This window comes from Sminthopsis crassicaudata, chromosome 6 (genome assembly GCF_048593235.1).
Source record: "Sminthopsis crassicaudata isolate SCR6 chromosome 6, ASM4859323v1, whole genome shotgun sequence".
In the NCBI taxonomy this organism is placed as follows: Eukaryota; Metazoa; Chordata; class Mammalia; order Dasyuromorphia; family Dasyuridae; genus Sminthopsis; species Sminthopsis crassicaudata.
In genome coordinates, this window is record NC_133622.1 from 9390730 (window position 1) to 9625606 (window position 234877).

Genomic DNA, 234877 nt, shown 5'->3' on the forward strand with positions numbered 1-234877 from the left:
AAAGTAAATGTCCTCAGGCTTCCTAATAAACTAAGAAGAGAGGTCATCTGCCTAGAGAAGGGATTAAGGATGGGAAACCTGGTGCTTTAGCACAACCACAGGGGGAGAAGGATAGGAACCTACTCCCAGAGAAATCAAAAGACTTCCCAGTAATGAGGGCCCAGTTAGAATGAGACAAGCACGAACTGGTAGTGGACCCAGTTCCCTTGGTTTGGGGACTTCCTCCAAATCCAAGTGGGAGTTGGGGGGTGAGTAAAAATGAAGTTAAGCGGCAGACTGATAGGGAATTGAGGTGAGCAAGGTAAGAACAAAAAACGGAACAAAGGGAGAAGGAATTCTAGACATGATGGAAAAAATGGCTTGTTGAAATGGCAGGAGGGTCCCAAATATCCTCGCTCAGTAAACTGGTTATCTCTTTTAAAGGTCTTAACTCCCAGATGAATCCTGCTTCATTGATGTTTGCAGGAGAAAGTGGAAGATTGGTCTCAGACACTTAACACTTCCTAGCTGTGTGACCCTGGGCAAGTCACTTAACCCCAGCCTTGGGGGGGGGAGGAGAAAGAAAGTGGAAGATTATGATAACTAAGAGGTGACTGGATTTTGAAGTAAAGGTAAAAAATTGCTATTGGAAGTTGAAAGAAAAAAAGATAATTTCTAGTTGAAGGGAAGAGATTATGGGCTAATTGTGTAGATATGAGCTTTAAGTTCACATTTGTGTGTGTGTATGGACATATATATATATATATATATATATATATATATATATATATATATATGTCCATACACACACACAAAAACACACCAACTAATAGGCTCCCATCTTCACCTGTTATATCTCTGAGTCACTGCCCAGACTCCATCAGTGCCCAGACCACCTCAATTCACTGTACCCTGGACCCAACTTTTGAATGTAATCTTTTTACCACCAGGGTTCCTGTGAGATATCCATTTATGGTCATAATTCATATCCATATGCCAAAAAAAATATGTTTGATGTAAACTGTGTGAAAATGGCCAAGGAAGAAAAATGGGAGTGTGGAGGAAGACACGTGTGAATGGAATTATTATAATAAGGGTTTTTAATGTAGGAAGCAAAAAAATGACATGATGAATAATAAATGCAATTTACCAACATATACCAAGTGCCTGCATTCGGTAAAAATATTATGATTATTTTTCCATTAGCATAGATGTCTAGCTAGATGAGCTTTGAAAATGCCCAAATTATGTCTGTCTCGAGCTAGCACTTCAAGACAATGAATTTTTAAACATAACATAAAAAATAAAACTACCAAAGCTGGAAGAGAAAAACATGGTTAGTTTACTTTTCACAGGGCACTAAGGCAGGGCACCCCTCAAAGTCTGGTGATCTTCATTTTCCTACTTTGTAAAGAAACTCAGCAATCAACTGACTGAACTTCCCCTAGTTCTGTACTGAACACTTGTCAGGGCACATTACAGATATCACTTAATGCTCAGAAGGTTCCCCTGAGAAAGGCTAACAGTGGATCATCTATTTGACAATACTTCAGAAAGTAAGAGTTCCAGGCAATTCCAAACTAGAGACAATTTGTACGACTTTATTGACTTTTAATTTATACTGAATTTGGGGGGTGAGGAAAAAGGGAGAAAGAGGGTGTGATAAATAAGGCACGGTCTGTGTGTTCCATGAGCTTCATTCAAGATAAAACACACTCAGATAAAATATAAGCGTACATTAGAAATATAAAGAGAGATTTAAATGAAAAAGGAGTGATTCCTTGGGTAGGTAGAAGGATTAAGGAAGATTTCATAAAGGAAATTTCATTTCACCTGAGCCTTAACAGATGGATCAGATGTTAGCAGGTGGAGATGGGAGTAGGTCATACAGGAGGGAAGAAAAAAGGAATTAACCAAAAACCTGAGAAATCTGGGAACATGAGGTAGAGAAGAAAAAGCTCAAGGGGTGCCATGTAGAGCCCAGTTTTATTATACTATGAAATACAGAGGAGATTAGTGTGAAATAAATCTAAGGGGGAAAAGAGGTTGGAATCAGATTATGGATGTCTCAGAATGTCAAGCTAAGCAATTTCAATTTTATTCTAGGAATAATTGGGAGCCATCAAAAGTTTTGTACGCAGCAGAATGGTGAGATATGAGCTATCATTGGATTTAATCAATACTTGTTGAATGTCTAAAATGGACTAGATGCTGAATCTGACCTGAATGAATCATGGAGGATTTAATTCACTTAAATAACAACTTAGAAGAGTTTTATGTTAAGTATGATAGTGAATAGAGGACTGGCTTTAAGGTGAGGGAAACCTGAGAATTCTTTTTCTATTTATTTTATACATATTATGAATTTTCTGATGAACACCTGCTATCTCTCCTCTAGTACAATATAAGTTTCTTGAGGCGGGACCATTTTTCCTATGAATTTGTATTCCCCTGTTTAAGTTACTCAAGGAAATAAATCACATGGAATTACAAAGGAAACCAACCATATCTAAATACAATGATCAAAATATTTTTTAAATAAGTTCACGAACCTCAGATTATGCAGCGTCCCCAGCAGGTAGTCATCCAGCCCTTGTGCTTGAATAAATCGAGTAAGAGGTGGGTAGAAGGAGAGGAGGCTCTTGATCTTGCATGGGGGTGAACACCTGAAATCCCAACAACTGGAGTGGCTGAAATTGCCAGATCTCTTGAGCTGGGACATTCTGATTTGTGGTGACTTAGATGGATAGGGTGTCCCTCCTAAGTCCAGTGTCATTACATGGTAAGACTCTTGGGCTGGGCAGCCTTCAAGTTGAGTAAGGAGGGGAAAGCCAGCCAGGATCAGAAACAGAGCAGACCAAAGTCCCATATGCCCATGAGTATTTGAACTGGGCCATGGGTAGCTCCTGAATTTTCAACTTGGAAACATAGGGAGACCCAGACTTTTAAAAATAAAAATATTAAGGCAGCACATTCCATTACTAAATAATTCTAGTTGTTAGAAACTTCTTTCTTAGATCAAACCAAAGTCTGCCCTCTGGACTAACACATCATAAAGATTTACAATCTTTTTTTCCACATGATAAACTTTTAAATATTTAAAGCCAGTTATAGGCTTCTGCTTGCTTGTCTGTCTGAACCCTCTATTTCTTCCACCACGACTGCCAGTTTCTCAGTCTCTCTCTTTCAAAAGGAAGCAACAGACCTGAATCCCAATATGGAGGCCACATTTTCCTAGGTCACTCTTCTGATAATGTTTCCTTTTACACATCATTAGTCAAAGATGACCAGTTATTATACCTGCATTTTTTTCTAGCATTTGATCAGTCAATAAACGTTTACTAAGTACCTACTATGTACATTCAAAGAGCTTACAATCTTAAGAGGGAGATAACAAGCTAGCAACTGTGTACAGATAAGCAATATACAGAATGCATTAAAAAGTAACTAACAAAGAGAATTTCAATTATGAAATTAAGAAGGATCGAGAAAGAAAGACTTGAAGGAATCAAGTTTGTTTGGGATAAAATTTGTCCAGGCTAGGGGACTTAGAGCATCTTGGTACTCATCATATATCTCCTCACTTACATAGAGCCTTGGTTCCTTTTCAATTATGTTTGGTCCACCCACTGAATTTTCCAGACATCTCTTGACAGAGATGATAGAAATGAATTAGGTATGTATTAAGGAGTTCCTTTTTACTATGATCTCTTGATATACCATTTGCTCCAAGCAGTAGATGGATATCATTTTTTGTTCTTTTTGTTTCAAATATAACTTTTAAAAAGTTTTTTTACTGTCATTAGCATTCTTCACAAGTCTCAGGTCATCCTCAATCCATCGGTAAATATCAGGTACGCACCTACTATGTTCCAGGTCCTGAGGATACAGAAGTGGACTCAAGGAGCTCATAATTGAAGCAGACTTTGAGTACAATGTTTCTCCTGGTACCTGCTATTCTTTTGTGTCTGTCTTGGGTCAGATGCTCCTCTTTCTTTCCTTTAAACATCATCCCTTTTTTAAAAAATCTGGGCCACTGGGAAGCTCCCTGTGCAAACATTTTGGCATCTCTACATGTTTGGATTTTTTTCTCCTCAATAGAATCTTTTTTTTTTTTTTTTTTCCCCTGAGGCTGGGGTTAAGTGACTTGCCCAGGGTCACACAGCTAGGAAGTATTAAGTATCTGAGATCAGATTTGAACTCGGATCCTCCTGAATTCAGGGCTGGTGATCTATCCACTGCGCCACCTAGCTGACCCAATAGAATCTTTTTTGAATATATCATAATTTTATTTTAGATCTTCTTTCTTCCTGGAGATTTAAGTCACCTTCCTTTTCAAACTGATTAGATCACATTCATTGGTGATCTGAGGTTAAGATCTGCTCATCTGAAGAGATCATTTACTTCATGGGGCCCATGACTGATCGTGACCAGCATTTTCTTCCTTGGCTTTAAAAAACTCTAAAGTGTCATGATCGCTTCCTCCCGAATTTCCAATCATTTTCACATCACCAAGAATGTTCTCCTCATTGATCAGAACTGGATCTAGAATCCAAACCGAGTCCAGAGTGGATAAGCTAATCTGCATTGTTTTATTTTGGGTTTTGGCAGAATGAGGCTTCAATAGAGTCCTAAGCAAGTTATTTAACTTCTACCCATTTCATCTCCAAAATAGGAATAATAACAATGTCTGGATCATAGAGCTGTTATCAAAATTAAATAACAAATGTAAAGCATTTTTCCAAGCTTAAAACACTATACAAATGTTAGCTGTTACAAAGGCGTGGGGTCTTGCACATAGTAGGTGCTTAAGAAATGTTTTTCAAATAATGAAAGAATCATGGACACCCATGACAAGATATTGCCACAAGGCTTCAGGTAACACAAAACAAAGCCTGGTCACCTGAACATTAACAGATGGGAATCTTCAGAATCTTCATTCCCATTACTTCACATAAATCCAATAAGTATTTGTCAAGTTCTTGCTGAAAAGGTCTCCCTGATCTTTGCTCCTAGACCAGTAACCTGATGGCAAATTCCTGAGGAAATTATCTTTTTTTTTTTTTGTCTCCACCAAGTAATTTAAATGATTCTTTTTATTTCTACTAAAGCCAGATCAAAATACGCAGATGTCATAATGAAGCAGACAGTACAAAAATCATCATCATCATTAATACTGCACTAATGATGAAAGCTTTTTGTCATGTAACTGAAGTAAATAGCCAAATGGAAGCCATTAGGCAAAATGAGCAATGCTAAATTGTTTGAGAGAAGGCTCAGAGACTCTTAATGGTTTGTGGACTTTTTTTTCTTCTCTTGAAGTAAAAAAGTCTTGTTACTTGCTCCTATTGAGAAAAGTTAAATACTCTTTGTTTCTTAGAGATCTTTGTTGAGTTCGGTTGCTTATCTAGAACTGAAAACGAATGATCCCCCAGCCTGTAAAACTGTATGACAAAGGAAGTCGCTGCATGAACCCAGGATGGCAAATGACTTAAAGGCAGCTGGTCCTTCTCGGAGCTCCCAGGAGGTTCCAGCAGGATCTATGGCCTATCCTGGAGGGATGGCCTAATAAGAGACTATATCCCAGAAGCAGCCATTTCCCAGCATTTCAGGATTCCATTGAATTAGAAATCTGATTGATAAGGGGTATATCTCTCAAAGGGGCGGACCAATCCATGCTTTCATATGCTCACTCCACATCCTCCCATAAATGCAGAACAGGGGGTTCACCCAACATCCTCTTGTTCTGAAGACCTCATGAGGCCATCAGTCAGAAGACCAAACATTCACGGGAACAAGCAAGGGTCCATGCACTTGCACAACAATGCAGACTGCCCAGATGGAACCCTCAAGGCTGGTATTAATTATCATTAGAAGTACTCACAGATTCAAATATGAAAATAAATATGTAAATCTATGAAAAGATTCTGGCCTTGCTTTATTCTTTAGCAAAACAAGTCTCAGGGGAAAGACAGAAGTCTCCATCTGATTTCAATCCAGCTCAGTAACTTCTGTAGTTAGCTACGGACCTTAGTTTCCTTATCTGAAAAATGAGGGGGAGACTACAGGCCACCTAGGTCTCTTCTAGAGCCAGGTCTCACGGGTTATGCTCCTGAAACCCCGAGAAATTTCAGTCCAACCATAGAATGTTAGTTTTCTCGAAAGACCCAATCACCCTTGGGACTCCATCTGCCTCAACTGAAGGGCAGAGCCATAAATCTAAAACCTCCATCCAAGGAAAGGGCTCAGAATAGACATCTCCCCATTTCCTGCACAGTGGAACTGCTTTTGATCTTTGAATTCCCCACCCTGCTCCTAGAAATCTCATCAACAGAATGCGATTACCTTCCCTGCCATTTTCAGCTTGCTTTTTGTAGCTCTCTTCCCCATTAAATTGTAAGCACCTTGAGGGTAAGGGCTGTCTCTCTTTTTCACATTTGCATCCCCAGAACTTGACACAGTCCTGGATCATAATAGATGCTTAACAAATGTTTATTGACCCACTGATTTATTCTTATATTTGATAAGTGTTATCTCGTGGGTAACACAAAGTTCTGTATTTTTCAAGCTCCATCAGCAAGCCCTCTGCCTAAAATTTTCATTATCATATCCCATCTCACCTGCCAGTTCTCCTTGGAGTTCTACCCAGTCTTTTAGGGGCTCCATCCCTTCCCCTTGAGTTGAACATTGACCTCCATTGGATTCAAAGACTTGAATGTAGCAATAAATTTCAAGGGAACAGCTGAACTTCCGTTAATGAGAAGAAATCCCTGCTTTCCTTAATCATACATCAGGGAAATTGCTGCTTGCTCAGCCTTCCCTATGCCCTTTGCTGAAGCAGCTGGCCCCAATTCTGGTTGGAGGAGTTGGAGGGAGGAGGATGGAGCTTCTGCCCACGTTGAGAAAGCTGCTTGATGACTTGCGAGTGAGCATTGTTACGTCATAGCTCTTTCCCCTTGTCATCAGTCAAGGTGTATTTGAAAACTCAGCTCCACAGCTTAATCATTAGGTTTGAGAAATTACATCTCTTTCCACTCAAACCTATTATTCTATCAAGGCCCCCAAGTATGAGGAGTACAATTAAAGTTTCTATCAAAATAATTAACTTAACATAAACAATTAAAAAACCAAAATTGATACTAATGCACTTTCTAGAGAAAAGGGAAAACATTTTCAAGAGAAAGGGAAGAAATCAGTTGGCTTGGCCCAAATTCACTGTGTTTATATATATATATATATATATAAACAAATTTATATATAAATATAGCTATATAAATACATATTTATATATAAATATATATTTATATATATATATATAAATATGTATTTATATATATATGTATATATATAAATATGTATTTATATAGCTATATTTATATATAAATTTGTGTTTATATAGCTATATTTATATATATAAAATATGTAAACATATGTTATAAATATGTTGTTTATTTAGGTGTATATATGTGTGTTTACATATATATATATATATATATATATATATATATATATATATGTAAACTCATGTATCTATACATACAGGCCCCCTAAGACAGCCACAGGGACCTACCTAATGTGCGCAGGGCCTTTTTCGCTTTCCCTTGACTTCTCCAGGACACTAGTGGACCACATGGCTGGCACATGACCAGCCTCCTCCTTCGATCACACACATCTTTGATGCATTCTTTCACATCCTACATCTTCCCTAGATTTTTATCTGTGAGGTGCTCCGATCTATTGGTACCTGTTGGGCACCTCAGAGAGATCAGGGAGAGAAAAAAGCAGACTACATTGCCTTTGGGGAATTACAAAGTTCTTCTTACACTCTCAAGCTTCTCACTGAAACAAAGGCTCATCTTCTGAATACTAACATTCTTCCTGTGTAGTTGTATTGTTTAACTTAGGGAATGTTGTAGTCCAGAGACATGCAATACTATTGTCTGGAGAAAAAAACACGATGGATTTTTTAACTTAAGGTCCATAAATGTGTTTATATTTTATATGTATGTATATAGAAAACCACTGTAAACAAAACCATTAAAATCCTATTTAAATAGAGTTGATTTCTCTTATAATCCTATCTATTTTATTTTATACATTTAAAAACATTATTCTGAGACCTCAGACTTTCCCAAATTGCCAAAGGGGTCTACAATGCACAAAAAATTGGTAAGAATCATTGGTTTAGTGTCATGGAGTATTAGTCTGGAAACATTCTTGCCAACCTCTCCTTTTCTTTTTTCCTTTCCTTTTTTGAGCTAGAAGAAAACTTTATTCAGGAACAATGTTGTTTAAAATTAAAATTTTTTAAAACTTTGACAAAATTGTAAACTGTGATCAATTGACTACCACATTTCAGAGGATCTAGGATAAAGCATGTTATCCATCTCCTGAAAGAGAAGTGATAGAATCAAGATAAAGAGAAAAGATGCTGATTTTTAAGCATGGTCATTATATGGATTATTTTTTTTCTTTTGATGATTCCTTTATTTTTATTAAAGCTTTTTATTTACAAAACATATGCATGGATAATTTTTCAACACTGACCCTTACACAAAACTTTGTGTTCCAAATTTCCTCCTCCTTCCCCCACTCCCTCCCCTAGATCCTACTATTCATAACACCCTCAGTAAGACTCTTCTGACCACACCTGAAGAGCAGGCCAATCAGCCCATCCCCCCTCCTGCCTCCTTCCCAGGCACAGGGACTTCTGTCATCGTTGTCAACCTTCCAGAAGCACGGTGTCTCATGGCCTCTGCTTGGTGGGAGCTACTTAGAAACTGGATCTTGCAGCTGTAGCCTTGGAGAACCTGAGTCCACTTCACAACATGGATTTCAGCAGAAGCTTTATCATTACAATGATTAATGTATTGGTGGTATTGTTGGTAACGATAAGCCCATTAAGCCAGTAATTGTGTAGGAGAGCAATAGAAAAGATGTCATCAGAGAGATGTATGTAATACAGAGATGGGCTGTTAACATACCTCTCGGACCGCCACTGGACACAGGATGACGTCAAGGGACTGGGAGGAAGGATGCTAGGGGAACACAGGCCCCAGCCCCCTAGACTTTGTGGCTTGGACCATCCCCTTGGAGCACTTACAAGGGAACACAAACAAGAGTGAGGCGCAGGATCAGCCAGCATGGATGGGTGGAAAGCTCCATCACGGGGGAGGGCGCCCACTTCAAGTGTGATTCTCAATGATGTGCAGTCTCTGGGGCAAGAAGACAAAAATGTCTGGCCGTGACAGCCCCCTCCCTTTTGAGCATTTCAAGCCACCCCAACCATAAGCATTTTGCTGTTCCTCCCTTTTTATATCTTTGATCCAAATTTCAAAATCCACTCAAGACGCTAAGTGAAGGGGAAAGATAAATATTCTTTTAGAACCATCGAGGTCATCAAAAGACCTCTTGCAAGCACTGCCCGGTAGCGAGGCTGTTTCCCTTAGAGCCATCAGGCGAGGTCTGGGACACCGCTGGCTCTTACCAATGCCCTTAAAGAAGTCACCCGTGGGAATGGACAAAATTGCCTAGCAGCAGCTTCGGGCCCATCTTCCAGCTTTTTATCTTTGTCAGAAAAGGCCGTGGCCTCCAACGTGGATCTTGCCCTGCTTGTGATCGGAGCCTTTATTCACTGTAACCATTTTACCTTTTTAAAAACTGCTTTTGGAGGAATACAGAGAGGCTTGGAGAGACTTACATCAACTGATGCTGAGTGAAACGAGCAGAACCAGAAGATCGCTGTACACTTCAACAACGATACTGTATGAGGATGTATTCTGATGGAAGTGGAAATCTTCAACATAAAGAAGATCCAACTCACTTCCAGCTGATCAATGATGGACAGAAACCACTACACCCAGAGAAGAAACACTGGGAAGCGAATGTAAATTGTTAGCACTACTGTCTATCTACCCAGGTTACTTAGACCGTCGGAATCCAATACTTACCGTGCAACAAGAAAATGGTATTTACACACATATATTGTATCTAGGTTATACTGTAACACATGTAAAATGTATGGGATTGCCTGTCATCGGGGGGAGGGAGTAGAGGGAGGGAGGGGATAATCTGGAAAAATGAATACAAGGGATAATGTTGTTTTTAAAAATACTCATGCATATGTACTGCCAAAAAAATTATAAATAAAATTATAAAAAAAAAATAAAAACTGCTTTTTCTCTCACTTCATATCCTATCGATTTTGTAGCCTTCTCTCACTACTTTCTCCTGCTCATCCTTTTCAGTGGTCATCAATCCATCGTGGCTTTCGACGACCAAGCTTAGGAAGCTAATAACCAGGAAAAGAAGCGTCGTGGGTCCCAGGGACTCTCACCTCGAGTCATCGTTTAAAAATCAGGAAGCACAAAACTTGCTGTACAAGGTACCAACGTTGGGAAGACCCAAAGAAAAATGGGAGCAACATCTTTTTTTTTCCATTTCCATCCTCAGCATGTTCATTCCTTTCCTTCCACCTTCGCTCGGAAAACGAACAGAAACACAGATTCCCAAATGAGGGCCAGCCTGAAGTAACCCGTGCTCCCATTCTCTCCTCTGATAACAGTTAATTGGACAAATAACGAAAGCGAGGCTGAATTAGGATTCCTCTCAATTCAGTAACTCTCCCTTGACCCGCTCAGAGATGGCAGGCTCTCTTCCTGCGTCAAGTGCAGCACCTGAGAGATGCTCTGACATGGAGGGGAATTGCACACTAGTCATGGCCTTTGGGGAATGGACGGGGTTCAGTTAAGTATTTCCGGCTGTCTGGAAGGTCACCTGGCTCAATCTTTCCTAAAGTCACAGGTCAGTTTGTCTTTGTCCAAATAACGATTAGAGCCACAGAGATTCTGTTCGAGCACATTGCTTTGTCTCCGTGTGCCTCAGTTTCTTCAATAATACAAAGTCATCGACTTGAACTCTGCAAACCTCTCTATTTATCTCCTAAGGACTCCCCGGGACTCTAGGATAAAACACACACGTCCTGGGCCACTTAAGGCCATGTTGCTCCAGCCTGCCTTTCCAGCCTCAGACTACTCCCTGGTATCTGCAGTTTAGCCAAAACAGACTGGGGGCTACTCCCTGAGCTCTTTGTTTCCCACCCCCGTGCATTTGCCCGGGGCTGCCATGCGCACTCTCTCCTCGTTTCATTTCCCCAGTGGAGAAGAGGGACACAGACCGTGTAATTTTTGTATTAGTGTCCCCACTGTGTGACACAGTGTTTGGCACACAGTAGGCAGTTAATAAATGCTTCTCGATTCATGGAGGATGCAGCCCATTGCTCGCCTCCTGTCAAGGCTCAGCGCAGGTGCCGCCGCCTGGGCGCCCCAGTGAGTCCCGCCGCGGAGGGAGAACTCGGCACTCGGGCCTGGGGGCCACCGGCGGTGGGGGGGGGGCAGCCGGACAGACGCCGAAGGAGGCTAATTCTGCAGAGTGATGGGGAGGGATCTGGGAGCTGGGAGGAGGGAAGGGAGGAGGGGAGGGAGGAGGGAAGGGAGGAGGGGAGGGAGGAGGGGAGGGAGGAGAGGGAGGGAGGAGAGGAAGGGAGGGAGGAGAGGAAGGGAGGAGGGAAGGGAGGGGAGGGAGGAGAGGAAGGGAGGAGGGAAGGGAGGAGGGAAGGGAGAGGGGGGGAAGGGAGGAGGGGAGGAGAGAGGGAGGGAAGGGAGGAGGGGAGGAGAGAGGGAGGGGAGGGAGGAGGGAAGGAGAGAGGGAGGGGAGGGAGGAGGGGAGGGGAGAGGGAGGGGAGGGAGGAGGGGAGGGGAGAGGGAGGGGAGGGAGGAGGGGAGGGGAGAGGGAGGGGAGGGAGGAGGGGAGGGGAGAGGGAGGGGAGAGGGAGGGGAGGGAGGAGGGGAGGAGAGAGGGAGGGGAGGGAGGAGGGGAGGAGAGAGAGGGAGGGAGGGAGGAGGGGAGGGGAGAGGGAGGGGAGAGGGAGGGGAGGGAGGAGGGGAGGAGAGAGGGAGGGGAGGGAGGAGGGAAGGGGAGAGGGAGGGGAGGGAGGAGGGAAGGGGAGAGGGAGGGGAGGGAGGAGGGGAGGAGAGAGGGAGGGGAGGGAGGAGGGAAGGGGAGAGGGAGGGGAGGGAGGAGGGAGGGGAGGGAGGAGGGAAGGGGAGAGGGAGGGGAGGGAGGAGGGAAGGGGAGAGGGAGGGGAGGGAGGAGGGAAGGGGAGAGGGAGGGGAGGGAGGAGGGGAGGGAGAGGGAGGGGAGGGAGGAGGGGAGGGGAGAGGGAGGGGAGGGAGGAGGGGAGGAGAGAGGGAGGGGAGGGAGGAGGGGAGGAGAGAGGGAGGGGAGGGAGGAGGGGAGGGGAGGGAGGAGGGGAGGAGAGAGGGAGGGGAGGGAGGAGGGGAGGAGAGAGGGAGGGGAGGAGAGTGGGAGGGGAGGGAGGAGAGGAGGAGAGTGGGAGGGGAGGGAGGAGAGGAAGGAGGGAGGGGAGGGAGGAGAGGAAGGAGGGAGGGGAGGGAGGAGAGGAAGGAGGGAGGAGGAAGGGGAGGGAGGAGGGAGGGGAGGGAGGGGAGGGAGGAGGGAGGGGAGGGAGGAGAGGAAGGAGGGAGGAGGAAGGGGAGGGAGGAGGGGAGGGGAGAGGGAGGGGAGGGAGGAGGGGAGGGGAGAGGGAGGGGAGGGAGGAGGGGAGGAGAGAGGGAGGGGAGGGAGGAGGGGAGGGGAGAGGGAGGGGAGGAGAGAGGGGAGGAGAGAGGGAGGGGAGGAGAGAGGGGAGGAGAGAGGGAGGGGAGGGAGGAGGGGAGGAGAGAGGGAGGGGAGGGAGGAGGGGAGGAGAGAGGGAGGGGAGGGAGGAGGGAAGGGGAGAGGGAGGGGAGGGAGGAGGGGAGGAGAGAGGGAGGGGAGGGAGGAGGGAAGGGGAGAGGGAGGGGAGGGAGGAGGGGAGGGGAGAGGGAGGGGAGGGAAGAGGGAGGGGAGGGAGGAGGGGAGGGGAGAGGGAGGGGAGGGAGGAGGGGAGGAGAGAGGGAGGGGAGGGAGGAGGGAAGGGGAGAGGGAGGGGAGGGAGGAGGGGAGGAGAGAGGGAGGGGAGGGAGGAGGGGAGGAGAGAGGGAGGGGAGGGAGGAGGGGAGGAGAGGGGAGGGGAGGAGAGTGGGAGGGGAGGGAGGTGAGGAGGAGAGTGGGAGGGGAGGGAGGAGAGGAAGGAGGGAGGGGAGGGAGGAGAGGAAGGAGGGAGGAGAGGAAGGAGGGAGGAGAGGAAGGAGGGAGGGGAGGGGGAAAGGAGGGAGGGGGAAAGGGAGGGGGAAGGGAGGGGGAAGGGAGGGGGAAGGGAGGGGGAAGGGAGGAGGGAAGGGAGGGGAGAGGTAAGGGAGGGGGGGTGGAGGGGGGAGGAGGAGGGAAGGGAGGGAGGGGGAGGGGGGGTGGAGGAGGGAAGGGAGGGAGGGGGAGGGAAGGGAAGGAGGGGGGAGGGAGGAGAAGGGGAGGGAAGGAGGGGGGAGGGAGGGGTAAGGAGGGAGGGAGGAGGAAGGGGAGGGAGGAGGGGAGGGGAAGGAGGAGGAAAGGGAGGGAGGAGGGGAGGGGAGGGGGGGAAGGGAGGTGGGGAGGAGAGAGGGAAGGGAGGGAGGAGGGGAGAGGGAGGGGAGGGAGGGGGGAGAGGGAAGGGAGGGAGGAGGGGAGAGGGAAGGGAGGGGTGGGTGGGAGGGGGGGAGGGGGTGGGGAGGAGTGAGGGTGGGAGGAGGGGGAGGGGGGAGGAGAGAGGGAGGGGAGGGAAGGAGGGGGGGAGGGGGAAGGGGTGGGAAGGAGGGGGGAGGGGGAGGGAAGGAGGGGGGAGGGAAGGAGGGGGGAGGGAGGGGGAGGGGTGGGGGGAGAGGGAAGGAGGGGGGAGGGAGGGGGAGGGGAGGGGGGAGGGGGAGGAGGGGGGAGGGAGGGGGAAGGGGAGGGTGGGGGGAGTGAAGGGAGGGAGGAGGGGAGGAGAGAGGGAGGGGAGGGAGGAGGGGAGGGGAGAGGGAAGGAGGGAGGAGGGGAGGGAAGAGGGGAGGGGAGAGGGAAGGGAGGGAGGAGGGGAGGGAAGAGGGGAGGGGAGCTGACCGCCTATGTCTGCACCCACATCTGCCGCCGCAGCGTAAAGAAGGACCCCACGGGCGCTGGAAGCCAGGGGTCCTCCGTAGGACTCGCTGCCGGGAGCCCACCCCCTGAGGGGGCGCGAGCTCCGGGGGCGGGCGGGGAGGGCCGGGCGCTTGGAGCCGCTTTCCGCGCTCGCCCGCCCGGCTCGCTCATCCCTTGACCCCTCCTGCCCCCTGGTGGCGGAATCCCTGCATTACTAGAGCTAGCTGTGCTGGAGGCGGATCTTTACGGCCGGCCTGGGAGGCCGCAGGTCCGGGTCCCGATGCGGCCGGGGCGGGTGGGACCGGTTCTCTCGGGCCCAGGAGGCCGCTCCCGCCCCGGGCCTGCAGCCCTGCTCCGGCCGCGTCCCCTCCAAGGAGAGAGATCTCCCTTTGGGCCCGGGCCGGCGCCTGCCATAAAACAGCCCTTAATAAAGGGGAGCCGGGCCATCCTGGGGGGAAGGGCAGAGTGGGGTGCCGGGCTCCCCGCTTTTCTCACTCGCAGCCTCAGGCTTGGGAGATTGTGGGGACCCCTGTCTGTGGAACTGCTAATAAGCTGGGCTGAGCTTGCTGTATGACCTGGAAACACTTCCCTGAACCCCAACTTCCTAGCTTCCAGGATGAGCAGCAAGACTTAGTGAACCCCAAGAGCCCTTCCAGGTAAAAACGCCGAGATTGTCTCTTTCAGCAGCACCAAAGGCCTCGGTCAGCAGTAGACAAAAGCACTTGGTTTCCTACAACATCCCCTGTCATAGAGAGGAGTTCCCCTTCTGCCAGGACCCCCAGAACCTGCCCCCAGCTTCTCAGCCTGGAAAATAAGGAGCTGCATCCACCCCACTGGGAACACCATGACAAAAGGAGATTTCTTCTTCTCTAAACAAATGGAAGTTTCCTTAAACATTTCTTGATACCCGCATAGCCACTCAAGATGTTTGCTCAAAATTTGGGACTATGCTCAAAAAGTCATCAAACTGTGCAGACCCTTTGATCCAGCAGTGCTACTACTGGGCTTCTATCCCAAAGAGATTTTAAAGAAGTTAAAGGGACTTGCATGTGCCAAAATGTTTGTGACAGCCCCTTTTGTAGTGGCCAGAAACTGGAAAATGAATAGATGTCCATCAATTGGAGAATGGTTGGGTAAATTATGGGATATGAATGTAATGGAATATTATTGCTCTGTAAGAAATGACCAGCAGGATGATTTCAGAAAGGCCTGGACAGACTTACAGGAACTGATGCTGAGTGAAATGAGCGGGACAAGGAGATCATTATACACTTCAACAACAATACTGTATGATGATCACTTCTGATGGATGTGGCCCTCTTCAACATGAGATGAACCAGATCAGCTCCAATAGAGCAGTAATGAATGGAACCAGCCAGACCCAGAGAGAGATTGTGGGAACAGAGTGTGGCCCACAACATAGCATTTTTACCCTGTTATTTGCTGGCATTTTGTTTTCTTTCTCAGTTTTTCTTTTCCTTCTTGATTTTTCTTGCATAACAAGATAACTGTATAAATATGTATACACAATATTGGATCAAACATGTATTTCAACATATTTAACATGCATTGGACTACCCGCCAGCTAGGGAAGGGAATGAGGGAAGGAGGGGAAAGTTTGCAACAAAAGGTTAGTCAAGGGTCAATGTTGGAAAAATTACCCATGCATATGCTTTGTAAATAAAAAGCATTTAATTTAAAAATTAAAGAATTAAAAAAAAAGTTTGCTCCTTGTCTTCCCTTGGTATTCTTTTGTGATTTCACAGAATAAAGGAATCCCAGGTAAACAAAGTATCCAACTCTAGAAATCCATCCCTACAGAAAGAAGGATCCCTGGGGGGCAGCAAATTGACCAAATTCTAAAATGTCTTTTCATACTTTTGTTAAAAATCACTGTGACATCTGAAACTGGTCTGGACACACTTAGGAATGAGCCACTTTCTACCTCATTTTTGACATCTCTGACCCAAAAAAAGCAGTTTTTTAAAAGTAACTTCTCCAGCCACAGCCGGTAGGTAGATTTACTATGGACAGACCCTGAATGCAGCTTTTCTGGGCTTCCTCGGCCACCCTTAATATTCACTACAATGTAGATAGTCCCTGACGAGGATAAATCACAAAAATAGTCTCAGACTCCTTTTATCTCACCAGCAACAAACTGGATCTACTTGGTTTTCTATTGATTTCAGGATCTGCCTCAAAAGTAAACCAGTAAAAGTACTGGGCCTCCAAGTACAATGCCTAAGGGATCCTGGTCTGATTTGGCCACAATGAAACTTCTTGGTATCTGGACCACATCAACGGGGCAAAAAGACTTTCTCCCTTATCATTGTGAGTGTGCATGTGGATCTACGTAGACTCAGAGATCTCTGGTTTTGGAAGGTTCACAGAGCACTGTATGTAATTTACAAATTATTTTGGAAGGTTCGCAGAGCATTGAACATAATTTACAAAGTACTATATAACAGACTGTAAACCTCATCACTGATCTATTCAAAAATTGGTCTGATGGAACACTTCTAACATAAGGGGGATTCCTGTTCAGGTATGGTTTAGACTATCTGGCCTCTGGGGCCATCTATTATGAGGATCCAGTGATCTTGGAATTAGCCTATTAATTAATTTTAATCTCCAAAAAGGAGCCAATAAATAAGTTCTCTGCTGTCAAAAACTCGTTACATCTACATTTGCTTAGGTAAGAAAAAAGAAAATCTGGTGAACAAGGTAACCTTCAAACCTACTTTTAATCACCTCAACTGACCTCTTGGTTAATCCCATGCAAGAACAATGGGCCCTCATGCACATGACCCCAAAACTCTTGGGGACCAGGAGCAAGTTCAAGGTAAAGCAGATATAGCTACATGGTGTTCTGGTGGCCCATAAATTGTGAGAAGTTGGAAGTGCTCTCCAGAGTCCAGGGTACTCTTTTCCTGCTTTCCTAAGGATTTATGATCTGTTTTGTTCTTATGTTTTATTTTAATAAAGGGGATACTGTGTAAAAGGCAAAGTCTGGTAAGAGGAGTCAGTAGAGATCAGTCAAGGAAAAGGAGAGCCACAAATGGAGAAAGAAACATGAGGTCAAACAATAGGTTTTTCCAACACTGGTTATTAAGGGAGGAAGATATGGAAGGTACACAGGTCACCAGTTCAGAAATTCTGCCAGGAAGGTGGAGGGCTGGTCAGAGGGCCATGGAGGGGTCACATGGTAGATCCGATGCCCACTGTTGGAGCCAAAGGCCCAGTTCCAGAGGGGATGGATGGTTGGAGGGCCGTGGAAGGGTCATAGCAGATCAGATACCCGCAGCCTGGAGCTGAAGGAACCAGTTCCAGGGCACTGCTGTAGCTACACAGAGAAATCTGGTCCTCTTGAGTGTGAAAACCATCCTTAAGTCTTTTTTGTGCCCCATCTCTTCTGGCAGATTGCACTTTGGTTTACAAAGTGCCCATCTCCCAACAACTAAGACTCTGATGGGGCAAGTAGATTCCTCATTTTATGGGCTCTAAAAGATGAAATTGCCCATTTTCAGAAAGACCATTGGGATGATGGAATGGCCCCGAGGCTCCATGCTCAATGGGGCCAGGCCTGAGAGTCACCTTCCCCCTCTAGTCTCATTTCCTCTTCTATAACATTAAGTGCTGGAGCAGGGCTTTACAGTTAAGATCTGTATAGGATGATGACTACAATGTAGTGGAAATAAGGAAGCTAATTTAGCATGAGCAACTCCATTTTGTTTACAGCTTCTCTACTGTAACTAGTTGTTATATGAATTGTTTTTCTCTAAGATCACCACTTGGGCACGGCTTGGTAATGACCTGTGAAGGTATCTCCAAATTTAGTAAACAATCACTCGTGATGTGTTGACTTGCACGTGTCCTCCCCAAAATCTGAGAAATATTGGTTAATGATATACACTGCGTCTTAAATCCAAGAAATACACAATTGCTAGTGATGTTTAAAAGTCAAGCGGTGATTGACAGTCTCTTTTCAACATAAGATCAGGTCATCAATAGCCAATCAGAACTCAGACTTAACTTGTAAACACAATTAGCAGAAGGCCCCGGCTGTCGGTCTGTTCCTGGGTCACCAGGACAGCTACTTTTCCCAATCTTGGAAAAACTGAGCATCCCATTTAAAAGCAGTGGTCATTGACAGAGGCTTAGTGGGAGATACACATCACCTCTGACCAAGAGGAGAAGGATCTTTACTGGAGCAAAAGCCTGAGAATCCGTTATCTGGACCTTTGGGGATCCAGTTGTCTTTCCAGGGGGATCATTTGTATTCCTGAAGAGCCCATAGTCTGATTGATGCATTGACAAATGTCTTATGCGTGTACCATCAGCCCTAATGAACATACTGGAGGGGAAATATACATTTATTTGCATAACAATTTTTTATTATGCAAAGGAAGACTTAGAAACTATCTGATCCACTCTTAAAGCCTACAAGCCATAATGAGACAAAATATGCCGTGTGAGCAGCTACTTAAAGTGATCAAACCAGAGCAAAGTCCAGAAGCACATTATCTGCCCATTCCTGAGAGCTCCTTGGCCTAGTGGATGCTGAGCCGGACTGAAAGGACCAGCAGATCCCAATGTCTAAATCCTTATGCCTCTAGCAGTCCGAGCCCAGGTGAAACACTGGTCCTGCTGCTCGCCACCGCCAGGACACTGGTCCGTTCCCTCCATCTTTACCAGCTTCGACTGTCACGTGGGCAGCCAAGGGCAGCCCCCCATCCTCTCCAGCCCCAAGATCTCTACAGTCTTTCAGCTACTGTTCATCCCTCTTAACTCACAATGTGACATTTCAGCACTGGAGGAAACACATGTGGAGAAGATGTAACATGTGGAAGGGGCTCTAAAAGTCGCAGCTGATGCTGAAAGGGAACTTGTCCATATTATGAGCCCACTGAAAGCCTGCCATTACGGCCCCAGAAAATCAGTGAAACGTCCCACAATCACCAGAGAAGGTGCCACAGTGTACAGAGCGCCGCATCCGTGATCGGGAAGATCTGAGTGCAAACTTTACCTCAGATACTTAGTAGGTGTGCAGCCCTGAGCACTTAACGGCTGGTTGCCTCAGCTTCCTCATCTGTAAAATGGGAACAATTTACCTTACCTCCCAGGACCATGGTGAGCATCAAATAAGACAAGGCCTATAAACTTCCTGGCCCGTAAGAGGAGTTATTATTAGAAGAAAGAGAAAAGAAAAGTGAGCATGATGTTAAAAAAAGAAAAGGAAAAAACCAGTAAGTTACTCAAATTAAACAACACCCGTGCTTCTAGTGGAATAAAGAGCAGATCGATACCAGAGGCAAAATCAAACAAAGCCATCCATCTGGTGGGCCAAGTCTCTATTTATTTTAAGTTAATTACATAACATCAAAAAGTGAAGGACAAAGAGGACAAGCGCCTGACTGCTCCATTAGAAAAGCTGTCGCTGTGCCTCGTTCTCTGGGAAGTAGTTCCCAGGGCACCTTGAAAGCCCCCAATCTACCCCCCGGCTGCTCGGGCTTCCATCTTGATTCAAGTGTTCAACATTGTGAACTCAGCAGCAGAAATTAAGGCCCAAATTCGCCCGTGACGCCCCCCTCTAACTTCCTTCTCCACTATCCCTCCCCCCCAGGGGAAATGGGGAGTGTCCCCCCAGAACCTTGAGGACAATCGGGCGAGAGCCGCCTCTCCCCCACACTGCTAGTGGACATTAAGGCAATTAAGTCAGGACTGCACCAATTAATCCCGTGACATGAATCCCGGATTCAGACGCTATCTTGACAATCAACAACAAATAACCAAAACCCACCAAAGCCCACCTATCGCTCAGGCAGTCGAGGAGCGACTGCAACAACCACCCAGAAGAGCCCCGGCCCCCGCTCCAAGCAGGGCAGCTGGGGATCCCCAAGGCCTCGGTCCCCGGCCGAGCCCTCCCAGGTCCGCCCCTTGGGGGTCTTCACCCTCATACGCCTCCTGCACTTATTTCCAGTGAACGCCTGACACTTTTGAAAAGGAGACGGAAACATGTTAGGTGGGTGGGAAGTAGTGCTCTACCTGGCGCCGTTAAGGGGGGGGTCACAGATTGGCTGGGAACATGGGGCCATGGGCCAGCCACACAGGTGCCAGGCTTCGTTCGACCCCTCAGAAGTAAGCCGGCGTCAGCTCGGTCTTCCCTCCGGTGGTCACCACCTGGATGAGGCTTCCTGAGCTGGGCCGGTTCTGTCCCGTGATCCAGTTGTGAAAGGTCCTGTTGCAAAGCAAAGTTTTTTACAAGTTACACACACATAATAGGCGTGAAAATGGGCTCCGAGGCCTCCGGGACTTTCCCAGCAAGATCAGACCAGTTAACTTGTCTCTTAACTGGCACACACGAAGCGCTTCCCGAAGGCTTGAGAAGGCCCCCCCCCATGGGGCTTGGACTGAGTCACTTCAGTAGAGAAAGAAGTGACAGTGACACTGAAAAAAGTCCCTCTAAAGGATTCTTTCCACTGAGTGTCTCGGATCTGAAGCACCTGCCCCTCCCCATCCCTGCTCCCTCCCTCGCCCTCTGGATGCCTGGTCTTCCCACCTCCCAGAAATCTTCGGTGCTTGGGGCAGGAGCCGACCCCCCCGGGCACACTTACTCCACAAGGAACTCAAGTGGTGTCCAGGAACCAAAGTCTGCGTCGGGCATCGACTTCCTGTTCATCGGCGTGTCTAGGGTGACTCTGCAGATGGGAAAGAGAAGGCCACGTCTGGGGGGAGGGATTTCTGCAGGCTGTGGTCCTGGCCTACACGCAGTGGCCCGGGCAACCTGGGCACACAGCACTTGGGTGCCAGCCCCATCCACAGGAGGCCCTCCTAGCTTTGCCCCCCTGCTCTGCTCCCCACGCTCTGCCCTCCCACCTAGAAATTACCTCATCTGCAGACACACTGTTTTCTCCCAAAAAAAGTAAAGTTGGTTCCCGCCTCATCTTTACCCCCAGAGCTTGGCACAGCTCTTGCAAACAGAAGTTGTCTAATAAATACTGAGTGATTATGTCTCATCAACAAATACTTATTGTCTATTGTGTGCCGGACCAAAAAGAATAAAGACCATGTAAAAGCTTATTTTCATTTTAACCTGAAACAACAGAGAATCCCCCCCGCGGCCCCCCCACATCAGCTCGGCCCAGGACAGTGGGCCTTGCGCAATGAGCAGCTCCCATGACCAGACTAAGGAGGGGCCGGTCCACACCGACACCACCGTGATGGCCGCTGATGGCCGGCTCAGGGCATCACACTCAGGAAAGGCTAGAAAGCGACTGGATGAAGACGCAGAGGAGAGAGGGGCAAATCAGCATCTTGTGACGCGGTCCAGGTGTCTGTGGTCAGAGGCTGAGGCGCAGTGCGCAGCAGAAAGCTCGCACAGAGCGCACACCCAGGGAGTTTCCATTACCATGTGGAGGCCCAATGGTCTCTGTGCCAAACAATGACCCACACACCTGGGAACTCATGGGAGCACAGCAAGACACCCAGAACCCCATGTTAGCCTGGAGATGGCCCCCACCCCCCGGCCCCTCAGTGCTCACTCACGGAAGCACGGCGATGGCGGCCGACCCCGGGGGCATGCCGCTGTTGTCCCCAGCCAGGCTCTGGCACAGCTGGTGGACGGCCCCCTTGGCCATGCCGTAGCCGATCATTCCTGGGGAGATGGGAGAGAAACAGACCTGCTGGTGAGTGCTGGCTGCAGAACCCCCCCAGAGCACACGGCAACAAGTTCACCAAGATGGGGCAGAGCGCTCACTTCTTGACAGTCCCGGCCCTGCGCCCAGGGGCACCTCAGACACTGGGGAGAATCCGTAACTCAGGGTTACTACGGGGTCACATTCAATGTACTGTTCTGGGCAAGGCCTCAGGGCTGTGTCCTGGCAGGTTGAGCCTCCTGGTGGTTGGTTTTCCTGCTCCTCTCCCCAGAGACCGCCAAGCGCAGTCTCCTTAGAGCCGGCTAAGCAATGGGCGAGAACAGGGTCCTTGGACTTTGGGGAACGGCACCAGCCTGGGGTCGGGGAGTCATATATGGCTCTGAGCTCCCTGGCCACCACTTTTCAGTGCCTCGGGCTCCTCATGTATCTGCTCAGGGCGATGAGTGCCCCGTAAGTAGTCTGGACTTTGGCCATCCTGATCTCGGGCCGGTCCCCCAGGCCTCTCACAGTGAAGCTCAATAAAAAAGCAGATTTCCCTTATTTTAACTTTTTAACATCTAAATGAGGAGTGGCATGGACCAGCGGTGAGAGGAGTAACCTCAAAGACCTGGGTTCAAGTCAGCAGCTAAGTGACTCACTTCGCCCCAGGCCCCAGACAATTTCCTAGCTTAATATTTTCTTTTCCCCAGTTACACATAAAAGCAAGTTTTAACTTTTTAATTTTTGTGTTCCAAATTCATTCCCTCCCCTGAGAAGGCAGAGAAGCAACTTTCAAAGACTAGAAGTCGCCTCCCTCAGTCTTGCCCAGAGCGATCACAGGGCCAGACCGGGCCCAACATCTAGATGAACCTGGGCCGGTACTTGAGAGATTCTAAGCTATTCTAACGGGCTACTTTAAAGGCAGGGGGATGGGCAAGAATGCCGATGCAGTGGAAAACTCTGACAGTTCAGAGAGCGAAATTCAACTAGATCCCCCAAAACTCTGCTCTTACTGAGCACGCCGCTAAGAACCAGGGGGAAAAAAAGCCAAAGGAACGATTTTCTGGACGAAATCTATACAATAAACAAGAAGAAGAGGAAAGGAAGGGGGTTGTTCCATATCCCTGGGTCCCCATGAAATCCTTCCCCTTCCAACTGTGAGGGAAGCAGTTCATAAATTAGGGGGGAAAAAAGCTTAACTTAATTGTTATTTCTTTCAAGGTAGGACTTCTAAGGAGGTTGAGGGGAAAGACTAGAGGGAGGTGGAAGGGGAAGGGAAGGAGGAGAAGAAAAGGAGAGTAAAAGAGGAAAAAACAGAGCTTGGCCAAGATCGGACCAACATCCAATAGGGCACTTTCATTGCTTCTGTACACTTTAAAAAATTAATATAAGTTCAGTTTCTTCTCATGTTCTTTGTGTAAGGAAAAGTTCATGGTCTTGATTATTTTTAGAAGAAAATGCTTCACTAAGTGGCAGCTGCTCTGTTCTTGGGGGGGGGGGGGGGAAACAGAGCTCTCACTGACCCATCTAACACTCAGTACGCAGCCTCGGACAAGTAATTCACTCTCTCCAAGTCTCACTGGCCTTGTCTGGATGACCTGTAGACATCTCTACCTGTGATCATCACTCTGTGATCTCCATGATCCCCCGCAATAATAAGGGGGTCACCTAGGAAAGGTGAGGAGTTCCCTCAGAAATGCACCCCCCTTCCCCGCAACAAGAAGCTGGTTGGCATGGCCATGGGAGAGCAAAGAGAAAAGGGGTTTGGGGACCTAGCTGTGAAGCACTGAGACTTTGGCAGGACAGAGGGAGCAGGATAAAGAGCCTCGAAAAACTGAAAAATGGAGGCAAAAACAGAGGGACACAGCATCAGAGAGACACTTCCTCTGGCCAACCCAGACACCGAATTCCAGAACGTGAAAAGTAGATTTCCCCCTTGAAACCAGAAAAAGAGATTATTATAAAAGAGATTATATTATTATTATATTTTTCTCCATTTGAGGATTAGTAATTAATTCAATATACTGCCACATAAAGAGGAAAACAAATTCAAGAAGACTTTAGAAACTTTCAGAGAGAGATCCACAAAGAACACTGAAGGGAAATCAGAAGCGATTGGGGTCTGTCGGGGTCAGAAACACAAGGAGGAAGGAGGCCCCTGCTTCCCACAACCCCGTGCCCACCCAAGCTCTTCTGGGCACTACTGAGGCTCCACTTACCCGGAGTGCCATCTAAAGCTGCTTTTGCCCCGGCCAGCGTCAGGAGGCCTCCATCCTTGAGGTGCTTCGTTGCAAGGTGACTAGAGATGGTGGAGGTCCACATGCTCTGCTTCCACATCAAGTCACAGTTTTTATAGAGAGCTGGAGAGGGGTAAATAAACTACATGGTTAATCACCAAGGGCAGAGAAAGAAAGCGCCGGCCACTTGGGCCAATATTTCCCCAACGAATGACCCGATACCAGGGTCCCAATTCTCAGCATCACATCTGAGGAACAATGGCGGGAATGGAGGCTGCCAAGAGGGTTTAGGGCCTCTAACCCACAATCCCACACTCTTGGAGGCAGAGTCTGATTCATTCCCATGTCTACCTTCACTCTGGCTGGAGGCTCCAGGAGTCTCCCAAGAAACCTGCTTCCAAAGAAAAAGATTTACAGAAAAGAAACCTCCTCCCAGACAAGGATTATAACTTAGAGATGACAGAACATTACAATTTGGCGCCCAATGTGGGGCAAGGACTTTTGCTTATCCTGACTCGGCTGGTTGAGTCCTTCAGAGGGAGCTAGCCCAGACATAATATTTTTGGTGCCCGAACAGGGACTTAACAAGATCCAGATCTCAGTGGAAAAGTCTGACCCAGAAATAAGCGTGAGTAACAAGGAAACTTTGTTAAAGAACTATAAAGTAGAATTTCAGTGAAATGGGGCAAATGTTTAGAAAACAGCCTTCTGTTTCTGTTCAAGGAAAATGTTTAGAGAGCATTGTCAAGGTTATGAAAAGCCAAGGATTGATTATAATTTTGGAGATCACTGAAATTTTTAAAAACTGTGCAGGTCATATGTCATTGTTTTTCTATGGAAAAAGAATTGGATCTAGAAGAATGGAAATTAGTAGGAGAGGAATTTTGAACAACAAAATGGATCTAACTCAATTTCCAAAGACACACTTCAAACATACAATATAATTCAACTGACTTTAGGAAATTATGTAAATTATAGAATAAGGAAAAAGAAGGAGCAAAATGGGGAGGTGTCAACTAAACTAGGTGAAAAGGATGAATCACATTAACAATGAAGTTAAGTGCAATTCTGAGCAACAGGAGCATTTCCCATCTCCTCAATTAACCCTTCAGGGGTGGAGGAAGGAGGAGGAGGGGAAGAGACAGAAACACAAACAGAATCGCTTGTTAAGCAGCCTATGACAAGATTAGAAAAAGCATTGATTAAGGCTAAGAGAGAGGGACAGGATATCCTACGATTGAAGAGATTGTCAAAAAAAAGAGAAGATATACATATTCCTTTAGATTTGAATAAAATTAAGGATCTGAAAAAGGTTGTACCCTTTATGGGGCTACACCATATGTTAAAATGTTACAAATGGTTTGTCTTACAAAATCCTAACTCCAAATGATTGGAAATCCATAGCAAGGGCATGTCTAGAACCTGGACAAAACTTGTTGTGGCTTTCGGAGTTTCAAGAATGAGGTAGGATTCAAGTCAGACGAAATAAGGAAACAGGAGTTAACACACAATTCACTTCTGAGCAATTAACTGGTGAAGGTCAGTGTGGAGAGAATTCAGAACAAATTGATTATCCCATAACAGTGTATGAGCAAATTTCTAAGGTTGAAATAAAAGCTTGGGGCTCCCTCCCCAGACAGAAAGATCAAGGGGAAGCTTTCACAAAAATACAGTAAGGTCCCAATGAACCTTTTCCGGATTTTGTGGGATGTCTGCAAACTGCTGTCAAAAGAACTATTGTAGAAAATGCAGCTACAGAAATAATGACCAGACATCTGGCTATGGAAAATGCTAATGAGATTTGCAAAAGAATTATATGGGAATTAGACAAAGATGCCTCTTTAGAGGAGGTTATAAAACGCTGTGCTATAGTGGGAACAAATACTTTTTATACCCAGACTATGATGAACATGGAAAGACAGGGTCCCTCCTGGCAAAGGCCTTCTAGAGAAACTCATCCATGTTTTCAATGTGGAAAAGTTGGACATCTAAGAGCTCAAGGTAGATAGAGTGAGAAGACAGGCTGAGAGAAGACTTAAAACTCCATGTCCAAAATGTCACAAGGGCTTCCACTCAGAATGTAGATTGACCCAGGGAAATGAGAGGAAGAGCCCAGCTCCAAGATATCAATCAAAAGATAGGTGGGGCATGATGGCAGCTGATGTTACACCCAAAGAGCCTTTAGAAGGTCAGGACTCTGACATGATCTACCAGCAGAAAAGCAATCACAAGGCAAAGAGGGATTACCTGATCAGTCAGCCAAAAAGCAATCAGATAGCAGAAATGGATTACACTTGGGGAGAATACAAGCCTTTTAAACGAACAGGGCAGTGTCCAGTGCAAACAGCTCCAATGTAATTGCCAGATGATGAGATTTACAAAGTGGTAAATAGAAGGAAATTAGGTTAACTGCCTAGGAGAGAGGGTTTGCCTATATTTTAACAGACAGAGAAGGAAACAGATGGAGAAGGAAAGATGGGTGGCAACAAGCACCTGGAGAGAGACAGAAAAAGAGAAAAACCTCAAAACAAAGGAGATCTAAGAAACATCTGACACTGAAAGAGAATGGCTGACAAGGAGACTGTTAAAGTACTTTAAAACCAGCAGAAATCATTGGATTTCCTAATTACAAGATGAGACTATTGGAGGACTTTAAAACTTGCAGGAATTATTGGATTCCTGGCACATGAACTAATGGACAATGGATTCCTTTTGAACTATTTCTAGGACTTTTGGACATGTATAAATTCTCAATTTATGATTATTTGATCATGTTATTTGTTGCATCACTTCTAGCATGTGTTATGATACTATGTGTTTATGTAATATCTCCCATATTGATGGATTTATATATACCTGTTTCAAGGTCATGACCAACCTATATTCTAAATCAAAAGAAAGGGGGAGATGTTAGGTTTGTTAGTAGGTGCTAAGTCGGTACTTAACAATTCTCTAGCTCAGAGTTCAAAGGAATTTACACCTTTAAAAGGAACTAGCTCATTGGTTGTAAAGGAGTTCCCACAAGCCCCTGGGAATACCCATAAGCCCATTCTCTGGGAGGATTTAAGGAGCCAGGATTCAGAAAGAAGAGGATTTGAGATTCTACTGTGGTTCTGACTGGGGACACTTGGACAAGAGCAGATTCACAAGAACTAAAGGAAAATCCTGCTCATGGAGATTCACAACTAGAAGTGACTTCCGGGAAACCCACAATCTCACACTCTTAGAGGCAGAGTCCGATTCACTACCACGTCTACCTTCCCTCTGGCTGGAGGTTCCAGAAGCCTCCCAAGAAACCTCCTCCCAGAGAACAATCACAATTCTAGAGACAACAGAGCATTACAGCAAAGAGTCCCAAGTCCCAGCCCTTGCTCCCCAGCGGCTCCCAGTCTGATGAAGCTGCCCGCAGGCAGGAGGCAAGAGGCGGCCCCAGAATTCAAATCTGGCCCCACACCTGGCAAGCTGGGGATAGCTCTCTCAGCAGGACCTACTTAATGCCCCAGGAAGCTCTACATAAATGGGAATTCTCCTCCCATCCATAGTCTCTATCCCTAATACTCAGAACAGTCTAAAACCAGAAAGGTTTGCCCCATCCGACAACCACTAGGGGTCAGAGCTCTCGTTCCCAGCCTCCTCCTGGAGCAAATGGGGGACATGGCTCAACTGACTGTCTAACTGGGGCGGAACGAGAGCCCCCATCTGGGCAAGGATCCCCCATCTGGGCCAGTGACAGAACCAACACTTCCCTCATGCCAATCGAAAGCCTCGGCCCCTGTGCTCTTCTTACTCAGAAGCCTCAGTCACCTTTGTGTTCAAACTCCAGCCAAAATGGGAATGGAGAGATTCTGGATTGATGCCAAATTGTTTCTTCTCCCCCACCAAACAAATGGCTTCAGCCTTTTGTCCTTCTTGCAATAATATAGTTTCTTTTGAGAAATGTTATTTTTAAAAATTAAATGGGAAATTTTCAACCATTAAATTATTATACTTTGCTGAACTGGCTTAAATACAAAAATTGTTATATTTTATGGAAGAATACTGTATTCCTAAGACCCGATGTGTCTAATAAAGCTTAAACCTATTATAAAAATCTGTAAGAATATCCCCATATAGTCATTAAATTGGACTTTTACACAGTCATAACTTTTTATTGCTGGGCTTTTAATGCCAGCTTTAAATTCTTCCATAAAAGGGAAGTCAAGATTGTAATTCCACATTTATTCTAATTCTTGGGCCCTGAAAGAATCAGTTCAAGTATCAAGTCATTTTTTATTAAATGGATTGAAAAACAATCCAAGATTTGATTGGTCAAGTTAATCCATTGCAGGTTGGACTGAGAATTCTGGCAAACAGTCTGAGATCATGCATGAAAAGTAACTAAGGGGTCCACACCCTCTGACCTAAAGGGGCTTCAGAACAGAAAGGAAAAGCCTGTTCAGAAAACCAAATGGTCAGACCAAAAGTGCAGCCTCAATACCAAGCACTCTCTCAAAGCTACAAAGAAGCAGGAAAAGGAGGAGTTCAGAGATAAAGAAAGGTTTGCATATGACACAGCAGAAGCGGAACTCAACAATAGGAAGGTCCTAGGCTCCAGCACCACCCTAGACCCGGGGCGTCTGCATGGCCTCAGGCAAGGACCCCCAAAACTGCCCTGGGTCTCAATTTCCCCTTCTGTAAGGTGAGGGACTTCTACATTTGGGATCCTACGACTTAAAGTGATACAAAGTAAAACAAATAGAATAAGGGGCCCTCATAGCATAAGGAAGGAGACAGGCAACCCAGAAGTGGAAGGAACAGTCCTAGGCCTAGCCTCATGGGATGAGGCAGGGGACGAGGGTCCCAGGGGATGGAACAAGGCAGACTCCACACTCCATACTGGCTTGGCTCACAGACCGAATGAAGTCTACAAGAATGCTGGCAACTTTAAAGAGTGCTTCGTGAAGGTCAGATTTTATGGTAGGATTGTTCTTATTTTTAATATGGTTTTATTTTACCAGCTATTTCCCAATTACAAGTAAAAACTTTTTTGACCTTTTTTTATATTTTGAGTTCCAAAGTCTTTCCCTCCTGCCTCTTCCCCATGGAAGGCAAGCAATAATATTAATTACTTAAAGGAGATTATGACAAACATTTCCATACTAATATGTTGCAAAAGAAAACTCACAAAAAAAAGGACGACTTTTCTAAAAAGTCGGCCTCAATCTACATCCCGAGTTCCCTAGTTTCCTCTCTGGAGAGAGAACGGATTTATCACAAACCCTCTGGATTGTCCTGGATCATCGTCCTGACTGCAGCCCCAAGTCTCTCACAGCTGGTCACATTACCACTGGCAATGCTATCGCTAACAATGGCCAAGGGAGACCTAGGATCTCTGGGAATCTTATTGTTTTTAAGGGCACTTTTTCCCTTATTTCTGAAACTACTATCCACTATCTATATTGGTATATTAGAAAGTATAGTTATAGATAGATAGATAGATAGATAGATAGATAGATAGATAGATAGATAGATAGATAGATAGATCTTACATAAGGTAACATTCAACTAGTGCCTGGATTCATTTTTCAGAAGAATTGGTTTGGGGGGAAGTCCTGGAATCACAGCCAACCTCCCTTTTCACCCTGTTAACTCAAGTCTTCTCCACTGAGAAAATGAAGCCCATGTCTGGGGGCATAATCCCCTCCCTCACCTGTGGATCCCTCCTGGGTGGGAAAGAGGAAAGGGGCACTAAGGAGGACCAGGAACCTGCCAGCTCCCTTACCTGGGCCCATAAGCTTGAAGATCAATCATGAAATGGGGGAAGGGGGGGTGTGAAGGGAGAGTGGAGCAGAGGGTGGTCCCGCTGTGGAGACCTCAAGCCCAAGACCAAAAGGAACAAAAGAGAAAATGAGAACTTCCCACCTCTGACTGGCTGGAGCCATTCCCGCTCTGGAGATGGCTCCCACAAAAATGGATTCTTTTTGGGCCGTCTACAATGGCCTGCCATTGCTAACAAAAGGGGGTGATAAGAAGTGGCTGATGGCCCAGCCCTCAGATACATGAATGGGGTGCAACTGGGCTCCACCCAATCCTAAAATGGCCTTTGCTCCAGATGCCCCACAGTCAGGGGTGGCCCCATCTCTGCCAAAGCAGTCCCCAGCAGGGTCACAGGGAGTCAGACATGGCTGAACCAACAACAGATACAGACACTGAGGGACAGAGGTCAAAGGCCAGAGCTACATGATCCCTGGCCACCCCTGTGACTTTATGGTGAGGCCTAAGCAGCCACACCATCAGGAGTGGGGCAGAGTCCAAGCAAGAGCTGGCCAAGCTGGGGCGGGAACCAGTGTACACCAGTCAGCTAGGGGTCACTGTTCCGGGGCAGTCTCCCGTGACTCCGGCAGAGAGAGGGGGGAGAGAAGGGGAGCTCAAATGGACTTCACTGGAGATCTGCAACAGGTTCCCAACTGTCCAGACTGAAGGCAGTGCTCAGAGCACTAGAAGACTTCTGTACTGACCCACAAACATTACATATGTGCTGTGCAAACCACAAAATGCTTTATAAAGCAAGTTCTTATTGGTGCAAATGAATACACTCAGAACCAAGCACGGCAACAACCAATGGTGAGCACAGGCGGGATGGAGAAGCAGCCGCCGGCCTCTCTGGAGCACGGAGCAACTCTTCAGGGAAGAAAAGGGTCCAAGTCTTAAGATATCATTGATGTGTGGATCTATTTTCATGTTTGTTTATTTTTAAAAAGAGTCTGCTTTGGAAGACAGGGAGGAAGGAGTCACTGGGTGGGGGAAAGGGAAGAATGGACAAAGTGGGGAAAGAAGGAAGGAAGGAAAGGGAGGAAGGAAAGGAAGGGAGGGAGAAAGGAAAGAAAGAAGGGAGAAAGGAAGGAAGGAGAAAGAGGGAGGGAAGGAGAGAAGAAACAGAGGCAGAAAGAAAGGTTTACTAAGGGCACTCTAGGGGCCAAGATGTTCGGAATGTTGGGGATAAAAACACTAGACCAACATGCCCCTATACTAAGGGGTTACACAGCACAAGAGCCAAGGCCAGAGGTCTGAGGGGGCTAAAAAGAACATTTACAAAATGGTCAGAGAGACTCTGTCCGATGAAAGGCGTCTACCCAACAACCAGCTGCGCTCCGAGCCCACTTCAAACAAGCGTGAGTGTGAGCCATCCAGTGTCAGGTGGGGGGCCGTCTTTTTTGATCATCCACTGAATTAGGCCCTGAGCCTGAGGGAACACCAGATTCAAGCCCAGGAGGAATTAAAGCCCGCCCACAACAGGACGGCAGGGTCAAAAGAGCAGCTTTCGGGTCCTGGTCAGTCTGTGAATGCCTTCCCTCTGAGGTTCTCCCAGACTTATGCTGTCTGTGGGTGCTGACCGATGGGAGGGGAAGAGGAACCACAAACCCTGCATCCCACTGCCCACGTGCCATCACGCACAAGGGAAAGGGAGGAGTGGAAGCCTCTGATAAGCCCCTCATGCCCAGAGTGAAACATGACCAGGAAACACGTTACCAAATGAAGGGGCTAACACATGGCTTTTAAGTCACCGGGCAGCGAGCAGGGAGGCCCCCATTTCTCTCTGCGCTGGACGCTGCTGGGGTGCTCGTTTGCTGAAGGACTCACTCCAGGCCCATCTGGGCACCACGAGCAGAGCCCGAGCCTCTGGCCATTCCCTCTGGGCGGCCCCCACAGGCACCTCCCCCAAACCAGGCTCCCTAAGGGGCCCTCACCCATCTGTCTCCCTCCCAGTGCCTGGCACATGGAAGCACGCTCTGTGGAACAAATGGGGGGATGACTCGGGCAGAAGAAAAAGGCTTACATTTGGCCTTGGCGCTGCCTCCTGCCCAGCCTCCAGCCACACAGAGAATCGCGTCCACCTTCTTCTCACCCAAAAGCTTCCCAACGTCAGCAGTCACCTTCAACGGAGGAAACAAAGCGGGGCAGTTAAGCTGGTTTTTTAAAGATTTTGATTTTTAATTTGTGGAATAAAACAAGCATTTCCATAACAGTACAGGAAAAATTGGTTGTTTGAGAAGCTGCAGATTCACCGAGCATAACTTAGCTCTTCCGTTCCAATTCACAACACAGTGAATTTTCCTCCGCAAACCCCAACTTAGAGATGACTACCGTCCAAGGACAAACTGAATGGGCTTCTACTGACCCAAGCTCCTGAGCGCCTTTTGATTTATTTTAATCAATTTCTAAGGATGAGGCAATTCCTGGCGGAATAGTGGTGGAAAGAGCCATCCGCTTCCAGAGGGAGGACGAGGGAGGCCGAATGTGGATCAGAGCAGAGTATTTTCATCTTTATTTCTTCTTGTTTTGCTTCAGGGTTTTTATCCTTTTTTGTGGGGGGTTTCCCTTTGATCTGGGTTTTGGGTTTTTTGGGGGTTTTTTTGGTGTGTGTACAGAGTGATAAATATGGAAATACATTTAGAAAAATGGCCCATGTTTAACCTCTATTGGATTGTTTGCTGTGTTGGGGAAGGGAGAAGGGGGAACAAATGGAGAAAAATGTGGAACACGGGGTTTTGCGAAGATGAATGTGGAAAATTCCCTCATATGTATTTGGAAAAATAAAACACTGTTAACAAATTTCTAACAATTAAACAGACAGAAAAAAATAAAAATAAAAAATACAAATGGACTGAAAAACAACCTTATGCTGAAACTTTGTGGAGCTCAGAGGACTAACAAACTAATGGCAGCACTCTTCAAAAAGCCAGAGAATTGAGCACCTTTTCTCCGCCTGCCTCAGTACCCTTAACTGTAAAGGGGCTAACAGGAGCCCCCAGGAGTGCCGTGTAGACGATTTGGGGCGGCATCTGTACAGAACTCTGTCAACCTGGAAAACGCTCGGTGTATACGGCCGCTCTGACCACTCTGCTATTATTAGAGTTGAAATGCAACCTTAGGGCTCGGCCAGCGTGTGTCACTTTACAAACGAGGGGAGGGAACAGAAGCGGGGCAGCCCGCTCCGGCCCGCCCTCGGCTGCCCGGCACTACTCCACTCCGATCCCAGGACAAAAGCCCCGTTTGGGACCCTGGGGATGCGGGCAGCCCCGCCTCCAGAGACTACTCCCGATGCCCCCCTTGCGGAAGTCTGCCCGTCTGAGTCAGTGCATGGCAGCCCGGGCTCTGCAGCCTCCCTTCCTCCTCCCATCTCCCTGGGCTCCCGCCTGCTCTGGTCCCGGCGCCACACGGCTCGCCCCCTCCAGCTGCGGAGAGCCATCCTGCCCCTCTATCTGGGCCCAAACCCAGCTGCCAAGCACTGGGCCCGGGCCCGGGCGGTCACTAAAATCCCCTGGCGGGAGAGCCCCGGAGCCCCGCCCCCTCCCTGCCACCTACTCTGGGCCTTTCCCTCCCACGGATGATTTCGTACCTACTCGGACTGAAATCTCGGAGACAGAGAAAAACAAAGTCCGGTTCCCGCTCCCTCGGCCGTCTGGAGAGCTGGCGCAGGCGACGGGAGACATGAAAGCGGTGCTTTTCACTCCCACATCCCAGGTGCAGCTCAGGGAGTTCTCACTCCTGTCTGACCCCACCTCCTCTCTGCCCACCAATCGCCAGCTCCTTCCAGAATGGGCCCGAGGCCGCCTCCAGCGCCCTCACTGGCCCGGCGGGCCCCGGACGCCTACCCGTAGCACTGAGGCCAGGGGCAGGAGACCCGAGCCGGCTGGCGGCACACTAAGCCGGAGCCGGGGCAGCCGCGGCTGGGGGATCTCACCCGGAGGATCCGGAGGAGCAGAGACCGCTCAGTTACCAGGCCCCGTCGTCCCCGGCCGTTCTCCCACCTGCCGAGCCTGACACTGCTTCTCTCTGCCGGACTTCGGGACTCACCTGGTCAGCCTGCTCGGTGAAGGAGTCCGTCATTTTGACCACCACGCTGGCGCTGGCCTCCTCATTCTCCACCACGTCGATGCTGGCGACCCACTGGGGAACAAGAGCATGGGACTGAGCAAGGAGACGCTCGCTCTCTGGGAGGGGGGCCCTCAGGTGGGCCCCGGCCAGGGCGCTGAGTCAGGGCCTCTGCCCTCCGCCCTCCCCGCGCCGGCGCCTCAGTCCCTGCAAAGGGCCGTCAGGCGGAGAGGGAGCACTCACGCGCTGGCTCTCCGTCCTCACCCCCAGGTCTGCTCTCCCCAAGGACACGCTGAGGGAGGAGGGGGGCCCTCAGGTGGGCCCCGGCCAGGGCGCTGAGTCAGGGCCTCTGCCCTCCGCCCTCCCCGCGCCGGCGCCTCAGTCCCTGCAAAGGGCCGTCAGGCTGAGAGGGAGCACTCACGCGCTGGCTCTCCGTCCTCACCCCCAGGCTGGGAGAGGCTCACTGGCGGGTCTGCTCTCCCCAAGGACACGCTGAGGGAGGAGGGGGGCCTCGCCGTCCCCTCCGGAGCAGAGGCTGCGCTAACCTGGACGGGACCACCTCTCTGGCTCCCCGCCCAGTGGCAGCTCCCAAGGGACGCCCAGGCCGCCGTCTCCCACGCCCCTGAGGACGGACAGCTAGCGAAGGGTCTGAGGAGAACCTGAGCCTTCCCGACTGGGGGAGGGGGGAAGCCCACAGACTGAAAAGCGGTGGGAGGCGGAGGCGGTGACAGCACCAGAGAGAGCTGGCACAGGCCCCGCCCCTGCCCCCGCGGGGGTGCAGGCCCCTCCTCCTTTCCCTGGCACTAAAGCAGCGGGTGCGGATGAGTCCGTCACCAGTATCTCCAAATACTTCGAGAAAGGACTCTTAACTGTAGGAGAGAAGGGGAAAATCTCTTGCACTTTGAACTTAGTACTCCGCGGTACTTTACTCATCAAAGACCTGGGGCAGCTAGGGGGCGCAGTGGAGAGAGCACCAGCCCTAGAGTCAGGAACACCCGGAGTTCAAATCTGGTGTCAGACACTTAACACTTCCTGTCTGTGTGACCCTGGGCAAGTCACTTACCCCCAGCCTCAGAAAGAAAAAACTGTCAGTGCGCCACAGAGTAGCAGACAAACAGAACACTCCGTGTTATACGGGAAGTTATACAGGGAAGAAAGGGAGCCAGAAGGGCACCGCAGGGCACAGGCCGGCACCCGGCACACAGTAAGCGCTTAATACGCGTTTACCGTTGGCCAGAAGAGCCTCTGTGGATTTTGTTCTGCTCGTTTCCTCCGTTAAATAAATCGATCTTTGGATTGTAAAGAGAACAAATCGTTACAGGGCAGTAAACAGAGACGGGAGGTCCTGGGGCTGCGCCAGGTCCACATGAAAGAGAGGGCTCCGTCCCGGCGGAGAGGGGCCAGGCTCCCAGAATTCTGGGCGGGAGAAGAGCAAACTAGGCCCCGATTTTCAAGAAAGCCCGGGCCTCGGCACTACGGTGGCGCCACAAGCCGGGCCGGCCCCGGGAGCCCCGAAGGACGAGGGCAGCCAGTCCCCAGAGGACCTTGACACTGGCCTAACTAGGGATGCTCCCCCTCTGTGAGAGCCGGAGGGAGAGGGGAGAGAGGAAGGGGGGAGAATGGGAGAGGGCAGGGGGAGGAAGGGGAGGACAGAAGGGAGGAGAGGATCAGGGGAGGAAATGGGGAGGAAGGAGGGAAAGAGGGAGGTGAAGGAGAAGGGAATGGAGAGGGGAGCACACTTGGATCTGGTTAATTAGTAAACAGAAGGGGGAATCACGTGGCTCCTTATCTGACAAGGGGAAACGGGAGGAGGGGAGGGGCTCCGGGCCCCTCTAAGGTCTCCTTTTCCCCAGCGCAGTCCCTCAGGGGGGCCGGGGCGGGGGTCACTCGTGGGCGCCTCAGGAACCGCTCTCCTGAGTCTCGGGGCGTCGCCCTCCCCTCCCCCCGGGTCGGTGTTTCAGTCTCCCATGCCCACACCAGAGCAGAGGGAGGCCGGTGAGGGAGCGCGCGAGTGCCGGGGGTAGACGTGCCCAGAGACGACCGATTTGGCCCCCCTCGCCCCGTCCGTTCCGCGGGCCCCGGCCGGTCCCGGACGCTCACCCAGTTGCGGGCCCGAAAGGCCTGCACGCACTTGGCGCCCAGCGCGCCCCGACCTCCGTACACCAGCACCGAACGCGCGTCCCCGGCTGCGGCCGCCATCATCCCGTGTGCCCGCTCCTGCCCCGCCCCCGGCCTCGGTCCCGCCCCCTGGCACGTGCTTAGCTGACTAGAGGGCGGCTCCCGGCTGCGGCTGGGCGTTCGGCCTCTCGGCTGCCCCCTGGTTGGGCGGACCGCGGGCCCGGAAGCGGCGGCACGTGCCGTGCCCCCGGTGCGGGGCTCGGAGGACGGCGCGGAGGGGAAGCGGGCCCGACAGGGCTCCTTGCGAAGCCCCGGGCGGGAGCGGCTCAGGCAGCCCCTGTTCAGAGAAGCGTCCATCCCGCGTCGGGCGTCCGTAGAGGAAGGGGGCCCCAGCGTTCTCCTTCGCGGCTTCTGTCCGTCTGTGAGCGCTGTGACCGAAGGGGACGCCCCCCGGGGTGCTTTTAGCCGGCTGCTCCTTTCACATTGTGTCTCCTCTCCGAAGTCCCGAGAATCCCTCGGTAAAGTGTTTGGCTTGGCCCAAAAGAGATGGCCGGATGACCGCTCTTTTTAACAACCCCTCGGCCTTGTGGTCGGCGGTGCTTAAACTGTCCAAAAAAAAAAGAAAGAAAGAAGCAAGCGCCCATCTACGGGGGGAGTGTCCGCCAATGAGCGTGTGACGGGGCGCCGAGGCCTCCCTGGGGGAGGGGCTTGAGGAAGCTGGTTGATTTCACGGGGGTGCTGATGAAAGACACTCACAGGTAGGAGGTGATAAGGAGCATTACATCATAAGTGCAACTGGCGGGACACTCACACGTGGGAGGTGATACAATACATCACAAGTGCAACTGCGGGACACTCCCGAGGGCCTGCGATGCGGACATCACCAGAGCAAAAAGGAAAAAAAGATGAGAAAAAAAGGAAGCAGACAGCAACAAAAAAGGTGAAAATCCTAGGTTGGGATCCACTTCAGTCTCCCCCCTTTCCCCTCCCCGCAGATGGCTCTCTCCATCCCAAGTCGGTTGAATTGGCCTGAATCATCTCCTTGTAGTAAAGAGAATTGCTCTTGTTGCAGTGCACAGTGTTCTCTTGGTTCTACTCACTTCACTTAGCATCAGGTCATGTAAGTCCCTCCCGGTCTTTCTGAAGTCATCCCATGGAGAAAAAAAGTCCCAGAATAAACTCTTGGAGCGGGGGAGGGGATATCCACTCTTATGGCCTGAGTGATAATCTTTTCTTTTTTTTCCTGAGCCTGGGGTTAAGTGACTTGCCCAGCGTCACACAGCTAGTAAGTGACTTGCCCAGGGTCACACAGCTAGGAAGTGTTAAGTGTCTGAGGCCAGATTTGAACTCGGGTCCTCCTGAATTCAAGGCTGGTGCTCTATCCACTGCGCCCCCAAGCTGCCCCTGAGTGATAATCTTGCAACCGAGCCTGAGACGGAATATTCAGACTACAAGTAGAAGGAGATAATGCAAAGTCACAAAAACCGGAGAGATTTATCTGGAGAAGAATATTCTGGAGAAGGGGTTGGTTGGTCAGTATTGTCAAAGACTGCCGGAAGGTCCGAAAGAGTGAGAACTGAGAAAAAAAGCCATTAAATTTTGTCATTATGACATCCAATGGTTACCCACCTTGGAGAGGGCAGTTTGGCCAAAGCCAGAACTGTTACAGGCCATCTTCTCGTGGTCTCCTGTTTTTATATTTATTCTAAGAACCTCATGAACTTGAGTCTTTTCAACTTTAGAGAGACGGTGATCGGACAGATTTTGCTCCATCAACATGCTCAAAGATCTTTGAAAACATTAAAGAGCAAATAAAGGGAAAATGCACATATTGGGGAATTGTTTTATTCAAACACAAGTATAAAAATCATTACTCAGCAAAATGGACTTTCGTTCAATTAGGGCTTTGACAAATTCTAATTATAAGTTTCATACCAGTAAGGCAGAAAAAATATAGATTAAAAAGAGAGAGAGAGGTAACGACTAAAGTTCATGAACTAATGGATGTCTGAGGACAAAAGTTAAACTTGCAGTTTGCACATGTGGGAAAGACAAGGTGAAGAACTTACAGAAATGTTTACATTCTTTTTCTGTATTTTATTATTCATTATTTCTATATCTCTGTGACCTGCATAAGTATGTTGTGTTAGCCAATATTGACCTGAAATGATGACATTTATCACTATTCAATGTTATCAATATTTAGACTATCAGTTGAATGCTGTTAGCTTAGAAATTTTGAAGGTCTATTGGCACCCATGTGTAACATTCAATTAAGGGGAGAGGGCACCTATTTCTCAGTGCTCCCCAACTTATGATGTAATCCTTTGTAACAGAAACCTTCCATTCCAATCTCTCCAAATAGCAACAACCAATTAGATGCCTCTCCTCCCCTTCTCAAAGCTCTCTTGTGATGTAATCTCTTGTATAAAACATATGTATCTTCACTACTTCTTTAGCCCTCCTACCACGAGCTTTCTCTTTATTATCTTGATGGGACGGCTCATTGGGAGGTTTTTCAATAAACAACTTTTCTGCCTTCTACTGAGTGATCTCTGAGTAGTCATTTTGGGTAAGGGTCTTCTACATCCCTCACACAGTAAAATACTTTGGGAAATAGTCCCTTCCCAGAATCCTGTAAAACCATCTTTACCAGGTTGCATTGAAAGCATATGCTTAAGTAGAAATAAAATGAGAAAGTCTCTAAGCTTCAGGGCCCTTAGAAGGAGAGAGAAAGAGCAACTCTTCCAATAGAGACTCAGAGAATAAGAGCCCCTCCAATGAGAATGAGAGTTTTTCCAATATCCTTTGACTTCCCCTCCAGGTCACACCAAAATTCTTCTTCCCAAAATAAGGAGCAAAGAAAAAAAGAGCCAAGAGACAAACCTGCCTAAAATGTACATACATAAAAAGAAAAATCATTGCTTTGAAATCAAATGATAGAAGGAGAACTTGTAGCTGGAGTGATCAGGAAGTACTACTTACCAACACCTGAGAGCATCCCAGCATGTTATAAAATATCATATTCATATATGACTCCAGGGGAAGCCACTTAAGCTCTCAGTACTGGAGTGGCTCTCTAAGACTGCAAGTTATGGAATAAATACTGATCTACATTGACAAAGAGAATTCCCTCCCTGGGAGTTGCCTATACTAAGAGAATCACAAATTTAGAACTAAAACATATGTCTACATAATAAAATTCCCAGTGGATAATCCTGCATCTACAATGCATCTCCATCACTCCTCACCCCCTTTAGATCTGTCTTCTCCTCTGATAGTTCTGCTAAAATTGGCCAGAGAGATCCCTGTTGACTTCCTAGTCAATTCTCAGGCAATATTCTCGCTTCAAGATTAAGCCCTACTTTTTTTTTTTCTAGTCTTATATCTTTCTGTTAGCCTAATTGTCCTGCCTTAGTCTTTTATAGGGTTTTAGCAACCTGTATTATTGTATCGTGTTTGCAAAACAATGCAAGACAATATAAACACAAAACAAATAAACAAGGTCCCTTTTATCACAGATGGAAGGTGACATGTCTATTTGAGCCCCAAATAACAACAGCTCACACAATAAAACTGAATTGACAAGGAGAGCTGAGGGCTGCGTGACACAGTTCTCAACCAGTCAGTAGGGAATTGAGAACTCTGTTTTTCTCAGGACTCCTGGTTCTGGAGAATATCTGAAGGTTGGTTGAATATTTCCTGAGTCTGAAAAAAGGAGCAAGCTTTGGTAGATATTCTACCATATGTAATTTTATTCCTTTTATTGATTCTGTGCTTATGTATAAAACATTTATATTTTAGAAGGAGAAGAATGTGTGTTTTAGTAGATGCCATTATAATATGACCACAAAGAGCTCTGCAAATTATAGTTGATTTATATAGTTATATTTAGTACAGATATATAATATCTATCGTTTTATTTTTATATAGTTGCTTTGCTGATGGGATAGGGTCTCAGGGCTATTTTGTTTGGGTAAAACCACACTAACTACACCCTGTAAAAACCACTGGGGCCACTCAGAGAGAGAGACAAAGAGACACAAAGCTGAAGTATAGATGGTGCACTATCTACAAAACTTGGATAGCTGGAATTTGCTCCCTCTCCAGGTTGGAAAGACCCCTTTGGAAAGCGTTTGGTTTCCCCAATATTATTTGTAATGAATAACATCAAATTAGTTGCTACTAGTGCCACCTAGTGGTCATTTTTCTAGCCGGTATTGCTTATGAAGAACATTAAATAATTTGTCTCATTTGAGTCCTCCAATAATTCCACCACATAGATGACTATAATCCTTGCCATCCCCAGCCTTGTGATTCAATTGAAGGAAGGCTTTGGAGTCAAAATACTTGAATTAAAACTTACTTCTAAAACTCCTTCCATGTGTGACAAATCACTTAACTTTCCTGGGTTTCCGTTACCTCTTCCTTGAAGTAAAACGTTGCTCTAGATCAGAGTTCTTAATGCTTTTTCTGTCATAGCAATGTGATAAATATTCTTCTCAGAATAATGTTTCTAAATATATAGAATCACGAACACTTATTTAAAAAAACTCAGTTTTGTCTCAGGTTAAGGACTTCTGACCTAACTGGATTCTAAAGTCCCTTTAAGCTCTGAGTCAACAAGCTCAAAGTGATATGGGAAAAGTAAATGAAAATAATGTAGGAAGGATATGCACTAAAACCCAGTCTTTGGTAGCTTCTGGTCATAGACACGTAGATAGTGTCCAAGTAGATAAAAATTTAAGTAGGCATTGTCATTACTCAATCGTTTTTCAATCATATCTGACACTCCATCACCCCACTGGGGTTTTCTTTGGCAGATGTACCAGAATGGTTTGCCATTTCTTTTTCTACTTCTTTTTATACATGAGGAAACTGAGGCAAACAGGGTTAAGTGACTCGCTTCCTCACACAGCTTTAAGTCTGAGGCCACATTTTTAATTTTTTTCAAAATATGAAAAGATAGTTTTCAACATGCTCACTTACAAAGCTTTGTTCCAAGTTTTTCTCCCTCCCTTCCCCACTCCTTCCCCTAGACAGCAAGTAATCCAATATAGATTAAATGTATTATTCTTCTAAACATATTTCCACCTTGATCATGTTGTACAAGAAAAATCACATCAAAAAGGAAAAAGGGGGAAGAAAACAAAAAGCAAACGCAAAAGGTGAATATTGGGCTTTGATCCACGTTCAGTCTCTGGTTTGAGGCCATATTTGAAATAAGGAAAAAATGATTTTTCCCACTCCAGACACAGCACTCTATACACTGGGCACCATTTAAGTGCCTTTTTAAGGAGGTATATAATAAATTTAAAATAGACTAATATTTAATATGCTATTGCCTGCCTTATCCAAAAGAAAAAAAGCCCATAGACCTCTCCTTTGTCCAAAGAAGCTTTCCCTCTAGCTAGAATATTCTGCTACTGTTTTTACCCATTAACATTCTTCACATCCAAATTAAATGTCTTTTCCTCCATAAAGCCTTCCTGGATTCCCTCCAGTCCAGGGTTTTATAGGCTTTTTTTTCAGGTCATGGGCCTGTTTAGCATTCTGATGAAGTCTAAGAATCCCTTCTCCGAATAATGCATAAAATAAAAAAATTAGGATTACAAAGTTACTGGATTATAATGAAAACTTTATCAAAAAAAAATGTGTAAAACCAGTTTATGGCCCCCAGACTAAAAACCCCTCTTCCAATAAGAAATATTTCTCCCTCATTTAATTATATAATGAACATTGTATGCATATAATCACACTTCCATTTTTCATTTAAATGTCTCTTATAGAAGAATCTCAAATTTTAGTTACCTTGGAAATAGCATAATTTCTAATGGTCCCTAGTTTTATGTTGTATCTCCTGATAGCCACAGTCAGCTGTATCTTTGCCAGGTATGCTCCTGACATGTAGCAGATGTACTTGGAGTTAAAAGACATTGGCCAGATTCAAGCCCAAGATCCTCATTTACTGTCTGTCACTTGTACAAGTCACTTAAACTCCTTTCTCCCATCTTTAACTTCCTTTCTCCCATAAAAAAAAAAAAAAAAAAAAAAAAAAAAAAAATTTAATGCCAAAATTACCCAAGGTTTTGGAAACATCACATGAGATCATATAAGGAAAGTATGTTATGGCCATGAATTGCTACATAAATCTATCATTATTTGCCATATGAATATTGTGTCAAATGGCAAACCATTTGACTTGGGGAATCGGGTATAAATCCCAGCATCACCTGGGTCAATGCCATATCAAATTATTTTCTTCCAGGCTCAGGGTGGTGATTTAGGAGAGAAAGAAAGTCTGGTGATCACACCATATGCTCTCACTGGGAAACCAGAGGAAGGCACATTCAAAAAGTGCAAAAAGCCATGGGAACAGGAGGAGAGGTGGGCACCAGGAGGCCCATTGGGCTTCCTCCCTTTCCCTCTTTGCTCTCTGGGGCATGAGGAATGGCAGCTGGCATGGTCAGAATGACCTGAAGTAGAGACGGTCACATCATGATGGCCAGAGTCTCTCTCTGAAGATCCAGAGGATGACAGAAGCATGACTAGGATCCAAGAGTGCAGTGGAGATCAGCTGACCCGAAGCGAGGCTGACCCCAGAGCAGAGAATGTCAGGCACCTGTAAAGCAAAACATTTTATGTACTACTAATAAAATATTCAAATACTCCTTCATTTTTCAACTACATTTCTGTATGAGATTCACCATATTTTTCAGCTAAAACAATATACCATAGCAGATTGAATGCAGAAGCACATATGAGAGTCCAGCTGTCTAATATTAAGTCAGAAATACAAGAAATTAGAAATCTAGATATTAAATACAAATATAAACACACACATATATGTGAAACAATGCCAATCCTCACCATGTTATTTGTTTTGGGAAAAGGTGTTATTTTTTCCATAAAAATATGTTAACACATACTTTTTAAAATTTTATATCAGTTATTTTTATATTTGTTTTATATGCTTATTTCTTAATGAATTAATACATTTTATGTAATACATCATATAATGTACTAATATATTATTATTTATTATAAATGCATGTATTTATTATTAATACACTATTTTCTAATGTGAGAACTATCCAGTTCTCTCTGGAGTTCTCAATAATTTTTAATAATATAAAGTAGCTGGCTGGGTTTATATCCCACAGAGATCTTAAAGAAGGGAAAGGGACCTGTATGTGCAAGAATGTTTGTGGCAGCCAGAATGTAGTGGCCAGAAACTGGAAACTGAGTGGATGCCCATCCATTGGAGAATGGCTGAATAAGTTGTGGTATATGAATATTATGGAATATTATTGTTCTGTAAGGAATAACCAGCAGGATGATTTCAGAAACTGTTGGAGAGACTTTCATGGACTGATGCTGAGTGAAATGAGCAGGACCAGGAGATCATTATATACTTCAACAACAATACTGTATGATGATCAGTTCTGATGGACGTGGCCTCTCCAACAATGAGAGGAACCAAATCAGTTCCAATAGAGCAGGAATGAACTGAACCAGCTACATACAGCGAAAGAACCCTGGGAGATGACTATGAGCCACTCATAGAATTCCCAATCCCTCTAATTTTGTCCGCCTGCGTTTTTTATTTCCTTTGTTTATTACTTTATTTACTATATATATTATATTTAACTTGTACTTTAACATATGTAACATGCATTGGTCAGCCTGCCATCTGGGGCAGGGGAAGGAGGGGAAAAGTTGGAACAAAAGGTTTGGTAATGGTCAATGTTGAAAAATCACCCATGCAAGTATCTGGTAAATAAAAAGCTATAATAAAAGAAGAAGAAGAATATAAAGTAGCCCGAGACCACAAAGCTTGAGGGCCACCGTGTGGGCTGTTTGGTAAGTTCTAAGTCCTGCCATTTTTTCCGTCTTACTGTGTATTTCTCCTGTCTTCACTGCTAGAGGGGGGCTCACCCTCAGACACCTCCCCTGACTGCTGGATTGTTGCTCTGCGTAATGACAATAATGGCAGCCCCCGTGGCCAGCACGTGGTGGTCCGGCTGGGCAGCTCTTGTCACTTACAGAAGAGGAGTCTAACGGTCAGAGAGGTTCATGGCTTGTCGCGATATAATTAGGGCCGTTTTCGGTCCGGGACCGGGGCCTTTTCCACCAGAGAGCTCGGTTTGCCGCTCGCGCCGAATCCCCGAGCTGAGTTCTCCCCCGGGCTGCGCCCCTTGACAACTCCGGGGGTCACGAAGCGCCCCTTCACTGCCCCGAGGAAGGCGGCTCACGCCCCCGGTTTTAGCCGCCCCGAGATCGGGCCGCAGCGGGCTCTGGAGCAGGGAGCGAGGCCTCGGCGGGGACGAGGCGGAGCGGCCCGACCGGGTCCCCGGGGGCAGAATCTGCCTGACCCCTAGATCCCCCCCGCGTTTCCCCGCCGGTTTGCCCCTTCTTCCCGCCCCGCGCCCGCCTTTGGCCCCCGAGGGCCCCTGGGGTAATTATGATAAGCACCGGTAGCATCTGAATATTTAAAACGGGACAATTAAGCCGCGGCTGAAACCCTAGGCGGAGGCCGGGCTAGGGTTACCTCCGGGGGCGGGCGCACACCTGAGGGCTCTCCGCGCGACCATCCCGGGCAGTTGTCGCAGCGGGCTCGGGCTCGGGCCGCCAGCGGGGAGGGGGAGGGAAGGGCCCGGCATGGCGGGTCCCGCGAGGCCGCCCCCCGCCCCGAGGGGCCGCGGAAGGCCGGGCCGCGCCGCCGCCCCCCGCGCCGCCTCGGGCTGAGCGCCCCGAGCCGGCGGCATGCCGGGCTGCTTCCCCAGGACGTGGCTGGCGGCGGGCGCGCTGCTGAGCCTCGCGTCCTTCCTGCTGCTGGCGGCCGCGCTGGCCGCGCCGCGCTGGCTGCGGGGGAGGATCCTGTGCCAGACCGGAGCCGAGCTGGTCAACGCCACGGCCCCCGAGCTGGCCAAGTTCATCGGCGACATCTCCTACGGGCTCTTCCGCGGCTGCAAGGTGCGCCAGTGCGGCCTGGGCGGCCGCCGCTCCCGCTTCACCAGTGAGTAGCCGAGGGGCGGGCCTCGTAGTGCCCCGGGGCCCGGAGAGCATGGGGGGGGGGCGGGTCTCGTAGTGCCCCGGGCCCGGAGAGCATGGGGGGGCGGGTCTCGTAGTGCCCCGGGCCCGGAGACATGGGGGGGGCGGGCCTCGTAGTGCCCCGGGGTCCGGAAAGCCTCGCTCAGACGGGCATCTAGTAAGCACCTACTGTGTGCCCGCCGCTGTGCTAAAAGAAAGGCAAAAGGCCCGTCCGCTCTTCGGGGAGCGCTCAGTCGGGCCCCGCCGCCTTCGGAGGACTCCCCTGCCGGGCTCTGGGGTGTGGGTAAAGAGAAAACTGGGAGGGGGTTTGGTCTAGCAGCCCACATCCTGCGGGGGCTGAAGGTGCGGGGGAAATACTGTGCACGGACAGGTCGGTGGCGCAGGTCTTCCGAGTAAGTGGCGGGGCCGCGCACTGCGGGGGCTTCGAGTGGGAGCGACCTCCAAGGCGGGCCCTGAGGAGGAGGGGGGGGAGGGTCTTCCCAGCCCGGACGGACCGAGGCCAGAAGGCCGAGGGAAGGAGACCGCCGCCAGACAGGAGGAGGGGGGAGGAGGAGGATCCGACCTTTACGGGACACTTCCGATCTGAAGAGCGCTTTACCTTCCTTCCCTTACTGGAACCTCCCACAGCCCAGATCTCGGGACTCGGGGATGGATGGTCGGGGAGGTGAGAGTGCGGGCTGGCTGCATAGAAGAGACACTGGGAGGGAAAGTGAGTTTGGAGCCCTGATTCTCACTCCGCCGCTTAGCGAACCCGGGGGACTCTGCGCAATTTGTTCGCCTCTTTGAACCTCAGTTTCCTCATCTGTAAAAATGAGGAGTTGGACAAATGAACCCTATGATCCTTCCGGCGTGAAACCCTATGATCCTCAGGATTCAGCTAGGACATACACCCGGGGATCAAGTTATTCCTTCCATCTGCGCCTTTCTGCCTCCTCTCTGTGTAAAAAGAGACACACACACACATACACACACACACACACACACTCACATACACACACACATTCTCTCACACACTCACACACACAATTCTCTCACACACTCACACACACTCACACTCACACTCACAACACATGGAGGGCAGGGCGGGTTAAGTGCCTCAGGGGGAGGGACCGCGTCTATACGAGCAGCATCTCTCTCCTGGGAACACACCAGGGACCCGGAGATTAAGGCGGAAACCCACAGGACCTTAGTGACCCAAGAACAAAGGGGGCGATCTTCGACTAGCGGCTTCTTTGACGGACTAGTTCTCGATGGCCTCCAGGCACACACTGTAAAAGCCGCCTCCACCCGCTTTGTTTTGCTTTTCCCGGGGCAGTCGGGGCTCAGTGACTTGCCCAGGGTCACACCGCCAGGCAGCGTTAAGTGTCTACTGCACTAAGCAGCTGCCCCCTCTGCATCTGGCCCTGAGGAAGATGAGCGAGAAAGAGAATAACTCTCCCAGAAGCCCCCGGGGAACACTAATAGCCCCGCAGAGGATGAGCCCCAACCAGTGTCTGCTTATCTCCGTCTGGAGAAGCTCCTAATGAGGCAGATAGCCATCTCTTCGGGGTGCTCTAGGCCCGCTCCTCCTGGAAGCGCCGGCAGCTCCTTGCTGTGCCGGCTTCCCTCTGGGCTGCTGAGTGACAGCCAGCCGGGCAGCGGGGCTCGCACTGTCTGGGGCCTTCGCCCCTGCCTCCCTTCAAAGACCAGCCCGGGTCCCATCCCCTCCACGCGGTCCTCTGAGCCCTCCACGCTCCAAAGCCACAGCCCAGCTCCGGGGCGAACTCCTCTGAGCGGCCGCCATCTCTCCCGCGGAGTCTGGCCAGGGGCTCCGATCCTTCCAGGACCCGCTCCCCGCTCGGTGTATGATGAGCATTGATGAATACTTCCTGAGGAGTTGGTTCGATCCTTCCAAGACTTTATTTCCTTGCCCTAAGAGAATGTCCTCAATGACACTAGCAGTAGTTACTGGGGAGCAGCTTTGGTTGGGTATTTATTTGTTCTTCTTTATTCCTTCCCAGCATCAACATTTCAGTATTAGAAGAACCCCCTCCAAAATCTGGTAGGGTTTTATTCAATTGGGCATAGGGAAGGACTCAAAACTAGGACCAGGAACTTGCTTTTACTGACTAGTGAAGAGCTAGGGTGAAGCCGTAGATTGTCATTTGGCTAATTTATCTTGGGAGGAAACGGTAAGATGAGGAGGAAATGTCCATGGGTTTCATGCGGACTCCAAGATCCATGAATCCAGCTCTAGTCTTTCCCTTGGACTCCCATCTTTCATCTCCAAGGCCGTGTTGGCCATCTCTATCTGGATTCTCTATAGACATCTCAAACTCAACATATTCAAAACACACCTCCCAATTTCACCCTTTCTCTAAACTTTCCTACTTCTGTTAAGGGAACCAGACTGTCCTTTATTAGAAGATGAAAGATGAAAGATTTGGGACATTTCCCAAACATGTCACTCTCCTTCCTTCCTCTCCTGCCTGGAAGGTACTCTCCCTTTATTTCCTCTTAATCCCTAGCTTCCTTTTGATCATTTCCTTTCTTAAGAGCTCCTTTTAGTTGTTAACAAAGCCTCTCATCCAGTCATTCTGCGTTGCTTATTTGTTTATTCTTGGTATCTTATCAGAAGAATTCAATCTTTTTTTTGGTCAAGTGCAGTATAGAATTTTGTACATAGTTGGAGCTTAATAAATGCTTGTTGCATTAGATTGGAGGGTTCTCTGTTTCTTCCATAACCTTTCTAGTAACATCTCTGGCTATGAGACTGCATCCACTAACACACTCATCAATTTTCAGCTTTTAGAAGGCTTCTCTCCTTCCTCCTCTCCTTCCTTCTCTCCCTCTTCCCTCCCCATACTTACTCTGTTATTCTGACATTTTTTCCTCCACTGGTACACGCAGCATTCACACTGTAGGGATCATAAAATCATTTAATCCAACTTCTTGGTTTTACAGATTAGAAAACTGAGTCCCAGGGAAGCGAAGCCCAAGCTCACACATATAAGTAGCAGAGCTGGGATTTGAGACCAACTTTTTTATTTTTTAACTGTAGCCTAGATCTAGTACTTTCCACTTTCCAATGCCCACTTTTCTAATAAGCAAGTCTTCATTTTTCCTACATAACTGAGGGTACCTGTGAGCCCTCTAAGCCTCCCCATTAGCCTTTTGAAATCATCCTTAAAGACACATAGGCAGGGAGTCTGTGATGTGTATTGGAAACTATCCGTGCGGGGGAAGTGCAGTCAGATGACTTTTGCCCTTTATTGTCTATTTGATCTGGGACAAGTAAGTCACATTGTTCTCTTAGACCCAGTTCCCCAACTTTTTAATGAGAATGTGGGACTAGGTGATTTCTAAAGCTTTCACCTCTAAATTTTGTGGGACTAAATTTTTTGTGGAAATAGTTAAAGGCCAAATAAAGTTGTTTGTGTTTGAATAAAATAGTCAGTCATATATATATATATATATATGATGGATATGGCATTTTCTGCCTTCTCAATGTAATAGGGAGAGGTTGAGGGAAAGAATTTGGAATTGAAAAGATAAAAAAAATTATTTGATAAAGATTATCCCCACAGTTATGTTTTAGATAGAAAAAATTACAAGCCAGTTCAGTAGCCTATAAAGAAAAGGGCTTTGGAACTGGGTAATATGGGATTGAATCATGGAGCTGTTTCTGTAAATTTGGGTAAGCCACTGTTAACTCTCTGGATCTCAGTTTCCCCATCTGTAAAACAAGTGAATTGAACTAGATAATCCTTAAGGTTCTTTCCAGTTTCAAATCCTCTGACCTTACGTTATGGAGGTAAGAAAACCAAGCAGACAGCTGAGGCAAGGTCAACTAGCACAAAATGTTTATTGAATTAAGTTGAATGGAATGAGAGGTAGCCGTTGAGGGGATCGATTGGCAAGAACAGATTCTAAAGGATGTTACAAAGAAATGAGAGCAAAGGAGGAGAAACATGGCTGCCACATGGAAAACTGACTCTGAAGGGGTGAAAACTGGGAAAGGCTAAAGGGAACGACATTTTCCAGTGTTTAGTTTCAGGTGTCATCTGAAATTGTAAGTAAATTTCCACGTAAGGGGAGCTCTCTTGAAGATAAATAGAAATAACGAGCTCAAAAAACAAAACAAAACAAACAAACAAACAAAAAAAAAACCAAGGCCAATGATTAATATATTAGAGTAATATATTAGAGGGTTCTCTGCATAGAAATGACTGAGAACACAAATGGATGGAGGAGGAGTTGGAGTGAACCTTGAGTCCCTTGACATTTAGCCCACAAGGGAAAAATTAGTCCATGAAGGAAACGGAGAGAGAGAATCCTCAGAGATAACAACAGCTTCAAGATTCCAGTATCATGGAAGGCAGGAATGGAAAAAAGGACACTTAGGTCAGCAGTGTCAAATGAAGCTGAGATAGCCAGAAGGATGAGCACCAAGAAGGAAATAATTGGTTTTAACCAAAGAGAAGCCAGTGACGAGCTAGGAAAAACTGTTTTCAGTCCAGTGGCCTCTGCCACAGCTATCAGAGTCTGCTGTTCATCTGAAGTAGAAGGTCCTAACAATAATTTTGTCCCTGTGTGTAACAGTCCTTAGAACTCTGAACATAAAGGAATAAAAAGTAGAGTAGTACCTTTCCTCAGGACTGTTCTACCTGGACCCATCCAGAGAAGATGAGAGCAAAACAACAGTAGTGAATGACATCTCTGTTGCTTTCCTACAAATCCACACTTCCTATAATGACTTCCAGGCAGCTATATTATAGCTTTAGTCCATTATATTCTAAAATATATGAACCAAAAAACTTCTCAGAGACATGAAGTAAAAATGGAAACCGCCACAAAATTTGACTCAATAAAAATCTTCCTTTGTATTTATGGAGCTACATTGGTAGTTTTCTGAGTCTCGAGAAACAGAAACAGCCCTTTCACCTCAAATCTTACTATAGGCTTTATTGATAGCATAGAAACAATTAGTGGTACACGGAGAATAACAAGTATCTTATGGTTTTTCTTCATGCTGCTGTTGGGTTCCAGTCTTGTTTTTGTCATTTAGGAGAAACCAAAGGCATTGGCTTCAATCAGAACTATAGACGTAGACTTGAAGAGGTTTGGGGCTGGGGTGAATTTTGTAGTGAAGCAGATAAAAGGAAGCTTGAGCTTTTTACAAGAGCACTAATCCAGAGTGGAAGGAGCCCAGGTACTCCTAGACACCCAAATCACAAATTGGTCAGCTAGGAATTACCTCTGGAGCTGGCAGAATTCCTTTGGTGACTAAATCTGCAGATTCGTGAGTCCTGTAGCTGTTTCTCCCTCCTTCTTTCATAAGGAAAAGGCCCCCAGTTTGCCAAGAGTGCCTCAAGGATTATTCTAACCAGCAAGGGGAGAGCTCCTAATACCTTGGACAATCTTCTCCCAACCCCTCCTGTGGCTGAAGTTGTCCTTCCTTGAGCTGAGGAGGTGGGAGCCAGCTCTGCCTCCTTCCCATAGGCCTGCCGGGGCCCAGAGCCCAAGCCCTTCTTCCACAACTGAGACCAAAGTGCCCCCAGAGGCACGGGGGTGGAGAAGGAGGGTCTCTGTGGCAGTTCATTCTGATCACCTGGGCAGGGGAGGGGATAACTAGGGGAGGAGGTTAGGCTCACCAGTGGAGAACTGGCCCTGCGGGAGGACCAGAACTTCTCTAGGTAGAAAGGAAGTCCCGGGGGCAGCTAGGTGGTGCGGTGGATAGAGCACCAGCCCTGAATTCAGGAGGACCCGAGTTCAAATCTAGTCTCAGACACACTTCCTAGCTGTGTGACCCTGGGCAAGTCACTTAACCCCAGCCTCAGGGGGGGGGAAAAAAAAAAAAAAAAAAAAAGAAAGAAAGGAAGTCCATGCTGAGATGGTTATCAGGAGCTGGTGAGGCTCCTCCTTCAGAATGGTGGCAGCTTGGTACCAGCCAATAGCTTTAAAGGCTCTACTGCCATAAGCTCTCCCCCATGCTGCCTGGTCCCCGGATGTCCCCCAAAACTTGTGCCCCCCAGCCCAGGGACTCCCTAACTTCCTAGGGTTATAAGCACACAGGAAGCATTTGGGAACAATCTGCCAGAGTAACTTTGGGAATACATTGCACTGGAAAATGCACCTGGCCCGGGTCTGTTCCTTTCTGCCTGTGGGACCCCCACAAGTCCCGATCCTCTCTAGGAATCTGTTTGCTTCTCTACAACAGGAGGGACTTGGTCTGGATAATGGACTCCCAGGACCCCTCTCCTTCAGGTTGCTCGGGGCCCATAAGCAGGAGGAACCCAGCCCTCTTGCCAGCCCTCCTTTGAAAAAGAACAGTGTAAAAGGAGAAAGGGGTGAAGTGAATCAGCAGCCAGGAAGATCCCTGGTCAAAAGCTCAGGTCAGTTTAGATCGGCACTTGTGATCATCTGTTTTTTAGCTGTTTGTGCCCAACATTACTGTCTAAAACTCAGAGTCTAAAGGTTCCAGCCTCCAGATGAGCAATAACTCCATTTATCAAGAGCAGAAGAGATGAATGCTTCCCAGAAAGGTGTCTGCTGCTTTGGCCTTTCCCCTATTCACTAGAGGATTCATAATAAATGTCGGGGGGCTTTACAACAAACGACCAAAATAGGGCTCTCCCACAGTATAGCGCTTTAATCCCTTCACTGAGATACTCCAGTGATTGTTTCTCTCTCCCCAGTCTTTCCTCACATGGTGAAGCAGCTGAACACCGGCCTTCATGTCATGATTTTAATCTTCCTTTTTGTGGCCATGGCCTTGGCCCTGGTCAGCATGGGATTTGCAATCCTCAATATGATAAAGGTCCCGTATCGTGCCGTAAACGGTCCTGCTGGGATATGTCTGTGGAATATGCTTGCAGGTAAGACACCTCCTCAAAATAATCGCCCAACTGTGCTGGAAAATACTGCTAAACCTTTGGTAAGAAGGTGTTGAAATGCCTTTTTATTTCTTCATTTCTCTCGAATGCTTTTCAAATTCTGCCTTCTTTTCCTTTTTTCCTCCCCTTTCCTCCTCTTCTTCCAACTCCCTTTTCCCATATTGAGAAGCAAGAAAAATAAAACATCTGTTTCAAATATGTATAGTTCAATAACAAAAAAAATCCTAAAATGACCACGAACTATAGAAATAGAATTATATAAATCACTTATATGAGATGTCATATATGAACACACATCATATAAGGTATATACATATTTCCACACACATGTCCTCTATAGCTCACTCCACACTGAGTCCAGCACTTCTCCCTCAGGAGGTGAGCAGCCAGCTTCATCACAAATCCACTAGAATCATGGCTGATCATTGCACTGTGTTCCTAAGTCTTTCAGAGCCGTTTCTCTTTACAACATTGTAGTTGCTGTATACATTTCTTTACCAGTTCTTTAAGATCAGTTTCTGATTTTTCAAGGTTTACCCATTGAAATCTATTTTTTGTGGTTATAAATTACTCAGGTTATTATGAAAATCTTTCTATTTTTATCTCCCCACAAAATATACACATAGTTTTTTGGGTACATGGGTGAGAGACAGAGGGATGAAGAGGAAGGGAAGCCAGGAGAAAAGGATGCTGGAAGATCTGGGACTAAGGAAAGAGAGGAAATGGAGAGAAAAGGAGGGGAGGGAGATGAGAGGGTGGAAGAATGAGGAAGGAACAGCCCAGGAGCTGAAGGCTCAGAAGCAACATCTCCCAGGATGACAAGAGAAAGGCAGCTCTTCCATCCTAGGGTAGAAGCTCCTTGTAAGAAGGAGTGGACTTGGATATCCCCACTGCCTCCACAACTGAGTACTTCATTGCTAGTGGCAAGAGTACTGACAAGCACAGATCGGGTCAATAGGGAAAAGTAATGCCCTAGAACTTGAAGATCTCAGCGGGCTTTCCAGTGGGCATGCCTTCCTCTACAAGACTGATTCTCCAGAGTATGTCTTCCGCCTCTGCTCTGAGAGGGCCCCCCCTAATCCTTCCCTTCATGCCAACCTGAACATTTGTGATCAGTACAGCTTTGGAGTACCCGTGGGGCAGCAGGGATGGTGACAATCAGCTGAGAACCTGAAGCTGATGGGGAAGAGCAGAGTGGGCAGAGACAGCATGATGGAGAGAAAAGAAACTGGGATTTGTCATTAAAGACCAGGGGTTTGTGCCTCTGCGTCCCATCTCCCTTCTATAATCCTTATGGGGAGAAGGCGGAGGCATTTGAGGTAAAGTGACTTGCCCAGGCTCACACAGCTAGTGAGTGTCAAGCATCTGAGATCAGAAGTGAACTCTGGTCCTCCCGACTCAGGCCCCTACCCCTCTGCCTGCTGCTAGCTGCCCCTTTTATTTGTTCTTATCTGTAGAATGAGGAGGTAGGATCTCTAAGGTATCTTCCAACTCTCCACCCTGGGATAGGATCCCAAGGTCTACTCTTCAGCTCTGAGGTAGCCAGAGGAGGAAGTACAAGAGGCTCTTCTTTCCTTTCTCTTTATTCCTGTTCCAACTCTTATCTCCTCTCTTGCCCTTTATCTATGGGAAAAGCTAATCAGGGCAAAATAGGGGGTCAAATAAATAAGTGGAAGAGACAAAGTAGGAGCCACAATACAGAAGGAAGCTCTCTTTGGACCCAACCCTCTCCTCCATGAAGCTGGAAGGACTTTCTTCAGGGGTTCAGGGATTTCTAATTTCTTTTTTCAGTTCAGTTTTGAATATGTGTTCCCATAGTGCACAGCTGGGGAAAGAACTTGGACCCAGAGGACATGGGTTCTGATCACGGTCTGTGCTAAGTCTATATATAACCTTGAAGGTCTCTTTCATCTCTAAGTCTTTCAACTGGATGAAAGAGGCATCTAGAATTAAAAGGTCCCTCTGGTCGCGTGTAAGGAGCAAGGGAAGTTCCATCTCCTTTATTCTTACAAGTCACCAACTCTAAATCGCCAATAAAACAGCAAAATCTGGTGCTACACTTCTTTGTCCACGTGGCTCCCTTCGGACTGTGTCTGACTTTATCCTGTGATTTGTATTCTGGGTGGGCAAGTTGTGTCTGACTCAATTTTTCAAGCTATTTATTATTTATATCTCCTCCAGCACAGTGCCTTGCTTATAAGAGATGCTTGATAATTATTTACCAGATGGAATTAGATCCAATTAGACTGAATTGGAATTTGGATACATCAGAAGGGACAAGGCTGAAATTCCAATAAATGATGTAATTAAAAATTCAGGAAGGTTATTCTATGGACAAGAACGAACCATTTCCAAATGCTTTACCAGCAACCATTCCATACAACTAATGAGTTACTTGTAACTGATTCTTATCTGTTTATTAGTGGATTCAATAGGACTTCTTCTTAATAGTGCTGTTAGCCTAGTTTATGCTGCTGTAGGTATTTTAAAATAATAAGACTGCATTTCTTTAAAAAAAAAAATCTGATTCAGATTGGATTCACTCTTAGCCTGAGTCAGTGGTTTTGTGGGATTATTCCTCATAGATAGAAAATGGATAGTAGTTGATTTGGGGTTTTCCAAGGTTTGATTTCAGGCTAACATTCAGCTCGAGCTTCATTAACATGCTACAGCTTAAATAAGGTACCATGAAGTCTCTGATCGCCAACACAAATCTTGAATCTCCCTTTGGCTCTAGGTGGTGTCGTAGCTTTGGCCATTGGCAGCTTCATGGCGGCCGTGAAGTTCCACGACCTCACAGACAGAATTGCCAATTTTCAGGAAAAGATCTTTCGGTTTGTTGTTGTGGAAGAACAGTACGATGATTCTTTCTGGATCTGTGTGGCGAGCGCTACTGCTCACGCGGCCAATTTGCTGGTGGTGGCCATAAGTCAGATTCCCCTTCCTGAGATAAAGACCAAAGTAGAAGAAGTGACCGTGACGGCCGAGGATATCTTGTATTAATAGCCTCTCCTATCAGAGAAATGTTTACGGGAGACGAAGCGAAGCATCATCTTTCGGGTTCTCATGTTGCTGACTTGGACGAAGACCTTTCTTCCTTCACGGTTTGGCCACAGATTAATTGGCAGTGAGTTTATAGATTCTATAAAAGTCAATGGAAACTGCCAGTAATTATAGCCAGGGATTGTAAATTATAAACTGCACAGACCTCATTGCCTGAAAAAAGAATTAATGATGTAATCGAAGATGTACAATAATGGCATTTTCTCTAGAGACTTTATCCTAGGAAACCGATGGACTCAGAAAAGTCAAGATGACCCTCAGCCTGATTTATGTTGTATTCTTTAAGGGAAGCTGACAGGAAGATGGTGGTGGAGAGGCTCATGATCCATTGGTTAACACATGTCTATTGAATGAAATAGATTCATTCTTGTTGTGTGAACGGGCCTGTAAATTAAATTACTCACCGGAGGAATTCTGAGGAGAGCTGCTGGCAGAGCAAAGCGTCCTCTCAGGATCTGCTGGGGAGCCACAGGTGGCTGGGGGAAAGCTTCCCGGAACTGTGCACCTGGATTCACCAGCCCAGATGTGAAGGCTCATGTTCCACTTTTGCCTTTACCCCAGCGGGATTCAACAGCGCCCTCCCCTCAGCCCCAAGCACACCCATGAGCTCCATCATTTTCTAAAAGGCTGGCCCTGGGTTCCACAAGGAGGAAGTGCACTGCCCTGAAGGAAGGTGACAACTCTTCTGTGTCTGGGACCAAACCCTAGCAGCCCGAGGGCACTGGCACTTTAGTAGTTTGCCCAGAGTCCCACGGCTAGCATGTATCCAGAGCAGGATTTGAACACAGAACTTCTTGATCCCTGGAAGTTCCATGTCATTGAAAAATGAAGGTTTTATACTTCCATATAGCCTCACGGGATTTCTTGTGCTCCATTGGACTTAATGTCAGAGGAAAAAGCCCGGGATTCAGAGTCAGGAGTCCCAAGTTCAAAATCTGACTGCCACTAATTGGCTGCATGGCCACTCAAATAATTGCTGTAAGCCTCAGTTTTTGTATCTGTAAAATGGGGATAAGATAATTTGTTCCCTGCCCGCTGACGTCCTGCCTAACTTCAGAGCTCAGAAGTTGGATTTATTACAGTACACCGTCTCCCTGGCTCAGAGGAGACACTGATGACATGTTATATGTGTGATTTGTCCTGCTCTTACAGACTCATATGATCAATTTTAAGCTTCCTGCTAATGTGAAGAACATTAACGTGGATCATTCAAAACAATTAACAAACTCTCAAAGCATTTCTTTTTTTTTTTTTTCCAAACCCTGTTCTGCTTAGAGCAATGTAAAAATTAATTTGGATTCCCAAGGTACAGAGTATCCTCATGTTTATTTGGAACCTCAGTGCTTACAGAGACTTCCTCCTTACAGCATGTTCCCTGGTGGATAGTCTGTGCAGCATTACTGTACCCATTATGCAGATGAGGACACTGAAACCCAGAGTGGCACCTGTTTATCTGGTTATTCTTTACCTAGCTACTTATGTCTTGAGCACGGGGAGGGTCCTGGGGGAGTGTTTAGAGCTGGCTGGCACACTGGAAGCTGATACCGGACTTGGTTCTTTATTACCTGTGCTACCTTGGACAGCGCTTTTTCTGGCCTGCAGGAATGTAGCAGTAGACCGAGATAATCTTTAAGGTTCTTTCAAGTTCTAAATTTGAAAAAAAAAAAAAAAAAAAAAAAAAAAAAAAAAGACCATTCCTAATATTGGGGGGGGGAGGATAATTGAGAAGTTAAAACATTCCAATATGGTTTCCAGATATTCTCTGGATCTTAAATGGAGCCAAAGTAGGTGAGAAAGACTCAGGCCCACCTTGTTTCCAGACACCTGGAATATTTTGGCTCTCATAGGCACCAATCTTTGGTAATAATGGTCAAATTAATGTTTTTAATATTTTATTGTCTTACATGAAATAATTTACATAAGAAACACTAATCATATTCCTATTTTCTGATTGTGAAGTTATGACAATGTTAATATTTATGTTAAGATTACTGATACGCATATAAATCATGATTGCCAATATTAAATGCACTGAATTGTACCAAAGCTAATGAGATTTAGAATATTAATTTTTAAAAAATATAATATTAGTGAAGCTAACTCATTATCTAGATTATTAGTGAAAATAAGGAATTACTTTACTTCATGAAAATGTGTGTAATAAAAGGAAAATTAATTATATTTCTTCAATTCTCAGAAAAAACAGAGTTTGTGGAAATGGGATTCTCCAAATTGTTGTAACTTTTTAGAACTTTTAAATATGAGAGTTTTAAGAAATTATAATTGTTTATTTGCTTGAGGTATGACATCTGGATCTGTGATTTTCTTGATCCAGGGTGTTGGACTCCTGGTGAGGAAGTTTTAAAATACCTGTACTTTACAACTATTGATTAAAAATATGCATCAATAAAACATTCTAGGGGAAAAAAAACCTACATGTGTAATTCTGGATGAGTTAATGCCCTCAAAGAAAATGAAAAAAAGCCTGAATAATGTAACAGACTTAAAGAAGCAATAGCATTTCCATCCTGTTATCCAACATATCCAACATCCTGTGTATCTCCAACATTTCAAACTGTTTTATTTTTGATTATTAACAAAATACATCCAAATTCCAAATGGATTCATGATACAAAAATCCATCTTCATTAACTTCAATATTTCTCAGGTGATCTTTTATGATTACAAATCTTGGAGTTTAATACATTTGTTCCAATATTCATATTAAGTCTACTTTGTGCAAAACTTTGTGCTAGGCTTCAGGAAGAAAGTGGCACTTTAGCTGAAACATGAAGGAAGTCAGGAGGTAAAAACCAGGAAAGAGGGAGTCCTGGACATGGGGGACAATGCCTGGAGTCCAGGAGTGGAGAGCATCAAGAGAAAAGCAGGAAGGAGGGGAGTGCCTCTGGATCAAAGACCTGACTGGCCAGTGGGTTTCAGACACAGCACCATGGTAATCTCCCACCAACTCCTTCTAAGGCAGGGATGACAGCCATATCCCTCTTTATACACCTTTCCATTCCGTTCCTCCTTTGCCATCCTTCCCTCCAGTGTAATACATCCAGGTCATACAAAGTTAGAAAAAGGGAAGGGAAAGGAGCAATGGTGGCAGCTCCTGTTCCCGGCTGCTTCAGGTAAGGCTCGTGTTCCCATTAGACTTAAACCCTAATCTTTACATTCTCAGGTCATTCCTCAAAAATCTGCTCATCCCCTTTGACCCAGATATCACTACAAGACAGGTTCATAGGATCACAGATTTAGAACTGGAAGAGGCAAAGACTCATTCAATGAGACAAAAGAAAGCAGAAAAGGCCCTATAGATGCCCAAATTTTCATGGCAATATTTTTTCTTTTAAAAACAAAACAAAACAAAACAAAACCAAAAACAAAAAAAACCCTGGAAACTAAAAGTCATTCAGGCATTTTCAATCCTGCCCAATTCCCTCTGACCTCATTTGAGATTTTCTTGCAAAGATACTAATTTGCCATTTCCTTCTCCAGTTCATTTTACAGACGAGGAAACTGAGGCACATACAGTGAAGTAACTTACCCGGGATCACACAGAGGCCAGATTTGAACTCAGAAATATGAGTTTTTTCTGACTTCAGGCCTGGCACTCCATCTTCTGCACCACCTTGGTGCCCTGGAAACTAAATGGAAACGGTCGAACAAATTTTGATATAGAAGTAATGTGTTATTGTGCCATAGGAAGTGATACAAGGGATAGAATGCTTTTAAGAACTGAAGAACTTGGGAAGACTTATTAAGAACTGATTCAAAGTAAGGAGAGCTAGGAAAAAACATATATAGCAACTGCAGCACTGAACCAAAAAAACAATTATCAAAGACTTAAGGACTAGGATCAAGGCATTGACCCACTGGTTCCAGAGAGCTGAGCAGGAAGAAAGCTTCAGCTCCTGACAATAAGGTGATATAATCAAGGTGCAGAGCAAGACACGCCTTTTCTGAAACAAAATGTGGGTGGGTCTTGCCTTGACTAAGATGAAAAGTTAAAAGGAAAGGGGAAAGTTGGAAAGGAAAGAGAGATAGTGATCACAATGGTGTGAACACAGAAAAATCCCCTTAACTCTAAACTTCTCATCCCTAAAATGCAGGTGTCAGGAGCAGAGCAAAGGTGTCTTCTACTTCTAAATCTACAATCCCCTGATCCTATAATAGACTTGCCTACAGTTCGCTTTGCCTAAATTTTAATTGCTAATTGTATATAGCATCTTAAGGTTTGCAAATAACTTTTTTTTTGTTTGTTTGTTTAGAAAAGTACAGTAAATATTAAATCCATGTTTGTGTACTGACTGACTGGGAACAACACTTTACAAATATCTCATTTGATTCTGATAACAACTGAGCAAAGTAAATGCTATTATCAACCTCAGCTCACACGAGAAATTTAGGTTCAGATATGTAGTCATGTGATTTGTCCAAGGTTGCTAATAAATAACTGAGAGAATTTAGATATCATCTCTCTGATTCCAAATTCAGTTCTCTTCTTCTACATCCTGTTACCTTTATCTAGTTCCAAATAACAAACAAATAAACAAAAAAAGAAAAGAACATTTTAAAAATTGTAATTGTTAAAAATCCCACTAAAACACCCTAGCTAGGTATCAAAGGCTTCCTTTCTTTATAAGTGGACATCCACTCCATTCCACCCCCAATAATAACCATGATTGTCAGTTATACTATTGCCAGTTTGACTGGCAGTGTCTTCCTCTGGATCAAAGCCCAGCTTCGGTTGACACTGGGTTGATGGCTGAAAGATAGGGAGTCTCACTCCCCATTTAGTATCCTAATATATTCTACAGTCTGCTCTGCTTTCTCTATTCGGCAAGTGCTGGTCAGAGACAGGGAGTTCAGTAACTGGTGACCAGATATTTTCATGGTATCTCTTTGGGACTCTGGGAAGGCTCCAAGATTTCAGGAAGACATCTGTGACATTTTCCTGTTCCCATTACACGTAAAAAGAGATGTTTGGATAGTCTCTGCGATTCTGTTCCACTCAAATTTTGTGAATTTACTTATATTCTTACTCCTTATTGTTCAGTCATGTCCCGCTTGGGGTTTTCTTGGCAAAGATACTGGATTGGTTTGCCATTCCTTCTCCAGCTCATTTTGCAGATGAGGAAACTGAGGCAAACAGGATTAAGCGACTCACTTCTCCCTGGCTCTAGCCACTGCTCCACTTGTAACTGTCCTATTCTTTTTCCTACACCCTCATGCTTCTATGGTGCTTCTGAAAGGACAAACAAATGGGAAGCCACTGTGTATCCAAGGCTAAAAGATCATTCAGCTGCTTTTGGCTTTCTGGTTTTTTTTTTTTTTTTTTTTTTTTAAGACATGAGGAAACAGTCACAGAGCTAGGGGAAATCCATGTGGTATAAAGGAAATGGAGAAAGAAATCCCTGCTCAAACTGGGATGTCACCTAAGTAACCCGCAAACAGGATGAGAACCTGATAACATAATATGGCATTGACCGTTGGATAAAGGACCCAGGGAATGTTCAGGGCTTCACGGGAATCTCCCATGCTCCCGGTGGCCTGGAGAAAGCAGACTGGTCTCCCTCTGAAGTAGATCTGACGGAGAGACTTAGCTTCTGGGGTCTTGCTCTTCCCCTTCCCTTGCACAGCTAAGGAACACAGCAAGGGGAGGAGCACAGATTGCTCTCCTCTCTGCAGCCATGATGTCTTGCAGCAGAAGCCAGGGGCTGAGAAGGCACCCGCTTGCAGCCCGACGGGGCCATTTGAAGACAATGTGTAGAGAAGAAGGGGGTTCTGAATTGCCCATAGTAGGATCAACATTGAGAATTCTGGCAGAAAAGGGAGATTCCAAGGCAGACTCAACTTTTAGGGTTAGCTCCAGGGCAAGAGACACTTCTCTTCTGTGTCTCTCCACTTAGAGCTGTGTCCACTCTCCTTGCTTATGACTGGACAGAGGAGATAATGCACTCCACCAGGAAAGGACACGCTTTTGCTGTGTTTCCCACTGAGCCATCTCATTAGCTTTGAGCTAACGATCTTCTGATTGACCAAAGAAAGCCACAAGGTGGGGTGACTCGTGAGATGTCATTTTAGGGGTGTAGAGGGATGTCATCATGAAGAGCTAAAACATCTTCGCCCTTGGGCTGTCCGGCACATTGTCTGCCCACGAGGCCACATAAGTCCAAAGGGTCCAAAAGAGGGAGCAGAAGGCATGGCGTGGACACCTCGGCTCAGGGGAGGAAACGGCCTGTTCACGGAGAAGTTGTCCTGAACATGCTTGTACCTCGGCCATATATGGCCCTCATGCAAGGCAGAGAAAGCCAGGATCTTAATCCATGAAACACAGTATGTCAGTACGAGAAAGGACCCTCTGGATCACACAAAGGCTAGATTTGAACTCAGAAATATGAGGGGTCATCCACCCAGCACAGGAAGGAAAGGAGAAGGCAGCAAGGTCAGCTGTGGGGCCTAGAAATCCAGACTGACTCCTGAACATTAGGCATTTTCTAACATCATAGGGTACTAGAGCCGGGGGGACCTCAGGGCAATTGCAGAGAGCATTTAATTATTTCAGATATGGCTCCAGCCTTTGGCTGAATTCTTCCACTGATCAAACCTTAGTTCTGATTCAGATATGGCTCCAGCCTTTGGCTGAATTCTTCCACTGATCAAACCTTAGTTCTGATTGCTTTTAGTGCAACTGAGTTCCCTGCAGGCAAGGACTGCTTTGACCCATGGGACAAAGACCCACAAACCAATAAACAAGTTCTGGGTCAGAACCAAGCATTTCTAGGACGAGGATTTCTGACGGCCCAGCGGGTCTTGCAGACGCTCATCTGATCTGCCTCTATCTGACTCGAGCTACTCCCATTACTAGAAGGGAATCCAACAAACCATGTCTTAAAAACAATGGCCAGTAACTGAATCCTTCTCTCCAGAGCTGAAGGAACACTATCATCTGGAATCTATGAAGTCATCATGTTGGCTGAGGAATGAAACCCTCCTCATGAGAACTGCCTGGATCCATTATCCTTCTCCACCTCTGTCCCCCACCAAGAAAGACTGGGACAAAATGTCAAGCTGACCGGCTCGATTGCAGTAGGGACAGCAAGCAGCAACGGGCCATTTAATTCTGCTTTCACGTAGTCTTTTGTTGGAAGTGGCTTCTGAGAGCCAGTGTGCTTGTTCATTCAGGAATTGAGATTATCCTTACCCCTTCTTCCCTATATGAGATCAATGACAGTTCTTCTGGCTTTCCAGTCTGCTGCGATTTCTCACAAATTAGAACGTCACAAAGCCTGCCCAGGAAAGACACACGGATGTCTCTGAGCAGAGTTTCCACAGATATGGAGAAAGAAGCGCCACAAAACAGAATGAAGAGTTCTCTTGTCAGTGTCAGGGAAACTTGGGAATATGAGCTAAACTGAAGTTATTCAACCATAATCCAACCTAAATAGCATCAATCAAGGGCTGGCCACGTGCAAGGCACTGGACTGACAGAAAATACAATTTGTCTGTCCTCGGGATTGTGCTTTTTCATTTGTTAGGCTGGAGTGGGCTGGGTATAACATGTATATGAGATAAGTGACTACGAGATAATTGCTAAAAAAAGCTGATTAAATTACTATCATCTTAAACTGTTAATAAGGCATAAGAAAAAATAATGGAATAGTTTAAGGGGGAACTGAATATGGATTTGGGAGACCCTGAGTGTGAATCTTCACTATGTCACTTAGAATTTTTTTTTCTAATTGGTTCCCCTCTTAAGTCAATTTTTTTTTTATACTTTTTAATTTCAAAACATGTGCATGGATAATTTTTTCAACATTGACCCTTGCATAGCCTTGTGTTTCAGATTTTCCTCGCCTTCCCCCCATCCCCTCCCCTTGATGGCAAGCAATCCAATATATGTTATACATGTTAAAATGTAGGTTAAATCCAATATGTGTAAGCATATTTATACAATTCTCTCAATGCACAAGAAAAATCAAAACAAAAAGGAAAGAAAATGAGTCAAAATTTTCATGACTGGGCAAATCACTTCACTTTTATAGGTCTCAGTCTTTCCAGTTATAAAACAGGGTACTTGAATTATATTCTCTAAGTTCCCTGTCCAGCTCCAAAATCCTAAGCTCCTAAATGAAGAAATGACAAAACTACTTTAAATATCACTTCATTAGCTGTTTGGTGATCACGGTGACTCAGATACAATCCTGTATCAATATGACAAAAATCATAGTCATGTATAGGCATATCTTACAAAAGGAAACTCAAAAATCTTGCAATGTAAATCTAGTATGAAGTTTTTCAAGTGAATTATAACAAGGCTACATTTCACCACTAGAGGGAAGCAATTCACAGCCAATAAACATCCATAAACTCCAGTAGAAAACCTGCTATGGAAGCTAGCAACTGAAAATTTTAATTAAGTGAAGTATTCTCTTTCCTTAGCAACTGTGGTCCTTGCTTTATGGACATCACGTTGCAATCTGTTGGTGTGAAATGCTTAAGGCAGCAATTGATTTAACTATTTCTTGTACAATACAGAATTGGATTCTGGAGAGTGAAAAGTTTTGTAACTAGGGTCAAACTTTGAAATTTTGAACTTTCCAAAAATGCAAAAAAAAAAAAAAAAAAAAAATATATATATATATATATATATAAACACACACACAGGTAGGTGGGGGGTGTATGGTGTGAACCCACTTCCAAAAAAAAGTCATTCAAGAAGAATCTCTTGAAAAATAATGAAATTTACTCATTTTATTTTCATCATATTTTCACATAGTAATTCTGGTGAAAAAGAAAAGAAGAAACATTAATACAGAGGTTAATTTGATGACACAAGGAATCCTCCAGGGTCTCAGATCTCAAAAGGAATATGTAGGCTAAGGAGGACAAACAATGGAAGGGGAAATGGTTAAGGGTGGTATCATCCTATAAAAATAGTCTTAAAAAGACCAAAGTGAAGAATGAGCTGCAGCTTGTTAAAAAAAATACCCAGGATAATAAAAAGGGCCTTTTAAGTTATTATTAGAGAAGAAAGAATAACATGAAAGGAATACATCCCCTCCTTGAAATACATGGTTTATTCAAAAAGAATTAGTGATGCCCTATTTGGGGCTCGTTAAGTAAGGGAAATAATCTTCAGACTGAAAAGGAGTGAATAAAATAATTAAGAGGAAAAGCATAGAATTCTTGTCGAGAGCTAAGTCTCATAGCTCAGACAATCTACCTCCTATAGTACTGAAAAAAATTGTGAGTGAGAGCAGTAAATCAGCATTGTTAATTCCTTCCAACTGGAATATCTAATGACTTTGCCTAATATTTTTAAAATTCTTGCTGAGATACTATTTATTCCCCCACCAGATATTATCAGTTTTAAAAGAATTAGAATACTGATTTTGACATGGAGAACTCTTGGCTTGTGAACCCCTTGCAGGAGAGTGGACCCACCACCCTAGTGGTTATTCAGAGTATTCAGGGATTAAATAATGATGGAATAATCAAAGGCATGATTTTTACTTGAGTTTTCCTGATGCCAGTACTAGCATTCTATTCTGTAGATGTACAAGCTATATGAGATTTGACTGATCTTTTCTGACCTATTCAACATACCCAGAATGCTCTTATTTGAATCTAGCAGAGCAGAGCTAAGATGATGGAGAGTAGACAGGTTAGCTGAGCTCTTCCTTACTTTAGTCAACCCTCAAATCAAGTCTATGAACTTTTGGAGTGAGAGAACTCATTAATATTTGGAGTCCAACAAATTTCCAGCAGAAGATATTTTGGAAGAACTTCAGAAAATGTTTCCATCAGGCATTGGTGGGGAGGAGAGGGAGAGGCAGCAGAGCACAGGCATAGAGAACAGGATGGTGTGACATCCAGTGTGCGGGGAATCTAACATAAGGCTTAGACAAAATACAGCAACGTTGGCTGCTTTGCCCTTATGAGCCAGTGAATTAACAGATTAGTTGTGAGGCTTCCAACGAAAATACAAAAGGCAAATATTGAGTCTCCTGAACCTCAGAATAAGGAGGGAACTGACCATACCCAGACTGGAAGGAAGTGTGCAGCCAGGGCCCAGGACAGAGCCTGTACAGAAAGCTTGGGACAATCTCCCCTTTGCCCTATGAGCAGACCTCAATCTTTAAAAAATGAGCAAAAAAGAAAAGAGAACAGGAGTTGATAGCTTTTATGGAGAAAGAGAAGAACACACCTCAAATCCGGAGAATCCTAAAGGCAAATCAGCTTCCAGATAAAGCCCCAAAGCCCCCCCCAAAAAAATATGAGTTGGTCTCCATCTCAAAGGCTCTCTAGGAAGAATTCAAAAAGGATTTTAAAAGGGAAAAGAAAAATGAAGAAAGGAAATGAGATCTTTGCAAGAGGCCATATGAAAGGAAAACCAGAAGTTATCTGAAGAAAACTCAATAAAAAATAGACTTGATGGAAAAAGCATATAATTTCTTATAAAATCAAAAAAAAAAAAAAAAAAAAAAAAAGAAACCAATTTGTTGAAAAACAGAATTTGTGAAATGGAACAAAAAATGCAACGAACAAAAATACCTCAATTGACCAAATGCAAAAGCTTAACGTTCTTGTCTAAAATATATTTTCTAGAAATAAGTCTCTTGGTTGGGGTTTCCTTGGGGTCTCTGGAAGCAGCCTTAGTTTCAGTTCAGTGTAATCACCCCAATGCAGCTAGGAGTTAAAGTCCAAATTCTTTATTGTCTCTTTCCAAGTCTTGTCTCCTTTCCTGTGGCCAGGTTAGCTCTCTGGAAGCCTATCTCTCTCCTTGTTTCTACCTTCTCTGGCTGATGAATCTCCTCGACTGAATCCTGGCTAAGGCTCAGAGCTTCTAGTGGGCTTATCCTTTAGTGGGCTTGTCCTTTTGGCCCTGATAGCTTCTCCCTTATATGCCCCACACTGAGTATACACCAATCATTATGTCACTAGGAAACAATTATTTGTTGTAGGATTAAATCAATGCTAAACTAGATTTAACTACTGTCTCCTCAATTCCACTGACTTAGCACCTTGTAAGAATCCTAACACAAAAGGTAAAAAAAAAACTAACTGAAGAAAATAATTCACTAAAAATTAGAATTTAAATCTAGACAGTCTCAGCTTCTTCATTTGTTATCTTATGTGTTCCTTAAAAATAAAGGGAGAATATATAATTGTTTAAATTCCCAATAACAAGGATGCTTTTCTCCAAAAGAATAGCTTAACCAAAAGCCAACTTACCTTTTCCTAAGGCTTCATCATTGTCCATTATTTTTACAAAAATGATTTTTAAAAATTCTATTACTTTATTAATAATAACCATCCCTTCAACTTCTGAAAGTCAATTCATTCTTCTGCCTTCCTTCCCCCACCAAAAAAAAATTTTTTTTATTGTGTTTGTAAAAGCTGTAGCCACTATTTTGTCAAGAATTTGTGCTAAATGAGATGATTCAGGCCAGTTCCAATGGCCTTGTGATGAAGAGAGCCATCTGTCCCCAAAGAGAGACTATGGGAACTGGGGGTGGATCACAACATAACATTTTCATTCTTTTTGTTGTTGTTTTTGCATTTTTTTTCTCAATTTTTTCCTTTTTGATCTGATATTTCTTGTGCAGCAAGATATTTGTGGAATTGTACATGTTTAACATATATTACATTACTTGCTGTCTGGGGAAGAAGGAAGAAAAAAATTTGGAATGCAGGGTTTTGCAAGGGTTAATGTTGAAAAAATTTTTTTGAATATTTGAATTTGAATTTTGACTAGGGAATAAATTTGGTGAGGTAGGAAGAGCTCTGGATGTGGAGATGGAAGACCTGGGGCCAAATTCAAAGATGCAAAAGTTTAATTCAAATCAGCTGATAGTTGCTAAGTGGACTGCAATTTAGTAAAGAGACTAAGGCAGATATACAGCCTTAGGGTGGTACTACGAGAAATAAAAGGAAACCAACCAGGTCTTTCTGCTACTTTCCTTATTAAAGAGGTAAAGCTACGGAGGTGGGATGTCACTTGATTTAGGGGAGAATATGCTAATCTTGGAGGTCTCAGGAGCTGCCACTGATCAGATTTGCTCTGGTGGGGATTTTTTTTTTAAATCTCATTAGAATAATTTAGTGGAGGCAGAAAATCCCTAAAAAAGTAGCAGCTTCCATCTATAGAATCAGTGGGCTTATCCTTTAGTTGAATAAAATGTTCTGAATGCCTGTTTCTATTTATATACCTTTGTATTAGCTCTGTTTTTTTTTACCTTTAAGGTTATTTTTTCTGGGGAGATGTTCCTTATAAATTCACAATACACAAGTTTTATCTATGTCCTCTAAATAACACAAAGAGCGTAAGAAGTCTTATTACGTAGCTCATAAATGGATCACTTCTCTCTCAAAAGCTCTCACGTTCTGGACCATGCCATAGTTCGACGAAATTGTACAGCTCAGAACGTGCCCCAAGGAGATCAGGGATCAAAAGAAAGACCTTATATATAACAAAATATTTGCAAGGGCACTGTTTATGGTCATAAAGAACTGGATTCCAGTGGTTGGGAAAAGGAAAGAATAAACTGTGGACATGAATGTAGTGCATCGAAAACCTTATATGAATTACTGAGTTTATTGATTGATGGATATCAAGTGAATTCAACAGAGCCAAGAAAATGGTATAATAATGTGAATGGAAGGAATAATCACAAAACAATTGAAATGGAATATTACAAAGCAAAACATTGTTCCCTCCCTTCAGTAATATTATGAAAAACAACCACTTGTATCTTCTCAGAGCACCTGAATGATTCTCTAGGAGATCACAGTCCTGTGTTCCACTCTTAAAATCAATGGAAGAAAGAGGGGACACCCATTGGCTCCTTGGCATCTGAGAAAGCACTCCAGCAAAAAATTCAGGATCAGAAGTGCCTTTTATTTTCCTAATTGATGCTTAGGACTCTATGGAGCCATGTCAGTTGTCTTCTCTGGCTGAGATCAGACCGGTGATGCCATGTCTCTGAGATCCAGGATGCTAAAGTCTCAGCATATCCATGAAAGAGGGGGAGTTTTGTACCTTAACAGGCAGAAGGACTTTTTAGTCAGGGGACTACTGTGGTACCAGGGCAAGCAAGTCTCCAATCAAATGCCCACTCAATTCAATAATTTCCATTAAAAGTTGTAGGCAATTCACTCCTTGGTCTTTGAACTAGTGTCTGTCACTAACAGGGTGATCTGGTGGGGAAAACGCTGGAGGATCCAAGGAAGAGATAAAGCTGCTCTCAGCAGGTATTACAAATGAATTTATCCTTTTAAATTTTAAATTTTTAACTTTTTAAAATATTTTTATAACATGCAGGTAATTATAGATTTTTTGACTCACCAAAACTTTATTTAAGGTGAGTCTTGAAGTATTAACTCATGTAAACAAACATTCAGTTTCCTATAATCTCGAATCTGAAAATGACCATCTTAAATGCAGAACATTACAGAGGGACTTCAAAGAATAGCTGGCAGTTGATAACCATAGGCTCAAAGATCTAGAGGGGAATCCCTTCAGAGACCATCTAGTCCAACCTTTCTTTCACTAAATGTCATAGTGGGGGGGGGGGGAAATCCTGAATTTATATATTTTTTTTCTTATTTCAGCTGGAAATATCTCCTCCAACACATAGAGCTCAGAGGAAAGTAGGCTCACTTTTGGAGAGTAAGTATGACAAGGAATAGCACAGATCCTGTCTGAGAAAGTCCTTTTCTCCTAGTCTTGGGATCCTCAAGAAGTTCCAGTTTGGTATGATGCAGTTCTTCACTGAGCCTCGGGTAGGGTTGCTAAATCCAGTCTATCACCTGGTTCTCAATGATTCAGACACTGTCTCCAGATGATCCAGGAGTGCCACTGAGGACACCAAGGAGAGCCACTGCTGTCTGCAAGAGTTCTAGAACCTTAATGGGAAGTCTGGGTCCTTTGAGCAGATTCTTAAGAAGAAGGTTTCTCTTTCCCTTCTCCACCTCCCCACCCTCCCCACCAAGGAGTTCCTTCTTAGTTCCTGCTCAGCTAGAGCTCCACACTTGCTCCAGGTGCTAGAATTCCCTCTCTCTCACCTTGCTGGTTAATTCATAGACCATCCAGGACTGTGGCCATCTGAACATGATTCTAGAACTCATTCTTTTTTTTTTTTTTTTTTTATAATTATAAATTTTTTTGACAGTATACATGCATGAGTAATTTTTTTTTAATAACATTATCCCTTGTATTCAAATATTTTTCCAAATTTTCCCCTCCCTCCCTCTACTCCCTCCCCTAGATGACAGGCATTCCCATACATTTTACATGTGTTACAGTATAACCTAGATACAATCTATGTATGTAAATCCAATTTTCTTGTTGCACGTTAAGTATTAGATTCCGAAGGTGTAAGTAACCTGGGTAGATAGACAGTAGTGGTAACAGTTTACATTCACTTCCCAGTGTCCCTTCTCTGGGTGTAGTTGTTTCTGTCCATCATTGATCAACTGGTGTAACATGTCCTCCTGGCAGTTACAATTATTAGTCTGCCCTAGGCCCAACAGAGTACCTTGGACCACTGACCTTTGCAGTGTCAACTCTACCCGGCTCGCCTCCTCTGAGGCTTTCAAAGGTCTCTGGCCACAATCTCTTGAATCTATAGTTTAATAACCGGTAGCACGCTCAAGAACAGCCACATGTAATCTTAAAAGCCTTTATTATACCTACTCACATAATGCCCTGACTTGTCAGCTCCCTAGTGAACACCTGGTCTGAAGGCCCACATGTTCTCTACCAAACTCCTTATCTCTCGGCTATCCATCAGCTTGGCTTGGCTACCCCAGGCTAGGGAGCCAGGTTAAAGAGAGAGACTGCTGTCTGCAGTGGGCTTATAAAGGGCCTGTGAGATCTCACACACACAGCCAACCAGCGAGAGAGGCGTCACCCATTACGGAGCTATCTCAATATGGCCAGGATCCCACCCACAGGGAAGTCCTATATCCACAGAGATTACTTCTGGGCCACTCAATCTCCTGTTGCACTGTGGCTGCCCATTTAAAGGATCCTTACAATTCCCTTCTCTTGTTCTGCGGGAACCACATCCTTACAACTGGAAGTGAGTTGGATCTTCTTTATGTTGAAGATATCCCCTTCCATATATCTTCATACAGTATTGTTGTTGAAGTGTACAACGATCTCCTGGTTCTGTTCATTTCACTCAGCATCAGTTCATGTAAGTCTCTCCAAATCTTTCTGAATTCATCCTGCTGGTCATTTCTTACAGAATAATGATATTCCATAACTTTCATATACCATAATTTATCCAACCATTCTCCAATTGATGGACATCCATTCATCTTCCAGTTTTTAGAACTCATTCTAAAGTCTTTTGATGGACAATTGAGATCTAGTTAAAATAGCATAGCTAAAATTGGGAGGGGGGGGCAATCAACCCCACCTTCTCATGTAAAGATAAATTCCCCAGAGCTGTAGGTAAAGTGTCCCAGACTGCCTCTGAGCGGATCTTCAGGACCCCTGGACAAAGACACTGTGGAGGAGATTCCCAGTCCCATAGAAGTGAAGTCCAATGAGCATTTAGGCCTTTTACTTTCCAAAAACACTGAGCTCTGGTGAGGCTATCAGGAGCCGAGAGCTTTTGGTTGCATTCAGGCAGGGATTCTTTCCCAGTCTGTGAACATCTGTGGGCCTTTGAGCCGAGTAGTCACTTGTTGTGGTTCGGTTCTGGCCCTGCGTTCTGGTTTGGTTCTGGCTCTGTGTTCTGGTTTGGTTGTGGCCTCTGGGTCTCCCTGACCAGTCTGGCCCAAACTGAAGGTGCTCCCGGACCTTTTACTGAAGACACTGGTCCTGAAGCCAGGTCTCCTGACTCCCCGGGTCAGTGCACTTTGCCCTCCAGAACGCAGCCTTCGCTTAAAATTGGGCCCTCTTGCCAGGATTGTGAAACACCTCAGGCCAGCAAGCTTCTAAAAAAGTGAGGGCAGTTTCAGGCTGCTTCTAGATCAGCTGATTTCTCCTATTTCCCTTCTCTCTTTCCTAAGGCTGGGCAGAAGCTGAAGTCACTGAAGCCCTTCACCAGAAAATGGCATAGTCCTGGCTCTGATTTATAAGAACATTCTGCCTTCAGATGGCATCCCCTAGATTGAACAGAGACATCATCGACTTCCAGTGAACTCTGATCACCCACGGCACACTCAGGGTGACTCATTTAGTCATTTACAAAGGCCTCTTAGACTCAAAAACCAGAAGGTCCAGTTTCTGAGCTTTGATGCTCTAATGTCCTGAGAGAAGGACTGGATTTTAATTGGATTATGACATCATTTCTTCAAATTCCACATCATAAAATTGAACTCCATTGTTCTTTCATACCAGGTAGCTTTCTTCCCTAATTTTATAAAGCTAAACATTTTCTTTATTTCACCAACATGGAAACTCCCTTCAGTGATAGGGTTTTTTTTTAAGCTTATTTTTATATTTCAAATAACAAGCATTTAAAAAATTAATCTCTCTTTCCCATTACCCACTCCCTAGTTGAGCAAAAAAAAATTTTTTTAATCCAAAAAACAAATCCCTAGATGTATGGCAAAACAAATTCCCACACTAGCTGTGTACAAAACATATTTCTCTTTCTACATTTTAGACTTGTCACCTCTTGGTCAAGAGGATAGTGTGTGTTTGTGGTTTATTACTGTGCTTTTCTTTGTGATGTTGCTATCCATCATTGTCCAGGGTCTTGATAAATTGCACTCAGACTTTTAGGACACTGTGTTATATTGTGCTCCTTCTTCTGCTCACTCTTTGTGTCATAAATTTTTTTCTAATTTCCTCTGACATCATCTATTTCATCATTTCTTATGGCCCCTTCCTAACTTCTCCATTTCTCTTAATGGCACTCGTATTTTTCTAACTTTGAACTCTTGGAGTCATCTAACATCACAGATCTCATTCTGAAAGGAAGAGAGTCAGAGGAAAGGAAAAGGGAACAAGCATTTAGTAATCACCTACTGTTGGCACAGTGCCAACAGTATTATTTCCTAACTATCCCAAGTATTATTTCATTGATCCTCATAATGGATGAAGTAGGTGCTATTATTAGTCCCAATTTACAGGAAACCGAAGCAGAGACTAAAGGACTTGCTTAAAGTCACACAGTTAATAAATGTCGAAGTAGGATTCTAATTTAGGTCTTCCTGGCTCAAAGTCCAGTACCATACGGCCTTGCTGCATCAGCAGTCAGCTAGCCCAATTCCTTCAACTTACAACTGAGGAACCTGGAAGCAGAGAGGTTGGCTGATCTGAATCACACAGAAAGCAAATGGTAGTAGTAGAATTTGGCCCCAGGTCCTCTATCTCCACCTCCAGAGCTCTTCCTACCACACCACATTTATTCCCTAGATCCAGACACCAAATCCTCTTAGTTATTTCATAGTAATGTCACAGAAATTATTCATTCACACTTCATCGTGTCCATAATATCTTCCCACGTGGAAATATTGCAGCCCCCCATCCCTTCTCATCCTCTGGGATTCCCGTCCATGGAGTTAGGAGCAGCCCACTGAAAGCCTTAAGAAGGGAAGGGGAAATCTGCATTGGACTTTCCTCTGGTTTAAGGTTGTTGCTAAATATACTGCGAACACCAGTGCTACAACCAGCCACTCATCAGTTATCCTGGGCTTTAAATGTATGACCCACTCACTTCCATATGTTCTTCTTGATATCTTTTATACCCATGTTGTCAAATTCGAACACCAGCAAGGGTCACTAAACTATACATAAGCATCTCTTCTGGCTGCATGTTGACTTAGAAAACCACACATTAGCATTATCTGTGTTCTATTATTTTTTACAATATTTCTCAACTACATTTCAATCTGGTATAGACCAGATGTGAGAAACTTGCAGGCTGTTTTTATGCCATTTACTACATACACATTATCAGTGATGACATGCTTCACTCAACCTACACGTATTATTCCACTGTCCCTTAAGTTACTTGAAATTTTGCTTTGCTGAGATGACCTGCCAGCTAAAGAATATCTTAACTTTTAACACTGACAAGCTAAACTATGAGTTTTAATGCAATGAATATACAACATTTAATCACAAAAGTTTGTAATATGTAAGACTCAGATAAATCTTTTCCTATTCAGTTTTGAGCCTAGCATATTGTCCTTCTGTAGCAACTATCCAAGATTATCTACTGATGAACTTATTATGTTGCCATACTCCCAGCAATATGTATTTTTATTCTATTTTTCCAATGCAGATGATTAAGTTGATCTTTCTCTAGTGATTCACTAAGCAGTCTTAGTAGTTTTCCAGGCTTTGACGTAATTAGCAAAATATCATTTACGAGCAAGATTATTCAGAAAAAATGTAATAATGATAAGGGTAACCTTTACTTCTTGGACTCTGTTAAGGCCTTTATGACCCTATCAACTACCTTATATACTTTTTATAGCTCACTTGATAATGATGCTTTGTGGATTATTAAACAAAGTTATCTCACATATTAAGTGTTATAGACTCTTGTGTGATTCTAGCCTACATCGGAGATATTTTCTTTGAGAAGAATCTATAAGGCTATATTTGGTTCTATCAGGTCAAATGCTTTAAAAAAAAAATGTACTGTATATCTCTATTACTTACATGACTCCAAAAATAGTTATCTATAAAAATCCTGCCTTGAGAATATCTTTAAGGATATTCTCAACAAACACATGGCTTTAAAATGTTAAAAATGAGGAGACAGACATAATTGTTAGTAATTGCTGATATCATCTTGTTAATCTTTTTTAAAAGTTGGTATTCTTTCTATGTCTTCGAATTCTTTCCATCTGAGAACTTTAAAAAACTATTCCTTAAGTGTCTTTAAAATTATGTCACCTAAAGCATGGATTTATTCTATATTTTTTCAGATTAAAAACCTTCCCAATCTATCTTTCTTTCATCTTCTTAGATGCCATTCCTCTCCTCTCTATAGTTTATCAGGTACTAAGGTGATAAAGTCCAAACGTGGAAATTCCATAATGATTGCTGATGAAAATATTTCACTATGTAAAAGTGTTGGCAAATCTGTTTATTTCTCCTTTATTTTCTCTCCTTCCAAATTTTATCGAGAAATGATCTTAGGATGATCTGCTTAACTGAATCTCACACCAAGCTCTTTGATGAGACTTTCTCTGACTCCTGTTTTATGAAGTCTTGTTTCCCCAACTGAACTTTTATACATATAAGTCCTCTTCTTCTTTTTTCCATTACCTTGGGGTTGGCCTTATAGTAATATTAATAGGTCAAAGAATATACACAGTTAAATAGCTTTTAGGAGTTAGTTCCAAACTGCTTTCCAGGATGCCAACAATTTGCAGCTCTATCAATAGGAAATTATTATAACTGTTTCCATAGGCCCTCCAACAACAGTCATCTTCCATTTTTTTTGCCAACTTTGCCAATTTGATGGCACACCTCCAAGTTGTTTTAATTTGCATTTCCTGAACTATTAGTAAATGGGAGAATTTGTTTCTTTTCTGGTTTTTGATAGTTTGGATTTCTTTCTGTGAAAACTGCCTGTTCAATAACCTTTAACCATTTTATCAATTGGGCAATGCCTCTGACTGATACAGATTTGAATCAGCCTTTTATATATCTTGGAAATGAGACCTTTATCAAAGAAACTTGATGCAAATGTATTTCTCCAGTTGTGATTCCCTTCTAATTTTAGCTGTCTTGGTTTTGTTTTTGCAAAACTTTTTAAATTTTGTAGAATCAAAACTGCCCAGTGTAATTTTTTTATAGTCTTCTCTCTCTTTTGTGGGAGTCATAAAATCTTCCTATCCACAGTTGTAAAAAGTGATTTCTTCCTTTCTCCTCTAATTTGTTACAGTATTACCCTTTATGTCTAAAAGTTTTGTAGCCATTTAGAGTTTCTCTTGGTATACGATACAAGGTCTTGTTCTATATATTGGTTCTTTGAGACTGTTTTCCAGTGATTCTACAGCTTTGGTTGAATAGCAAATTCTTATCCCAGCAATCAAAGTGTTTGATTTCTCAAACTCAAGGAAAGAGGGGCTCTTTTGTATCCATTATACTCCATAAATTTTATGTCTAATCTGTTCCACTGATCAGCCTTCATTTCTTAACCAGCGCTAAATACTTTTGGTCACTTCTTTAGAGTTTAGTTTGGCATCAACTATTGGCATGTTACCTTTCCCTTCACTTTTTTCCATTAATTCCCTTGAGATGTTTAATCTTTTTTCTTCCTCTAGATGAATTTTGTTGTTTTTCTAGTTCAACGAGGTGATATTTTGATAGCTTGATATGCAACTGAAAAAGTACTTGTATTGTGAATCAATTTGTTGTTGTTTTTTATTTGTTTGATTTCCCCACGAACAACATTTCTCCAATTATTTAGGTCTATATCTATTTCTGTAAACAGATTTTTCAAGTTTATTTCCATATAGTTCCTGTCAGGTATGGAATCTATCTTTTTCCAGCTGGGTTTTGTTAGTAGTAGGCAGAAATGCTAATGATGTGTGCAAGTTTATTTTATATCTTTCAACTTTATTGGGTTGTTTTCTTATTCAAAAAGAAATTCTTTTTTTTTTAAATTTGACTTTTAATTGACTCACTAGGATTTTCTAAGTACACCATCATATCACTATGCAAAAAGTTTTCACTTTGTTTCCTCCTGGCAATGCTTATTCCCTAAATTTCTTGTCTGTCTTCTACATCTAGTGTTTCTAGTACTACAAATAATGTGATGATAATGGACATCATTGCTTTACTCCTGATCTTATTGGAAAGTCCCCATATATCTCCATTACATATAATTTTATCTTTTTTAAAAGTTGATATTACTTATTATTTTAAGGAAAGGTCCATTTGCCCCTATGTTTCCTGGGGTTTTTAAAAACATGAATGAGTGTTCTATCTTATCAAAAACCTTTTACACATCTATGGATATTGTTTTTGCTGTTATGGTTATTAATGTGGTTTATTAAGTTGATAATTTTCCAGTTGTGCAATAAAGTGCCTATGCTAACTATCTTAATACTTAATGGTAATGAAAATAACTCAAGCTGCTCTTTTTATTCATTTGTAGCACTCCTCTCCTCAATTTGCACAGTGGGTTGCTTAACAAAACTACCCTAGGTTCAAGACACTCTATGGGTCCACATCATCTATAAATTGATAATCATAAAGCACATGTTACTTTCTTGTTCAAGAAGCTCCCAGGCTCCCATGAATCTCTAGAATAAAACGGCAGCCCTCATTTGCCTATGAAAAGAAATACAGACTCTCCCATACAGACGCCTCCCCTGTCTACCTTTCCAGACTTAGTACATATTACTCTTTATCGCACATTTTTTCTGCTAGCCAAACTGGCCCATATCCTATTCCTTACTTGAGATTACACAGCTTATCTCCACCCCATTGCACAAGGTGTATCCCTGAGCCCAGAAGAAACTTCTCCCTTTTCTCCATATTGACAAAATCTCTCACTTCCCTCAAGGCTCAACTCAAGTGTTTCCTCCATTCTGTTCTCAATTCTTCCCACTCACTCCATTAGTTGGCACATACTTTGTACTTGCTTATGTTTGTTCATGTTGTTTTCCTCTAGTAGAATGCCCTCTCGGAAGACAGATATTGTTTCATCTGTCTCTGTCTCTTCTGTGCCTAGGAAAGTACAGGGCACATGCTATTTGCTTAACGAATGATTTCTGAATGAATAAATAAAAGACAGACTTCATTAGCTCATCTTAACTACTTTACTATTAATAATCAGAACACAAGTAATCCAAAGCAATGACATTTAATGAGCTACCACAAGAAAAGTTGTTTTTTGAGAGAACTGGAGAATATTTTCCCACAAGTATATACACCAGCAATAGTAAGAATAATTATGCGTAGGGAATAAGTATCATCCTCCACATGTATGTCATAAGCTAGAAATACTTGGAGAAAAGTAAATAGCTGGTGAACAGCCAGGATATACCTGGAGAAATGCAGCTCTGGTGATGTCATCCCACTGCTACAATTCCACCCAGGCTGTTCTCTATTGGTGTCTGCTAGGTGCACAGTCTATGCAGTCTCCCCCAAGTAGATTGTCTCTATCAGATACTGCTCTGTTAAAACATGGTCTCTGTTGGCCGTTATTCCTCTAGACATGTATTTGAAGAGCTTCTCTTTGCTTTCTGCTTCTACAAGAAGGTTGGGTCACACTTTTTAAATCCCCGAACCAAAACTATATTTTTTTTTTTAGAATTTTTTCCCACAGTATATATGCATGAGTAATTTTTTAAAATATTATCCCTTGTATTCATTTTTCCAAATTATCCCCCCCCCTCCCTCCAGTCCCTCCCCCCAATGACAGGCAATCCCATACATTTTACATGTGCAAAACTATTTTCTTTAAATTAAGAAAAGCTGCAGGAATCTGACCAAGAATTGGGTAGTGGGGGAGAATGGGAGGAGAGCACCTCAGTTTTTTTCCCCTTAAGAAGCAATCTGTCTTGTTTACTTGTTTATTTTTTAAGCAATCTTCCCTAAAACAAGCTTTTCATCTTCAGCAAGATTCTTTGCCTCGGGCACCAAACTCTTGGATGCATTAAGCAGTTTGACTCAGTCTATCTTTTAACCATTGGTTGCCCTTGGTTGAGGGTAAGGGATAAGCCACAAACCCATAGGAGAGTTGGATGAGGTGTCGACCCCAAGCATAGGAACCACCATCACCAACCTCACCATCCCATTAGAATGGGTAGAGGAAAACAATTTGTTCCAACATCCATTAAGGTGGCTAAAGCAAGCAATGTAGAGCACTTCAAGGTGGGTCAGCCATGGGAGACACCAAGAATATCCCCATGATCCCAAGCATCCACAGCATCGCCAATCATCCTGACTTTCCTCTTGTTACTGGAATTCAGAGACTAGAAGATAGAGTGATGGCAATGACTTTGTGCAACTCTGTCTCCCTTAGGTCCAATTCACCCATTAGTGAACAACAAAGGACAAATACAAGTTTTTTCAAGAGCAATTCGAAACTTCCTGATGAGAATAGCACTGATCTGTCTACTACAGATCTCATTTTAGCTTAAGATGCCTACCTATATGTCTCCCATGATTATACGAGATTTAATGAATCAATCTTTGCCCCAAATGTTAACACCCTGCCTAGACATTTATGGTCTAGTTACTCAGGTTCTCAATTCTAAAACCTCTTCCTTCTGCTTTCCTCTGCAGATAAGGAAGGAATAGATAAGAAAAAGCTATGCAACTGAATCTATGGGCAAGGTCATTTTCTGTGACCCTCTCCACCATTGCCTCTCCTTCCTACTTTTATAAGTCTCAATGTTCCAGCAAAGGTTAAAGCCCTCTGGCTTTTTGCTCCCATCTTCACATTATTGAAGTGCACACCAGTCAGCCATATCGTACAATTGCAATCTCTTAATGTCTTCTGGTTCCACTTATCATAGAACTGCCAAACTCTTGCACTATTTATGTATCAGCTTATTAATTATGAGACAAATATTCACCATGAAAGAGAGTACCAGTTCTGTCACTATCATCATAGAAGCAAAAGGAACCCACACAAGACTTAGGATCATTTGGTTTGTTGTCATAGCCAAAATAATTGATTGACTAGTTCACTCATGGTCAAGCTTCTGGTAATAATAAGCCTTTACTCTTAGCTTTAATCATTCCATATAATAGCTGGGCAGATCTTTCAAAAATCATGCAACATAGCGCAGGAGAACTGTCATGGCCAACCTGAATGCAGTGAGAGAGAATGTGGAAGCTGTTTGAGATTTCAAGCATATTGAACGGAATATCGGACATGGAAACTCCATTAGTAGACATCTCTGTGAGCAAGGTATTAACTCCGAGCCTTTAACTCCTGTCATTAAAGAACACTACATTAAAAAAAGCATAGAAGAACTAAAGGCTGAGGAAAATATGACAAGCAGTGTTCCTAGGGGGATTTCTTGTTGAGATAAATGTCAAAATGCAGAAAATCTATCAATTACATACTGGTCAGAAATATGGAATGAAATTATTTTTTGCAGGGAATGAAGAATTATAAAACTATAACCTTATACCTAGTACAAAATTTCTTGTTATCAGATAATTGTTTTCACTGTGTAATTCACATCTTCCTTTTTTTTTTAACAGTACAGTTTAGAAATACTATACTATTATTTGAGTATTTTTTTTACTTATAATAACTTTTAATGATTAATCTCACAAACTGATAAGTATTGTACATTTTGTGATACCTAGTTGAAATGATGATAGAAGAAAGACATCAATACTTATAGTAGTAATTATGATTGAATATTTCCATTAAAAAGTCTAGTTTTGGAATGTTGCTCCATGGTCCTTATTTAATTTTGCTTTCTACTGCGCTGGAAGTTGAAGAAATTTCAGAACCTTTTCAGAACGTGAATTTTATTTGAATCCATATATATAGCAAAATTTTGTTTTGTATGCATGCATATTAAACATTTCTTAGTCTCTATTATTGTTGCTAAAATTTATTTAAACAAAATTTAGATGGAAGTGATTAATGTGAACTAGGTCACTTTTTCTTAAAGATAAAAACTTTTAGAAATAGCTTTTAGAAGCAGTTGTTATTTGAATCATCTAAAACTAATGAGAGTATTTGAGCTATTTTGCCTTGTAATATTTATACCCTATCATTTGAAGACTATAATAATGTTTTGTTAATAACATTATAACATTTGTGAATTTGCTTGCTAAATGAAAAATTATCAAATGAAGTTTTATTTGTTGGATGGAAACCTCTTAGTTTATATTTGTTAACATTTTTAAAGAAAAAAGGAGCATCTTTCAAGTAACTAAGCAAAAGACTAAATACACTGGGCTATCTCTGCCTTTTTGTAACCACTCCTGTGATATTATCTACCTTGAGGGTTATTTTATTTCTCAATAGTGCCTTAGAGAAGCAGAATAGAAAAATGTAGAATTAATCTTATCTTACTTTGTATCATTATTTTTATTTTTTTTTGTGGAATGCTTGATGTGATTTTTTTTAAGGCTTCTATTCCTTTCAGTATTCCTTTTAAAAACATTACCAGAATTTTTTCACCATTTTATCATTTGAATATATGAAATTTACTGGAAACTTTCTATGTGCTTAAGGTGACTAAGTGGTGGCCAAATCTGCTCTATAGTTTTTGTAATTGTGAAACTGGGGTGGGGGTGGGGAATAATAATCTGCAATGCCAAGAATATAACAAAAAATGCATGTTAATGTTTATGGATACATAATATCTTTAGAAAATGAACTCTTGGTGTGCTTATGAATAAAACTTTGTATCTAGCTCTTAATTCTAAAAGTGAAAAGCAATTAAGAGAATTCATTTTAATTTCTTATTAATAGCAGAGATTTAGTTTATAAATTAGCCATAAATTGTTATTTGAAAAAGCATAAAAATGTGGTAAGAATAGGAGTTAGGTTATAGAGGCCTTTCTAAATGTGTTAAATTTTTTATATGGAAATTTTTATATTTAAAAAAAATTCATATAAACAGGTTTTCACATTCTTTTTCTTTTTTTAATATTTTGAATTCCCAATTCTCTCCTTGGTCCCTCACCTCATCCCCCCTGAGAAAGCAAGCAATTTGACATAGATATAACAATCATGTAAAACATATTTACCTATTAGCCACGTTGCAAAAGAAAACAATGTGCTGTATTTCTGAAACCTAAATCTATCTTTTTAGTGTATTTTTGTAACACTTTTTCAAAGGAAATTTAAAATTTTAAAAATAAATATCCAATAACTATAAAATTGTGGCGTATGTGTACATTATCACTGCCAAAATAATCTTCTGAGATAAAGATCATGTAACACAACCTTCTCATTTACCAGATGAGGAAACCAAACCCCCAATTTTATCATTCTGGCACAGGTCTCATCACTGCAGGCTGGGAATGGCATCCAAGCTTGTCTTCCTGCTGGCAAAATGAAGGGCTTGGACTGAATCATATCTAAAGTTCTTTCAATTCTAAGTTTTATGAGCTGGTGCTTTGTGATGTCTTGAGCTTTGTCACTAACCAGCCACTCAAAGCCTCAGTTTCCTCCCGGGGGGTTGGATTAGACAATCTGATCTCTTAAGGTCTCTTCTAGTTGTGTAATTTCTATTAACTCCTCACAGCCATTGTCTGGTCAAGAGGCCGGGTCCACCCTAGTTCTGATATTCCCTAGCTGTCTGACAGGAGAGAGGCACTAAACCACGAGTATACCCCTTGCATAGTGGAGGGGGCTTGGTAACACTGGCAATGTCTACCCCACAGTGTCTTTAGGAGGTAAGCAGCCCACTGAGTTGCACTGTTTACTTACCATAAAAATGGGAGTGATTTTACACAATAAGAGTGTGTCTCTGGTCTTTAGCCCCAAACACTTGGGTTTCTCCTTTCTATTTGCATTTTGCACTATTAGTGGAAGCACGGGTGTGTCCACTGGTGTGTGGTCCAACATCCGCCTATTATGGCCAAAGCCCTAATGGAAAGGCCGAGGATGTTGGGGAAAGGGCCCTGATTCTTCTTATGTGTGCGATTCTGGGAAAGCCAGCTTTGGTTCTCTGGAATGCAGTTTCATTTTTACAATGAGGGGAACTGGAAAATATGATCTCAGTGGTTCCTTCCAACCTGGAGTCGTCTTAGGATTCTAATAGCTCAGGTTTCTATAACTCATTGCCCTCCACCAATTCAAACCAAAACCTGGTAAAATCTCATTTAAGAAATCATAGAATGGAGCCATGATGGCACATTGGACATTTTCTCTTAATCTGTTTCATTTCATTAGGTAACACCTTCATGAACTTTCAAATCTCCTCAGTATATGAGAATTATGATTGAGATAGAAAGGAATTACAACTGTGTTCTTATGCAAAACCCTAAAGAGGTAACCACCTGACAAATTAACCTCAGAGAAGGCTAATCCCTAATTCCCAGTCAGTTCATCAAGCACAGGATTCCCCACTGGGCCACAACACTTAGATGATGGGATCCTTTTTGTTGCTGTTTTTCTGCCAGGACCCCGGGGCCCTTTCTGTGCCCTCTATCAATCTGTAGCAACCAGCAGAAGCCAGTGTTCCTACTCTTTATCTCCTCTGCAGAGGAGATGAAGGTCTAGTGCTTTGCTTGGGGTAGTAGTGTAAGCTGTCCTCAACCACAACAGCTGCTGTACCAGTCCTGAAGGAATAGGGATGGGGATGTAGCTGGGGCTGATTCTGTCTGCTCAGAAGTCATATGAGGTGGGAACTGAAGCTGATGAGAAATGAATTCCCCAACTAGGTAGGAGGCATCTGCCAGTAAAGCAAAAACAAAATCAGAACAACTGACTGGGAATATTGATAGTAATAAAGGATAATCTGGAAGAAAACAAACAAAAATAATAATGGTGAAAGAATGAATGATCTTTATACAAGCAAAATATATTGCTCTCAAAAACAGGATGCATGAAAAGAACACATATATCATTGATATATACAATAAGTTAAAAAACAGAACACCATAAAATAAAAAAATAATCAACCCAAACAGCCCAGTAAGCACTTTTGAATACAGAAATCAAAATGTCATTCAAAGAAATATGTCAATCACCTTCAGAAAAAGAACAAATGAAAATATAGTGGTTACATTGAACAATTCCAAACACAAACAACAAATTCTGCAAGTGTCAGGAAAAACTTTGGACCATAAAGACAGGGAAGATGCAAGACTTTGGCAGCCAAGAGAAACCACATGAAAAAAATAGAATAGTGTTTTGAAGGGCAGAGAACCCAATTTACAGGTGACAAAATTACTCTGTAAACCTAAGCCTGCTCATCAATTTAAAAAAAAACTCAATAAAAAAAAGACATTTGAAGGGTTCCCACAAAAAAGGGACAAAGGTAAGCAGACTATATATTTTGTCCACATCTCAGATAGCAGTAACACAAGAAAAAGCTACCAAGGAAAATACAATAAATTACCCCAGACAAAAAGGGGAGGAACACCAGAAAGATACCCATGGACTAGAAAGTAATATAAAATTCATCAAGAGAGTTCTTTCTAAAAGTATACAAGATAAAGATGAAAGGAAAATTTCAATGACAAAAATTAATGGTGGTGATCAGAAATCTCCCAATATGCTACCTACAGGAGAATCAAGATTTTTTTTTTTTTTGTATGACAAACTGCAGAATGGGAAAGTGAATAAAAAGGGGAGAGGGGAGAAAGAAGATTGAAGGAATTGTTATGACTTTAAGAAATGACTTGTAAATAGGGAAGGGAAAATAACTCCCATTGCCTCTCAGGAATAAGAGGGTTTATGGAAAAATGGGGAAGGTGGCTAAGGAAAGGTGTTGAAACAGGAGAAAGAAAGGGGAAAACCTTCAGTAATTTTATTCAGTAATACTCCCTTAGAAGAAAGGGGATATTTAGTAATGTGATACAGTAACCTTACAGAGATTATGTGTATCCAGGGGCAGCATCCTACTTCAGTAGAAAAAGAATTGCTCTTGGGGATAAAGGACATCAGAAGAGTGGGAAGGAATGAACTCAGGGTATTTCATGGCAAAATGGAAAAGAAAATTGTAAGGATGCGGTTCCTGCAAAACAAGAGAAGGGAATTGTAAGGGTCCTTTAAATGGGTGGGCACAGCGCAACAGGAGATTTGAGTGGCCCAGAAGTATTCTCTGTGGATATAGGACTGCCCTGTGGGTGGGATCCTGGCCATATTGAGATAGCTTCGTAATGGGTAATGGCTCTCTCGCTGGTTGGCTGTGTGTGTGACCTCACAGGCCCTTTATAAGCCCATTGCAGACAGCAGTTGCTCTCTTTAATCTGGCTCCCTAGCCTGGGGTAGCTGAGCCAAGCTGATGGATAGCTGAGAGATAAGGAGTTTGGTAGAGAACACATGGGTCTTCAGACCAGGTGTTCACTAGGGAGCTAACAAGTCACGGCATCAGTCAGGGCATTATGTGAGTAGGTATAATAAAGGCTTTTAAGATTACATGTGGCTGTTCTTGAGTGCGCTACCGGTTATTAAACTACTTTTCAAGAAATTGTGGCCAGAGACCTTTGAAGGCCTCAGAGGAGGCGAGCCGGGTAGAGTTGACATTGTAAAGGTCCACAGTGTCAAAGGTACTTTGTTGGGCCTAGGGCAGACTAGTAATTGTTACTGCCAGGAGGGCATGTTACAGAAAATTATCATGGGGAGGGGAAGACATAGAAATGGACTACACCATCAAGGATGCCATGAACGTCTGCCTGTGGAGAACTCCCAGGAAGCTAGACAATTTGGTACCCGGGATATTCTCCTCCTGCTAAGATTAATCAAGGGTGTGTGTATACTTAAAATCATGGGAAAACAAAGTCTTGGCACAATTACTGGGGCATTGTGAATTTTCCATAAGATTGAGTCTTTAGAAACTAACGACATGCTTCAGAGAGATCTTAAAAAACAAAGACCAGGGATGGTCACAGAACAATACCTTTCATAATAATATGGTTTTAAGATATATAAGCAACATGATTTCTCACAAAAAACGGCTCTGTTGAATTAGCAGTAACCTAGCCACTGGCCCATTTGTGTTGTCCTAGACAACATCTACCCTTTCTATTCCTCCAGGAACTGACAATTCTGAGGATAAGGCACAGCAGAAAAAAGGGAGAAGGGGAGGCAAAACATACAATTATTTAGGAGGGACTTGAAAGTAAAAAGAATAAGTTAGTGATTTTGTTAATTGAGAAAAATGTTTAAAAAAAAAAAAGGTGTACCAATCATTACTAATTAGAAAAATACAAATAAGAGTAAGTCTCATATTTCATTTTATACCTAACACAATGGTAAAGATGACAAAGGTGGAGTACAACAGAGGTTGGAGAGATTAGGGGGAAATAGGCACATTGACAAGCTGTTGCAAGAGTGGTGAATTGCTTTCCTGATCCTGGAAAGCACTTTGGAACTATGCTCAACAAGTTGCTAAAGTTTATATTACCCTATGACTTAGCTATACCAATTCTAAGCTTATGTTCCCAAAGAGATCAGAGAAAGAGATGTTTATAGCAGCTCTTTTTGTAGTAGTCAAAAAAACAGAAACTAAGAAGATGCTACACAAACTGTGGTATACGAATATAATGGAATAGTATTGGGCCATAAAAATGATGAAATGGCCAATTTCAGAGGAATCTTCAAAGATCTCTATGAGCTAATGCAGAGTAAGGGGCAGAGAACCAGAATAATTTACACAATGATAACAGCAATATAAAGAAAACAACTTTGAAAGACTATAAAACTCTGATCTACTCTAAGTCTAGAGGATTGAGGATGAAAGACTAAAGTGATATATGCATAATGAAACATGTTTTTGGACACATACACTGTGGAAATTTATGATATTGGGGCTTGCTTTTTCTTTTTTAAAGAGTTGTTTAGTTGGAGTGGAAGGAGTAATCTAAAAAGGAGAAAGAAAAATAAAGGCGGAAAGGAGTCATATATACAAAAGCCTTTACAGCAGTTCTTTTGGTAATGACAGAGGACCAAAAGCAGTTGAGGAAATGGATAAACAAAACATGGTATATAAATGGAATAAATATTAATAAATGGAATTGTATGGTGCCTTGAGAAACGATAAAAGGGACAGTTTCAGAGAAACCTAGGAAGAAGTACCTGAACTTGCTTGAACCAAGATTACAACTATGGAGGGACATAATTCACTTCCATAAGTTGGTGATTTGGTAAGACAATTACTGTTCATTAAATTTTCACTTGGAGGCAGAAGGGAAGCACGCAAGACTAAAAGCCATTTTGAATTTACAAGTTGCGTTGTAAAAAAAAAATTAGCAATTATTCAAAGTCAGGTGGTGATGAGCCTCTGCTCTTAGCAGGGTGGGTTTTCAGACAGCAGCCTGTCTAGTTCCAGTCTTTCCAGTTTAATTCACCCCATAGGAGCACTGGGCCTTTAAAGATCATATAATCCACCTTTCTCGTTTACCAGATGAGGAAACCAAAGCCCCAGCTTTGTCATTCTGGCGCAGGCCCCGTCCCTTGGGAATGGCATCCAAGCTTGTTTTCCTGCTGGTAAAATGAAGGGCTTGGACTGAATCACATCTAAGGTTCTTTCAACTTGAAATTTTACAATCCATTGCTCTGTGATGTTGGGAGCTTTGCCACTAACCAGTTGTGTGACCAACCAGTCACTCAAGGCTTTAGCCATTCAAAAGCTCACTTTCCTCAAGAGGACTAAGGTCCAACCGTTGTTTTGTAAATTTAATAGCGTTTTATTTTTCCATCATTACATATATCGTTTTCGACACTCATTGTTGTAAGAATCTGAGCTCCAAAATCTCCTCCATCCTTCCCTTCCCTCCTCCTCCCCCTCCCCAAGAGAGCCAGCAATGCCCAGTCATCTTAAACACATCTCCACGTCCAATCTAGTTCTAAATTGGATTAAGTTCTAGTAGGTAGTAAGTAACTCCTCCCAGGTTGGTCCACGGAACCCCAGGGGAGGCCAGGAGCATCCTGGTCTGCCCCTCCCCCCCAGCTATCTGACAGGAGGGAGCAGTAACGCCGCAGGGGGCAAAGTGGAGGGGTCGGTAAGGCCCGGACCGTCTCCCTGGGGGGGTTTAGGAGGTACGCAGCGCCCCCCCCCCCACGGCACTGCTTCCGTGCAATAAGAGTGAGTGTTTTCTCGAGATTAGAGTCCCCAGCCCCAACCTCAGGGTTTGGTTTTGTTTGCATTCTGCTTTGTCCCGGGGGCGCGGGCGTGGACCCCGCTGCGCCGTCCCACTTCCGCCTATTATGGCCCGGGCCTTCCTCGGCAGCCCCGGGAAGTCGGGAAAAGGGCCCGTTTCTTCTCTCGGGCGAGATTCCGGGAAGGCCCGCTCGGCTTCTCCAAAACGCAGTTTCATTTTTGCCACACGCGGACCTGACAAATGTGACCTCAGCAGCCGGCTAGAACTCCCTCTCCTCCCCCCCAACCCAGCCCCAAACTCCGCAGCACCCCTAGGCAGAGGACCTCGGGAGGGGACGAAAGCCCGCGCGGCCAGGCTGCGGCCTCCTGGGACACAGTCCCTCGGCACGCATTAGGCGCCAGCTGTGTGCGAGCCCGAACCGAGTGCAGGGAAGACAAAGGAAGCGGAGCTCTCCGCACGGTGGGGGAGGGGCGGGGAGGTAAGGACAGGTAGAGGAGCGGAGAGGCCCGCAAACACCCGGGATCTAGAACCACCAGCGGGAGGGACGGGGGCTCTGGACCGGGTTCAAGAACCCCGTCAGAGGGCAGGGGAAAGAGCGAGGACGCCCAGGCCTCAGAACCCCAGGCCGGCTCCGAGCCGAGCCCAACCGGCCGCCAGCCCCAGCAGAGAGCTGAGCGCGGCCCCGGGCGCCGCTCAGGGCACTAGGCTCCGCCCACAACATCGTCACGGGGAGAGGGCGGGGCCTCCTGGCCCCCAGGAGCCGGCACCCCTTTTTTTTTCTCTAGAGCCGGAGAAGGGTGGAGAGTAGGAGCGCTCCACAGCCAGTAGCCGCGCGCCCCTTCCGCCCCGCCTCCCCCCTCAAGCGGCTTCCGCCCCGCCCCCTCCCCTCCGCCCCGCCCCTTCCTCCCCCGGCGCTCCCTCCGTCCCGCCCCCTCCCCGGCGCTCCACGCTCCCGCCCCTCCCCCGTGCCCCACGCGCCCGCCCGAGGGCGGCTCCCGGTGGCCCCACAAAATGCTGCCTCTTCCGGCACTGCGGAGACTCGCCGTGGGGAGCGTGCGGAGAAAAGTGCTCGCGTGCCGGGACTTCTGCGCGTCGTCCCCCCTCCACCAGAGCAGAGCCATGACCAAGGTCGGGGCGCGGGCCACGTGGTCTGGGCGGCGGGGGTCCGGGTCCCGGCCTGGGGCGGGGGGCGGCTCCCGATGTGCTCCTTCCCCCACTTATGTAATCCTGTCTGCCGATAAGGGGGCGCGGGTGCCCTGCACCCCGGGGAACCTGGGGCCGAGGTTTGACAGCGGGGGAAACTGAGCCTGGCCCGTGCGCGCCCCCCTCCCCCGAGAAGGAGCCAGAGTTGGGGTCTCCTGCCCATTCTTCGGTCATCCTTCTCAGCCCACAAGGAGCGGGCCGGGTCTCCAGTCGGAAGGGACCTGGCAGACCGCCCCCTCTTCTCGCATCAGGGCAGAGAGCCTGGCGGCCGGTGGGGGCCTGGCTCCTCGGAGCTTCGGGGGCCTGTGAGAAGGGGCCTCGGGCCCCTGCCTGTTCTTTTCACAGTTGGGGACAGCCCCCCAGGAGCGCTTTCACAGCCTCCCCGCCGGCTTCCAGCAGGGTCCTTTGTTGTCGGGCGCCGCCTCTGGAACCTTTCTGGAGACCCGCGCCCCGCCTGAGTGACCCTGGCCAAGTCCCTTAGGACGGGGGCGGGGACCAGGAAGGGCCCACGGACTTGCCTTACCCAGCAAGATAAGGCGGGGAGCCCCAGATTGCAGAGCCCGGGCTCTGATTCCCCATCCCCCGTCCCTTTCCCTGTTCCTGCGGCGATGGCCATCCGGCCCGGTACTCGGCAGGTTATCGGGAGAGAGACCTCTGCGCCCTGAGAACCCGAAGTCTGGGACCCCGGGAAGGGGGCGTGCGTGGGGGGTGGAAGCAGGGGCTGGGACGCCCTAGTTTCCATTCTGCTCTGAACCGGTCCTTTGTAGAATTCTGGTGGTAAGATCAAAGAAACAAAGTAACCCCCGGGAAGCAACAAAGTAGCGGGAGTGGGGGACCTGGCTTTGTTGCGCTCCTCTAGGCTCCGGCTGCTCGGGGCGCCTTTTCTCCCGATTCTGGCCGTCCCATTCCACGGGAAGGACAAGTACTTCCAGCCGCTTCCTGGGGATGGGTGTGACCAAGAAAGTCTTACCCAAAGGCAGGGTAACAAATGCCGGCCACTCAGTTCTGAAGTGAACTGGCTTCTGGTGGAATCCTTTTGAAAGTAAAACCATTTCTGTCCTGCCTCCCACGTCTTTTTCAGGGCCTCGTTTTAGGCATTTATGCCAAAGAAAAGGACGAGGATGCTCTTCAGTTTACCAGTGCCGGAGACAAATTCGATCAACTTGTGTCTGGAAAGCTTAGAGAACTTTTGACCCTGTAAGTTTTCCTCCAGTGAGACTTTCTCTTCAGGATTGGAGAAAGTTATTTGTGTGGATGAAATGAGAATCAATTTCAGAGTTTCTAGAGGAAATCATAACTTAGACCATTGTTTCGTTTTCCTGCACTAAGGGCGGGCAGAGGAGAGTGATGGCAGAGTGATTTTGTCCTGTGTGCTTTAGTGCTTCCATCTTAATGTGAGGAGGTCTGCATTGAGGGGAATTTATAGCTATTAAAAAAATGAAGCCACACTGTAAAAGACCATAAAGTTTGAAAAGTTTCTCCCCTTTCCATTTCTTCCCTGTCTGCTGGGAAAAGATAGAATCCCTCGCTCTTCAGACTGATAGAAAGCTCCAGGTTCATTTATGTTTTGCTTTGGGAGAGAAATTAAATATTTTTGCACCTAAGTCCACATAGGGGGATGAAATAAATTGATAGTACGTCAGAGATTTAAAAAAAAACAAAAAAAAAAAAAACCTGACCACCATGAAAACCATTTACAAATAATACACTTTATCACAAGTACTTTTTTCATGCACTTTTGATATAGGGGAAAAAAGTCATTGACATAGATGACGAAACTGAGACTCAGGTACAGGAAATAACTTGGCAGCAGTTACAGAGCTTATAAATGGCAGCACTGGTACCCAGACTTAGAGAGTTTGACTCCAAATAAAGGGTCCTGCCACTGTGATCCTTGTAATTTTAAAATTTATCTGAGTTATTCTACCTTCATCTGGTAGATTTTGATGTTGGGTATAGTGCCAGTCAGATGTAGTAAATATATAATTGTACCCCTCCCTCCATAACTACTATATTAGGGCACGTTGGTAGCTCTACTTCTTGGGAGGGCTTCTTCCATCATCACCTTGAAAAACATGTTCCAGAGCTAACCTAACATGATGCAACAGGTCTCAGGGCTTCTGCCATCTGATTCTTAATAGCTACAACCTTGGAGTAATTTCTCCTGGTTTTCGCTTCTGTTAGTCATTGTGAATGGGAACTTCCAAACTTAATTGGGCCTTGGTTTCCCACCATTGTCCAACACTGACGATATAAGCATGGAGTAGGTCTACCTCATAGTGAAGAGGTTCTTAACAGGTGTCCATCTGGCTCTCTTTCATCTTGGTCAGTGTGGCCCACACTGAGATCTATAGTTGGGATACTTTGTTCATTAAGCGTTTATCATACATCTGTAGCGTTCAAGGCCTTGTAGTTAGGATTGGGGTGGAGGGGCAGAGAAAATACTGAGCTAGGACCTGCTGGCACTGGAAATGTTTCTTAAGCTCTGTGTGGGTGCACAGCACCAGTTGCTGATGAATAATAAATCTAGTGCTCCTAACTGATATATTGTTTGATGGAGTAAATGCATCAGAGGAACAGAACAAAATGCTCTCTGACTTCTGTGGACAATGAAAGGAGTCAAGAGACCCAGGTGGTATTTGATCCAGGCTTCAGATTAGGGCTATGACTTCATGTGGGAAGAATGAGAGGAAAGGGGATAATGTTGGGAAAAAAGAAATGATGTAGGGTGTGTTTGCCAGGAGAAAAAGTGTCCTGTGAGGCAGAGTGGTCAAATAGAATAGGGAATCACAGGGCCATTCCTGAGCGTCTCTGCAGGCTGTGAGGTGACTTAGAAAACCACCTAGTAAACATTATGTTCTAGTGGGTGGTTATTTATTTTGTTAAAAATCACAGAAGCTCTTTATGCTATTAAAAATTATTAGGAATCTATCCAAAGAGTTTCTGTTTATGTGAGCTGTATTTATAGATATTTACCATATTAGAAATAAAAACTAATTTTGAATTTGTAGACCTCTGAAAGGGCTTCTGCCATCTGATTCTTTTTTTTTTTTTTCCCTTTCTGAGGCTGGGGTCCAGGGTCACACAGCTAGGAAGTGTTAAGTGTCTGAGACCAGATTTGAACTTGGGTCCTTCTGAATTCAGGGCTGGTGCTCTATCCATTGCACCACCTAGCTGCCCCCTGCCATTTGATTCTTAATAGCTAGTGAGTTCTACCTACCTTGGAATAATCTCTCCTGATCTTCTCTTCTGTTAATCAGTCATTTATTTTCCCTCTGTGAATGGGAACTCCCAAACTTAATTGGGCCTTGGTTTCCTACCATTGGGAGATTCTCTGGGCCACACTTTTGAGAACCACTGGTTTAGAGGAGTGAAAGCTGAAGGGCTGAAGCATCCATAGAGTGGCCCTTTAAAGTTGGGAAACTTGGAAAGGGTTTTAAATGTGAGACTCAAGAGTCTAAATTGTGTGCAGAAGTCTATTGTTGTATCGAATAGAGGAATAGAGGAAAAATGGATCTGTTCTATATAAAATAGAAATGAAAACCTTCAAAAAATAATTGATAGATGAGGGATGTAAAAGCTGAGGTCATTTGTCATTTTTATAAACAATTTTTTTTTCCTCCTTTTAGATCGGGGCCTCCACTGAAAGCAGGCAAAACTCGTGTATTTTATGGCCTTCATCAGGTAGGAACCAATCAGACTGATACTGATGAAAAGAAGTCACATTAATGTTGGCCTTTATAATTACAAAATACTCAAATTTGCTATCTGATGAATTTGAAGAGATATACTTTTTGAAGATTTCTATGGTATATTTCTGTAGTGTTAAATAAGCAGGATTCAATTCATATTAACTTTCAAATATATCCCATTCTTTCTTGATTTCTCATAGGTTACTGCTTTTAAGTTTTAACTCATTTTTGTTATAAACCTTTCATTTTTTACATCAATTTATTTCTCAGTATCTCTCTCTTTCCTCTCTCCTATCCAAGGATCTGTCCTTGGTAATAGAAATTTTAAAGAAAAAAAAAAAGTGGGTTCAAGAAAGCAAGCTGGCATATACTGCATCAGAGAATATGTGGGTTATTTCTATCTGCAGTTGTAGGATCAAAGATTTAAAGCCAGAAGGGACCCTAGAGTACTTTTATTTCAAGTCCTTCTTTATCTCAGCAAAGAAGCCTGAGGCTCTGGAGAGGCTCCCTGGCTGTCGTAAAGGGTCAGAGGAATGCTCTTCCCAGCCCTCAAGGCCAAGCTTGGTCCTCCTGTAGACCTCACAGAGTCACAGCTCTGATAGGCTTGTTTGTTCTTTGTTCTTTACATAGTTGTGCATATTCCCATCTCTGAATTATTCATATGCCTTCTTTCTTTTTAATGGGTATTTTTGTGAATTTATTCATAACTTCTTACAACCTAGTGAGGTCCCATTGTATTACACTGATGTAGCAATGATTTCCTTAGCCCGATTAGTGGCCCCCTACTTTTTGCTAATATAGTATTTTTGTGTATCATGGGACCTTTTGCTTTGACCCATTTGGCATATAAGCTTAAGCCATGGATTCTGTGGGTTAAAGGGCCCAGACACTTTGGTGAATATCTTAGCACAATTCCAAATTGCTTTCCAGAACAGCTGTGCCCTCGGTGTGTCTGGCTTCCTGTAGCCCTTAGAACACTGTTTCCATTGTGGCCAATTTTCTGGGTATTTCTCTAATTCAGGACTCAGAGCAATCTTTCATTTGATAGCTAATGGCTTGCTCATCTTTCAGGAACCTTTTGTTCGTATTGTTCATCGTTTGTCCCGTTGGGAAATGACCTCAAAGTTCTTTCCACTGTCCCCTGCTGCTATGGGAAAACTTCTTACAGGGGGTCTCTCCCGGGTACCAAGTCTGGGCTCTGTTTCATTAGCCCTGTTTATAACAGAGGCACAAGAAGACATTTTCCGAAGGTCCCGAAGCCCAAGAGGAGGAAGGGTTATTTTTGACGCTGGCCCTGTTTCAGTCAAAAGCAAGTGCTAGAAAATGGTGATGTTGCTTTCCAACTGTTCCACCAAATCCACCTGGGTCAGTTTATGTTGCTTCTTAAAACAAAAGTGTGACGATTGTAAAGAAACAAAGTTTTGGGTTTGTTGTTTTTGGCCTAGGACTTCCCCAGTGTTGTTGTAGCTGGCCTGGGCAAAAAGACGTCTGGGATCGATGAACTGGAAAACTGGAACGAAGGCAAAGAAAATATCCGCGCCGCTATTGCAGGTTATTATCTTTTTCAAAATTTGTAATCCATGTTTGTTTAAAAAGGAACCACGAAGGGCAGCTAGGTGGCGCAGTGGATAGAGCATCAGCTTTGAATTCAGGAGGACCAGAGTTCAAATCTGATCTCAGACACTTGACACTTCCTAGCTGTGTGACCCTGGGCAAGTCCCTTAACCCCAGCCTCAGGGGAAAAAAAAAAAAAAAAAAAAGGAACCATGAGATCTTAATGGACTTAGCTTTGGAAACCTTGTTTCAGATGAACCAGAAAGGATATTGTGAAATTATGAGGTGCTCTTAATTGGGAAGTTAACATTATCATGAATATTGAAAAATTATTCATTGACTAATCACTCCTAGTGGGATTCTGATTTTCTGTTATGAGAGCAGCTCACATGGGACATAATAGTTTACAAAGCACTTTCCTTCCAACAGCAACGGAATGCCAGTACTAGTGGCCACTCATGGTCTCGGCAAATCAGGACTCTAGATCTCCTGCCCCCCGGGTCTCAAGTGCTTTCCATTTCATTGCATTTTGTGGAAAATGGGACAATTCTGGTATATGATTGGTTCTGTTTCTTTCACAAAGCAACTTCCTTGTTTCCTTTCCTGCAAATAACATAGATTATACATATTTGCAAGTCAAAGCAAAGAGGAGAAAAAGTATTTGTCTCTTTGCACATGATAGCTGGAAGCAAATAAATATTAGCCCCTTTAACTGGCTGTCACTTGGGGGCTGTGAACATTTTTCAGCCTCAAAGGAAGTTGTGCAAGGAGATTGTGGTTACAAAATGCCACATAAAGTGATTGGAAAGCCGGACAAATTTAGTGTTTGATCTTGGCCACCAGTTGCATCATAAATGCTCATTAAACTTATTTGTCAAAGTTTGTGTCAAGTGATCACTTCCTTATTTTAATTTCTTAGGTTTGGTGACCTAGAGATTGTCTTTAATGAAGTGCCTCGCTAATAATGGACTCCACTCACTTGCTTCATTATTGTTTTGTGTCATGTTTCCAATGAGCTTGGAGGAAATGTGGGAACTTGGCTAGACCCTTGGAGAGCTGTAGAAATTCCTTTTCTGGGTCCCCCGTGCTCTGCCCAGCTATCCCCTCAAACATGATCTGCGTTGTGATTTTTTCCTTTTAGCGGGATGCAGGCAAATTCAGGACTTGGAAATCACTTCTGTGGAAGTGGATCCCTGCGGAGATGCTCAGGCTGCTGCAGAGGGAGCCGTGCTTGGGCTCTATGAATTTGATGAGCTAAAGCAAAAAAAGAAGACACTGGTTTCCGCTCAACTCTATGGGAGGTAATAAGACAGAACCAAATGTGATCTAGACTAAAAGGCCAGTGCAATTTTAGAGTTTAAAAAAAATCTTGGAGATAACTGACCCCATACTTGGGAGATTTTTGAGTTTGACATTAGGTCTAGAGCCTTCTTTAATGATGATGTCAGAGCTGAAAGGAAGCACAAAAGTCAGCTGGCTTTTTCCCTTCCTTCAGACTCTGAATGGGAGGCCCAGGGCAAAGAGCTTATTCCAAATCACAGGGGTATTGTAGCCTTGAAGAGGACAGGACCTGGGTAGCTCAATTTGGAGTCCGGTGCTGTTTCCAGTGCATCCCGCTGAGATTGTTGTTGGGATATAGAAATATTAGAGCTGGAAGGGACCTGAAAGATATCTCCAACCCCTCCTTATTTTCATAGGAGAAAACCTGGGACAAATTAGTTGACTTGCCCAAATTCACATGACTAAGTTGTAAAATATTTAGATTTTGAAAGGACTGGAAAAGTTCCCTGATTTTCAGTCCATTGTATTTTCTCTTATACTACACTGCCTCTACTGTGTCAAATTGGAAGTTTATCTAGCACCCAGTATTTTTTCTTTCTTTTTTTTCCTTCGAGGCAGTCAGGGTTGGGTGACTGTTCAGGCACACACAGCTAGTGAGTGTCAAGTGCTAAAGGCTAGATTTGAATTCAGGTCCTGGGCTGTAGCCACTGTGCTCCCTGGCTGCACTCTAGTATTCTTTTTGGTGCTCCTCTCTTGTTTAAAATAAGATATAGTCTGAATACAGACCAAACTTTGTCCCCCGATGTGGTTTAAGACGTGACTATGGCTTGTGATGGGTGCTTCATACACACATGTGCACGTGACGTCTAAGAAATGTACATTTTTTTTTTTATATGTCATGATGCTGTTAGGAAGATTTCCTGTCAGAGGTCTTCCTGATGGTCATTGACAGCCTATATTTGGGCCAGTAAAACTGCTAAGTCATTGGAGTTTGAAGCAGGGTCTTTTTTATAATGCTGGCTTTCCCGATTCTGTTTAGTGATGATGGCAAAGCCTGGGAGAAGGGAGTTGTATTTGCCGAAGGGCAGAACCTAGCCAGACGCCTGATGGAAACCCCAGCCAACAAGATGACACCGACCCGGTTTGCTGAAGTCATTGAGCAGGAGCTGAGGCGTGTGAGCGACAGCGCCCAGGTGCATGTCAGGTATGTGCCATCATTTCCGCGGCAGCGGCAAATCCTTGGATTTCACCTTTCAGCACAATTGCACCCATCACACAAAGTCGCTCAGACTTGTAGTAGTTGGCTTGGCAGGTCCCATTTTTGTGTTAGTAATTCATAACTGCTTGGTGAGAACAATCAGTGAGAGAGGATTTGGGGAGGCTGGGGCCAGGATCTGCTCCCAGCAGCCTCCTCTCTGAAAAGATAGGAGGAACATCCTCCTGTGCCATGCTGATCTGCTTTGAAGAGGCCTTTGTCATCACATAAAGCAGTTGGTCACAATTCTTATAGCAAATGTCTCTGTGATATTAAAGATAGGATTTGATTTATACCTTTCTCAGGGAACACAGCCATTGTAAAAGCTGAAGTGCACCTGCAGGCTAAAATCAGAACACTCAGTAGAGTGTCCGGTCTGCTTATTAACATTTTGAGCTTTAGTCTTAGAAATCTTTTCAATTCCAGAAAAACACTTCAAGGTAGAACATCTTGTTTTCTCATGAAATGAAACTAGTTGGCTTTTTATCAGGTGATTGTTGTGTCTGGACTAGCTCTCTCAGTACCAGCCCAGGTCCTGAGTTTTAGAAGAGGTGGGACTTGCGTGGATGGTCAAACATGGAGTCCTTTTATTCCAAATTTTTTCAGCCTTATATAACCTAATACCCTTATATAACCATAGCACACTACACATACACTAAGTATATACTGGGCTTGCTGGACCACATAAACAACTTGCTATTGTGCGCAGATGACTCTTTGCCACCTGGTATTATTCTGCTTTAATTACAATACAGGTTGTCACCGCCCCCTGATTTCTCAGGAAGGCCAGGAGCCCTTAGGGGAGATGGAGAGTCCAACCAGACACTGTCAGCAGATTCCCTTTGGGCTCACCCAGAGTCCCCTCTCCCTACTATCTGTGGTCCTCTACAGGTGTTACCCCAATGTTTGCATGTGCTTATATGGGAGACTTCTATAGGGGAAGAACATTTAAAAAAAAACTATCTTGTTCTTGAATTGCTATTTTTGACTATAAAACACCTACATTTTTTTCTTATCCCCTTTTTAGTGATTTTTAATCTTACCTTATGTGTCTTATCTATGTATGCATTTATGTCCATATACATATGTAGAGCATGTTTCTTTATTTTCTTCTTGAAAATTAAAGGTTATTAGTTATTTCTTTATTGGACAATAATATATGCTTAATAATTTTGCACATAAAATAATCAAATACAGTTTGTTACTTCTTTAAAATATTTCAGCCAGGGAAGGTGGAGTAAATGGAAGGAATATTTCTTGAGCTATAGGAATTACTGACATACGTGTCTAACTTTTCTGGCTTGGAACCAGAAATGAACAGAAATTTCTATACTGCAGAAAGGGATTTGTGATGATCAATCGTTATTGCTGTTTAGCTAAGTCTGTATACATAGATGATAGTTACAAGATCTAGGGATTTTAGGATTTAGGAAGTTGTTCCTTTAGCCCCCATGTTTTAGTATGGGAAGCTATGGGAACAGATGCATTTATTTCCTAAGTTAAAGTTAATCATAGAGATTTGAGAAACCACTATCTAAAAATTTAATTTATCTCTTAAGTACTGTTACTTAAAGTCTAGGCAGTAAGTACCTTTATGTATTGAGATTTTTAAACATCTGAAATAAAATAATAAAAGTACATTTATTCTGATTTTCTTCTTTGCTGTACTTCCTTTTTCTAGGACCAAATCTTGGATTGAGGAACAAGCAATGGGAGCCTTCCTAAGTGTGGCAAAAGGGTCCGATGAACCCCCAGTCTTCTTGGAAATCCACTATCGAGGCAGTCCGAATGCCGATGACTCACCCTATGTGTTTGTTGGCAAAGGGATCACCTTTGACAGGTGAGTTTATAGCCATTGTGGAAGAGTGAACAAAGTCCAGGCTTTGTAGGTTGTGATTTCATTGGTGTGGGAGAGTTCTGGACTTTTTCCAATGCAGCTCCATAAAAATTTTGAATAAGACAAAGTCAAGAACAGGTCACAGTGATATACCGGAATGGTGTGGACATTGATTCGTCAGACTTTGGGGGCAAGTTTATTTAAAAAGTTGTAAGTTTTCTAGCAATCTCCTTTTCTTGATTTTTTTCCTAAAAGGAAAGTGAATGTGCTGTGAGTAGAGCGTTCTTCTGATCCACCTGCTAATTTAGTGACTGTCAAAAAAAATTTTTTTTGGAAAGTCAGTTTGGCAAGACTTATGTTTGATGAATTCATACCGGTTATTATTAATCGCTTCTGGTTTTTATGGCTCACTCATTCATTCTAGAATTTTTCTGTAGATCAATGTCAAAATTCCAAGAAGAGCCTGAGCCACACTTAAGATGGCTACGTAGCTAGCTATACTCTCTTGCCATTCTGGGCTTTATTAGTCTTCACCATGTTTGGTTTTCACACTTTACAGTTTATAGATTGTTCTTGATTAATTCACCAGAAGTCAAATAGAAGTTCATCTGATTTCTTTGATCTGTTTCCAACCTAAAGAATGGGCATTGTCCTTTGCTCTGAATATAGCTGAGTGCTCTTTCTGTTCTTCTTAGCAGTGTTCTCAAGATTCAGCTAATTCAAGATTCCACACTTTTTGACATTAGCCTTTGGTTTTCCCAGGCACTCATTTATTTGTGATTCTGGGACCCTCTTTCCACCTGTAATCCTTTAAAAATGCAAGTTCATGTAGTCACACAAGTTTTAGCAGATGCTTTCTCAATTTGGGCATTTCTTCACTCAATAAACAAAGCTTGCTGTGACAAATCATGGGCAGTCACTGAAGGGGAGGATGGTGACTTTTAGATCAAATGTGACTCCTCCCCTTCTGGGAGCTTAGAGTAGAGTAAGAAGACAGGAGCCATGCAGATGGCTCTGACTTTTGTTTTCCATCAGGAGCATTTGGGGATTTTGTTTGCAAGAGCTGATTTTTGAGAGCCTGCTCTCCATTCGGAGCTGTCTGTTTTGAGGATCTTTGGCTAATGAACCACCTTTCTAAGGGGTGTCAGCTGGTAAAAATACAGAAAACCGGTTTGATCGGTAGTCAAAGCCTCCCCAGTGCATGGGCGCTAAGGCTGATTAAGCCCGAGAGCATGATGTTCAGTTAACAGGGATAGCAAGGTGAATTCTCCCGTGTCTTTTTCCCACGTGAAGCTTCTGCGCACAATTTTAAGGCGGCGTGACCTCATTCTTGGCAGGATAACTGGACTGCTTTTGTAAATATGTGATGAGATCACCTGTTTAGAACATTAACTCACATAAGCATTTATTTAGTACCTGCTGTGTTCTGGGGCCTGTACTAAGCCTGTAGGGATACCAAAAAAGACAAAATGTAGTTCCTTCCCTTGAGCCAGTAGTCTGATGGGGAGACAAACTGCAAACCGTTGCATACAGACGAGATGTACGCTGCAATTCGGAGACCCTCAGTGGACAGTGGTATTTTAACGGCTTTGAAGGAGGCCAGGAGACAGAACTGAGGAGGGGGAGAACTCCAGGCAAGGCAAGAAGCCGGTGAAAATCCAGAGCCAAGAGCTAGAGGGTCTTGTTTCAGGAACAGCAAGGAAGTCCTTAGGTGACATGTTGTAATCAAGTGTGTGGTGGGGAGTAAAGGGTGGATTGGGAAGGTAGGAGGAACGCTTAGGAAGGGATCTTGGATTGGGGAGTTTATGGAATGGGGGAGATCAGGCTGGTCAGGCTGACAGCAGAGTGGAGGCTGGGCTGGAGTGAGGAGGCCCCCCGGAGGCTGCTACAAAAGGCCAAGCTTGAGGGGCTTGTGCCAGCACGGTGGCAGCACCGGAGGGGAGAAGGGAACATATTTGGGGGAGGTTACAAAGGTAAAGCCAACAGAACTAGAGCGAGAGGGAATATGAGGGACAAGGTGTAAGGAGTTAAGAATTGCCCCTCAGATGTGAGCCTGGGTGAGTGGGAGGAGGGTGGGAAGGATTTGGGGGAGAAAAGGTAACTAGTTCAGTTTTAGACATTGAATTAAAGAAGTCTATGGGACATCCATTTTGAGATGTCTGTGGGTAACTGGGGATATGGAGAGCACCCTTGAATCTAGGGCAGCTGAGGAGATCACCAAGTGAAATAGTCAATAGAGTTAAGGAGATAAAAGACAAAAAATAGCTAACATGGAGGGAATAAGGAGACAATAATAAAAATTGATTTGAATTCCCTGATGGAAATAGCTATTTGACAACAAAATTTGTTACGATAGTCAGTAGTCGTTGTCTGATTTACCGTTCCCTCGTACTAGGGTTGTTTTTTAAATAGTCTTGTTGCTTTTCAGAGTGTTATGTGTTGATCGTGACAAAATTAGAAGAATTTAAATGTCTTTTAAGCTTCTAGACTATTTTTGTGAGCTGTTTTCTGCGAGGTTTCAAGACAGTAGGTAACCTCATCGGGCATATCTGCCCACAATCGAGACCAGATTTCTCCTGATTGTTATTCTCTGTTTCACCAGTGGTGGTATCTCAATCAAACCTTCTGCAAACATGGATCTCATGAGAGCTGACATGGGAGGGGCCGCAACCATATGTTCAACCATCATCACAGCAGCAAGGCTCAAGTTACCCCTTAATCTTATCGGTGAGTTGAGAGCGGGGAAAAGGAACAGGAACATCTGTAAATATCTGCTTTTCTTAGAGAAATTGTGTGGATCGTGCTTGTCACATAAACAAGTGAAAAATGGCGGAAGGTTCCGTTGCTGATTTGGCAACTACATAGATTTTCAGGGAGCTCATTGAAGCACGATAAAAATTGACAGTAAGGGTAAGAGTATGGCTCTGGAGCTGGGAAGGTGATGGAAGCCATCCAGTCCAGCACCCTCTTTTTATAAAGAAATGCAGCCTTAGAAAGGCAAAGTAATTTGCCCTAAATTACAGCAGTAGCAAATAGTAGAGATGATATGGACCCAAGATGGAAGAATTTTTCAAGTACAGAGTAGCCCTGTCTATCTTTGGTCCTTGTTTATCCGTGCATTGGATGAAGTCCTAGAAATCAGGCTTTTCACATTTGTAAGGTGGAAGGGATGACTGACAGCAATGAGTAGTAACTCCAATGATCTTGATGGGCTACAATGTTGGGTTAAGTCAAGTAAAGTGAAAATGAGGAGGGATAAATGTAAAGTTATTTGTTTGGATTAAAAAATTCATCTTTTATCATGGTATAAAAGCAACCACAAAACAATTAAAATTACAAAAGAACAAGCATAACCTTGAAGAGAGCGAAGAAGGTACTCCCACTCCGTGTCCTAGATTTTCAAACTTTTTTCCTAGTATTGATTGACTTGCTGATTTTTTTCCCCATCATTTTCCTCTTTTTCTTTTATTTTCACTAATTTTTAAAACTCCCTTTACTTCTTGGGGGTTAGGGCCACAGGATACTGGGATCTGGGATATTTGCATAAAACTCTGGGGCTTTATCTTTGTACCAGAGAAGAAGTCTGAATTATAATATCATTAAAAGAAAATGTATTATGTGATACTGTATATATATTATGAATTCTGAGCTTCTAAACATCTTCTGTGTCATCCTTGGCGTCTACAAATACTCTCCAAATTTTCATTTAATTTCTTGATGCTCCTTGTGATGTAGAATGAAGGACTGTACTTTTGCACTGAGTATGACAGTACCCAGAATGAAGGAGACATGATTCCTTCTCCACTGCACCCTACTGCCACATGTTTTGAAATCACTGCCTATCCAAGGCATTAAGTTCATTGTCTATCACGCCATTTTAAGACCACACATTTCTTTGGGAACTACTTTACGATGCTCTTGCTTGTTTAATATATGCTAATGGTTGTCTCTCTCTCGAGATATTGAAGCTTCTCAGATGCAGGAACTGTTATTTCTGCTTTGTTTGGTATTTTTTCTTCTCTCCTTCCCCACTCCTGTTGCTCCTCCCACTGCAGTATTAAATTCGGACTCTGTGATTAATAAATGCTGTCATTGCTTGGAGAAAAGGCTTAAAGAGTTCTACCAGTTCCTGTAGCTTCTTCCTAGGCAAGCAGAGTTTTTCATTCCTAAAATAGTGTTGCGCTACACCAATAACATGATTTAGAGAGCAGGTAGCTTACTTTTGGGAGAACACAGAGCGTCCTGAGCTTTCCAGATCCACCCTGGAGCTTTTCTTAAGGTAGAACTGTCTGCCACAGGCCCAGGAGAGGCAGGACTGTCCTATGGCCTGACCCCCCTCCTCTGGGAGACTTGCTTGAGTCGTTCTGTCCACAGCTCTGGGTCCTTATGGTGTTAGCCATGTGCTCATTGTATTTGTGTTTGATCTCTCCCCTCCTCCCCCAGGCTTAGCTCCACTTTGTGAAAATATGCCCAGTGGGAAGGCTAACAAACCAGGAGACGTTGTGAAGGCCAAGAATGGGAAAACGATACAGGTATTTATATGCATTTGCTGTATCCCATACTCTGTGGTCGATGGATGAACTATCCAGGGGTGGGAAAGTGCTTTGGAAGAACATAAAATATGCTGCAAGTCTGGGCCATGGCTGGTTTTTTTTTTTGTTTTGTTTTGTTTTGTTTTGTTTTTTGAGGCTGAGGTTAAGTGACTTGCCCAGGGTCACACAGCTAGGAGGTGTTAAGTGTCTGAGGCCAAATTTGAACTCCGTTCCATCTGAATTCAAGGCTGGTGCTCTATCCACTGCGCCACCTAGCTGCCTCTCATGGCTGCTTTTTTGAATCAGAATTCTCCCTCATCTCGTCTCTTCCTAACCCTTCCCCCCCCCATGGTTTAGTGAGCCTTTGCTGGAAAGAGCCTGAGCCATGGAGGCTGGGCCGGGGGCGGGCAGAGGGGCTCAGACTCTGGCAGGAATGCTGTAGCCGGATGCCTGTGCTGACCAAGTTTCCTGTCCCGGCTTTCTCGGTCTCATGAGGAGGGTGATACTGTGTGTGCCGCATGCCTCACATGCTTGTAAGAGAAGTGCTTTGGAGCCCCTAATGTACTGCGTCTGAGTGAATTCCTGTGGAATTCGATAAATTGGCATTCATTTTCAATGATCTTGGACTGTGCCCAAGGAGAACCTGCTCCGAGTTAAGCTTTATCTTCAGTAATACAATCCCATTCCTGCAGGCTGGCTGTTGGCTGTGCTCGGCTTCCCACTCCCAAGAAAAGGAAAAAAGCTGAAATGGATTGTTTTTAAGGGGTTTTTATTGTGAGCAGGGAGGCTGGGCCTCCAACTTTTGTCCTTATGACACTGCTGTGACGTGACATTTTTGATTTTGATAGATCTCTCACATTCATTCTGTTTCCAAAAAAACCCTTAGCCAGCAGCCTTTAAGGGGGACAGTGGTGTTGAGACCCTTTATGATCTCAGTGCCTCGTGAATAATCCAGATCCCGACGATGTCCGGGTCAGCTGGTCTAGGAGAGCATCTTGTCAAGCACGGCTATTGTGACAGCCAGCAGTTCTAATTGGTTACATATAAACGTGAGGAAAAGTGGTTTGGTTTAAAGAACCCTGAATCCTGTCCCTTCACTCTGTGACTCCAGCAAGTTAGTCTACTTGTCTGGCATTAAACTAGCGGTTCCCTAAGGACCCTCTATGTGGTGGTTGTGAGCTCTTGAGTCTCAGTGCCCCACAATGCCATACACTCAGGGCATAGACTTTTATCCCTGCAGCACCAGGCATGGTGCTCTACACACAGTAAGTGCTTAATAAATGTTTGTTGAATTGAATCTTAATTTTTGCTTATCTTTTATCCCAAGGTTGATAATACAGATGCAGAGGGAAGGCTCATATTGGCAGATGCTCTCTGCTATGCACACACGTTTAATCCAAAGGTTATAATAAATGCTGCAACATTGACAGGTAACACAATTTTTCTTTTCCTGAAGAATTTATTTGCTATATTGTTTAATGCTTAGAAGATTTTACAAAAGAGAACTTAGCACTTGTTTGCAGGTTTTTCAGCAAAATAATAATTTTAAAATATTTATATATTTTTAAATATCAGTGTGTTTTTAAGTTTTTAGTCTCTAGGGTCAGAACACAAACATACTCTAAAGTGCCATCTGGCATGTTATTTGGAAAATGGCACCCACAGATGTTGTTCAGTAAGGACTGCCCAAAAAGGAGAGAGGTAATGTATTTATCAGAAGTTCAGAGGCTCAGATTTGGAGACTAAAATCTAGATTCATTCCCTACATTTTGCTTTTCAAGCTGAGAGTGACCATGGAAAATTACTCTTTGAGACCCATCTATAAAAAGGGGGATATTTAACATATTATCTAACTGACAGGCTAGTGTCGAGAAGCTTGTAGATAGAACATACACAGTTTCCATGGCTGGGCATTAATTCTCACCTCCAGATTAGGGAGCAGATTTGTTAATTCTCACCATTTGGTTTCTTGAACTTGGACATCATATTCCAGGAAACAGAAACTAGAAGAGAGCCTTTGTTTTGCTTTGTTATTTTCAAAAGAGGAAAAAGGAGGAGCATGAGCCACACTGACGAGTTTCAGTTTGATTCGTCACCTCATTCTAGGACTTAGGAAGAGTATGGAGAGGCAACTGAGGTTACTAAAACCCAGTGTAACGTGGCAGATTTGTATTAATGGCTTGTCATAAAAGCTTTAAGATTATATTTACTCTTATTTAACAAGCATCCTTTCAATTAATGGTAGGTGAGAGTTCTATAACACCAGTATTACGCAACCTTAATGTCACATTACTTAATCTTTGATTTTTTTTAATCTATCAGATGTTTGATATGCATTAATCCTAATAATTACCATCCCTGACAACTTCATTTTAACATGAGTCAGATTTGTCTGCCACCTTTATAATTGGAAATAAAATAATGACTCCTGTTTGAGGTAGGCCCTTGAGTGCTTTGCCTCCTGCAGGTTCTGATTAAGTATTTATTGATGATAATGCTCCATTACTTTTAGCCCTCAGATTAGTTAATTTGATGCAGGGCACTGAAGATGCTGTCTTCTGGTTCCTATGAGTTATATTTGAATATAAATCACACATTTTCCCTTACCTGTAGTCCATACAAAAATCTAAATATACTATATGAGCAACTTTAGCATATATCAACTTGTACATATTTTTCCCTTTTAAAGAAATCGTGTTTTAGGAGTGAGACCTTAAGATCCTAATCCATTTGCTTTTCAAGTTTGATTCTATCTTATTTTGTCTTGACAGTTAAGATAGGGATAACGATATCTGTTATCTACCTCAAAAAATATTTTGAGGATAAATGATAGCACATGTAAAAGTTCATTTGTTAAACTCTGGTAAAAAGTTGATCAATATTGCCAAGATATTTTTGAACCATTATAATTAACTCTGGATTTTTCCATGAAAATGGAAAAGGAGCTAGAAACTGGCTAACCTAACATTTGTTACTCAAAACCGTTCAGAATTTATGCAGTTTAAAAATTGGGCGCTGACTGCTAGCCACTGTGATTCTACATGAATATGACGTAAATATCTACAATTTGTTGTCATTAGGTAACAGTGGGCACATCACTAAGAGAAAGGCTTTGGATTTTTCTTGACCTAATTTTCCTATAAAGGGTTCCCATAACTCACTGATGACTGCAGTGTGTGATGTAGGTGACGAAGTCAGAAATGTGAGTGTGAGTTCTTGAGGGTCACTAAGGACATTGGTCAAGTCCTTTAATACCGCTGAGTTTGTTGTTCATTTCTAAAATGGAGGGAATACCCCTCTGCCCCATTTACTTTACAGAATGGCTTCGAGAGCCCCATGAGAATAATGGGTTCTTTGTAAACTCTAAAGTACTAGACACTGTGAAGGCTGGTATTACTAATAAAGTCGCTCCTTCTAAAATGCCAGGTATAAAGTAATTTCTTCTCCTTTCCTCTAGGAATTTGATAAGGCAATAAATAACAAAAGGCTAACACAAGTGTCAGAAAGTTAATAAGCATTTACTTATTTATGAAGTGCTTATTATGTATCAGGCAGAAAAAGTGAATCTATATATTTTATTGTTACTGCCAGTAACAGATTAAAATATTGTGTCTTTTTTTTTTACATGTGACTTACTAGACTTCTATAGTTTCTTAGAGGTTTTTGTAGCCTGAATACACATCTGATAATGAAATATAATAGAAACTTCTACAATTACATAATATAGTTCTTTAACTGGCACAAAAAACTAGGAATGTGGTTCAGTTATGTGTCAGTAAAATGGTTTTCTAAAATTTTTTTTAATTTTAATTTTTAAATTCTGAATTTAAAAACCAAAAAAAGCATTTTCATATACATATCAGAAAACCAAAAGAAAAAAAAAAAACAAGCAGGATTTTTATACTGCCAGCTTTTAAAAATATAATAAATTCTAGAGTACTTCTAAAACTGTCTGGTTTGTCTATGCTTCCTTCTGAACTTGATTCTCTTGTCTTTTGTGCTTTTAGAAGTTTTAATGACCCTTATCCATTGAAAACAGAAAGGAAGGAATGCTAAGACAAATAAGCATAGTCAAGTAAAGCTAAATTCACATAGTAGCCCCTTCCCAAGCACGGCGCTCTTTCTGCAGTGTCCCTCTCACCTTCCTTCCTCCCAGTCCTCTGCAGCCAGCTGGCAGTTGTATCTGTCCGAATGAAAGCTTCCCAAGTTCTTTACGGTTCTGCTCTCCGTGCATAAATCATTCCCTGGCTCTATTCACTTCAGTACCTCAATGCTGAACTTTTCTTATGGGGCAGTAATTTTCCCACTGTGTTTATGTACTGGTGTTTTTTCAGCAGTTCCCCAGTTGTCTGAGAAGCCGACTAAAGGACTTCATCAGATTCAAATTGAGTTTTCTTTTCTTCTCCTATACCCTCCACCTCCTTCAGAATCCATTAGTTTGTTTTGCTTGTGACCAGTAGTGGAGGAATTGTTTTAGATTAATTTAAAAATTAAATAAAACATATTATTTAAAATGTTGGGGTTCTCTTTTGCAGGTGCCATGGACATAGCTTTGGGGTCGGCTGCCACTGGAGTGTTTACCAATTCGTCCTGGCTGTGGACTAAGCTCTTTGAGGTAGGGTGACGTGGGCTAAGATTTATGATCTAAACATTAATCTGCAGAGTATCGATTGAAATGCATTCTTTTAAGGCACAGAGTGAGACTCTGGCTCCTTAAGTTGGAAACTTATCCTAATAGACTAAATTAAATGACTTTTAATGGACAAAAGAGAGAAAACCATTAATAGTTTTCTAATGCCTGGAGCCTTCATTTTCCTAAGTGTTGCTGGGCAAGTGAAATGGAAGGTGGCAGATTCTGCCAGGCTGGATGTGGGTGGTACGTCTACACTGGAAGCATCAGCCTGCCCAGCTCTGCAGGGGGTCATTACTAGATTAGTGACTTTCTGCTTTTAAATAAGGGACTCACTATACAATGTACTACAAATAACCATAGCTGGCAGTTATATAGTACTCTACAAATTTCTCGTTTGATTCTTTCAACAACCCTGGAAGATAGCTGTGATTATTATTCCCATTTCACAGATAAGGAAACTGAGGCAGACAGGAGTGGTTAAGTGACTTGCCTGAGATCACATGCTGGAGTTAAACTCAGAGGGTTTGTGATCTGCATCAGCAGGGTGCCCATATGGACAAAATGGGAAGAAAACGCCTTTGCCTTTCTTTCCTCTTGCCTTTAGACCATGTCGGTTAAGGAGATGTGGCCTAAGGCTAATAAGGAATATGTTATTTTGTTCATAATGAAATAGGATCATTAGACACAAGAGTTATGGAATGGAGGTGTATTCCTCAGCCTACTGGTGGCCTGTCTGCTGACAAAGGGATTAATCGCCAGGGATGCCCCATCATGACTGAGCAAAGTCATTGGCCTCTGACCTCGGTCCCCCATCGTCCAGCCGAATCAGGTTTCAGTTGCTCAAGGAGCCATCTTGGCTAGCGTGTGTTTCAGATGCCAGACGGACACTTGGTGCTCAGGCCAAAGTTCCTTTGGTGCAGTTTCCCTTGCTGAGAACCAGTCCCCTCCATACAGGCTGAGCCTTGGGTGGGAGGAGAGCGCATGCAGGCTTTGTGTGCTGGGGAGGTGCACAGCGGCACCCTGCCAGAACCCGTTCCGAGCCAGTTGAGAGCAAAGAGCAGGCTCGGAACTGCTGTAGCTGGGATAGGTCCTTAGCTTTGGGACTCCCTCCTTCATGAGGCGCTGGGAGCCAGCATGGCGAGAGTGAGCCAGTGTCTGTGGGATTGGGGGTACAGGCAGGATTTGGATGAGATCACCTCCAATCCAGATCAGCGACCCCATGCTCTGTGACCCATTTGTTAAATATGTTACCAAGGAGCCTCTGATCCGTATGAGCACCCTGGGCAGCCACAGACAAGTCGCTCATCTGTAACAGCGAAGGGAGCTTCCACACTGAGACACAAGTCCAGATTTCCCTCTCCCCAAAAGTGCATTGGCTCTGGTTAAGGCCCCGACTCCCTGAGTGCTGTTGGTCTAACGCTTCCTTCTGACAGACCAAGTGGGCCCCGGTCCTTCCACATTCAGAGCCCTTGCACCCTTCAGGGCCATCTGGCAATATTTTTTGTCCTCCCTGAAATGCTTTCAGCTCGTCTATAAACTGCTTGGTTCTGAGCTCTGTGAAACGTGGGGCATTTCCTAGCTGAGGTTTCCAGGTTCTTTGCTAAGCCTTCATACTTCTCGGGGATTGGGCTTCCAGAATTCTGATTTGTGTTTTTAAAACACAAATATACAGACTTTTAAAAATAGATAGTTTATACCAAATGAACAACAGGTTTTGTTTTGACGGTCTCCAAGGGCCATTTTGTAGAAGACGATGTCATCCTTTACAGTGTTACCTGCCAGAAAGCCAATCTAACCTTTTCTGCCTCAAAGAAAGAGAACCATGGGCAGCGTCAGTGCTGAATGTTAATGTGGAAAATAACATTTCCCTTTGAGTAATTCATATTCTTATCGGGGATATTCTTATTAGAGGTTTAAGGGAGCTCGGACTTTTTCTTCCACAGGCAAGCACTGAGACAGGGGACCGCATGTGGAGGATGCCTCTCTTCGAACATTATACAAAACAAGTTGTGGACTGTCAGCTGGCCGATCTGAATAACATCGGGAAATACAGGTAAGGAGCTGGCCGAAACTCGGCCAGTGATGGCACCGCGCGTTGCTAACAGAAACATGTCGTGCCTTTTTCTCTCTGGGGTCAGCAGTTGTGCTTTGGACACCACAGCCAGTAAGGAGGTCTGAGGGTCGGAGTGTGCTGCAAAAGTCTTCCCTTTTAATTTACTACTTTGGGCTCAACTGGCCCTGACTAGTTTGAATATGGTGGTAAAGTGTGCGTGTGTGTGTGTGTGTGTGTGTCCGTCTGTGGGTGGGTGTGTCGGGAAAGGAAGAAGGATAAAGAGCTTTTCCATGGCAGGGAAAGGCTCTGCTGCAATAATTTAAAATGAATATTGTAAAAATGATTTCTCTATGACCTCTTAAGCTGGATTTTGTTTTTAAATTTAGTCACATTGGCATAAAAATTATATGCGCACATACAAACACATACAAACATGGAGGCAGAGTTCTTTTCCAGAAAAATTGTCTCCACAAACATTATAATTCTTTGTGATAAAATAATTTTCTTACCCAAGTTCTTTTCTAGTCTGGTAGATTCCCTGGGTTCTTAAAGGTATAAAATAAACTGCCAGGTTCAAGCTATAAAGGCTTAAAGTATGGACAGGCCTGCGCTTTGGAGTCCAGTCTGATAAATTCTGAACATTGGTCACCAAATGACTCTGCTTTCGACCACAGTGGCTCATGAAGAACCGTCTATTAAGCCACAGGGAGTTTGGCGTGTGCATTGATAAGAGTAGTCACGTGTGCATTTTGAAAGCGCTGATATAATTTCCTAAGCTTAAAATTGTGATTTTTTTCCAGATCTGGGGGAGCTTGCACAGCTGCGGCATTTCTGAAGGAATTTGTCACCCACTCTAAATGGGCTCATTTGGATATAGCCGGAGTGATGACAAATAAGGATGAGGTTCCCTATCTGAAGAAGGGGATGTCGGGGAGGCCCACAAGGACCCTGACCGAGTTCCTAGTTCGGATGAGTAAAGACATTTCCCAGTGAAGTGCATCCGAACCTTCTGTTATTGCTTCTTCAATTGGATAGTTCGGTTAAAACCATGTTTTAATGACGGCTTCCTAAAGCTGAAATAAAATGAAAAACAGTTGCCTAGGATCGCGAATATAGCCATTCACTTTCTACAAAGACGCAATGATGAAGGGTAGATTTTTCATAAGACCTACTTGACAACAGATTTTTAAAGATGTTTATAAATGAAGGTTGGTGGTTTAAAAAATTGATTTCTTTTCAATTTACTGAATTAAGAGAGAAAATGCTGATTATTTTAGATTTGCTACAAGAAACCATGAACAAATGACTATGCAGTGTTCTTAAGCAATAAACTCACCTTTGTACGCTTTCTGGGGTGGCTGTGGTTTATTTTTGCGCGTTAGGCTCAGAATCCAGCGATTCCTTTGCCATTTGCCGGCCCGCTGGGGCTTCAGCGTGATTCCGATAAAGGTGGGCATCACTTGCTGGGTATTAAGGTGGCCCCACATAAAGTTAAGTTCCTGGGCCAGGAGTAGGCGGGGATTTGTCCCAAGTGGCGAAGACGGGCCCTTGGAGGCTCTTCTCCCCCACTCCGGGCCTTGCGCGCAGCTTTGCAGCCGCCGGTGCAGAAGTTTATGGGAGACAGTGTGAGAGCGGGCTGGGCCCAGAGCCGCTGCCGCTTCGCCTGGCTGACTGGGCAAACCAAGAGGAAGCGTGAGAGCCCCACGGCTCCCACAGCTCTGACTCGGGGGCCGCTGGGCTCAGTGCGAGCTCCCCAGAGCGCAGAATGGACCGGGTGGGGCCCCGCTTGTCTCTGGGGAGCTGTTCAGTACCGGTGTCACTGGCGGCGTCTTCTGATAGCGTCTAGACTGCGCCCGCTCCCAGGCCAGGCCTCAGAGCTGAAGGAACAGTCTGGAGGGTCCGGGCCGCGCTCAGCCTGGGGGGGAGGGGGCGCCCTGCCCGCAGCAACACAACTCGAGCCCTGCCCCCCCTGTCTCAGACAGCTTTTTTGTCCATCTCAGACGCATTAAAAGCAGGCTTAGCTTCTCCCGGGAAGCTGGCGGAATTGTGCGCCTCTTACTCAGCAGGCATTTATTTAGGGCTCCGGGTAAAGGGCAGAGGGAGGCCGAGATTTGTGGAGAGCTTCGGGGAACGGCAGGCGGAGCCCCCGGCGCTTCACAGGAGACCCTTCCCTCCTCTACGGCTCTCCCGCCTTTAATGACCTAAGAACCAGAAAATACCTATTTGGGGGGTGGCGCTAGAAAGAACAGTGCAGTATGGTTGGGGGGGGGGGCAGGCTACGCCCGCTAAAGCGTGCGCCTTTGGGCGCGAGGCCGGTGCCACAGCCGCGGGAGAAGCGGCAGGCCCTGCCCGCCCTTCCAGTCCTGGGGGAGTACGGACGCAGGGGAATGCGGGCAAGGCCTTTGGGAGGGAAGGCTGTGGCCACCGGAGGGGACCTCGAGGTAAAAGGGGGTGCTGGGGCAGCTTACTTGATAACCAGGCGGGGGGAGGCAAGACGCCAAGTCCGGGGAGTGCGCTTTCCCCAATTCTGTGGAAAGGGATTGTGGAGAGGAAGTAGTGCGAGATGACGTCGTTCGTCTCTTTCCTTCTGAGAGGACCATGACGTCAGGGAGGTGACGTCAGGCCCGCAAGCGCGTTGAATTTGAATGGGGGAGGGCGGTGTCTGCGGCCTCACTCCCTGGATCCTTTGAAGCCGCGTGGGTCTTTGGAAGCTAAACTGCAAATATCTGTTAATTAGGTGAATAAATAAGTGAAAAAGGAATGAATCGGGCAGCCTCTCAGGAGACACGTGGAAGCCCTCCCCCGCCCCGCCCCCGCCGCCCTCATTTCCCACGAGTTTTGGACTTTGGGGGGCCGCTGGTTTTTCCTCTAAAAAATGTTCCGGAGGAAGAGGTAGAATGCTGGGCATGTAAGAAACAGAAAATATCGGGACAACTTTAGTTTTTATCCTACTTTAGTTTTCTTCTGAATTAGGGATAAACACGGGCTGAAGGGAAAAGACTCAGTGGCCGAGACCAATCAGAGGCCGGAGCCAGGCTCTGGCCCCTCCCCCGAGCCCCACCTCCCGCCTATGGTTTTTCCTTTACTTGACTCTCCCTTCCAGCCAATCAGCTTTTAATTCAGGTCCAGGTGGCGCATGCTTGGTTCGCGCGATGTTTTCTGCGCATGCTCCATGAAACTTATTTCCACCCCACCCCACCCCTCGCGCAAGTTCAGTGGAGAAGCCAGTCCTAAGATGGCTGCTTCCTTGGGAGGGATGTTCGCGACTCAGCAGCCGGGTCCCCCTCCGCCGCCTCCGCCTCCAGGACCCCCCGGGAGCTCGGCCCAAGTGGCGTTGCTCCCGACGGCGGCGGGCGGCATGAGGAGCTCCAACAGTACTTTAGTGGACGAGCTGGAAGCGTCTTTCGAGGTAAGGTACCTCTCATGCCCCGCCTCTCGTGGCCCCCCAGTTACAGAGACTCCCTGGGCTGTTTTGGTGAGAAGATGCCCTCCGGAACTCTGGGCGCCGGGGTGGGGGAGGGGGAGGTCCGGGCTCGGGTCGGGGCAAGGGCGGGGCTGCGCTTTGGGGGCTGGATCCTGGGATCTGACGGTCCTCTCCGGGATGTAAAGGGACGGGAGACCTTGCTTTGTGCTCAGGGTTAAGAAGCCAGGCTCCCTGAGAGAACCTGAGTTTGTGCTGACGTTATTTACTGAATCAGGCTCCGGGAGATTCTCCCGCCACCAGCCCACGTGCTTTTATTATTTGTATGGATTAAGCTGTTTGTGTTTGCCTTTGGACTCTAGGCTTGTTTTGCTTCCTTGGTGAGTCAGGACTATGTCAATGGCACCGACCAGGAGGAAATCCGAACTGGTAAGAAACTCGTTCTGTTTAAAGTGTTACTTTTGCTGTGTTGGTTTCACTTGTTGCTTGTCACTTGCGCTGGGATGAGTCACTCTGCTGGGAGGAAGGTGTGGGCGGATGAAATAGCGCAGTCTCCATTCGGAGCTTTGACAGTCCCCAAACCTTTTGTTCCAATTTTTCCCCTCCTCCTCTCCCCCAGATGGCAGCTGACCAATACATGTTAAACATGCTAAAGTATAAGTTAAATACACTGTACGTAGACATGTCCAAACAGTTGTTTTACTGATCAAAAAGAATGCGACTTTGGAACAGTGTACCATTAGCCTGTGAAGGAAATCCGAAATGCAGGCGGACAAAAACAGAGGGATTGGGAATTCTCTGTAGTGGTTCATAGTCATCTCCCAGGGTTCTTTCGCTGGGTGTGGCTGGTTCGGTTCATCACTGCTCTATTGGAGCTGATGTGGTTCATCTCGTTGTTGTCGTCGAGGGCCACGTCCATCAGAACTGATCCTCATACAGTATTGTTGTTGAAGGGTTTCAAGAATGTGTTCTAAAGTAACCCCCTAAGAACGTTTCTGCCTTTCGGTTTTCCCGCGTTCTCAGAATGCACATTCACGGCATGTTACTCTCTTAAACTTCCCTGTGAAAGAAGGCGCGTGTCTCAGCCCCCTTAGAGCTGGTTCAGGGGAGGGCGGGCGTTCCAGGCGGCAGAAGGTCAGGGGGCTCTGCCATTCAGTCTCTGAACGAGCCTCTTAGAGCCTCTCTGTTCTCATCCATAAAAGGTGTTAAATAGACTGAAATTCCTTCTTCCTAAACTTCTGTGCTTCTGTAACGTAGGTCAGTTTCTCCAAATGGACGGGCCCATGGCCTTTGGCCGCCTCGTTTTGCTCCTCTACAGAAACTTGAGCACGGGCACACACAGTTTCCTCTGCAGGGGAAGTGCAGGGCTGCCTCCCTAACGGCATTATGCTGTGAGATAATTCGTAGGAACAAGGTTGATGGAGTTACAGTGGTGCTTGGTTTTAAGGAGAACTTTGAGAACCTTATGAGGGAGTATTCTCTATTGGGAAAGATCTTCAGTGGGAATTATAGTCGTGAATGAAATGACCAGAACCTTCGAGGTGTGAACAAAGTGAAATTCCGATTTAAAGGGGGAAGAAATTTAATTTGCCACGGTTTAGGGGTAGGGCTGGCACAACACCTGGTGTATCTGGCAGATAGCAAGGAGTCTGCTTTGGCTGTGGTGAAGAGCACAAAGAAGTGTTTGTAATAATCAGGCTAGGAGGCCAAAATTCCCTGTTGGAGGTAAAGACCCCAAAAATCAGTGGTAAGAAGGGGGTGTGATTTAGTGGGCAAATGACCTTGGGGCATTTTGTTAAATAACTCAGGGTTTGTATATAATTCTGTGAGCTGTTTAAATTGTATAATCCCACTTTATGGAAGCAGGAGCTGAAGCAGAAGTGATTTTCCATAGAGGTAGAAGTTAAGTCCAGCCCAAGGCTTTCCTAATTCCAGTTACTTCACCCTGTCTTTCTCATGTTTTCCCCTGGAGCAGTCTCTAATTATCCGTGTTATTCTCAAGGAAATCATCTAATCCCAAGCTTCTAGAGCAAGAAAAGCACCTACTTTGACCCAGGCTTTAAGAATGTCAGTTCTGCAGCTGGACGGAAGGTACAGGGAGAGGGCCCGGAGTCAGGAGATGAGTTAGGTCGTGGGCCGGTAATGAGAATGTGGACAAATGGAGCCGCATCCGTGGTTGGGAAAATCACCTCTTGAATGGAGGTGATCCTGGCCCTTGGCACACTGAGTGTAAAGGGGAAGCCAGGAGCCAGTCTGACAGAATTCCTGGCAATCCAGGGAGGATGCAGAAAGTGAATGTCCTTGGGTCCACAGATTACGGGCAGGAAGTCCAGAAGGTTGAGAGCTGTCAAGAATTTAGCAAAGTCACTGGGGAAATGAAGAAAGCAGTCTCCATGATAAATGAGACAGAGGAGGCAGGAGGTGAAGACCGGAGAGCCAGGGGGATGACCTGAGGGGATAGCAGTGTTTGTGGGAAGCAGGGAAAGAGCCTGATATAAAAAAGAAATGAGGGCAAGGGGTGCTGAGGGAAGAGGCAGGCCCTTGCAGGAGGTGGGAGGGGGTGGTTTGGGTCCAAGAGTATAAGACAGGTCATCCTGACCTGTTCAAAGAGGGAGAGCCCCGGGAGGCTGCTGTGCTGTTCTGAAGTGTAGAAAGGGGGAGGCCGGGAGGATTGGAGGCCTTCATTTCTTCAGTAAAGTGTGACGAGTTCTATTTAAAAAGGAGGTTTGGGAGGTAAAGGGAGGGTGTTGCTGCCAGGTACACAGGAGGTGTTCAGTAAAAGTCTAAGAAGAGATTTGGAACCTTCAACTCATCAGTCAGAAACAGTAAAAGGGATTGTTTGTAGCAGAACCAAGGCTTCAGTTAAGATCCCATAGGCAAGATTTGGAGCAGATCAAATAAACGGACTGATTCTCCATCAACATTTGGCAGCACAAGGCAGATAGTTAACTTCCTATGGGCCTGGGGTCTGGCAAGAAATATGAGCTGGTGGGACAAGGAGGCGAGAAGCCCGAGACTGAATCCATGATTTAAAAGGGTGGAAAAGATGGAGGTGTGGACTGAGGTCAAAGGGAGAAGGATCGAGGCCTGGGGGTGGGGGCGGAAGGACAGGGACTGAGCTCCAGACGCAGCAATTGGGAATTGGAAAGGGTCCAACTCTTGGGCCCTGAGATCAGGGGTATAAGGTGGGGACCACATCAGCATGCAAATTGGAGGATGCAGGGTAGGGGACTGTTTGTGGGCTCATAACTGAACTTGGGATGGGAGGAAGACTGATAGCCATGTGCTTAATAGGTAGGATTAATGTAGTCTATTTTACCTATATATTGGGATTAGAAAAATCCAGTGAGCTTGACTTCCAAGTTAAATGCTCCTTTGGGAGACTTAGGAAGAAATTTGGGTGGTCATTCCTGTATTACATCATTATTTCTTCTGCCTTGGGGATTTACATAATTTCTGAATTTTAGGTGTGGATCAATGTATTCAGAAGTTTCTGGATGTTGCAAGACAAACAGAGTGCTTTTTCCTTCAGAAAAGATTACAGCTGTCTGTCCAGAAACCAGAGCAAGTTATCAAAGAGGTAATGAATCTAAACTTTCTCGATGTCTCAGCCACTCAGATTTTAGCACAAGCAAATAAATACCCATCTCAATCCAATATTAGTTCTTAGGGAAAACATAAGTGAGTCAGTGTAGTATGTTTCTAATTGAAACGATGTTATAATTTCATACAGTTAATAATAGATTAAAATAAGTTTTTAAAGATTAAATGTGAGTAGGACAATGGTGCTGTTTTATTCCAAAACCTTGAAAATAAGTTTAAACATTGTTTATATCAGGGACTGGTCAAACACTAGGTGATGGTTTCTAACCTGAGGATTTAGAAAAAATTTGGTTGAAGGTTAGTTATAAGTTCCTTGGTATTTAGGCAGGGAACAACAGTGATCTCTAAGGATCTCTTAAGAGCCAACGTGACTTCCTCAGGCCTATGTTGTGCTAGAAAAATCTCATTCCTTTTTTTTTTTGTGAAGATATTATTAGATTGGGATAGCAAGAAAATTTATATTGTACTTAAAAGAATAACAAGTAATAGGACAATGATTAATTAGTAGAACTTAATTTTATATATTTAAATAACTAGAATTAAATAATAAACAATAGAATGACTAAATAATTGAAGAATTGGTTGAATGCTGAACCCAGAAGGTAGAAGACAGATTGATGCCCACCTGGAAAGTCTCCATAGAGTGCTTTAGGGTCACTTCTTGCCCTTATCCTCCTTAGCATAGTTCACGTGCTTTTCAAGAAGCTGGGAGAGTTGAGTCAGCACCCCAACAGAGTTCACCAGATCAGGAGGATGGGATGGCCATAAAATTCAGGGGTACTGGGTCAAGTCCAGTACTGAAGTTCAGGATGTTCGGCATGGGAAGCAGGGCCCCGGTCCTTGTCCCTGGTTAATACCATGCAACCCCCTGACTTTGTCAATAAGAAACTCAAGTCCAAATAGGTGGGAATGTGCCTTGGGTCGCCCCCATAGTGACTGGCTCCCGGGGTTGAGCTCATCTGATTACAAAGCCAACATCTCTGAGTCTCCCTTTAGGCTTAGATACCAGACATGAGCTAACGTGGACTTGGCCAGGAAGCAGTGTCCACGATGGTCTGAGACGGCAAGCCTTGTCAGAGTGCAGATAGAGACCGTCAGGATAGACCCTCAGGATCTGGGCCACGGCAGGGGGGAGGAGGGGGACTACCTTGGGAGAATCTGTTTAGGGAACCAGGCAGGGCTTAAGAGGATGATGGCAGGGATTGGAAGGGCTTCAGGTAGAAACAGTGGAGGTCTATTACTAAGAGAAATTTGGGGCTTGTTATATGGAAAAACTTAATGACACTTAGAGCTGCCCAGACCCAGGCTGGATTGCTGCTAGAGCTCATCTGCCTCTGCTTGTTGCTAAAATTCTATCGTGGCTTATACGGGGAATTAGACAGCTTATTTGATTTTTGTAAACATTTGGACATGAGTCATGAGGGCCCTTCCAACCAAGAATTCATGGATAATTCCCCAAATTTAGGAATCAGTCCTTCTGATTGTTCAAAGAGCTGGTTCCAGCTTTGGAATATAGGGAATTCAGTTATAGAATCTTCCATTTCTTTCATTTTAGTTTTTTTAGGCTCTTAAACCACATAGTCAAGAATTTTATTTTCCTTGGATTTCCTTGTAGGATGTTTCCGAGTTAAGAAATGAATTACAGAGAAAAGAAGCATTGGTCCAGAAGCATTTGGCAAAGCTCCGGCACTGGCAACAGGTACTGGAAGAGATCAACATTCAACATAAGAAACCTGCTGACATACCCCAAGGACCACTGGCATATCTTGAACAGGCGTCAGCCAATATTCCTGCACCCATGAAGCAGACGTGACGAGTGCCGATTACAAAAGGAGCAGATGGAGAATTTTCTTACTCGTAATTTTAGTGAGAACATTGATATACAAAATATTTTGCTTAAAAAAAACTCAACTTCACCAAATTTTTTTTTTTTTAATGTAGAGTTTTTTAAAGTATATTTCTGTAAATTGTCTGGAATGCATACTGTTCTGTTAAACTGAAATTAATACTTTTTTCAAAGCTTTGTCAGTTGCTTTATCATTGAGATGCCTTTGGTTTTGTTTTAGGGGAAGTGAGGTTACTTGGGCAGAGGTTACTGCCTTTAATATGTATTTATGGATAACTAAATTATTAACCATTTGGAATTTGTTTTCTAAAGAGATTTCTTAAATGGCTCAACTAACACATTTTTATTGGAGAAAATCCAGAGCCTTTTGTGTTTTGTGTTCTAGTTGGATGTGAGACATCTATTAGCTTCCTAAGTTTATTATAGCACATTTTTAGCCTTCAGTTTGCACTTGCATAGCCAATTAACTCTTTTTGTGTAGATTTCCATTTATTCCATGCTATATATTTGAGTATGTAGGCTGCTGGGAAGAAAAGTAGTCTGGGAAATAGATTCTAATCAGTTCTGAAGAACTGATTCTAATATCTGAAGAACTGATTCTTTTACTACTAGGAGACCTCCCTGTGCCTAAATTGTTGTGCTTAAATTCAGAGTGGTATATTAAGTGTTTCTGTGCCGGTCTCAAAGAGACTTGATATTTATAAATTCTTTGGGCTTTTTGAAAGAAGATCCTATGTAAACATGTCTTAATTACTGAGAACAAATAAAAAGATCCCAGTATCCCAGAATTATTGTGACTGGAGACAGTGATTGATTGAGAGTAGGTACTCTTTGAATATTGAAAATTGTGTTAGAATCTCAGATTCTGGGCAGCAAGTCGCTCGCCTTCTGAGGCTGTAGCCAAAAAAGAAGGGCAAGTTTTTCTCTGGTGTTCAAGAAAAGCATGAATGTTATGGCACTGAAGTACAGAAACAAAGCAAGACTGCCTCACCCAGTAGCCATTTGACATAACAAAGAAAGGAAGGAAATAAAAGAACAACATTCTGCTTCTGAAAGTAACATGTCTGAATTCTGTGTGGCAACCAGCAGCTGCCTATTTAAAATCTTCCCTAGATCTTTGTGTTTTGCTTACCATGGATAGATAGATGAAAATGGAAATGGCAGATGACCTCTGGAAGAAAGTACATTTTTCTTTCATTCACAAAAGCATTTTCTGCTGAAGTGAAATCTAATTGCCCGTCACTCGGACAGCGATCCCTCATCCCTTCCCAGCCTCGGGACATCAGCTTTCTGCTGAAGAATACGCAACAAAGCCTTTTTTACTTCCCAGCTGTTGGCTTTATTCAGAACAAAGACTTAAAAAGTGGCAGTACAGGAAGGTTGGTTGTCTCAGCAAGTGCCCGTACAGAGGGTAAATGTCATCTACCGGAACTGGTTTCATTGAGCACCATTTAGGCCAGCACCAAAGGGCTGAGGTTATTTTGGATCATAAGAGGTGTTGGGTCCTGTCAAATCCCATAGCTCTGCCAGGTGCAAAGTGGATTTAATGAAGAAACTAAAAGTTTGTGGAAGCATCTAATGCTAGGAAATGGCCCACCAATTTAATTGGGTCCTGATTCACCCCAAACCATTTACCCTTTAAATGTACAGAAGTTCCATGCAGTGCGGCCATAATGAGATAAACGGCTCTACGGCCTCTACAGGTATCGATTAGCTTCTTATCAATGAAAATGACTTTTACTCCTTTTACTGTGGTGACGTGCTCCACAGTAAATACGTCGGCTTACAGAAAACATGTTTCTAGTCCAGTCACTTTTCTAACAGTCACAAGGTTACTTTCTGGACCAACAAAACTACAAATAAAGCCAACTAACTACACAATTCGCAAGAACTGACATTCTGTAAATGGTGAACACCAAAAATGTGACGCAAAACCCATATGGAAAGTTTCCCTATGAGTGCTTTCTGATTAACACTGAATAATTTGTTCAAGTAGGAAGGAAAATGATCTTACCTTGACCTTGATCTAAGGAACTTCCTTAGTGAACTCATAATAGAATATTAATCCTAAAGTTCTTCTAAGCTATGAAGTGTCATTACATAGCAAAAGTTACCTTTTCTTTTTCAATCCATTCCTAAATTGGACATTTTTGAAGAAAAAAAAGATTTTTCTCAAATGTTATCTTTCAGATTAGGTTTAAAAGCCTAAAATGAAAAGTATTTTGTAAACCATTCCTGATGCTGAGAACCTTGTTTTTGGACTTCTTTGGCTTGCGTTGTTTCATTGTCTTCAGTCCTAAAAAACAGAAACATGATAAACTCATGTTTGTAATTAGTAATTTAACATTCACAAATAATTTTTTGCTCTAGAACTACATAAGTAAGTTTTTTTTTAAAGTTAGAAAATGTACGTGCATATCTGGGCAATATGGAGCTGCAATCTGCTCAGTAGGTATGCAGACTGTAAATATATAACACACACACACACATACACACATATGTGTGTGTATATATATATATGTGTGTATATATATATATAGTGCCCACGTATAATTAGTCCCTGGGACAGTTCTTCTCCTCCCATCAGATAGATGGATTTTATAGGTAAGTAAATGTGGCATATCAGCTTGAGATAGCTGATCTCGAAGAGGAGTCAGTTCTTCCTCTGACACATACTATGTGACCATGGTCATTTCACCTCTGGGTCCCCCAGGCAACTCTCGAAGGCCGTAATTTACAGATGGCTTGCCAGTCTACGTCGGTGGAGGGAGTTTCCATGTTAAATGTCCACACCAATGACATCACGGGCCAAGACCACTTCTCCCTTTCCCACTCCCCCCAGAAAAGAACGGACAAGCACAGTTCAAGTATTTGCCACCTTTTGAATTCTAAATCAGCTGTTAGTGGTAGGTTTAGTCTCGTTTTATTTTTCCAAGTAACTCCATGGAAAAATTGAACCAGACGGTTTATCTGCTTACCTTGTGGCAGTTTTAGCATCTGGAGATTTGACTGGTTGATGACCAGCCCTAACACAGCTGGAACTTGGGTCTAAGCTTGGTGATTTGGTTATTGGTGCAGCATTTCTCTTGGAACTCAAATCACCACTCAGTAAATTCTTTGCATAGGAGGCTAAGTTTGGCACACTGACCACCCGGCTGGGAACTTCCTCCATTTTCTTTTTCTGTTAATTTAAAGGAAGGGTTCATAAGGTATCTCGCACTTGGAGGGCACTGTAGACACAAGCAGCAGAGAAAAAGGACCACTGTGGAATTTCAGAATGCCAGAATCAAAGTGCTCAACACCAATGGACTTCTTCATTCCAGGTCCCTAAAGGACGGGCTGCCTTTATTTATTCCACTGACGGGTTTTGAATCATTCAGCATTTGCCGAGGTCTCAAAGATGATAGAATTCCTCTGGCAAAGGGATCGGCTCTCGGCGAGAAGTGGTTTCCTGGAATAAGCCATGAGTGCAACCACTAGAGAATGTGAATGTGATGGAATGGAGCTGTGCCATAAGAAGGGAAGCACATGCAGGATACGGACAAATGAGGGAGCCGTACCAAGAGATGCGGAGTGAAAGGTAAAACCAAAATGGCGGCCCATACGCCGATCATGGCGCAAGCCTTTGGCTGCTCTGCAACTTACGCTCCTTGGAGAACTGCCCGGCTTGCTTGGTTAAGTGACTTGCCCATTCACAGCCAGTATGTGTCAGAGAGAGATGGGAACTTTTTGCTATGGGTTTGTTAAAATGCTTGTTTTTAAAAAGCTAAAAATTTTGACATTTTACGTATGATCACTTAAAAAGTTTTCATATTTGAAAGTTGATGAATGGATGTTGGATTTTACTCAAGATTAGAATGGATCTGTGATAGCCCTGGAGTGAATATGGCAATGCATTAGTGTAATAAGTCTCCCTTAAGAGGACCTGCCCGCCATACCGGCTTTCACTGTCCCTTCGTGACCTCCCCAAGTTTTTCTGACCCCGTTTTGATGATGCCTTTTATGACACTTTTCCTGGTGAGCTCGCCCTCAGAGTATTAATTCAGCACCCTACCTAACCCCTGGCATGGGCCACTGCATTTTCCTTTACACTTTAATCACAACCATTTTGCGTCACCAGAATGATGATGTTGAAAATCCAGGGCCAGAATGAAGGGGGAATCCCTGTGCAGTGTCCCAAGCAAGCTTTCTGGGCCCTCCCTGTCCACCTGTAGGTCCTATGATAGGGGCTCCTTGACCATCTGCAGCCTGTGTGATACTGGGGCTTCCTGACCATCTGCAGTCCCCATCCAAGATACACAGATGGACAGACTGACCACCATGGGTAGGCTGTATGACCATTTTTAGTCTGTACAATAGGGGTTCCTGACCCACTCAGCTTTTCCTAATGTAGAGGAATTTGGGGTGGTCTCTTTGGGGTGGCTTCCTGGACCATGATCCCTTGGTGTCTTCCAGTTCTACATTTTATAAACCTAAAATGTTATTTGAGCCAGACAGTGTATGTGGGATACTTTGTAAATGTTTCAAACAGAAAAGAACTTGTTCACCTTCATGGAGGGGGTCAAGTAGCCCGGATGAGGGTTGAAAGAAAAGGACCTGTTCCGGTGAGACAGGGTGTTGGGGAGGGCTGCACACTGAAACCTCCTTTCTTCCTGAAAAACAAACAGATGGAAAGGCCTTGAAACTGGAGGGCAGATCCGAATAGGAAGTCATTACCTGGGGTCTGGGGAGGGAAGAAGTCAAGGACCGCTTCTGGATTCTTAGCACTCTTTCCCCAGTGACTCAGGGAAACCTTCTGTGTTTAGATGTGCCGAGCATTCTTAGCTCAGGACAAAAGTGCCTTTGCTCTCAGGGGTGTGGATTCAAATGCTGTCTTTGCCATTTTGCTACCTGTGTGAGCTTGGACACAGCACTTGATGCCCCTGGTTCTGTAAAACAAACAAATTAGACCAGATGCTTGAGTTCCTATGTAAATCTTGTGGTCCTCAAGGGCTACCCTGGAAGTCAGTATTGAATTTATTTTCTGCAGGAGGAACAGGAGGAGAGAAGAGAAGACCTAAGCAGAAGAAGAAAAAGAGGTAAGCGTAGGGCATTCCAAGGGGTTTACTGAGAAACAAACAGTCGAACAGCTGTCTCCAGGTCCGGTCCCCAAAGCCGTCTAGGTTTTGCTTTCTATTTCTGGGAAAAAGGATGGAGAAGGAGCAGAATCAAAGAAAACTAAGCAACAAGCACCCGAAGGGGAGCAAAATGGTGAAAAAAAAAGGGAGGAGAGGGAAGGGGCCTGAGTAGCTGTGGACTTGTTGAGTCTTGGGTTCAAATGCATAGGGCTTAATCATACACATTCACAAGTAATGGGGTGAGGGAAGCATTGTATATGAAGAATATGGGAAAGGAGCCAAGGAGTCTGAGTGGGGAAGCATGGTGGAAAGCCTTTGGATGCTTGATGAAGAGCAAAATGAGCGCTGGAATATACACAGACCACCTGGAAACAGGTGTGTTTGGAACCAGGCTGTGAGCCTAGCACAGACATAGGAGATAGTAATGAGGAAGGACAATGCCTCCTAGACCTCTCTGGCAGAAGCTCTGCAGCCAATGGCTGGGCCCTAATGAGACTGCGTCTTTTAAAAAGATGGTGACAGGGGGCAGCTAGGTGGTACAGGGGGCAGAGCACCAGCCCTGAATTCAGGAGGACCCGATTTCAAGTGTGGTCTCAGACACTTAACACTTCCAGCTGTGTGACCCTGGGCAAGTCACTTAACCCCAGCCTCGGGGGTGGGGGGCAGAAATCATGTAAAGATGGTGACAGACTCAGGTAGAAATGGACCCTTGTAGACTGCATATTGACTCAGGAAATCACAAATTTATACTATATTTATATGATATTTTTATTTTGTTTAGTGTTTCCCAGTTAGATTTTAATCTGCTCTCAAAAGCTGAGATATTCTAACATCTCTGTTCTAAAAGGTGGAGGAAACCAAAAGGAGAAATCCTCCTATGGATCTGATGCTCATTAACAGCCAGAAGCTGCTTGTCAGGGACAGAAACGATGGGTATCTTGAGAGGAAATGAGTGGGTGAGAGAGGACAGGAGTCCACAGGTACCCTCGATTTTCAGTGAGCAGATTTCAGGCCCACTTGTGTCCTAGGAACTAAAATTCTATAGGGAGAGTCAGCTCAGGAGGGACAGCAGATGCTCCAGAATGAAACTGTGGAGAAAAAAGAGACCCTTCCAATGAGGAAGAAAAATGGCAGTTGTGTGAAGAGACTAATGTGGATGCGAAAGGAACTTACATTTAAAAAGTTTTTTCCAACGGAAGCAAGACAGGCAGCAGACTAACTACAAATGTGGCTTGGTCTGTGGAAATCACGTAAGGGATGTGACCTCAGCTTAGGGGGGATAGCAAGATAAATGATAAGTGAGGGCTTGGTTGGGTGCTGCCCTAAAGCAGAGACCAGGGACCCCTCTTTCCTTCCTGAATTCTGGGGTCTCTGCTGTTAGATTGGGTTTGTGGGGCTGTTTCCGGTCACAAGGGACGGCTCCCTGGGGAGGGAGGAGGCATGTGGACACAAAAGAGACTTACAAACACCTGAAAGGATCCATACGAGGTTTCTAAAAAGGAATAGCAAGGAGCTCCGAGGAGCAGGAGAAACCAGGTTGGGCAAAGAGGTTCTGAGAGGGTTCCCTTCGGACTGATGGTGAAGGCAGCTGTGGCTGCAGCTTAGCGGCAAAGTCTCCCAAGCCAGGGAGGGCCCAGGGCCGAGGACAGAACAATCACGTGGATCCCCAGGGTCTGATGGCTGGCCCGGGGGGATGGCTCAGCCCAGATGAGCTCTCAGCTCCAGAGCTACACCGACAGCCTAATGGGATGATGCTTCTGGCCTCCACCCTCATCTGCGCAGGGCCCCCTCAGGTTCACACAGGGCTCCCCAAACCCTTACCGTTAAGTGCTTGATGATCTCTTCACGCTCACTCAGCCGGTTCTGCAAAATGCTGATGAGGTGCAAGTCTTCGGACCTCGACTCCCATTTCCGCAGCTTCTCTTGGGCGTCTTTGAGGCTGTTCAAACAAACACGTGAGTGAGCAGGACGTGACTGGGTGTCTAGTCGGGGGGACTAGGGTCAGGTCACGTGTCTGAGTAGTTGATCCTGCCTTAGACCGAGAAGAGAGCAAGAACGAGCAGAGATTGCGGCAGCTTGCTCAGTCCAGGCCTTTCTGGACCGGAACAGTGGCAGAACCGGCAAACACTGGCTGAGCGTGGGAGCAGCCTGTAGGTTCTGCTCTCATGGTCACTCCTGAGATGCAGCAACAGTGCCTAGGGCTGGGGGTCTCAGGTTGGCACCACAGGGAGCAGAGAGAAAGAGACAGAGACAGAGAAAAAGAGACAGATGGAGAGAGGGAGAGAAAGATGGAGACAGAGAAAGAGACAGAGACAGAAACAAAGACAGAGTCAGACAGAGAAAAAGAGACAGATGGAGAGAGGGAGAGAAAGATGGAGACAGAGAAAGAGACAGAGACAGAGAAACAAAGACAGTCAGACAGAGAAAAAGAGATGGAGAGATGGAGCGAAAGATGGAGACAGAGAAAGAGACAGAGACAGAGAAACAAAGACAGAGTCAGACAGAGAAAAAGAGAGATGGAGAGACGGAGCGAAAGATGGAGACAGAGAAAGAGACAGAGACAGATAGATGGACAGATTGAAGAGGGTGCGTTAAGTGGCAAAGATGGGTCTGTGGTTCTGTCTCTCTCCTCTCTCCAAAGTGTTAAGGACGGGTCCGTAGAGAAAGAATTCTCCTACTCAAAGCTGTGTTAAAACAAAGTCTTTATTGATTAGCAAAGGGCACAGAGTCGGCGGGCAATAAGCTTTCAGAAAGAGAAGCCATATTGCAAAGAATAGAATTTCGGAGCTTCATTTTATACACAAACAGGATCATAAAACAGAATTTGTATTTGAAAAAGACTTTTCTGCTTCCAGAGGATATGGAGAAGATTGTATACCAAAGGCATTTCTCCAGAGACTGTAAGTCCTTTGAAGTTTGTATAAGAAAGGAGTTTTCTCCAGGGGAGGTAAGGTTTTGTCAGGGTCCCTTCTGTTTCCCCCCACAGACAGACACTGGCCGGGCTCGGGGGAGGAGACACGGCTCCCCAGTGGCTGGCCGGGACAAGGTGAAGGGGCCTGTCCCCGGGTCCCCACCTGTGCCCCACCAGCGGCCCCATGCTTACTCTGTTTCCAAGGAGACGATCTTCTTCTGCAGGTGAGCCTGCGTGCTGCCGAAATCGGACACCAGGCTCTGGATTTCCTTCCGGTGGTCCTGCTTCAGGGTCTCCACTTCCTGCTTGTGCTTGACCTGCAGGTCCTCCTCCAGCAACCTGGCAGTGAGTGTGGGCGTCATCTCTGCTGGGCTGCAGGTGCCCCGGGATCATGCGCTAAATTCAGACTTTTCCCCATCTGTGGGGTGGGGCGCCCGGACACGGGGAGGAGAACTGTGGGGGATTGGCTCTGGGGCCCTGAGCCTAGGGGACCTCCACCCTCTTCTGCATCTCCCCCCACAGCAGCAAAGAAGCCACTTCAGATGGGCACAGAGGGCGGGTGGGGGGGCCCAAGGGCAAGAGCCTCTGTACTTCCTCAGCTCCTGAGCCGGCTCCCGGCCGGGGGTCCTGGCCCTCCTAGAGTGCCCCCCTTCTCTGGCCTGGGGAGGACCCTGCCTGGGACCCCATTACCTGAGAAACTCCCATTTCTTTGTGGCTGACCAGCCCTCCCAGCCCAGACCTTGCCATGAGCCTTGTCTTCCCAGAGCTGAGCCTCCAACACCAGTAAGGGAGGCTAAGGTCAGAGAAGAGGAGGAGGAGGATGGAGGCGGCCTCTCCTCCCAGCCCCTGATCCTGCAACCCCCTTGTACCAACAGAGTCACCGCTGGGGTCTCGGGCCATCTCTGGGCATCCTGACCCCTCTCTGGCCACCAGACCCAGATGCTCTGGGGAGGGCCGTGGCATCCCCTCTCGATCCCCTTGATGGAGGCAGGACAAACTGGACTGTCCACGAGAGGAAGCAGACCCACATGATGCGGGCCGAGGCATGGGCCTGGAGCTGGGTTTGTGAGCCAGAAAGTTTAAAAACAAAGGGTCACACCCCCCCCCCCCGTGTGTGCGGGGGCAGGCTCCCTCAGAGGGGGGCCCGGAGACCCACCTGCGCTGCTGCCTCTCCCGCTCCTGCAGCTGCACGGCCCCCTGCTTCTGCATCTCCGCCTCGGCGCTGAGCAGCTGCAGGGTCTCCTTCAGGAGCGCGTTCTCGTTCTTGAGGCCGGCCATCTCCCTCTGGCACTTCTCCACTGTCCCGGCCAGCGCGCTGATCTGGCTCTGGCTGCTCCCTTCCTGAGGGGGGAGGCGGAGGACCGTCAGACGTGGCCCGAAGGGCACAGCGACTGGCAGGAGGCATTTGTGGAGAGTTCTGGGGTCCGCCAAGGACTGGACACAGGGACTCTTGGTGGAGCCTCGCGAGCACCTGGAGAGATGCCGCCATTATCCCCGTTTTACAGATGAGGAAACTGAGGCTGACAGACATTTGGTGACTCCCTAGGACCACACAGCCAGGAAGGATTTGGAGTGTGGACAGACGCCTGACTTCAAATGTGGTCTCAGGCCTTCCAGTCTAGTCTAACCCAGACTGTGAGGGTGTCCGAAGGGCCTCCTCCCCCTTTGTTTTCTCCTCTGTGATGGCAAAGGAGGTCGAGTAGAAGCTTCTGAAGGGCGGGGACTCGTCCTCCTCTTATCTGTGTCCCCGACACCCAGCACAGCGCGTGGCACAAAGGGGGCACTTAAGGCTCACTGCACTGTGGCGTGGAAGGTAATGAGAGGGAGGCCAGAAGAGTGGCCACTGGGGCAGCCCCTAGTTAAGGGCCCGATGCAGCTGAAGCTTCCGTCACCACTCCGCCAGCGGCTGAGACAACGGACGACCACCGAGTCACCGGCCATTCTGAACGCACGCGTCCACCGTCACCCCCCCATCCCACAAGAACAAGCCCTGGAAGCCAATAAAGAACACCCCCCTCTTCAGCCGATACTCCAAACTGCCGCCGGGGCCTCGGCCTCGAGGGCTCTGTCTTCATCCCGGCGGGAGCCTGCTAACTCGGGCCGGGACCGGCCGTCCACTCCCCGGTCAGAGCCCCGGGGCCTCAGGCTGCCACAAGCTCTGCCCGTCCCTTCGAGTCCCGCAGACCGGGGAGCCTTCTGAAAGGGGTTTCGAAAATACTACCATACCACCGCCACCACTGCTACTGCCCAGGAGCCAGCAGGACGAGCCTGACCCGCACCGGCTCCTGGAACGGGACCCCGTCGCCGACACCCTTTGCTCAGTTCCCGCCTTCCCTCTGTGGGAACCTGGTCCCAGAACTGGCCTCATGGACGCTGGCCGGAGCCTCGGGGTCGGCCCTGGGACAGACGCCCCCGCCACAATGGGCACCGTGGCTGTGGCTCAGGCGCTCGGTCCCGGCTGACCGCTTCCCTGCCCGCGCCGCCCGTCTGTCTGCACCGTCTCCCCTCCAAGTGCCTTCAGTCTTTCCCAACATCCGCCTCCAGGGGTGATCGGCACCTGAAGCAAACTCTCCCGGAACACTGTGAGGATCCTGCTGAGCGCCCGCGGGCCTGGACAGGCTCGGGCTAAGCCCCCGACTGGGCGGGCTGGGCGCCGGACTCTGGACAGGGCTGGGCTTGGCCGTCCTGTGGCTGGCTTCCCCTCGCCTCCAGGGGGCAGCATCAGGGCGGACGGCAGGTGGGGGGGGGCAGACACGGCTCGGGCGCTCTCGGGGACTCCCTGACGGCAGGAAAGCTGAGCTCGTCCTTCCCCCGAGCCCATGGGGAGTCCGCGGGCCCAGACGGCCGGGTGCTCATCCACAGCCGCTCAGGTGGGGTCTGGGCTGGGGCGGCGGAGTCCGGTCCGGAGGCTGCATGCAAGGGTCTGCCCAAGAGGGGCTTGGCCCGTTTCCTGAACAAGCGCTCTGGTAACTACAATCCTGTCGCCCTCCAGACCATGGTGTTTCTTGCCCGAGGCGCGCGCTCTCAAAGGCCCCGATCTGCGCCGGGCCGCCTCGTTCTGGCGCTGGCTCCCCCTCGGGCTTCCAGCTCCCCAGACTTGGCCAACTTCTCGCTTCTTCTGCGTGTGCTCCTCAGCATCGGCGCCGTGCTTACCTAACTTTCCGATTTTCCGTTCCCGGTTCCCCTTGCGTCCTTGCATCTCGAGCGCCCCGGTGACGTGCCACAAGAGAGGTGGGATCCTCAGCGCCGCGGAGGACGGCGTTGGCCATCCGGCCCCACCTGTCCCCGGCCAGGAATCTCCTGGACAATAATCCCCACCAGGGGCCGTCTCTGGGAGGCCCCACGGCTGCCAGGACAGCAATGCCCTCTGGGAAGTTCTTCCCCCGTAAGCCATTCTCCAGGACAAACAGCCCCGATCCTTCGAGGGCTCCTCGCTCCGCAGCACCTCCGCTCTCTCCTGGCCCCGGGCCTCTTTCTCTGGTGACTCCAACTCATCAACGTCCTTCCTCCAACATGGGGCCCCACCTGCGCCCAGGACACGGCACTCCCCGGGGGGCACGTGCGGCGGGACAGACCGCCACCTTCCTGGGCCCGGACAGCGTGCTGCTCCCGTCGTGGCCAAAGCTGGATTCACGCTGGGGGCCGCACTCGCGATTCCTCTCGAGGTCACGCTTCTCCGCTCCCCAGAGACAGCCCTCTCTCAAGATGGAGCTCGACAGGTTGTTCCGGAGCGCTCGGAAGTGCGGGCAAGAAGCAACTGGGAGAAACCAGACGGGATGCGGCAGGCGGAGGGAGGGGAGCCAGGGCTGGCAGACAGGAGGGGGGGTGCCCCTGGGGCCCCGCGGCTGCCCGAGCACTCACCTGCTGCTTCTTCAGCCCCCTCAGGCTCTTCAGCTCGGCCTCCAGCTCCTCCATTTTCTTCTCTTGGCCCACGAAGGCCGCGTGCTGCTCGGCGAGCTCCAGCCTCAGGGAATCTAGGGGACATGGAGGCCGGGGCAGGTGGGGTTAGAGGCCGAGCACACAAGGAAAGGTGGTCTGGTGCCCGTCCCCCCAGGGACCCGGAAAGGCCCTCACTCTTTGGCCTGAGACCCAGCCCCCTTCTCGGCCTCCTCCTGGGGGTCCGAGGCCTGCCTCAGGGTTATTGGTTAGCTGCCCCAGCGCCTAGAGGCGTGTGCACACGCTCAGACGCACAGCTATACGGGAGCACACACATGCATAACACAGCTGGGCACACATGTATAATGCAGCTGGTGCCCACACAATGCATCCCACTTTTGTGCTGCTGCACAGAGCAGCCAATTTGGGCATTCACACACACCCGGTTCTACCAAGAGCTCCATGCCAAGCGTGCTCTGGGCCCTGCTCAAGTTCCGCTCTGGCATCGGGGTCTCAGAACCCCCCCCCACGGCTCCCCCTGCATCTCCCTGAGTCCCTCTTCCCCCTTACACCAAGCGCCAGGCCTGAGGACCGGAGGGTCAGAGGGGCCGATGGTCCCTGCCCAGGAGAAGGCCGCCCCCATGCCCGTCCTGCCCCCGGCGTACCCAGCAGAAGAGCCTGCTGTTTCTGCGCCCGCTCGCGCTCCCCCTGCAGGTCTCTGCTGGCCTTCTCCTCCAGGGCCTGGAGCTCCCGCTGGTGGGACTGAAGCTGCATCTGCACCGTGTGGCCAAACTCCTCCTTCAGGCGCTCCTCGACCTCCTGCAGGCAAAGCACGGCGGCGGGGACTCCTGACTGGGCCCGGGCCTGGACGCCATGCTAAGGCCGGGCATGGACAGGACCGCGAGCCTCTCCATCCCTAGGGTGGCCAGGCAGACTCGACTCCCAGAGTGCTCAGAGGTCCTCAGGCCAAGGAGGCGAGCAGTCCAGACCAGCCTGCCCCTGCCCTCCCACCTTTGTCCCCCAAACTGCGAGCAGCCCAGGGGACCTCTCATTTCTGAAGTTAAGTTGGGCTTGTTCAGCCTAGAGAGGATAAGCCCGGTGCAAATAAAGGAACCTCAACATGGGAGGGCCGGGAACCGATCAAGCCCAGGCGGAGGGCCAGGCTGTGAGGCAGAGAAAGCTTCCCAGGTCGGCAGAACCATGTGACAGAACCATGCCCGGTGACCTCTAGGGTTCACCTCTGGGAGGACCCCAACATGGTCTGATGGCCTGACCCCAGAGCGCGACCCCTGGGCTCCAAGGATCCCGGGCCGGCCCCGCCACCACGGAAACGTTACCTTCAGTTCCTGGCTTTTGGCGTCTTCCATCGTCTTGAGGGCTTCCTGGTGGGAGGCCTCCAGCTGGGCCTTGGCGGCCTGGTTCTGCCGGATGTGATCCTGGAGCTCCCGGAAAAGGCCCTCACGCTCCCTGTCGGAGCGCTGCTTCAGCTCCTGCAGGTCCTCGCGGTGGCTGTGGGCCGCCTGCTCCAGGGCCTGCTTCATCTGCGAAAGCTCCAACCATACGGCCTCGAGTCAGCCCCCCCTCCACCCCTTCCTCCCCCCCCCCCCCCCCCCCCCGCTCTGGGCCAGGGGTAGGCGCCACGGCGCTGGGCGCTTGTAACGGGGCTGAGCGCTTTGTAACGGGGCTGGGCGCTTGTAACGGGGCTGGGCGCTTTGTAACGGGGCTGGGCGCTTTGTAACGGGGCTGGGCGCTTGTAACGGGGCTGGGCGCTTTGTAACGGGGCTGGGCGCTTTGTAACGGGGCTGAGCGCTTTGTAATGGGGCTGGGCGCTTGTAACGGGGCTGAGCGCTTTGTAACGGGGCTGGGCGCTTGTAACGGGGCTGGGCGCTTTGTAACGGGGCTGGGCGCTTTGTAACGGGGCTGGGCGCTTGTAACGGGGCTGAGCGCTTTGTAACGGGGCTGAGCGCTTTGTAATGGGGCTGGGCGCTTTGTAACGGGGCTGGGCGCTTGTAACGGGGCTGGGCGCTTTGTAACGGGGCTGAGCGCTTTGTAATGGGGCTGAGCGCTTTGTAATGGGGCTGGGCGCTTTGTAACGGGGCTGGGCGCTTTGGCTGTAATGGCGTTGGGGGTTTTCCCCAGTGGGAATGGGCCAGTTTTTCTGTTTTATTTAGTTACTTTTGCACTCGGCACTGGAGTTTTCTCCCCTTTTCCATCCTCCCCGGGAACCCCCAGTCTGGACAAGCGCTACCAACTTCAGGCTCTGAGGGAGCAAGAGCGGGGCTTCCCGCAGGCCGGGGTGGGGGGGTCTGGGAAGGATGAGACAGAAGGGCGTGGGCTGAGGCTTGGCAAGGGCAGCGCTCAGCAGGGATCCATAGGGGAAACAGTGGACTCGGAGCAGGAGATGTCCTGGGTCCTGATTATACCCAGCTCGGAGCAGGCATGTGACTGCTGAGTCACGTGACCTTGCTCAGATTAAAGCGGGAAGCCCCCAGCTCCTGACCCACAGGTTTGATCCCAGGACCCAGACAGGGACTTGGGCAAAAGCGAAACGCCAAAATGTGGGCTCCGGGAGGGACGGGCCAGGCCTTCCCAGGGCACCTGTTGGGTGTGGAGGGCCTCCCCATCACTGAGGCTTTAAGTGACAGGTTCAGGAGCCCTCCCCACCCTGCCCCTGGCCGAGTGCAACACAAAGGGCAGCATCTGGGCCCAGGATACCTGGGCTTGCAGCGCAGCCCTCTGGGCCAGGCAGTCTTCGGGCCACTGTGTCTGGGACGCCTCCTCCTTCAGGAGCCGGGGCTGCTGGCGCTCTCTCCACGGCCTCTCCGGCCTTCAAAGACACAGGGATCAGACTGTGCGGGAGCCCAAAGTCCTCCAGACCCCCCAGCACAGCAGCGTGGAGTGAGGGCACAGACATACGCTCGCACACACAGAGCCAATACCCGCTGGCTTTGGGGAGTGGAGGGGGGTGCTTGGGCTCAACCCTGCCCGTGGCAGCAGCGAGGAGGAAGGGCATTCTAGGCATGAAGGAAAGGGGCCAGAAACAGCCCTGGGCCTGGGCCCCAAAAGGCCTTCCTTTTGCTGCCGAGTCCCGGCCCTGATTAAGCCAGAACCTGTCAGGCGCTCATCACCGGGGCAGAAGGCTGGCAGGGGTCGCCGTAAGGCTGGCAGGGGCTGCTGTATCATTGGTATTCCTGGCTTCTTGTTAACTCATCTGTGACGTGTCGGACCTTTCCGATAGGACATGCCTCTGAGGGGGCCTACCTCACGTCGGGGCTTTCCCCAGGACTAGCACCAAGTTTGACCTGCAACAGGGGCTGATCCCGACCAGCTGGTGAGCGGAGGACTGACCCAAGGGCTCCCAGCATTAATGCCTTGAAGCTGGTCCCATCTCTGGGGCTTTATGTTCAAACTTTCCAAGGCAGAGTTCTCGTTTATTTAATCTGCTGCCTCTGTCCTTATTAATGGGACGATCCAAGACAAGGCCTTGACCTCTGGGAGTCTCGATGTCCTCATTCGGCAAACCAAAGCATCTCTGCTGAGCTCACAGTACTGCTGGGAAAGCCAAAGGGAAATCGAGGCGCTACCTAAAGGCCAAGTGTCCTTGGCAGGGGGAGGGGCGAGCCCCTCTTTACCTTTCTTCCTCTTTGGGGCCAGTTTCTGTTTCTTCTGACAACTGCTTTTGGCATTTTCTTCCCTCAGGTGGTGTCTTAGAAAGTTCATTCTGTTTGAAGCACTGTTCCTAAAGCAACAAAGAAGAAAAGGGGAAGGTGGAAAGTCAGGAAGGCAAGAAGGAGGAAGGAAGGAAGGAAGGAGGGAGGGAGAAATGGAAGAATTAGAAGGAAGGAATGCAAGAAAGGAAGGAAGCAAAAAAGGAAGGGATGAAGGGAAAAAAGAAGAAAGGAAAGGAGGGAGAAAAGAGAGAAAAAAAGTCACTTTTTCTTCAATTTTTTTTTTTAATTCTTGTACTCCATTCCTCTATGTAGAGAGGAAGGATGAGGGACCCATAGAACCTCTGCCCCAGGCCACTGATATTTCTTTCCAGCAGTAAGTGTGTAGAGGCCACGAGAAGAAGGTGGAGCCCCAGCATAGGGTAGTATTGAGAGGACTGGCTTTGGAGCTAGGAGACCTACAATCAGGGCTATCCCAGGTCTTTCCCAGGTTTCTCATGAGAGTCTGGACAAATCCCAAGCTCTCTGGACTTCATTTTCCCCCATCTCCCCACCAAAGGACCTGTACTAGATGATGTCTAAGGCAGCACAGATGATCCTGTGAACCTAAACAAGCCCAACTGTAAGGGCCCTTTAAATGGGCGGTGCCACAGCGCAAAGGGAGATATGAGTTCCCCAGGAAGTAATCTCTGTGGATATAGGACTTCCCTGTGGGTGGGATCCTGGCCACATTGAGATAGCTCCATAATGGGTGACGGCTCTCTCGCTGGTTGGCTGTGTGTGTGACCTCACAGGCCCTTTATAAGCCCACTGCAGACAGCAGTCGCTCTCTTTAACCTGGCTCCCTCACCTGGGGTAGCCGAGCCAAGCTGATGGATAGCCCAGAGAGATAAGGGGTTTGGTAGTGAACACATGGGTCTTCAGACCAGGTGTTCACTAGGGAGCTGACAAGTCAGGGCATTATGTGAGGAGGTATGATAAAGGCTTTTAAGATTACACGTGGCTGTTCTTGAGTGCACTACTGGTTATTAAGCTATAGATTCAAGAGATTGTGGCCAGAGACCTTTGAAGGCCTCAGAGGAGGCGAGCCGGGTGAAGTTCACACTGCAAAGGTCAGTGGTCCAAGGTACTCTGGTGGGCCTAGGGCAGACTGGTAATACTAACTGCCAGGGTGTAACACCCAACACCCATTTTCGCTGGTAGGTCATGAATTCCAAAAGGGTCTGGGTCCCCACCATTCAGTAACCCCAGGGCCTCGCAGCCACACTGAGCCTGAAACAGCGATTCTGGGCCCACCTGCCTTCCCTCTTCGCATCTTTTTCATCATCAGTGTGTCATTTTTCACTCATTTTGGAATTCCAAAATTCTACTCAATTCCCCGAGCATTTACCAGCAGGCACTGGGCCGGGCTCTCCCTCGGACATGAAGACGGAAATGAAGCTGCCCTCAAGGAGCCTACCTTCTACTGGGGAGTCCCAGTGTGTTCACAGATAACTAAGTCTCAAATATCTGTAGAATATAAAGTAATTCAGGAGTGGGGAGCTGGAGAACAAACGGGGAGTTTGGGAAAGGTCTCCACGAGAACGTGGCGTCTGAGCTTGTCTGACAGGAGTAAACAAGGTAAATGTTCCAAGGTAACTGGGAAATAGAATGCCATATACAGGAATGGCAAGGAGGCCATTTTGGCTCAAATCTGGGGAATATAGATGCTAGAGAGAGGGAGAGGAAGAAATTACAAAAGGGACGGGGGCATTTGCATGAACCAATGCAAAGCAGAGCGAGGGGAATGAGGAGCACAATTTATAACAACACTGCTGTAAAAACCAACCACTTGGAAGGAGTTAAGATCTCTGAACCACACAAAATGACCCACGGGATTCCAGAGGGCTGAATGCTACCCATTTCCTGACAGAAGCATGGTGGATTTCTATTTCTTGATCCCAAACCCTTCATTTTTTTTTTAGATTAATAAATTTATTCATTTACAAAGCATATGCATGGGTAATTTTTTGAACATCGACCCTTGTAAAACCTTCTGTGCCAACTTTTCCCCTCCTCTAGATGGCAGGTAGTCCAATACATGTCAAATATGTTAAATTAGATGTTAAATCCACTATATGTCTACCTATTTATGCAGTTCTCTTGCTGCATAAGAAAAATCAGATCAAGAAGGAAGGAAAAGAAAAACAGAAAACACAATGAAGCAAATCACAGCAGAGAGGGTGAGAAAGCTGTGTTGTGTTCCACCCTCTGTTCCCAGGGTCCGTCCTCTGGATGCAGACGCTCTCTTCATCACTGCATGAGTGGAACTGGCCAAACCCTCCATTTCAACAATTATTCTGTGTGGTTAATATTTCTGAGAAAGTCTTTGTAGAGTGTTAGTGCCTGAACATAACTGGTGAGAGTCGATGCTTGGGGAGACCTTAGCATCCTCTTCCCTGCTCCCGACTTTGCATTAAGATTGAAAAACATCAGATCTTCGATGAGCCGAGGCGAGATGACGAGCCCCACCTCCCAGATCGCCGCGGCGGGGACACTTGCCGGGTTTTACCATGAGTAGCCCCAAGATGAACATGTCGCTCAAAATAGCACCCAGGGCTGTCCGTGACTCAGACCATGAGCCTCAGAGGTAAAATTCAGACTTAAAGAAGGTAGAGGAAATCGTCAGCCCCGCAGGGAGGAGCTCTTGTGAATAGGAAATAAGGAATACATGTAAGGGATTACTTCGGGTACAGGTCTGAAAGAGTGAACAGGAGGCAGCCTCAAAAGGATCCCAAAGAAAAGCAAGGAAAAATGGTTATGGGGAAAGGAGAGTGAAAAGTAAAGAAGGGAGAAGCACTCCACTGAAGCACAAGTCCAAAGAGCAGGGAGAGGGGAGAGCAATGAGCAGAAATGGAAGAAAAGAGGACAGGGAAAACGAAATCTCCAAGAAAACTCGAGCTGTCAAGGGAACACTTCCTGCAAAATCTGCCCTAAAGCCGTAACTGTGGATCACACAAAAGTGGTGAGGATTCAGAGACAGGCGCGCCACACCCCCTTGTCTTCCAAGGAGGCCCCCACATACAGTTCAGGAAGCGACAGCAGGAGCCAAGTGTGGAACAATTGATTGCCCTAAGACTGGAAAAGGACCCTCCTGAGGCGGCGCCCCCAGCAACCCCCCTCGCTGCCTCCAGAACCAAACAGAAAGCCCTCATGTTCTCCTCACATCTTCTGGCCTCTCTCTGCCTCCCTGTACTCGGCAGTGCAGCCACTCGGAGGTTTCCCTTTTCTCTCACCTCCAGGTATTTTCCCTGGCTGTCCCTCACATCTAGAATGGGCTCCTTGCTCACTTGAGCCGTCCCTCGGAGGCTCATCCACCCTGCGGAGAGCCTGGACCACTGCGCGTTGTGCTGTGTCCCCGTCTGGGTGGGACGGAAGGGAAGCTCCTGAGGGCAGGGCCCTGCTTCTGGCCCGGGCGTCCTCAGGGCTCGGGCGGTGCTGGCCTCTCCCAAGGGACTGATGACTGATGAGGTGACCCACATGGTGGGGGACCCGCTCCCTTCACTCTCCCGGTCGTGCCCTCGAGTAGCTGCCCTGGGTGACTCCGCTTTTAAAGAAAGTGCTCCAGACGACGACAACATTTTCCAGAGGCAGCTGGGACAGCCGCTGCGTGCTGCCTTAGAATGAACATTTCCCGGGCTGTTATATTCTTATACATTTTGTCAAATATTTCCCAATGAGACGTCATCTGGTTCAGGCCACAAGTTCAGATTTCTGACACTGACAGCTGGGCCAGGTCGGGGAGACGACTTCACCTTGTGGCACTCCCTCACTGGGTGACCCCGCGTAAGCCCCTTTCCTCCGCCTGCCTCGGTTTCCCCAACTTCAAAATGTGGAGCAAGAATACTAGCCCCTGCCATCCAAGCTTTTTGTGAGAGGAGGTAACATAGAAAAGCACCTCCCAGCACCTGGCACACAATAGGCCTAATGCCTGACACACAAGAGGCCCAGTACCCGGCACACAGTAGGCCCATCACTGTATTCATCTGCATTAACCACGCTGAGGTGGAGAGGGGTATATGGCATGTACCAGTGTCTCCGTGCCCCACGTGCCTCCTGCGCCAGAGCCCTGACAGTGCCATTTTCTGGCTCTGATTGTTAGTTGCCAAGGTGATGCTTTTCCCAAACTCCAGATTTCTGTGGAGAAGGTGGGGAGGGGAAGGAGAGGAAAGGAAAAGACAAAAGCCTTGGAAATTAATAGACACAGTTCTCGCTTCAGTGACTCGCTTTCATTTTAGATCCAATTTGCAGTTTTCTGCCTCTTTGTCTGTAAAATGAAGAGGAATCAGGATTTCGCTTCTAAAACCCGAGCCAGAGCTGTGGGTCCAGATGAGCAATGGCTCCGATGTAGGACATCAAGCCCCAGCCCTCTGCAAGAGAAGAAGCCGTGGGGAGCTGGTTTTGACTCTCCATGGGCTGGCATGCAGCGGTCACTGGGGCAGGGGGTCGGGAGCCCAGCAGGGAGGAAGCTCTCTCTCAGGGCAGTCCCTGTCTCTGCAGCTTTTGTAGGGACCTAGGAAAGGTCGAGGGAATGGCCCAGGGTCACACAGCTGCTGCATCAAAGGCAGGATTTGAACCCGGGTTTTCCTACCTCAGAGGCAAGTTCTCTCTGCGATACCAAATACATGCTAACAGACGTGATGGTACACCTATTAAGCACCTTCTGTGTGCAGTACCGTGATGACTGCCGAGTTGTCTCTGTCCCATTTGGGGGCAGGGGAGATGAAGGGTATTTAGGAGAATTAAAAGTGAAAAGCAACGAGAATAACTCGGTGAAGGCGCAGACATACTACAGACCTCTGAGCCGGGGCAAAAATGGACCATGAAGTTCTGAGAGACAAAGAAGCTGACAAAGAGCTATCGAGGAACAAAGGCAAGAACATTTATCATGAGTCCCAGTGACCGAGAGAGCGGAGGGTCCGAATTCTGGTTCTCGCTGCCATTTTTGGTACCCCCTAACCATGGGTCCCCCACAATCTCATGGCCTTATTTCCTCATATGAAAAATGTCAGGGGTATATTAAAGACCTCCTTTCAGGTCTGAATCATCTTAGGAACCGTTCCTTACAAAGGAGGTGAGTAAAGGACCACATCTCACAAATTACTGCCTGCCCTGATGACTCGCCATCTTTCATAATGTAGAAACCGAGTCGGGGCCCTGGAGCTGGCAAGGCCCATGTCTGCCTGTTCATATCGGTTATTAGAAGTAATCTGGGGGGGGGGAGAGAGGGATAGCCAAAGAAACCAGAAATGTCCCAATTATCTTAAGTGACTGGGAGACCCACAAGCAAACTCCCCGCCCGCATGGCAGCCCCGTGAGTCACCTGGTATAAATACACAGATATGATATAAATATACAGGTTATAAATATGCAGATCGGAGTGTCGATGGATCACAAAAATAGGAGAACAGGGATGCTGCTGATTAAAGGCTCAGGTCATTTATAGATTTAAGCAGCCGCTTTGGCTGGGGGGACGATGGCTACAGAGCTGCTTCTGTATCTCCGCTGGGGCACTGCAGTCCAGCTGAGCCTCAGTGTCCCCCTCTGTAATCTAATTCTAAATCTATGCCTGGTAGATATTTCATTAGCAGAGGGGGAGGAAAGGGGTCAGGAAGACAGAGGGAACAGCTTCGTTGCTTTTCCTTCTGGGACTCTGCCCTTAGTTTTTCTCTGAGCATGGGGTCCGGCTTCCTCTTCGATTAAAGTTCTGCGGGGGCTCTGATTCTTGTGCTCCTAATGCCTTCTTGATAAAGAGTCAGCATCATCCCCCACTCCCCGGCGATTTTCTAAGGCTGCAAAAGTTGCAAGGGCCAGACTTCCTGCCCCAGGAAGTCCTTCCCATCTTTGCATAAATGAAATCACAAGTATAGTTTTTAAGCAATTTTATCAGCAAGCATTTATTGGGCACCTGCTGTGTGCCCAAAGCTGTGCTAGACCATGGAGATGTGAGGCAAAAAGGCAAGTTTCTGCCCCAAAGGAGTTTCCATCCTATCGGGAACAAAGTCCCCTTCCTTCCTTCTTCAGGGTTGGGGCCAGCCTCAAGCGTCCACTTTCCTCGCAGGGGTTAAACGTGTTTGGACGTGAGCCACTGGGGGCTCTTGGAGCCTTTTTAAAAAAATAAGCTTGTGTGGAAACAAACCTATATGGAAAAAACAAGGAAAAAACATACAAGTTTTCCAGGTTCTAGCAGGCAGCCTTGATCCTGCCCAATCCAGTGAGAACTGGGCCTTCCTTTTTCTTAGTTGTTGACAGGTCTTTCTTTCAGGTCTTCTCCCCCTCTCAACCTGGCCCAAAGTCTCTCTCTTCTCTCTCAGGCCAGGCTCCCCCAGGAGTCCTGACTTCTAAGCCCCCATCCCTCTTTATCTTTTCCCAGTCACTTTCCATCCCTGTCAGTTCTACCAGTAACATCCCACAGAGATACCACAGGTATCAGTTCTGCTCCTAGGGCTCTGATCACCAGGCTAACCGTTAAGCATCCCTGTCTCTTAACGAGGGGTCATCTTGGCCCAGAAGTAACTGTCCTTTTAAGGGAGAAAAGCATAGAATTCTAGGAATAGTCTTAGATAATAACTTTTTACTATCTGTTTTCTAAACTTAACACTAGAGAGATTTTCGACCAGTCCCATTGGTATTGGTTTATCTACTTTCATTATTTGATTGGGTTTATGTGTTAATAAAATAAGAGTTTCTGGACTTTAGAAGACTCTTGTGACCACAGAATCTCAGCACTGGAGAGATGGGAAGGGCCCTGAGCAACCATCTAGTCCAGACTATACACGAAGACAGTCCCCCCATAATATACCCAACCACTGAAGACCTCTCCAAGGAAAGGGAAGCCATCCCCCTGTTCCACTTCTGACAGTTCCAATTATTAGGACTTTCTGCTACTTTTTTGCCAGCCACTATTCCTCTCTGAGTCCAAACGGAAAAAGCCTAACTTCCTCCCCGTGGCAGCTTTAATGCTTAAAGCACCTCTCCTGGGCCCTCGGGCATCTGAACTTTGGCACTCTGTTAGTGCTTAAATTCACAAATGTAATCCGGGAACTGGGGAGACCGTCCTCCCGCCAAGCATCTTAGCCCCATGAGTTTGTCTGGAGCCCGGAGAGCTGGGCCTGAGGAGGTGATGAGCACCAGCCTCAACATTCTGACGATAAAATGGTGAATTTCCAGAATTCTAAAGAGAGAACTACAGACTAATGGAAACCATAACTCCAACAAACTTAATGAATATAAAATAAATCCACACAAATTATCAGTATTTCTACCACTACTAAAACCCGGGAAGGAAACAAAGAAAAAGAAATTTCATTTAAAATCATTACTACATATATATGATACTTGGGAGCCTACCTACCAAGATACATACATGAACAATGTAATAATACTATGAATCACTATTTACAGAAACAGAAACAATTAGAAAATATTAGTTATATGTGGATAGGATGAGTCAATATAATAAAAATAACAATAATATCAATTTAACTTAACTATTCAATGCCTTACCAATCAACTACCAAACCATTACTTGTAGAACTAAATAAGAAAATTATAATTAAATTTATATAAAGGCAAAAAAAAAGGTCAAAAATCTTAAATAAAATAATGAAAAGAAGCGTGAGACAAAGGGTTTGATCTAAAAGTACCGTATCTCAGGTAATACTGCAAAGCAGTCATTTTCAAAACAATTTGGTACAGTTAGAAAATAAATCAGGGCCACGAGGTGTCATAGAGTGCCAGGCCTGGAGTCAGGAAGACTCATCTCCTTAAGGTCAAATGGGATCCTAGACACTGACTAGCCGTGTGATCCTGGGCATGACACTTCATCCTGTCTACCTCAGTTCCCTCATCTCTAAAATGGGCTGGAGAAGGAAATGGCAACCCAGCAAAATCCAGTATCTCTGCCAAGAAAACCCCAAATGGGGTCATGCAGAGTTGGACATGACTGAAAGTAACTGAACAACAACAAAATAGACCCATCAGTCAGACAGATTAGGTACAAAAAATAGAAGCAAATGCTTCTAGAACTTTAAAACTAAGTAAATACAAAAACCCTAACTATTGGAATAAAGACTCACAATTAGACAAGAATTGTTGTCAAAAATGGACAGCGGTATGGAAGAAATTTTAATTACAGCAACATTTCATCTTATTTCAAGATGAGTTTCAAATGGATATATATATCTATATGAATTATCTATAAAAGGTCAGATCCTAAATAAACTGAGAAACATGGCGGGGGGGATTATATACTATATATCTATAATTACAAGAAAGTTCATGACCAAATAGCATAAAGTAGATCATTTTAAATATATAGAATTTAAATTTTGCACAGAAATCCAATAAAGCTAAAATTAAAAGGGAAAAAAATCTTCAAAGTAAATTTTTCTGATAAAAGATTCATTTCTAAGACACACATAGAAATGATTCAAATTTATAAGAACAAGAGCTATTTCCTATTGATAAATGGTCTAAAGACTTATGTGGCATATAAAGAGTTATAAGTCTACAAATAGACAGCCCTGAAGGAAGGAAATCCAGGCTCTATGTTGCCACCTAAAAAATGCTCCAAATCAAACAGATTCTACCTCACACCCTTTGCCACCTGGGAAAAAAAAGAAAGGGAAAGAGATAAATGTAGAAGAAGTTATGGGGAAAGAGGCACATAGATGCCCAATGAGTAGAGCTGTGAATGAATATAACCATTGGGGAAAGTAGGTTCTCCCCTCTGTTAAACCTGTACCTCATACCTCTCAAAGATTAAAAAACCTAAGTGTTTGTAGTGGATAGGAAACTAAAGGAACGCCAATCAACTGAAGAACAGTTGGATAAGCCGTGGTATAAGAATGTCATGGAATTACGGTGGTATTTGAGAAATGAGAAAATAAATTTCAGAGAGATATGGGAGATTGTATCAACTGAGAGTGAAGTGAGTAGAACCAAAAAAAGTATATTAATGCATCAATATATTAAAAATGAATACCAGAAAGATGCCACAGCAATACAAAGACATAGTAATGATTGATATCCACAATTACAGAAGACGTGTGATGACGAAACACATATAACTCATCTCCTGACAAAGAGCTGATGGATTTAAGGTGCAGTATTGTTACGCCCCTATGGACAACTCTAACCTGGTAGCTCCCCTTAGAGCTACTCTTAATGCCCGGCCATCGACGGCATGGCTAGGCCACACTTACCCATCTTCAGGCACCAACCCAGATCCCACAGAGACAGACCACCAGGAGGTAGGGGAGAAGTGAAAGAGAACTTTATTCTTAGAGAGCACATATTTATACCCCACTGAGGATGGGGGGAAGGGGAGGTCCTCTGGGAACCAGGACGGGCAGGTCATAACGGGATTGGCCCAAAAAGAAAGAGAGGCGAGCTAGGCTTTGAGAGCACTAAGGAGGGAGACATGATACCTGGGGCCAGACGCCGCCTCCTGGGCTATGCCCCACCTCCACGCAGGACTCACCTGGCGCCTCTGAACCTCTCATCCCTCAGGTCCTCCCACATGCTTTGAGCGGCATTCCTTGCTCCCAGAGGCTTTTTAACCCTTACAACAGTAGGAGGTGTCCATCTGTGTGTTTTGCATGGAGATCATGAAGAAATCAGTTTTGCTTAACTACCCATATTTCTTACAAAGAATTTGTTTTTCTTTCTCTTTTTTCCCCAATGGGATTGGGATTGTGGTAGGAAAGAGAAAATAAGATTCCTATTGATTTTTAAAATAATGCAAAAAAACAAACAAATAACAAAAAAAAAAAAAAAAAAAAAAAAAAAAAAACAAGAAGCACTACAGATCCTGAGTACTGCATATATTTTCAAATGAAGTCCTGTATTACTAATTTTGCTTTGTACAAAAGACCTCTCATCAATCTACAAATATCTGTAATGTAAAAATAAAACCCCAAAATAAAGCTTTTTTGTTTTTTGGGTTTTTTTTAAGTTATCTAAGGAGAAGAGTTCCCAAATGGGGACAATGGAAAGAGATGAGGCTCAGTGGGAGCTGGGTACTTTAAGGCAAGGAAATAAGAGTCTAGACCTGGGCTCCATGTCCTATGGATACTAGAGGCATTTGTCCAGTTCTGGGCTAAGTCCAATGCCCAGAGACAGACTCATCCCTTGTGACTGTGCAGATTTATACTGAAAGAGCCCCCTGTGCCCAACAGAAACCCCATGGATGTATAGACCTTGCCTGAGGCCATGTCTTTGCCTTTTACCTTAAACAAAGGCCTCATTTAAAATCATATTTAATGTAAAATAGACTTAGAAATTTAGCCTGGATTGGTTAATTCCATGACTCTCAGAGTGCCATTCTACCTCTAAATGGATTTGCTACAATGGATAAAAGGGGAGGGGGAAAGGATACTGAATAAATCAAATCAAATTAAAATCCTTTAATGCAGAGTTCTTAATCTTTTTTTGTGTCAAGGACTCCTTCTTAAAATAATAGTTTTGAATGCATAAAATAGTACCAGAATAAAAAAGGAAAGCTAAATGTCAAAATATAGTTATCAAAATCTTTTTAAAAATAAGTTCCTGGACTCTAGGTTAAAAAATCCTGCCCAACAGCTAAGGCTCATCATACAAACTTTTGGAGAAGAGAAGTCAACAATGGAATAGCAAATTCAGAAGTGCTACTTCCCAGTCCCCGGTTTTTAGGGGAAAGAAATTGGTCCCACGGTTGTGAGGTAGGACCCAGTGTGGTCCGGGACCAGCCTTGGATCAGTCTGTCTCCTCCACCTTTCCCAGCTGCCCTTGTTTTTGGGCCTTGTGTGTATTGATTTCCCTGGTTCTGCTTTTCACGTCAGGGATCGTGCTCTGTGGGTGAGGACCCGGAGACCCCAAGCTTAAGGAACTTGCTGACCCAGGCACAAGAGTCGGGCCTCGGGCCCCGCTGACATCATCCCCTCCCTGTCCTGGGGAGAGCTCACCTCAAGCAAAGAATCCTGAAGCTTCATGTTCAGGGCGGCTTTCTCTTCTTCCAGGCGTTTCATTTCATTCTCAGATTTCTTCTTCATTTCCTCCAACTGCTTTTGGACCTCCTAAACAGGAATTAAATCATTCAGGCAGGAAGGTACAGGAACAAGGCCAAAGAGCGTGGAAAAGGCGCCGGGAGGCCTGCTCTGCTACAGCCCCCCAGGCCATGGGACCCTAGATGGAGAGCTGGGAGGGACCACCCTGAAAGTCATCTGAGCCAACCCTCCCATGTTACAGACCAGAAACCGAGGCCTGCGTGGTGAACTAGCTTCCACAGGCAGACACTGGAAGAGAGTGACAGAGCGACAACATTCACGCTCAGGGCCCTTTCCATTGTCCCTTCTAAGGGCAGAGGCCCAGGGCCACATGGGAGATTCAGGTGACAGGCTGAGGTGTCCAGGTAAGGCTGCTGGGAGCACAAAAGCACAAGGGCCACGGGGGTGACAGGGCCGGCAAGCTGCGGGACTGAGAGGAGGCCGAGCTAATGAAAAATACGCCAAGTCAATGAGACGGCTTCCATCATGATGCCAGTTAATAGTCAGGAGCTAAAAGGACTCAAGGAAATGCAGAACCCGAGCCATCTCCTCCCATCCCCACCCCAAAGCCTCCTCCTCTGCTCACTAAGGGAGCGGAACCCTCAGACCATCAAGGAACGCCTGTTCTAAAGAGAGATGACATTCCTGCCCCCCAAAAGTCAGACGGCCCTACCAGAGTCCTCAAGGAACCTGAAGCAAACTGGGAGCCATTTTTACCCTAAGACAAATCACGCAGGAACGCTCGCTGCGGGTGAGGAACAGGATGAACCCCAGGACCATGGGAAGATGGAGCTGAGGGATAAGAAAAAAGTGTTTCCTCTGACCGTCCCCTGTGCCCTGTGCCCACCCCCCAGCTTCATCAACTTGCTTCCTTTAAGTTGCAGCTAAATCCCCTTCCCTGGAAGGCTTTCCAGCCCCTCTTACTTTCAGGGCCTTCTCTCTGCTTATGATTTCCTACTTATCACAGACAGCCCCATCATATTTGTTTGCTGGTTGTCAGCTCCTCCAGGGCCAGAACTGCCTTCTGCCTCTTCCTGCATCCCCAGTGCTGAGCACAAAGACTGGCACACAGTAGGTGCTCAGTCAATACTGTTAGGTTCTTACTAAGTGCTAATGAGATAATGAGATGTTAGGTTCTTACTAAGAGCTAAATTGGTACTTAACAATTCTCTAGTTCACACCTTCTGGTTCCGGCCTTTAAGGGGAGTTTACCCCTTTGAACTTCTGAGGAGGAGTTTACATATGAATAGGAGTTTACACAACCTTTAAAAGGAGCAAGTTCATTGGTTGAAGTATTTTTTCCCACAAGCCCCTGAGTTATTCCACGCCCATTCTCTGGGAGGATAAAAGAAGAAGAGTCTGGAAAGTCAGTTCTGGATTGGGCCAAGGAGAATACGTGGATTCTCAAGTCCAGCAATCCCATACTTTTGGAGGGGAAGAAGAGGACAGAGAAAAAGATTCACAGAGAAAAGAAATCTCCTCCCAGAGAAGGATTACAAGTGAGAGACGACCAGAACTTCACAAATACCATTAAGCACCTTGTACAGACGCCACTATTATCCCTACTTCACAGAAAAAAAACTAAGAGCCACAGACAGCAATGAATTATTCACAAATCATGAGGAAGACTCAGGAAGGGCAGAGCCAGGCCCTCTGGGACTTTAACTCCAAGGCCAAGCAGCACTGCCCTAGAAAGCCCCCAAAGATCTCTGGGAAACCAGAGTCCCAACATGATACGGCTGGACACTGACAAAACACTGATCTGGAGTCAACCAAGGTTGGCGTTCAGCTTTGGAGCCCCGAGCTGCGGGATCCCGGGCCCCCACTCACTCTTCATGTCCCCCATTTTCTTCATCTGAAGAATAATGATGAAAATAGCACTTCCCTCCGAGGGGCAAACGGAATGCACCATGTTTCCAAAAGCGTTGAAGGAATGGTTGCTCTTCTCAGATAACTCTCAAAATAAGTCCTCAGCTAATATTTTGAATTTTTTCTCCACAGGTTATTTAAAACCCATCTTGCTATAGATATAAATACTCTCAAACTCTGCCTGAGCATATTCACGCGAGTGACAAAGAGAAATTAAAAGTCATTCTGAGAAAAGATCAGTAACCTCAGAAAATGACTTTCTATTTTTACTTTCGGTACCAAACTTCCCATGATACAATGGGAATCAATCACAGGAACTAGCCATGGCAGATGCCCTCTGGGGAAAAGCTTGAAATTGAATTTTCCAGGAGCGTGGGGCAGAGGAGTTGGTTCAGAGAACTTTTTGATGTTAGAAAACTTGGCAGGAGTTTGGGATTCCCTCCAGCCATTTGTTGTGGGAGCCCATCAGTCATCCGTACGTACACACGTACCTACAGACAGACAGATAGACGCTTGTGCTCTTTCTACCAGCTGACTGTGAATAAACAGACTGCTCTGTCTAGATTTATTAATTATGATTATGATGAATATGAATGACAATGAATAATCTATATTATTATTCAATAACTTTTATTGAACTCAGCCTAAAATGTCCTTGAAGATTTTGGAAGGTTCTGAACTTTACTCAATCTAGGTGAAATTCAGCAGTGTCCACGTCCCAAGGAGGAGAGACGTCAAGGTCAAGATAGGAACCCGGACCTCCAGGTCTGGGAGATCCCCACGGGTTACCGAGTGCATCCCCCACTCAGAGTCACAGATGTGAGAGCAAGGAGAGACCACAGCTCTGCCCCCCACGCACCAGGCCTGCCATTTCAGCTAAGTCAGACCTCTCTGTGCCCGTCTGCTCACCTATGAAACAGAAACAGCTTGCGTTTGCTCCCGGGACCCCGTCAGGAAGGTGCTGTGGAAATGAGTCCTTGTTAAAAGGGAGCGAATGGGGGAGAGGGGCAGGAAAGCAGCAGAACCCAGGGTATTTTATGGAACCCTAGCACTGGGCAGCACGTTGGACGACGTCTTCTGATCCGGGCCCTTTCCACTCCCACCTTAAAGGGAAGACTGGGACTCAGGGGACTGGGCCCCAGTAAGAGCGATTTCCCTTGTCCCATTTCCCCGGTACTTACAAAGTCCCGTCTTCAATAATGGTTTTTCAGGGTTTGCTTTTTACCTTCCCAATTAAATTATATTCTCCATGAGGAGAGGGCTCCAACCTCCTCCTCCCCAGGGCCCTTCAGAGCATCCAGCACCTTGTACATGGGCAGCGCTCGACCAATCCCAAGGGAATAAATGAACGGCCCAGCTAGAAACAAGCGAGGTTGCCCCATTCCTGGGCCTGCCTCTCCTCTGTCTGCTCCCCGCTTCAACACAAGACTGGATGAGCATTCAAACCTCAAAGATGAGACCTATTTGTGGGGGGAAGATGCAGCTCAGAGGGGCAAAAGGGGACCTGAGATGACGGGCACGGAGCCTGGCTCTGTTGGTCGCCCCTTTGTGCCCAATTTCCTCCCCTCTGCAAGGAGACAACCTCTAGGTCTAAGGTGATGGCTTCTGGCTCGAGTGTTTTACACATCTGTTTCTAGACATCAAATTATGACGATGCAAGACTGCAGATATAGACATTTTAATTCACTCTGTGTCAGCTTACCCCACTGAACACTGATCTTAAAAACTGAATCCCTATGGGAGGGGGCTTCTAGCTAATCAAGGAAGGGCTCACTGGATCTTGTGCTCTGTGTCACCTTAACCAAGTCAATCAGTTGCTCTTTATGTGTAAGGTGAAAGTCTGGTCTTGATGATCGATCTCTAAGTTAGTCTATTCAAACTCTAAAACGTGTGATCCTCAGTGTCCACGGCAACAACAAGATTATTCCACGATCAAGACGGACGTGGCTCTTCAACAATGAGAGGATTCAAACTAGTTCCAATTGTTCAGTGACCAAGGGAGCCATCTACACCCAGAGAGAGGCTTGTGGTAGCTGAGTGTGGACCACAACACAGCGTTCTCACCCTCTCTGTTGTTGTTTGCTTGCATTTTGTTTCCTTTCTCATTCTTTTTTCCATTTTGATCCAATTTTTCTTGTGCAGCAAGATAACTATATAAATCTGTCTGCATATATTGGATTTATCATATATTTCCACCATGTTTAACATATAATGGCCTGCTTGCCATCTAGGGGAGGTTGTGGGGAGAATTGGAACACAAGGTTTTGCAAGAGCTAATGTCGAATTCATCCATATATTTTGAAAATAAAAAGCTTTAATAAAAAATTTATTTTAAAAATCCCTAAATATGGGGATGATAGAAAACCAATCAACATATTACACAACCCTTAAAAGGAGAGATTTCAAAAGCTGGTTCCAGAGAACAAAAGCCTATACCTGTCAGGTAGGAATACGAAAATGATTGCTTAATTTGACGTTACACAAGCAGTAGGGACCAGTGGGGGAAGCCCTGGATTTGGAGTAATTTCAGTTTCCTCGTGACCTGGCCACCTTTGTCTTTCTTACTCTTCACCTAAATAGGAGATTTCCCAACTTTCTTCCAAATCTTCAAGGTCATTTTAGGCTGAGCTGAATAATGCTATTTTCTTTTAAATTGTTGAATAAATCTAGATAGGACAATCTGTTTCTTCACAGCCCAATCTGTCGGAGAGAGAACACACATGTGTGTATATACGTGCATGCTAAGAAGCTCTCTTTGGGCTTCTTATCAATTTAGATGATTTCCACAAGTCCCCATAAGTTCCCCATTCTAGGATCATATAAAAAGGTGTCATTCTCCCATTCAGAATTAGCTAGAATTCTTTAGGACATAGAAAGGCAACCTGCCCTGGGGCCAACCACCCACAATCCCCTTCCTGATGAAGATCCTTCTAAAAGGACACACGGGTGCCAGTCCCAAACTCAAGGTGGCCGGGAGATAATGCCTGTGGAACAAGGGGGAGAACGGAGGCCATTTTGAGTCTGCAAGCCCAAGCTTTCAGGAAAGATCAGCTTTCTCTTCCCTGATTTTGTGTCTCATTTCAAATTCCAGGCTGAAGTCACCTGGGAAAGAGAACCTTTGCAAAAACCAGAAATGGGCAAGAAAAAGGGAGCACGGATGATTCTGACATGATTCATTTCTCGAGCCAGCAGCAGAATGGAGATGGGGCTTTTAGTGAGATTTATACCTTCAGCCCCTTGTGGAGTGAACACGTTACCAGGGCAACCTGTGGCTCCACCGCGGAGACAAGAGTCTGGCTGGCTGAGGGGCACTGGGGCGTTACAGCATCCTGGGGGCCTTGGCCGTCACGGCCCAGGGAGAGGGTGGCCCCGGGCCCATGGGCCCAGTACCGCCTGATGCATTCTCTGGGTCAGACCGCAGACACTTTAAACAATAACGAAGGCAGTGATGATCACCGGAACACGAGCCTGTGAACAGTGCTGCATGCTAACGACTAGCTGCGTTTTACATTCATTCCATGCACGGTTTCATTATATCACCGTGTGACTTATTATTAATATACATAGCTGTGGCAGCAAAGGGGACAGCCCAGGCCCCGGAGCCAGGAAAACCTAGGTTCAAATCACAGCTGAGACACTTTCTAGCTCTGTGACCCGGGGCGAGCCACTTAGCTGTTGTCTGCCTCAGTCTCCTCACTGTAAAATGGGGATCATTTTACTGCCTCCCAGGGTTACTGTGGAGTGCTTGGTGCAAGGCCTGGCACGTGGCAAGGCCTGTAACTATTGCCATTACTAGCCCCAAAATACGTATAAGCACACAAGGCCCACAAACGTGCTCTGAGACCTCGCGCAGGTCAGTCACCACATCCGGCCCTCCTCAGCAAAGGGAGATCAAAAGGTCCATGGCCGATGGCGGATGTAGATGTGATCCCAGAGTGGCAGTGTTCCTGCCTGGCAGCCCACGGGGGGAGCGAGTGCTGGCCAGAGTCTGTATAAAGGCTTAAATGTGCTCGTGTGAAACATCTACACTTACGCACACACGGGCTATGGGGAATCGAGTGCACCGACCTTTCCTGTGCCGGGCCCTGGGCTGACTCAGGCCGGAGGCGCAGGTGGATAACCGAGGTCTGCGAGGCTCACCTTCTGTAGCTTCTTTCTGTCCACGTCCACCAAGGACTGTGTAGACTTGATTTCCACGGAGTGCTTCTTCACCAGGTCCTCCAGGCCCTTCACCAGCTGCTCCCTGAGGTGCGTCCTCATCTCCTCCGTCTGGTGCCGGATTCTCTGAAGCTGCATCTCCTGTTTCTGCTTCATGTATTCTCTCTCCAAAGGAGCTCCAGCTTCCTGGGCCTAGAGACACATAAATACACATGTGCACGTGAGGAAAGTCAAGAGAGACGCAGAGAGACGGAGAGAAGGAGGGAGGGAGGGAGAGAGAGACAGAGAGAAAGACAGAGAGACAGAGACAGAGAGATAGAAAGAGACAGAGAGACAGAGAGACAGAGACAGAGAGACAAAGGGAGAGACAGAAAGAGGCACATAGAGAAGGTGAGGGTGAAGAGACGGAGAGAAGTAGAGCACTCCTAATACAAAATGCACTTGTCCTCCTCCGTACAACTCTTTCATTGCGGATAGGCTGACTTTTACAGCAGCCATTACAAGGTCCAGTGAATTTTATAAGCTTTTTATCTTGGGCATTTTAGAGGTTCTTTTACTTAGTAGTTTTGTATCCCAGTCCTTAGTCCTGTGCCCAGCACCCAATAAGCCCTTAATAAACTCACTCCGTCTGTTCATCTACCACTGTCTTTCTTCTCCCGGCTATCTCTCCTCTGTGTGTGTGTCTCTCTCCCTCTTTCTCTGTCCTCCCCTCTCTCTTTCTCTCTGTCTCCTCAGCTCTCCCTGTCTTTGTCTCTCAACAGCACCTCTAGAGATGGCCCTGCCCGCTCCCTTTCTGAGTGGATCCCCCCGCCTCGCCCCCTCCCTTTGCTGAGCCCTCTGGCTCCTTGGGTTCCTTTCTATGTATCATCTCCCTCGAGTCCAGGTCTGCTTAGGCAGCTCCTTCGTCCACCTGAGCCCACGCTGCACGGCCTCTGACCTCGTAGGCTTGGGCTCTAGTCTTGGGAGACCGGACGTTTCAGGAACAGCCGCGTCGGACTTTGGGGTCCGATATGGGGGGAGCGGACCACGAGCTCTGCCTCCATGCTCCTTGTATGAGGCTTGTCTGTTACTCAGCAAACCTGCCGTTAGGCGTCTCCAGGTGAGGACGTCTCCAGGTGAGGACGTCTCCGGGTGAGGGCGTCTCCGGGTGAGGACGTCTCCGGGTGAGGGCGTCTCCGGGTGAGGGCGTCTCCGGGTGAGGGCGTCTCCGGGTGAGGGCGTCTCCGGGTGAGGGCGTCTCTGGGTGAGGGCGTCTCCGGGTGAGGGCGTCTCTGGGTGAGGGCGTCTCCGGGTGAGGGCGTCTCCAGGTGAGGGCGTCTCCGGGTGAGGCCCCTCTGAGCCCCAGGCCGGCAGGACTGTTCCTCCTCTTTTCCTGCTCAGCGTTGCCCTCTCCCTCTTCCGGGCCGTCCTCGGGCTCTTCCTTCAGCTCCCGGCCGGAGCTCCATCTCTCCTTTAGTCGTCCCACGTCCTCTGGTCCGTCTTCTAAGGACTGACTATTCTGGGTAAGGGGAGAACCCGCCCCAAGGAGCGCCCCTGAGACCTCATTTCTCTGAATGCCCCGAAAGGAGGACGCGAAGTCTGGTTTCCACAGACGCCTCAGAACAGGATGGAGGAGGGGCTGAGACGCTTGCTGGGTTAGCTCCAACCAGCCAAGGAAGTGGCTAAAGAGCAAAGTTCCTGACGAGGGCCCGGCCTGGCAGGGCCCAGAACAGCCGGGCAACGGGGCCTGGGCCGGCGGGCTCAGCCACAGGGCCTTGGGACACGTGGAGGGTGAATAAGCAGGGCTGTGACCCCCACCCAGCAGAGCTGGCTCTGTCTGTAAATCAGGCCAATCCAAACCCGGAGGTGGGGCAGGAAGCGTGCTCACTCCTGCTCTGCATTCGGGGTCCCCAGCACCCCAAGAGAGCTGCTGAACCCCTCGGGCTCTCCCAGGGCGCTGGCTGTGGCTGGATGGAATCCTGAGAGGGGAGGCCGCTTGATCGAGGTCATCCTCCTGTTCTGGGACAGACTCTGCGCAGGCCGCCTGGGGCCGGCTGGGGCCGCCTGGGGCCGCCTGGGGCCGGCTGGGACCGCTTGGGGCCGGCTGCCACAGAGCCTCGGAGAGGACCGCCAGGCACCAGAACCAAACCCCTCGGCCTCCCACACCTGGCCTCTGTTAGCTTTTCAGACGGACTTTGTGTCCCTCCGCGGGGGACTCTCCGGTCCGACGCCCCGCGGGGAGGCTGCTGGGTCGGGTGCGAGTTCTGGGTCCAGATCTGGCCTCCGCCACTTCCCAGCTGTGCCACGCGAGAAAGCCACTGCACCGCCGACCGCCTCAGTCTCCTCAGCTATAAAATGGGACCATGATCCGTCTATCTTCCAGGGTTGTTGTGAGGGACGGCGGCGGAGTGACTGCTTGGGCCAGAACCGCTGCTGCGCTCAGGCAGGCCCCACGCGCCCCCAAGCTCTGCAGGCCCGGCTGGTCCCCTGCGCCCTCTCTGGTTACACCTCCCGCGGCCCTGCCCTTCCCTGGGGGGGGGGCACCTCCTGAAGAAGGGGGCTGGGAGGCGGGGCCCAGTAACACTGAAGTGACTCAGACTCTCCTCCCTCAGCGCTGCCCCCCCCAGCACCCAAACCCTCGGGGCGCCCTACCTGAGCTCCTCCACTCCTCTGGGTGCACGCGCACTCGGTGGGGGGCTGCTGCTCCTGCTGCCGGCAGAAACCGGGGGCTCTGAAGACGTCCGCGTCACTCTGGGAGCTGAGCAAGGTCTTCATCTCATCTGTGGACGCAGAAGCCCCTCAGCCTCGGCCCCCCCAAACCCCCCCAGCTCTGACCTCCTGCTCCTCCCTCAGGCTGGGCTGCTTCCGGTCCAGAGCGCCCCCATTCATGCTGCCTCCTTCCCGCTCCCGGGCGGCTTCTCCCAGGCCCTCCCAGGCCCGCCCCATGAAGTTATTACCCCCCCCCCCCCAGTCCGGCCGGCCCCGGGCTCTGCGGCGCTCGGGCGCCCTCACCCGTCTCCTGCAGGACCCGGCACTCCTGCAGCACGAGTTTCTCCGTGGCCGCGGCCAGTTTCTCCCCGAGGAGCTGGGCCGTGCTCTTGGATTCCAGGTTTTCGCGCTGCGCCGCCCGGAGCTGCACGTCCAGGTCCTAGAGGACAGTCAGAGCGGCCTTTCTCTGGCCCCGGGGCCCGGCCTCCCCGCTCCTCCGCATGGCTAACTGCACGTGGGCCATGGTCCGAGCACGTGGCCGGGAGGGCGGGTCCCCAGAGCCCAGCACGGCCTGGCCGCTCTGGGCTCAGGGAGCACGCACCTTCTCCGCGTTTTGTTCTCTGCGTTTCCCGGCCTCCTTCGGGAGCTCCCATCGGGCTGACAAAGGTCCCGCCCCGGGCGAGCTGGGGGTCCCTGCCCGCTCTGACCTTCCTGTCTATGAGCTCAACCCGGGGCTCGGAGCCCGCTCCAAGCCGCTCCTAGGAGCCGCATCCTCCGTCAGAGGCGGGCCAAGGCTCCAATAGGGTCTGATTTTTGACAAGGAATGGATGAAAGCCTGGCTGAGGGGCAGACCCTGTCCCGCATCCTCGCCCCGGAGCTGGCGTTAACGCCCCGCCCACCCCGCTGGCTCCACCCCCGCAGAAGCCCCGCCCCTCCCGCTACCTGGATCTTCTCCTTGAGCTTGAGGGAGTACTTCTTCAGGTCGCTGATGCGCTGGCACTTGGCCTGCAGGTCGGCCTCCAGCCTCCTGACCTGGGCCTGCAGCGCCGTCTCCTGCAGCTGGAAGGCCTTGCGGAGCTCGGCCTCGTCCTGCTGCCAGCGCCGCAGCGCCTCGGCCACGGCCTGCTGCACGGCCTCGCGCGCCGCCTCGCTCTCGCGCTCGTAGCCGGCCTGCAGCTGCTGCGCCTGCAGCGCGTAGTCCTTGCTCAGCTGCCGGTTCTCGGCCCGCAGCTTCTCCAGCTCCCGCTGCGCCCTCTGCATCTCCTCGCGGTGGCTCGGGGCCGCCTCGCCCTCCGGGCCTTCCTTCGGGGGGCTCCGATCGGGGCCCGGCGCGTCCGGGGACGGGGGAGCCTCGGCTCTGGGCTCTCGGTCCCGGGCCTGCTTCTTATACAAGGCCGACTCGGCCAGGGCCTCCTCCGTCAGCCTCTTCTGCTCCTCCAGCGCGCTCTCCAGCGCGTGCACGCGCTTCTGCAGGCCGCGCTCGGCCGCGCCGCCCTGGCCCTGCAGGAGCTTGGCCCTGGTCTCGGCCACGGCGTTCTCCAGCTCGCCTTGGTGCGCCTCTCGGAGCGCCTCCACGCTGGCCTCGAACTCGTCGTGGCGCGTGTTCAGGGCGTAAATCACCTGCAGGCGGGGAGGACACCAAAAGCGCTGAGCCCCGTCCCAGAAGCCCCCGCGGCCAGCTGCCCCACTGCGCGAGAATCCTGGTTCTTACCGGCGGACTTCAGCCGAGAAGCGCAAGGGTTGGGGAGAGAGAAAATCGGCCCCATTAGAGCTTTCTCTTAAAGTGCTACAGAAATGCTATTGTTGTTATTGTTATTACTGCCTCCAGTGGAGAAAAAGCCCTTCTCAAAGCCGATCCTCTCCCAGATAATCACTGACTCCCCCAACCTCTCGGGCCCGGGCAAGAGCAGACACCCTGGATGGGTCTCCTCCCTGGGACTGGCCCTGCCTGGGACTGGCCCTGCCTGGGACTGCCCCGGCCTGGGAAATCCGGCTCCGTCCCCCTCTAAGCGTTCGCTGCTCGTACTGTAAACAAGCTTGTATTTGTGTGCATTTTCTCCGCTACTCCTGGGCTTTTGTGTGTTTTTTTTTTCTGAAACAATCAGGTTCAAGGACCGCCCAGAGTCACCTAGAGAGTAAGTGTCGGAGGCTGGATTTGCACTCGGCTCCTTCCCAGCTGCACCGTGACTGTCTAATATTTAATCTTCATATCCCCAGTGTCTGGTATACAAGCCTGGCGCTTAATAAATTCGATTGTTTCGGAAAATAAGTGCCACAGAATCTGGGTTGGAGGATATCCCCGAGTCCCTTCCGGCCAAGGACCTGGACATCCAGGGTCTGATCCCGCCCTTGCTGGAGAACTGACGGAGAACCCGACCTGCTATCAAAAATCTTTCTGGTCCCCTGATTGACTCAAAGGTACTTCCTATTAGCTATAACAGGTTTTTGATTTAGTGGCACAAAATGACTCTGAAAAAGTCTTCCCCCACACATATGTTAAGATGAACTGGAATTCTGACAGATGGAATAAGAGAGAGAATTTTGCTCGGTGAGTGTTAATTCCAAATGATGGATCCATATTCTCAGCAAAGATGCTGATCAGTCATAGGGGACCTTCTAGGAAAAGCCTCAGTGAAAGCGGTTTCCTCTTTTCCCGGAGGTAGGTCAGGCATCCTTTGGCAGATGACACTGTGCTGATTGCACTGCACTGGGCACAAAAGTATCACAAGGCATTCCTACTTAGCTCCTAAGTCAGCTCCTGGAGAATAAGATACGAGTCAGATTTATTGTTGTACTCTCAGGGCCCTGCATATGGCAGGAGGTTAATAAATCTTTGATTAATGGGATTGAATTGATCCCTTAAAGAGCTTAGCCTAACGTTTCTGCTGGAACCTTATGTACATAGCTGGACTGCAAAACAAGAGTTCTTCTAGCTTGGTAACATGATTTTGTCTTGCCAATTCAAACTCTTCTGTGGACTAACATGGCTTATGGTGTCCATCCTGAATTCAGACTTGGTATTGCTCTCTTTATTCAGTGCATACCGCATTACTCCCTTAATGTACATTTTGTTCATAGCTGCCCTCTCAGTTTCCTCTCCCCCACAAAGAAGAGACTCTCTTCTCTGGTCTCCCTTTCATTTTCCCCTTTGCTTCCCATCTAGTCAGATGCATTATTGGGATATTACTAAGGGTGTAAATCCACATGGATGTTATAAACTCAACACTAAACTATCCCTCCTTTCACTTCACAGATTATTTGTAAACTAGAAAATGAAAAGACATCTTATTGAAATAGCTGTATAAATGTGTACATAGATGTGTGTGTGTGTGTGTGTAATTGCACAATCATTGTCCCTTTCACTTCATGGATTATTCATGAATTAGAAAATGACAGATCTTATTGATGATGTAGCTATATAAAAATGTACACACACACATGTGTGTGTGTAATTCCACAACTATTATCTCTTTCACTTCCAAGATTATTTATAAACTAGAAAATGACAGGAGGTCTTATTGACAATGTAGCTGCATAAATATGTACAATTGTACATATTGGAGGTTTTGGACTAATGAACTAAAGAAGACTGTTTTCTGGGAGGCTTCCAATTACTGGGAAGGTTGTGGGGTGTCTTTTTTCAAAGAAAACAAAAGTAATACCATCCTTTCATGGTTCAATTTCAAGATGTAACTGTGCATCAGTCCTCAAGTTAGAATAGGGATGCTAGAGAAGAAAAGACAAGTTTTAGAATGATCAAAACTGGAGAATCCTTCACCATCTAAAAGCCTAAATCATAAAGCATGGGAGTCCCTAAAAGGGAAGCGGCTTCCTTAGAAGAGCTGGAGTCTCCTCGGTTCCTGTTCCTTGCCATGTGTCATGAAGCCTTTCAGGAGAATGAAGACCACCAGAGTGTCCTCCACTACTCGAAGTTCCAGGCTAATAGCAAATGTAATTACTGCTCTCTTTATCATACAGAGGATCCCAAGTCTCCGCCTGTTTCTTTTAGGGCTTCCTCAGAAACCAAACTACCAGTGGATGGGAGCTCGTCCTGTCTCCCCCATTAAAGAAAAAATAAAAAATGACAAAGCCCTCGACAATGTCAGTGGCTGGAAACAGGAGATATTCTCAAGACCGCGGGTCCCCAAGCCTGGAGGGGTCTCTCTGGGCCTCCTGTAGCCTGCTTCCTCCAGGGCTTGGCTAAAAACCCCTTTCCTTGTATTACCCCCAAGTTACCCGGCATAGATCTTCTCAGTACAGATTGGTCTTTCCATCAGACCAGGAACTCCTTGAGGGCAGGAACTCTTTTTGCCTTTCTCTGTATACTCAGAGCTTAGTGCAGGGCCGGGCACACACTAAGTGCTCCATAAGTGCTCATGTAGCCAGAATCCCATGGATGAGCAGGTGAACCTGGGATTGGGTCCCAGTCCTAGCTCTGCTACTTAACTACTACCTTTGTCACACCCTGGGCTTCAAGATGAGGGGGTGGGACCAGGGGGCTTCTAAGGTTCTTTCTAGCTCTAAATCCATGAGCCTATATAGAGTTAAACAAATGGTCTTGGGACTGGAGTCAGGAAAACTTGAGTTCAAATCCAGCCTCAGATAAGTCCTGGCTATGTGACCTGGGCAAGTCCCTTAACCCTATATGTCTCAGTTTCCTCGTCTGTAAAATAAGCTGGAGAAGGAAATGGTAATCCACTGCAGGATCTACCCCAAGAAAACTCCAAATGGGGTCATACAGAGCCAGACATGACTGAAAACAATTGAACCCCAGCAAAAGGAGTAAATAAGATGGGCAAGTATGGCCTGGGTGCATGCCCACATCAGTGAGACCCCTGATCCACTGGAGTACCTAAGGTGATGGAAAGTCCTTCCTCCTCACAAGACTCCACAAAAAAACAAAAAACAAACAAACAAACAAAAACCCAACAAGGAATTCAATCTTTGAGAAATTGGCTTGGATGACTATAAAGGCAGAGAAACATTTGCCCCTGGGCAGTTCTGGGTTCATCCTGCCCATCTGGACTCTTGTTTTTCTTTATAGAATGTCATCCAACTCACTGGATCAGCTCAAGATGTTTCCAAGCAGCTGGGAAGGCTCATGCTGCCCATCTGCAAACCAGTCACTTCCTCCATGAGCTGCTTTATATTTTATACATGAACAAATATGTTTGAGTCAATGCAAAGAAATAAAACCCTAAAAGCAGAAATGCAAACAAATCTTTATCCACTGAGGTTTACATCGTTCTTTATTTTGACAGTGCGTGAGAATGTTTCCTGGAATAATCAATGATTTTTTACAGTTACTGTAAGACTTTCTTATGTCTATTCGAGGTATTAAAATAAATGAGCTCTCTAAGGGAAAAAAACAAAAACAAAAACTCAGACTAGATGGATTTACAAGTGAATCTTACCGAACACTTTAATACCAATTAATTCCAATACTATATGAACTATGGGAAAAATATGGGTAAAAAAAGGAGTCCTACCAAATTCTGTCTATGACACAAATATGATTTTGACATCTAAGCTTAGGAGAACAAAAACAGAGAAATAAAACTATAGACCACTTTTCTTAATGGTTATTGATATAATCATTTTAAATAAAACACCAAGGAAAATACAAGATGACCAGACTGGATTTATACCAAGAATGCATGGCTAGTTCAACATGAGGAGAACTACAACATAATTTACCTTATCAGTAACAAGATCAATAAATATATGATTATAGCAATAGATGCAGAAAAAAACTTTTGCCAAAATACACACCAATTCCTATATAACGATACTTTAAAACAGGAATAAGTGGAGCTTTTCTTTTCAAAGGATTGGTAGAATTTCTTTAAAAACAAGATTAAGTGTTATCTGTAATGAGGAAAAACTAGAAATCTTATCAATAAGATCAGGGGTAAAGAAAGGATCTTCCTTATCGCTATTCTCATTCAATACTGAATGCTAGGTATAGCAACAAGACAAAAAATAAAGAATAAGCATAGGCAACAAGGAAAAAAATCATAACTTTTTGTTATATATTTATAGATGATATATTTATAGAACTCTAAAAAATTAACTAAAAAAACCTAGCTAAAACAATCAACAACTTTAGCAAAGTTGCCCCATGCGAAATAAAACGATAAAAGAGAAATTAAATTCAGACAGTAAGAACTGTTTGGGAATTTACCTGCCAAGACACACAAAGAAATTATGTGAATGCAATTATAAAACACTTCTCATGTCAATAATGCCAGAGCTAAACAATTGAAGTAATAGTCATTAAATAGTCCCTTAACCTTTTAGAATACAATTTCTTCATCTGCAAATGATGGAATTGGCTTAAGTGAGGTCTAACATCCATTCTGGCCCTAAAGTTCTGAGGGTTCTTTAGCTAAGTCCCCCCTCCCCGCTGCTCCTTCCCTGCCAGGAACAAAGCTCCGATCCTGGCAGGGCCACTGGCCCTCACACTCCACAAGCCCCCAGAGCTTCGGTTGTAGAAAGCGTTCTCACCTCCTGGAGCAGCTGCTTCCCCAGGAGCTGGGATGCATCTAACGGCATCTTCACCTTGCCAGTAACACAAGTGGTGTTGAGGGCTGGGGATGGGGAGAGGAAGGGCCCAGCTGGTCTGGTGCTTGAGCCTTCCTTCTCCTTATGGCCCATGGTCTGCTTACAGACCTTTGACTCAGTCCCAGCCAGCCCCGGCCAGTGATAAGCTGTACCTCCCCCAGAATTAAAGCCCATCGTATAATACACTTCCTAGCTAAGATGCAGAGCGGAGCAGTGGTTAGTTGGCTTCAGTCCGAGTCAAGAAGAGCCCATCAGACACAACCAGACTGTGTCTCTGGATACGTCATGTAATCTCTCAGTCCCCCCAGGTAACTCTAACACTATAAACCCCAAATCTGGTTGAGGGCGTTTCTTCACAGTAAGTTTCCAATACAATAAACTCACAGTGCCCCAATCCCAAATTTTTGTGGCTCCAAATAATTTGGATAAAATGATGTAATGATGGGCGAGCATTAGTGGAGCCATTCTTTTTAAATCCAGTATTCATTAGTAGAACCTCAGAGAAAATCAAATAGGAGCCAGAGGAAAATCTTTTTTTTTGGGGGGGGCATTCATCGATTTCTTTGGGCTGAATGAAATCGGAGGATGTGAGAAGACCGGATTGAGTCTTGTGACTGTGTCTGGCTCTCGGATCTTCAGGTCCTGTCCATCTGAGGAGCCTGAACAATGGTTCACCCCTTCAACTCCAGAGCGGGGGCTCTCAGCGCCTGGGGAGGGAGGAGGCGGGAGAAAGGAGCACGCTCATCCCTGACCCAGGAATGCCGGGAAGAAGCTCAGTGACACAGCAGGGCTGGGAAGGACTGAACTCTCCGAGCGGCTGCCGCCCTCCCGCCCCTTAGGGAATGCCCGTGCCAGGAAAATCTGGGCACTCTCTGTCTCCTGGCAGAAGCCCCTGCCGTGTGGCGTGGCAGGTGTGGACAAGAGCTCTCTGACAGCCCCGGCCATCTCCCAGTTCCCCAAGCCCGCGGCACCTCGGACCCGTCTCCATGGCAACTCCCTGGGACCGAGAAAGATGTCCTCCTCCGAGGGACCGGGACACAGTGGGCTGTCCCGAGACGGCAGGAGCGCTGCCAGACCCGCTGCCTCTGCCAGCCGGGCTCCGTACCGGTGGGAGTGGGACAGCCCGGCCGTGGCGTCCGCCATCACTCCCGGTAGTGGGGGGTCGGAGGTGGAATGCCAGTTCTGCTCTCCCGGGGGATGCTGGGAGCCACAGCTCAGGCCCTTCTGGGCCGCCTTGGGCCGGGCCCCCGGAGCTCCGGGAGGGAGGCTGGGGGACAAGCGCCCCGTTCTTTTCCCTCTGTTCCTTCCCCAGCAGCAGCCCCCTCCCTGGGAGACAGGCCCAGCACCGAGTCAGGGTCTGGAGCCCCAGGGGAGCCCGAGGGCCCGGACCCGAGAGGGCTTTCCGCCGGCGTCCTGTCCCTCTGGGACGAGCCGTTTAAGCGGGTTCTGCTGGAAGACCATTGGCTTTTGGTCCGGAGCCCCCTGACAGCTAAGTCCCCCCTCCCCGCTGCTCCTCCCGGCCAGGAACAAAGCTCCCGGTCCTGGCAGGCCGCAGGCCCTCCCGCTCCCCAACCCCTGGAGCTTGGGTGTAGAAAGCGTTCTCCCTCCGCCAGAAGCTGCTTCCCAGGAGCCGGATGCAGCGCACCTCACCGCGCCCTGTAACCCAAGTTCCAGGCAAGACCCAAAGCGCCCTCCCCTCGTGTGCAGGGGCGAGTCGCGGCACAAGCGTGATGGACGCCAGCCGCCCTGGATCCCAAATCTCGGGGGTGTCAGGGGGAGGAGGCTCTCATGGGAGGCCCCATGGTGCTGAGATCGGGGCTTGTACCCTGCAGTGTGAATTATGAGTTTAAAAGACCATTCGTTGGCTGAGTAAGTTATGGCATATTAATGTTATGGAATATTATTGTTCTATAAGAAACAATCAGCAGGATGATTTCAAAGAGATCTGAAAAGAATTACATGAACGGATGCTAAGTGAAGTGAGTAGAACCAAGAGAACATTGTACACATCAACAATGATCAGTTCTGATGGATGTGGCTCTTTTCAACAATGAGATGATTCAGGTCAATTCCAATAGATTTGTGATGGAGAGGGCCATCTGCCCCATCAATCTGGGGATTGAATGTGAATCGCGACATATTATTTTCACCTTTTTTGTTGTTTTTTGGCTACTTTTTATTTCTCGTTTTTTTCTTTTTGATCTGATTTTACTTGTGCATAATGACAAATGTGGAAATGCCTATAGAAAAATTGCACATGAATACATATTGGATTCCTAGCTGTCTAGGGGAGGGGCAGGGTTAAGGGAGAGAGAAAATTTTGGAATACAATGTTTTGCAAGGATGAATGTTGAAATTATCTGGGCATATATTTTGAAAATAAAAAGAAGCTATTTAAAAAAAAAAAAAAAAGACCATTCGTGGTGTGTGTGTGTAGGGGTTACAAGTGACCGAGACACTGGGATGCTGACACTGTCTTTAGGGTGTAAGTTCTGCTTTTCTGGAACCTCTTTCTCGAAACTAATTATTTCGTGGGACAGCTAGGGGGCGCAGTGGAGAGAGCACCAGCCCTGAAGTCAGGAGGACCCGAGTTCAAATCCAGCCTCAGGCACTTAACACTTCCTGGCTATGGGACCCTGGGCAGGTCACTCCATGCAATTGTCTCTACAACAACAACAATAAGTAATGGAATATTATTGTTCCATAAAAAAATGGTGAACAAGCTGGTTTTAGAAAGGCCTGAAAAAAGTTACACAAACTGATGCTGAGTGAAAGAAGGAGACCCAGGAATACAGTAATAGCAAGATGGCGTGATGTTCAACTATAAAAGATTAGGTTCTTCTCGGCAATCCATGATCCAAGGCAATTCCTATTAGGTTTTTACTAAGGTCTGTGTCGGTACTTAACAATTCTCTAGTTGCGGCCTTTCCTGGGAGTGACTTGTGAATTCCTGGGGAAGAGCTTGCGTGCTTGGGGGGGGGGGGGAAGGGGAGCAAGCTCATTGGTTGGAGTACTTCTTCCCAGAAGCCCTTGCATTATCCCACGCCCATTCTCTGGGAGGATAAAGAGGGCAGCTCTGGAGGAATTACTTCAACCAATGAGCTTGCTCCTCTTAAGCAGGCAAGCTCTTCCCCAGGAATTCACAAGTCAAACTCCCAGGAAAGGCCGGAACTAGAGAATTGTTAAGTACCGACTTAGCACTTAGGAAGAACCCAATATCTCATTATCTCACTAGCACTTAGTAGGAACCTAACAAATTCCAATACACCTTGGATAGAAAGCCATCTGCACCCAGAGAGACAGACTATGGAGACTGAATATAAATCAACATAGGCGATGCTCCCTTTTTTTTTCCTTTTTTCTTCTGTTATTTTTTTCTCTTGTGGTTTTCCCCTTTTGTGTTGGTTTTTCTCTCCCAACATGATTCATAAAGAAATGTGTATTCAATATGCAAGTATAATCAGAAGAAAGAAAACAATAAAAAGTAGAATGTTTTTATAACGGAAATCGGACATGTATGTGAAATGGCCAAAGAAAATCCTTAAGTTCGTGGGCAATGTTTCAGAACTCCCTTCAGTCAGAAAACTAGAGAGTTACAATTGTACAAGTACCGGTCTTCAAGCGTCGTGTTAGCAATGACGTCACATCTCTTAAACACTAACATCGGGTACCGAGGGCCCAGGTCCTTCTCCACACCTTGCTGCACACATTACCGCACATTTATGTCATTGGTAAATGCACCACGTGACAGTGTATTTCAGTCAACAGCACATGCTGTACAATCAAGAGACTCCCTCAACTCACGATGAATTACATTCACACAAAGGTTTTAACAATTACATGAAAATACATGGAAGTGGAAGATGGGCAAAAACAGAGCCTTTTGCCGGATGCTGCTCTTTGGGGATCGTGGCTATTGGAACACAGAACTATCGTTTTAATCCAGGTCAATAAGTTGGCTTAGTTTCCAGATCCCAAGCAAAATATGGCAACGCTTGTGTGATTATGTGGGCCATTCATAGCGCAGCTTTCATTTTGATATTTTATGGTAATGATTCTCAGGGTCCCGGAATGGGGGATATCCCGAGGGCCGCTGAGTCTACGGGAACACGGAGGGGCACTCAAAGAATTATTTTGGGGAGTAAAAGGGACTTCTCAAGAATTCACCCAACATTAAGTGAAGTCAGCCAAATAATCATGATCCAATTATATAATCCTCCCTGGGGGAAAACCAAGGCAAAAGAGACAGCTTCTGTTTGTAAAATCTAAGGAATAAAGCAAAGCCCTCAGGGGCAGCCCCCAGAAAAGCTGGATCAGAATAATCCCACAAAATGACAGCCTAGGAAGCAATCCCTGGTGAACAAGGAGCTCCCAGCGAGATCAGGCAAACGGCTTCCCTGGGGACCGGTTCTCCAGAGCAGCTGCTCTACTTGCAGCCAAAGCCATTTTTTTTTCCCAACAGTTGATCCCACCTAAGCAGCCCGCACCCAGCGCCTGAACTCATTTTTTAATGGTTTACATTAAAATTGCTGTAATACATATTCTGTTTATTTCACCCGGTCTCTGGGTGCCTCCTTTGGGCCCAGGGCACGATCGGGCCGGACTGGATTTCTTCTGAGGGCATGGTACTGAGGGAGGCCATTGGGCTGCAAACCAGCCCCGACCCTCCAGGAGATGGCCATCCGATTGGGGAATCACCTTACTGGGGGGCAAAGTGGAAGAAGAGCCACAAAGGAGGCAGGGAAGGCGGAAGGGCCAAGAGAAAGGAGATCCCTCCTGGGATTCTGAGATTCAGAGGTGGGATCTGGGCCCCAAGCTCAAGGATGAAGAGCCCCCAAATAAGGGAGTTGCTAAGAGCTTCTAGGTGAGGGAAGTCTGTGGGTCAGAAGAATACAGGAGCTGTCCGGGGAGCAGCCAGGGGGTCACCACCTGCTTGGGTCACAGTGACAGGACGCAGCTTCGAGGGGAAGTGGGACAGTATCCTGAGGCTCAGGCCTGGGCAGGGCCCAGCTCCCCAGACAACAAGCTGAGGGTTCTGGGACAATGGTGAGGGGCCGCCAGACCCAGGTGCTCCTCAACTCTACCTCTGGGGCCTAAAATTAGCATCTCAGTGAGATGAAGGACCAGATCTCTGTGTTCTGCTAGAAATTTGTCTTTTTGCTCCCGGTTTTTGGCTCATTTCTTTTGGATCTTAGCCCGCTCGGATCCATGTTATCCTTATAAGAAACTTGGCCCCTGGACTCTGCAGATTCTTTTGAGACACTAGTGAGGACCCCAGCCTCTGGGGGGGGGTCTCCTTCTGAACCTCCACAACTGGCTGCCAGGAAGGCAGATCCACAGCTCAGATTTGAGCAGCCTGGCTCTCAGAGGTGAGGTCCCACCCGGTTCCTTCAAGGCCTGCCTTTAGGGACTGAGCATAGGGCTGCTTGCTCTGGGCCCTAAAGCATTTCCTCTGGGAGATAACTTCGGAAGACTTGGATGATGGCTGACTGCTCTTCTCTGGGCTGAAGGACAAGAGAAGCTGAGGAGGAGCCGCCTGTCCCTGAGAATTCCCAAAGGGAGGAGGGTTCCGTGCTCCCCCATCCCGGAGGCCCTGCGTCCCTGGGCCCAGGGAGATTAATTAAGGCCTCGGAGCTTCCCTGCTTTCCAGGCAGATGGGCAGTCAGCAGATTATCCCCTTATGCTCCGAAGCCGGCTGCCCTTTTTACAGGGAGAAGGAAGTCCAAGTTCTGTCCCTGAGAAGTGAGTCCCATGAAAGGCAAGTCACAGCAGACTCTGAGCTACTCTTTCTGAAGGGGATCAATAAATAGGCAACATGTCTGAAAAGGCTGCTGCTAGTGATACAGGGCCTTGAGATCACAGGATCCTCCATTAAAAGCTAAAAGATCCCTCAGAGATCTTCGAGGATCCCATAATATTACAAAGTCATCCGACTGAGTAACAGAAATATCTACGATTAAAAAGCATTCCCCAAGGGTAAGAGCTCAAAGGATGTGCACAATGACTTCTAAAACGAAATGCAAGTTATTGCCAACCATTTGAAAGAATGTACCAAGTTACTGAGAGTGAAAGAAATACACCCTCCAATCCTTCTGCTTCTACCCAGCACAAGGATAAAAGTTGGGACTGATCAGCACTGGAGTTGGGGATAGACCAGGCACATTCAAGCATTGTTGGGGAAGCCTGAATTAGTGCAACAATTCTGGGAAGTAATCTGAAGGGCAAAGGGCAAGATAAGATGCCCACCCCCAGAGCTTTCACTGCTAGACATTTCCCAGAAAGAGGCCGAGGGCGAAAAGAAAGGGCCCACCCACGCCTAATTATGCAGGACGGCACTTTTACTTCTGTCTGCAAAGTCAATGTCCTTTAGTGGGAGAACAGCTACCCAAATTATGGTACTTGAATAAGACTAAAAGTAAATTGTGAATATGATTAATACAGAGAAGCAGAGAAAGGATGACATGAACTGATGCCAAAACAAAACAAAACAAAACAAACAAACAAAAAAAAAAAAACCCACTATTGCTCTAGTTATGGGAACTTCGATATGTTCATGCAAAGTTAAAAGTAGAATTAAACCAGTATCCACAAGCATCTACTGCGTGTGTGATTGCAGAGCCTATATAAACGACAGTGGGAAGGCCCCAATGTATGATCCTGCAGAAGAGAGATCTCATGGGTCTGAAGGTGGCTGCCCCATTTTGGATCAGCCAAGAGCGCCGTCCCTGTGGCTCATCCAGAAAATCAGGAGGATCTCAGAGACTCGATCTTCCCAAAAAGGCAAACCACCTTTTCTCCGACTTGCCCACCCCCGTTTTTGGTAGCCTTTGTTTGGACATCGGGCCACCCGTTCTGCCGGCTCCCCCAATTTCCTGAAAGGAACAGACTCTCTTTTCTCCTCCAGTCCTGGTCATTATGTGTCACAGGGTCCACTTCCTTTGGAAGATTTCCGAATCCCTTATATCCATAGCCTAGACAAGACCAGGATGCTAATTAATTAAAACAAAAACAAAAACAAAAACAAACCTCCCTGATCCATGAGATCTTTCTTTTGCTAGTTCCTTTCTCTTCCCTCTTAAAAAAATACATGAATAGACAGTGATTTATGTATGTATACAATTTCCTAAAAGTCTGATAAGCATAAAATGCGCTAAGACTTTTGGGATATCCTGTATAGAAATCTTGCCTTCAAGAGGTAGCCCCCTCCAGCACTGTAAAACAACAACAAGAGGACCGAGCAGCTCCTTCATTCTCTCACTGTCCTTGTCTTACTCTGTTTTGAGTTTTTTTCTTACTGACTAACTGAAGCTATGTCTATGGATAAAGAATATTTCCAAGGTCTTGATGGAGACTCTGGGAGGCAGATGGACCGTGTAGGGTGGCAGGCAAATCCTGGCCTGAGATTCAGTAGAACTTATCTCCAGTCTGTGACTTTGCTGTGTAACCTTGGATAAGTCATTTAACTTCAGGCCCAAAGTTTTCTTAAACTCAAAAAGACGCCACGTATTAGATTATCACTAAAGTTCTTTCCAAACAAAAAATTCTCTGACAAAAAAGATCAGTTCAGAAATCTTCCAGACTTAATGGGGCCTCCCCCCCAACACCAAATTACCCCAAGTCAAATAACCAGCAGGGTTCACTTCTTTGTTATTGGCCCTCAGAACACACTTGGCATGAAGCTCAAATACGGAGTCAGCGATTTCTTTCAGGACTGCCACGGGTGTCCCGGGGTCAAGGGCCATGTAACAGCCCCCTGTTTGTGGCGAAGGCCCAGAAGCTGTTTGGTGGGTCCAGAGGTGGAGATGGGGATTTCTTCTAGGCTACACTTTTGACTTTGTTACTTGTGGAAAGGTGACAAGTGCAATTTTTAACGAGGCCGGAGATGGAGAGAACTTTGACCCGTAGCCCTGGGAGAGGCTGGAAAGAACAGGCAGAGGAGCTATGGCAGTGTTTCTGTTTGATGGATGGGGAGGCTTCCCCCGGCCTGGCCATGGGGTGATAAATGAGGACTCCTGGCCATCGTTATGGGCCCCATAGACACCTCCCTGCTGCTCCCTGGGAACCATTGAAATCAGGGACTGGAGAGGGTGTCCTCCTGGCCCTCCCAACCGCTGGCACCCAGGGGAGAGCAGCCTCCTGTGAGCAAACGGAAGGCCTGATGCCTCATTCTCAGAACAAATGAGGGTCTGAATGAATTTCAGAGCGATGGCATCCTGCTAGAAGGGCTCCTGAAGCTGGACTCTTCAACTAGCCAGGGAGGAAACAGCTCCTCAACTTTCCCCAAGAACTCTCCCAGCCCAAGGTCCTTTGGGCCTTCCCAGCCTCCACTCTGCCTCCGGCCTCCTTGGAGGCCCCTGTTTGTGGAGAACCCCTCCCACAGTCCGGGTTCCTTCTCTCTGCTCTTACTTAGTACCTCCCGGCTTGTGGCTGTTTGTATTGTTCCCTGCTGTGTCTCCCATAACATTTTGAGGTTTTTGGCAGGCAAGGCCTAGCTTGGGCCTCCTTTTGTATCCTCAGCACTTGACCCCTCACCTGGCCCGTTGTAGGGGCTTGATAAATACTACTGATTGATGGATGGTGAGATGGAGGGAGTGTTATACCCATTTGACAGTGAGAAAAATAAAGCTAGCAAAGTCAGAAGAATAACCCTAATGTCAAAAGCAATGAGAGCTAGAGCCAGAATCAGCATTTCCCAAGGTTGGGGCCCTTGTTCTTTTAATCAGAGCAAAGAAAATCCTGCACTGCATTCTCCCCGCTCACCAGTTGGTTTAAAATCTGATTTCTGCCTTCCCACAGTCCCCTCTCCTCTCTCAGACCCTGGCTTTGCTAATCTGCTCCTGCCTCTGAGTAATCTTTCCTCCTCCAGTCTCTTTGCTCATTAACCGCCAGCCACCTTCACGCTTCTGCCCTGAGCTCTCCTGATTTATGTGACTTCTCTAGCAAGGAGAAAACCTCTTTCCGCAGATTTTAACTCTCTCCAGAACAAAGATGATTCCCTAAACTGTCTCTCGCTCTGTTCTCCAGGCCCGGATTCTCAGCTACCTGCAACACCATCTCACCTTGGGCTCAGAGTCGGAAACTATTTCAGAGAATGGCTAGGCCAGGTCTCCCCTTCTGGGCTCCTGTTTCCATGAGGATAACGAGATCTCTGGGATTTATCTGCACAGATCCCTGCTTCATGTTTCATTTTCCTGCCAATGGTGCAATTCCAGGCGGAGACATTTAGGCTGAACTCTCCCCCACAGACAACCCCCCACTCCACTCCATTTTCAAACACTTGGGCCTTTCTAACTCCTCCTTCAGATAAAAAGCACCGACATCCCTCCCAGTCCCCAGGCCCACCAGCTGGCAGTGGGCTTCCTTGACAGAGTAAGTCCCACCTTTCACTCTTGTCATCGTCTCCATCCTTTGGGGAGCAAAATGACTGAAAAATGGAAAGGTAGGAGAAAAAATAAGCAGGAGTTCCCTCAGCAGCAAACGGCTCTTCATGGCCTTTATTTGTATCTCTCTGATGTTTTTTTATAATACTTTTCTATATCTCTCATCTCCCCAACTAGATTACAAACTCCTTAGAATGCCCCACACATTACGGAAGCTTAATTGGTGAATTGAGTTACCAAAAAATTGGAATATTTACAAATCTAACTTTCAAAAAGAAAATCCTTCAGTATTTAGCAGATTATCTGCTTTAGGAGAAGAGGAGCCTACAATCTAAGTGGACAAATAAGACAAATGCAAAGGAAGCAAAACAATTAGTAGGCCAAGGCTAAACTAAAAGGCAGGCTCCTCCTTCCCTTTAAGGATAGATTGGCTCTTTTCTGGGAATATGTTTTTGTGGATGATGGTGCTGGTGGCGTGTTTGTGCTTGTGGGGAGGTATTTGGGGGGAACCTCTTGACAAAACAACATATTAACAGTTGTAACAATCAATACTGCTGGGTGGGGCAGAGGATAGAGTTCCAGACCTGAAGTCCAAAAGAACTGAGTTCAAATCCAGTCTCATAAACATTAACTGTTTGACAGAGAGAATCACATCCCCAGCAGTCTCAGTTTAATCATCTCTAAAATTGGGCAAGAAATACATCTGTCCTCGAAGGTGGAGATAAAATGAAAATCATATTTGTAAAGCATGTTGTGAACTTAAATCTCTACACAAATGCTAGCTACTGTTATTATTACTACCAATTTCTCATGCAAGAGGAGATAGCCCAGCCTGGAACGGTCAAGGAAGACCTCATGAAGTGAAGAGGGCAGAATGTACAACGGGCCTTAAATAAAGACAGAAGAAAGTTCCTGAGGTTAAAAAGGTAACATGTTTTTCTATTTCCCAGAGGCTGACTATGTTTCATATAGATTCACTTTCCCTAGAGCTCATGTCACAAACAAAATTCAAAATAATTCCAGAAAGACTGACCTGAGTTAACCAATGTTTCTTATGTTCCTGGTCTCAAATCAAAGAGATTTTCTTTTTGTATTATTCTAAATTGTAGGCCCACCTAACAAATTCAATTCATAGAAAATTAGAGTTAACAAGGTCTTTAGAGTTCCTTTTTGACCAAGAATAATTTGAGAGCTCAATTAAATAATTCAACTGAATGACCAAGTCCATGAGGTCAGTCACCCAACCCTCAATAATTCATGCAGTTTATTAAGGGTCTTTGGGGGTTTGTTGTAATGCATCCACTATGTCCAAAAAAGGGTCAATTTTAAAATAAAACAGTAAGAATATGAATGTTCTGCCATCACCCAAAGTCTGAGAACCGGTGGAGAAGATAGTTTGTAAAGCATCTCTTCCATCTCTAACATCCAGTGTCAGGTTCTCAGATTATTTCCTTAGGGACAACTTGAGGCACCAGGATACTCAGCAATGCTGACCCAGCACTTGACAATGAAGGCCAACTAGACCAGAAGGGGTCGGTAAAGATAGTGAGCTAAAGCCTGCTTTTTGCTTTTTTGGGGCCTGCCTTTACATCACAGACCCACTCCACACTCGACAAAGCCCACAGTTTGGTTCCAATCCCCTCGATCATATTTATTTGGATTTTATTATCAGATAATTTGATAGATCTTGTGATGAATGGGCTCGGTTCCAAAGAGCTCAAAGGGCAGTATATCGAGTTTGGGTGGAGGTTTCTTGGCAGGAATAAGCAGGAAAGCTTTGTTAAATGAATGTTGAAAATATTCCAAGCTCTTACAGATCCTATCATATTCTCCCTTAAAAGAAACTGACCCGTGCCCTCAGGTTTTAAAGAGTACTTCCTAGATCCTCACCTTACATAAAAGGCACACTGTAGCTACTGATAAGCACGTTAGTGGAATTTGCCATTTCTCTGTCAGAACATTTGATTTATGATAGACTAGAACCAGCATGAAGAAATGCAAATGCTTGCTAGCTCTCCAGAGGCACAGAAGTGGTAAATGAACAGAAATGCAAGATCTTTCCCATTTCCCTGGAATCCAAAGTAAAAATGTTAAACAAGAGACGTCTGTCTGAATCTTCAGCCTCCAACATCCCAGCTCCCTTGGTGCTTGACTCTTGCCCTTTCTATTGACCAATATTCTTTTCTCCCTATAGACATTATCAATAAGCATAAAGAGAATTTCCTAATCAAGTTGGAGAAACAGAAAATGTGCAGGAAGAGGGAAGTAACGCATCCTTCACTCTGAGTTGTGACCGATAATGGCATAAAGTCTCAGATCTAGGAATATGTGCATTTTTTTAAACTTCAGCACAGAAGTCAAGTTGCAAAGGGATCCCTGTTAAATGGTGAGCTTTTCTAGAAGCTGAGGTTGTCGATGATGTGATATTGGCTCGGAACATTGCAGAACCTCCATAATGAAATCTCTAATTGTTCTAGGAAGCCTCACCCAGTGATCGATGCCTTTTGTCCAGCCAGGCATGTCCATTGGTGCAAATGGACAGATACTACCAAGGGACAATCAGTTTGGTCCAGAATGTAATGGAGTGAGGAGAGAAAACTGAACTACTTTTTGATTTTTGATGTGTGTGTGTGTGTGTGTGTGTGTGTGTGTGTGTGTGTGTGTGTGTAATGACTGTAGAGGGCCAGGAGGTAAAACTCCATTCCAGGTTTTGAGTCTCACAGTAACGTGGCTCACCAAAACTCCCTTATTGAAACAGCAGAGTCTGCTTGTCAATATGATAAATTAATAATCTAGCGACTGCAGCAAAAGCCAAACACGCCTCTTTGGATTAAAAGCTAAACCTTTGAATTTAGGACAGGAAAGAATGTTCACAAGGAGACTAAAGCTCTTTGGGAGAAAGATACCTGAGAAAGTGGTATGATAAACTTTACTCTGACAGGATCTGAACTATTTACATCTCTGTCTAGATATCCAAGATCCGGGGCTTAAGAGGTTTAATCATTTACATCATAGCAGAAGTTTGTTAGGCTATAGGAATTTGTGCACTTGAGGTATATGTATTTGTGTCTCTGATCAATACACTTCCGAGTCCATACCCAGGATTTCTCCACCTGGCCCTGGTACGTTGCACATCCCTCATCTCACTACAGGAGCTGGACCCCAACGAATGACCTTAATTCTCTGAAACAAAGGGCTCCCCTTTTAATACCAATACTCTTCTAATGACATTAGGTGACTAAGAGCCACAGAGGATAACCTCTGTACTGAGGATCACCAGCATGACAATGAGAACTACATGCTGGGTGTTACATTATTTCTGTTCAGTCCTGTCTGACTTTTCATGACTCTCTGGACCAAGTGACCAAGGGACTTTCTTGGCAAGGAAACTGGAAATGACCACATTTCCTTTTCTGCTCATATGCAAGTAGGCTTTAAGTGACACAACTAATAAGTGTCTAAGTATTTATTTAAATTTCAGTTTTTTGTTTTCAGACCCAATGCTCTTATCTACTGCATCACTTGCTGCCCCCTATAACACATCAGGAAGAAGGAATCCCCCAGAAAAAGTTGCATAAAGGAGATCATCCAAAAATGGTATGATTGGGGAAAAAAAAAAAGACTAGTGAGGAAGTCCTAGTCAATGAGCAGTCGATATTTTCCACTCAGTCATGATATGTAGAAAGAACCTGAGGAAGAACCACAGCATACTGGGAGGAATAAGACAGGATTGAGGAAGGGATGTCCTATCTTATTAGAGGCCATGAATGAGAATCACAGGGTTAGGATCTTGATCTTCAGAGACTACCCACATCCTGAGAGTATTGGATTTCTGAGAGTATTGGAAGAATCAAAATTGGTTAAAAAGCTAAAGCACTAAATATGCTTTAATGGTGGGATTTGGGGCATCAGCCAGGAATCTAGGGTAAGGGATAGGAAGAAAAATACTTGGAGAGAGGGTGGAGTTCAGAAATTGTGTTATCCTTGAAATAGCATCAACTACCATTTAAATCCATTTAACAAATGGTTACTTCGGAAGCTAAGAGGGCAAGGTGCTTTTCCCAGAGAGCCACTGTCAGATGCAGGACGATTTTTTAGTTTCATCTCCAAAGGTTTAAATTAAATGAAATGATATCACTGCTTCTGGAAACTCTCAGTCTGATGGTCCAGTGACAGAAAGTGAATTAGCTAAAGGCAAGAATTGCTCATGTGTTCTCCATCCTAATCAATCAGTGAATGGTGAGTGGATATCATTCACTTGCCATCTAAGGGTGACTTGGGAGCCTTTTCTGGATAATTCCTCTTTCTCAAGAGCCCACCAACAGTATAAAAAGGCATTTCAAAGGGTTTATTTCACAACAACTTTTGCAAAGGTGAGAATAAGAACAGTCAGCCACCATCATAATACCCATTGGGAGTAGAAAGAAACGATACCATTGGTTCTATAAGCATGTTTTGTTGTAGCTGAACTGTTTCAGTGTTAGGAGTCGGGGGAGAGACAAGAAATAAAGCATAAGCCATTTGAAATATAGAGGGTTGGTGTTAGCCAGGTTGGATGCGTGGGCAATGGGGAGAAGAAGTAGGAGCCTGAATCGAGCACTGAGCCTTCCTACCCACATGAAGCCGAGCGAGTCAAATCAATTCTCTCTGAGCCTGTTTCCCCTTCAGTAAAACAGGGACATAAATGACAGGGTTGTCAGGTAAGTGCCTTGGAAAATTTGAAAAGTGCCATTTAAATTTAAATGACAATTATACATCCTTTTTTAGAAGAGCCTGCTTTGGGAAAAGCTGACTTCTCCCTGGCTATTACCTGAAGTCTGAAAGGCTTTCTATTGTTTGCTGCATCCCCTCAGTCCTAAGGCATCCCCTGCTAAAGAAAGTGGGGCTGGTGGGGGCCCTGCCCCTGGCAATGACCCACAAAAATAAAGTACAGACGGCCAAAGATTAAAAACACTTTCCTTAAAGCAAGCCTGGAAGGCATAGAATCCCGGGATCCTAACCCTGGCAAAGAGGCAAGGAAGGGGAATCAGGAGGATCATAAAGTTTGTCCACATTCAGCCAGAGTCACAACTCTAACTTCCAGATAGATATCAAGCCCAGGCCTCTTTCCCCTACTCTGTCATAATTTTTAAAATGGATTGATTAAAGAAAAGAGAAGTCATCAGGTCTACTGCTTTTTGGTAACTAGCCTTCCTTACAGTTACATTTTAATTAATGGAGAATAATTTTGATTTTCTCCCTTTTGGACACATCCCCTCCCAAGACGGGTCATTTCCCCCCTTTACTTCTCAAATTATCTAAATATTGGAATTAGAATTTATTGTTACTTATTTTCTCACAAACACACTTATTATCTCTCTCTTTCATTTCTCTCTCCTACTTGAACAAAATGAAAGAATAAAACTCTTATAATAAATATCCACAGTCAAAAAACCCAAATAAATTTTCACCTTGGCCATATCTAACAATGTACAGCTCATCCAGACTTTTAAGTCCATCGCCTCTCTAGTAAGAGGAGGGAAGCAGGATTCATATTCAGTCTCCTGGATTCATCAGATATCAATGTAATGATCAGAATTCCAGTCTTTTCGATCTAGGCCAGTTCCAATAATATTGTAATAGAGAGAGCCATCTACACCCTGAGAGAGGACTGTGGGAACTGAGTGGACCACAACATAGCATTCTCACTCTTTCTGTTGTTGTTTGCTTGAATTTTATTTTCGTTCTCATTTTTTCCTTTTTAATCTGATTCTTCTTGTGCATCACAAGAATTGTATAAATATGTATACCTATATGGGATTTAACATATATTTTTTTCATGTTTAATATGTATCGGATTACTTGCCATCTAGGAGAGGAGGTGGGGGGAGGGGGGAGAAACTGGAACACAAGGTTTTGCAAGGGTCAATGGTGAAAAATTATCCTTGCATGGGCTTTGAAAATAAAAACCTTCAATAAAAAAGATAAAAGAGAATTCTAGTCTTTTAAAATTGCTTTCCTTCATAATGTTGTTGTCATTGTATAAATCCCTCTTCTAGATCTGTTTACTTCATTCTGTATCAGTTCAAAGAGGCCTTCAAAACATCCTTAGAAATTCTGTTTCATCAATTTTCTTGGGAAAATAATATTCCATTATATTTATCTACTTTGATTTTTTACTGATTCTCCAACAGGTGGGCACTCCCTTGGTTTCCAGCTTTTTGCTAACATGAAAAAAAATGCTACAAATCTTTTAGTATAGGGGTCCCTTTCTTTTTTGCCTTTTTTCCCCCGAGACTAGGGTTAAGTGACTTGCCCAGGGTCACACAGCTGGAAGTGTTAAGTGTCTGAGATCATATTTGAACTCGGGTCCTCCTGACTTCAAGGCTGGTGCTCGATCCACGGCGCCCCCTAGCCTCCCCCAAACAGTGGTATTTCAAGGCCTAAAGGTATGAAAGCACAGTTTGGTGATTTTTAAGGTCTAGGCCCAATTGGGTTTCCAGAATGGCCGGACAAGCGGGACTGCAATTTTAGGAGCAGCATGAGCGTGGTGTCTATGTCTGTAGCAATTCTTTTTCAGGAAAGTCCATCACAGACAAATGAGCATGAGAGATAGCAGACCCTTGCCTAAGAGGCACTGATCGCTCAGTTTCCCTACAATGGACACCTCGAGGCTCGGAGAAATCATTTCACACACTGTCGTCCTGTCCTCTGCTGCATGAGCTGCACCACGGATGGATCCTTGTTACAAGACAGGAACTGGTGAAAAGAGACCGGTACTCGTCAATAGGGAGAATCCCGAAGGAGACTTGGACCAAACGTGTTCCGGCGGGCAGGCAGTATTTTTAGGGAGGTGGAAATAGCCAGTGCAGTGGTACTCCACGCCCACATGCCGCCCAGGACTCACATGTGCCCGCCGGGCACTCCTTCCAGCTGCCCAACCCGGGACACTCCCAGAGACATGCGCCCCTCCCCAGGGTCGCCTTTGCGACTCATCTGCAGCACAGCCAACCCTGACGGGTGCCCGCTTGCTGCTCGGAGCCCTCGGGCCGTGAGCATTGGCAGGTTTTGTCCCTACCACGGAGAGGGCCGGGTTGTGTGGGGTTCTTCTCGCCTCAGGAGGAGATTGCCCTGCACTCTTTCGCCAAGTTTTGATGGGGACCATTTCCAAAGTGGTAAGAGAAGTAACCTGCTAGACTCCGGATTTGTCCCTTACTCTCTGGTTCGGGGGTCTGGTCAGGTGACTTCTCAGAAGAAGGGAATCTGAAATTCTGGAAGGGAATCTAAGAATAGAACATTCTTGGGCCACTTTAACCACTCACTCTATCAATAAACATGACTTTGTACCAAAGACAGACCCCGACTAACATGCACGCTCGAATTTACAAACTGGATTTGGATACTTTCTCATTTCCTAAGTACTAAAAATGGAAAATAAGCTCCTAGCTGCATAGCACTTTGCAGAACTTCTTACACAGAAAAGAAGGAAGTAACCATTTATTAAACTCCTACTATGTGCCCCTCATTCTGCTAAGTGCTGAGAGTCAAAGAAAGGCAAAAAATAAACAAAAAGCAGCTTCTGTTTTCAGAGTTCACTACAGTCAGCCCATTAATCAGCATTTCTTAAAAGCTCCCTATAGGCCCAGTGCTGTGCTAAGCAGTGGGAATAATGACTGAGAATACAAAGAAAGGCAAAAAAGAAAGGTTCTAATGAGGAAGACAGCAGGCAAGCAAGCGTGGGCACTGAACACCTTGGGGGCAGTCTCAGGGAGTGAGGGACGGCAGAAGGTGGGACTGTCGTGCAGACTGGAAAGGAACCATGGAGACCAGCAGATGGGAAGAAGAAGGGAGGGCATTTGGGGCTGGGGAATGGCCTGGAGAAGGTGGGACTGTCAGCCCAGCAGATGGGAAGGAGAAGGGAGGGCATTTGGGGCTGGGGAATGGCCTGGAAAAGAGAGTCTTGGGCAAAGAGGGCAGGGTGACTGAATCCAAGAATACCAGGGAGTCAGGTGAAAAAGGAAGGAAGCAGCTTTTATTGTCGATGAATCTCCAGTTGGCCTCTCTGCCCTGTGAGCTGAACCCCAAATATCTTTGACCAGATACATTACCTCTGTCTGATTAGTTCAACTGAATTTCTGAGCCTTTATTTGTATTGTTAAATATGGAGCCTCCGACAATCTCTTCTGATGGCCAGGATCCTTCTTTGTTGGTTCAGCTGACGTTAGGGGCACACATTTCACTTGTAATGAGTTTTCAAAGTTTAACAAGCCCAGGTTTGTAGGAGGGGTTAGAATAGAGCAGGGGATAGCAGCAGGGGGGCTGTGGCTACACCATGACCTTGTCCAAACAGCCCATGACCAAAAGAACTTCAGACACAAGATGCTCAGGACTTCCTGAGCCTGAGCTCTGACATTTTTACGGCCACTGCTCTCTCCTAACCAGGGGTCCTCAGCGTCCCACCGCTGCAGCATCCTCCTAATCACTCATCCCACCGCTGCAGCATCCTCCTCTTCACTCACACCCCTACAGCCCAGTCCTCTTCTAGTCCTGTCTCTTCCTAGATTAGAATATGAAAGTCGGAGTATTCTACTGTGTCAAAGCTGTAAGTGGTGCTTGGAAAAGAGCAAGTGCTCAAAAGGAGCCTGGTCACTGGTTCTGGCCACAAGAAGTTCCATCCCAAGTTTAAGATGTCTGAAGATCAAATATCTACCCTAACCTAAAACTTTAGAGACTCTGAGACTCGGATTCGTTAAGAGAACTGAATTCCTTCTGTTCCTAAGGCCTCCAGAGGCACAAAACTGCTGGGAACCTCAGTTTTTCATCTTTCAAATGAGGGTAAGAACTCGTTAAACATGAAATTGCTTCAGAAATCGGTTTACAAAGTTACCAGACTTGAGATCACGGCTGGCTCTTGATTCTGTTTTCTACCTACTGTTTTGGTTCTACTATTTCGACTTCCTTCTAGAAAGCTAGGGATAAGAAGCAAGATGAGGCTGGGGTTGTTTCCTTTCTTTTGGCACTTTATTTCTAGGCTTGTAGACTTTGCACTTGAATCTTTTCCCTTCTTCCTAAGGACTTTGCCTACAGCAGAGGATTGGGAATGCAATTGGACAAGATGGCGCAATGGTCTAGGCAACTAAGCATCAAGAAGAGACATCATGAGTGAACTGAGTAAAGAGCATATTTTCCCACTACTTCCTTCATTTTCATAAAAATCTTTCTCAAGACAGGTAAGTGTAAGAAACATTAACTCTGGTCCAACCACTCTATAAAGCGGTTTTGAATTGGGGTGTAAAAAAATTGTAACTACAATGTTCACTCTCTTTGACCAATAGGCATATGGGATTCAAAGGTCCCACAGACACTCAAAGATTCACAGTAGCACTTTTGGGGATGGCAAAGAACTGGGAACAAAGTAGATGTCCATCAACTGGACGATGGGTAAGGAAATTGTGCTACATGATGTAAAATACCAATTAATGTACTTTATCAGACAAATATGGGAAAACTCGTACTGAACTGATGCATAAGGAAGAAAGCAGAACTGGGGGAACAATATACACTATAAATGGGGGGGAAAGAAATGAAACCCAATGCTATATAACTAGATGATCACCAAGCTTGTTTGGTTTCAAAGAGGTAAGACAAGCTCCCTTATATTTCCAGAAATGGGAGACTATTGAATTTGCTATCAGACTTGATTTATGTGTCAGTTTTGTTGAACAGCAATTTTTCCTTTCTTTTTTATTCTTCATTGTGGCTCTCTAAGGGAAGAGAGAAAAGGATATATTTGAAAATGCTAAACATATATATATATATATATATATGGCTATCAACAAGTTTTTTTCCCCAATAATAGTAATGACTATTACATTTTTAAAGGCTTCATAGCAAATTTTTAATAAATCTTGGTCCAACTAACTGTATTGGCAATCCTTCATTTCCTTTAATCTACTCCACCCCCAAATTTCCTTCAGCTTTCTTGTTTGTAATTCCCCTTGTTTCTCTTAAGAGTAACAAAACATCTTTCTGATATGTCTCTTGTTCTACAGCTTCAATCTATTTTAGTACCAAAAACCCTTGTCAATTATTAGCTGAAAATTCTGAAGCAAGAATTCTCTGATTGTCACTAGCTTTCTTATTCAGCTAATCTCACTCTAATCTAAATTCTGAGTCTCACCACCTCATTCAGCCTCTGTGGGGGTTTGAGGAAAAGAATAATGGATCATAACCTCTCCTACAACCATATCTCAAAGCTATTTCTTTCTTTCTTTTCTTACCCACTACAATGCACCTGCAGGAACAAAATTGCTTAATTGCCTGCTATGGCTGATCTGTGTAAAAGTTCTTCCACTCCTTCTCCCTACTGAAAACCAGAAATTTCCCTCCCAGCTTTTCCTCTGGAAAGAAGACTGAAAAGAACCCCTCGTATACTTTTTCAGTTTCTTTGGCCAGGTCTGCTGGGATTACTATACTACACTAATCCTAAAATTTGTGTTCATGGGCCATTTTAACAACCAATAATTTTTACAGTGTCCTCTGATACAGAGTTTGGATTTACAAGCCCAGTTTACACCACAAAGTAGGGAATGGCTTTTCTAGAAGTCATTTTAAGGAACCATTTAAATAGAAAACTGAGAGTGGGCTTAAAACAGAGATACAGTGACCCCAGAGTGCTTCTCCCCTCCCCCCTAGAAAATGGAAAGTCAGCGGAAGGCACTTGTTTTTGACCTTACTGGTCTGGGATCGGAGCCAGAGTACAGTAATATCTCAAGAAACCTGAGAAGTTTGAGTGGGGAGGAGTGGGAAAAGAAAGAAATGGGAGAGGCTGGAGGTATCAGAAGCACTTAAGCCAGGGACACTGCAAGAAGCTAGCCTTGGGGCGTGGGGGGAGTCCACAGACAATACACTCATTCTCTCCCCACTTAAAAGCTGGAAAGCAGGAAGATCCTTGGGGGTGTGTCTTCTGGTCATCAATAAAACAGCAAAAGAGTAAAGATATGGGGGGGACAACACCAGCCTTTGGAGGGGTTCTTCCCCCCATTTCTCCCTGGGAATAGAAAGTTACAGCAGAACAACGGGGGATCTTCTGCCATCTTTCTGGACTTCCTCTGTGGCTATGGCGTCAAAGTCTTGTCAGAGCCCCCAGGATGCCCCATCCTCCATCAATGGCCCAACAATGAAAACTAAGACTATTCTGGGACCCTTGCTGAGTTTCATTAGGCCCAGAATTGCCCTAAGTCAGCATTCTCTGGGTGTACAACCACCTTAGGGAATGCTCTCCGAGGTGATGAGCTGCATTTCACTAGGTCAAAGGATCTTCAAGATCTCCCTTTTCCACAGGAAGGAACCGAGCCTCAGAGGTGCGAATTCACTAAAACAGGATCTCACAGGGTCCATTGTTTAGCACAGAAGCTGGCACACAGTAAGTGCTTCATAAGTGCTTGATGTCTGACAGGCTCTCACTGTCTCCTGCCACCCTCCTTGCCTGGCCCCGGGGACTGGCCCTGCCTGGGATGCCTCCGTGGCCTCAAGGCCTCGGGCCTGGCCTTCTGACTCCAAGGCCAGCATCCTGCCTTCTCTGCCTCTTTCTTGGAGCCCTGTTCGTCACCACAGGGCCCGCCTCTCCCAGGCTGCCTCCCGGGAATCCCCAAGGCCCCGGGGAGGATGGGCCATCCACCGGTCCTCTGGAGGCTGACCTGCCTTCCCTTTCCAGATGAGCCCGCTCCGTTTTACAGATCCCCAGTGAAGTTTCCCGAGAGAATGGAAACTCGGGGAGGGCAGGAAGCCTTCCCCTTCTGCAGGGAGCAGGACAGTCTCAGGTCATCCCAGGAGCTTCTTAGTGAAGACTTAAGCTGAATTAGCTCGCCCCGCGTGCCCATGGGCAGCTTTGGGAGGGAGCCCAGGGCCGTGAGGGCGAGCAAACAGCGAGGAGGGCAGTGCCCCCTTCTCAGGACGGCCTCCCCTTTGTGCCGGGGTTGTTTCTGGGAGGAGGAGGAGGGTGCCCGGGGCCTGGGGGAGGGGTGCACGAGGAGACCCCAGGAGAGGCAGAGATGCCAGGGTGGGTCAGAAGGCCAGGCCCCCATTCTGGCTCCGCGCCCGGGGTCCCCTGGAAGGCCATCCACCCCCTTCTGCAGAGAAACGCTCTCGGTCCGCGCCGGTTCCGCCTAAGGCTAGAAGGCAGAACGCAGGCACTTACTGAGAGCCCCGGAGAGCCGGCACCGAGCTCGGTGACCCCCAGACAAGTCTCCCCCTCCCCCTCCTCACAGCTGAGGAGACTGAGGCTCAGAGGCCTTTGCCAAGTCACCAACCACCAGGAGTCCGAGGACAGACCGGACTGGCTCCCTCCCCATCCCCTGCGCCCGCCGCCGCATGTCCCCGTTCGGCCCGGAAGCGGGGCCCAATTCCTCGCCGCTCGGAGGCCCTGGGGTCGGTCACCTGGAAGGCTTCCCTGGCCGGGAAGTTTCCCCGAGACCCCGTCGGGCAGGCGCGGCGCCCGGGGGCTGCGGGACGCAGGCCGGCCAGGGCGCCCCTCGGCTGGCTCTGGCTCCAGGCGGGGGAGGGGGCGTGGGGCGGCCGGCTGGCAGGGGCAGCACCTGGATGAACCCCAGCGGGGGGGGGGGGCTGCGCGGGGCCTGGCCCGGAGTCTCGCCTCCGTGACCCCTCAAGGTCTTTTGGAATCCCCTGGATTCCAGGCTGGTCCCCACTCGTGCTCGGGCGGGGGGGGGGGGGGGAGCTCTCGCTGGCGGCTCCCCCGGGGCCGCCCGCCCCCGCCCAGAGGCGATCAGCGCCCGCCCGAGGCGCGGATGAAGGGCCAGCCGGGGCTGCGGGCACGGCTCCGGCGGGGCGGCGGGGGCGGGCGGGGGCGTCCCGTCCCCCGGCGCAGCGCGGCGCCCGGGACCTCGGGGAACGCCCCCACCGCTGCCGCCCGCCGAGCCGGCCGAGCGGCCCCCGCTTTCTGCCCCCTCCCGCCCCGGGGCCGCCGCACCAAGTTTCCGCGCCCGCTCTCCCCCCAGGCGGGGCTCGAGCTCCCCGGCCGGCCCGCCTTACCTTGGTGAGCTGGGCGATCTTCTTGCACATTTTCACGTGGATGTCCTGCGGGGGCTCCTCCCGGGAGCCATTGGCCGCCCCGGCCTGGGGGATCTTGCCGTTCGGAGCAGAAGCCATGGGGCCGGGGGCTGAGCCCAGCGCGGGGGCGCGGGGGCGCGGAGAGGGCTCTGCTGCAGTCCCGCCGCCGGCTGCCCGGGCGATCCTCGGGGACCCGCGCCCCCAGCTGTCTCCGCTCCGCTCCCGCGCCTCTGCGGATCACCGCGCGCCGGGCGCACCCCCGCCCCAGCAGCCGCTGGGAATTCGGGGGAAAGCTGCGGAGCCCGGGGAGCTGCGACCTGCCCGGCCCGGCCGGAGGCAGGCTCCCCGGGCGCGGAGATGGGCACCGGAGGGCCCGGCGATCCGAAGGCAGAGGCCCCCCCGGGCCGCGGGATCGCCTCTGCCCTCCGGGCTCCGATCCCGGGGAAGGAAGGACCACTCCCCCCGCCGAGCGGGCCGGGGCTCCCGCGGCACGCCGGGCTCGGCCGCAGTCCCGGGGGCTGAGCTAGCGAGGGTCACCTCCGCCGCGGGAGGGGGACGGGAGGGGCCGCGGAGGGGGAGCTGGGGCGCGCAGGGCCGCGGGGACCGCGGAGCGGCTGCGGCAGCGCTGCCCGTGCCACGGGCGGGAGAGCCGGGAGGGGGGCGCCGGGCGACGGACAGCCCCCCAGTGGCGGAACCTCGGGCAGCCTCACCTCGGGGCGGGTAGCCAGAAAGGCGGGACGCAGGCGGGGAGCGGCGGAGCGGAGCCCCGAGCCGGCTCCGAGCATCCCCTCCACGCCCACCTCGCGGAAAAGCTCCCGGGGGCTGCGGGAGTTTCCCCTCGGGCGGGCCGAGACGGGGAGTCCGGGAAGAACAAAGAGAGGGAGGGGGGACTGAGGACGGAATAAAGAGGGAGATGGAGGCAAAGAACCCGGCGGCTCGGGGGCGGCTCGGGGCGGCTCGGGGGCGGCTCGGGGGCGGCTCGGGGCGGCTCGGGGCTGCTTGGGTGGATGCGGGGGCTGCTCGGGGCTGCTCGGGTAGATGCGGGGGCTGTTAGGGTGGATGCGGGCCGGCCGGAGTCAGGAAGCCTTCTTTCTGAGTTCACATCTGGCCTCGGGCGCTAGCTGTTTGACCCTGGGCAAGTCACTAATCCCTGCTTGCCTCAGTTTCCTCGTCTGTAAAATGAGCTGGGGAAGGAAATGGCCAACCACTCCAGTATCTTTGCCAAGAAAAACCCAAGTGGAATCATCAAGAGTCAGACGGGACTGAACTCTTTGGCCCGGGAGGAAACCGAGACCTTCTCGCCCCGATTCTCTCAGTTCTTTTCAAGTTCTCTTTTCATTACTTTGGGAGGAGAGATTCCAGGAAAGGGGAATCAGCCTCAGGTTTTTGTTTGTTTGTTTGTTTGTTTGTTTTTTAATTAAACTGTTTTATTTACAAAACATAGGCATGGGTAATTTTTCAACACTGATCCTTGCAAAGCTTTCTGTTTTGTTCTCCTTGCCCCCATTCCCTCCCCTAACTAGCAGATAGTCCAAATATCAATATATGTTAAAATACATGTCAAATTCAATATTTGTATACATATTTATAGTTATCTTGCTGAACACGAAAAATCGGGTGAAGATGGGGAAAAAAACTGAAAGAAAACAGAATTCAAGCAAACAAGAAGAGAGAGAAGGAGAATGCTGCGGTCCACGCTCACTTCCCACAGCTCTCTCTGGGTGAAGAAGCCTCTCTCCATCACCACTGGAAATGGCCTGAATCACCTCATTGTTGAAGAGAGCCACTTCCATCAGAATTGCTCCTAGTATAATCTTGTTGTTGCCAGGTACAATGTTCTCCCGATTCTGCTTGCTTCCCTCAGCATCAGGCTCTCTTGCCTCTCTGTATTCATCCTGCTGGTCATTTCTTACAGAACAATAATATTTCATAACATTCACAATTTGTTCAGCCATTCTCCAATTGATGGGCATCCACGTAGCTTCCAGTTTCTGGCCACTCCAAAAAGAGCCGCCACAAACACTTTTGCACATGTGGGTCCCTTTCCCTCCTTTAAGATCTCTTTGGGACACAGGCCCAGTAGAAACCATCAGTCTCATTTTTAATGCAGATCTTTCAGTGGTTTCAGATAGCTGATGTTAGAGGAAGTAATAGATACCTGATCAATTTTTAATAAAGTATAAATAATAAAGTCATCAATAATAAAGTGTGCCTGGTTAATATTTAATGTTACACACTGCCATATAGAAAGTGCTTTCTTCAACTTACTTTGTTGTATTAAATGACTTTATTGTATTAAACATTATTGTGTGCCCACTATCACTCAGAATATGAATACTGTGCAGTTTCTACGTCCATCACTTAGATGAGTCATAGGTTTTTTCTAAATAATAACAGATCAAAATTCCCTTAGGGCATTTTTTGAACAGTATCTTGCACTGTCCTGCATACTTATTTTTTGACCTGTTCTGAGTTCATGGTTAGAAACGTAGACACACACACATCCACACATGGTTAAGATTGGTGTCTGGCCTCAAGAAGTTTAAAGTCTAATAACAATAATAAGACAAGTATATAAAATGGACTACAAGTGCTTAAGAAAAGGCTAAAAAATAAAGTACCATTTATGTGTGTGGTTTGAAGGGGGTTTTTTGATCAAGACTTCTGATTTCTATCTCTTTATCCTCTGATTGCATTGCGCTTTATTTATACTTTTCCAATTAATTTTATTATTTTCTAATTTATATAATAATCAATTTCTTAGCTTTCATTTCTAGATAGTGATGTCCTAGAGAGGATGAATTTTCTCTCCCTCTCTCTATTCATTTATTTATAGCTCATAAAACTTAGAATAGTTATTTCCCAAGGAAGATTATTAATAAATATTTGCTTAATTCAATTATTCATGTTTTTAAAGGATCTAATTTTATTATCCTTTGATAATTTAACAAATTAAATATTTACTAAAACAAAAAGAAACCACCTGATTTCAAACCAGATAAGACAACTCCCTCTATAAATGAAATGTAATTGATAGCCTTAAAAAATGTCTGAGAGGTTAAGTGACTTTGTTCCATGGGAACTTTTGAGTCATAAAAAGAGCTTTGCAATTTCCCCAGAACAGTTTAATCACACTCTGGGTTCTCCAGCTCAACTCTGGACTCAGCTCATTGTCCATTTATACTATTTAAGTCAGATTTATATGTTGATGGAAAAAAAAAGGATAGATTGTCATCATCTGATAAGTAAACATTTTTCATCCACTTAGTGTTTCCTAAATTGATATTCAGACCAACTTTTGAATGATCATAGATCTCCCAGAAGATTCTGCAGTGGTTCCAGGCTTGATCAAACTTGAATAACCTGTAAAAAATAGAGCATCTGGAGTGCTTCAGCATTGAAGAGAAATACTCTCCAACCTATTCCAATGTGAATCTCCTTCACAGTGCCAAATACCTTGGGTATGTCTACATCTGATAGTTATGATCAAAGTGGAACTGAACAGAGAAAGTGCTAATGCCATCTCTGTTATGGACTTCCAACCCTACTATCATTATTTTTCTAATAATAAAAAATAAGAGTTCATTATTTGTATGGCACTGAAATACCAACAAAGCATTTTCCTTATTTAAGGTAGGTTGCACTAATATGGTCATATGCAATTTTTTTTTTTAACACAGGAACTTTTTTTACACAAGACAATTCTACAGTGGGACAAATTAGCCTTTTCTTTGCTCCTTACTTTATGGCAGCTGGTCTTCTGCTTCCATGATTTAATTCCCAATGCCTCAATCTATTAGATTCTCATGAATGGCTCTTCCATTCCACCTCGGCTAAAGCCAGCAATGGTCAGACCTTTGACTCTGCCTTTGCCCACAAGCATTCCATTTCCATCTTAATATCTTATCATTTCATATTCCCCAGTGTCTTAGGATCCCTAACCCTGTTCTTCAGCCTTATCATGTTTTTCAATTCCTCTTCTGCCTTAGTTGTTTCTCAGGATATCATCTCTCCACTAGTTATACTGGCTTCCTTTCTTTATCTCAAATTCTTGGTAAAATCACTTCAACACTACACAAAACTTTACTTTCCAAACCCTTGCTCCCTTGTGAAAACTATAAACACCAGCTGCTTCCATTTCTCTTCTCTTCCATTTTTAAGCCCTTTGCAATCTGGCTTCCTTTAATCTTTAGTCAAAACTGTTCCAAAGTCAGCAATGATCTCATAATGACCAAATCTAATGGCCTTTTATCCATCCTCATCCTTCTTGACCTCTCTGAACAGCTGACAGCTTCTCACCTTTTCCTCCTTGTATGAGAGAGAGATAGACAGAGACAGAGAAAGACAGAGAGAGATAGAGACAGAGAGACAGACAGAGACAGAGACAAAGAGGGTCTTATCTAGTTCTCTTTTTCTAACTGTCCTTTCTCAGTTCCCTTTGCTGGATCTCCAGAGATCATGTCTACTACCCAGTAGCTCTGTCTGGACCCTTTTATCTTTCCCCTCTATAAGATCTCATCAGATCTCATTAAGTTTAATTATCTCCCTATGCAGATCATGCCCAGATTTAGCTATCCAGTCACAATCTTGATCCTATTTTACTACATTAACTATCTTTTATTCATATCAAATGTTTCATAGGTATCTCAAACTTGAAATGTTAAAACATCCCCTATTATCTTTTTCCTCAAACTCTCCCTTCTTCCCAACTTCCTTATTATCCTCCAAGTTTCCCAAATCTTTCCAGCCACCCAGGGGCTCACAATCTTACTGATTCAATCTGTTGTCAAGTCCTGTCATTTCTCCCTCCACATCTCTCCTATAAACCTTTCTTCTCTCCATTTACATAGCTACAAGCCTAGTATGGACTCTCATCACCTCTCTCCTGAACTACTGCAATAGTCTTTTTCCCTATTAAAGACATTATTTGGCCAAAAGACATGCATTTCCCCCTGCATTTTCCCATATATAAATGTGTGTGTGTGTGTGTGTGTGTGTGTGTGTGTATATATACACATACATATGTGGATATATAGCTGTATACACACATATAATATCCTACCCCTTACTTTTTCCTATTGTACCATTCATACTCAGATTACTCTTTAGACTCAAAATTTTTTTTCATTTTATTTTTCACGAACCATTTATTTTTTCTCCCTTCCAGCTCCCCAATTTAAAGGAAAAAAAAAAACAACCTTGCAACAAGTATTTGTAGTGAAGCATGTTCCATGTTAAAAATGTGTATCTCATTGTTTTTTTTTTTTTTTTTAATTTTTAAATTTTTTATTTTATTTTATAATTATAACATTTTTTGACAGTACATATGCATGGGTAATTTTTTACAACATTATCCCTTGCACTTACTTCTATTCAGATTTTTTCCCTTCCTCCCCCAACCCCCTCCCCCAGATGGCAAGCAGTCTTATATATGTTAAATATATTACAGTAAATTTAGATACAATATATGTGTGTAGAACCGAATTTTTTGTTGCACAGGAAGAATTGGATTCAGAAGGTAAAAATAACAGTTTACATTCATTTCCCAGTGTGTGTATCTCATTGTTGGTGGAATTGTGAATACATCCAGCCATTCTGCAGAGCACTTTGGAAGTAGGCTCAAAAAGTTATCAAACTGTGCATACCCTTTGAACCAGCAGTGTTACTACTGGGCATCTATCCCAAAGAGATCTTAAAGAAAGGAAAGGGTCTTGTATGTGCAAGAATGTCTGTGGCAGCCCTCTTTGTGGTGGCCAGAAACTGGAAACTGAGTGGATGCCCATCAGTGGGAGGAATGGCTGAATAAATTGTGGTATATGAATGTTATGGAATATTATTGTTCTGTAAGAAATGACCAACAGGAGGATTTCAGAAAGACCTGGAGAGACTTACATGAACTGATGCTGAGTGAAATGAGCAGGACTAAGAGATCGTTGAAGACTTCAACAATTCTATATGATGATCAATTCTGATGGACGTGGCTTTCTTCAACAATGAGATGAACCAAATCAGCTCCAATAGAGCAGGAATGAACTGAAGCAGCTACACCCAGGGAAAGAACTCTGGGAGATGACTATGAACCACTACATGGAATTCCCAATCCCCCTATTTTGTCCGCCTGCATTTTGGATTTCCTTCACAGGCTAATTGTTCACTATTTCAAAGTCCAATTCTTTTTGTACAGCAAAACAACTATTTAGACATGTATACATATATCGTATTTAATTTATATTTTAACATATTAAACATGTATTGGTCAACCTGCCATTTGGGGGAAATGAGAGGAAAAATTGGAACAAAAGGTTTGGCAGTTGTCAATGCTGTAAAATTACCCATGGATATATCTGGTAAATAATAACTATAATTAATAAAAAAAATAAAAATGTGTATCTCATTCTGCATCATGGATCTATTAGCTCTACCAAGGGCGGGGGTAGTCCATTATTCGCCCTCTGGAATCATGGCTGGGTCATGAATGGCTTCTGATGAGTCTCCCTGCCTCCAGTCTCTCCCTCCTCCAATCCATCCTCTACTTAGTTTTCAGTGATTTTCTAAAGTCTGAGCTGGTCAGCTCCTTACTTGGCAAATAGCAGTGGTTCCCCCCTACCTCCCGGATCCAACATAAAATACGCTTGACACTTACTGTCCTTTACAACCTTACCATTCCTGTCTCCCTACACTTTATCCCGTACTCCAGGATCCAGTTGCACCGGCTTCTTTACTGAAGCAATGGCCATTCCTATGGCTGGACAAACTCCCCTTTCTCCTCCTAGCGTCCTTGGCTTTCTTCAAGACCCAACTGAAATTTCCCCTTGTTAGGAGGACTTTTCTCCTTGCCTGCTGTCTCCCCTACCAGTGCCTTCCTTCCTGAGATTACAGCCTTTCCATCTGTTCTACATTATGCTGTATATACCAATTATTGGTAAGTCATCTCCCCATTGGACATTAGACATCAGAGCGTGAGTTTCTTGAGGGCAAAGACCAGATGTTTGGCCCCTTTGGTTCCTGGCACGTGGTCTCCCTGCTTCTTAACCCACTGGCCTGTATTTATTTTGCCCAGACTCCACGTGCCTCCTGAACGGAGGCCAGGATGCCTCCCTTTTTTGTGTTTCTCAGGTGCCTGGCCCACAGCAAGCACTAAGTGTTTAGAGAAGGAGGGACGGACTCACTTTGGAGGCTCCTGTTCCCCAACCTCACTGACTGATAATGATCTGAGAGCACTCACCATTTTCCCAGTAGTCTTTTTGGCTTACTGTGCTTTCATGAGCAGCACAAGGGGAGTTGACCATAACTTATGTTCCCGGTTGCTATGGGGACCGACAAAGCTGAAGGTCATTTTGCATTTTTGCTTCCTGAGGAGTCATGATCAGTGAATGTTTTTACTTGACCGCCAGCCTGCCAAAGAGGAACTTCTCTGCACGGGAGCTAGGCTGGGGCTCAGGAGGCAGACAAAGTCAGTTCTTGTGACTATGAGCAGTTCCCAACATGTAGAACTTGTTAGATAGGATGTTCCCCTGACACAGTCTTCCAGAATTTGGCATTTCTAGCACACCATAGTGAGGACTGGAGAAACCATAGGTCTCAGGGATAATCGCAATGAGATGTTAACTGGGACAGTGGCTAGCTAGCCTGATAGTCTTGAAGGGCCAGTTCGAGTCCTGCATCTGAAACACCCTAGCTGGGTAACTGTGGGCAAATCACAACTTCTCAGTGGCCTAGGCAACACACTAAAATGCTGAATTACAGACAGTTTCAATCTCTATTGGTCAGAGGGAGTTTCTTTCTCTATGAAAGACCAATGAACTCAAAGGTTCGTTCCCTAACTCTACAATTTAACATGCATTTATAATTTTATATCACATATCTTCTGCACAGTATACTTTACAAATATATTTATAAAACTATTTTCAAAAGTTCAATGAGAATGAGCAAATCAGCCTGGCTCTTTAAACATTTTCTAACAAGGAATTCATATTGACACCTTAAAATTTGTTTAATTTTATTTTAATTCTATTCTAGTATAGAATTAATCGTTGGACCTGGGAAAGGTCTTTATTTCTCCCAAGTAATTTACATTCTGAAAGATTCATCACTTCTCTATCTGGTTATCCACCAGGTGATAAATTTTTGTGATTGTAAGAACTCAGATGATCCCTAGATAAAATATAAAATAATTGCTCTGTATATTTCACTGCTGATAGGAATACTCATATTTAAACTGAAAATGAGTCAAAGTCAAAAGAGTGTAGATAGGGTCAATCATTATGAATTCAGATTTTTTTTAAAGTATGTTTTTGCTTTTGTTAATTGAATTAGATTGTTAACCCATTTAACAATTCAATAAACAAATTGTTGAATTATTTAGTGAATAATGTAACCTACTCAGTAGATTAGTATAATAACCACCATATTAATATAGAGATTTACACTACAAAGCTCCTTCCTCATGTCCTATGAAGGACATTTAGGGCCTCTCCTGAGCCTTGTCTAGCCACTGGACACAGCTGGCTCTGGAGGAAACAGTGAGGTCAGTGACCTTACACAAATCCCTCACTCAAATCCAATTCACTTGCCAGTCATGGCATTCCCACCCTGATGGCAACAAGGGACAAGCAACAACAATCACCTATGAGACAAGTAGTACAAGTGATGTTCCCATCTACAGATGAGGAAAATAGTTTTAGAGAGGCAAAATGATTTGCCCCAGATCAGACAAAATAAATGATGACATGAACTAGACCCCAGGTCTTTTGATTCTCATACAATCCCATTTAAATATGGGTTTTTATAGAATATCTTTTTTTTCCTTTTAAAAATTATGCCTCCTCTTTAAAGCCATTAATGCCTCTTTCTACCAATGATCTGTTGATAGATTCTAACATTGTAAACAGGAAATATAGCTTTAAAAGAATTTATTTTTCCCCTTTGAGACCATTTGCAAGAGTGTAAACTAGGATACAAGCACTTTTTTCTTAGGTAATAGCTACTGAAATGCAGGTTCCCAACCAGTAGCAAAGCACTTGGCAAAATGCTAGAGACAAATTGGACAATTCCTATAAATAGGGTAGAAAAAGTGGATGGTGGATAGCTTGGGCTTGGCTGGGTGTGCCCCCTCGAGGGCCTTTGAAGCCTGCCCAGGATGCCCCCATCACCTGGGTGATTGTCTGCCTGCATCTCTGGAAATAGCAAGACGGATACCGTTGCCCCTTTCTCCCCGCTTTCCACTGTGCTGCATTCAGAGGGTGAAGGGACTGAGTCACCCATGAATTGAACTGGAAGGGGGGGTGATCTTTCCTTTTCCTTTTAGCCTAGCTCTAAGAAATGGGGAGAGGGATGTTTCTGTTCTGAGCTGTTGGTCTCCTGCTACAGATGCCCAACATGAGTGTCTCAGGGTGGGGGAGTTCCAGAGTCAGGGATCTTGGAGCTCGTCAGCCAATCCAGCATGGAAACATTGAGAAGCCCCCAGGGTGCCTGGGACTTGGGTTGGAGAGGTGTTTTGTGCTTGGAACCGGGCCCCTGCTCTATGGGAACTGAGCCAAACTCAGATTGAGGAGTTCAAAGAAGAGAAACGTAAAAGGGGAGAAATAGTATGTCCTCCTCACACTGAAAGAGCAATGATGTACGATTGTGACTTCAAAGTGTGTCAAAGCTAATCTTACTGTTAGTGGTTAAACAGAACTGTAGTGGAAGGGACCCTCCTACAGTGGAGGAACATCACTGGTGGGGGCAGTCTAGCTTCCTATTTCCCTCAAGGTAGCAAAGATCCCTGAGGGAGGAGTGGCCTTCGAGGCAATGGAGACATAGTGGCCTGTGTTACAATTACATGCAATAAGGTTTAGGGAGTCAGACAATTCTGCATGGAGTTCAAATTAAGAAATCCAAGCTAAAAGTCCCTGGGAGTCATTTGTCTATCCCAAGCTGGCATAGGTAGACAGAGGGGTCTGTGGGGTTCGGATCTAGCCCAAAGCCTGCTGCAGGGAGCCTTGCAGTGCCCACAGACTGAAAAAGGACCCAGGCTGGGCACAGGGGCTCACACAGAACCTGGGGAGCGCTAAGTTTCAGGTGACAGATCCAGGACAACCCGAGGAGGGGAAGTGAGCCTCGTGGTAGAAAGTGGTCCAGGGCTGGAGGCCATATCCCAGGCAAGAATCGAGCCCAGAGGCCCAAAGGCAGGGTCTCAATTCTGGCCCAGTCTGAAGCCTGCTCTTAAAATGCTGAGGCTCCTGCTGAAACAGGGACAAGCACGTTATCCAAGGGTGATCCATATGGTCAGGGATTTGTAGAACCCAGAGACTCAGAAACAGAGATGGAAGAAGAGAAAATGGCAAACACTGGAGAGGCCAGAGGAAAACAGTGATGAATTCGGGATGGGATTGTGAACCGACCATTCTGGAGAGCAACTGGGAACTAAGTGCAAAAAGTCACTAAACCTCCTGCTCTTTGAACCAGAGACACAGCTGCCAAAGAAATCAGAAAGAGGAAAAGGCCCTGCATGCACAAAAGCACTCATAGCCGCTCTTTGTGTGGTTGCAAAGAATTGGCAACTGAGGGAGTATCCATTAAACAGTCAGTGCCAGAACAAATTATGGAATATAACGTGATGGGATAGTCTTGTCTTTTGAGAAATGATTAAGATTGAATTCAGAGAAACAGGGGAAGACCCAAATGACCTGATACAAAGTGAAGTGAGCATTTATACAAAAGACGACAACTTTGGAAAGATAAACAACTCTGAAAGACTTGAGCTCTGATGAACACCAAAACCAACCACAATTCTAGAGCTTTCCTGAAGACAGTCTGCCTACCTGCATGGAGAGAGAGGATGGATTCAGATGATGGACTCAGTACAAATGGAGACATTTTTTGACATGGCCCATGAAGGAATTCATTTTGCTTGACCACACATGCTTGTAACAGATTTTGTTTTTCTTGCTTTCTCAATGGAATTGAGCTGGTTTGGGAAGGAAAAAATATGGACCTGAAAAAATATAAAATTTTAAAATCAATGGTTGAATAAGCAAAGAGCCCCTTCATTGAAACTACGTTAAAGTTTAGTTCATGAAGTTAATGTATAAGTTCTCCATGGAAATAATGTACATCACTTATTAAGTTTCTTTTATAAAGTTATAGCTGCTCTATCTTAACTCAAGTTCTTTTATACCTTTAATTGTCCTACCCACTGGAGGATTAACTGTTAATCTTGTCTTCAGTGATGAACTAAATAGTAATTTTAAAAGTCTTCTCTCTTCTTTCTCCTTTTTCTTTTCCTCCTTCCCCTCTGCTTTTCTTTTCCTACTCCTCTTCCTTCTCCTCCTCCTCCTCTTCCTCCTCCTTTTTCTTCTCCTCTCTCTTTCTCTCTCTCTCTCTCTCTCTCTCTCTCTCTCTCTCTCTCTCTCTCTCTTTCTCTCTCTCTCTCTCTCTTTTTGCATTGCTCTGTCAGAAAACTAAAATTAATATTGTGAAAACTATATGTTTTCACTGAGTGGTTTATACTTTGTTTCTCCCTAGCATTTTTGACATAATTTCTGATGTAGATCACCTTAACATTTCACTTTAACACGACTTAATTAGATGAGTTCTTTGTCATTCCCAGTTGAATATTATTGAATCTTTACATTTATAGAAAAACGAATATTTCAAAGACAGCAGCACAATTTATTCTTTACATATTCTTAACTTTTTTCTTGTATAATAAATTTTGTTTCTCCAACTATGTTTGTTAAGTCCATGAGATCTAGAAAATAAATTTTTTTCTACTAAGATATGAAAACTGAGTGTCCAATTGCTAGGATTTATTATGATGAGATCAATAAATCAATCAGTAACTACCTATTAAATGTTCACAATGTACCAGGCATTGTACCAGTCCCTTGGGATGATACAAAACTATTAATAAATGTGTCCTTGCCTTCAGGGAATTTACATATTATCATGTACATATTGCACAATATTAATAAATACACATAAGGTAAATACAAGGCAATTTGGGGAAGGTAAGGCACTCATCATTTAAAGGGATCAGAAAGATTTCATGTAGAAGATGAAATCTGAGGTGAATTTTGGAGGATACTAGGGACTCTAAAACGTAGGACTTAAGGAAAAGGTTCATTTCAGGCATGAGACAAAGCTTTGGATATGAGAGATTACTTTTTCCTCCCCAAAATATTAGGATCAAGAGTGCAAAAATAATATTGTTAATTAAATTCAAGACAAAGGTCTTTCTTTTTTCTCATAAAAATAATAAAACCACAAAAAAAATTTTTTAAGGAGGAAAAAAAAAAACTATTAAAGATCATAGTCACCAAAAGTTGTAGTGAGACTGACCTCTGGTGGCCACAGGCTTCACACTACCAAGTTAGGAAATAGTCTTGCAAGTTAAGCAATGTGGAAGTAAAGAATTCCTTTAGCAATTCCACGTCCAGGGCCCTATCCATTCATTCTATTACCGGACCTCTCAATAACATATGGGGAAATGATTAAGATCCGAAAAGATCTTGACAGGTTAGAGCTCTGAGATGAATCTAATAAGATGAAAAACAATAGGGACAAATGTTAAGTCTTAGATTTGGGAGCAATCCTCCTCCACTCTCCCTGCTCGATCAAATTCAGAATTACAAGATCAGAGAGTCCTGGCTAGGAATTAGCTCTCTGAAAAAAATTCAGATGTTTTTGTACTCAGCAGACTCAATGAGAATCAGCCATGATCCTCAAGGAACCCGAAAGGCTAATTTACACTGCATTGAGAAGCATAGTGTCTAGAAAGGAGCAACGAGAGAGCTGTTCTTCTCTGTCCCAGTCATCTCATCTCTAGAGTATTAGAATTCTGGGTGTATTTTTAAATAAACATTGCCAAACTGAAGTACAAGGAAGAGAGAGTAATCAACAAAAAGGGCCTTTAGAACTTATTCCATGAGTATCATTTGATAGAACTAGAAACATTTCAACTGGAGAAGATATTTAAGGAAGCTGTTTTCAAGTATTTGAAAGGCTGTCATGTGAAAAGGGGATTCAACGTGCTCTGGTAAATATGAGAAAGCTTAAGAGCAATGGGTAAAGCTGAAGGAGCAGATTAATCTTTTCTTTAAAGAAAAATGTTCTACCAATTAAAGCTGTACTAGAGTAGAGTAAGTTCCCTCTTTCCCACGTTGGTCTTTCAATAAAGGTTATAGTTTATAGAGGGAATGAGTGTTCAGATATAGATAGGACTAGATGGTCTTTGGCATCAGGACTTCTGCTTCTGATGGAACATTATATGGGGAGCACGTGGTTAAGCAGCAGCTCTTCTCAAAATCATCTGGGGTTTTAGTGGACAAACTCAGTATTTCGGTAGCGTGAGACAGCAGCCAAAGATGTTATTTTATGTTAAAGGAAATGAGGGGCTCCTTTCATGCATTTTGCCCTCATTACAACTCACCTGAATTCTTGTCTTCAGGTCCAGACAGCACAGCTAGAAGAACGTTGGCAAGACAAAGAAAGGTTCAGAGGACAAGCAGGATGACTTAGTCCGTGATGTCCGAGGGGAGGAGGGGCATGGGACAGGCATCCCTGCCATGCCATAGAGAGGAGGTCCGGCTGTGGCCCCAGAGGGAAAACCCAGCAGCAACAGGTGGGAATTGTGAAGGAGTCAATTTGGTCAGGCCATTGGGAGAAGCTGCTAACAGTTAGCACTGTCCAAAGTGGAAAGGGCTTGGGGAGGCTGGCGGTCTCCCTTGGAGGCCTTCCGGCAGAGGTCTATTGTATTACAGATTCCTTAGTGGATGGGCTGGCCTTAGGGACTAGCTAAGGCCCTCCAGCTTTCCCATTCTTCAGTTCTGTGAGTTCAACATAGGTGAACTTCCAGGTCCAGCCCAATTAGAACACTTCTAAGTTCGTGAATGCTGGAAGTGGAAAGAACTCATCATGGATTATCAGAATTGAAAGGCAAAAGAGAGCAATCACCTCCTAAGGATCCTGTAAAGCTGGAAGTGACCCTAGAGACCACTAAATCCACTCTTCCCTAGTGCAGATGAGGGAAAGGCCCAGAGGTTCTGACTTCTCAGGGATAGAAAGTTAAATTTTCTTGGGAATTCCCCAGAATTTCACAAAATGATCACCAGGACAGACTTGGCTAAGGACCCAGCGGCACAGCTAGGACTTGAAGCTAGGCTCCCAGACCGCTGGTCTACTGTTCTTTCCGCTGCACTGTTCACTTTATCTTCCTTCACAGCAACAAAGTTCCCTATACGCGTGTTAAATCAAAATATTTGGATGGATATGTGCATGTGTGAAAGAGCCATGAAAACCATGTGAAACAAATGAAAGAGAATGCTTTTTGGGGGTCAACATTTATCTTCTCTTCCTTTTTATACACAAGGAAGCTTATGACCAGATCAAGTAATTTAAGCATGGCTACTAGCAACTTATAAAAACGTCAGGCTTTCTGCCTTCCTAAGTGTTTCATCAGGCTTTCACCTTACTGCCTCACATGCAGAGGCAGTCCCTGCGGTTGAATTATTAATTAATTTATATAATCATATATTTATTTATATAATTATTATATATTAATTTGTTTATATATTAATTCATTATTAATTCATATGATTTCAGTCTTGAGAATATTTTAATATTTAATAGTTTCAGAAAAGTAAAGGTTTAATTCTGATTCACCAGGTGTATTAATTGATTTAAAAACAAAATTTGAGCCTGTGACTCAGTTTAATTAAAAAGGAAGGTACTTTTCCTTTGGACTAGCGGGGAGATTTGTGATTTTATCGGTGTGGGGGCTCCCTCTGGGAAATCTCCCCCGCAGATACTGCCATAGTAAGGAGCCCCGAAATCCCACCTGGACGCCCAGGATTTATTATCTTTGGGGTACGCTGCTGCAATCTTCTCGCCGAGCATCTGATTGCAACTTTTGCTTTGATATTCATGACAGAAATCAGTCTATATTTTTCCTCCCTTGTTTTAAGTATAAAAGCCGTATTTGTGTCAGGAATTCTGTAGGAGTCCTTAAACTTCTAAAATATCTAATTTATGCAGGATTGAGTTGCTCCGTAAGTGTGGGGCAGAATTTGTAAATCCGCCCGTCCCTGGGGACTATTTTTCGGGAGCTCCTTTTCGAAAACAGAGCTGTTTAAGGACTGGACTCCCCTTCTGTTCATCTGGATGGGTCACATTTTGGCAAGCACTCCCCGCCCCTTGGCGGTCAGTGTCAGTCAGCCAGTCGTTCGAACCCAGGGCCTCCCGGAAAGGCTTCCAGCCTCTCCCCCGCGCGGACGGCGCGCTCCTCCCTCCTTTTCTGGGGTCTGGAGCACTCGTGGTTTTCTTACTGACAGGACCCGAGAGGCCCGGAGCTCTGCTGAGAGCGGAGGGGCGCCGGGGGGAAGTTGGGGTGGGATGGGGGTGGGGATTGCAAGCAGCGGGGCGGCCCCCAGTTCGAATGCTACCTAAGACGTTCCCCTGGAACCTCAGTGTTCTCAGCTACGGGGCTTGGGAGTAGAGGCGGAGCCTAGCGGACAAGCTGTGTAACTTTATCTTTGTTATTGTTGCCATTATTCGAGGCTGGCCCCTCCCAAAGCCCCAGGAACCTTCAGCGGCTGGGCCAGTCAGTTAACCAGCACTTATTAGGCGCCTGCTGAGTGCAGGTTTAGTCTGGCGCCAGCTTCTCCGGACCCACCACCACTACTCTCCGTTATCCCGAACAGCGAGAGTCGGGATTTTCGCTCTCTTAAGCCGCCTCCGGGGTCGACGCCCACTCAGGGCCCACCTCCTTCCCCTCCGTCTTTTTAGGATAGAAGCTGGTTCCCATGGAAATATCAGCCAGAGAAACGACTGAGCATGCGCAAGGGCCTCTACGCATACTCCGTGATCCGGTCCGGTACGTCTCCCGCCCGGCACTCTTCTCGCGAGATTAGGTTCGAGTGCGGGAAGAATTTGAAATTTGGAGGTTTGGGCGTGGCGGGAGCAGCGGCTTGGCGCTTCCCCGACCCAGTGAGGGAGTGTTGAGTGTGTGATCCCGAGAGGATCGGAGAGCTACGGGAGTGGGAAGCAAGGCTGCCGCCATGGGGGCTGAGAAGAAGTTACTGCAGATAAAGGAGGCCTTTCAGCTGGCCCAGCTGCCGCACCAGAACCACGCCAAGCTGGCGGCCGCCTTGAACCGGACTTACGGCACGGTAAGCGCGGGGTCCGAGGCTTGGACTCGAGGGGGCGCCGGGAGCGAGGCTGCGGCCTGGACAATAGGGGGCGCCGGGGAGCGATCGTGGGGACCGAGGCCTGGACAGCAGGGGGCGCCGGGGAGCGAGCGCGGGGACTGAGATCCGGACACTAGGGGGCGCCGGGGAGCGAGCGCGGGGCTCCCGTGGGGAGCACTCTTGGGAAAGGGACTGTTTCTACAAGAATGTTTTCGGTTGATAATGTGTAATTTGTCAGGGCTTCATTTCACCCGCTGAAGAGAGCAGACAGGATTCCCAGGGACAAAGGCTGGCCTCGGTTTCCTCAGTAAAATGGGGGGAGGTGGGTTCTGGGTCCCCCCCAAATCCCCTGCAGCTCTAGCTCTGACGCTGTGGATTTCTTCAGCCATTTTTCTGGCTCTCTTGGTTCTCGGTGTAGTATTTTGGGCGCAGCCCTTTGCCCCAGAGGTGTTTGTAGGTTTTCTGTGGGGATTTCCTGAGAGGATGCTGAAGCTCAGTGAAATTCACAAGTGAAACTTCAAAACCGGGGGCTTGGGCCTGGGAGGATGCTTCCAGATCTACAGCTGTGGTTCTCTACTGTTATTGGAATGGGGTGTGGCTGTGGGAAGGGATGGATGATAATCCAGTAGTGAATATCTCTATGGAAAAGGTTTTTTGTTTGTTTTTTTATGGTCATAGCTTTTTTATTTTACAAAATCCATGCAAAGAGAGGTCTCACCCTTCATCCTTGCAAAAGCTTGCACTCCAAATTTTTCTCACATCCCAGACAGCAAGTAATATAGGTAAAACCTGCGCAGTACTTCTACACATTCATCATGCTGCAGCCCAAGAAAAATCAGATCAAAAAGGAAAAAAATGATCAAGAAAACAACAGATAAGGTGAAAATGCTATGTCCCCACCGTCCTCTTTGGGAGCAGATGGCTCTCTCCATCACAAGACCATTAGAACTGGCTTGAATCATCTCATTGGTGAAAACAGCCACGTCCATCAGTCTGTCATCGCCTAATCTTGTTGCTGTGTACAGCGTTCTCTCATTTCTCTCAGCATCAGTGAGTGTAAGTCTCAGTGGAAGATGATTTTGAAAGGAAAGGATAGCTGCTTACTTTACAGTCCTGTACTGCAGTTGAGAGCTCCGGGCATTATTAGGGCTTGGGTTTCAATCTGCCCTCTGACACATAGAAGCTTCCTGGCCCTCACAAGACCCTTTACTTCTCAGCCCCCAGCCCCCCCTCCCCCAGTCAGTACCATTATTAGTTTGCCAGTTTATGGCATTTCAGGTCAAGACATCTACAGATTGCTTTACCAGATGCTTTCATCCTAACTCAGTGAGGTGGAGCAAGTCTGCTTTTCAGAGATTAGGAAATTTTGTTATAGAGAGATTGTGACTTTGCCAACCCAATAAGTATTGTGGCTGAGACCCAAACGCCCCAGATAAGGTTCCATGGTACTACACTACCAATTGTGGCTAAATGGATATGGCCGGCAAATGGCATCACCGAAAATAATTTTGATCAAGTGGGGTTGTCTTTGTGTTCCTCATAATGGAGGACAGCTTCTCTATTGGGTACTTTCCCCAAAAGTACAGTAGTCCCTGGATAAATTCAGGGATTTAGAAGGATCACAACCAACCAAACAGGAATCAAGTACCAGAGTACTAGTATACAGTGGAGTACGGAGTATGATATACTTGAAAATCCGTCCTTTTTTGATTCAGTGAACTTGTCCATGGGAGGGATAATCAGTATCCTTTTTGATAAAAGTATAAATGTTGAAATTTCATGGGCCAAGTGCCAACTCTTTGAGATATTGCTTCTAAAACCTGGATTTAAATTTTTTTATTGGATGGTTATTATTATTTATTTTACATTTACATTTACATATTAATTAAACATTATATTATATATTATAATAATATTAATAATATATAGAACATATTATATTAATATAATAAATGTTATTATATTAATAATATAATAATATTAATATACTATATATACTATATAAATGTATATCATATATTATTATTAATATAACATCATTATATATTATATATACATTATAGTATTATATATTATATATTTATCTTATGGGGTGCTTGTTAGGATGAATGCAGAATTATTTATGGAAAGAATTTTGTAAGCCTTAGAACCCTATAGAATATGAGTTCTTATTATTAGTCTAATAGAAAGTTACCTTGGAGTAAGATGCTGATTGGTAATTGCTAATATTTCATTTAGTGAAAAAAAAAAAGTTTAAATTTGTTTGAATAGTGATTGTCAATCTTATTGTAATTCTGAGAATAAATAACTTTGTCAGTATATTTAAGAGGGGCTTATTTTCTCTTTCAGGTAGAAGATAAAACAATTTTTTTTAAAGAATTCATTCACTACCTTAAATATGCTATGGTGATCTATAAGCGGGAACCTGCTGTGGAGAGAGTAATAGATTTTGCAGCTAAGTTTGTTACTTCATTTCACCAACCAGAAAAAGATGATGAAGAAGAGGAAGAAAGTTCCCTTTTGAGCTATTTGTTTACTTTTCTCCTAGAGGTATTATCTGATTCATTCTTCAGATATCTTAGGAATTTGCTTACTAAGAATATTTGCTGAAATAGCGAGGCCTTTAAACATTATTTAGAAAATAAAACGTCATTTAGAAAATATATGTACGTGTTTGGGAGAATATTGTATTAGTTTTCTAAAACTTACAGTCAGCTCTGCAGCCTATTAACAATGTGACCATTTAAAATAAAGACTTGATAAATTGTTCAGTATATTTTTATTGAGAAAACTAATGTTCTATTAAATATCAATATGCTTTAAATAAGTATATTTTTGCTGCAAAAAGTATATTGAAGAATCACTTTTAAGGTTAATTCTCTTTAGACTAGGTTTAAAGAATATATGAGGGCATATAGATGAGATATAAAGCTTTTATATTTTACAATATAAAATGTCCTACACATTTCAGAAATTAAGAAATATAAACTACTGAAACTGGAATGTATTTGTGTACATGTTCTGGAGAAAAATGTATTGAAATGAAACTTCTGTAATGTATCCTATGACTAATTTTTGATTTGTTTTTGTCTCAGTCTCATGAAGCAAATAGCAACGCTGTTAGATTTAGAGTGTGCCATCTTATAAATAAACTTTTGGGAAGTATGCCGGAAAATGCTCAGATCGATGATGATTTGTTTGATAAAATTAATGAAGCCATGCTTATTAGAGCGAAAGATAAGATTCCAAATGTGAGGATTCAGGCAGTTCTGGCTCTTGCCAGACTTCAGGATCCCAAGGATGACGACTGTCCTGTAATTAATGGTATGTGCAACGTCATAATTCATTTCCAAGTTCACTGGGCTTATTTGCTTATCAATAATTGGATTTTTAAAGTTAATTGCTATTATAGAAGCTTTTCAAATGGTGGTTTATTTTAATAAATGTAAAATGCTTGAAATGTAGGAACAAATGTAGTTTTTTCCCCTTGGGTAGCAATGAGACATTTTTGAGAACTCTTCAGAACAATCCTTTAAAAGGGGGGCCTGAAATATACATGGATTCATACAAACTCCCTCTAAATGGATCCTAGTATTCTTAGAATAACTTTTTTTCAGCTTTTTGAAGCCAAAAGATTTGAGTTTGAATTCTAGCTATGCTATTTATTATTGTCTCTCTAGCTTTTCTTAAGTCAAGACTTACCCTCACTGGGTCTCAGTTTCTTTGTCAACATATGTATATATGTTGAGTATTGGTCTAGATTCAATAGTTTCTGCAGCTCAAGGTGATTGTGGACCTGTAATCTGTGTCCCTGTCTGTAATCTGAACTGTGACTAATGTTTATGCTCAATCCTTTATGCTGACTCAGGAAACCTGCTGGAGAAAATGCGACATCTATTTCACTGTTGACTTATGGGGCTTCTAAATTTATTAAATATTTTTGTAATCTTTGCTGTTTCTCAGAAAAACAGTTTTATTGACATCTTTTGTTTTTACATTCCCCCTTCTAGAAAGCCTTATAATAAGGGATTTTGATCTTTATTCATTTAAAATTTATTATAATTTTAAATGTGATTTGAACTGATTTATAATTATTTCAATTAGGATGATGTAACAGACTCTAAGTGAGTGCTTGTTATATATATGTTGGCCTCTAGTGGTGTATAGAAATTAAATTTGAATATAAAATATTAAACATGGCAATGTTTCATCAGGTATCTAGTGTGGCTTTTATTTTAAGTAATATGGAAACATTTTTTTCAACATACCTCTTTCCTCTCTTGTCATTCTTTATTGTTCTCCCTTCTTCAGGAAGCCTTTTCTGCCCCATGCATCAACTTAATTTTATTGCCTATCCTTTGTAATAAATAACACTAGCTGCTGTATAGTTCTTTGCAGCTTATTAAGTGCTTTATAAACATCTCACTTGATTGTTGTGCCAGTCTTGCCATGTCACAAAAAAGAACTAATGCAAATATGATTCCCAAATCCAGATGAGAAAGTGCAGTGACTTAAAGTAATGAGGTTTGTAAGTGATAAAGGTCTCCACTGTTCCTTCTCCAGAGGAGGAGGATTCATGACAGGATCAAAAGAACATCCCATGATGCTTTTTACTTTTTGGTGGTCACTGATGGTCATCTGATGCTTTCTTTACTGAAACTATCTTCATCTTATAGGATTCTGAAGTATTTTTGTAATATTTATTTGCAGTTTTGTTAAGTTCTATATATTATTTTAATGTGAATGAATAAAGTGATCGCTCTAGTATTTCAAATGATGAAAAACCTTAAAGCAGCTAAATTTTTTTTTTTCTTTTTGGCTGATTATTTTCAAGCTTATAATACTTTACTTGAGAATGATTCGAATTCAGAAGTGAGGCGTGCAGTGTTGTCTTGTATCGCTCCATCGGCAAAGACTTTGTCAAAAATTGTTGGGCGTACCAGAGATGTGAAAGAGGCTGTCAGGAAGTTGGCATATCAGGTACATGAGATTTAAATATCTTATGCATGGATACTTTAAAAATAAGAGTCCTGCTTTAAAGTGGAAATTTAATTTGAAAGACTATTTAGCAATATAATGAGTATCTTCTCACCTAGATGTTCACAAAACAGAAGAACATTTTGTAGAAACCTATTATTTTGCCATTTTTAATTGGTAACCATCTTTTATAGATGGTGTGCTAATTTTTTCTTTTAGGACAAAGAAGTTGTGTAAATTCCATTTATATATTAAACAAAAATATAGGGTTTTTTATTTCCAAGTTAATGGAACTTAACTGTTGTCTATCATGTGTTTTTTTAAGGTTTTAGCTGAAAAGGTTCATATGAGAGCTTTGTCCATAGCTCAGAGAGTAAAGCTTCTTCAGCAAGGACTTAATGACAGATCAGGTAAGGTATATATGTATATATAGATAAGTGTGTGTTTGTGTATTTTTATATATATATATATATACATATATATATATATACACACACACGTGTGTGTGTGTGTGTGTGTGTGTGTGTCTGTGAGAGAGAAAGTTTAGATTTGCTGGCATTTTTAGATTAGGTTACCAGGAGAAATAAGGTCATGCTTTATATATCTTAACATCTCCCTTTGCATCTAGCATATTGTTTTGCATATAATAATAATTGACAGTTAATGTGATGTTTTAAAGTTTAAAAAGTATTTTATACTATCTCTTATGAACTTCATGAGGTAGGAACTGAAATACATGTATGATTTAATAGAATCCATGTATTTCTGCCCATCCTGTCTAGTTCTGGATGCCTTCCTGCAGCTGTCCTGTCATTGTAAGGGTACCAGTAGAACACCCTGGCAATCTCTCCCTGTTTATCTCTCGCCCTCAGCACATGAAGAGTCCATCTTTTCTCCTTCTTTTACATTTCCTCAGTCTTGTCCTTTCAAGCTCTCCTTTGATTAACCTGCACAAACCTACTTTGAGCCTTTCCATTACCCTCTGAATGAGATCCGTTTTTAGTTCTCTGGAGGCAACTGTGTTCTGTATTCCCTGCCATCTAACAATGTTTTTAGAAGGTAATAAGTATTTAAAATATGAGTCTTTTTTTTTCATGGAAGCTTAGAGTGGGTAAAAGAGCCACAAAATTTCCTAAGGAAATCTAGCTCTCTCTTCTGTTTGGTCCAACTCATCTCTGTACTGTCTGTTTCAGATAAATGGACTATAGGATGTTAATCTAAATGTACATTGTGTTATAGTCAGTAAGAATTCTCCAATTACTTGATCTTTCTTTTGTGATTAAGCAAGCCAAGTACTTTAAGTGATTATAGGTTTCTTCCAGGAGACTGCAGAATTCTGTAGCTTAGAGTAATTAGGAAACTATGTATGAAAACAACATCTGGAGACATCATCGTCCACAGGACTCTCCACTGGATCGCCTCCATCAAAATGTTAAATATGATTAAAGGTTCCTTGAATAGTATTGTTTTTATTGTTATATCTTCCAAAGAATCTTGAGTGAGTTCAGTATATGAATGGGAAATGCCTTATAAAGTATCCTGTAGATGATTTTTTGCTCTCTCCAGTCATGGTTTTTTTTGAAGTTAAAAAAAAAATAGCACATAACAGGTTCTTATATTTTCTCTATCTTTCATTTAGTTTTAAAATAGTAATAATGTCTGTTTTTGAATATAAATTTTGAAAGTTGGTTTGTTCTTTGCTAATACCCTTGTCATAAATGCCCTTGATGTGGATGTGTGTGTGTGTGTGTGTACACATATATAAATATATGTATATATATGTTTAAAACAAATAAATTTTGTAAACTTTAGAGAGCAGCTACATAGGCCAATGGCTATTAATATTCCCTCAGTTGCTTTCTTTGTTATTAATGATTTTTTATTGAAATTGAGAAAGTTAATATTTAAAATAATTTTTTCTACATCTTACTTTTAAACACTTTGTCCCTTTGTCCCTCACTATCTTCATAATTGTGTTGCTTCTGACACTAATCTATATTTACTTGGTTTACTGTGACTAATTTTCCTATTTTTGTTCTCTTTAAATGCCATTTCTACCTTTTCTATAAACACATTCGGAGCTGTGATGTGTAAGTGTGGTTACTACACACTTGATGGAAAAAACAATTATAATAATTTTTAAAAATTTCATATTTCTTTTGACAACCAGGTTTCTTATAAATTATGTGCCGATAGCTGTGATGTATGACTTTGTATCATCATCCTAGGAAAAAATTGAGAATATGGGACCCAGATGCAATTTAACAGCATTATAGTTTTCCTCACTTATGAAGGATACCCTATTTTTATTATAGTAGCAATTTGTATTGTACATTTTTACCTTTAGGAAGTTTTCCTCACTCTCCCGTTCTTGATTTCCTCTGGGTTCATTTACTGAGCTTTAGTTCCTGTAATGAAAAATTTGCCCAGTCTTACCAAATTTAACAAAGACAGGAAGGAAGTTGTTTCCTTGAAGGCTGCATTCCCTATTTTTCCATACCTCTGTAATTCAATTACTATTTTAAACTATTCCTTACAGCTTTTTCAGATGTGGAAACAGATTTCAAGTGGTTCAAATACAAATAGGATAATTCAAAAATCAGAGCAGTAGATTGAAGATGGGAAACGGGCTAGTATTTTTTGGTCCAATTTAACATTAGTATTTTTCTGTTAATTTATTTTAGAAATATGTTACTTAGTATTTTGGCTGCTTATGCATTATTCAAATTCAGTTTCTTAGTTTTCTTGAAAGTCCCAAAAGCCAAAAGTAAAATTTAAAATCTTGTTTACTATATTTCTGGCATGGAGACATGGCATAGTCCTTTGCTTCTTAAGGCATTTCAAAATTTCTTCTTCATGCTCATTTTTACTTGACTTTGTTTTATCAGAAAACTTTTGGGAGTTTCCAAGTAGTGAAAGGAGGAGGTATCTTGAAGAATAAGCAAACTATATATGAAAAGACTGAAAAAACCATATTAGATGATGATATTTTCCCAAAAAGGTTTTTTATCAGAGAAACATCACAGTGGTGTTTCCTTCCCTTTAGACATAACTAATATGGTCAGTTGCCATACAGATTTTTATCTTATTAACAAATTAACTTATTTAATCCTTAAATTAATAAAGAAGTTGGGCTGTGAGGAAATAACCCTCTTGAATTTTTAGTGGCTGGGAAATTGAAGCTAATTCTTAGAAAACAGATTTACAGGCACACACATGCATCATTGAGGGATCTGTGAATATTCAACTGCTCTGGAAAGCAATTTGGAATTATTAAAAATGGTTAAAATATCTACGCCCTTTGACCAAAAGATTTCACTGCTGGTCATCTATCCTAAAGGGATTATTGACAAAAAAATGACCCTATATATACTGATATTTTTATAATAGCATTTTTTGACAGCAAAAATTTGGTAGTAGAGAGAATGTCTATCGACGAGGAATGACTAAATGAAACATATAAGAATGTTTTGGAATATCACTATGTTGTAAAAATAGATAGTTATGATAAATGAAGAAAACAGAAAGACCTACATGAACTCTAATGCAAAGAGAACAAAACCAGGAAAACAATATAAACAGTGACTACAAGAAGATAAATAGAACAGTTACCTCAAAGCAGTAGAAAGTTAAAGTAAGAAGAAAATCATGACCCTAAAGAAGAACTTTGCAAAAAAAAAAATTTTTTTCACTTTTTAAAAAGCAAAAAAAAAAAAAAAAAAAAAATCTTTGTTACATGAGATGGTTCTTTGAGAGGAAAAGGGGGAATAATATAAGGAAATATCTAGGTGGTCTAAAAACAAAATATCAAAAGAGATCTATTAAAATATAAAATAAACCTACATCATCTCCCTCTTTTTGGGCTTCTTCCACTTCCCTCCAAACTTGTATAGGTTTGCTTTTTCTTGCAAAAATCAGGATTAAATTGTTATCTAAGATCTTGTCTTTCATACCCAAAGTACTTAAAAGTCATTTAAATTTATTTTCTCTCTCTGAATTTTCAAAAATTTGTTTTCTAAACATTTTCTTCCTCTTTTTCTCTTTTTTCTTCTCTCTTTCCCTCATTCTCTGTTTTCTTCCTTTCTTCTTCTCTCCCTCCCTCCCTTCTTCCATTTCTTCCTCTTTTCTTCCCTATTATAGATTTCTAGGTGATTTAGTGGATAGAGCACCAGGCCTGGAGTCATGAAAATTGTTTCTGCTGCTACTGATTTAATTATACGAAATTATATTTTTATTATTCATATATTGTTTTTACAGTTTTCCTAATGTTTTTGATGATAAGATCCCAATAAAAAATACAATTTTATTTAAAAAAGAAAGTTGTAGATTTGGTCAGAAATACAAGGTTTGAGCTAACTTATTTTTTGTATAACTTTGGGCAAATCTCCTGAGTCTCAAATTCTTCATCTGTTAAATGTGCACAGACCTTGTTTCTGCCTGCTTAAACAGTTCAGCAAACATTTATTAAACACCCACTGTGTGCCGGGCATTAGGGACACAGAGAGAAACACAGTCACGTCTGCTCTCGAGGATCTTGTGTTCACTTGTGTAGAGGAAGTGATAATGGATGGAGATGAGGTTTGACAATTAGCTTGGGGTTGAGGTGCAGGCAGTCTCCAAACACCTGGAAATGCAGGTCCAGAGGTGGGGAATGAGTTGACTGATGTCAAAATGAGGAGTGAACTTGGAGTCAATAAAATTGCTAAGGATTAGAGTATATAAAAATGGTCCAAAAATAGAATTCATCTTCCTTGTATTTTGATTGTCTTTTTTTTTTTTTGCTAATTTGTTTTCTTGGTCTCCACTCTTATTAGAAAGTCCACGAGATTTGATATATCCAGGTTTAACATTTAGTTCTGTGGTTTGAGGCAAGTTCTGGGTCCCATTTACCTTATTTGCAAAATGAAGGGGTTCTGAAGTTTTGTCTGTCCAGGACTTTGAAGATAATTAACTAATCTTTATTCAGAAGAGCAGATGGAGATTGCTGATGTGGTATTCTTAAATGTCTGTATGAGTAGAGGCTGTGAAAGAGGTTATGCAGAAGAAACTTCTTCAGTCCTGGCTACATTTTACTGAGGGAGATGTCTTAGAGTTCCTTCATCGCCTGGATGTGGAAAACTGTCCTGAGGTGGCCGACTCTGTTCTCAAGGCCTTGTTTACCACGATTCCTCTCAGCGAACTGATGGAAGTCTGTAAAAGCAGTGACGGCAAGTAAGCGGCTCTTTCCTCTTTCCCTCCTTCCCCCTCGTCTTAGTGGGAGTCCTGAGCTGGTAGATGGAGTGAGATACAACATCCTTCGACACTTAGTTTTATTTTTTCTCTCTTTTTGAGTGAGGGATACCTCTGGTCTTGGTTTTGCTTTGTCTTTGTCCTTCAGTGGTTGTATGGCTGCCCTTTTATGTTTGTTCTTTTCTACAGAGAACTTTTAGATGTATATCACAGTTTATTCACTCTTTTTATTACTTTGATTTTGTGCTAGCCAACAGATTGTTACAGTACTGTGTGTTGGATCATTTTGCTTTTTTTTTTTAAGGGTGGGAGTGGAGTGAGTGGATTATGGGGAAGATAAATAAAATGAACTTGTAGTTTAAAAAAATTATAGCAGCCTTATGTCTTTTTTTAAACTATCTGTTTAGAGTATGTACTTTGTTAGGTTTTTACTTTTCAAGTGTAAATTATTGCCTTTCTTCTTTTTTTTTTTAATCAAGGAAATTGATTCCTGTGGAAACACTAACCCCTGAAATTGCTTTGTATTGGAGAGTTCTTTGTGAATATCTGAAATCTAAAGGAGATGAAGGGGAAGCTTTCTTAGAGCAGATTTTGCCTGAAACTGCTATCTATTCAGAATATTTGCTGAGGTAAAACAATTCCTTTCTTTTTTCTTTTATTAGCAAAATATTAATTCTAGGAATAAAATGAAAGCTTTCTTAGTAATAGGCTTTGAAGAAAGAGGAGAATATTTGTAGTAACACCATTTGAGATATTCTATGTGAGCATTTCTATCTGAGAAACTTGGGAATAAAAGGCATCATCATGGCTGCTTGGGGTGCAGGATGCAATGCTACATTTGCAATAAAGGTGGCTTGAGGCCAGTAACCGATGGGAATGAAGCCTTCTGCAGGCTTTGACATAGAAGCAGGTGATATTTGCAGGAAACATCAAGGAAACATCACCCGCTCTCTTTGGAGTCTGTACCCTGGGACACCGGCAGCTCCTCTTGTCTCCCTGTGAGTAGGGAGGAAACTGAAGCTCCAGAAGTGGCCTTGTCCCCATTCCTTCCTTATCTTCCCACTAGCAGGGGAGGAACCAGTTTGTAAAGGGGGGCGGGGTAACTAGTTCTGCATCCATTGGACCTTCTGTGTTGCCTCAGTACTTGGGAGTAAATGAGGCAGGTGCCTTCAAGCACAATAAGCATGTCACTTGTAAGTATTAAAGAGGGGTTGTTATGATGATGCAGTTGCTGTAGTGTTTTACCGTTACAAAGCACTTTACCCTATTTAGTCTTCTCCACAACCTTGTGGGTTGGACAGGATTGGTGGATTCATGGACAGCTAGATGTGTAAACAGATTCAGAGAGATTAGATGGATTGCTTAAGGTCACATAACTAATAATGGAAAAGAAAGTTCATTGAATTAGAGAGTCCCTATTTAGGAGCCGGTCTAAGATCTTAGAGGTCTTAAAAGAAAATGGTTGATATAGTAGTCACTGAATTTTACTATTTATATCAATCAATCTGTTTATGTAACTTATAGGCCTTTATGCCACATTCAATAAAAACAGGTTGACTTTGTTTTGTTCTTCAATAAAAATAAATGCAAATTTCCTTAGTATGTCCAAAAACAGTAGCAGTATAGGCTGCCCTTAAAAAGCATCACCTCTTTTCTTCTCTTGACCCAGGGGCATGAAGTTGTGTCTGCATAAGGGGAGGAATGATCTTCACCCTTCCATAGAAAGATTTCAGTTTGGGAAGATTTTCACTCCAGTTTAGTGATTATCTGGGCAGTGATCAGTGAAGTAGCGACTTTTCATATACTTACATGTAGTAGATGATGTTTGAAGTAGATTGTCTTAGGGAAATAGTGTTTGATTGGTAAGTCTGGCTCCCAACTAATTACTAAATGACAGCTTGTAAATGTAAGTTTCTATTAACTTATTCAGTAGTAGCTGACAAATTCCAAATTAGTTTTAAAGTCACTGATTCCGTTCTTCTAAAAGCTTAACATTTGGGATGTCAAGAAGTTCTTAAGTCTCACTAATCATCCTTTAAGAAATTATATTGTGTGCATATCTTATCTCCCCAATTAAATAACCTAATCCTTAACTTCAGCTACTTGATTTTTTGTTTATTTTATTTTAATCTTTAATGTCTTCTATAATGCCTTATGGAGTGGGTGCTTAACAGACTTATGCAGGTTTGACTTGAATAAAGGTGGTGTTGCTTTAGAAAAATGGGCACGGACCTGCTGAATGTGTACTGAGTACATTGAGAAAGGGGAAAGCAGGGGTAGGTGGACAGGGCCTGGCTGACAGTGGGAGTAAGAGATTATGTGAAGGAAGAATTGTGGAGCTCAAAGAGTTGGGAAATGGAGAAGAAGAAGGAGTGGGTGAATTAAAAATGTTTCATTATTTCAAATTGAATATCTGAGAGAATGAGACCCTCGATGAAGTCACAGAGGAGTTTTGTGATAAGCACCTTGGGGAACACAGTGCCTGACATCTGCCCTGTGCTTTGAGGCTTGGCTAGCACTTCTCGCTGTGACGAAGGGGCTGCGATCCTCATTTTTCAGATGGGGAAGCTGAGAGTGGGAAAGGTTAACTGACTTCATCAAGATCACATACCTGGTAAAAAACCTCAATTGAGGTTCAAGCCCATTCTGTCTATGACAACAGAATGTATTTTGTGCTGATGTCTCCCCATTTAAAAATGGAAAACTGAATCTCAAATTAATTTTATACATTTCTGAATCATCTATTGCAGTGGTCCTCAAACTTCTTAAATAGGGGGCCAGTTCACTGTCCCTCAGACTGTTAGAGGGCCAGACACTCTGCCTCCGTGGCCTCAGCCCAGTGCCAGAAGTGTGCGTTGCTAACATGAGTTTAGGTCGAATGTCACTTCCGGTGTGATTTTGCCATAACCTGGTGGGCCGCATGTGGCCCACAGGCCATAGTTTGAGGACCCCTGAGTTTTGTAAAAGCTCCTAATGATATTAGTTTTTCTAATAAATGGCTTCGTTATAAACTTGCAAGTTCTCTAATACTAAATTAAAAAGGAAACTGGCCTTTTTCATGAACTATTAGGGATTTAAAAAAAAATACTGTCTCTTGATGTATTTTAAAAGACATTCTACTTTCATTCAATTTTTTTTTTAGTTATATTCAGAAGATTCCAGTTGTTACTGAAGAAAAAAGAGGCGATTTTGCCTACATTGAAAATTTGATGACAAAAGAGTTTATAGGTCAGCAGTTGATTCTAATTATCAAGTCCTTGGATACCAATGAAGAGGGAGGAAGGTAAGTCTAAATATATATATCATTTATATTTATTTTGATTTAGTTTTTTGTCCCTTTCCTCACCAAAAGGGAAATACATTTTCCTATTTTACAAATGATTGATTTTTTTTTTTTTTTTTCAGTTTGTTTTAACACAGGCTTTAACAAACAGACTCCAAGCAAAATTTATTTTCTGAAAATAGTTAAATAAAACCACCTGGGAGGGCTAGTATTTTTATTTCAAATTTAACTTAATAGGTATAAAAATCATGATCTGTCTAGTTGAAATGCTACTATGAATAGTTGTTTTTATTAATGACATTCTTTTCTTATTCAGCAATAGTGTGGCTTTTCATCTTAAATTTTTCATCTCTTAAAAAATGATTCCAGCAACTTCTAATAATATTTTATAAACAGTGATTTAACTGTAGGATTTTGTGATTCTAATGACTTAATGTAAACAAAGAGAACCCCTTTAAAAATTATTTTTAACTCCGTACATAGATTTTTACATCTGTCGTTGGTGTTCTGGCAGAGAATACAGATGAACATAATTAGGAAAAGATTTGACGCTTTGCAGTCAAGTATATCTGTGTTGTCCTAATCAAGCCAACACCACTTCTTACACGCAGAAAGCAGTTGTTGGCTGTCCTGCAGGAGGTCCTCACTCTGCCCACTCTCTCGATCACCTTAGTTAACACCCTGGCGGAGAGGCTGCTTCACCTCCTTCACGACGATGTCAAGAAGACACAGATTGTAAGCTTTGCCTTTCCTTTCTGTGGGATGGGCGTGAGGAGGTGGGGGTTGAGCCCACCCCCTAACTCCAACCTTGGCGTCCCCCCTCCCCTATCCCTCAACAGCTTCTGCTAAGTCAGAGGTGCTTTTGCTGGCCTTGGGTGGAGCCCGGCACTATCTTTGGTGCTCCTGGGCCCAGGGCCTCCCCAGCCCCTGTTTGTCACTTTGAACCAGCGCAGATGGCACGGCCGCCTCTGTCAGCTCCGGGCAGTTTCCTTGGCTGGCTTTCACTATGCTGCCTCCTGCCATGGGAAGCCGCTCCCAGACTGTCCCCCACCTGTCACCTACTTTGTAGGTGGGTTGTCTCTGCCAGATTTGAAGCTCCTTGTGGGCAGGGATTGACCGTCTTTGGTAATACCCCAGTGCCTGAAACATTGAAAGCGCTTCATAATGTTTACTAATTGATTGAATGAGTGACTGAAAAAGAGAGAATTAGAGGCCCTGCTTGTTGTTCTAGTACTAGATCGTGTGAAAGGACATTGTTATCTTTATTTTTCATGGAATTCAGCTCTGGCAGCAGGAGCTGGAGGGGGCTGGACCACAACAATGCAGACAAAATAGAATATAGACTTAAGTACCCTGCCGATGGGAGCCAGGAAAAGGAAGGGACAAGTGGGAGGTTGGACGGAATGACAAGAATTGAGACTGGCTCTCAACTTGTTAGCCTGTGTGGTGGAGAAGGGTAAAAATCCCTGTGGGGAGGGACCTGGGGCTACTCCCCAGGAGGTAATGCATGTGTTGGGCCGGAGCTCCGAAGGATAGTTGGGAGGAGGAGAATCAGTTCTGAAGTAATGTGCACAGAGAGGAGAGGAGAAGGAGGCAGCCCAGGGCCAAAGAGAACCCTATGATTTCTCTGTTCCTCTCAGGTTACAGAAATTATTTCAGAGATCCGGGAGCCCATTGTCACTGCTGATGCTTTGGAAGAATCTACTGAAAGAAGGAAAAAAGAACTCAAAGTAAGTCCCGCCTAACTGAATAAAATAAATGTGGAAGGCCAGTGTGTACTCTGTTATAGCTTACTTTAAACATTCACATTGTTTGATTAAATACTGTGCTCCAAGAGCATCAGAATGTTGATCAAATTTTGTCTGATCGCATGTTTTTTTTCTTCCCAAAAACCTGCTTTGTCTTTGTCCTAGATGTTAGTCATTGCATTGTTTATGTTAAGCCTACAACTGTCACTTTGCTACAAGTTTTAATAACACATTTAACCAAGTTGTTCTTTTCCCAAATTCTTCTGTGTGGTTTTAGCTGGCCGAAGTCAAAGTGAAGCTTATTGAAGCCAAGGAGGCTCTGGAGGAGTGTATCACACTGCAGGATTTTAATCACGCCGCCCTGTTAAAAGAGAAGATAAAAGAGCTTGAAGACACCAAGGTGGAGCTCCTCAGAGAGACGGAGCCGGCCGAGATTGCTGAGGTTCACACAGAGAAGGTACAGACCGGGGGGCGTCTTTTTCACCTCCCCAACCCATGCACTCCTTAATGAGAACCCTTGGATTGGGCCAGTTCCTCTGGTCCAGAATTGGAAAGCCTTTCTTTGGCTGCTCTGGCTGTGGCCTTGATATGACCTTACCTTCTTGGCATCTCTTCTCTTTATTTTATAGTACAGAGAGGGGCCTGGAGAGGGGGCAGTCTTCCTACCCCCTCCTCTCTTTGCAAGAGGTCTGGTTATTCTCCTTCATGTCAGGTGTAGCTGTCATGGTAATGAAGCTTCTAGTGTCATCATCCCCTGTAGCTAATGAATTCTCCGCATCAGCTCAGCTTTAGTGCACAAGTAGCCTTGCCTTAAATAGCTAGATTGTCCTTGAACAATTTTAGCTGTCCATCAATATTTTAAAAAACTGTTTCTTAAAAGATCTGTCTTCTACTTTCTGAAAGCATTAATCATCTGTGAACAAAAGACTTCACACAGGATTCTATACCTGGCTTCTTCTTGGCACTTAGCTCTACAACCAGTCAACAAAAGAATCAACATAATTTATTCTCTTTGATTCCAGAGATACTTTAGGAACTTTTAGCATCTTAGTACCATTGTCTGTAAAGCCTATTATTAGGGGCAGTGAGGTGGTACAGTGGATAGATCACTAAACCTGGAGTTAGGAGATCCTGAGTTCAAATCCAGGCTCAGATACCCCATTTATTAGCTGTGTGACCCTGGGTACCTCTCGTCCAAAAAAAGTCTGTTATTATACCTAAGACTTGGAAATGCTTGTTAAGAATATATTTTTTATTTCTAGAGAAAATTAGTATAGTCATGGAATAGATTTATGTATAGATGAATTATGTTTTAAATCATGTTTGCTTTGAGGTTATTTTAGATGATTGTTTCATTATCTAATAAAAGGTCTGGATTCTAATTTTCACAGAATTTCATTGATCTTAATTTTGTTGAAGTTCAGAAAGTCTCAAAGTATCAGTGTATGACATACTTATGAGATAATTTTCAAAGTTGCTGGAAAAAATATAATTTTAAATGCATTGACATCTGCCTTCTTAGGAGCAGAATCTCCTTTTCTCTTTAACTGAAGTTTAACTGTGATAGTTTTTATTAGTTCATGTCTGTTTTGCTGATTCAATATAAATAGGCTTCATAGGATAACATTGCCTCGAATATCTTTTGATGTGTTTTTTTGGTTCATTTTTGAAATGCTTTAGATAACTTCTCAGTGTGTCATCCACTTTCTGAAAACATTATTTAAAGGGAAACCATTTTTTTCCCAATTTCAGCTTTGATTTTGGGGATCAACTACTTTTTAAAAATCTAGTTTATTAAATATTTTGCAATAGCATATAAAGCAATTTTAACATTTGTTTAAAATTTTTTTTTGAGTTGAAAATTCTCTCTGAGCCATGCTTTCCCTCTTGAGAACAAGCAATTTGAATACATGGTGAAGTAGCACAAACTATATTTCCATATTAGCCATGTTGCCAAAGAAAGCACAAAATAAAACAATAAAAATAATGTTTGAAAAAGTTAGGCCTCAATCTTCAATCCGAGTTCATTAGTTCTCTTGTGAATTTGGATAGAACTTTCCACTATAGGTCTTTTGGAATTGTCTCCAATCATTGTGCAGATCAAAATAGCTGAGTCTTTCACAAGTGATAGTTCTTAAAATATTGCTGTTACAGTGGATAGTATTCTTCTGCTTATGCCCACTTTATTTTGTTTCAGTTCATCTATGTCTAATGACGTTTTTCTGAAACCATCCTGCTTGTCATTAGCACAATAGTACTCCACAATTATATACAACTTGTCTGGCCATTCCCTAGTTGATGGACATGCTATCAATTTCCAATTCTTTGCCACCACAGAAAGAGCTGTTATAAATATTTTTTTATAAATAGGTTCTTCTCCCTTTTCCGTGACCATTTTGAGTTACAAACTTAGTGGTTTTTCTGGGTCAAAAGGTATGCACAATTTTATAGTTGTTTAGTTGTAGTTACAAATTATTCTCTAAAGCGATTGGAGTAGTTCACAACTCCACCAGTAGTGCATTAGTGTATCTTTTTCCACATACCTTCTAGCGTTTGTCATTTTACTTTTCTGTTATGTTAACCCATCAGATAGACTGAAATGATATTTCTGGATTGTTTTAATTTGCATTTCCTAATTAGTAGTAATTTAGAGCTTTATTTTCATGTGACTATTGATAACTTGAATTTCTTTGTCTGAAAATTGCTTGTTTACCTTCCTTGACCATTTATCAGTAGGGGAATGGCCCTTGTGACTCAGTTCCTTGTATGTTTGAGAAATGAGAAACATTTTTCTCCCAGTTTCCTATTTTCCTTCAAATTTTGATTGTATAAGTTTTGCTTGTGTAAAACTTTTTGATTTCATATAATCAAGATTATCTGTTTTACTTCTTCTAGTGCTCTTTGTTTCTTGTTTGGTCATAAACTTTTCTTATCTATTAATCTGACAGATACATCGTTCTATATGTCTTTAATTTACTTATAATCAATTTTTATCAGATGTCGACCTCAAAATCTTAGAACTTTGGGTTTATCAAGTACTATATTGCTATGGATTTTTATAATTCACGATTTATTTACTACATTGCTATTTACTGTATTTACCATATTACTATTTATTTCTCTGTATTGAATGCCTATTTTCCACTGATCCATGTTGCTATTTATTAGGTAATGCTAGATTGTTTTGATGATTATCATTTTGTTATATGGTTTGAAATCTAGAACTGCTGTGCTAACTTCCTCGCATTTTCCCCACCTTGATTCTCTTGCTATTCTTGACCTTTTTTTTCTTCCAAAAGATTTTTTTTTTTACTATTTTTTCTGGCTCTATAAAGTAATTCTTTGATAGTTTGTGCAGTACTGAATAAGTAAATTACTTAGGTAGAATTGTCATTTTTGTTTTTTGGTTAGGCCTACCCTTTAGCAATTACTATTTCTCCAGTTATTTAGATCTGTATTTGTGGAAAAGTGTTTTGTAATTGTGTGAATGTAGTATCTTGGTTTGTCCTGGCAGATAGACTCCCAGTTATTTTTATTGTCTGCTTTTCTTTTGAGTAGAATTTATCTAGTTCTGCTAGATTTTTTTGGCAATATATTGAAACATTGGTGATTTATTTGGATTTATTTTATATTCTGTAACTTTGTTGAAGTCGTTAATTGTTTTAGCTGTATTTATTTGTAGATTCTCTAGGGTTCTCTAAGTCTCCATCATATCATTTGCAAAGGATGATAATTTTGTTTTCTCATTGGCCATTTTTATTCCTTCATTTTTTTACTTCTTTTATTGCAATAGCTAGCATTTCTAACATGATATTGAATAATAGTGGTGATAATGGACATCCCTGCTACATGCCTGATGTTACTGGGAAGTCTTCACATTTATTCCCATGATAGACAATGCTTGCTTTTGTTTTAGTTTTGTATTGCTTTTCATTGTAAGACAGGCTCTATTGATTCTTTTGCTTTCTAGTGTTTTTAATAAGAATGGGGGTTGTATTTTGTCAGGTTTTTTTTCTGCATCTATTGATATAATTATATGATTTTTGTTATTATTAATATGGTCAATTATGCTGATAGTTTTCTTAATATTATATCTGTCTTATATTCCTGATATAAATCTCTTACCTGTTCATAACATATGGTCTTTGTGATATATTGCTATAATCTCTATGCTGGTGTTTCATTTAAAATTTTTGTATCACTATTCTTTCTCTTTTGCTGATGTATACATTAAGAAATAGAACTTTTCTCCAAGTGCTATTTTTGGCTGCATCTGACAAATTTGCTATGTTGTCTCATTGTCTTTTTCTGTAATGAAATTATTGTTCTTGTGGTTTATTCTTTGACCCAGATATAGTTTCTTATATAACCTTATATATGTGATGAAACATTCTTCCTCACTTGTTCTGAATATTTTTGCTTTCTTTGATTTCAGAATGATCCTGAAACATTACAGAAATGTCTGATTTTGTGCTATGAACTTCTGAAGCACATCTCTATTTCTACAGGCATAAGTGCAACTATGAATGTTATTATTGACTCTTTGGTAAGTTAGCAATAATATTCTTCCTTCCTCCTCATCTCTTTTACATAGTATATTTTTTAGTATTGAAAAGTGTGAGTTATTAATATTTTTTGTGCGTGTAAAATGTGTCCTTAGCCAAAGGACACCTATGTGATTAGTCTTGCATAGGAAGAGCTGAAGATGTTCAAACAGGTCAGGGATGACAGTGCAAACGAACTTTGCTGTATTACAGATTCGAATATGTTAATTGATGTAATATTGGGTCTCATTCAAAGGGAATTTGTTACTGAAATACACTTAGGACCTATTTATGAAACAACGCATATCTATCAAACAAGAGTTCTTAACCTTTCTTGTGTCATGGATCCTTTTGACAATTTGGTAGAGCCTATCATCTGTTTAGAACAGTAATGCATAAATGAAAACCTTATTTTATAAAGGATCCAAGCTAAGTCAATGGGATTATCATTTTAATGCATTAATGAGCTTATGTGGAATTATGATTTTATAATACATGTTATAAGTAATTATTTTACAATGAAGATTCATTATATTCATCTTAATTGTTTTAATTTCTAATGCTTTGTTTTAGATTCTTCCTGGAATAACAAATGTTCATCCTGCAGTGAGAAATATGGCTGTTTTATGCTTAGGTTGTTGTGGTTTGCAGAACCAAGATTTTGCCAGTAAACATTTTGCATTGTTATTGCAGGTAAAATTTAATTTTTGACAAGATTTCACTTATGCTCTTTCAGGACAGAAATGTGTATCTGTCATAATCATACTAAGTAGATATTTTTGGTTTCTATTCATGTGGAACTCTTGCCTCTTTTTTTCTCTTAAAGCTCCTGACTTCATAGAATGAGGAGATCTGTTCTTCCTTTTGGGTTAAAAACCAGTCCCACTGCCTTTCTCAGATCATCTACATGTGTTAGATCATTATTGTTTCACTTTGATGACTTTTTCTTTATAAGTAACAGTTGCCAATTAGTAGAAATTAGGGAAGTTAAGGAAGCCCAATTATTGAAATTGCACTATGTTCAAAAGATATCATCACAATTACATGCTCTAGGATGTGGCATGTTCTTCAAAATCTACACAAATCAGATTTCTAGAAAGGAAGTTATAGTGTTCTGTTTTGTTTATTTTTGTCATTTTATAAATGCGTTTTCTTAGTTTTTTGATTGTCAGTGACTCTTAATGGGTAGGTTTCAATTTTCTTTTAGACTTGTCCTCCTGATAGGTAATCATGTATAATATTTCAATGATCCACTGGATCCATGATCTCATTGAGATGGGTATTCCTGACTCTTCTCCTGCTGTGCGTTTCTTGATTTCATAAATTCCCTAACTTTTCCACAGAGGCTCTGGCCATCATACTTGGGTCCTGCCTCTCTCTGCATTATTATTCTGTGAGTCGTACAGTCCTTGGTTCGCCATCCTCTTCTAAGACATGACAGACTTCGCTCTATTTCTTATATGATGCAAAGACCCCCAGAAGGATAGGAGACAGAGCTGGGTTTGCCATCTTCAGATATTTGGAGGACTGCCCTGTGGAAGGGCATGTCTTCAAGGAGTGAGGGTAGTGAGACGGATTTAGGTTTGTTGTAGTGAAAACTCGGCAAGGATCTGAACTGTGAAAAAGTTGCATGGATTGCATTGAGAGACAGGAGGTTTCCTTCACTTGTATTTTTCAGGCTGGCTAATAACTCATGGAGGGTTGTATAGGGTCTTACTGGTGAGGTGCTCAAGGATAAGGAGAACCCAAGAAGTCCCTTCTGGGGTATCTGCCCCCGTGTCCTGCCAGCCTGTTCCAAGGGGATTTCACATCTTTCCCCACCAAGTTTGCCTTTCTTCTAGCTTCTTGAATTGTACCAACCCCATTGCTGTCCTTTCAGTCATTAAGGCTCATGACTCCAGTGCTCTCTCCAGCCATTTGCTGGATATTTTCGATTGCTCCTCCAGAACACCTTTTGTCTCTTTGGATCCTCACCTTTTACCTGTTAGGGTTTCCTGACTATTCTCTTTCCTTTCAATTCATTCCTTACTGAGTGTCCACGACTCTTACATGATTAAGTTATCTTTAGTGCTCGGGATGAGCATGTTTGCTTCCTCGTGAGAAGCTAAGAGTATGTCCTATTAGATGCTTGATATATTTTAGACTTTAGGTCACCTGGTTTCACCTTTTCCTTTTCAGCTTTTTCACATTCATTCTTCTTGTGTCCTCTACGGTCCAGCTCTTCACTGAGATTATTCTGCTGTTTCTAATCTCCATTCTTCAGTATTATCCACATCCTTTTCACAGGATGTCCGCTTCTCTCTGCCTTTTCATCTTGCTGTTTCTTCAAAACCTCCCCTTCTCTCTCCAAGTTCTAGATCAGAGTATTTTCATCTTATCTTTTCCCTGATACCATCACAACTATTTGCACTCATGTGTGCCCCACCTCTGCTGGCCCTAACCCTCCCAGCCCCCTTACCCGGTTTCTCCTTATCTGGAGTTCTCCATTTGGATGAAAAATCCTGCCTGCTCACCATTGCTTAATCAATGTCTATTTGGATTAAGTTTTCAGGTTGCATCCATTTTCTATTTGAGATCAGTCCCCCCCAATAGACTTCTTGTCAAAGTGGGAATTAAAATATCAGTGTTCTTCAACAAAAATACTTTCCTTTGCTTTGACTTAGGTTTTGCAGATTGATGACATTGTAATAAAAATAAGTGCTCTCAAGGCAGTTTTTGACCAGTTAATGTTGTTTGGGACTGAACCATTTAAATCTAAGAAAGTCAAGGACCTTGAGAATAAAGAAGCAGAGATAAGTGAGGACAGTGAGCTTGAGCATGAGCTACAAATGAAAGCCGTTGAAGAAGAGAACGTCACTGCTATGAACACCCTGAAACTTCTCGCTGGTTTTCTGGACAGTGAGGTAAGGAACAAATGTCAGCCTCTTATGAGATATCCTTAAAATATAGTGTTATGTTTTGGTTTACATTTATACATGCATTCTATAAGCATTAAACATGTTTTTCCTGCAATATATAGTATCTTTTAAACTAAATATTGAGCAACTTCTAATATTTTGTGATCTTAGGGATTCTTTATTTTGCTTTCTCTTGGTTTTTCTCATATATAAATTGAAAACTTTGGGACACATCTAGTGTGCATATTTTTAGGAGTTAAAATTGCTTTGGAAACATTTCTGATCAACCTGCTATTTGTAAATTGTTTTGGCCATATATGCATTGATCTTGTCTCCCACAGAAGGATTATAAGAGGGAAAGCCATTATGTCAGATGGTCTTACTTCTTCCCTTAAATCTAGTAAAAAGCTGAACATATTGCCAACATGTAAAAAGTGCTTAACCATTGAAGGGCTTATTCAGATTAGTGACTTACGTGCAGGTGAAACATTTTATTATTGTTCTTTTCTTCCAAGAAAAATTTCAAGAAAATTTAGATTGATTCATGAATATTTCTGCCAGAGGATTATATTGCATGATCATTTATTCATTTTGCAAGCATTTGTTTAGAATCTACTATATACGAGATATTGTGTCAGGCTTTGGGGAATTAAAAATGAAATAGTTGGAGGACTGGAGGAGGGCAAAAATAATATGAACATAGACTGCTATATACAGAGTAAATATGTATAGAATGAAAAACAAAGTAATTTCTTTAGCTAATATAACAATCAATACCATAGATCAAAAAAAATAGATTATTAGGAACTAACGGGAAAAAGATAGCTTTTGAATAATTCCTCTGTTTTGGGGAGAGGGACCTTGATCACATGGTGACCCTGAGTCCTCAGCATGGCCTTGGGGAGGACCAAGCAGCCCAGAAGCTCTGCTAGCTTGAGCTATATTTCCCAAGCCCCTTCTCAGGGAAGTAGTAAGGGCTGTAAATCTGGTTAGTAAAGACTCTTTGGTCTTGCCCAGGGGGTATTATAAGAAAACAACATGGTGTCATAGAGAAGATAGAGCCAGAAGACCTGCTTTCAGGGGTCACCTCTGGCATTTTCCCAGCTAAGACTCGGGACAAGACGCTGACCTGCAAAATGCGGCCACTGAACTTGACATTATGCAGATCTCCTTTTTCTTTTAGCTCCACTTTAAAGCTCCATCTTCTACATACATGTTTTCCTGATCCTTTCCCCTAAACTAATTTGTATTTCTCTTGTTATTGTCTGTTACATATATTCTCTAAGTCCATGTGTCTCCCAAGAATGTAAGGTTTTGGGATAGGGATTGTTTGATTTTTGCCTTTGAATCCCTGACCCTGCAGCATGGGGTCTGGCATGTAATGATTGTTAGAAGTAACTGAAGAATCACTCAGAGGATCAACCCCCTCCTTTGATGGAGTGGGAGCAGAAGGCCCAGAGTAAATAGCATAGTCAGCAGATCCTGCCCCTGCCACAGGCAGCCCAGGCCTCTTGTTGGGCAGACCTTGCCGGAAGACCCTTTGGCTTAGTGCTTTTATCTTGTCTGTGCTAAGACTAGGAAGAAAACCCAGATCCTCCAATGAAAAAGCAGCTTCATGCCCTTGAAAAGAAAAAGGGGAGTGTTAGTTTGCAGAGCTTTACTGAATCTAAAGACCAGAGACTTCCTGTGCTAATAAGTAGCTGGAGCTCTAGGAGGTGATTTCTGAAATCCAAAAGTAGGAAACTGAAAATCCTTAGGAGGTAGGGTGTGTGTGTGTGTGTGTGTGTGTGTGTGTGTGTGTGTGTGTGTGTGTGTGTATGATATGTGGATGTGGATGTATATCTACATCATATATGTATGTATATAGCCAACAATTGCAACAATTTTTCACAATTTGCACATCTTATACATACTACAGTTTGGATAGGTATAAGTGTAGGAATTCAGTTCTCAAATGACTTTGATCTCTTAGCTGCCAAAAGGCTGTTGTAATATTTAGAAATAATTTCTTCATTTAAAAAGTGGGAATAATAATATTCTTCTTAGGAAAATACTTTGTAAACTTTACCCTGGAACATGATTTATACCCACACCATTCCAGGTTAAATTATGAAACGGACAAATTTGATATTTTGTTTTGTCCTTTTGCACTACACTTGCCATAGTTTGTTCTTTTAGAAAAACTAGGTAGGTTGGTGGATTTTGAGCTTTTTCTTTAGAAAATTATAGTTTAAAATATCAGATGATTTCTTGTCTGTTGTAGAAGTTAGAAATAATGTGAATCGATTCTTAATTGTCATTTTTGAAATCTGCTTCAGATTTCTGAGCTCCGGACAGCAGCTGCAGAAGGACTGGCAAAGTTGATGTTCTCTGGACAATTAGTCAGTAGCCGGCTGCTTTCTCGTCTTGTTTTGTTATGGTACAATCCTGTGACTGAAGAGGATGTTCAGCTGCGACATTGTCTAGGGGTGTTCTTCCCTATATTTGCTTATGCAAACAGGTATTTGAATCAAATTCATTTATTAAAATGTGATTTTAAAAATTATATTAACCCTTCAGTTGAATTGTGGGCAATGAAAGAGAACATTCAAAGAATTTAATTCTAACTTTATAGAAGAAGTGGCTTTCAGCAGAGGCTATGTTAGCAAATTTTTACAATTTAGTCAATTTCCCTCTTCACTTTACCCAATAAAATTATCTCTATATGCAACAAGCTATATATTTGGGGTCACAAGAATCTTAAAATTGCTCAATACGAATTTCAATTTTTTTCTGCATGTTTTTCCTGGGTAACATTTGGCAAAACTAGACAAACAAAGCTATTGACAACAGCACGTTACACCAAGGTATTTTTAAAAATGGTAAATAGAAAAAAAGTATTATTTCAAAACCATTTTCTCCATCATGGAATCAGAATACTTGAAGCTTGGTTTCATGGTTAAAGATGATTTCCTGAGGGAGTTAGATACAGCATTAACTGCATTTTTTTGTTGCTACGTTAGATGAAAAAGAAAACTTTGTTGGAGCAACAGTTGTGAGGGTATCAAGGGATTGATGGGAAAAGTATCTGAACCAGAGATATGGGGGAATATTTATTGAGAACATCAATCAAAATGTTTGAATCTTCTATATATGAATTAAGAGCATTCTTGATGAGTGTTAGTATGGAGCAAGTAGACTTTCCCAGGCTCTTTTCAGCCTGTCTTTGCCATCTCAATCTCCTGAAAGAAATAGAAAATATCAGATCCCATTGTGCTTATTGTTTTATAAACATTTATTTCAGCAGGACAAAAAGATGTCTTAGGGCTCTTTTAAAAACAGCATTCTCTTTCCATACACCAAAATCATTAGATTCTTCAATATTTAAGTAATAATAGCTAATGTATCTATATATGTAGTATATTACTTATCTACATATGTATACACACACACAGACAGGTGGACCGAGAGAAAGAAATTTACATATATGCCCATACTTTGCTATCACAACCATCTGGGAGTTAGGTGCTATTATTCTTAGAGGGGCAAATTGGTCCAGTTTGGAGCTGGATCAGGTAGAAACTTCTAGGATAATCAGCAGAGTTTCCATTAGGACTTTCTGCACTTCCTGCTTGCCCAAAATAGGAAAGCAAACTTCAAAAACATGTACGTGGGAGAAGGGATTTGAAAATAACTTACTGATTGTTATTTTGCATTAAGTAGTTACCATTTATTTATATTAATGTCAAACATAGTTGTTTCAAAGTTTACCTTTTTTTTTTTTTTTTTTTTTTTTTTTTTTTTGGACCTACAAAAATATTTTTATGAACTTTTGGGAGCAATTTCTCAGCTAATTTTTTTTTCTTCATTTAAGATAGTTAAATTCAGCCCACACTTATGTAAAATTTATGATTAATAAGATTTAGATTTGAAAAAATATACTGGAGTTTATCTAATCTAAAATGTTCACTTTGCAAATGAGAAAATAGTCCCAGAGAAATGGAGGTCACCTGAGGTTGTACAGTAAATTATAGACTGAGATTCAGCTTCAGGTTCCAAACTCTGTTTCCCTCCTTATATCATCCTCTTCTATTTTATGTTGTTCATAAGACCCTGCCAATTTTAATTAGCTGTCTACTTTTGCTGAGGTGTCATGGCCTCAGATAAAAATGACCCTATCCAAGATAGATGTTTAGATAATGCTGGGCCAGTCAGTATAATAGTGGAATAAACTTTATGGGGAATGTTTGTTAATGTTCATTTGGTTTTCTTCTGTAAAAGTGAATTTCATACTATTTTAATAGTGCCTCATGACTTTATAACAGGACTAATCAGGAGTGCTTTGAAGAAGCTTTTTTCCCAACTCTGAAAACACTGCTTAATGCGCCTGCATCTTCTCCGTTAGCTGAAATAGATATTGCTAATGTAGCTGAACTACTTGTAGACTTGACGAGACCAAGTGGGTTAAATCCTCAAGCCAGAAATTCCCAGGACTACCAGGTATGTCTCTGAGCACAGAAGGGAGAAGATTGGTGACTAACCCAGTAATGGAGGTCTCCCTGTTATGGGGATGGTGCTGTCGGGGCTCAGCCCTTAGGGTCAAGACGCAGATGTGAAAGAGACCTGCAGAAATGGGGGTGGCTGGGATGATGGGGAGTGGTCATTGAGAAAGTGAAGGCTATAGAACGTGCCAGCAGTGCCCCAAAATAGAGACCCTTTGATAGCTGTTCTGTCTGAGGATTTGAGCTGGCACCCCCATAGCCACCTTAGGAGCGGCTCATTTTTTAAAAACCATTTTAGAGATGAGAAACCTGAGCCATGCAGTGGTGAATACTTCCTAAGGTCGTCACAGCCAAGAATCAAATCTAGCACTTCTGAGTCCAGGACTCTTTTCGGCCTGCTGCAGATTCCTCTTATGATTATCATGAAACAGTGTGACATGTTAAAGTGAAGTAAAGAGTTCAGTTAAGTCATTGAATATTTACTGAGTGCCAGGGGTCCCTGGAGACTAAATTTATGTAGGGAAACAAAAGTGATAGACTCAGAATTCAAAAGGTCCTTCTCTCAATCCACAGCTTATCCCTGTAAGTGGAATTTCTGCTTCGTGAAGGAGGCTGCTCGGTCTTAGAAGTTGTTGGAAACTCTTAATTAATTTGAACTCAAATCTGCTCTTTTTCACCTCCTCTCAATGCCCTTAGTTCAATCCTAAGACCCAGCAGAACAAGTGTCCCCTTCCTGTTCTGTAACACATTTTCAGATCCCCGAAAGTCTCAGTCAGGCGTCCTGGTTTTCTTTCTTGGTCCCTAAATCATCTTTGTCCTCAACTTCTCCTTTTGTGAAATGAGCTCTCCCTCCCTTCCTCATCCTGGGAGTCTGGCCAGGGCTGCCTTCACTGCTCTGCCTAGAGTGAATACATTCTTCCGGTAGGACCAGAGCAGAGCAGTAGTGGGTCACTTCTTTACATGGAACGGAACTGCTGTGAGAGGGCCACAGGGTCTGTAAGACACAAGTGAGGATGTCAAGTCCTGTAGGAACTCGGGCACCGAGGGGGCATCGGGCTGGGATGGTAGGGCACGAAGGGTGGCTGTTCCTCAGATACATAGAGAAGAGTGACGTTCTAAAGGAAAGTGTGGAAAGGAACAGAGGCTACAGTGTACAATTTTTTTTTTTTTTTTTTTTTTTTTTTTTTTTGGAACCCTGGCTGGGATCAATTTTGGGCAATAATGTGAGATTTTGGAAAAGTAGAAAGTGAAATGGGTGGATTTTAGAGGATATTGAAATACCTAGGCAAGGAATTTGGACTTGGTCTTGTGGGCAGGAAAAAAGTTGATGAGAGTTTGATGACAAAACGGTATGTTCGGGGAACTTACTCTTCCTACACAGTGTAAAAATAAATTGCAATCAGGAAGGCATCAGAAGAGAGTTTAGGATTGAACCAGATAATGTAAATGGGAATAAGCAGTGAAAGTGTTGGATACAGGTTTTTGTAAACAAAAGATTTGATCATTGACTATAGCCAGTGAGGTTGGGAAAATAGAAAAAAAGGACTTTAGAGTTTACAGTTTGTAGATGATAGAATAAGATGGTTGACCACTAAATCAGAATATGTGGAGTTCAGAGTCATAGCAGAGTGTACTGCAGTTAAAGATTTGGATTAGATCTTGGGCAAGTCAGTCATAAACTGCAGCTGATTTTCACATATACTTTTCTTTTGCTTTTCTAGACTTCAACAGTACATGATAATTTAGCCATAAAAATTTGCAATGAAATTTTAATAAATCCATGTGCGCCAGAAGTTCGCTTTTATGTAAAAGCCTTGAATTCTTTAGAATTCAGCGACAGCTCTACAAAAGAACTTATTGTGTTGTTGGATGAGATTCTTGAGGTGTGTAAGTAATGAAAATGTCCTTTGTTGCAGCTGTGTAAACATATATATGGAAAATAAAATGTTTATCTTAAGGAATTTAGGTGTTTTGTTATTCCCCTTTTAATATAATTCTTAACCGAATCCTGTATAAGTCGATTTTGCTTTTAGGAAATAAAATTATTTCTCGGCCAAAGCATTTGGTTAAACTTAATGTTATTTGATCACAAAACTTGATGTCAGGCTAATGCTCTTTTATTGAAGGAAGATTTTAAAATGCCACTTAAATTGTATTAATGATAATCTTTTCAATTACAGGAAGTAAAAGATAGGACGTGTTTGAGAATCTTAGAGAAGATCAGGATACAGTTGAGCAAAGGAAGTAGTGAATGTGGTGGCCAACAAATTTCAGGAGCCCAAGACAGTGAGAATGCTAATCAAAATGAGGAAGGTAATGATGAAATGAAAAAGTACAATAAATTCTAACATGTGCCAGTTTGATGGCTTCGGTGCCCCACCTCGCACCACGATGTCCATGACTTCACGTGAGGATGGGTGTGTGATTGCTCTTCTTCACCTGCATATGGGGAGAGCATTGTGAAGGGAAAATGATGGGTTTGCACAGCTCTTGGTAATGATGAAATGAAAAAGTGTAGTAAATTCTAACATGTGCTGAACCTCATTAGAGGTTCAGGATGCATCTGTGGACAGTCTTGCCCAAGGGGACAGTGCAGCATCCCTGCCAGAATAAGGTGGAGGATGTGTAGATGGCAGTTCTGAAGAAAAGTCTCAGGATTTCTGGGAGTCACAGTCAAAAACTGACATGCTCTTAGGCTGTGGTGAGAGGCGGAGTTTCTAATGGGCATTTGAAGCCCTTTACATGCTAGTCCCCAGCTCCCCTTTCTAACTTCGTGATGTATTACTTTCCTTTACATGCCCCATGCCTGAATGCTCCCTCCTCCCCACCCCTCCTTAGGATTCCTGATTACTTTTACAGTTTGAGCATCACCTTCTGACCTTTTCTTTTCTTTCCTCTTCCCTCCCCCTGGATACTATTGCTTTTCCTATTCTCTTCCCCCCAATTATATTTTTTTACATAATGCTAAACATGCATGGCTGCCACAATTGAATATGCAAGTTCCTTGATGACAGACTCATTTTTTTCCTTTGTATTCTAGAGCATTTAAGCATGGTATGGCACATAGTGGACACTTTAAAAATATTGATTTTTATATGTGATGTCATAAAGCATTTAGAATTATTTGCTATTGCAATGAAGAATGCATCTTTATAAAACAGGTCCATCAATTATTAGATGCCTCAACTAGGGTCTAAAATACTGAAGTCATAAGAATATGCTTTGTGACTTATGATTTGGATGTCATTTCGGGTTTAACAAAGATGTTATTCATACTGAGGACATGTAAAGTAAGTACTTCAGAAGAATTTGTTTTATCTTTCCGATTTTTTTAAACAGAAAAAAACAAAGAAATGTTTCAGACTCCTTTTGTAACCAAAAGTAAAGCTGTTGAGACGCTTAAAACCACTGCATCGAAGACTAACAAAGGTACTGTGCAGTTTGACTGTTCTCACTGTTTACTTCAAAATAAAACATTAGTTGTTCTTAGTCACAAACTATAATAAATATCTTTAATTTAATATTTATTTTGAAATGTTGCAAAACATTTTAATATCTCTTTAGAAATGAAAATTGTAAAATATCTCTGAAATAACTCCATTTTCCTCCTCACTCCCATAATCAATGTCAGTTTTTCTTAATCTTGAAATCATATAAGGTGAAAATACCATTTGTGTTAATGCTTTGTTCCTTATCAGAAGAGTGAAAAATATACAGTGCCAAAAAGTTCTTAGAGCTTTCAGCATCTTCCCTAGTTTTTTCTTTTTGCTGAGGTCACTGGGTAAAGTGACTTTCCCAAGGCCACTCAGCCTGGAAATGTTAAGTGTCTGAGGCCAGATTTGAACTCAGGTCCTCCTGACTTGAGGGCTGGTGCTCTATAATTTTTGAGGGAGGTTAGCAAACAATTCTTGATGAGGATTACAAAGCAACTCCCATTTGTGGCTGGTGATGAGGCGAGGTACTGTTTTATGTCACAGAGATCCCTTTCCCTCCAGCCCAGTCTGGTGGCTTTGCGCCCCACCTTGCACCACGATGTCCATGACTTCACATGGGGTTGGCACCTGCATGGGGGGAGAGCATTAAGAAGGAAAACTAGTAGGTTTGCACGGTCCTTGGTGCCCAGGAGAGTGCTGGGTGCCCTTGTTCCTCCTGCATCGTTAACAGTCTTAAGACTCGCAGGGCCCTGAGGCTTGAAAGCGCCTGGCCTGTCCTCCCTCCCATCTGCTCAGACATTGTGTGCAGGCCCTGTGGTGGGTGCTGCCGAGACAACAGGTTCATGGAGGGCAGGATCTTGGGGGTAAGATCGGAACTTAACTATAACATAAATATTAGATGGTGCTGGGTTAGGGGACTAGATGAGATCTAAGCACAAGGGAGATCCAGGCAGGCTTTGTGCAGGAGGCCCCATCTGAGTTGGGGTTTTGTAGAAATTGGCAGGAAGGCTTCTCCATATATGGGAAACAGCAAAAATCTGGAAAGCATGGAACAGGCACAAAGCCAGAGCCCAATTTAGCAGGAGGGAGGGACTTCCTGTTGAGCTGATGTTGTCGGGACTCTGGTTCCCAGGACCAGCAAGGCATGTTTGTTCATAAACTGTTCTGTCCTCTTTCAAAGGACGCAGAAAAGTTGCAGCTACCTCAAAATCGGTGAACAGAAGGCGTCAACATGCCGAACCTCATTCTGAAAGGTAGGTTTGGGGCTGGCCCTTTGGCTCCTCCTGGTCCATCTCTTGAGTTGGGAACAGCTGGCAGTGCCCGGCAGCATTGAGGGACACATGGTGTGGGTAGTGAGCAAGAGGACCTACCTGCTTTGGGCCCTGCCCTAGGCATGGGCTTGGTCAGTGACTCCAGAGATTTGTTCTGAGGCATGTAGGAAATGCCAAAAAGGCTTTACCAACTAGGAAGGGCCATAAAGGTATCTATTATCATGGCCAGAGTCCCGTGGTCTGGTTAAGATCCCTGTGCTGTGCTTCTTGGCCCTGCTCACCACAGTGTTTCCATGATTCTGGGCAGAGCTGCTGTTCTTTTTGTGTAACAATATATTCCAAAATTAAAGTCACCAAAAACCGCAGGCTCACATTTTCTTAGTTTAAGATTTGTTCCGATTTGTGAGATGGTGATACTGATCTGTCACTTAGCTTTCGCAGGTGTGGGGACTGCTTTGGGTACATAATCTAATGTGTAATTCTGGGATGTTCAACTATCTCTATTTTCCAGATGAGGAAAGAGGCAGAAAAACTGGAAAAGAGACTTTTGGTCTCCACAAAAAAACTAGCTCAATTTCAGCTCAAAGTTAGTTGGAATAGTCAGTCCTGCTAATAATACATCTATGTGCTTTCAGAAAATCATTTTCTTGTCAATATTGGCTAAGCTTGGGTGAAAAAGTTTTTTTTTCAGGACTTGGTTAGAATAATATAAAATATATGACATAAGAACATTTAAATAATATTCCTTGTGAACAAATGGGGATTTTTCATTTGAGTAGCTGTTGTTAACTATTTCTTTACAAATGTTCAACTGATCTTGGTCTAGGACTTTTTGAAATGAAGTTGTATCTACATCTTTTTAGATACAAAAGCAACATTGAGGGGGTCCAACACTCCCTCTCAATGAGTTTTCTGTGTAGTAAATATTCTGTTAACTAAGAGATGACTTATGTTCCAGAGGCTTTAGTCCTTGACTAAATTAATTGCATCTAATGAGATGAGATGAAAGCTGCTTTGTAGCAATAAGTTTAGAAATTTTAAATCTGAATTGAAATAGTTTCAAGTTTTTGATTCCATAGATGAATTTCACATTCTTTTTTAGTGACCAAGAAATCCCAGAGCCAGTTACAGAGATGAAGACGCGACTACCGAGGCGAGCTAAAACAGCAGCTTTGGAAAAAACAAAACTAAATCTTATACCTCTTCTTAGTGAAGAAGACAACTAAGAATTGCCTCCTCCCCTCATCGACCCCCCTCCCCCATCTTAATGGCTTTTGCGTTGTAGGGCAGAAAAATAATTCAACTGCTTTTATATTAATAAAGGTTATTATTTGCATTTTATGACTGATCTATAAACACACTTTCATTATTTTAATTCTTTATCTTCTGTTTTATACCAACTTCCTTCAATCTTCATTTTACTTCATTTCTTCTGTTTTCTAGATATTGCCTTTTTCTTAGACATTTTATTATATTTGTCAAAATTTTTAAATGAAAAACTAACGCTGTTGTCCAAGTTAATTACTGTTTTCTCATTTATAAAGTTCAAATCTTTTCACTTTCTATTGTCTGTGTAACTTATTTTCTCAACAACTGACTCAAACCCCATATTAGAAAAGAGCATGAAAAGATGATGTTCTGAAAGGCTTTGCCTTCAGGGGGGGTTGCAGGTGCTAGGAATTGAAGGCCCTCCCTCTTAATGGGATCATCAGTAGCAGCACGGAGCCCTTGGGTTCTGGGAGTACACGGAGTGCGGCTGGGGATGGTTCAGCTAGTGATTGTTTCTTTAGTGCATTCATGGAAGATGGGAAGGGAGGAACGGCCGCCTGAGGTGGTGATCTGGGTCCGATAGGGCAGATGGCTCTGGAGCTGGAAAGGCCTTTGACTTCGGTGAGCCCCCGTCTCATGGATGCCCCCAGGGCCCCTGAGTGTCAGAAGCCCAATGAAAGAGAGGGCAACCAAAAAGCAGGCCTGACTGCTCCTAACTCGGCCGCAGGGCTCCCTCACAACCCGCCTGCTGTGAAATAGCAAATCCCTGGCGGATCTGGAGCAGGGGGATGATGGGACAGGGTGGCTGAGGGAAAAGTAGCCCATGGGTGTTCCCCGTGGATGCCGCCTGTCTCCTAACGGCACCTGTGCATAGGGTCTCTGTTAGGCACCTACTACCTGGGAAACTCGGAGCTCACCAACTTGGCTCCTATTGGGAGAGAGCATTGCGGGATAGAAGGGAGTCTGGGGAGACGGGGCTAAGGATGGGAAGGGAGGGGGCAGTTACTGCCACTGGGTTGGGGCAGCGAGAAGGGCGCCGCCCTCGGCCAGCCAAGCCTAGAAGCCCCGGCGTTTCCTCCAGTGAGCCAGACCGGGGGGCTTGGGAAGCGGCTGCTCCTGGACAAGGTGCGCTGGGCACACAAGCGCCAAAGTCCCAGCTGAGTTCCCATTGCATTGAGAAGGGCCTTCTGGGCGCGAGGGGCTACTTTGCTCACGGGAGGTGTAATCGGTGACCAGGAAAGGCCTGGGGGGTCGGTTTGGGGAGGGGCGGCGGCCTTCTACCCACCTTGCTCATTGTCAGTGTTGGATGCCCGTCCTCGAGGCGCCGGAGGAGTCGCTCCTGACCACTGAGCCCTCTGGCCGGCCCTTCGGTAGCACGCGCATGCGCCTTCCCGTCTTGCACTCCCAGAAAGCTTCCTTCCCGCCCGCCCCCCCTTGCTGACGCCCCAGTCCCTGCGCCGCCTGTGCAGGTGATGGCCGCTCCCACGCTCGGGCCCGTCCCTTGTTTGTGAGACTCCAGAAAAGGAGATCTGCTCAGTGGAGAGGCCGCCGCCCCGAGAGTTTTATGGAGGGAGCGCCCAGGTCCTCAGGATCACGCCGGGAGACATTCGGAAAGCCCCGTGCCACCTACTGGAAGTGAGCTGCTCCCGAAGCCCGTAGGCACGCGGCGCTCCTCCCAGGGAGCATCACGTGCCCTATCCTGCCCCGCCCCTTTGGGCTGGAGGAGCCTCTTAGGATTGGGCTTCCGGAAGTGTGGGTTTCCGGAAGTCGGGGCTGGGTGTGGGTGGGACTAGTCCTCCTCATCCTGAGGAAACCTCTGGGATTGCCAGGCGCTCCCCTGACTGGATCGGGGTCAGCTCCGGCCCGCCCGTCGCCCCCAGGAGAAGGTCAGAACCATTCGGGGTCCGCTCTGGAACCCTTGTCGGCCGCGGGGAGGACCGAGGCGGCGTCTCCGGCCCTGAAGGGGGCTGGCCGCGACGAGCCTCAAAGGGCCGAGGGCCGCCTCACGGGAGGACGCAGCGGAAGCGGACAGAGCCTGTGCCTCGAATGCAATAACTAACTATGGGGACTGATGACACTGAGAGGGCTTGCGGTGTGCCAGGTCCTGGGTCCAGCGCCCGGCCTTGGGAGGCGGGGCCTGTTACTAGTCCCCCCCCCCCCCCAGGTTACGCCCCCTGGTGTCTGAGGCCACATCTGGACGCTTCGGTGTTCCTCGCGCCAGGCCTGGGCGTGCACCCGCTGCCCACGTCACCACCATTCTCAGCCTTCCTTCCGGCCTTCGGTGAGTAAGTGCGTCTTTCCTCCTCCGGTTAGGAGGGTAGGGGTGGGACATCCTGTTCTGGCTTTGGGTCTCCGCCCCCCGGCACCCGTTGGCGCCCTGGAAAGGCAGGACTTGGTGTCTGACGGGCCACAGGGAGGAGGGGATGGGGAGGCCGGGGCTCCCGGGGGACTGTGCGTGGCGGCCGAGCTGGGGAGGGCGGGCTCAGGCTGCCCGGAATCGTGGGGCTTTCCGGAGCCGCGCGGGGCCCAATGAGGAAGAATGACGGGGAAGCGCGAGAAAGCAGGCAGGGAACCCAGTGCGGGCTCGGGTTACCAGTCAGGTAGCTGGTTTCGTAATTCACGCTTCATTTTAAAACGACTTTGGGGCTGACCACGCGGGAGAAAGGGACTAAAAAACCTTCATAAAAACGAAAATCCTTACAGATTAAGCGGTTAAAATGTTTGTATTTGGGAATGATGGTTTTAGTGCATCTCATCATCGAGCAACGTTAACAACTCATACACGGGCTTCGTGGAGTTTGGCCCGGATTCCCTCCGCCCTGGGACGCTCGCTGGCCGGGCCCGTGGGTCAGTCAGCCCGAGCTCCCCCCGAGTTCTGAGGTGTAGGCCCGGGGCTCCCCAGCGCCGGATGAGGGGCCTCGGGACCCAAAGCGTTCTTCCACTGGGTGACCGAGGTAACACTCCCGAGTCCTAGAACTGAATCAGCCCCTTCCCCCATGTTAGCGCTCAAAAGCCCCTCCCCCAGGACCCCCTCCCCCCAACATAAATGTATTTCTTTTATTCCCAACAACAAAAACACAACAGAAAACTTCTAACATCGAACCTTTTTTCCACTAAAAATTGTGCATCAAGGACCAAAATTATGTACACTTTATTTTCAACGGGTTATATTTGTTTAATGTGATGTTTCTGAGGAGAAAAAGTAGCATTAAGACATCACTGAAGGAATTGTATTCTAAAAACCAAAGCGGCATTTGCCATGAACCACTAGATCACTACCGTACACTCACTAGAGGGATCGGAAACCCGGGGCGCCTGAATGGGGGAGAAGCGAAAAGACAGAGATGGCGCCCGAAGGTGCAGAATGGCACGCTAGAGAGCGTTCCCCGTTGGCCTCGGCCGGCTCCGAGCGGAAGGGCCCCGGAAGCTGCTGTGTAACAGACCTACAAGTCGGGGTCCTGCCGTTTGCCCATGGCTCCGGGGTGGGCGGCAGAGCCCCCGCGGGAACTCAGAGCTGCTGACCCCGGCCTCTTTCCCGCTGTCTGCACCCAGGAAGCCTCAAATGCCTCCCGGAAGTTATTCTAAAGAATAACTACCCGGGCAGCTAGGGGGCGCAGTGGGTAGAGCACCAGCCTTGAATTCAGGAGCACCCGAGTTCAAATCTGGTCTCAGACACTTAACACTTCCTGGCTGTGTGACCCTGGGCAAGTCACTTAACCCCAGCCTCAAAAACAAAACAAAACAAAACAAAAAGAGTAACTACCATTTCAGGC

The 234877-nt window shown here is 44.8% G+C and overlaps 6 protein-coding genes and 2 long non-coding RNA genes across 11 annotated transcripts; 4 read left to right on the plus strand and 4 right to left on the minus strand.

Annotated features, from left to right (window-relative positions):
* Window positions 1-19349: 19349 nt before the first annotated feature.
* Window positions 19350-36613, minus strand: QDPR (quinoid dihydropteridine reductase). Its single transcript, XM_074274189.1, has 7 exons — window positions 35840-36613; window positions 33722-33814; window positions 31701-31797; window positions 23867-24007; window positions 21559-21667; window positions 20628-20711; window positions 19350-20251 (listed from the first exon to the last, which is right to left on the minus strand). Exons 1-7 carry the CDS (start codon window positions 36212-36214, stop codon window positions 20146-20148), a joined length of 1005 nt encoding a protein of 334 aa, XP_074130290.1. The 5' UTR covers window positions 36215-36613; the 3' UTR covers window positions 19350-20145.
* A 7955-nt stretch (window positions 36614-44568) lies between these two features.
* Window positions 44569-56811, plus strand: CLRN2 (clarin 2). The gene is made up of 3 exons (XM_074274190.1): window positions 44569-44876; window positions 51589-51768; window positions 54524-56811. Exons 1-3 carry the CDS (start codon window positions 44624-44626, stop codon window positions 54787-54789), a joined length of 699 nt encoding a protein of 232 aa, XP_074130291.1. The 5' UTR covers window positions 44569-44623; the 3' UTR covers window positions 54790-56811.
* Window positions 56812-87504: 30693 nt separating this feature from the next.
* Window positions 87505-109936, plus strand: LAP3 (leucine aminopeptidase 3). Its single transcript, XM_074274195.1, has 13 exons — window positions 87505-87676; window positions 88833-88948; window positions 91381-91435; window positions 92889-92994; window positions 94139-94298; window positions 95318-95482; window positions 97215-97373; window positions 99973-100097; window positions 101814-101902; window positions 103230-103332; window positions 106438-106517; window positions 108479-108588; window positions 109389-109936. The coding sequence occupies exons 1-13, from the start codon at window positions 87560-87562 to the stop codon at window positions 109579-109581; spliced, it is 1578 nt and encodes a 525-aa protein (XP_074130296.1). The 5' UTR covers window positions 87505-87559; the 3' UTR covers window positions 109582-109936.
* LOC141546407 (uncharacterized) lies at window positions 108953-111373 on the minus strand. The gene is made up of 2 exons (XR_012483296.1): window positions 111057-111373; window positions 108953-110789 (listed from the first exon to the last, which is right to left on the minus strand). It is a non-coding gene; the product is annotated as an uncharacterized LOC141546407 (long non-coding RNA).
* Window positions 111374-111792: 419 nt separating this feature from the next.
* On the plus strand, window positions 111793-118246 carry MED28 (mediator complex subunit 28). Its single transcript, XM_074274196.1, has 4 exons — window positions 111793-111997; window positions 112372-112438; window positions 115477-115589; window positions 117228-118246. The coding sequence occupies exons 1-4, from the start codon at window positions 111824-111826 to the stop codon at window positions 117423-117425; spliced, it is 552 nt and encodes a 183-aa protein (XP_074130297.1). The 5' UTR covers window positions 111793-111823; the 3' UTR covers window positions 117426-118246.
* Window positions 118247-118754: 508 nt separating this feature from the next.
* On the minus strand, window positions 118755-182033 carry FAM184B (family with sequence similarity 184 member B). 3 transcript variants are annotated; one of them, XM_074274193.1, is made up of 17 exons: window positions 181785-182033; window positions 153754-154431; window positions 153115-153250; window positions 152755-152882; window positions 150106-150315; window positions 144016-144126; window positions 132995-133101; window positions 132078-132189; window positions 130700-130903; window positions 130028-130181; window positions 129348-129460; window positions 126643-126827; window positions 125679-125825; window positions 124397-124514; window positions 122006-122110; window positions 120437-120639; window positions 118755-119754 (listed from the first exon to the last, which is right to left on the minus strand). In XM_074274193.1, exons 1-17 carry the CDS (start codon window positions 181899-181901, stop codon window positions 119664-119666), a joined length of 2919 nt encoding a protein of 972 aa, XP_074130294.1. In that variant the 5' UTR covers window positions 181902-182033; the 3' UTR covers window positions 118755-119663. The 3 variants fall into 3 exon arrangements, with proteins under 3 accessions (XP_074130294.1, XP_074130292.1, XP_074130295.1); XM_074274191.1 differs by having other exon boundaries at window positions 130700-130912; XM_074274194.1 differs by lacking the exon at window positions 120437-120639 and having other exon boundaries at window positions 119661-119754; window positions 130700-130912.
* A 15203-nt stretch (window positions 182034-197236) lies between these two features.
* NCAPG (non-SMC condensin I complex subunit G) lies at window positions 197237-231398 on the plus strand. Of its 2 annotated transcripts, XM_074272371.1 has the most exons (21): window positions 197238-197953; window positions 200321-200521; window positions 201067-201295; window positions 202806-202951; window positions 203274-203358; window positions 207967-208159; window positions 208657-208806; window positions 211320-211460; window positions 212072-212195; window positions 213101-213190; window positions 213486-213665; window positions 217644-217754; window positions 218326-218445; window positions 220416-220655; window positions 222968-223149; window positions 224954-225128; window positions 226852-227013; window positions 227311-227443; window positions 228470-228559; window positions 229745-229817; window positions 230938-231398. In XM_074272371.1, the coding sequence occupies exons 1-21, from the start codon at window positions 197843-197845 to the stop codon at window positions 231059-231061; spliced, it is 3060 nt and encodes a 1019-aa protein (XP_074128472.1). In that variant the 5' UTR covers window positions 197238-197842; the 3' UTR covers window positions 231062-231398. The 2 variants fall into 2 exon arrangements, with proteins under 2 accessions (XP_074128473.1, XP_074128472.1); XM_074272372.1 differs by lacking the exon at window positions 208657-208806 and having other exon boundaries at window positions 197237-197953.
* Window positions 226340-232734, minus strand: LOC141545380 (uncharacterized). Its single transcript, XR_012482995.1, has 2 exons — window positions 232390-232734; window positions 226340-229191 (listed from the first exon to the last, which is right to left on the minus strand). It is a non-coding gene; the product is annotated as an uncharacterized LOC141545380 (long non-coding RNA).
* Window positions 232735-234877: the final 2143 nt, after the last annotated feature.

Coding starts and splice junctions, on each gene's coding strand:
- LAP3 (XM_074274195.1), top strand. CDS start 87,560: ATGCTGCCTCTTCCGGCACTGCGGAGACTCGCCGTGGGGAGCGTGCGG. Junction 87,677..88,832: donor AGAGCAGAGCCATGACCAAG/GTCGGGGCGCGG, acceptor CGTCTTTTTCAG/GGCCTCGTTTTAGGCATTTA. Junction 101,903..103,229: donor AGAATGGGAAAACGATACAG/GTATTTATATGC, acceptor TTTTATCCCAAG/GTTGATAATACAGATGCAGA.
- NCAPG (XM_074272371.1), top strand. CDS start 197,843: ATGGGGGCTGAGAAGAAGTTACTGCAGATAAAGGAGGCCTTTCAGCTG. Junction 203,359..207,966: donor AGGACTTAATGACAGATCAG/GTAAGGTATATA, acceptor CTGTATGAGTAG/AGGCTGTGAAAGAGGTTATG. Junction 218,446..220,415: donor ATTTTGCATTGTTATTGCAG/GTAAAATTTAAT, acceptor GCTTTGACTTAG/GTTTTGCAGATTGATGACAT.
- QDPR (XM_074274189.1), bottom strand. CDS start 36,214: ATGGACGCTTCTCTGAACAGGGGCTGCCTGAGCCGCTCCCGCCCGGGG. Junction 33,815..35,839: donor CCTTTCGGGCCCGCAACTGG/GTGAGCGTCCGG, acceptor CTTGTTCCCCAG/TGGGTCGCCAGCATCGACGT. Junction 31,798..33,721: donor TCACCGAGCAGGCTGACCAG/GTGAGTCCCGAA, acceptor CCTCCGTTGAAG/GTGACTGCTGACGTTGGGAA.
- CLRN2 (XM_074274190.1), top strand. CDS start 44,624: ATGCCGGGCTGCTTCCCCAGGACGTGGCTGGCGGCGGGCGCGCTGCTG. Junction 44,877..51,588: donor CCGCCGCTCCCGCTTCACCA/GTGAGTAGCCGA, acceptor CTCTCTCCCCAG/TCTTTCCTCACATGGTGAAG. Junction 51,769..54,523: donor TCTGTGGAATATGCTTGCAG/GTAAGACACCTC, acceptor CTTTGGCTCTAG/GTGGTGTCGTAGCTTTGGCC.
- MED28 (XM_074274196.1), top strand. CDS start 111,824: ATGGCTGCTTCCTTGGGAGGGATGTTCGCGACTCAGCAGCCGGGTCCC. Junction 112,439..115,476: donor CCAGGAGGAAATCCGAACTG/GTAAGAAACTCG, acceptor TCTGAATTTTAG/GTGTGGATCAATGTATTCAG. Junction 115,590..117,227: donor CAGAGCAAGTTATCAAAGAG/GTAATGAATCTA, acceptor ATTTCCTTGTAG/GATGTTTCCGAGTTAAGAAA.
- FAM184B (XM_074274191.1), bottom strand. CDS start 181,901: ATGGCTTCTGCTCCGAACGGCAAGATCCCCCAGGCCGGGGCGGCCAAT. Junction 130,913..132,077: donor GGGCTGCGCTGCAAGCCCAG/GTATCCTGGGCC, acceptor GTATGGTTGGAG/CTTTCGCAGATGAAGCAGGC. Junction 126,828..129,347: donor GGGGGCTGAAGAAGCAGCAG/GTGAGTGCTCGG, acceptor CTCCCCCCTCAG/GAAGGGAGCAGCCAGAGCCA.